Raw genomic sequence first — 288,358 nt, 5'->3', positions numbered from 1 at the left:
AGTACATTAGGAAAATATGAAGCTTGGGCTGGGACAGTTGACAGTGGAAAATTAACTAGGAATGTAGAGATGTGTTTGTATAGCTTTTTCTTAGCTCCAATATAGTTTCTGCTAATGAGAGTAGTATTTCCCCTTCTGATCCAGAAATGACATTTTCTGTATGCAGTTTTTCCTCTTGCTTTTAAGAGGGGGAAAGAAGAGATTTCAGGGTGTGTTTCTTGCACCTGCTGTCTTTCAAGAGCCTTTTGCTGAAATTAATATTGATGACAAAGAGGCATTTTTAGGGTGACCTACTTTCATATTTTCAATACAACACCAAAAGTGTGATCCAAGAAAGGAGAAGTTCTAAATAAGATTTTACTGAAACCAAAACCTTTTATTTGGTAAAACATTGTTAAAAGAATGAAAGGATAAATCACAGACTGGAGAAAATATTTGCAAAACACATTGTGATTCGCATTCAAAATGCACCCTTGAGTTCCCCATCAGCAAGAATATTCCAAGGTATTTGACAAGGTTCTACAGCAGAAAAACAAGACAAAATCAATACAAGATAGAAATAGGTAGATTAGATAGATAGATGATAGAGATTATATATCTATCTCTCTATTCATGTGTGGTGGAGGGAGAGAAAGTTATATGCCCCTTAACAATGGGGACATATTCTGTGAAACATATTGTTCATTTGTATGTGCATCACAGCATGTACCTCTGCAAACTTGAATGAATTGTTTTGGATCATCTCTTTGCCATGTCCTCCTGACATGATCAAGACTGTGATAAACACAAGATGTGTGAGCCTGTTGCTAGTACATTACATTATAGGCTGCTTTGCAGTAAACTTTTTTTTTTATAATAAATTAAGAATAAACTCTAAAATAATGATAAGTATAAGTTATGTCAGTAAAGACATAACTGAGTACCATAACACATATTAGCATTATGAAGTATTATGCACTACATATAATTGCATGTATATCATTTTATCTGATGGCAGCTCAATAGCATTCCCTCAACCATGAAGATGAGTGATTGTACTACAGTGCTCAGACAGCCAAGACCTCACTAGGACATAAAGATTTATTTTACTGTTTAAAGATTTATTTATTTATTTATAAATCCTTTTTGTAATTTTAAATTTTTATTTTTGATGATGTTGATCATGGTGGAAGGATCGAGGATCAGGAAAAAGTGGCTGTGATCATTGTTTTCAAATTTTCTGTTTCTTCTTCCTATATCTTGGGGACTATGGGAGACAAGGGGAGAAGCCAAACCCAACCTTCCAACCACTCTAGTACCTGGGGATGGGGAACAGGCACCAGATATAAACCCAGGATGGCCAATGTGGCACATGCTCTGAGGGTTCTGCCCAAGTGGTTTCGATAGTTCTGAAATGCTATTAATCTCACTGATCCAAGGATGAGGAATCCCTTCCAATGTCCTGTGGCTGACACAGATGTTTGCTATCATTGTTCAGCTGGGGTAGTTGTCCAGTTTGTTCTGTCCTCCTTCCTCTGCTATGGTACCAGATGTCTTCTGCAGGCCCCAATGGGCTGCCATATCCTCCATGTGCATCTGGGCCAGCTATCCATTGCTCCATCTTTTCCACTCCACAGTCAGACCACCAACCTTGAATGTGAGACCCTAGACCCCAACATGCTCTGAACTTGTGCTGTCCCTAGACCTCTGCAAGCCCACATATCAAATCCCCACTAGTATGCCACAGGGAGGACAGTGAGCTTCCCCCAGCACCACTGGTATCCCAGGCCACCGAAGCAAGGTCCTGCCCAAATTCCCACACCCAGGGCTCACTGATCCAGCACCCACTATGCGGGCAAGCTAAGGACCTATGCCAGGCAGCCCAGGCCCTACCACACCCCTTACTGCAGAGGCTGAAAGACCTGGCACCCACTGAATAGATGAACCCAAAGACCCAAGCCAGGTGACCCGTGCCCTGCCAGACCCCCTGACCTCAGAGCTCATGGACCTGGCACCTACTGTGCAGGTAGGGCCAAGACCCATAGGCAATTCAGGCTCTGTCAGACCCCCTACCTCCAGGAGCTTGTGGACCCAGCACCTACTACACCCAGATTGGCATGGCTCACCTCACCTTAGCATCCATCAGTGGGTGCTGCAGCCTGGCTCAGTCCAGGCTGCTCCTAGCTCCAGCTCCTGAAGGTGGGTGCTGCAGCCTAACTCAGCCTAACTATCTCCCAGACCTGGCACTAATGAGGACTTGTTAGTATTGCTGCTCAACCTGGCCTGTCTTGTACACCCCATCCTGCTTCTCAAATCTGCAGTGGATGTTATAAACTGACCCAGTCTGGCATGGTCCCAGACCTGATCCATATGAATTCCAGTGGGTATTGTAATCTGGCCTCGTCTGGGCTGCTCCCCGCATTGATTCTTGCCCACCCACAGGGACTGCATCCTGACAAGAGTTCAGTCATATGGATTTTTGAGGCCTTTTTTAATTATAAGAGATCACTGCTACATACACAGTTCACTAATGGCAGAAACGTCATTATTTCTCATATAATTTTTAAAAAGGTGTTTATTATGAGTTAGAAAACAAAATTATAAAGGTAAGAAGGCTCCATGATTTGATGTAATTTGGAGAACCAAAAGACCAAGAGTGTAGTTCTAGTCCAAACCCAAAGGTCTGAGGCAGGCCTGCTGGCCTAAGTCCCTAGCCCGTGTCTGAAGAGTGACGGAGTAGGAGCACCACTGTTTGGAGACAGAGAAACACAGATGTTCCAGCTCAGAAAGAATTTGTTCTCCAAAGGCCAATCAGATCAGCTGGTGGCCACCACATTGGTGAAGACTATCTTCCCTACTGAGTCTACCACTTCAGATGCTGATCTCTTTCGGACACATCCAGAAACAATATTTCATCAACTTTCTGCGCATTCCTCAGCCTGGTCAAGTTAATGCATAAAATGTAACATGACACCCAGTTAAAGCATGGGTAAAAGAATAAAAGAGAACAGCACATAACCCAAGATAAGATACAAGTGGGGAGAACAAGCTTACGAAGGATGCTCAGCATAATCAGAAGGTAATTCCTAATGAAGACAAAGACATAAACACAACTGCACACTTATTTGATTGACCAAAATTTACAAAACTGACAGCATCAGTTGCCAATGGCCCATAAACCAGAATGGCCACACTAGAAGGCTTTTAAGAGATCTCTTTACATAGTGAATATTCGGGTGCTGTGAAGCTCATTGATTACAATTCTTAGCATTTATCCACCTAAATTTGAAAACTTGTACCCACACAAAACTCTGAATCTGAATGTTTATGCCAGTCAGTTGTATTCTTAATCAAGCCCAAAGTGAAAGCCAGCAAGATATCTTTCAAAATATGAAAAAAATACAAACTGTGGTTTGCAATGAAATAGCATTTAGCAATAAAAGAACAAATAAGCTATTAAACCACAGAAAGAAATGAATGAAATTGAAAGTATATTTACTGGTGAAATGAACCATTATGAAAAAGGCTATGTGATAGAGGAAATGAAAGCAAAAGACAAATTTCAATTATATGGCATTCTAAAGAAAGCAGAATCACTCAAACAATAAAAAAGATCACTGGATATTAGGGGTTTAGAGTGAGCAGCTGGTAGGTAACATGCAGTTTTGTTATTGTTGACAGGCAGATGTCAAATGCCTACAACAGCCTGGAGTCAGCCAGGGCTAGCGCCTGGAGCTGGAAATTCAGTCCAGGTCTCATGTGGGTGGCAAGGACTCAAAAACCTGGGCCACCATTGATGCCTACCATGGTCTACTATAGCATGTAGCTGGAGTCAGGAATTGAACTTGGTCACTTGTATAGCGGAGTGTAATATGTCTTATTGCTAGCCTAAATACTCACTGCCCTGGAGACTTCAGGGCAATCAAACTGTTCGTATCACACTATAATGATGAATTAAACGTATTAGGCATTTGTCAAAACTCCTTGAAGTTTTTGCAAAGTACATGACTTAGGGGAATAACAAACAGCCAGTGACTCCGCTTCTGATCCAGTTACCGGTAAAGCATCCTGAGAGGCAGCACGTGATGATTCAAGTGCCAAGGTCCCTGCTATGCATATGGAAGACCCAAATGGAGTTTCAGGGTTCTGGCTTCTGCCTGGCCCAACCTAACATCAAAAGTGAACCAGCAAGATTTCTCTTTTTCTTTCATGCATGCATTCCCACTCTGTTCTACTTTACAACGAATAATAGTAAATAAGAGATAAAGATTTCTTAAAATGTCAAAAAGATACAACAGCCAACTAAAACAGTTCCCAGTGACCAAACTGAAACCCTTTGAACTGAAAAATAGGGTTGGACAATATTTAAAATAAGTATGCACGATCAATAATTTAGTGAATTATTAATTAATAACATAGGAAGATAATTTCCCATGCAGAAAAATTCTTAATGATTCGTTTAAGTACTCTCAAGTATGTCAAATGTAACCCATCGGTTACTGCAATGATTCCACTGAAGAGTTGAATCATATAACGGGGCTGGGGAAGGTTAACTTTATGGTATGGAAACGGGCAGTTACAATTAGTACTTTAGTCAGCTAATCAACATCAATACCAATAGTGAAAGTGTATGTAAAAGGCTCAAAATGTATATTGCATTAAGGACTTCTTCCAAGCCAACTGTGTCTTCAACAAAAAATGCTCTGCAGTCATTAGGTTTTGTGGGATTTGGGTTCACTTTCTCCCTTTGATCTTTTAAGGACACACATTGCCGATACACACAAATTATTAAGGAGGGTAGACTCTGCCCAGAATACATAATGTCTTCAGATTTCCTTGGCTTCCCAGACACATAGATGAGTGATCCCAACAGATGCTAACCCTTTGTGCCTACAAGTAGTACATGGTAGCATGAGTTCTGGTGGTGCCATCTCACCATTCCCACTCCCTAAATAGAATGAACCTACACCTCAGAACTGGAGACTGGGGAGGGCCTGAAATACCCTGCCTCCAAACACTCCAGCAAGACACCATCACCACCTTGACTGCCTCCAATATTTCAGAGGCAAAGAACCACTGCCCAATGTGCTTAGTCATTTTCAGTGTTGTAAACTGCAAAACATCTTTTTGTTTTTGGTTCTAAGACAATGTAAAACAAAATCTGAAATTGGACCCACCTAGAAAATTTTAAAATGCAGAAATAATCTCATGGTAGGACAGCAACTAAGAACTCCTACTTCTACCTAATCTTTTGCTCATGCTATAGCAATAATAAGTAGTTTAATGTTTATTGTTAAAGTCAGTTCTAGTCCTGGTAGCTCCACTTCCCATTCAACTCCCTGCTTATGGCCTTGGAAAGCAATTGAGGATGGCCCAAAGCCTTGGGACCCTTAACCTGTGTGGGAGACCTGGAGGAGATTCCTGGCTCCTGGCTTCGGATTCCTGGCTCCGCAGCAACGGCCATTGCAGTCACTTGGGGAATGAGTCATTGGATGGAAGATCTTCCTCTCTGTCTCTCCTCCTCTCTGTGTATCTGACTTTGCAATAAAAATAAATAAATTTTTAAAAAAATCATTGTGTTTTTAGGTACTACCAACCCTACTTTCAGTTAATTCTTACAAAAAAAAAAAAAAACCACAAAAATCTTTATAAACACAGATAATGAAACAGGATTGTGTAAGGTAAGAAATGCGTAGGAAGCCACGCTCCATGAGAAGTGCAGAGTTGGGACTCCAGTGTGGGTTTCTCTCATATAACAGACATGTGAAATCCAAGCCCGTCCTTTCCTCATCAGCTGGCCTATTCAGCCATCACTAGAAGGCATATTGGTAGGCCATCTCCTCACCATTGCACATGTTGCACTGATGGTAAAACAATAAAATCCATTCTAATACAGATTGGTCCTTGCCTTACTTCTCTGTGGGCACAGCACAGCCCCTCCTCTCACCCCAGTCCATGACTGGGCTATGAGACTCATTTTCATTCCTGAGATTTTCAAATGGATGTGGCCGAGGCTTGAGCAGGTATTCACTGGTCCAGAGCAATCTGCAGATTCCAAATTTAGCTGGACCTGGATGCTGAAGAGAAAGTAAGTGCAGGCTTAATGTGCACATGGCATTAAGGTGTCACCAAGTGCCTAATGAATCCCACGCCACCTTCCTTCCCTGCGACTCCCTTTGTTTCTAATACCCTCTGTGCTGCCCAGAGGGTCACTGATGGCAGCCTTCAGCAAATGCTGAATCTGCCAGTTGTACACCAGGCTCCTTGGTACATATACAGGAGAATTACACAGACACAAAGAAAAATTCTGGGCACGTCTTTACAGAAATGACTTTTCAAGCTTGAAAAGCAATTGCACAGCCTGCAGCCTGGATAAATGCATGAAGGTGCTTCCGCAAATAAGCTTTGGCCCTTTGGAAAACATAGACACATTGTAAATGTTGGCCTCAAATGGGTTTCTGTAGCAAGGCAACCACCATGAGTTACAGAGGAGATTATGCAATGGTGATGCCCTTAAGGATGAAGATCCTCTTTTACTCCCATTCAGTAAAGGATGCTTTCATCCAGTACCACTTCACTCACAGAAAAGCAAGGTCGTTTGCCATTTCTGGATCTTTTACAAGTACAAACAGGGGATCTCCAGAGTTGGTTTTTTATTATTATTTCTAAACAATGTTTTTAGATGTCAAGTGTTTGTATGGCTTAGGGAATCCCTAGAGTACTGTCTTCAGAATACGCCACTAGATTTGAGTGGGAAGGAAAGAAAGAGAAGACGGATTTGTCTAATTCTTCTGAAAGCCCTCTCGGCATTGTCATCCCTGTCAGTCTCAACTTCCTTTGGAAGGAAGGCTTCTCCTTTCCTTCTCAGTCTCTGCATGGAGCCATGAAGGCTAAACCAGACCTTCTCCAGAAGCCAGGAACAAAGCAACTGTACATGTGCACACGTACAAACATATGCACAGTCCCACACATACACACTCATGAACTCACAGGAGTACATGCACATATCCATAGGCATACATATGCCTCTCAGACAACACCAAACCCTTGTGCACAGACATCAAATGCACACGTACACAAGCATTCAAATGCATGCACCACACAAGTACACACACACACCTCCTTCACTGTGTTCCAGGTGGAGCAGAGCCTATATTATCGTCTGGGGTGGTTACATAGGAAGGTACCATGGTACATTTGTGATTCATGACCACCTCTCTGGGCCCTTCCCGGTGCACAGAGCTCAGTCTGGGACTGTAAGAACTTTGAGTTGGAGCCCCAGCTGTACCCAGAGCCCCAGGCTGCTAATTATGGACAGGTTTCCCTGCGACATAGAAATGGACATGGTAGATGACACTTGACATCTCAAAGAATTACAAAGTTGCTCTTTACTTTTCTGGAATTTGGGGCAAATTCTCTGTGTTGTGTTGAACTGCCCTGTTATGACTTCCTGAAGTACATGAGTTGTTTCTGCTGGCCATTGTGGTCCTTAGGTCTCTGAAATCCAGCTCCTTCCATTCTTGCAAAACCCAGAACTTGGCCCAAAACTCTGCTCCAAGAAGCAGTCCTGAAGAACATGTATGAACACCTGACAAAGTCATTACATCTGGGCCAAGATGAGTGGTGCTCGCTGAAGAGAGGCTGAGCTTAACTCTCAGGCATGGCTCCCTCCTCTTCTTGCCCTAACACTCTGTTCAATTCAGTACTGTGAAACCATGCACCTGCTGATGAGCTCACCCTGTCTGTGTCATGGATTGTGCGAATCGGGGAACCAGAGGTCTGCTCCTGTAAACATCCCATTGCAATATCCCAGATGTTGCAGATTTCTCTATGTTCTTGTTTTACTTCCTTCATTTCCCCTTAGTCTTATTTGCTTATCTCCTCTTCACTATTCTCTGGTAGTCTACACATGTAAAGGAAATGTTCCAATGTGAACTTCGGTTTCCAAAGGCTCTGGCATTTCGCTTCACTCTCCCCAGTCCTCCTCCCCCATGGATTTCCCCTATCTTTTTACAATAGTACAGTCCTCCAAAAACAGTCAGAAGTCTATTATTCCGCTGTGTGTGTATCCTGATATTGCAGGTATGGACAATAGCATAGTCCAGCATCCTATTTTCAAGACATTTTTAGCAGTTTTATTGGGATTCTACGTTTGGTTGGGAATCAGAGATGCATAGTGCATTGTATCTTCACATCTCGATGATAATTTTCTATACTATTCCTCTAGATGACTATATACACATGCATATTTACCTGTTGATCTTATGTTTTGTTTCAAGGCTGCCTTTTATCAGGAAGAAGATATATTTGTCTTTTGTGATTAACTTATTTCACTGAGCATAATGGTCTCCAGTTGGGAACATTTGGTTGCAAATGGTAGACTTTCGTTGTTTTTAATTGCTGAGTAGTATTCCATGGAGTACACGGACCACAATTTCTTTATCCCTTCCTCTTTTGACAGGCATCTGGATTGTTTCCATGTCTTTGCTATTGTAAGTTGTACTGCTGTAAATATAGGATTAGAGATCCCTTTCTCATATTCAGATTTCATTTCCTTTGGATATATTCCCAGAAGTTGGATAGTTGGATCATGCAACAGGTCAATTTTCAGTTATCTTAGCACTCTCCATACTGACTTCCATAGTGGTTGTACTGTGAACTTTGTATGAAGTCTTGGCATAAACCAGCTTGTTACAGTCAGGCAGTCATATCACACCAGCCTTCAGAGGTCTGTTCTTCTCACTTATCCTTACAACTCCTTACTCGACCTGATGAGAATACCTGATCTTCCTGTCTTCTCTTGTGGATGCTGTTGCCATGCAGGGTCTCATCTACCGTGGAAAAGAGCCGCAAGATTAAGACCAGAGTCCAGAAGTCTCTCCTAGTTTCCTCCCAGGGTAGGCAGAACTTTCCACAGTCAAACTTGATGCAGGACTTGCAAAAATTCTCACCCCAAACTACGATACAGTTTTACTTAACCTTGGAAAACTCATGTTTTGGAACTGAGTACAGGTCTAGTGAACAGACTCTACTACGTGTGAACCTGGGTCACTTAGTGTTTCTTTAGTTTCCTAATGGTTGTTTCTTCATGTTCTCCCTCCCTCCTTCCTCCTCACTGTGTGTTTAGAGGTGTAACTTGAATATGACACGGATGAGCTACTGTGCACTGAAGCATCATAACTCAAACTCCATGCAGCTGACAGAAAATGGGACTCTCTCCTGAGAGATTCAAGCAAATCTGTTCTAGTGGGTGCATGGAAAGTCCTAGAGCTTTGGGCTGGGTTATCGGAGCAGTGAAAAAAAATTAATTCCAGGGAAAAAATGCCAAATTGTAGTTTTTACACCTTGATAGAAGTAAAACATGCTAAAATTTTATTTAAATCATTATTAGTAAGGGAACCATCAAGATGTTACTATCAGTTACAACATAGGAGAATCCAAAAACTGTTGTGCACAGAGATTTAAAAAAATGTTGCAGGGATGTGCAGACGGAGCTGAGTTTTGGTGCAACCCACATTTTGCCTCACTGACAGCTGTCTATAACTTACTGAGTCAGGAGGGAGTTCCCTTAGAAACACAATTAGCTATTCTGGAAGGGTGAGCTAGAGACCAGACAGTTTTGCCAGAGTACATCAGGGTCAAGAGGTACCTCGTAGCAGCACTGGGGTCTGGCTCAGAACACTCAGGGTGCTGGGTCTACCTCTGCTTGTGGCTCGGACTGCACTGGGAATTGTACCTTAAAAAAATCTCAAGTGACTTGGAGGTGCATTAATCATAGGGGAGGAAACAGCATTCAATTTATTATGTTTTTCATAATCTCCCTTGCAACATGCTTGTCTCTGTCACCACATTCCCTTCCAAAGACCAGAAATGCAGTGCCCTGTGCAGTAGTGCAAGATGGGATGACAGAGGTACTATCCTGTTGCTTAAAATCAAATCTGTGCTAAGACACAACCACACTCGCCATTCCACCAGCAGACATGAATCTGCCAATTCCACTAATGCTGTTATCTTTGAAAATGAACATATCCCTGGCACCTGTGGCTTCAGCTGATAACGTGAGCAATGAAGATTTACAGGTGACATATGAGGAAGAGAAAATATGATTTTCCCTCAAACCTCACCAGTTTTCAGTTGGGACAGATTTCCGTAATGATATACAGATTAACAAGTAAAAACACAAACAATTTTATTAAAATGTGCAATGCCCATCACATGAGAGAAAAACCTCCTAGAAGATCTTTAACAAAGGATAATGAATCAGAGAAATGACAAGACAGAGGAAAGACAGTCTTAAGATTCACAGACAGGAAAACAGCAGAAAGGTAAATTTAGGGACAGAAAATATGTTCACAGATTTCAGCCCCTCTGAGCAGATAAGCCATCAGTAAAACGTGTATTTGTATTTCTTGTCGGCGGGCTGCAAAAGCTGGGAAGATAGCCAGAAAGATCATTGCTCTGTGTGAGTCTCTGTCTTGTTCTTAGAAAATATGGAGAAGGTGGAGTGTTCACATGAATGTGATTATCATTAACTCAGCTATCCTACCAAACTGAGGGAGAAATGTGTTTGCAGGTATGACCACATAAAACAATCTCAAAATGCCTAAGTAGTCACCATTAGGGCTTTTGTATTGTAAGAGTGATGGCACTGAGACATTGAGAATCCAAACACACAGCAATGTGAAAACACAGATTCTGTAGCACTAGAGCCATTGCACACATTTGGGGTTCTTAGATTGTGTTTTGTTGGGTGTGAAGGGTTCTCTAAATTGTGCCTGTGTCAGAGCAGAGCTGTAAGTAAGGGGTGGGCAGCAGGAGGGGCAGAGACCAACCTTTCATCCCACTCCTCAGAACACAGCCAACCTTGCAGTAGGGGCAGCACTTGTCTGATTGTGTACAAAAACCAACCCACTGAACAGCAGTGCATGTACAGAGAGCAGCCAGTTAGCAGTCTAGGCAGCAAGTGGCTACGACACCACCTGTCTTTCTGGGCATTTGATCCTCAAAGACCCAACAGCTCAAAGCGGCTTTGGGCTTTAGCTCTGTGCTTTTCAAAGCAAATGTTCTTCTCAAAAGTTTGTCTTCAATGACCTGTGGCTCAAATAATGTTGGGGGACAGAAGAATAGAAAGGTTGCCATGTAATCAAAAACCTGATTTAAACAAGCTAACACTCTCTTCTGAGCAGCCCCGGAGTGTTATTAGCACAAGTGTGTCACCTGTGCCTTCACAAAACCCACAGGTCTCTCAGGAGCTATGGGGCCTATGACAGAAAGCTCTATGCTAACCTCCACACCAGGCAGAGACAGGAAGAGGTGTCGTTTGGCCACTCTGTAAATTATGTCCAAGTGGTAGGAATTTATGACAATTGGGCCTGAAAACTAATCTTCATCCTACAGGAACTGAATAAACTAACCTAATACCTTATCCAAAAAATGAACAGAAAAGGCCTCTTTTTATCCTTAATTTATAATTTAGATTTATTTTTTAGAGAAATCACTTGCTTGTGTGATGTGAATCCATGTTCTACCTCCATAGTAGCTGAGTTTATTTCTCTCTCTCTCTTTTTTTTTTATTGAAAAGAGATGTAAAGAGAAGGAGGGATGGGGGGAGGGAGAGAGAGAGAGAGAGAGAGCCCCTCAATATCCAGAGCTGAGCTGGTCTGAAGCTGGGAGCCAGGAGCTTCTCGATCTCTCATGTTGGTGTAGGAGCCCAAAGACTTGCATCATTCTCTGCTGCTTTCCTGGGCCATAAACAGGGAATGGATTGGAAGTGGAACAGCCGGGACACAAATGATTATCCATATGGGATGCTGTCCCTCTAGGAGAAAGATTAGCCTGATATGTCACTGCTCCAGCCCTTATCATTCCAGTTTTTCTAAGTGCAAGATCAAGAATTCAAATGCGGGCCCAGCGGTGTGGCCTAGTGGCTAAAGTCCTCACCTTGCACGCGCCGGGATCCCATATGGGCGCCGGTTCTAATCATGGCAGCTCCACTTCCCATCCAGCTCCCTGCTTGTGGCCTGGGAAAGCAGTTGAGGACGGCCCAAAGCTTTGGGACACTGTACCCATGTGGGAGACCCGGAAGAGGTTCCTGGTTCCCGGCTTCGGATCAGCGCAGAACCGGCCGTTGCGGTCACTTGGGGAGTAAATCATCGGACAGAAGATCTTCCTCTCTGTCTCTCCTCCTCTATGTATATCTGACTTTGTAATAAAAATAAAAAATACATCTTTAAAAAAAAAGAATTCAAATGCACTTGCATAGCTCAAACAAAAGTCAGATCTCCTGTGTCCCTGAACTTTTGTTTGAGAATGACATTGATTCTAGGCATTCAGTCCATTATCACTCAAAATAAATGCTATCAGAAGAAAGCATCATGGGTCTTCAGCACATCCTTTTCCCTCCCCCACCCGAGAACATGTCCTGCTCTACTTGGGATCATGATATTGGCTCACCCTCCTGCACCGCACCTTGTGCTTTCTGGCTGCTTTCTGCTTGGCCTTTTGGAGGCTTCCAAATCCAATTGTCAAAATGTGTTCCCTGTGGCCAGTCCTCTCTTCCAATGGCAATAATTTTAGGATAAAGTCTCTCTTTTTCTACCTGTGAATTTGTTTCATTTGATAACACAATAGTTATCCATCACTAAGGCACCAAGTAAGTCCCTGGTGGACTGAGGCCAGGCTTCTACAACTTGGCTGAAGCCAGCCTTCATGTGGCCATCTCTGTGTTCACATGCTGTATGTGTCTGCTTGTGTGTGTGTGTGTGTGTGCATGACACTCAGCCTGTCCACACCATGGCTGCAGGCAGCTTCCATGTGGCCATCTCTTTCCTCACATGATACGTGTATATGTTTGCCATTCAGCCTCTTAGTTCCTTCAACCCAGATTCATTGTTTGTCTTGCTACAGCCACAAAGTCATCCCAGGCAGAAAGGTGAAATCACTGAGACCCAAATAATGGACCTGCTCCCAAATTTTGAGATGGACCTGCTCCAGATTGAAAAAAAAAAAAAGAACTAAGGGATCTAAGAAAGAGATGAAACCAGGCCACTGTGGCACCAGCCTAGTGGCACACAGGACTAACTTGCTGCTTGTGCTGCCAGCATCCTAGATCAGAGCGCCAGGTCCAGCCCTGTCTGCTCCACTTCTGACCCAGGTTCCTGCTAATGAACTGGAACAGAAGATAGTGCTTGGATTCTGCCTCCCATGTGGGAGATCCAGATGGGATTCTTGGCTCTTGGTTTCAGCTTGGCTCAGTCACCTGGGGTAGTGAGCTAGCAGATGGAAGATCTTTCTTTCTCCCTTCCTCTCTCCCTCTGTCTCCCTCTCTTTATCTCCTCCTCCCTGATTCTCTTTCTGTATCTAATTCTACAATTCAAACCCTGGATTAAATATATGTTAGAGGAGGTTTTGTATTTGTTTAAAGTCTTTGGGAAAATTCATTGTTAACATGAATTAATGGTAAGAATGATGAATCCCTCTCTAAAATTCGTATAGTAATCTCATTCCCATTGTGATGGTATTGACAGCTGGAGCCTATGGGGGAAGTAAATGAGTTGCAAAGACTCTTCCCTAGTGATCAGATTCTTTTTCTGAGTACAAGCTGGAGGGAACTAGTCTAGGCCTTCTGCTCTTCTATCCTCTGCTATGGAAGGGCACCACTGAGAGTACATTCACGGAGCAGGTGCTCCCCAGACAGAAGCCTAACACAAGGCTTTGATGTTGGATTCCCCAGCCTTCAGATCTATGAGAAACACATTCCCACACAGCATAAATGGGTAACACCATGATGCAAGGTGTTCTTCAGTATTTGAGGCCTAAACAGTTGCAGATTGAGTTGGCTAAAATACATTTGTAGGTCCCTAAAATCAGCACTGATGGCACTTCGATAGTCACTTGCACACATGCAGAAGTGACAAAGAGTTTGACGAGCCAAGTGTCTATCTTCTCCACTGAGGTACAACCAGACAAGTCTCCTCGCTTGGTAAACATGAGCCCCTTTCAGAGTGTGTTGGGGGGATGTTTTTTTTTTTTTTAATCTGTAGAGTCTTTCAATTCTTTTTCAGTTCAACATAAATGAGAAAGGAAAAAAATTATTTCTGACAACTTTGAAGAACAGAAATAGGAAAGTATAGTATATTCATATACATTCAGCATATACTGTACATATTGGCTACTACAATATAAAGCAATATTTTTTTAAGTGTAGTTCATATGATGGCACGGTTAACAGGCTCGCTGGCTTTCACCTGTGCAGTTGCTGGAGGGTGGAAAGCTGCTCCTTCACACGCCCAGAACCATATCAAGAGATCAGGCTGAACCTGAGACAGTGGCCGGATGAGTTGGGAGCGGGGAACACTAGCTTTGGAACCAGCCCGAGAAGTCCATCAGCAGCTTTTAGGGTTTTCCTGGTAGGCCCCCTTCTGGTGAGTACCTGGTGGCCCCCTCCCAGCACCAGTGGAGGGGATTAGGGCCCTGCTGACAGGCCCCTGCATCGCACAAACCCACCTGAGGGCTTTGGGGTCCAGAAACCAAGCTGCCACAGTCAGGGAAGCAAGGACAAGGCACATAGGGACCCTGCCAGCAACGTCAGGATGGCCATGCTGGGCACCCACTTCCTTCTGTGCAAATTCCAGATGAGAGACGAGAAGGGATGAGGGGCCTTTCGCTCTCCGTTCCCAGAAAGGAGAGTCGAGAGTCACAATGTGTCATGTCTCTCTTTTGTTTCTGAAAATGAGAAGGGATGAGCCAGATCCTCTCCCAGCCCCCAGCCAGCAGAGAAGACTGGTTTCTAACAGTGCAATCAAGATCACGACAAAAGCGGGACGAGTGCAGAGGCGCCGCTTCCGCCAGGGTGAGGGCACGGCCGGGCTGGCTGCTGGCATGGGGAGGAGTGCTCCACAACTACGATGCCTGAAGAAAACAATCTGAACAAAAGGTGCAAGTCACAACGCAGGCAGAACAGAATCTGCTTCAACATTTCTCTTAGAAATAAAAACTCCTTTTGTCTTTATTACTAATAATAACAATAATATCCACATTTATTTTTTAAAAATGCCTACGTAATCAAGAATTAAAATATAGGGGCTGAAAATGCACAGATTGGGAGCAGTTTAGGAGAGAAGCAGGACCCAAGACAACCTCCTATGTTTGCCTGTAACAGAGACCAGAAGGGGACGGCAAGTGTGTGTCTGTGTGTCTATGCACACGTACACACACAGAGAAAGCAATCCTCTTTGCAGCACACTATAAAAATGAGAATGCAAGGTGACACAGGGAGCACAGTACACCACATGAGGGTCTTCATCCGCACGCAGAACCAGGGCAGGAAAAGCAGCAGGCTTCCCAGGCCACAAGGGGAGGAAGCTGTGCTAGACACCGATGAGAGGCTCAAACTGAGCCATTCTGCCTGGAGAGCTTTTCTGTTGTGTTGTTGTTGTTGTTGTTGTTGTTGTCGTCTTTGGTTGGTTGGTTTGTTGGTTGGTTGGTTCTTCTTCTTGTTGTGTTTTCAATGTTGTGCTTTGTTAATGATTTTGCTGTTTAAAGAAGCCCCCAAGTGCCCCTTAGAGCTGCTCTTTGTTCCTAAGTGCAAGCCTGGGATGTGCCTCACATGATAAATAAGCTTTCTGATGGCATGAGTGACAGTGCTATTGGCCATGACTCCCATGTTAGTAAATCAAGCATGTAAATTAAGGTTTCTTTAAACAGGAACACCCATCAAACATTAATGAGTTGATGAAATGTTGTGACCAGACACTTGTAGGAACCTGACCCTGCCTTTCTCCTGGAAGCACTGGTTCACTATTTAATAAATCAATGTTCAAGATGACTTCATAAAAATTGCTATTGCCAAGAATAACAGGGATGCTGGTGTGCTGTGTGGTCTTTTTTGTTTTAAACTCAAACACCTCTGCTTTATAAATCCAAAGTTATTTCAACTTTGTTAATTGCCAATTATTTCACTAGCAACGCTTTTGTAATGAGAGGGAGGTTTTAGAAAGAGCTGGTTGAAATTTGGGAAGAGAGGAAAGGTATTTAGCTGCTAGACAATTGCCCAATCAAAAAGGAGTGGATAAAGAAACTGTAGCACATCTACTTTATGGAATACTACTATGCTATTAAGAAGAATGAAATTCTATCATTTGCAATCAAGTGGAGACCCAACTGAGACCATTATACTCAGTGAAATAGGTCAATCCAAAAAGGACAAATATCATGTATTCTCTCTAATACAAGGCAAACATAATGCAAAATGTAAGCACTTTCAATATTTTTTGCTACATCTCATGGGTTTTGATATCTTTGTTTTTATTTTCATTTTTCAAATATGTTTTTTATTAATTTCTTCAGTGACATATAGGTCATACAGTAGCATCATTTTCTTCAAGTTTTTTTTTTTAATTTTCTTTTTCATTTCTTTAGGGACAGTTGGCCATTCAGTAGCATGTTATTTAACTTCATGTTATTGCAAATTTTCTATTTTTCTTCCTGTTACTGATTTTTTTTCTATGGCTTTTAACTTAAGGGAATGTATAATAACTGTATAATAGAGACTATTATATCAAGGTGTTAAGACACAATGCAGTATGCAGATCTACTTCCAAATCAAAGATTGACTCCCAATGAAACTGTTAAATATATCTTGAGAATAGGATACTACAATGTCAGGATATAATTAAATAACAAAATGACGGACTTATGACTGTTTAGGAAGAACTATACTATTGTAATAATATAGAGAAAATCCGTGGTGGGGGAGCAGATTTGGGGAGGGGCAGTTCCAGAGCCTATGAAACTGTATCGTAAAATAATAAAATTAAATTTAAGCTAATAAATCATTTTTTAACGAGGGGAGGGGAATCCATGCGCAAAAGCTCTGTGGCTAAATTCTCACTTTGCATGTGCTGGGATTCCATCTGCTCCACTTTCTGGTCTGCTCCCTGCTTATGGCCTGGGAAAGCAGGAGAGTACTGCACAAATCCTTGGGTCCCTGCACCCACAGGAGAGGCTGAATGAGGTTCCTGGCTCCTGACTTCAGATCAGCTTAGCTCTAGCTGTTGTGGCCACTTGGGAAGTAAACCAGCAGCAGACAGAAGACCTTTCTTTCTCTATCTCCTTCTCTCTGTGTATCTGCCATTCCAATAAAAATAAATAAACCTTTAAAAATTGGGAAAGTGAGAAGAGGAGAAATGTGCAAACCAGCTTCAAATAATGTACTTATTTTGAAGTTTTGACATTTTATATGAGAAGGAAGAGCAGGTGAACCCAAGTGACAGAGGAGCAAAAAATCCCATGGATCAAACTGTCTTAGCATTCAGATCCAATATTCTTTTGTACTCCTAGTGTTTATTCTGAAGATGATGCGGTATGTTCATATAAACTAAGCTATTGTCAATAAATCAAAGTTAATAAAACTTGTCTTACCATCTGTTTCTCCAAAATGTTAGAATATCCGTAGAACCTAAATTAATTGTAAAAAAAAAAAAAATCAAAAAAAGTTAAAAAAAAAAAACCTCAGGTTCAGAGTATCAGTCACCTTGCACACCTGTATCCCCATGTGCTGGCTGAGATGCTCTGTCATCTTCTGACCTTACCTGGCAGAACCCTTGCCTATGCCTCCTGCCTGCCTGTCTTTTTACGTGTGTCAGCCTTTATCCTTTTCTCTCCCAAGAATCACAGTATCTCTCCCATAAAGCATAGTTCTGTTCTTGACAGCAGTGTCAGAATCAGCACTTCCACCCATTCCCACCCAACATACCTGCTGCTGACTACATCTTAGTCAAGCTAAGCTGCAAGACTCTTAAACATAGTGGAAGAGTTTGTTGCATGAAGCATCACGAAGAATTGCAACAATGGAATAACAGGGAAATGTTAGATCAAAATTCTATATAGAGTTAGCTCTCTTTGAGTCCAAACACATGGATTCAATCATCCATGAATCAGAAATACTTTCAGTTGCATCTGTACTGAACATGTATAGACTATTTTAGGGTATTATTCCCTACCAAAATGGTATAACAACTGTGTACACAGCATTACATTGTGTTTGTTGTTGCAAGTAATCTAGGGATGATTTAAAGTATACAGGAGGCTGTGCAAATACCCTGCCACTTTATAGAGACCCTGAAAGCATCCTTAGATGTTGTTGTCTCTAGGGAGGTCCTAGGACCAATCCCCCAAAATGCTTTCTATTAAACACCTTTGTAAAGTCTGATCCCACCCTCCACTGACAAATTGTGTCTATGCATGTCAACTCCACCTAGGATTTTGGAGCAGAAGACAGCATTTCTATCAGAATTTTTGATTATCTATGTTTTTGAATGATCCTGTTGTACTGAGCATTTTCGTCAAATGAGGAAAAAAAAACATTCGCCATTAAAGAACTTCATCTGTGCTCTTGCTTCTGAAAGGAAAACTCAATGATATTTAGTAGACTAGGGGGAGAAACAAGAGCTAAATATATTTACATTTGCCGAGATAGCCAAGGGAAAGATACTAACATTTATGGAATGCAATTAGAATCTGGAGTAGATACAAATCTTATTCACTCATTGCTCTGCTTTCAGTGTTTACACTACCGTCGAATTCAAGTGGGAACATTCACAGGAGAGGTTGATTTCCCAGATTACATCAACAGCAAGTTTACCCTTATAGATACTTGCAGATAATCTCCCATTAGTGGCGTATAGTCTTAGCTGAAAAGGAGAATCAGAAAGTGAAGTGCACACGTGATTTTCACTCAAGCTGACAAGTGGACTGGATAAATGCCTAGGAAGTGGTATGGGAATTTCAAGGCAAACACAAGTGTAAGCCAAATTTAAGATTCCGTGTTGAAATTACCTAGCTGTCGAACTTGGTAGCTAGCATTTTCTCACATCCAACTGCCAGCTGTCTGTCAGAAACCCTCTATTCTGGGATAAAAAGAGTTGGCATTGGGCCACAGGGCTGTTAATTTCTTGTGCTGTCCTGCAGCAACCTCAGACAGCTCTCAGTCCTTCCTATGCCTTTCCAAAGTGTTCTCAGATACTCATGTTAGACAATAAGAACCCAGAAGATGCAGACCTGAGATATCCACGTATAAAGTTGGATATTCATCCCCCTGAACTCAGAAGTTTGGTCCCCATCCTGCACTGATGGCACAAAGATGATGAAACCTAAGCAAATCATGCATTTAGAGGTGTGGTCTTTAGGAGGCACTTGGACTGGAGGATGTTGACATCTGAGGACCTCATGACTAAATCCAGAAACTTTGTAAGAGAGCACATTGACAAATAGATGTTTACCCTCCCTCTTTTGTACAGTATGACATCAGACGCTACCTAGGGACTCTGCCAGCAAAAGGTCATCACCAGATGAGGCCCTTAGCTCCTGCATCTCTGCAACAATGAGCTTAATAATATTCCTTTCTTTACATTACTCAGGTGTTTCATTATAGAAGGACATTACTACATTCCCCAAGGTGAATTTCCCGGACATGGGTGCCTCACAGTCCTGTTTTGCCCATAGTGCAGTGTGACTACTGAGCAAGGTTAGACTTGTTGTCTACCATGCTCTTCCTTTGAAGAGCTCCAGGTCAGGGTGATTGTTGAGCTTGAACTCAAAATCAGTGAAATGGCAATGCTCACCTTAGTGTTTCCATGTGAAGGAGATTTTCCCCAAATATTTCAAAGTACTTCATGAGCTATTTGTGACTTGGAAGGATTGGAAGAGCTGGTTATGGGCATAAAGGCAACTGAAGAAGTTGAAACAGTGGGCTCTAAACCACATTTGACTATGGATCCCTTTGCTCAAAAAAAAAAAAGCAAGAACATAGGCCCAACATATAAACCAAATGCACATTTTAGGTTGAAGAGAATGACAGACTGGATGCTCACTCGTCTGTCTCTTGTTCATCAGTTTTTGGCACAGAGTTCCTCCATTATATTATCACCTGGCTAGTAGGATGACCTTGGCCCTCATCAGTATCCCCACACTTGGCTCTTTGATCGTTATTGACCATTGGAAGTACGTGCATTTTAGAATTGGAGGAAATATTCAATTTCCCTTAGAGTTTAGAGCCTCATTCATGGAGGCAGATGAACTTTTAAAATGCAATAAGTAACTGAAACCCATAAACAATATATTTGTTACTATAGTACCTCAATCCTCACTTTTCACACCCAGAAATCCAGGCAATCCTTGGCGTTTACTTACCCCTGCCCAGCCAGTCCCTTCCATGCCCATCCACCTCTATCACCACACAGTCCACTATCGACCCTCACTTGCTCCTCCTTAGACTTCTGAGCATTCTACAGAGTTCCCATCACCCCTATTAGAAGAGGAAATTTCTTGAACCAATACATCATATAGAGTTCTTCTGACAAAACAAAACAGAACAAATCAGGCAGCTCCCAGAACAAGAGAAGTTTCTGAGAAATGACCATCAGCGTGATCAGATGATATTTATAGGAAAGCAGACATGTGATAACAAAAATAATTTAATTTGCTACACCTTAATTAATCTACCTGCCAATTAATTATGGCTTAATTAGTTAATTGACTACAGTCTCTCTTGGAAAAAAAGAGTTTAGTAGTTATAATAGAGCTACTGCGGTTTGGTGCCTAGCATCCATATCAATATCCTCCTACAATTTCAGCCCACTAATATCTGTTGAGATCTAGCTGTGTGCCGGTCATTCTTGTATACATCTGGGACTTATGAATAAAATAGCAGAAAGCTCCACCCTCAAGGCACTGGCACTCGAATGAAGCCAGTTTCCTGGTTATGTCTTCAGCCTTTCTTACCCCACACACTCACATACACTACCATGAGATGGGCCCCACCAAGGGAAAACCTAATATGGTCATCCAACACAGTAACTCTCTGACCCTAGTCAAATCCCTCTTGCAATACAGACTCAAATCTGAAGAATCGCATTCCCAGATTCAGCTTTTGGCACTTCCTGAACACTGCCAGAAGTTTCCCTGTTTCCACTTACTGCCATATGGAGACCCTCAAACCATTTTCTTCCCCTGACACATGCGAACTTTTTTCTCTGCTTATGCTACATACCCTGGGCAACCCAACCCTTTTCATACCTTCCCTGGACAGGTGAATTCCCCTGTACTATAGTCTGGATACATCTCCAAAATTAACATGTTGAAAACTTAATTCATACTACAGCATTTTGGGAGGTGTGCTAAGAAAAGTGCAGAATCCAGCCTCAAAAATGGATTAAGGCCATTATTAAAGTGTGTGGAAACTGGATTATTATTCCCCTACATGAGCATACAGCTAGCTATAACACCTGCTTCTCTTGGCAAAGCAAGGTACCATTTAGAAATCAAAAGTCAAATATGCCAGTGCCTCATTCTTAGACTTTACAGCCTTAAAAACTGAGAAAAAATAAACCTGAATTTTTTGTAAAGTTATCCAGTCTGTGAGATTCCATTATAGTAGGACAAAGCTGGTTTAGACACTCTCTTACACATCACATCCCTGGTAGTTCCAATGTAAAGGTGAGACTCCATCATCCTGCAGATGGGCTGGGAAAATAGCTCAAGGAGGAGAGCCAAGACTGAGCTTCCTGCTGGCAACCTGGCTCTGTGCTGGCCATCTGCACCCTGCCCAGGGAGCACAAGGCTGATGGCCACTGCAGCTTGCCCATTGCTGTTTGGCTATGAACTCTGGTATATGCAATCTCTTAATCTGATTCTTCTAAAAATTATTCAACATGTTTCTACTTAAAACAGAGTCTTCACTGTCTGAACAAAGAGATGTGACAGATGCATTAATCTTTCAACAATTCATCACAGTTATAATATACCAGTCTCACTGTGTATAAGCAGGCCTTTGAAACATAAACGGAAATGTCTATTATGAAAAAACTACAGATTTCACTTTTCTCACCAATATCAACTAATCTATTAATTTTATTTTTTCAATGAATCTTTTAAGTGAGTTCCATGAGGTGGGGTTGCTAGTTTTGCTCAGTACTGTGAACCTCTACCTGATTTCTAGCATGTAGTTGCATTGATATAATGACCAAATTCACTCACACATGAAATACTTGAAATGCTTATGTCTGACAACAATTCCTGATGTGGTGAGCAAAAATCACAGTTGTTTCATTATGGAATAGAAACCATCTGTTTTCGATGTCTTCATTTAGGTGCCATCCAAACAGTGTTTCAGTTCTCACTTAGGTAAATACAACAATGAGAAGGCAGAGTAGACACAGAGAGATGTTTGAGAGGCAGATATTGGATACCCCCAAGATCCAGACACTCCACCAGATACTGAAAATACTCATCAGTGATGGAACCATGAGCTTACTCTGTTCTAGATCAGTTCAAGTTTATGTACTTGACCACTTCAGCATCCTTCTTGCTATGCTAGTTAATGAAGTGACCTGGGGTCATACACCACTACCAGGATCGCAAAGAATGTTTTACTCCAGGATGATGTTTATATTAATTATCAAGTTGTGACAGATATCTCTAATGTTCAACAATATCAGGACTTCCTCTCTGTCAGACATGGGCCAGATTGTACTTCCTTCCCCTCTGTTAGGTAGAAATGGTCACATGATTTGCTTTGACAGATAAAGCATTGGCAGGAGTGATACGTATCAATTATGCCCAACGCATCAGCTGCGTCGTCCTCTACATCTTGACTGAGCAAGGCCTATACTTCAGATAATGGAAACACAATCTGTGTCTCTGAATCAGTCCAGAGAGGACAGAATCTTAAAGTATCACATGTACTCTGGGGGGAATAGGGGTAAGAAATGATTGGTCACATTGTTAAGCCACTTGTTTGAGATTGTTTGTTGTACCCTGGTATTTACTTCCAGTCTAGCAACTGATAAACCGGTAATGAAGCCTCCTATCCACTTAGGGTTACCTCATTCTTTTCCAGCTTCCCAATGTTACTTGTAGTCACATATAAGTACTCACTTGGACATAGTAGCAATCCCAATAGTAAATGCATTATTTTCATTCTTATTCCATGAATTTTAATTAAGAGAGTTAACTGGAGTGCTTGAGAAAGAGAACTAGGCTTCAAAATGATTTTGTCTACTTAAGTGGCATTAAGTAACAAAGGATAAAATAAACAATCAAGCTAATCACATGAATTCCACCTTATGATGACCTGGTACATTGGTATACCTAAAGCAATATGGCTATAATAATCACTAAAAGAGTTGATAAAAATATGACTGTTCAGAAAATATGAATTGAAGTTTCAGAAACTGGTATTGTGGTGTAGCAGATAAAACTACACCCTGTGATGCCAGCATCCCTTATGGGCACTGGTTTGTATTCCAGCTGCTCTATTTCTACCCCAACTTGCTAAAAATGGACTAGGAAAAAGCAGAGGAAGATAGCCCAAGTACTTCGATTCCCGCCACCCATGTTGGAGAGCCAGATGAAGCTCCTGGTTCCTGGCTTTGGCCTAATTCAGTCTTGCAATCTCCTAGGAAGTGAACCATTAGATGGAAGATCTCTCTCTCTTTCTCTCTCTCTCTCTCTCTCTCTGGCGTAATCCTGACTTTTAAATAAATAAATACATCTTTACAAATTCATTAATTTTGTAATTGCAAACATCACATAAAATAGTTCCAACACATATGCTCGGCTGAAGTATGGCTTTATAAGTTATTTATGCTAACAAAAATTGTGTATCTACATGGAATTGCTTTAAATTTTTTGAAATTATTTCTAGTGTGAAGGAACCAAGTCACAGGTGGGAATGGGAAAAGACCAACCTCTGTGGAAATCTGCTGCGTATGCCGATCTCTGTCAACATTTCACAAGTCTTCATTCCAGTCCTCCATGGATGAGTAGCTCCCACTGAAGTTCTGGCAATGCTGCCTTGGCGAAGTCCCCTTGAATGCTTGAAGACTCCTCACATTGTATGAGAAAATACTCTGACAATGTTCTTAATTTCCTTAACATCTCTAGACACGCCTTTAACTAAAATCACTTTCTAGTCAATTGGTTCTACTCTGGGGTTTACTTCTCCAGCTGTTGGTCTGATTTGTTTTCCTGATCATGGATTCTGCATTGCAGTGGATCATTTTTGCCCACTTTCAAATAGTTCAGAATGAGTTCTCCTATGCATTCATGACTATTCTTTCTCTACCCAGACCAAATGTGCCTTGTCCATGAGATTTCTGATCATTTACCTGGCCTCAGAAGCTAAAGATGTATTAAAGTTTTCAAAACCTTAGGGAAGACCAGACACATTTCAGTTGAGTCTCTGACGAGGACTTGGGCTATTGGCCTTGGCCTGTCTTTAGAGCCCCTCAGACCTTGCTGGTTCTTAACAGTCCTGAGAAAAATAAAGATCTGTCCCATCTGTAAGACAGCATCCTGTAGAATGGTGGCCTGAAGGAAACTGAAGAGGTGACAGGTAAACCTGCTCAGCCCGTGGCCCAGCTTGATAATATCGCCTCTGTCTTGTCAAAGTCAATGACTTCAGATAATCAAGGTTAATCCTTCACAGAAAGGGCATATGATGTTTCCCATAAATGGTAATAGGAAGTCCATGGAAGGGAGGGACCCTGGCTGCACAGCCCAGAAGGCGGTGAGACTCAGCCTGGGCAACGGAGACAGTTGCTTTGCCACCTGCTCCCCTCTGTCTGCAGGGGGAACACTACCATCTGTCTTTCAAAGAGTTTTCAGCTGCATTCCAGATGTTCCATGACACTCAGCAAGCTTTTGGGCTCAGTATCTTTTCCTCCTGTTTTAAAGCTGACCTGAACATCTGGCTCCCAATTCCCATGCCTGGGACACTAGACTACAAACTGCCCCTGTTTATAGTCTGTGTCACCTAGGTGTGGGGCTCTGTTCTTTTCTTTGAGTTGATTCTTTCTCTCTGTACCTCTCTCTTTCAGCTTTCGATTTCTCTCTCTCTCTCTCACATACACACACACAGCAAAAAAAAATCCTTTAGTACATATACCTACTTGGAAAGATGAAGCTCATCAGCAGTAGCATTCTATCTACAATCACACACTGGTCAGCTGGTCTAAATGTCATTTCAGCTCTTCTTCTCCAATCCCCTCCTACTATATCCCATTTCCAATCAACTGTAGAGCAATTAATTTTCCAACCCTCTCCCTCATCCTCCCCCTTGTTATTGACTATGCTTTTGCATTTAATCCATATTTCAAGTATAACCATGGATTTTCCAGAGCCTACCTACATACCTTTCCTACCCTGCCCTTCAAACAAGTAAATACATAGTGTTAAAAGGGACTGGTGTTTTCATCACACACTGTACATAGATGTAATCACACTCATTTGGACCAGTGGGATTGTCATGGCTTTGGGGAAAAGGTGGATGTTGTGTATTCTCCATCCAGTCGTTTTCTCTAGGAAGGCCATAATAATGTTTGGAAGCAACTAAGAATCATGTAAAATGTTCTATCTGGTAGTCTGGATGTGAGAGCTCTACTCCTATGCAGTCAATGGGTAAAGGACATTTACAGAACATTCCTTAGGACATGAACAATGCAAAAAACATCTGTCATGAATTTAATTAATTATCTCCAAGGGCAATGACATGATTTTTCTGCCAAATCTGGACAGTAAAACCCACTCTGCCATCAGGAAGCTCAAGAAGATGTGCAATTTTGGGTGGCACAAACGGAAATGCACTTCATGAAGCACGTGGCATTTACTTTGCTGCCAGTTGTTGGGATTTCTATTTGTGCCACAGGATGTAGTTCTCGGCTTGTTCCTCTTATGTAGCCTGGTCATCAGCCCCAAGTTGATGTGAGATTTAGCTGAGCAAATGTAACTATGGCTTCTATGGTTGAGTTGAGATGGGAGAAACTGTAGCTTAATTAAAGTCTTACCCTAGGTTGATGTTTAGAGCACACAGGAATCTCACTGAGTCTGCAGGAGCCTACATAACCATGAGAAGCCTGACTATGAGCCCGCGGGGAAGAGTGCATAAAATAAGAACAGGGGAGCCCGGCGCGGTGGCCTAGCTGCTATAGTACTCACCTTGAATGTGCCAGGATCCCATATGGATGCCACTTCTAATCCCAGCAGCTGCACTTCCCATCCAACTCCCACTATGTGGCCTGGGAAAGCAGTTGAGGATGACCCAAAGCCTTGGGACCCTGCACCCGCGTGGGAGACCTGGAGGAAATTCCTGGCTCTTGACTTTGGATCAGCACTGCACTGGCCATTGTGGTCACTTGGGGAGTGAGTCATTGGATGGAAGATCTTCCTTTCTGTCTCTCCTCCTCTCTGTATATCTGACTTTGTAATAAAAATAAAATAAATCTTTTAAAATAAGAACAGGGTAAATTTCTCCATCTTGTAATGTCTTCTCCTCTTTCTGTTTTTTTAATGTTTTATACTTTTCATCATAGAAGTCTTCCTTATATTGCATTAGATTCATTCCTATGTATTTAAGATTTCTCTCCACTATTTTAAAGGGGACTGCAATTAGAATTTCTTAGCCATAGATTTATTTGTATATCCAATTTCCTGGATTGGCAGGATCAGCATCATCAAAATGTCCACATTACCAAAAGTACTATGCAGATTCAACATGACCCCAATCAAAATCCCAGCAACATTCTTCTCAGAAATAGAAAAGAAGATACATAGATTCATCTGGAAACATAAGAGACCATGAACAGCCAAAGATATCCTAAAGAATAAAAATCAAGCTGGAAGAATTACAATCCAAGACGTCATGAGCAGTGGTCATCACAGCAGCCTGGTACTGTTACAGAAACAGAGAAAAAGATCAATGGAACAGAATAGAAATCCCAAAATGGATCCTGCACATGTACAGCCAACTAATCTTTGACAGTAATACTGAAAACAATCCAGGGAAAAATCCTGATCTCTTCAACAAACGTTGTTGGGACACTTGGGTAGCAGTCTGCCAAGCAAGACCCAAACCTGTCACCTTATACAAACATCAGCTCTAAATGGATTAAGGACCTAAATCTACACCCAGAAGCCATCAAACTATTAGAGGAAAACATAGAAAGCACATTCCAAGATATAAGAACGAGGAAAGACTTCTTGAAAAAGACACCAAAAGCACAGGTAGTCAAATGAACTACAAATGAACTACAACAAGTAAAAAGCTTCTGTACAGCAGAGGAAGCGATCAACAAAGTGGAGAAGCAACCCATGGAATGGAAGAAAATCTGCACAGTACACAACTGATAGGGGACTAATAACTAGGATTTACAAAGAGCTTCAGAAACCCACAGAGAGCAAAACAAACAACCCTGTGAAGAAATGGATAAGGAAATGAACAGACATTTTTCAAAAGAATAAATTCAAATGGCTAATAGACATATGAAAAGATGCTCAGGCTCCCTGGCTGTCAGGAAATACAAATGAAAACCACACTGAGATTCCACCTAACTCCAGTGAGGCTAGCCTACGTTCAGAACTCTATTAAGAACACCTGCAATTAAAAACAATGCAAGTCTACCATTTGCAACCAAATGCTCCAAACCTGAGACCATTATGCTCAGTGAAAGCAGTCAATCCCAAAAGGAGAAACGCCGTGCACTCTTCCTGATATAAGATAGCCTTCATGCAAATTACAAGATCAATAACCCTTTCAATAATGTTTTTGCTGCAACTCATGGGTTTTGATATTTTGTTTTTATTTTTATTTTTTAAAATAATGTTTCTCTTATTAAGTTCTTCACTGACTCATAGATCATACAATAGCATCGTTTTCTTCAAGAAGGTTTTTGTTTTCCTTTTAATTTCTTCATTAATACATTGGTAATTCACTAACATTTAACTTCATGGTGTTGTAATCTTTTAAAAACTTTATTGTTGTTGTTGATTTTGTTTTATGGCTTTTCATTTAAAAGAATGTTAATAACCTGCATTTTCTAACATATCAGTCACTCAGTGCCATGTCAATTAACCCCATAATGTTGCAAATAGTTGCTGATGTTATGTTATGGCTTTTATTTGGTCAGGATGATATTCTGCCAGCTCTGCCTTTAGACCAGAGATGGTCTCCCCAAACAACTGTTGAATTGATCTGGACAATAAGATGCTAGACTCTATGCATGGTATATGCTTGCAATGAAAGAAACAAGACTGGATTTGAACTGTAATACTGCAATAAAGTGGAGTAATCCACCATGGGAGGAGGGCATGGGGTTCGGGGAACCTCAGAGCCTATGAAGCGATGTCATAAAATGAGATGCAATAAAAAAAGAATGTGTAGTAACTGTGTAATAGAGACTATCATATCCAAATCTGAAGATACAATGCCATATGAATCTCTAAATCAAAATTAGACTTGTAATGAAACTGCCAGGTATATCTTGACAATAGGATGCTTGACTCTGCCATTGTCTGTACCCACAATGTCAGAATACACTTAAATAGCAGAATAATGGACTTAATGACTGCTTATGAAAGACTATACTATTATAAAAGTATGGGGGCAATCAGTTGGGGAGAGAAAATCTCGGGAGAGAGTAAGGGAATTCCTAGAGCCTATGGAATTGTATTATAAGATTAAAAATAAAATAGAAGAAGAAAAAAATAAGAACAGCAGAAGGTAATTTGAAAGACTTCATTGTAAGACACTGCTAGCTGTTTCAAGACGAAGGCAGGAGTCATGCAGGGTTAAACACGTGCTGATACACTGAACATGAGCTCAGATCCACTCAGAGCTGGAATCTGAGATGGAAGTACCCTGAGATGGGCTGTGCACAAGGCAGCCCCACCTTCCTTCAGCAACACCTCCCAGCAAGTCTAGCCCAGCAGCTGTTGACAGCCAGCCAGCAGCCAAGAATGGTTCCCACATTTTCAAATGATTGAAAAGTATCAAAAGAATAATATTTGGGGACACACCAAGCTTACATAAAATTAAAATTCCACCATCAAGTAGAGTTTTATAGGAACACACCCATGCCCTTTATCAGGCAAAAATCAAGATAGAGTAGGTTGGAAGTCAGGGGACTAAATATAGTGTATGCAAGCCACTATTAAAGCAGGTTGCTGAGCTGTATTGCTTGCATGTTGACCTCTGAACCAGAGTGCAGTTCTTTTACTTTGTCAACCATTAGTTACCTCCTACTTTCCCTGCATACCCAGAGGCAGAGACAATGCCCAATCCTTTGGGTTTCTTGTTAGACCTTAGTCCAGTTCCATTAAGGCAAAGGATGTAGCCATCATGCTTGCCATTTTAAATGTCAGGAGGGGCCTCAGAGCCCATTTTCAAGGCGGTTTGAACCTGACTCACAACCTAAATTACCCCGAGTCAATATAATTTCCGTTGTTCTTGATCAGGCTGATTTTATTCTCGGTCAGCATACTCATGAGTGCGAAGGGACATTTTAGCATGGCAGCAGCAAGTCCTATGCTCACAGGAGACACGTCACAGCCCAGAGATGACAATATTTACTATCTGCCCTTTGATAGAAAGTATGCTAGCCTCTGCCCTAAACAGCCTGCTGTCTTACTTCGTCTTTAACCAGTAAATTTCCCCAACTTGAAAGGAACAAGCTGCCTGCCAGCAACAATCTAAAAACTTCCCCATGTGCAGATCCAGGAGCCCTTGTGTGGACTCAGGCATGTTTACTTACTGCTTCATTCAGATGAGTGGGCACAAAAAGGAAGAGAAAGGCTGACACTAAACCGTAACTCTCACGCAACACGAGAAAATTCTGGCAGAGACGGAACACAGGCCCAGCAGGTGCAGAGTGGGCATGGGCCAGACAATGTTTCAGAAAGCCAGTGCTGAGGGACAGTCAGAGGGGCAGGAGGCAGACTGCAGAAATGAGGGGGCAATCAGGGAGCCCCGAGCCAGAGATGGCCAGAATGCACGGAATGAGTGGGTGGGGAAACATCATTTCCTCTGAACAGAAACTTCAGGCGAAGATTTCTGATGACTGTTCTTCCCTGTTGTTGGAACTGCTATTTTGCCTAATCCCAATCTTTCACAGCCATTTACACTTCACATTGTATTTTTCTTCACCTTTTCTCACTTTGAAGCTGTCTGCATGTTTGATTGGCTTTGAAAGGGCTATTTGAAAAGAATAGTCTGTCTTCCAATCCTAGAGAAAGAAAGTAAAGTAAAAGATAGTCACTTAAAATAGCACAAAGATTTTAAAGGAAAGGAAAATGAAATGCTTCAAAACCAATTTGCTCAAATGGAATTGCTTCTGCCCATTAGCTGCCTTCAGAGAGTGTTTTTTCTTTTTATAATCTTTCTAAATGTTGAAAGAAACCTCGTGTGTAAGTCATTGCTGCCATTTGAAAATGTCAGAGTGTCTCTCGTTTGCTCTCGTGAGCCCGGCAACCAGAAATACCACCCCACAGCACACCACACACAGACTCAACATTCAAACCACAGATACGCATGCCCCACACATACACAAGCCACACACACACAACACAAACCAACCATTCAGCACAATTACATAATACCTCAATGTACATATAAAACTACAAAACATGCATACATATACCATCTGCACACACACACACAATACACATATGTATGTAAAGCTGCACACACCATACCACAGCCTGTAACTACCTTTCAAGCCCTCACACCTACTCTTCATATCATGTAAGCACACTCACATTCCACATGCATGCAAAAAACACACCCACAGGACACAGCCTGCACATATACACTGTTTGGTGCCTGTAAAATGCAAATACTCCTGAAAGGATTTTCCCCTGTAAATGCAGAAAGAGCAACAATGACCCAAGGTGACATACAGAAGGATTTTCTAGGAATTAGGCTTTGAGCTTGTCATTAATGAGGGTGACAAAGAATGTGTCTAAATCCTCTTCTGAAGGCCCTGGCTTATTTTCTCACAGCTGTGGATTTTTTTTCTTGCGGGCCTTTGAAAAGGACATCAGCTGCAGAAGTGTCACAAAGAAAGGGATGATGACAGGCTTACAGCAGGTGACAGAGGGGCCAAGTGCACCTGTTAGATGCCCAAAGGTGATCAGAATCCCCAAAAGAGGGCTCTTTTGAACATTACCCTGTTTATCCTCCCTGGATTGCCCAACAGACTGACTCTGAGCTACAACAACATGAGCTACCAGTTCCGCTATTGCATTTCCCAAAAGTTGCCATTAGATTCCACATTACCATCCCACGAATCCCAGTTCAGTGCCTCTTCCAGCAAACCTGTGTGCCCTCCTCCATCACCAGCTTCTCCATGCCTGAGGCTGCCTCTGGCCAATGGGAGTCCCTCAATCATTTGCCCTCAGGCTCTAAGGGATCCCCGCCTTACCCTCACGTTCCAGGGAACGTAGGTCACACCTGCCTTGGCCTGGAAATGCTATGACCCTCCTGACATCTGACCAGGTACCAGGGCTCCAGCTGTGAATACAGGCTCAAGCAGGCAAAGTGGCTGTAGCATGTAGCCCTGAGACATGACAACACCTGCACCCAGAAGGCAAGTTTCCAACTTCAATTAATAAGTACAGTGCCACAAGCACTTCCAGGTGAGAGAGAGAGAGTTTCACAAATGACAAATTACTGTGCAGATGGACTCCACTTTCATACCTTTGCCCCTTTCTGGATGAGATTTTCCTCAAAAATACCCAGTATAATCTCCATTTGTCTGTTTTGTGTCTACTGCAGCAGCACATAAGTCCCACAAGGGCAGCATTTCATCTGTTTAGCATCAAATGGGTGCTTAATACATCTTTATTGAGGGAAAGGAAGAGGGCATTGCAATCAGAGAGAAATGCCTGACAAATCAGGGTTCTGGGGCGGCTGAGCTTCTCTGGGAAGCTCTGGGGTCACCTGAGCCACATTCTGGAGAACTCAGGAAACGTTAGTGTACAGAACAGACCAGCAGCACTCACCGCTGTGGACCTCTCCTGGGAGGCAGGCCACTGGCAGCATATTCAGGAAGGCTGCAGGGAAGATTTCTTGAAAATCTGTACACTAAAGCCCACCAAGAACCACTCTGATGTAATTACCCTTGGATATTACAAAGTCTGAATGGTTTATCCCAGGTGCATTTGTCATTCTGTTCTAAAGGTTCTGACTCAGCCCGTTGTGTGACATTAATTATTGTAATTATTATTGTTATTATTATTATTATTATTATTATGGTACAGTTCCATAGGCTCTGGAATTTCCCCACTTTCTCTCCCCAAACCCCCGGACCCCCACTACTGATTTCCCCTCTAGTGTTATGAACTGTCGTAAGTCCATCATTCCACTATTGAAGTATTTCCCAATATTGTAGACATGGACAATGTCAAAAAAAGTCCAGCATCCTCTGTCAGGATATATCCAACAGTTTTACCAGGACTCCATCTTTGGTCTGGATTCAGGGAGGCATACTGCACTACATCTCCACATCTGGACATGTTGGTCTCTGCTAATACTTCTATTATATATTGCCTTAAATACAGAGCCAGAAAAACAATGTCAACAACAGAGAGAAAAACAGAAAATTTGGCTCAACATGAAGCTAGACATGCTACAGAGTGACCAATGCATTGCTAAAGTGATAATAAAGGAAATCAAAAGCCTTCTTGTAGAAACAGATGCAATTACTTGAACCATGTGGTGCTGAAGAAATGACAAAAGAAACAAGAGCATCATTATCCGTGAGATGTAGCAAAAACAGTGTTGGGAGGGACTTTTACAACCTCAGGTGCTTACAAGCCATCAAAATGTCTCTTATGGATGATCAGTGAATGAATCACAAGGACTTATTGAAAAAGACACAAATAAATAGGAAGTACAAAAAAGTAAAATTCACAGCAAAAAATAATTGGATTTGAAACAAAAAAAAAAAATTGAAACAAGAAAGAGCCATTCCCTAGGAAGAGTTGCAAAACAACCCGTCAGTCATATTAACAATGAGCATCACAAGAGGACAACCACTTCAAATTAAAGATGAAAGAAATAGTTCCAACTTTTTGCTCTTTACATGGGCCATGGCACTGTTGTCATAGACAATAGTAGGGACTGAAAATTTTTTGTTGTTTAGGTGTATTTTTAAGTTTCAATGGGAGTCTACCTTCATTCCTTAGTAGAGCTGCATTCTGTTTACTTTCCTTGATCCCTGGAACTCCAGTCTCCACTATATCCTTTGTTTGTGGGGGTTACATGTATGTGTTTAGTCTCATTTGTTTTTCATTTTGTATTTTCAATGGAAATTATCTTATATTAGAGTGAACATATGATATCTGTCCTTTTGGGATTGGCTTATTTAACTTAGCATAATGGTCTCCAGTTGGGCCCATTTGGATGCAAATGATAGAATTTCATTCTTTTTAATAGTTCACTAATATTCTGTGGAGTAAATGTACCACAGTTTCTCTATCTAGTCCTCTTTCAATGGGTGTCTAGCTTGTTTCCATGTGTTTGCAATTGTTGATTGTGCTACAGTGAATACAGGGGTACAAGTTGCTTTCTCACGTTACAGATCCTTTGGATATATTTCCAGGAGTGGGTTTGCTGGATCATATGGCAGGTGATTTTTCAATCATTTGAGTATTCACCATACTGACTTCGATAGTGGCTGTGCCAGCCTGCAATCCTACCAGCAGTGGAGTAGGGTTCCTTTTTCCCCACAGCCTCAACAGCAAGTGTTGGTGGCCATTCTCGTTGGAGTTAAGCAGAACCTCAGTATTGTTTTTATTTGGATTTACCTTATTGCTAGGGAGCTTGAGCATTTCTTTAATTCATCTGTTAGCCATTTGAATTTGTTCCTTTGAAAGATGTCTGCTCATTTCCTTCTTTCATTTCTTGACTGATTTGTTTGTTTTATTGTTATGATTTTTCTGTACTTCATTGTATATTCTGGATATTAGCCCCCTGTCTGCTGTGGATTGTGCAAAGATTTTCTCCTTGTTCTCTTGGTTGGTTTTATACTGTGCTGGATTTTTCCTCTGCTATGCATGAGCTTCTTAGTTTGACATAGCCCCGTTTGTTTATTTTGGTCTTGACTGCCTTTGCTTTTGATGATTTTTCCTAGGAAGTCTTTACCTGCACTAATATCGAGTCGAGTATTTCCTACATTTTCTTCTAAAATGTTTGATGGTTTCTGGGTGTAGGTTTCGATCCTTTATCCATTTAGATTTGGACTTATGTATGGTGAAAGCTGAGGGTCTTGTTTCTTCTGCAATCTGCTGTCTAATTGTCCCAACAGCGTTTGTTGGAGAGACCTTCTTTCTTCCCTGGGTTGTTTTCTGTTATTTTGTCAAAGATTAGATGGCTGTACATGTGTGGGCTCCCTTGTGATGCTTCTATTCTGTTCCATTGTTCTTCCTCTCTGTTTCTGTACCAGCACCGTGCTGTTTTGATTACTAGCACCCTACAATATATCCTAAGATCTGAGATTGTGATCCCTCCAGCTCAGTTCTTATTCTTCATGATAGTTTTGGCTATTCATAGTCTATTGTTTTTCCAGAATAATTTTTGTATCATTTTTTCCCAGCTCTGTGAAGAAAGCCCTGGCTTTTCTCAGTTGGGAGCGTTTTAATTATTGATTCAATCTCTGCCTCAGTTATAGGTTTATTTAGATTTTCTGTTGCCTCATGACTTAGTTTTGGTAGATGGCATGAGTCCAGGATCTATCCATTTCTTGGAAGTCTTCTGAATGTTGATGTGTAGTTGCTTGTAACAATCTCTGAATATTCTCTGTATGACTGGGGTGTCTGCTGTTATGTCTGTCCCCTTTTGCATCCTTGATATTAATTCTTCTCTTCTCCCACTTTTTTGCCGGCCGGGCCAGTGAGGTGTCTATTCTGTTTATTTTCTCAAAGAACTAACTTCTTTATTAATTGATTGTGTGTATTGTTCTTTTAATATCTCTTTGGTTTATTTCTTCTCTTATTTTGATTATTTTTTTTCTGTTGTTCCTGGGATTGTTTTTGCTATTGTTTTTCTAGCTTCTTCATTTGTATACTTAGCTCATTTAACTGGGGTCTTTATTGTTTCCTAATGTAGGCACCAATTGCAATAAATGTATGTCTTAACACTGCCCTGGCAGTATCCCATGGGTTTTGATGTGTTGTGTTTGAGTTTTCATTGGTTTCAAAGACCTTTTTAAATTTCTTCTTTAATTTCTTCTCTAACCCATTGTTCATTCAGTAGCATGCTGTTCAACTTCCAAGAGTTTACAAATTTCCTGGGGTATTTTGATCTATTGATTTCTAGTTTTACTCTGTGGTGGTCTGAGAAGATGTATGATATGATTTCAATTTTTTTTTTAGGTTGGTGAGGCTTGTTTTGTGACCCATCATATTTTCAGTCCTGGAAAAGGTTCCATGTACAGCTGAAAAAAAATGTATATTCAGTGTCTGTGAGATGGAAAGTTCTGCATATATCTATTAAGTCCATTTGTTCTGTTGTCTGTGTAAGATCTGGGTAGCGCTGCCTCTAAAGATGGGTATTTCTCCATATGTTTCCACTTACGTAAAGACATGTGCCCATTGCAGAAATGAAATAACGTGTACATTCCAACTAAACAACTGACAGAGTACTAATATTTTCAAGTGCATTCTTTCATATTTTGTCTTGAAAATATTACATTATACCTTACTATCTCCAAAATTTTTTATTCACTAGGTTAAAAAGTATTTACCTTTCAATAGGCACTCAACATCTTAAGAGTTTCTTACAAGTCAATTGCATGCATGCTACGAGATTTTTGTGAGCTGTGTGTTATTTCCAGATTTTCCTTATTATCAAGATATGGTGATGAATGTCTTTCTATGGAGTTTCCTGGCTCTCTCTGATTGTTTCCTGGGAGACATTCTCAGAAGTGATTAGCTGGGTCAAAGGAAGTACACATTTCATGCCTTAATACATTCTGTCAAGTTGTCATCTGGCAAGCATGCAATTATTGGCCCTCGCAACAACAGATTGCACTTCTTCATCATCCACCAATTTCATAAAGCAATAAAAACAGCTCTTTGAGGCATATGGGGCAGCTAATATCACCATTATTTTTGAAAACAAGAAAAACCAGAGAGTTTGAGTCACCCCATTAATGCTGCATTCTCCTGGAGTCTGAACCCACCCAAGATTTGTTCTTTCTTACCCTGCCTTAAATGTGGGAACGTGTCATATTTTCTGGAAAAATGTATTCATTTTGCTTGAAAGTCAGAGTTAAGAGAGAGAGGGGAATTGGCATACACAAGGACTTCTTGGGTAAGATCTCCCAAAACACAGAAAGCAAAAGCAAATGGGACTACATCAAACTCCAAAACCTCTACAACAGATGCAATCGTAGCTAGGTGATGATGCACCCAACAGAATGGGAGAACTATTTGCAAGGTACCTATCTGACAAAGGACTAACATCCAAAATATAGCAGCCATTTAAAATGCTCAACAACGACAAGAATAGAACAAAACAACTAATCCAATTAAGAAATGGACAAAGGACCTGATTACAGGTTTGGATTACGTTAAGAGAAGCCCACCACTTCATTAAGAACTGAGACATCCATACATACACGACAAAAGTGCAGTGCAACCGGAAGCTAAAGGTGAGTTGGAAGAAAGCTGGCCTCCAAGTGTGGCAGAAACAGCTCAGTTTAGGGGAGCATCCTGTCTGTCCTCGTCCTTTCAGATCCAGCCTGGGCTTAGGCAGCAGGGGACAGACCCCAAAGCCAACCTCAAGGTAAACGTGGGAGGGACATTTCTTATCTCACCAAGGCATAAGGCTGGAAAGAAAAGATGAGTTCCCACAGGTAGATTCATAGCAGAAATCTTAGATTCAGATAACAGCCTTGTTACTTGATGAGTAACAGGAGGTGCCTCTCGCTTCGGGTTTTCATTTGTGGATTGATGGAAACAGCACCTATCAACCACACAGTTGTGTCTGGGAGATTCATAAAAAGAAAGATGCAGGTAGAGTGACAACAGCAGGAAAAACAAAGTATTGGTCAACTACCTTTTTTTATTACCCCACAATGGGAAGGACTGCAGTCACATCTCAGGCAGGCCTGAATGCAATGTTTCCAAGGGCAGACGTTTGGTTTTGGAGCAAAGCCACTGCCTGGGACACCTGCCTGGCATATTGGAGTGCCTGGGTTTGAGCTGCAGCACCACTGTTCATTTCAGCTTCCCGCTAAGCTATATCCTGGGGGACAGCAGGTGTTATCTTAGGTGATAGGGTTCCTATCACCCATGTGAAAGAGCCAAACTCAGTTCCAGCTCTTGACTTTGCTCTTGGGCTAGCTATACCCATTATGGGCTTTTGGGGGAGTGAACCAGTGGATGAAATATTTCTCTTTGTCTCTCCCTGTCTTTCAAATAAAAGTAAATAAGCAAATGAAGTTTTAAAAAATAAAATACAAGAAATGGTTCCAGAAATAGGAACCTACCACATAGAGAACCCCAAAAGTGGCTGCGGCAGCTGGAAATCTACTTTCTCTCCAGCCAGGTGGCCTCTCTGTTTCTTTCCCAGGACATGCCTGGGTACAGACAACCTCTGGTGGATCAAACAGCCACTGTTCCTGTGGGTGAAGGAAATGAGAACCCCCAGCTTTGGGAATCCCACAGTCATTTCTTTCCCAAGACTTACATGTCAGCCTCCCATGTGCACTTCCAAGGTCTGGCCTAACTGATAGGATATCTCACACATGCCTTTAAAGGGTCATGATGGACAGGGATGAACTAACTCTGACTGCTTGTCTTCATTGTCTGTGTTTTCCATGCCCAGCTCCCTGTGAGAAGCCCCAGTTTTACGCAGCCGCCTGAGAGGACAGACAGTGAAACCAGCAACAATGAAAGCTGCTTTCTGCTTCAATGCGCTGGCTTAGAAGAGCAGATACATGGACGAGCAGGTGGCCATTGCCTCCGCCTGCTCCCATAGCAACCCAGCCTGTGTGCAGTCTTTAGGGTTACCTCTGCTGCCCGCTTTTAAAGAGCTGGGAGATCTACCAGTATGCCTCAGCAAATCTGAAGAAGTAGGTAATGTTTTCCTCTCAGGCAGTGGTAGCTGCTCTGTGCGTACAGCCCACCCACAAGGCATGTCCCTGGCCTCCTGCTGAAGTTGCGAACTATCTATGATGATTTTCATGACCACTGTGTTGTAAATAAGCTTTTCTTCTTTGTTAAAGTATACATTTCTCTCCATTAAAGTTTTAAAAATAAATAAAACTGTGTCTGGTCTCAGTGCAAATTGTTGAAATTCATTCTCTCCCTGAAAATGTTTAATTTTAGTAGAAAACACAAATGGCTGTCTAGAAATTCAATCCAGGGATGTCAGCTTTGATAATTCATTCAGAATAATTTTCAACTTAAGCCCTGCAAGGGAGGCTGTTAGCTGAAAGAATTTTCCTTAATTACTTCAAACTCCCTTGAAAATCATTCTACCTATATGAATATCTTTATATTAAACACCCTCTATCTCAGTAAGAGAGTAAATGAACATCTAAGTAAATTGATACTCTCAATTGCACTTGAAAAAGACTTAACCTTTGAGTACCTCCTAGCAGACTGTTGGGGTCTTCAGGGGAATGAATAACAAAGTACAGATGTAGAAAATGTTAGAGCGTCGATTGGGACAGATGGAAAGTTCTGGAAATGGATGATGGTGAGGGTTGCACAACATCAGTATCATGAATGTACTCAAGGCCAAAACTGAAATTTATCCTTAAAAATGGTGAAGTTGGTAAGATCGATGTATATTTTACCACAATTAGGAAAAAAAGGAAAATGGTATTTCTTCTCAGAGTTTAACACACGGCAACTGAAAGCTTTTCATTTGCTTCTAAGTTTGGAAACCAAGATTTCTCAGTTGGCTGTAACTTGGCAGACAGTCTCCTGTCCCTAATTACTCTCACTTGGACCCGACGCCAGTTGTTGCTTTATCTATGTGTAAAATTTTCATTTGTGAAATACAAAACTTGAAAAGAACAGCCAAAACTCCCATCTTAGGGTGTTGCCGGCATGTGGCACCTCTCATGTTCAGCTTTTTCTCTCTAGTCAAGTGTAAATTACCTGTCATGTATTTCATAGTGAGCCACTGAGACCACAGGACAGGGCATATCAGAGCCAATATGGCCGGGTGTTCAAAGACCTGAGGCTCTACCATTGTCACTGCTCAAGAGTGTCCTACTCTCTGCCAGGGGGTTACATACACCTTCCAGGGAGGCAGGACACAGGTACAGAGAGTACAGGATCATCCCAGACAGCTCCACAGTGGTGCACACACAGGGACACCTGACATTGTGTCATGAGGTACACACTGCCCTGCCTGTCCTACTGCTTACTCAAACAGCCTGGGCAAGGACCTCAGAATTTCATCCAAGGTCCCTAAGTAATATAATATTAAAATCAGTCAGTTCCAGCGTCCTGCCATCTGCTTTTGATGAACTAGCAACCCTGGATCGCCAGAACAACACTAGAAGCCGGTTAATGGAAGTGGATGATCAGCCTGCTGCCAGGGAGAGGAGTGGGAGTGTGTTCATGTTCTTCTTTCTTCCTTCGGCCTGCTCATCCTGGATAAAAGATCATGTTTTTGAAGCCCTTCAGCCTTCTTAACTAGATGAAACATCGCTTCCTGTGTTTGCAAAGAACAGGGAACCCGTGTTCCCTGCTTGAGGTGTTTTGTCAACTTGTTCCTTAGAGAAGAGAGAAACTCAGGACCTAGCGGTAGCCTTGCAAGCACTGTAATTCCATATGCGTGCTGGTTCGTGTCTCAACTGATTCACCTCCCATCCAGCTCCCTGCCTTATGGCCTTAGAAAGCAGTATACGATGGTGCAAAGCCTGGGGATCCTGTACCCACATGGGAGATCTGGAGGAAGCTCCTGGCTCCTGGCTTCAGACAGGCGCCAGCCATTGCAGTCACTTGGGGAGTGAATTAATGAATGGAAGATCTTTCTCTTTGTCTCCCTTTCTCTCTGCAAATCTGACTTTCCAATAAAAATAAATACCCATGTGATCCTGTTTGTGGCCACACCATTGCTTGCACAGCCTTTATCTTACTCCCAGTTTGAGTAGTGCCAGGATTAGGAAGGTACCAGCTGTCCTAAATCACTGTGATGTGAGCAGTGCTGGTCTTGCCAAAACCTGCTGGCCATGAAGTCTGAAAGTCACCTAGACCTATTTTGGGTGGAACGCATAGGATGCCAAGTTGCTACTATTTTCCCTGTGAGACAAGTGCAATGTATTAAGCTGGAAGTGAGCTCTCTCCTGGCTTAGTGTTTATGCTGCTCGCTGTTGTTCCTTCAGTTCCACAGCCTTCTCCTCAATACAGAGCATGGCACCCGATATGGCACTAGTGGAGGTCTGAGCCTGCTGGCTCTTGGGCCTTGGAGCTACCTGGACCTATCTTTAGTGGAACCCAATGCATGCCAAGATGGCACTATTTCCCCTATGGGATCAGTGCAATTAGTCAAGCCAAAAATGAGCTCACTCCTGGCTTATTGCAGGCACAGCTCACTCTTGCTCCTCCCGTAACCCCCACAGCTTTTTCCTCAGTACACAAAATGGCACTTGATGTGGCATTGGTGGAATCTGACCCATGAAATTCACACTGTTCCTGTACCCACCTGCTTGGACTCTGCCACTCTGCTTCTGCCAGTGGGCGAATCAAGCAAATCAGCAGAATGGGCAGTTCTATGCCTGGGTTCATCTCCTGAGCTCCCAGTGAACTCCCTTCCTACTTGGCCACTGATCACAAACTGCTACTGGAGTGTCTAAATACTCGACTGTCTCCACTACTTCCCTCTGCCCATAGGTCTTCAGGTGTCCCTCTGCCATTGGCCTGTCTTCTCCTATTTCACAGGATCATGGCCTCTCTGTTTCACCCTGACTAATGATTCTCCATTTGTTTAAATGTGTCCTTACCCTATTCTGCCATCTTGTTTCTCTTCTTTCTTCCTTTCTCTCTGTCTCTCTCTCTGCCTTCCTTCCTCTGATCTTGCCTCCCTCCACCCTTTGCCTCCCAAATAAATAAATATTTTAAAATACGTAAGTAAATATTGAATGATTTAATTTTTTATCCCTGGAATGAATTCCACTTTTGGCATTCTCTTTGCTATTATTTTTTGAGTACTTTCATATTTAAATTCATACGGATTTAACTGTGTTATTTCTCTATGCCATCTTTATCTGACTTGGGTATTATGCTAATGCTAATCTTATAATATTGCTGGGAACTATTCCTTTTTTTCTGCTTTGTTGAAGAAACTGTATAGCAGGTGTCATTTAAATATGTGGCAGAATGTACCAGTGAAACCATTTGAGCCTAAAAATTTGTTTTTAATAGCCTAATAATTACACACTGTTTTTTTTAAATTTTGATAGTTTCTAATTTTCAAGAAATTTGTTTGCTTCCTCAATGTTGTAGAAATTATGAATGAAATTTGTCCATGGGATTCTATTTTTATCCTCTCAATAACTGCAGAGTCTGTACAACAGTAATATTTCTATTTCAATTTCAAAATATTTAAATATTTGATATTTGTGACTCATGTCATGTCTCTTTCTATGGTTAGTCAATTTTACTAGCAGCTCACTGCTTTTACTGATCCTCTTCAAAGATTAGTTTTTCATCTCTTTGATATCCTCTACTATGTTTCCATATTTAATTTCATTGACATTTGCTCTTATCATTATTATTTATTTTCTTTTGCTTGCTTTGAATTTACTTTGTTCTTTTTCCAGTTATTCAAGGTTGAAATTTAGATGACTAATTTAAGATCTTTTCTCCTTCTGATGCTAGTTATACCAACCTTTACCATGAACTCTGGAGTCATGTACTCTATTTTTTCTATGGTAAATAAAGTGACTAGGAAGACCCCAGCGTATCAATATTTGCAAATATCCATGAATATTTACTAAAAATAAATTCCTAGAATTAAATTGTTCGGAGATCATGTGTCAATGTTTTCAGAACTACAAATACAGGTTACAAAATATCAGAAGATCTTTACCATTTGTACACCTGTAAGCATTTTATTTCTGCACCTGTTGCTTGCATACATGGTAGCCATGAACAATCTAATTCTATCTAGTTGTGATCATCTAATGCTTTATGCTTCTTCTGGTATTCTTAAAATCTACGGAATCTTTTTTCATAAATATTAATTTTATTTATTTGAAAGGTAAAGTTGTGAGCAAACTCACACACACACACATTCATACTCTCACAGAGAGAGACAAAGAGAAAGCTCAATCAACTGGTTCATCCCCAAAATGGCTGTAATGGCCAGAACTGGTCAAGATTGAAGCCAGGAGCCTGGTGTTCCATCCAAGTCTTTCATATGGGTGGCCACTGCTTTCCCAGGTTTATTAGCAAGAAGCTGGATAGGAAGTGGAGCATTGGGATGCAGCATCATGGAACACAGCTTAACCTGTGGTAGCACAATGCCAGCTTTTGTTTTTATCTTTATTTTTTATTTTCTTTATTTGAGAAACCCAGTCTGTTTCACTGCCCAAGTGTCACAGGGTCCATGGCTAGGTCTGCCCAAAAAAGGGAACTGGATACTCAATCCAGCTCCCTGGAGTGAGTGGTAGAAACCTAACTGCTTGAACCAGCATGGACTTAGCAGGAAGATGGAAGCAGTATTCTGGGTTTAGTATCAAACTCAGACACTCCAGTATGGGACACGGTGTGTTAACTGTTAGACCTAATGCCCACAAATCCTAAATAATTTAAATAATCTTTAGGAAATTTCCAGCATCTTATAACTACTTTCCACCTCCCATCTCCATCACCTGTTAGTTCTACAACATAATGAATCCATTTTTACAGGGAAACTGCAAAAACAGGAAGTGATATTGAGACTTGATAAAGTGCAAATCAAAGCCATCGGGGATAAGGGACTCAGCTTCCACTCCCTTCATTCTAACAATACAAAGAGGCATTTTGAGCTGAATGTATATATGGGAGTGTCAAGTATAGTCATTCAGACACTCAGTATTACCCAGGAATACCTTGGAAAAAGCAATCTTCAAAATCAGTATATTCCTGCCTGAAGTTCTGTTTTAACAAAGTATTAGTAATATGCTTTTTTGTTTGAGACAAGTAGCTATGATTGATACTCCTGCAAATCCACAGTAGAGATTTGGTAGGGGTTTTTTTTTATTATTTTTTTAAATAAATTGTATTTTTAAATGATGATTACATGGTTGATCAGGATGGGAAGGGCAGAGGTTTAGGGAAAATTGAGTGAATTCATTTCTTCTTGTTGTTCCTGGGGGGAAGGGGAGAAACAAAGGCAGAAACCACTCACGACTTCCCACACGTCCCAACACCCAGGGATGAAGAACCGCCACCTCATGTCAACCCAGAGTCTCAATGTGTACATTTCCAAGGGTTCTTTCAATTTATTTATTTTTAAGTACAAGGTAGAGTCACAGAGCAAAGGAAAAATAGAGATAGGTTGTTCCTTCTGTTGGTTTATACCCCAAATGGCCTCAACAGCCAGAGCTGAGCCAATCTAAAACCAGAAGCCAGGAACTTCTTCCAGTTCTCCCACATGGGTGCAGGATCCTAAGAACTTAAGCCATGCTCTGCTGCTTTCCCAGGCCATAATCAGGGAGCTGAATTGAAAGTGGAGCAGCCAGACAGCGTTCATATGGGATGCCAGCACCAAAGAGCCTGATGCATCACTGTGCCAGCCCCACAGCAGAAATTTGAACTCAGAAATTCAGAGACTTGGATATAGAGACTAATTTAAATTCCAAGACCTGCATCTAGTTCCACAGCAACTATTAAACTAAGGAGTGCAGAGAAAGGGGGCCCTTCTAACAGCTACTCATAGAGTAACAGGCAAGGCAAACTTTTTACCAATGTCTGCCCATTGCCTGTTTGGCAACAGGCTAACCGTCAGCAGCACATGGCACCACTGCCAGAGAAAATGCAAATCACCTGGCACATGATCTTCCTCATCTACATTACCCTTACCTGGCCAGACCAAGATTTACATTACTCAACAAGAGAGGAAGAGAACAATAGCTCCCCCTCCATAAATATGCCATGGTCTCTGCACTCAAGGCTTTTTTTCTATGGTTTTGGGACCACAACGGATGATCAGTGTTTGTCTTCAGTGTAAAAGGTCAGCTTTCTACCTTATTCCATTAAATAGGGAGATCAGTTCCTAAAGGCAAGTTCGTGGAGCCTTCTAGTTAATCTCATTGCACAGGTTGCTAGCACTCTGCCATATGAAGCTTCCCTTGGTAAAACTGGCACCTTGAACTGTTTCTGAAAAAGGTCAATTAATAAACATTTTAGGTTTCATAGACCATATACTCTTTCAGCCACACAGCCTTCTTTTCTTTAAACAATTATTTTAAAATATCAAAACCAACCATATTTCGTGTCTAATGTATAAAACAAAATAGAAGGCAGCAGGCCAGATCAGGATTGCTATAGATGGTTGACTATCGTAATAGAACACGCAAAGGCGTGCAAGACTTGGGATAAAGAACATCTCTCTAATTCTCATAGTTACAGCTACACCAAAAGTGATGTATACTATTTCCATACATCTAAAAGGAAAAGAGATGGATCTCCATTACATGCAAGGAAGCCTAGACCCTCCACAGTAAAGAGGAACCTGAACTCAGGACCCTGCATGTGGCAGAAGCTATAGCATGAAGCATTGGCTTAGCAGTCTAAAAGCAGGCAGAAAACACATAGATGTTTTGTCAACTGGAGAGCTTTGGGTGCTAGCCACCGTGTGGCACTTCACCAGGGAATAAAAACAAGACACTCACAGTTGTGGTATGTTGGAAGGCTAGTTCCACCTAGAGGAATAGATAGGATTATTTGGCATGTGGCTGTGTCCCTGTGACATCTATCTGGTCAACAACTTCTGAAGAAAGAACTGGACCCAGACCAGAGAAGATTTTCAAGTGAAATGCTTCCGTGTAGAGCAAGAAACTCACTGGGGCAGTTTCCACGTTGACTGCAGTTCCACTAGTCAACAGCATCTGTCCCTCACACTAAAGCTGTTACAGGACTGTGACAATCCTAACTTAGGGGAAAAAATGTGACCTCAATCTTTTTCAAGCACCTTTGCCCAGCAGTGAGAAACAGCACAGCTCCAGAGACTGGTTACCTTCCCCATCAAAGCCAATTAATTGGCCAGAGGCCTTTGGGACGCTGTCATGAGATAAAGGGAAAAGAGGATCGTGAAAACACAGAGCCACATTTCTAAAGAGTAGACAGTTCAGTTCCTTAAATGGTCCCTAATTGCCTAGGTCCCCTAAGCTAATCACTGCTCAGCTCAATACATTAGAATACATCACCCATCTTCCCTTAAAATCCAGAAGAGCAGTGAAAATACATGAAATCACACCAGCTCAGGCTAACATTTTGAGCAGGAGATAAAGAATGCTATGAATGAATTCATACGCAGGTGTTGAGATAAGGATTGTGGTCCAGGCCAGCCAGCCAATAAGACCAGACTGGAGGATCCCGAAGGAGGAGCTCTGAAGAACTCCCTGAGGTTTAGTGAGGGAGCAGAACCCTCACATCAAGGAGGGATGATCTTCAGTGACTCAAAATCCTTGATGTAGTCATATCTGCAAAGTTCCTTTTACTGTATGAGTTAATATATTCTTAGGTCCCTGAGACTAGGGCATAAGTGTCTCTGGGAAAGAGGAAAGGCATGATCTGCCTATGCCAGCCTCACATCTGCTCCATGTTACAAAGGTTTGTGTCTGTGTTCGTGTAATATGCATCAGCTAGCTCCCAAAATCCTCTGTTTCACCTCATTATCAAAGTTTGCAATCTTACATAAACCTCAACAGTTAAAAGTACAAGATACTATCATTTAGATCAGGAATGGCTGCGGCTCTGAGTGTAATTCACCTGGAAGCACACTTCTCCATGTGTATCTAAGGAAACAAAGGATCTGCTCCCAAAATGTAACAGTCAAACAGGCTCAAGTGACAGGTCCACATAGTTCCAATCAAGCATCAAAAGACTCATTGGTCCCAAGCCAATTTGGAAGTCTGTAAAGACCAGCTCCATTAGGTTTCCATGCCTGAAAACAGTCCTTACTAACTTGAAGCTCTACCTTGTGAGAGACCCTGGTTCTTTCTTGAAACAGCGTTTGTTTAAGCCCAAACCATTTGGTCAGTGGGGTTCCTGCCAGTGGAATTCCAAGGGTCCCTCATCCTTCTCTCACTTGTACTTATTCCATCACTTTCTATCAAAGTTGGCACTTCTGCTGGCATAATATTCTCAAGAACCTCCTGGGTTATTTCCATAGGTCATGGCATGCTCGGCAGCAGCAGAGGCTGGACCCCAGCTGTTTCCTAGGTAAGCCCACCTCCTGCTCCCTTTTTTGAGGTGACTGGGAAGCAACTGTCTGGTTTGAAGACCTTGGTTTGATGCACCACATTCTTCATTCTTACACACCCTCCCTCTCTGTGCTCACTCTATAAGTCTGCTTTTCAAATAATAATGTTTGAAATGTTTTAAGAGTCTGGAGCAAGTTTTTTAAAGAGACATTTGGAATGTTTTAAGTTATGGATCAACTCTAAAATTCCCCAAGTTTCCTCAGGATTTTCCTTAATATTACTTAGCTGCCTTGTTTTTGGGTAAGTTGAAGTTTGAATTTCTAGTACTTTCACTGGAAGTCATCCTAAGTGGATTCACTTGCTAAGTAGAATGACATTTCCATTTCTTACAAATCCACCCCATATTATACAACTGTCATTATGATGGCAGTAAGAGAGCCTCAAACATCTTGCAAGTCTACATTGCACTTTCAACGGATTTCACATTTGGTTACAATATTATGTTAAAATTCAAAAAGCAATGATAGCTTTGCACACAGTGTCTTTAAAATAGCCTCATGAAACTCATATACTTTGTCATAAAATTTTAGTGGGTCTCTGAGTTTACAGTACCTATTAGTTCTTAGTGGTGAGAAAATTGCATGTGTAAAAATATTATTAAGCGAGAGCAGCTATTTTAGCTGTGATGCGCATATAACTTTCAAATTACAGGTCTCCTCCAGAGGAGGAAATGTTGCCAGTCTTATTTTGTGGCAGGTATAGATATTTCTCATATGTGGGATCTAGCCTCAGCTTGCATACAAAAGTAGAAAGATAACTCAAAGAAAATGGCTATATTGTGATGTTAATGCTAAACTATTTATAGATGAAAATGCTGCACTACATCTTTCCTTGCAGTGGTGAAGCATGAAGGAGTTGCATAAACATTGTGCCCCCATTCATCACTGTTGCACCTGCTCTATTGGAGACCCTTGGACTCTCCTTAAGCATCCTTAGCTGAATTGACCGAAACCAATTCTGGGGCACAGGACATTGTATGTATGGTACATGCCCTGTGCCCGTGGGAAAGGAGAATTACTCCCATTAAGAAGGCTGAATTTTGAGGACGTATTTAAATGCACTATCAATGGTAACAATATTTAACATACCAGGACCCCCAGTGTGGGTTCTCATTTTCACTCTTCTGCTTATTCATAAATTTTAAAAAATGTGGAATCCATTTCAGTACTGCCAATAGGTTTAATTAATTTCAGCTCAATTTTGAGGTAACAGCCCTGGATTATCAAATACACAAACTAAGTGTCCAGCAAGATTTTGATAGCTGCTCTTGAAGTATAGCAAGATGGGCATGCTACTGAAGAATATGTATGCTGACAAGAAAGTGTCTTGTTGGGTTTTTTTTGTTAAAGATTTATTTGTGTATTTTTTATCGCAAAGTCAGATTTACAGAGAGGAGGAGAGACAGTGAGAAAGATCTTCCGTCCGATGATTCACTCCCCAAGTGACCGCAACGGCCGATGCTATGCCGATCCGAAGCCAGGAGCCAGGAACTTCTTCCAGGTCTCCCACACGGGTGCAGAGTCCCAAGGCTTTGGGCTGTCCTCAAGTGCTTTCCCAGGCCACATAGAGGGAGCTGGATGGGAAGTGGAGCTGCTGGGACCCCGGTGCGTTCAAGGTGAGGACTTTAGCCGCTAGGCCACGCCACCGGGCCTGAAAGTGTCTTGTTTTAAATGCCAGTCACTTGTATGCCATAATTGCCTTCTATTTTTCAATGAAAGGGGTTCCTTCAAAACCTACATTGAAAATTATGAATTTAAAACTGCATTTGAGGACAACCAATTGCATTGTGCATAAAAATATGTAAAAAAAATGGACCAAAACAAGTACCCACCTTCTTTCCAAAAGAGGAGAGAATGGGGAAAAAGCACTGTATTGAGGTGTGGATGGTCTCATCGTCTTCAACATCTGCTGTGAGACAGTTACTGAGGGCATGGGACAAGTCAGGGAACCCCACTGGAAGAGTTTTCATATCTCTTAGATGGGGGCCCCCTGGAAGCAAACGGGGTGAAGGTTCCAGATGAGATTTCACAACTGAACAAAGGAAAGATGCTCAGATCTTCAGCAGCCCAGGGCACACAGAGGCTTGGAAGGATGCCTGTGGGGTTGCAGGTCAGCAGGCAAGTCTTCAGAGAGTGTGTCCTTTCTGCTCCCGGTCGTTAGGCTCGCCTGGTTCTCTCTGGCCATAATGGTTTCCAGTGGTTGTCCCCAAGAGCCATCTACAGAGCACACAACACATGGCTGTCCCACACCATGAAAATGAGCATTTCTCATCCTCAGATGCTTTAGTAAACTGAAAGTTCCTTCATGACTTTGGGACAGACTAACTCAACAAACAATGGGTCTGAGAAAACAGTTACTTAATATTTTGGTTTTACCCAATAGTAAGAATTCAATTTGATTATCATTTATGTTCCTAAAATTGGCTACACACAGCCTTTTTCATCAGATCATGACAGAAAATTGGGGCAAAGGATAATTACAACTATGTACCAAAAAGCAAAAATCAGGCAGAAAAAACATTGTTAGCAGCGAGAACCCTCATGACCCAGAATCCAATAGCACTCATTTGTGAAAGACCAATTGCTAGTACCTGCGTTCCTTTGAAAAGATCCAGTGTGGTTAAAACATCATCAATGTGTCTGAAAAAAAAAAATTAGCTCCTCTAGAATTTCAAAGGACAGGAAATACGGATATATTCAGAGGTTTGGAGTTATTTAAACAAAATTTGTCATATTTTCTTTTAGGTGAACTCTTTTTGCTTTGGCAATAAAAGACTTCATTATTCTTTGGAAACTGGCAATGAGTGCCCAGTGCATAACCCAAGCCCTGTACACCTGTCCTCCTCAAACCCAAGAGGCTTAGCAACAGCTCAACTGAGCCCTCCGGTTTGGGTTGTCATGGGGCCCGTCTACTACCAAGAATGCCCTTCCTGCAGCCGCCTGCCTCCTCTAGAAGCACTTATTTCCTCACCAGGCTGTTCACCATTTTGATCAGCTGGAGCACTCCACGTTTTCCTGGTGCAACTGGAATTATTAATTAAATGATAGAACAGATGCTAAATAAATAACTCCATATGCATATAAATAAATACAATAAATAAATAGTAGACCATTTGTGAGGGATGTATCTCTTAAAGAACGTGCAGGACTTCTCCTTCAAAGTCCTACAAATCTTTGCTCAGAGAAATCCCTGACAATCCAGCTGCAGACAGGAGTGGGCGTGTTCCTCCACGTGCTCTGCAGACCCAGGACAAGCCCAGGGAGAATCCCAGCAGGTGTTCTTTGTGGAAGTTAGAAAGAACTATCTAAAACATGTGACACTTAGAGAATGGTAAGGACAAGTAGTCAAGACCATCTTGAGAAGACACAAACTTGGAGGAACTGAACTTCTGCATATCTGAATTCATTATGAAATGACAGTGTTGAACAGGGAGTGTTAGTTTAACAGTAGCAGAAATAAAATTGAGAAAAAAATTAATGAAACGAGATAATCCAGAAAAAGATAGCTTTTTTTTCCCAATAAAAGCTTAATTGATTATCACTGCAAAACCAGTTATCTTAACAAGTACTCACACCACAAATTAAAAAAATCAATTCTCAGTGGATTGTAAAGCTAAACATAAAGGGTAAAATAAAAACATTTTTAAAGACACTACTGAAAATTACCATGTTTGTGAGACTAGGTAAATAATGCTTACTTACATAGAACAGGAAAATTAAGAGTTTGGTGAGAATCATAAATCAAGCTGCATTAAGATTAAGAATTTGTGTTATATTTAATTATTCCATTACAAGATAGAGTATACATCCAACACAGGACTAACTGCGATCCAGAGTACTGAAGGAACTTTAGCATCCTGGTAGAAAAAGACACACCTGATAGCAGAAGGTCCAAAATGCCTGAACACTGTACAAAACAAGATATACTCAACATCTTCAATCACCAGAAAGCACAAGTTAAACAACCACAGTGACAGCACCATGCCTTGAGTCTCATATTTGATAGACTCACAGTCCACATTGGAGCTCCTTGATTCTTACCTCTACTGGGACGCTTCGGTTATGGCTCAAGTGATTAAATTCCTCCACAGTCAATGGGAGAGACCTGGGTTGTCTTCCTTGCCTCAGCTTAGACCCTGGCCAAGCCTCAGCCGTTGAAAGCATTTGTAGAGTGAACTCATAAATGCGAGCTCTCTTTTTCCCTGTTTGTGTCTATGATTCACAACTAAATGAAAAATGACAAGAGCAGAGAAACTCAATGGGAGAGATACAACACACTCCCAAGAACGTGAGAGCATATAAAAACCAAATCCTATTGCAACTATGTACCTTTGAGGATCTGGAGCAAGTGGGATCCGGTAGCTGCCACCGAGAACACAAAGTATGTTGGAAAATTATCCACAAATTCACGCAGTCACATTCTAGAGCTGAGAAAATTTCCTCTGAGAAATATGTCAATCAGAAATACATATATATATGTACGCACACACAAAGTGATAGAAATGCATGCACAAGAATGCCCCAAACAGAATTGTGATTTTAGGAGTCTTTTCTATTTCTCACTTACAGATGAAACATAATAACTATTGACATATCTGGGACATATGGATATATTGATGATGATCAAATCAGGGTAATTAGTATACTCATCATCTTAAACATGTATCGTGTACTGGTAATGAGAACATTCAGTTTCCTGTCTTCTTGTACTTTTTAAATGTTGATAAAATCTAACAAAGTCAGCCTCACCAAAGTAGAGACAAACGTCGTGATTACCAGTGAAAGTGACAAGAAATTTGGAGATGTTGGTTAAGGGATATGAAGTTAGAGTTCCATATAAGAAATAAGTTCTGGCATGCTATGGCTTAGTAGGATGTCTAGGGTTAACAATAACATGCCGTATGTGGCAAACAATCCAAATACCCCCAACAGGCAAATGAATAAACTGGTGGAGTCAAACAACGGATACTGCACAAGCACAGAATGAGCAGATCTTGCTACATGCCAAAACTTCCCGTGCGTCATCACACAAATATGGTGCTGGATAAAATAAGACCAGCAGACACACAAAAGCCCCATGATATGGTTACAGTATATATCTGGCTACATGCTTGTTCTCTGTTGTGACTGAGCAATAAGAAAACAAAGAAAACAAGGCCTTCTTCCACTTTGCTATCACACAAACGTGTCCTGTGACAAACTTTCTACTCCCATCTTCTTCCCTAGAGAAAACATATGCCAACCCAGTTTGCTGGCCCAGACATGTTAGTCAGAGTAAAAGGTCAGGAAGGTAGCATTTTCTGAACTCTGGTACTGGTCTTGAGCTTGGATATGATGCACCTATGTCAAGCCAGATGTCAGCATTTCTGGACTCAAAGAGACAGAAAAAAATTCACAGCTCTCACCTGCCTTCCACCAGATTTGAGCCTCATGCACATGGCTTTCAGTACAGCAGACACGTGGAGTTCCCAGGCCACAACCCTGATCCCCACCTCTGGAATCAAAGGTCCAAAATGCCAGGATACCCTGGGACCACTTGTACAACTGGTCAGTTCGTCTCTCACAAAGCCACACCAGGCCATCTAGCAGGTGGTCACAATATCATTTCCTCCAACAAGAGAGCGAGGTGGTAGGTATGTGGTCTAATGCATCAATTTAATGAAGAAAAATACAGGCAGTGCCCAGTACATCCTGGACATTTTGGTGTGTGCTGATGCTACAGTTGAGTTCTACATGGCTCTTGCCTTCCAGGCCGACAACCAATAGAAAGGACATCTGAATATGTGTACTTTCCAATGATCATCACTATGACAGTTCATTTGAATTAGGCAGCAGATGAATTCAGAGTGCACTGAAGAAGCAGTGCACTCCCCCCTCTGAGTGTTCAGGGCAGAGGTTAAGATGTGATTTACTCAGCCAAGTGTTGCCCCCTGATCTCTGTCTCTAAGCAGCCTGTAGGAACTTCCATTATCATCTCACAGGTCTCCAGTCTCCTGCAATGGAGAATCCTCGCTGGCTAGTCAAGCTGAGAAATGACCAATTTGTGCAGACAGCCACTGAGCAGTCATTTCAGAGAGTTGTATCTGATGCTAGCCCAGGCAAATAAGATGGGGCGGGGGCATCCTCCAGTCCTACATGGATCACACAGGGAAGTATGCTTCTTTGCAGAATGGTCTTTACAAGAAACACAAAATACCAAGTGGAAGAGGCTTCTTAGCCATCACTGTTGCCAGCAGCACAGAACTCAGGCAAAAGGTACCAGCTCAGGAGAACGAACTGAATCAAGGTATTTGTATTTCAATGTGTCAGATGCATTGCTTTGTGTGCATATTGTTCATTATTATTACATGGTAAACATTAACCACGTAACACCAAACAACAACAGGAGCACCTGGATGAAGCTGCTTTTTCTACTGCCCTTTCCAAGCACGTAGCCGTGTCGACAATTGAAATATCCTCCTGTTGACACTTTCTTTTGCTGAAAGTGTGGATTTTAAGAAATGCACCCTGAAAGCTCACTTGGGCTGTTGAAATAAAACTCCTTTGTTCCTTTGTTGGAGACAGGTGCTGTGTTCTTTTCTCCATTAGACACTCAGTGTCCACCAGAAAAAAAGAGCATCTTGTTGGATCTGTGACAGGAGGACACATCCCTGCCTTGTGGCTGAGCTTGAGCTGGTGGAGGAGAGGTGAGAGCTAGACCTGGCCAAAGAGAAAGTGGAAAACGAACGAGTCAGACCTTTCCGGCTGCAGATTGCAAGTTAAACATCATTCGCAGCTGCTGAAAAGCTCAGTGCTGAGAAACTGTAAAGCAGCCACGAAACTACAAAGCAAAGAACATGCCTGGGGAAAGGTCAATTTTCAACCCTTTTATTCAATAGTCACACTAAACAAGACCCAGCCATGCACATGGCAAGAGAGCCAGGGCCAGATTGCTGGAGTTGGGGAGGAGTGTGGGGAGAAGAGGAGGTATCAGTCTTCCCTTCCAAGAGTCCCAACACGGCTGTGTCTGGAGAGAAGGAAGAGAGCATGGTGGCATGGCTGAGGCCTGTACTGAGATTCATATGCAAGGATTAGGCAGAACTGGGCCCCGTTACATGCAAAGGTTTGTGCACATTGCAAAAGGAGGATGGATGAGGCACCGGAAGATGGTGCTAAAGCAAACCAGGCAAGACACTTTGAATCTAACTGGCTTCTACTAATCTGGTTTTGTCATCTAAGATATTTGTTGCAGCTTCTAGATCTATGTATATGATAGCATCTGTGAGAATGCATTCATCCATATGCATGCCATTTTATGGTCGGCCCTTTGAGGAGTCAGTGAATTGATGGGCGCCCTACCTCATGTGGAATAACTGGGTGGAAGAAAACAGTAAAATGGGGAATATTTCATGAGAGCCCTTGAAGGGCAAAAACTGTTTCTTCTGCATGCAGCGTATAGGCAGTGCTATACTGGAAATTTAATTAGAAAGCTCGTTTTTCATTGACTCACACCATAAAATGCCACCAAGGCAGACAGCCTGAAAGAACCCACCAAATACCTGCAAGCCCTCTTTCTTCTGAATCACCCAACTCATCTCTCACCTGTGTGGGCTTGAGTGGGGGCAGCATCGTTATCAGAAGATTCTGTAGGGAAGCAGAATCCTGGGGCTACTGCCCAGCACACTTGTCTGCTGCTGACCAGCCTGCAAACATCAGGAGGGCACAGGTCCCAGTCTGCACGGGTGCCAGTCTAGCAAGGAGTACACTCACAATGGCTACAGAAAATAACAAGAGCAACAGGGAGGTTCTGTCCCATCCTGAAAAAGGGTAGGGGGACAGGCATGCTTCCAGTTGGCTCCAGGCTGTCCCGAAGGATGTCCACCAACTCCTCCAAAGGAATACACTTGTCAGTGGGCCTGGGGCCCTGCTGCTGCGCTGGCACCAGGACACAGTCTCTGAAATGCCTCTGCTCAGGGACTGCCCTTCCCTGAAGCTTTTCCTGAACAGCAGCAGCAAGGCATTCCGAACATCGAACATCTCCAATCACAGACTGTTTGTAGCTTAACTGCAGGCTCTAGAAACATGAATTTGCCAGTGGGTTGTGCAGCTACATGCCTGCTGCCTGGACGCTGGGAACACCTTCATCATAAAGCAAGTGAATTTCCATCAAAAACTTTATTTTTCAGACAAAGATGAAGTCCCAATAACACCTGGCAAGTGACAACAAATTACATGGGTCCTAGCAGGATAGGGAGGCTCACCTCCCTCACTTCAGGTTCTCCTCCCAAATGTCACAACACCTACCTGCCCCTTCTTGACACAGTAGTCCCACACTGAACACACTATAAGCTACCTGCCACATTGGATCTTTCCCCAGAAGTTGCCTTTAACAAACTTGTCCCTAACATGCTCTTCCACCCATGGAGGTTCTCACTGATTTTGTCTTACTGCAGGATCCATAAAGTGCGCGAGACTAAAGGGCAGCAAAGGCCAGTCCCCCTGTGGATGGCTGGTCATGTGGTAGCACGTGTGCTTTGTTTTATGATTCCAGAGAACTGAAGAAATGCGGGCACATAGCAGCAAAAAAATGAAAAGCAACTATTAGGGCTGGATGTATCAGTCCTCCTCCAGCCCTCTCCCTGGGCATCGCCAACTTTGCATTGGCTCTTTATGTTTTCCTCTTCAGATGCCAGTGAAGATTTAGATTTGTCTTCAACTACCCAATCACTATTTTGGGGAGAATCTTTCTGACTCTTGTTCTATTGCTACAGGATGTTCAGGCCCCTGGTATTTTTACACCATTGCAGCTGGCAAGGTCAAGCTCAGATTCTGCTCTCTGTTTTGTTGTTCACTCATGCTTGATGATTGATTAGCTCAGACCAAAACTGTTTCTCATGATCGGTTTGCTAAGATTGGAACTCTTCGTCTCCCTGAAGCTAACTAAGTGTTAAGATAGCTGAGACTCCTGGGTGGCAAAACAGCTCCCAGCTTTCACTCTGTACGTGGTCTCTCTCTCTCTCTCTTTCTCTCTCTCTCTCCCACCCACCCCCTACAAAAGTCCCAGGCAAAGTTACCTTCATGTGGCACTGATCTTTAGCTCTGGGGCACTTTACTGCTTCACCCATTCACCTGGTTTTCTCCCGGCTATCTAGATTTCCCTTTTGGTCTCAGTCCTACAAGATCATACTGCCTATGCCACATTGAACCTCTTTGCTGCAACAAGGATATGCCCACCATTTCCCTGACCCAGAGGCCCCACATCCCAAGTCCTCTGCTAGCTGGGCTTGTTCTTTCTCCAGAAAGGAATCTGTCTGGCTTGATTCCTTGCTTGAGCTTCTTGCTCCGCTGTTCCCTCCTGATCAATTTGTCTGAAATGGATGGCTGCGCTTCCCTTCCCAATCCTGGCATATTTATTAAACTTGCTGTCTCCTCCACTTTACCTGGACAGCTGGCACAAGGAGCAGATTCGGTAGGTATTTCCTACCTCCTACTTTCTACCACACTAACTGCTTCCTGCACAGCAGTGCAGGTGGGGTACCACCAGGATGAAAACAGGTGGCCCAATTTGTATCTATTTTTTTTACATTTGGACATTCTCTTTGGTCCATCCTCTGCTACTGTCCCAGTCTGTAAGCAGAGACCTGGATGTGAAGTTGAGCAGCAGGACACAAACCAGCATGTATATGTCCTTTTGGCACTTGAAGCGGGAAGGATTAGCTGATCTAACTGTTATACCTGGCTCCCCAAAAATTATTCTTCATAGAGAAGTTATATTATATTTTTATGATTTTGACCTTAATTTTATTGTTTTACTATATTGTAGATCTTTGTAGCCATATTGTAATACTATTTTGTCACAAGTTTTGAACATAATAAAACAGAATTCACTCATACACTAAAAAAAAAAAAAAGAAAGGAAAACAGGTGGCCAAGGATCCCTTCTTGGAAGTAATGACCAGGGGGAAGCCTTGACAACGTAAAACCCAACTCATGGGCTACAGAAAAAGCAGAAATCAGAAGCTTGTTGGAAAGTTCTGCTGATATTCTTTGTGCTGGCTACGTCTGCTCTGTAAAAATGTTGGGAGCTGCTGAACAGTGATGTCTGTAATAGGCAAAGGTTCCAAGATCCAGACAACAAGGCTGATGCTGAGGAACCACAGCATTAGGAAGACAAAAGCCACGTGATGAGTGAACCAGGTCTGGCACCTGTGAAAGGGAGCAGAGGACTGGGTTCTCATCCTGTGCAACATGAACTAGTTACATGTTTATGTAAGCTACCCACATACAAGTTAACAGAGGGCTTTCCCAAACTGTGAGGTTTTTGTCTGTTTACCTAAAATTGATTTTCTCCCATTTAAAATCAGAGATAAAACTCTGCTTATCTTAAATCTTACTTTGCATTTGTTTTTGATATTGTTGTTTTTAGCATTTTTGTTTTGATCACATGAATTCCTTCTCAACAGCAAATGACTACTTGAGTCTGGATAAACTGACATAGAATTATTTCTCCCTATTCTTTCCTCACTCAGTATAGCTGTGAATCCACAAAGTGACTTGAGATGATCAAAATAGAACAATGGGGGAGGGTAAACTGCTTTTGGACCCAAGACAAGGACATCCAAGTTGTGAGACATCCACGCCTACCTCCCAACAGCAGAAAGCAACTCAGGCTCTGTTCCCCGGCTCAGCCTAGCAAAGGAAGTCAGCCCAAGTGGACTCTGTTTCCTCAGGATGTACATGCATCCTGTCCACGACACCAGATGAGCATGGAAGAACCAGTCAAAAGCATTCTCTGTGAAGAGTAAGCACTCTCCTTCTTGACCATGCGTGAAAGTGCCCAGACACACAGTGAGGCCAAGATGCACCTGCAATAGGGATCCCGCCAGGTCTGGGAAATGCTCTCCACCCACTACCAGCAGGGAGAGCAGCTCAACGCAAGGGAGCAGGTCGCAGCACAGTTAGGCTTTGACAGGTCAGAGGTACTGCTTTCATTCTGCGTAAGACAGAACATTTGGATTTGAACAGAGGTAAACTAGAGGCAAGTCTAATGAGAGCATTTTTTTTCTTTGAGGGCTTCTGTTGTCTGATACAACAAAAGTCACAATAGCTTCAGAATGAGCCACACATTCCTGCTTCCTCCTTCTGTGCTGAAAAACGCAGTCCTGTCGGACCTCATTGGAGCATTGGTACGGCTTCTAAAACTGAACTTGATATGTCCAGGTTTGCGAATGTACTCTGCACCTAACAAAGTTTGCCTTACTTTTATTGTAACCTCAATTTTGATTCCTAGAATACAATTCTCATAAATAAGATTGGGTCCAGAGATGTGTAATGTGAGTGTGGAGTATGGATTAGACCTAGAGCAGAGAGGGGAGGACTTCCAGCCACTCAATGGTTGAATGTGGGTGAGCTTCCTCACAAGCTGGTATGGACAAAGATACTTCAAAAAGTTTGTGAAAAAAAAAACAGAATTAGGATACAAGTTTATTTTGATGCAGAAAATATGAAATACAAACATACGCCTCTCTGTGAGTTTTTTTTTTAAACATTCCTCCTAATTGCCCTAAAACACTTTCCGATGCCCCTAAATTTATCCTGGGCTATTATAAGGTATTAGTACATCCCAGACAGAGAAGGAGAAAGTCTACTTCAAGGCAAATTATCATGTCTATATAAAAAGTTACAGACTTGGACCACTCTATTTTAGGAGCAAGTGACTAGAATCAGGATATTCTGCCACAGAGAATAAAAGGGCTGAACGAGACAAAGTAGTGGATAGGTGCACTCAGCTGGAGCTGAGATGTAATGTGTTGGGCCGAGTACATGGAAGAGATGTTATTAGCAGGCACAGTTAGTTAGCACTTGGTACCTAAAGGGGCTAATGGCAAAAATAGAATATGAAATCGATTCCATTTCCCCTAACATTCTCTGCAAGAGTGGATACATCCTTCATCAAAGCACCAGCAAGTGTATTTTTTTGGAGACTTGCATTGGCATCCTTAGAAATCTTCCATCCTTAGAAATTCTGGAGACTGCCAATGACAGTGGGAGTACAATTACTCAGCCAAGTTATTTTTTCAGTGGCAATAATAGGGCCCCAAGATAATAAAGACCAAGGAAGTCATAGTCAGGGTGGTCAGTTACCATGGAAAACTTCAGAAATCTGTGCCAAAAAAGAAAATTCATCATTGAGTTCATAGTAAAGGGTTATACAGGCAACTTGACATCTACAGCTGGAAAGAATCTGCATCCGACGTGAAGTGGCTTAACTGGAGTTATCACAAGAGGGATTAAACACCTAAGCCACTTTCCAGGCCCAAGGAGGTTCTGAGCTTTGTTGGGTCTTGACTGAAAGAAGGTCAAGTGCCCCTGACAATAAAAACATTCCTGCAATACACAGCCATGAATGCATTGGTACGCCTCCCATCAACCTCTCCCAGAGGGACATAAAGTCATTCATTAGGCAACTTTGGCATCAGTTAAAAAAAAAAAAAAAAGATAGCCCAGGTGAACACTAGATGAAGGTTTTGAATAGTCCTTGATCCTCAGAGACTCAAAATGTCCCTTCCTCCATGAGACACAGCAGAGGCTTGTGGAGGTCAAATGAAGAGATATATTCTCACAGCTGGTCTGCTGGACAAGTAAACCCATCCTGTGCTTATTTCCCCTACTTCAAGATGAGTTCTGAGCTATCTAAAACTGCCCACTCCCTACCTTTGTTCCCTGGTAAGTCAGGAAGTTGTCCACTCTCAGCTCGATAGAACAACAGAAAAGATGCAATGTTCTGACAGGGGTTTCAGAGAGTAGTGCCAATCAATCATTCAACACTACCATGCAAAATGACAAACTGCTACACTTTATACTAATTATCAACAAAAGAGGAAACTACAATGTGTGGTGGTCCCTTTCTAATTTATTGGCAACATCTAGCACATTGGACCACTTGTCCTCGCCCATGACTAGGCAAGATCTGAAGAAATCCTGTTGAGCAAATGCTCCTGAGTAGAATCACATTCCTGGCTAAGCCTCCCAGGAGAGTCCAGCATAGCTGAAAGCATCTAGAGTGTGTGTGGCAGGCACAGACACTGCAGGGGGGGTGTTCTCTACTGAGAGAGAGAAGGAAGGAAAGAAGAAAGAGGAAGGAAGGAGGAAAGGAAGGAAGAAGAGAGAAGGAAAGGGAAAGGGAAGGGAGGGAGATCATGGCCCTGGGACAGAGGAAAGATCTGACTGGGAAACCCCTGGATTTATAAACCAAGATGTTGTCTTATCCACTGAGTTGTCACAGGCACACAGACATTCTGAAGTTGTTGCACCTGGGACACTGAGTCTGCACAGGTCGGGGAAGTACTCAGGTGCTCCCATGGCAGTTTTGCCACCTCTCAGTGGCACTAAAGGGCTGCATATCCACGGCAAAATTCCCTTTCAGCTACTGATTTGAGCTAATCTGCTTTCAGCCAGAGAAAGTCTGAGTCAAGGCCCCACTGAATGTTTGTGATCATTATTTTAGTGTAAAACCAGTGACCCTCACGGGATTATTTTCCTCAGCCACATTCAAGTGCTTGGGTGTAGGAGCAGAAAGGAGGATCAGTGCCAGTTTGTTGGTAGATGTGTGCATTTAGGAAAAGAAATAGAAAGCCAGGCTAAGGGGAAAAAATGACATGAGAGCTGGGGAAAGGAGAGGGACTCATGGATTTGAGCGGCCAGCTGGGAGAAATATTTTAGCTGACAGTTGAAGTAAATGACTGCGAGTGTTGGTAGTATCAGAAACATGGTTGGAATGAAGAACTGAAAGTGCAGTCATCGCGGATTCTGCTCAAGGTGTGCTACACAGAAGTAGAGGGAAAATGGAGAGACCAAATAAGTGCAAAGAACGATGAGGCTCAGGGCCAGCGGAATGCAAGGGGAGGGACATAAGGCAGAGGAAGAAATGAGTGAGAAGCTAACCAATTTCAAGGATGAGGCAAAAGGCCCAAGGACGCAGAAGAAGTTACAGTTTGGGTATTCTAGGGAGAAGATGTGGAAGGGAGACAAGATGGATGTGAACAGGAAGCAGCAGTTAAACATAAGGAAACTTCAATGTTACCTCCATGAACAGAGGACACACGCCTTGGAGTGAAAGGCTTTAGGGCAGGCGAGGTATAGATGGAGAAGAGATGGACTGGTTGGAATGCCCCTTTTCTGCACAGACAGAAGGCTCTTCCTAACCACAAGGTCAGGTGCACACAGGAATCCACAAATTACTGCCCAAGACGAGATTTAAACATGAAAACAGGATCACAGGTTGCATTTGCTGTCAATAAATTTAAATATGGCTTCTGAATCCAGAGGTCATAATTTCATAAAATCTCCAATTTTTTCTGAATTAGAAGCAGGACAACATTTACAAAAACCTATAGAGAGGGTATACCAGCACTGATGGTGCCAATGAGAGAGATGAGATGATAAAGATCTCCTACTTTCCAGTTCTTTGGACCCTAAGCATTTTAAGCTTCCTGATGTCAGATTCTTTGCACAATGATCAGTCTGATCTGAGTACCCAGCCATACTTTTCATCTCAAAATATGAACAAGTAGAAAATGGAAAACTCGAGCAGAAGTTCCTCCTACGGGGCACAACCTTGATGAGGCAGAGCACACAGGATGCTGGCTCAAGCACCAGGCTTCTTTTTGGACTTTGTTCTCGTTATCCTGACCTCACATGGGATGCTCACAAAAGAACTGTATTTAATAAACACTGATGGAACTTCCCGACTCCCCAAACAGAGACGTGCTGAATGGATTGGCCAAAGTTCTGTGTTATTGATGGAAATAGCATGCTTCAGTTCCTAAGTGGAAAATTATTACTATAGGCTGCTAAACACCAGTTAAAACATGCTGGTGATCTTCTACAAGCCAAATCTTTGCATTTCTAATTAATAACTTTGAAACTGCAGTGAAAAATATAAATGGGTAAAATGCAATTTTATGTAATGTAAACCACAGAAAGATTACAAAAGTAATAAATCCAAAATCTTTAGTCAAGGAACAGTTTATTTTTAATACACAAAATATTTCCTTACAAATGGCATACTGTCTCCTAGTAAGAGTGTATATTTGATTGGGGGGTGTGTTACAACTTGAATACTAATTATTTTAACAGAAAAGAGATCACATGAGGAATAATTAGATATGTGTTAGCCTCAGGAAAAAGGACAATTAAGGAGCACAAGCTATTTGGAATAGAATTGTGTTTTTTCTTACATAGTAAAGCAAGATGGGCTTTTGATCACATTTTCCTGTAAGGGACTCTTTGGAAAGTTATCTTTCATTTCCAAGGTTTTGTTTTTGGGAAGAAGTCTCTCCCACAGGAAGCCACGCTTTACCAGCATTCAACTGGATAAGCAGGAAGCCCAGGGTCTCCTCCAGGGTGTTCCCAATGTGCAAAGTCCCCATGATGAGCACCATTTTTTTCCTCCAAAGAGAGGTCTTGGGGAGGTCCGTTGACCAGTATTGGTGATGGATCAAGTTTCCCTTAGTCTTCAGATCAAGGCTCTCTATTAATTCCATCCCACCACAACATGAGCCACAAGGAGATAGCACATCCCAACGATGCAGGACACAACCATCATTGGGAAACCCAACCTGAAATGCAAAGACAAATGGGTTAGGGCCTCTGGCATTGGGGAATACCATGAGATACACATTTACTGTTATTATATCCCATTGTTGCAAATGAATATGACCTGAGGATCCTTGCACCTCCATACAAAGTTTATTACCTTTTGTGTCTAGAAATCAAAAAATACAGTTTAGCTCACATTGTATGGATGCATGTCTCACATTGTATGGATGCATAACCAACCATTATGTATAATTTTTTGAAGATCTGCTTCAACCTTTTTTTCACAGTTTTAATTAATAGGAGTCTCAATATGTTCATCTATTATGTCAGAGCATTTGAAACCCCTGGCTGTTCCCTCCTACTGTGTCATCCCCAGCTAGCCTTCTCAAGATTTCACAGAGATGTCATGTCATCAAGAGGTTTCTAAAGTTCCTCACCCTCAAAGTCTGGGGGAGCTTGAAAGCTAGGTTTGGAAAATGAGGCCATCTCTTGTCTAAGGAAGGGAAGAGGGAGAGTAGGGTTTTCTTCCATCTTTAGGGAGGCATGAGTTGTGTAGATATACACAAATACAGAAACAGCTGGGGGGAGGCAATTGGCATGGTGGTTAGAATGTCGTTTGGAATGCTCACATCCTGTATTACAGTATCTAGGTTCAAGTCCTACCTTGCAAATCTGGCTTCCTGCTACCGCATGCTCAGAGATAGCAGGCGATGGCTCAAGCAATTGGGAGTCTGCCACCCTGATGGGCAACCTAGATAGAGTTCTGTGCTCCTGGCTTAGGCCTGGCTCAGCTATTACTGGCATTTTAAGAATGAGCCAGTAGATAGAAGATCTTTCTCCATCTCTCTTTCTCTCTACTTTTCTCTCTCTCACTCTCTCTCTCTCTCTCTCTCTCTCTCTCTCTCTCTCTGACCCTCTTTCTCTCAACACAGTGTTTCCCAAGCAAACCTCTTGGAATGTCCAAGCCCAGAAGCAGCTTATGGATGCCACCGCTGTCTCAGGGATGACACCAATCCCAGGAAAGAGCATGTCCAGGTATTGATGTGAGCATTCAGATGCCATCTGAATCACTCCATCATGTCACCGACAAGAGCTGGACACTGGGAAGGCCTCCGCACACATGACTCCAACAACTGGACATACCACCTTCTGAGACTGACATGAGCATTTCTACTTTGCAAATAGGATTTGAAGAAGGAAGCATACTTGCCCAGATTTATTGACTAGTTTGCTGTGGTATAAAAATCCAAACCCCATCAGTCCAATGCTACACTGCTAAACTAGTAATTCTTATACACTTCTCCGTGGATGTGGGTATTGACACACTATCGATGTGGTGGGCAATTGATGCAGCAGTTAAGTCATTGCATCAGAGATGTGCATCTCAAATGACAGTGGCTGTTTCAAGTTCCAGCATGTCTGGAATTTGAAACCAGTTTCTTGCTAATTCATATTCTTAGAGTCAGAAAATGACAGTTGAAGTGTTTGGGTCCCTGACACCCATGCGAGAAACCCAGATTGAGCTCCTAGCTCCTGGCTTCAGTGTGGTCCAGGAGTGAATCGGTTATGTATTAGGGGCCATATAGACAGAGACACGCATGCTATGCATCATTTTCCTAACACAGCAAGCCAGATCATTTAATCCCCATTACACAAATTAGAAAACTGAAGCCAGAAGATGTTAAGACCTTTTACAAAGACCACAGCCTGCATGAGGTAGATGGTATATTTTTCTGGCTCCCAACAACATATGCAATCCCCCAATAGAATATCAGAATCATTGTTCAAGTCAGGCTAAGGCCAACACTGCCTTGGGTCCCCTCACTGAAGAGCCTCACTAGATGCAAACTCCAAGTTAGTGAGAGGGAAGAGAGACAGGAGAAGGGGAAGGAACATGCCTTCTCACTGGCAAAATATGAGCCTCATCCTGCCAACAGAAACATGATGAGAGCCATGACCAGGATACTTCAAATGGGTTTTTAAAAATTCATGCACAGCTTTTCATTTTGCAAATTTTTTTTCATTAAATTTTTGAAGTCCGCTCCTAGGTACAGATTTCAAAAATGTTTTGAGCCAAAATGAGCTCATCTTTATTTACAGTTTTCCATGACCATCTGAAATACACTAATATGTAATCCTAAATATTTTAGTACAATATTTTTAAAAATACAATCAGAAACAGGCAAAAGAAGTTTAATAATATATTTTAATGCAAAATACTCAACATTATATTTTCCACATTAAAAACATAAAATTTCAAGGGATTGTTTCATGTATTTTAAATACTAGGTCTTTTTAAGTCAGAGTGGTTTTCTATTTACAATGCACCTCGGTTGGAACTTGCCACATTTCAAGGCTCGGTAGCCATGGAGGGTGGCAGCCACCATATTGAGTGGCAGTGCAGCCCTGGGAGGGAACGCTTTGCAGCCACAGAAGCATTTGTAAAGGCAGGTTGGTGGCTGTGAGTTGTTGCATGGGGAGCTGGCCCTGGATGCTGCCTCAAGGTGGATGTCCCAGTTAACAAAGCATCTGAAGAGAACTTAACAGACCAGAGCAGGTAGCAGCAGTTCAGTGGACCTGATCCATGGACCTATGGCCTCCATGCAAAGGAGCTCAATGCAATGGCCTTCTTAGGTTGTGGCCATTGGGGGAGGGAGAAATCCTTAAATATTAGTCTGGATCAGGCCAAGAGATCACGTTGTTTATTGGGCTGTATGAGAGCAGCATCGCTGACAGTGCTGAGAACACCTGAGCCTTTCCAGAGTGAATTGGAGGCCAGCGGCATGCTCTTCCTGGTAGAACTTCAAAGGCTGGCTTGTGCCTCCTTGGGCCGAGTCCCTGCTGCTTTCTCCTCTGAGACAGCCCTAGCTTGATAGGCATTTCATTGCTTCCCTTAATTCCCAGCTGGGAACCAGCTCCAAGGAGATTTCCTCAAGGGGAGGAAGTAATGACTTCCTGGTTGCCACCAGCAGGACTCCAAATACCCAGGACACTGATGCTCCAAGTTCACCACAGATAGCTCCATTTCCCAGAAGATCAATTTGTCTTGCTCCCCAAGCCTCTCAGCCAAGCAACACCTTCACCAAAAGGCTTAGCAAAACGTGTTTGCTCAACACCCAGCATCACACTAGGCTGTGCTTTCCCTCCAGCGTTATTTTCAATCCATTTGGGCTCTAACACCGAGCTGTGATATAGAAGACAAAAACACCTGAATGTCAAGGCACAAGTCGAGATGCAAAATGTCAGATGGAAGCCCAGACAGACCCTGCATCACACGTATTTAGTTTTAAGTTAAAAATACGCCTGTACTGGCATGCAGTTCTGTAAGAAACCAAAGCTGGCAGATTTCTGGGAAGTGGGCTGCCCCAGCACCCTGCCTGGAGCATTTCCAACAGAGCTTGGCAAATGGAACACGGAGCTGGTTTTCAACAGGAAAGATTTGCTAATGAAGTCTCCTACTTGAGGTTTACACTGAAATCATTCTTCCTATTTATTTTTCCTTCCTCCCTCAAAGGCTTCAGTACACACCAAAACTACAGCTCTTAATCAAAAAGCCATTTCACTAATGCCTTTCTGTAAAGTTAACTTGCTTGTGTTTCTGAGGTTGCCACAGGTGCACACAGTTCACACAAATTCCTCTTCCTTCCCTTATTTTCATTCTCGGTACCTCCATTGCCCTACCCACACCCCTCTCCATCTCTACAACTTCTCTTGGGATCCTCTGGGCCTCCCAGTACAGGTAATACTCCCATGCTCAGTCCCCATAAGAAGGCTTCCTTGTGTATTTCCTGCTAACAGTTAGCTAGCCCCCTTCTAGAGGAAAGGCTAGCTAAGCTTCCTGCCTCTCTGGGAAGTCTAACCCCATCATTATGCAGCCCATAGCAAGAGGAAGGAGTGAGAGTGAGAATGAGGGGAGAGGAAGGGCTGAAAGAAACCTTAAAGAAGCCCACAGCGAACAAAAAGCAGATTTTTCTAAATTTTATTTTTATTGAGCAGTCAGATATACAGAGAGGAAGAGAGAGAGGAAGATCTTCCATCTGCTGCTTCACTCCCCAAGTTGTCACAAAGGCCAGAGCTGAGCAGATCTGAAGCTAGGAGTCTGGAGCTTCTTCATGTGGGTGCAGGGCTCCAAGACTTTGGGCCATCCTCAACTGCCTTTCCAGGCCACAGCAAGGAGCTGGTTGGGAAACAAGGCCTCCACAATTAGAACTGGCGCCCATATGATATCCTGATGCATGCAAGGAGAGAACTTTAGCCACTAAGATACTGTTCTGGGACCCAGAAGGCATATTTTAAACTGCCAAGTGGTATCTGGGATCCAGCAGGGAAGAAGACAGAGAAATGGTTACAGACACCAGGGCAGGGAACAATGCTTCCCTGTGAAGAGGCCACGCTTGGGAAGGGAAAGGCACACATGGATGAAATGCTGCCATTTGTTTTTTTTTCCTTCTATATACTTTGCAATCTATAGTGGTTTCTTCAATATGTATTCAATCTTTTTTTTTTATATTGCACATAACGCCAACATAAAAGAGGCTAACAAGTACAAATAATATAAAAGAAATACAGAATTAAAGCAAGGTAATTCAGTACTAGGAGTGAAATACTGTGCTTGCTTGGAGGGGTAGAATGGGACACGCAGAGGGGGAATCACAGGTGAGAGCTGCAATTTGCTATTGTGTTGTGCCTTGATATGTATTCAATCTTATGAAATGTCTCAGTCAAGTTAGACAGTGAAAGAGACAGAAACTAGGGGCATCCTCTCCCCTCATCCTTTGCTTTCTAAGAAAACGCCTTCCCCACGCCCCCACACACTTTTTGTGTCCTCTCAGCTCACTGCCTCTGCAAGAAACACACACCATCTGCTCTCCTGGGCAGCCCAGGGAAGACTTGGCATCCTGTATGGACACCCCACAACATTCTCTTCAACATCTCTTCTACAGTGTCCCAGCCCCTTCTTCCAGATTCCTTGCTTTGAAATTTGACTTTCCCTCTTCCAGTTTCTTGAAGAACCTTGCCTCTTTATCCAAGTTGAATAGTAGCAGCTTTGATCACCTCTGCGCGGCAAGCTCTGGGTCCTTACTTCCTTTCTTCCAAATATGAATCCTTTACTCTGTGTTTGTGTGTTGGAGTTGAACACAGAAATTCTGCATTGCATCTCCTGGGCTGACCTCTAACAACCATCTCTAGCAAGCACATTCTTCTCTCATATCTTTAATGTCTCACCTTTAACTGGCATCTTCTATGGATCTACACGCATTTACTGGTCTTCTTTTATCACAGAGATTGTCCTCTGTCTGCTTCAATCCCTCTTACATCACCTGTGCCTTCATCATATGCAGGAGTAGAATAACATGCTGATGACATGAAGAAAACTATCTGCTGGCCCCTGACTTCAAGAAGTCGACAGGGAAAAGGGCAGATATAAAAACAAATCTGGAGTCCACTGTTATAAGCACTTTATAGAAGCCTGTGCTAAACTTGGTTGTGTAGGGCAGCACCAGAAGCCAGCAGCTTTTCACTAAGGCAGTGCTCAACTGGTGGGCACACTGAGCTGAGCAGAGCCGAGGTGTGCAGGCAGCATGACTGAGCTGGCTGTTCCGCAGCATGTAGGAGTCTGACCGACAAAAACAGAGTACCTGGAAAGTCTCAAAGGAAATATTCATTTGGGCCACTCCTTTCATAAATAATGTTAATGATGCATTTTTCCAGAAACATCCATTTTTTAATTCTGAGGTGAACTGGCACATGGTAGGTAAGAGGCAGTTAGGGTCTCTGGTCCCTAGTGAAGCTACCTTTGTATGCACATATAATATCTATATCTGAAGTGAATGTGGAAGAATGTTTTAATTAAGTAAAATAATAATAAGGAAAATACTAAAAACATCAAAAACAAAAACCCTCCTTCTCCCCTCTGAAGTTAGATTACTCTGAGGACTAAGACCCCAGTCTCCATACCCTGCCCAAGCATTATCCCAAGGTGTTGGTCAACTCAGGCTGCAGGGACAAAGTACTGGGACCTGGGGCAAGAACCTTAGCCACGTTCACTCGCTGGGTCCTAAAGGCCAGAATCCTGGGACCAGGCAGTCAGCAGGGTGGTTTCTTCAAAGGCTTGCAGGCCATCACTGCCCTGGCATCACAGGGACTTCTCTGTGTGGGTCTCAGTCCCAGGCTGTGTCTTCACGTGTTCTCCCCTGCACATGTGTCTGTGGTCTAATCTCCTCTTCTTAAAAGGACACTCGGCAGTCTGGATGTGGGCCCACCCTCACCACCTGTTTTCACTCATTACTTCTTGAAGGGCCACATTTTGAACACTAGGGATTGTGTCTTCAACAACACATTTTGAGGGGAGCACAATCTAGTCCACAGAAATGTCCACCTTCACGGCCCGCATGTCCACCCTTCAACAGAGGCTCCTCCTGGTGACTTGGTGGGTACGACCCTCCCTCTAGCACTTAAATTGAACCTCCCCAGTCAGAATTTGCTGCTTAGCCTCAGCATGCTGTCAGTGATGAAATCCTAAAATCTCTGCTTTTATAAGTATTTCAGATCTTTTTCTGCTTTTAAATAGTCTTCCCAGGCTCTAAGTCAAGGGCCCACGGTGCTGCTCAGGTGGGAAGTCATGTTAACCTATGCAAGAGGGTGTTTTACATTGTTTCTCTCCTTCCTTTCTCCCCCTCCTACGTTGAACCTTCTGTATTCCTGCATCTCTCCCTCCTCCTGTCTCTTTCATAATGGCTGCTAAATCACAACACTAATGATTCCCCCCCTTATTAAATATCCTTCAGAGGTAATCTAGGCTCATTTAGGTAGATAGAGCCCCAGTACCCTCTGATTAGCCACCCCAGTGTTATCTCTCCCTCTGCCTTTACATAACCAAACACACATTTGCCCCTGGGGTTGTTCCCTTACCACAGGAGACTGGAAGCAGGTGCAAGCTGATAGCCTATTTCCTCCTCTGTGATACATGTATGTGGCTTCCACCAGGACCACTGGAAATTCTGCTTCCAGGATTCCCTGAATTCACCTCTGAGCGTGTCTGCTTAACCTGTCTCTGAGAGAGAGCTCTTTCCCCATCACCCTCTCCCTGACTACGGTCAGGATGTGCAGAGCACACATCCAGATCAAGACTACACTTGGCATTCACCTACTTCTAACAGAACAACTTAATGCCAGAAAACTCATAAGTATCCTCTCTGTTTAATCCATTAACACTCCCCATGCCTCAAAAGCCACTCTATTTCTCAAGGCAACATTGGAACAGCTCTCTGAAGAACTCTTTTACCAGGGTTCAAGCAGCAGCAGCAGGGGCAGACCCACATGTATGTGAAACAAGTTGGTTGGAGTGGGAATGGTTTAAAAAAAATGTAGAGAAAACAAAGGGACCCATCCCAAAGTGTAGAACATTTTCTCAGCCTAACTGGGAAATCAGCCTAAACTAGAAAGCAAGTGTGATACTAAAAGAGACATAAAGAATTTCATTAATTAGTTTGTAGAAAAGCAGGTTGTAGTGCCAAGGTCATGCAGAAGGCTAGGGAGCTAGACTCTGTGACCAGTCTCAGAAGCAGGCTAAAAGGCAGACAGCTCTCCCATCCCGAAAGGCCCGTGATAGAATTTGTTACCTGTCCTACAGAAGCCACAACCAAATGGGAGGAACAGAAGAGAAGAAGGTGTTATAAGCTCACCACATAAGAAATGTACTGCTTAAAGGATCTTCTACCAACTTTGCAACAGGTATGAAACTCCCAGCTCTCTTGCCTTCCATGGCTTTTTTTGCTTCAGACGATTATCCTCCCAGATGCTTTCCTGGGAACTTTCCCACTGCCCTTTTCAATAGAAGTCTTTTGCTAAAAAGGGTATTCACAGTTTGTTCATCTGCCACATGCTTGGTTGTGGATAGAACCAATCCCCAGATTCAAATCAGCTGTAACATCATCTGTGTGTTGGCCAGGAATCAAGCCTCTCTGCCAGCAGCTAACAGATGTGGCTAGGAGGAGGTGTTACTCAAAAGAGCATTCGTCCCCATTAGGCCAGCCTTCTGACGCTGCAGAGACAGCCTCTTTCCTGTCTCCCCTGAGTACCCAGCCTGTCTTCTATATGTCCTAGGGGTTCTTGCTTGGCATTGGTCTTGCTACTATGCACACAGTCACAGCACCTCTCTTCAGCACGGGGTCTCCGTCAGCTCAGGACTTAGAAAAACTCTGGAAAAAGCAAAGGCCCTACATATCATCCTTAAAATCTATGCATCAAACAACAAGAGCCATGGCCATAGCAGCTAAGGTTTACAGGAATTACTAAGGAGGAGGAGAGCAAGATGCCAAAGGGAGACTTCCCTGATTTCCTGTGTCAATATCTACGTTTTCCGACTTTATCAGCAATTTACAGTAGCATGCATTCATGCATTGCTTGTGAACTGGAAGAATGCAATTAAAATTAGTTACTTAAATCTACAAGGTAAAGGCAAGAGAAAAACAAAACAAATAACACCAGATGTTACAGTTTTGTCACCTATAATCTCATTATCCCAATACAAATGTAGTGTTTTGCCATATGCACATATTTTTTATTCATATGCATATTTGTACTTCAAGGAAATCACATACAGTACACAGTATCATTTCAATATCAGAAACTTGTCAGAAGTAGTCAAACTTCAAAACCTTACCCCAGTGCCCTAGAGAGCCTGTAAACCACACATTGACCCAGTAGCTCCGTTATTTTGTCTGGTGGCTCCAGGGACAGCACCGTGCTCATGGTAGATGCTGTATTTGCCTGTGGAGGGTCCACCCTCTGGGGAACCCCTGAAGCACCTTGTTCACTAAGGATTTGCTTTCAGGGAGCACAAGCTCTGCTCCAGCAGCACAGGGATAATGGCAGGGAATGTTGGTGGTGCTGCCCAGCCAGAGGATGCCACTGCTTCCTCTTCTGAATTTCCTCCAAAGGGAAGAGTGCTACCGTCCCAACTGGAAGACATGCCGCAATCCCTGCCATCCTCTCTCTGGGAAGATCTGGAATAATAAGGGCAGGGGAGCTTGCCCTAATAAGTCCACTGTGGATCATGATTTTAGGCACTCTACATTGCCTTTCTGTGTTGAATATTACAGTTCAGGGAGGAAACCGTAATACAAATAATCTGCATTCAGCTGATCCTATTTTTAAAATTCAGATTTGCTTTAAAAAAAAAACAAATATTCCACGACTCTAGTGACATTGTAGATATATAATTTTATGAGTTTAACCTAAGTGTTTGGCATGAAATATTTGCTGAATCCAAAATATGTCTACTGGGCTTTTAAAACTGCAAATGGATTTTCTATCCATTTTTATTGTGCTGCATTCAGTCATGTTCTTGTTAAAAGGTATAAATTTGTCTGGCCTCCAAAGTAACATATGTACACGAGGAGAATCTGACCGTTAAAAAAAGACGCGTGGAGACAGGGAGGGGGAGGCAGTAGTGAGTGGCCTGGGCGGATAAAGGATAAAGAGAAGTAAGAAGGGCAAGGAAAGGGAGAGGAGTTGAGGAAAAGACCTGTGAGGAGAGCCTTTGGTCATGGAAGGCCACTCAGTTTCCTAGGACACATTTGTTTCAGCAGCAAGAGACACTCTGCACAAAAGAAGGGCTCTTGCATATCTGTTTTTAGAACAATAATGATGGCTCATGTAAATTTTACCTAATACAACTTTCCTTCCCCAACCCCCTCTTCAAAAAAAAAAAAAAAAAAAGGAAAAAGTCATAGTATAGCAGAAGGAAAGAAAACCTGCTGGAGATCTCCCAGCGCTCATCAAGATGCCCTTCCCCACAGCAGCAAAGCAAACTACGGTAGGTTAGGAAGGTTCCCAGGAACACCTGCTCTGGCCTGCAAAGAACCAGCAACAGAACAAAGGAAAGGAGACCAAAGAGTCTCCACATTGTTAGGAAGTTACAAATTAGGCTCCATGCAGAAGAAAGGGGGAAATGATGGAATTTCACTTACATGTCATTATATGCAAAGAAGCATATATAAGAGATTCCATAGGCCTTTTCAATTTTTTTAAGATTTATTTATTTTTATTGGAAAATCAAATGTACAGAGAGGAGGACAGACAGAGAGAAAGATCTGCCATCTGCTGGTTCACTCTTCAACTGGCTGCAACAGCTCGAGCTAAGCAGATCCAAAGCCTGGAACCTGGAGCTTCTTCCAGGGCTCGCACATGGATGCAGGGTCCCAAGGCTTTGGGCCATGCTCAACTGTTGCTTTCCCAGGTCAGAAGCAGGAAACTGAATGGGAAGTGGAAGAGCTGGGATACAAACCAGTGCCAATATAGGATCCTGGCACATGCAAGGTAAGGACTTTAGCCACAGGACTACCAAGCTGGGTTGTGTTTTATTTAATTTTTACAACCAGATGTTGTTAGAAAACACTGTCCCTATTACAAAGCAGAAGACCAAGGCTCAAATAAATCATTTTGAAGAATTCAGATAGGTATTCAGCAGAACTACTAGGGAGTAAAGTTCCATGAGTTTTCATATTTTTGTGGTCAAATTGTCTGATCGGTTCCAATTCACCTAAATTTATTAAACTCTATTTTGCAATCTAGCCTGGAGAATGTTCTGAGTGAACTTGGGAAGAACACAGGTTCTATATGCGTCTGCCTGATCCATTTGGTCTTGTTCAAGTCTGCTCTTGCCTTGCTGATTTTCTGCTTGCACAGTCCATCCATCACTGAAAGTGGGATATTAAAATCACGTATGATTGCTTTCCAGGTCTCCCTTCGGTTCTCTTAATGCTTGTGTTAGACATTTATTTGTGTGTATTTATACTTTTAATTGTTACATCTTTCTGCTGGGTTGAATTTTGATCATTATATAATGGTCTTCCTTGTTCCTTGTGAAAATCTCTGACTACAAGTCTATTTGGTCTGAATGTTGCCACATTTATTTTCTTTCGATTATCATTTGGTTGGATTATCTTTGTCTATCCCTGTACTTTAGCCAATCCGTGTCCTTAAGTGTAAAATGGGTCATTTGTAGATAGCACCCAGTCACTTCATGTTTTTCATCTTGAAAATTAAATTCATTTACATTTGAAGTGTTTGCTGATAGATGTTTATTATTTTTCTCACTGTTTTCTGTTTTAGCTTATAGCTGTTTTCCTCCCTTCCTGTCTTCATTTGTTTCATTGTTAGTTCTCGTTTCTGTACTAATATGCTTTGAACACGTTGTGGAGATCTACAATACGTCATGCCTGCAATTAACAATACTGTGTTGCATACTTAAAAATCTATTAAGAGATATCAAGTATTTATACTGTATTAAACAAGTGTAATAAGTGGGAAAAAATGATGTGTTCATGTAGAATTAAACCAAGACCAAAAGAAATCCTCTTTATGAGACTTAAAAATGTATTAAAGAGAAGGAAACACAGGTCCTATTCTCTGGTTCAAACCCCAAATTCTTACAAGAGCCTGAGGCCAGAGCTGGGAACTGGGAACTCAATTCAGGACTGCCACAGAGGAGCAACAATACCGATTATTTGAACTATCACTTTCCTCCAGGAAGCTGGAGTCAAAAACAGGGCTGGGTATTGGATACAGGCATTCTCTTTGGTAAACTTCAAGGGTATGTTAACCCCCCAAGCTGAACCCTTGTCCCCTTAATGAGATTATTTACATGTGTCAGATCTTCATACACATCGAATTCTTTTAAGAGGAATGTCTTCCCCCAAATAACCTCCTCTCCCATCACATATATCCCCCTGGGAAACCCAAAAGTGACTTCTGTACTCTACAAACCTCTTTGCTAGGCCACCTCCTGTTCCTTGGTCTGGCCTGTCTTGGACAGGGGTCATACTCATATAGGTGCTGCTATTATTCCCCTCTATCCTAGCCACATTAAACCCCTCTGGGCATCTTCCTGTGAAGGAGGAGGGACTCCAGATTACAGCCAAAGTGTTCTCTTGTCCTTCAAGACAGTGCATGCTTTCTTGACTGCAATTACAAGATATTCACTGGAAATGCTAGAAACGCTGATTCCTTGCCTTAAAACCCAACGTGGGGTCATGTGGGTGTCTCCAAAGTGTCATTCAAATGAATCTCCAAGGTCTAATGAATTTAAGAAGTGCTGGCTAAACAGCAACACAGGTTACTCAGGTAATTAACTACTGGACTGCATCAGGTCTAATATTCCAATATGCCTGTGGATCTCCGCAGCTGAATATATTACTCGGCTTCTAAATCATGTTTGACCTGGAAGCACTCTTTCTTTCAAGCAATATTCTAGGGGAATATATTTTCTTTAAATAGTGAAAATAAAGTTGTAGAATGAAGGATTGGGAAAGTATCAAGAACCTTGAAAAAATAAGATTTTAAGCATAAGAAATGGAAGATGCCATGGTTCATTTTGGTGCCTCTCTACAAGGTGTAAGGGAAATAGTGCTTGACTCTGATCTTGTTCAGAATGATTCTGACATTACACAAAACACCATCTCTGTTTCAGTCTAAATAAAGCACCTCCTTTCATAAATCTCACCCAAGAAATTTCAGATCTGGGCTATCATTCTCACTTGATCCATGCTCCAATCTCAAATTGGACATTCCAGGATTAAAGAGTTCATTGCCTCAAAAGGCTTCCCATTGTAAAAATCTGACTGCTAATCCATATCCCTATATAGAATCAAAGATATCCATTGGACCCACAGATCCCATGTCCATTTCTTGCAGCAATTTGGAAATATCACATTTGTCATCAAGTGTTTGAAGGCAGCTGCAAACCTCCCACATATTGTCTTTTTCACGTCTAGGACCTGTAGTTCCTGTAACTCCTCCTCAAGGGAAAGGCTTTCCTATGTCTCAAACCAATTCCACTCCATGGAAAAAGGATAGGTTCTTAGCTTTCCTCTAACCTCACATATTGAGAACAAACTGCCAAACAGCAATAATAGAATATTCACTATGATTTAAACACTCAGAGATCGTAATACATTTTAATCACTACTTCACAGCTGGTTAATACGAACCTCCTGAGATTTCAGTAAATCCAACTGTGGCCTGCAAGTATTTTTCTGTAATGTATTTTATCATCTGGAGTATCTATTTAATCCTTTCATATATATCATACTCAAGAGTAAGATGTTTTTAAAAATGTTAAAATAATTTACAAACTAACTTAAAAATAATTAAAATTCTAGAAGTTTGAAATGAGAAAAAAAAAACTTGGAGGTAAGATTGCCTAAACCTTTACTGTATGTGTTAGTTATTTAAAACAGAGTTCTTAGAGTTCTTATGTTATTATGCTAGCTAATTCCCACAGCCTGGTTCTTTTACCATGAGCCAAAAACACCAGACACAATGAGGCACTTCCTGAAAACACCAGAAGCAAGGAGGCACTTTAGGAGGTTTATTCCAGCAGGGCAGGAATGGGATGGGGGGTTAGGGAGTTAGGTTGGGAAGAGCAGCCAGGACAAGGCAACATGGAGGCACCTCCAGCGGGGCAGGAAAGGGACTGAGGTGTTAGTAGGGCACGAGGGGAAGGCCAGTATAGGCACCTGGGAGTCGTTATGTTCAGGTGAACCCGCAAGGTGCAGAAGGGTGGGATTGGGAGGGATTGAAGAGCAGGCCCCAGGGGATTGGTGTCTGCAAATGAATGCCTGAGGATAATTGGTAAGTGGGCGGGATTGTGAAAGGAGCTGGCAGATGAGGGATGAGATTTTCTGGTGATGCCGGATTGTCTGATGAACAGGTGGACTGACATGAGCTGTGAGGAAGAGGAAATGGCACTGGGTCCAGGGTGGCAAGGTCTCATTCTCCATGACGACTTTCAAATCACTCCTTACAGTATGCACAAGAAATCTAAAGCCTGAATATGAATTGATTCCTTACAGTCATGTGTTTAGGCATCTTCTCATGTGCCATGCATTATCCTATGCGTTAGAGATGTCATATGTTACAGTAGAAAAATCACATAAAATTGTCTACTCTACTGGGACCTACCCTCTATTTTCTGATCATTGAAGCCAATTCATTTTGATGCCCTAATTCTCTATTCCTTCTTTCTTTATCATAATACTGACTGAAAATCACCTTTCTAAACATCTACAATCTGAAAAAGCCCCAAAACTTAACTTTAAAGTGATGACATGATGACAAGAGGAAAATTCATGAGAAGAGGTAGCAGTCAAAAAACAGGAACACTAAAATCACACACCTTCAGGCTATGTGTATAAGTTACATATGAAAGTAAGTGCATTCTGTGTTCATACTTGGGTTCTATTCCCAAGTGTCTCATTATGTATATGGAAATTCCCCAACAATAGACCCAGGTCTGAAACTGCTGGGAGAAGGACCACAAACCTGATATGCCCAGAACAATACTGAAAACCGCAATACAGTCAAAGGGAAGGAAATGAACAAAGCGTTCCATGGGTGAGTTGAGGCATGGACAGCCACAGTAGTGAGACACAGTTTTAGGTGTAGCGAAGGCACTAAAAGTCAATACAGGCAGGACTCAGGGACACAGAGCCTACCCAAAACAGAAACTTCATCCAAGTAAGAACACACCTGCCACATGCCCACGAGGTGAACAAGTGTGGGCAACAAACAACAAAATCCAAAATAACTTCAGGCAAAAAGATAAGGGCAAGGAGAGGTTTCACTGCCAAGCAATACAAAGAAAAGTCCTAAAAATGAGACATTGCTAAAAGCTCTCAGGCACGCAGCTCTCCTCCACTTGAAACACAAAGGAACACTAGAGCAATTTAAAGATTATAGGGCAAGGAAGGTAACCATAGCAACAACGAATCACAAACCAGTCAACTTCTCATTAGGCGGAGTCAAATCACACCTTTAAAGTCCTAACAGAAGGAAATGACTATATATTTGCTGGCATGCATCAGTATTTGCTTTAGTTTTTACTTCTTTTCTGCTAAGTTTCCACCTTCCCAACAGCAATTATAGTGCTCCAGAGCATAGGGGGTGAGTGCAGTTCTTGATAACATAACAGCAGAGAGGAGCTTCAAATACAAGGAATGGAAATGCTAATTAATTGGTCTGAATAGTATGTTGAGGAATAAATAAGTCCTATAAGTAAGCAGAGGACATGGAGAAACACTCTCAAAGGATGATGCAATCAATGAACCAGACTCAAGTGTGTTATATTTGTGCATGAAAGATAACAAAGAACAAAATGAAATGTTAGAAATAAAAATCATATTAATAAAGGCAAAAAAAAGCCTTTGACAGGGTTGCTGGGAGATGACCAATTTCAGAAAATAATTGGTGAACTTGAAAAATAAATGAAAATTACCTAAAGTAGAATCAAGGGAAAAAATGAGAACAAAAGAATAATTGCATGCAGCCACCAGTAATTGTGATATAACATCAAACCATGTATCATGTGTAAGCTTACAAATGGGGCGGGGGGAGCAAAACAGGCAGACAAAAGCAGTCCAGAGTCATCCAGGACGCATGAGTCCAAGTAACACAGTAAACACCAAGCAAAAATAAATCCCAGAACAAACAAATCAAGCCCAAGCCCAGGAGTGCCATTTTGACCTCCTGAAAAACAAATCCAGAAAATCTTACAAGAATCCAGGAGAAGTAACAGATTCCAAACAGAGAAACAATGCTAAGAACTGCAATAGACTTCTTGCTAGACAACTCAAGCTGGACGATGATAGGGTGACATCCTTCGAGTGCTACAAAGAAAAACATACAACCCAAACTCCATTCACACACAGTGAAAACCAACTTCTCAAAAAAAAAGGGGGGGCCAGCGTGATGGGTCAGTGCCTAAATCCTCACCTTGCATGTGCCAGGATCCTATGTGGATGTTGGTTCACGTCCTATCTGCTCCACTTTCCTTCCAGCTTCCTGCTTGTGGACTGGACAAAGCAGTAAAAATGGCCCAAAGCCTTGGAACCCAGCACCCACGTGGGAGACCTGGAAGAAGTTCCTGGCTCCTGGCTTCAAATCAGCTCAGTTCTGGTCATTGTGACCATTTAGTGGATGGAAGATTTTTCTCTCTGTCTGTACTTCTCTAGGCAAATCTGTCTTTTCAATTAAAAAATAAAGAAGGCACAGCAATTCCAAACTTAGGCATATATACAAGAGAACTAAAAGTGATAGCTACATTCATATATACACATGCTTATAGCAGCACTAACCATGATTAGCCAAAAAGTATAAACAATCCTAACATCCATTAAAGCATGAATAAATAAGCAAGGTTTAATGCCCTGGATCAATAACACACTGTCGTGTTATTCTAAAAGGAGAGAAGTGAGCAAGACAATGGACTAAGAAGCTCTAACCCCTGATTCTCCCATGGAAACACTAAATAAACAACCAGAAACTAAAATGGCTTTAGAGGAATTCTATAAATCAGTATATAGCTACAGCATGAAACCAACAGTCAAGAAAAGCGCATGTCCAAAGCGGTAGGAAATATTGGGATATTTTTACTCACATTTACCCCCACAACTTTCCTAGCATGATGTAGTTTGATTGTTTGGGTAAAGAAGCAGTCTGATCCCTTTTAAGAACCCATCACCACCACCAAATAAATAAATAGATATAAGAAAAAAAAACAGAAGGGACCAGCAGTTTTTGTAGCATTCTAATATTGCCAGGGGGACTGGGGTCTACAATTACATTGAAGTTCAGACAGCCAAAAATGATGAAGCTTGAATCTCAGGCAAGTAAAAGCCACAGAAATCAGTGGACCCAGCTCATGAAAGTCTGTTGAGAGAGGGGTTACTGGCCTGCAGCTGCCTAAGGCAAGAATTGGTACAGAAAAGTAATAGAACAGCTGAGGATCTGGGGGGTGAAAAATAAAAGCAGGGCTGAGACTCTGAAATAAATGGATACTTGAAAGCAGTCACATATAAGGGAGAATTAAAGAAGGCACATATGCAGAGCCAGAACAGGCCGGCTAGAGCTTCACCTTTATGCTGAACCCATTAAAAGGTCTTCCAATGCTAGGAGCCAATCAGCACAGGTTGGGAGACACAGCTGTTTTTTTAAATGTTCAGTTTTTAATACAGGATCACAAAGCATACAGAGAAACAAATCCCAGATAACTCCTCACACCCACGGCAAAATGATTTCTCCAACAACATTCCATGGGGGAAGAACAGTCTCTTAAACAAACGTTGAGTGAAAAAAACTGGATACATACAAGCAAAACAACAAAACTGTCCTCCTGTCTTACACCAAATAGACAAATTATTCAAACTGGATAGAAAATACAAACAAACAAACAACAACAACAACAAAACTAAAGCTAGAAAATTGGCAGAAGGGGCTTGGCACAGTATGGGTGCTGGTTCTAATCCCAGCCGCTACACTTCCCATCCAGCTCCCTGCTTGTGGCCTGAGAAAGCAGTCAAGGATGGCCCAAAGCTTTGGGACCCTGCACCCACTTGGGAGACCTGAAAGAAGCTCCTGGCTTCAAATCGGCTCAGCTCTGGCCGTCACGGCTGCCTGTGGAGTGAATTATCAGACAGAAGATTTACCAAAAAAAAAGAAAATTGGCAGGGAAAAAAAAGGGAAAAGTGACATAGTGTATTTATGATATCATATTTAGCAGTGATTTATTTAGAAATGACATAAAAAGTATAGGCAACAAAAGAAAAAATATACACAATTTTGAATTTCATCAGAAATAAAAACTGCTATACATCTAAAGAAGTGATCACCTCAGTCAAGCGCAAACCAAGGAAATGGAAGACAATATGTCAAAATTGTGTATCCGATATGGAACTAATTTAATAAATACTTACTATACATGCAATGAGGAATTAATTTAGCAAACACTGAAAACCCCAGCAACTAAACAGCAAAAGAACACATCACTTATTTTAAAATACAGGCAAATGACAAGAATAGACACTTCAAAAAAGATATATCACTAACCAATTAAGCACATCAAACGATACTCCAAATAACTAATCATTAAGAAAATGCAAATCAGCAAATCAAACACAGGGAGGCACCACTCCACACACATCAGACTGAGCGCCACAGAAACGGAAGAAAACAACATGCAACATAGATGATGTTGAGAAACTGGACTTCAAGGACTATGCAACATTGTGTAGTTATGAAAATGGGATAGCAGCTTTCCCGAACATAATAAACTGACTCTATGATCCATCAATTCATGTCTAAGTATATACTCAAGTGAAGTGAAGGCACAGATGAACTAATACTTGTACATCCATGTCCACAGCAATCACTAAAAAGCAGAAACTACCCAAGTATTTATTGATGGATGAATGGATAGATTATGGCATATGCATACAACTGAATATTGCTCTTTCATAAATAATGAGGCAATGATACATGCTGCAAAATGAATACAACATCAATACTTTGAGACATAATAATGGATGAAGCCAAATACCTGCATATACCAAAACCCTCAAAATACTCCTGAAAAAAATTAAAGGAAACACAAAATAGGAAAGATACCCTGTGTTTCTAGAGTAGAAAACTTGATAACCTTCTTTAAAATTTTGTATTAATACAAATGGAACAAGTTTTATTCATTCCATAGGTACAGTTCCAAGAAACTAATCCCAATTGCCATGTTCTCTTGCTCCCTACCAATTCCCTTCCTGTGATCCCTCTCTTCACAGAGTCACAATTAGTTTCCACTCTATACTCACAAGCTTAACCATAGCATTCAACAAATAAAAAGTAAGATCACAAGACCATATTTCCACTGGAGTATAAAGACAGGCTTAAAAATGACAATCATATCCCAAAGTGACCATTTCATTCCTACTCTTTGTGTGTGTGCTTGATATTTACTTCCACTTATCAGAGAAAATGTATGATATCTGTCTTTTCAAGACTGGTTTATTTTCCCTTGCATAATGGTTTCCAGTTCCATCCATATATGTCACATGTTACTGCCAGGACAAATTTGTTGCTGGTGGCCTGTCTATATTAAAGCTTTTTTATTTCAGTATCATGTCTTTCTCAACTGTGGAATTTCCATCTGACTTGCATTTCTATCAATACTGTCTGTTGTACCAGTTACTGTTTGAATATTTTATCTATCTAAATGTTTTGTATTAATTCTTTAAGCACATTAATATTACTAAGTTTATTTTGAAACTTTGGTGTTGTAAGTCTTACCTTGGGATTTCCTCAATTTCCATCATATACTAATGCTTTCCCACCTCTTTACATGCCTCATAGCTTTTTGTTGAAAACGATTTTGACAACAGATTCTAGAAATTCTAGAGCCTGACTATCCTCTATGTGGCTGCCATTGTTATTTTTCTTTGTTTAGTAACTTGCCTAAAATAACCCTATAAATTTTATCTTCCCCACTGTGTTTCAGCACTTAGCTCTCTTTTTCAGGGGTGGGGGAGAATTAAAAATATTATTTTGAAGTCCGACTTCCAAAGGGTCACTTACATAGAATCAATACAGCTTAGCAGCAAGACAACAATTAGTGCTAATGTATTATAGTGTACACCTGCCACTGTGTGCCACTGGGTATGTGTGTGAGTTGGAGATTGTATTTACTTTAGGCAGTTTACAAGATTACTCAGTCTTCCATTTGCTGCAGATACTCATGGGATTCCATGTCTGCTCATATCAAATACATATGCAGTCTGGTGCAAAGTACTCAATCTCTTATACCTTCAGAGACACACAGGAACTCATCAAAGCCTATCTGACAATCACATCCATTGAATCATTGTTCATCTGACCAGATTTGTTTTCACTGAATGTTTGTCAAAAGTATAAAAGCACCTTGATATGTAGGCTAGGAAAGCCACTGTGGAAGTCAGTATGGAGAGTGTTAAGACAACCCAAAAATTGATCTGTCATATGACCCAGATATTTCACTTTTGGGAATTTATCCAAAGGAAATGAAACCTGCAAATGATAAAGTGACCTAAACCCTGTATATACAGCAGCACAATTCACAATATGCCAGTCAAACAAATCATATGCCAGTCAAAAAAGGAACTGATAAAGAAATTGTGGTACCTTTACCTTATGAAATACTACTTGGCCATTAAAGAGAATGAAATTTTACTGCTTACAACAAAATGGTCCCAACCAGAGACCACTATGCTCAGTGAAATAAGCTAATCTCAAAAGGATAAACATCATATGTTCTCTCTAATATAAGGCAATCTTCATGCAAACTACAATATATATATATATACATATATATATACATATATTCTTAAAGCTGAACTGTGTAATGGAGGCTAGGATACTGAGAAGTGAATATACAGTGCAGCACGCATCTCTACTCTTGTATGAAGACTGGATCCCCAATTAAACTGTTAAATATATCTTGACACTAGGATGCTGGACTTTCTACCATTGTCTATTCATACAACGTCATGATTTACTTTAAATAGAAGAATGATGAGCTTGTGACTGTTGCTGAAAACTATACTATTGTAATAGCATAGCGAAAACGGTGAGGGGGAGGTTAAATGATGAGGATGGAAAGGGAAACTATCATGAAAAATAATATTTTTCTAAAAAGCAACTCAATGAAAAAAAAGTTCTTTTGACTACTGATGTTGTAAACATCAGATATTCACATTTAAATAAAAGGATTCTTTAAGCCTCACATCACATACAAAATTAATATCAAATATATTATGTACATAGAGGTAAAATATGAAATTTTTATAATAAAATCTAAGAAAAAATATTTGTGATCTTGTGCTATGCATAGACTTCTCAGACACAGTACTAAGAGCATGATTCATAAAGGAATACATTCATAAATCCAACTTCATTAGAACTGAAAACTTTTGTCTGAAAAAGATATACCAGCTCTAGAAAGATATACCAGTCTGATATACCAGCTCCAGAAAGTTGACGATCACAAACTATCTAGCTTCATGCTCTCATAGCATGCTAGGCAATTTGGAGGGTTGGGAGTAAAAACATAAATCCACACAAAACTAGGAAAACTGTGGAACATCTATATGATGGAATACTAAGAACCAATCCAAAGACACAAACTATTCACACACAAAAACATGCTTGGTTCTCAAAGAAGATTACACTAGGTGAAGACAGCTATATTCCATTTTTACAGGAAAAGACAAAAATAAAAGAATAAAACATGGAGGAGTTCTTTCCAGCATCTGAAAAGGGAGAGAAGGATTGGCATACCAGGGAAACTTGGGGTGATAGGAGGATTCTACGACTGTGTTGAAGTGGTGATTACACATTTGCACATATTTGCCAATATTCATTGAACTCTACATCGAAAAGGGTAGATGATGGCTACTGTGTAAAATTATACCTAAGAACCCTGGATTAAAAAAAAAATAGAGCCTGGCACAGTAGCCTAGTGGCTAAAGTCCTCTCTTTACATCTGCCAGGATACCATACGGGTAGATCCTGGCTGCTCCATTTTCCTTCCAGCTCCCTGCTTGTGGACTGGGAAAGCAGTTGAGAATGGCCCAAAACCTCAGGACCCGGCACCCTCTTGGGAGCCCCTGAAGAAACTCCTGGCTTCGAATCAACTTAGTGCTGGCTGTTGCAGCCACTTGAGGGGTGAACCCACGAATGGAAGACAATTCTCTCTCTCCTTCTCTCTGTAAAGCTAACTTTCCAGTAAAAGCAAATAAATCTTTGTAAACGTAAATAGTATCTGAGTCTCATAGCCCAACAAAACATGGCTTAGTCCCATTAACATGACAAAAGTTCACACTGAGGACTATCAGGGAAGCTGAAAGGGAGGAATGAGTGAAAATGATGGCTGATGTGGGTCTCCAACTTTTGTCCAGAAGTCCCAGCTGGGTCTTTGTCCCAGTGTTGCTGGCTTCCAACATGACTTACAGAACAAGAAGCCATCAGGGCATGCAGCCCTGCCAGTGCCTATAGCACAATGGTTCCCTGGTTGATAAAACCAGAAATCTCATTTTTACAATCACTGACAATGCCAATTTATCTTGTTTATCCAATCAGTTTTAAATGAAGCAGAACTGCCATGGAACTAATATAGAGTGACTAATGTAGCCACAAATCAACAGGGCTCTGTTTTTCAAAGACAGCATCTCACATTGCAGAATTGGCCTATAAATGTATCACACACGTAGTTCAGTTAAGTTTTGAAAATCTAAAACTAGTGGCAAATTAGCTACATGACATCTTACAAGTGTTTCGTTAGACTACTACTAAAATATGAAAATTATAATGTTATCTGCATTCTTTGGGGATATTTAAAATGTACATTGATAAAATAATGAGCTATCTTAAAAATAAATCATGTATCTTTCTCCATTTAAAAATTATTACAGATACATTTTAGCTATTTTCTGCAGTCAAGATGTTCAATACTTATTTTTAAAAATGAAGTGGTGATTGGGCCCGGCGGCGTGGCCTAGCGGCTAAAGTCCTCGCCTTGAAAGCCCCGGGATCCCATATGGGCGCCGGTTCTAATCCCGGCTGCTCCACTTCCCATCCAGCTCCCTGCTTGTGGCCTGGGAAAGCAGTCGAGGACGGCCCAATGCATTGGGACACTGCACCCGCGTGGGAGACCTGGAAGAGGTTCCAGGTTCCCGGCTTTGGATCAGCGCGCATCGGCCGAGGCGGCTCACTTGGGGAGTGAATCATCGGACGGAAGATCTTCCTCTCTGTCTCTCCTCTGTATATATCTGGCTGTAATAAAATGAATAAATCTTAAAAAAAAAAATGAAGTGGTGATTATTCAGATGGCTGCATTTACTGCTGAATTAACATTTGTGTGATTTTTTTCATTGTTGGAACCCATAGTTTAACTCTCCTGTATGCACAATCAGGATTTGAGAGCAAGAAGCCACATCAAGCTCCATGCCAGTCAGCCTTCCATCAGTCCCATGTACCTCTGCATTCATTCACTCACTCATTCCTTTATCTATTCCACTAGCTTTCATTGTTTAACTAAATGATTCTGTAGCTACTAGAAGGAAAACCTGGCTGGGCAGGTTGACAACGAGCATCAGGGTCCAGGGGGAGGGCGCATTTCTGGGATCAAAATGGGCCTGTCTGCCTCCACTGTGCAAGTGACCCTGCCCACTTTCCCATCTCAATTCTCAGTGTGCATATTCCAACAGATCTTCCTGAGCTGATGTTGGCCACAGCAGTCATGCCACAGCGTGTCTGACGGCCAACATGCATCCAGTCCAGCTGTACACTCTTCTGACTCCATGAAAGCAAAATCTCAGTTCTCTTCTGAACAGGCAGGCATTTCACTGAATGTTAGGATGCTAGACTCAAATCATGACTAAGAACAGAGATAAAAGGAACTGTAAGTTTCTGGACTGCTCTCCATGGTACAATACCTCTCCAGGGCCTGAGAGGGCAGACTGTGAAAATGCCATTCTCGCTGACCTGGAGGGAGTCTTGACCTTGATCGCTATGTTTTCTTATGTTGTGAGGACTCTAAAGGCTTCCACAGGCTACTGGACAGCTGTGCCTTTCCACAGGTACAGAGATGCGCTGGAACCCTCAGAGTGGATGAACCATGAGCACAAACTCCATTGGTCTAACACACTCCAGGAGTCCCTTTGTGTCCCCCCATGTAGGGTGAAGCTGTGGAATAAACTGAATACGGGGGGGGAGTGCCTTGGCAGGGATGCGTCATACCTGTGACACTGCGGTTGTGTGCTTTTTCTTCCTCCTGCTCTATCAGTACTCTTCTTAGACAGGGTTTTCCTAAGGGAGATGCCTTGAGGGCAGAATGAAACACACTGGCTCTTCCTCCACTTCTCCTTATTCTTCCTGTTGGATTTTGTCCAACTTATTTCTCCTTTACTTCTTAGGTTTTTGTCTCAATCAAATAAATGTCTTTTGTGACTACCTACTACACGTAAAGCATGTCCTTCGGAGTTTGTGTGGTCTACCCTGCATGACCAATATCTGGAGTGAATGAAAGGGCTATGTTTCCCCTGCAAGATTGTGCCTCTGAGATAAGTGAATTATGTAGACCATTCAATCAGGAAAAAAAGAAACAGAAAGTCATAGCTCAAGGTCCCAGAAATACGTATAATGCTGAATAGCACATTTCTGTCCCCTAAGTCCTTCCAAATACCAAGGGGTCCCAGCTGTAGGCAGCTACTTAGGTTGTCTTACAGCTGGGCAAGTGTTACACTGCTGGGAAAAAAACAGACACTAGCTGTCCGGCATTCTGGACCTGCTTTATGCCAGGTCTCTGTTAACTATATCAGTGTGGCATCATAGTTACTTATTCTTTAATGTTAAATCTGCAAGAGCTTGAATTTTGCATGAAAAGACTTACAAAAGAATCCAGATCTTTTGCTCTAAGGCAGGCTGCTCCCAGCAGCATGGTGTGCTACTGGTATGGCCAAAGGGTAGGGAGCAAGCAAGTGAGGGGCCCCATGTAGGAGTCCTAATGCAGGCAACTCTTGCGGTGTGCCACAGCACCAGGCCAGGGTCCTGAGGCCTGGTCCTGAGGGGCAGAGCAGAACCCCACTGATGGCTTTTGGTGTTGTCAAGAAACTCAGGCTTTCATGTTCAGTTGGTGTCAAAGATGATGGACTCGCCAGTCTCAGGGGCCAGAATCTGGGGAGAAGGGGGTGTTTTGGCACTGGAGTGCACAGTGTGTGTTGTGCTGTGTTATCTCCTGTGGCACTGGAGTACACATGTTCCACTGCCTCCTAGGCTGACCCCCGTCCAGGGGAGAGAACCATGCCCAAACGAAGGATAACCCTGCATCCTCTTGTGAACCATCTGTGGACTGTGGATGTTGCTTCAAAAGACAAAAATATCGGGGGGGGGGGGGTTGCTTCAGCCATAGCAAGACCACTGCACTTTAACACAGAATTTTGTTTTGCTACCTCTTTTCTTGATCCTCTCTGGAAATTTTTATTGGAGAAGGGGTGGAAAATCTCCACAGTGAGTTCCTCTAGTGTAATAGTAGTAGATACTCTTGTGGCACGTGAACCTAAGTCTAGAAGTGTGACTGTTGACTTGGAGAGAGGGGAGCAGCCTGTGTGGTGACTGACAGGGTCTGTTACCTCTACTCTGACACTAGTGTTTCACTGTAAGGGACAATAATAATCTTTGTGCTCAAGCTGGTTGGTTTCTCAATCTGCACAGACACAGTCTATGATATCCCAGTATTGGGAAACAAGAGTGCAATCATCTGTTTTTAGGTAGGGTTCTACCTAAAATTTGTTTTTTTTTTCACTTTTCAAAGCATGAACCAGATATAGTCACCAAGAGCTGAGAGAAGGGTGGTCTGTGGAAGCAGAGCTCTAGGCAGCATCTGAAGATCCAAGCATGCATGCTTTGCCATTGTTCTAAACATGGCTTCCAAACTCTCATTCTCACACAGCCACTCTGGATGGGACCATCTCCACCCACAACACTGCCTCTATGAGAGGAGGGATTATAAGGCCACATCCTACTTTTAAGATTTATAACTTAGCAGAATGTAAAGACGATGTTGACTTTGCCATGGTTCAATTGAGTGATTGCTTTTTGTTTGCTATGGTGCAAAAGCAACACAAACTCAGAAGAAAAGGCACTACAGACTTTGTAGTTTGATCTTTACTTGGCCAGTGATGTATAGTAAAACACATTCTTGCAATGCTGGGCAGTGGCAGTGACTGTAGCTCCCAGTAAATGCCTCAATCACAGGGTAATGAATTGTTAGCAGTGTGTTGTCCATAGGATGCCCATTACATTTTCTGTTGACAATATTTTAAGCTTATGATGGATTTACTGGAACATACCTCATTATAATTGAGAGCATCTGTGATTAAATCACTTGAGATTGCCTATTTAAGCAAAAAAGAAATGATTGAGAATTGTCTAAAGTGTATTCCTTTTTGTGCTTTGAGCACATAGAAGGGGCAATGAGTATGCCAGACCATCAACAGCTCCAACAAGATGACACATTTTGCTGATTCCACAATTTGGTTCCATAGGTTGAAGAACAGGCAACACAGAAAGTGAAACTTTTCAGGACACACCATCTATGCCAATTTACTTTTCACAAAGACATACACTTCCAAGACACCTCTGAAAGAAGGCATGATCATGGGAAAGGTTTGGATTTCAGGCAGAGAGAGCTATGAAGAATCCAGTTCTGCCTCTTGTTACTGAAGGGGCAATGATTAAGTGTCTACCCAGTGTTAGCACACATGCCTTCACCTGACAGTGGATCAACATGATACCAAGCAGACTTGCAGGAAACAGCAGATGATGTGCACTAAGTACAGCACCAGGTGGAATAGGCCTTCACTCAGGGGCAGGTTTCCCAAAGACTTGCACTAAGGTTAAATACAGACCCCCTACCAAAAGCATTATATTTCACCAGCCAGAGCATGTCCCTTCCCAACACACCTAAATGTTTCCTGCCCCATTTTGGAAGTAGCATTGTAAGTGGAAATTCTTCTGAAAATTTATATAGAAATTTCAACATGCAAAGGCGAGACTGGGCAGGTCTTCCTCCCATGCTCTGCTTTTCCTCGTCCAAAGTTTCCCTTCCTTTCTTCTTTCTGAACACATGTCCACACTTGACGGATTTGGTGCTCTACATGGAAGGCAAACAGGTAAATGATTTATCCGGATTTACTGGCACCAGGACACCAACACAGGGGAGCATGCAGGCACCGGGGGTATGGCAGTGGAGCAGAGGACTTCCAGTATCACCTCATTCATATGTCAGGATTCAAAAGTAAACATTTTGGTTTAGATTACTGAGTAGTAAGTTTAAGAAGTGATACCAAAGTCTTAAGATGGAAGAAATGGCTGGAGAAGAGAATGTGAAGGAAGTGATGGCCACGCTGCGCCCAGCAGTTTTCTCCCCTCAGGTCATTGTGGGCTGACATGCAGTTTGAGTATGTGAAATTTTCTCCCTGAAGTACTGCAGTAGACAGAATCTTATTTTAATGTACTGTTATACTATTCCTAGGCCCGTTCCTTACTTTTTAATTTTCTCTATGATAATAATGACATAAAATAACCCTCACACGGCAGTGAACCAGAGAAAAGTACTTCAGAAGATTAAATTGACTTCAGAGAAATGGGAATGCACTGTAAAATAATTGGTCTGCTCTCCTCCTCTCTCCTTACCAGAGGGTCAAAAATTTTCTCAAGTTACAGAAGACTTTCAGAACCTGGCTTTGTTGTTGTTGTTGTTGTTGTTTGGTTTTCTATGTGTGTGTGTTTAGGAAAAAAGTTGCATTGAAAGACAAAGCACATAAAAGATTCTTTGTTACACAAAAGGAGTTTAAGAGTTGGGAGGAAGATCCCAATATTCAAAATAAGATCTCTGATGGTTGTAATATTTTGCACCCTTCTTCAAAAATTCATAGGCTTTAAATCCACAAGAATAGTTAGGCCACTGAATACACAGTCCCAGAGTAGCTGTACAACAGCTTGATTAAGAAAGGCTACTGCTTTAAAGAATTCCATTTGGAATATGGTTTCCTTGAGAACAACCCAGATGGGATTTGCAATAGAGACCAGCTGCACACGTTGCTGGATCTGCATTACAATTGGATCTTAAGAAGACCAAACAGTGTTTTTCATTAAATGAGAGAGCTCTTAATAAGCAGCTTTAAAAAACATGATTATTTCCCACTCTTCCACTGAAGAGAAACTGCTTTCTTAATGGTTGTCAGGCACTCTACCGAAAAGAAGTCCAGTGCCAATGGCTTCTGCTTGTGAGAAAAGTTCCAGACTGGCCTCACTTTGGAGCAGGACTCAAGCGGACATCATTAATTTAATACATATTGAACACTAACTACATGCAAACACCGTTCCAGCCCTAAGCACAGAGTAGGTTCCAGGGGCCTGTCATCACAGTTGTAATGGAAAGTAATAAATAAATACAAACACTTGCAAGTACATTGTAGTAGTTCCCTCTTACGCTCGGCTTCATTTATAGAGAATTCAGTTATCCCCTGGTCAGCCACAAAACGGAAACATTATTTGTCATGCTTAAAAAAAATAAAAGTAAAATCAGAGCTATTCAATGACATGGCAATCCTACCATTAGGTATGTATTCAGAAGAATTTAAATCGGTCTACTAAAGAGACATCTGCAGTCCCATATTTATTGTAACACAATTCATAGCAGCCAATGATGCTGGCATGGAATTAGCAGATAAGCGCATAAAGAAATCTGTAGCATATGCATAAAATGGAATGATGTTAAGAAACAGGTTAAAGTCCAATCATTTGCAACAGCATGGACAAACCTAGGGCCTGGTATGCCAACTGAAAAAAACCAAGTGTAGAAAGGCAAGCATCCTACACTCTCACTTAGCTGTTGACTCAACAAAAACCAAACTCAGATGTTCAGAATTGAATAGTAGTTACCAAAGGATGGGTAAGGAAGAGGCCCCAACCACACATTAGTCTATGGACACAAAAGTAGCGATTAGATAGGAGGGACAAGTTCTAGTGTTCAATTGCACAGCAGGGTAACTACAGTTAACATGTTTAATATGGCGTATATTGAAAAATAGCTAGGAGAGGATGTTTAAGGTCTTCATCCAAAAGAAATGATAAATGTTTTAGGTGATAGGTATGCAAATTATTATTAGTTGATCTTTATACAATCTATATGAAATATCACATTGTACTCTGAAGATACACATAATTATCTGTCAATCAAAATAAATAACTTAAAATGCAAACATTGACAAGAATAGCAAATTGCATTCCTTTCATCTATGATAAGGTGTTCTGAAAAGTGAACTGAATTTTGCTCATTACTTATGAATTTTGACTTAAACTGCATTTAAACAATATTTATACACAAAGAAGCTTAATCATGTTTCAAGTATTATTTTCCTTATACTTAAAAGGGGAAAGTTGCCCAGTTTGAGTTTATGAAGTGGAAAGTCAGAATGGCCCAATTTAATGTAGTTGGAAATAGAATCATTTCTTACAAAAAGAAAGAAAGAAATTGCCCAAAGTGCCTTCCCATAGAATGTTCTTTTTTTATTTTCATTATTTACACTCCAGCTTTATTTCCTAAGGGGTTTTGATAAAAATAGACTGTAGCACCACAAAGTGCTTCAGAAACCATCTGGTTTCTCTTCTTATTATGAGCAAGTAAACTGAAGCCCAGAGAAGATGCCTGGGAAAGAGAAGAGGGAAGAAGCTGGAAATGGGGGTAGGGAACAGCCAGGCTACCCTCTTGTCTCCCTTAACCAAGAAGGACAACAAAACCATCCCATGCCCTTGGGACCACCAGTGTCATAGAGCTTAGCGCTGCGATCATCAGTGCTAGTGTAAGGCAATTTCCTCAAGAGAGGCACTCTTTCATTCATGCAGGCATGCGTCAGCTAATCCTCCTACACATTTACGCAGCACCTGAGGACAGAAAGTCTGCGCTAGGGCCTTTTCCCAGTGTGATCATGAAGCAGAACCTGGCTTACACTCTCGAAGGATACAGAGATGTTAAATGACAAAGTGCATAGTTAGTTATTAAATTGTATCTGTCATCCAGCATAGAGCCCTTGAAACACAGATGGACCAACACCCTGCGGAGACTTATCAGGAAGGAGAGGCCCAGCGTGGGGGTGACAAGTAAGTATGAAGTTATAGGTGAGTACTGAGTGCCCTGGAAGATGCCCTAAGTATCTTCTGCATGCAGGTAGAAATGGGAGCTCAGGAGACCCAGGCAGCGGAAACAGCAGGGGAAGAATCCAACAAGCATTTTGAGCAGCCAGATTGAAAGGTTCACAGAGGGAAGTGAGCTGTAGATCACACAGAATCAAGAAGATGGCAGAACTCTTTGCCTCTGCCCTGTCTAGCCGTCCCCACCTCCCAGGTTAGGTGACTGAGACTTGGTCCCATGGAATAACTGTCACTGACATTTTCTGACACAGTGACAAAAGGATGGTTGCAAAGAGAGTAACTTCAGGAGACGTCCAGTTTTGGCTGTTGTTGAGGGACCTTGGTCAGCTGTGTCCTGACGTTCACTGAGCTGACGGACACTGCCTATCCTGCCTTCTTCCTGGCCCTCCACTGGCAGGAGGACAGAGCTGAGAGCCAATGCCTTGTCTGCAGCATATGTTTTAAACAATGCTACACTTATAATGAAAGATGCTAGGATTCTTGCAATGGAAAAAAATAATGATTTTTATCATACTTTGTTTAAAATCTCCAGCATTTAAGGAGTTTGACAGCAGTGTGAAGGCTACATAATGAGTCAGAAGTATTTACAGTCCACAAGAGGTAAAATGAAGTTTTCCTACCCAAAAGCAGATAACACACTACAAGAAAAGTTTTCAGAGTTTAGAAAGAACTTAAGGGAATTTGATGGCCAATGTGAAGTGGTACTCTGGCCTCACCTCCTTGGGCTACATTCCAAGATACAAAAGGGCAGTAGAGTACTTCCCCTGGAGTTGGGGAGGTTTGAAAGATTGGGAGTGCATCAACACTTCAGTTCTTAGATGGGCATAGCCCCAACTCCTGTGTTTGGCATGGTTTCATCAGCCTGCACATTCACTTATTCTACATTGGACAGTCCCACCTGCTGGGAATTCATGCACATGGGTCCACACAAATGTCTCTGGAGAGAAGAGACTGACGGTGGGAGTGAAGGTATTTTCTGCAGAAGGCAGAAAAAGAAAAAAAAAGAAAAAAGAAAAAAAGAAACCCTCTTGTCCTGTTACACTGATAATGACCTCAGAGAGGACTTCCGTCACCTTATTAGCAGCCAGTAGATGGCAGTCCAGCAACCAGGTGAGACAGACGAGTAACCCCGGGCCTGGCTGCCCTTGTTAGTAGCTGGCTGTGCACTTGGCATCTTCACCCACACCTGGAATGCTGCAAACCAGACCTGGAAATCATCTTGGGCGCCTGCCCAAACCTCAGACCCACCCAGGCAAATCTCTTCAGCTCTGCTAAGAACCTTTGTTCCAGGCCATGCCCCATCTGTGCTTCTACATTCTGAGCCATCAGTGCTGTAGACAGAGACAGTGGAATCACCTCTGATGACCCTACAGTCACCAGCCACACATCTACACAGATGATGACAGATCTTACCCTACCCCACACAAACCCTTCGGATGCCTTCCAGTAAAACCAAAAAAAAAAAAAAAAAAAAACCCTCAAACTTCTGACTCAGTCTTTAACACTCAGGGCTGGACTTCCTCATCTGGGTTTCCTCCCACCAGTGTCACTCCCCTGGTGTGTCCTAAATGACCTTCCTTTCCTGAAACCAAAGAATATCTCAGAGAATGTCCTGTTCATTCCTCCAAAGAGGAATGCAAGCCCCTGGGATCCTCCCAGCAGGCACACCGTGGTCTTGGATGTGGCTTAGGCTCAAAATACAGATGAGTGTGTGCACACACACAGGCACATGCGAAGACATGGACAGACAGACATCAACAGTAGAGACGTGATGGGAAGGAAGCAGATTCAACAAGGGCTGCTCTCAGAAAGCTGTCAGTTCAGCCTCCTACAGGCACTGAGCCTTCCTCAGTTCAAGGAGAATCTTGATGTATGTGTTAATCCTCAGGTTATGTAACGAGATTAAAGAAACATTTGAACATCTTTGCTCTAGAGAGCCCTTCCAAAAGTGGGATGGCATGAATGATTTTCTTCCCTGAGTATTTTTTCTTTTTTATGAGAGAGAAGATTATTTTTAAAGTCCATTTTGGTCAGGAGAGGAAAAAAGGGCAAGCCATAAATCCACAGCTCTGCCGTCTATTTCAATATAAATCTTCAATCCATAAGTTGCTAGTGCCTCTTCAATCAAAAGGACATGTTAAGGCTCTGTCTGCCCAAATAAAGCGAGGTGCGGATTGGGGAGGGGAGGAGGGAGCTTCCCCTGGTGAAAGTATGCAACCAGAAAGCAAAGGAAATGGTCTGTCTTAACTCATCAGATAATTGCAGTTTGTTTTGCTCTGAAGACGGAGAAGCAGGCAACACAGCAAAGGGAAAGCACATCAAATGCCAACAGCACTTGGCTGCAGCAAACATTCCATTATCCACACTCCTTGTGTGAGGCATTCAGAGTTAGACTTCATTAACAGAGGAACAGATCCTAAAACAAGGGAGGGGCTGGGCCTCCCTGATGGAGGAAAATGGAAGAACTCACACTCCATCCCTGTGAATGGGCAAGGATGTGGATGTCAGGAGAAGCCCAAGGGTTTCAGCCGCAGAAGCAAAAACCCAGGGATGATGAACTGGTCACGGAGAAGCTACCACCTTCTCCTCTTTGGGCTAAACCCACCGAGCCAGGACACAGAGAAGAACGAGAAGCAGAGGGGAGTGAGAAACTGGGAGGCAGAGCTTACTTACTCATCAACAGAAACAGTTCAACGAGGAACTGTGTAAAAACAGAGTGGAGTTTCTTTTAGGAGCTGGAAGCCACCTGGCAGAAACTGGAAACGAAATATGGTAGAGGGAGGTTTGAAGAATGATCTGTACATTTCAGTACCACATGGACATGCTATGACTCAGAGGTTCCTAGTCGGAATATTTAGAAGCAACAAAAAAAGGCCAGAAGGGAAGCCTGGGCCTTAAAGGAAGGCGTACATTTGACACAACGGGCATCACAGACCACAGGTCTTAAAAATCAGCTCTAGGTGTCAAGAAGAAGACTGGCAGTAGAATTATTGAGAGATAAGAGTGCTCCAAACCCAGACTGGCTTGAGCAGTGAGTCTCCCACTCTTACCTTGCCTCATTCTGGATGTACTGGGACCACTGTGGGGTACATCATCATCGCCCTCCCCTTCACCTCAGAGTTCTCATCTCCCATAGCATAGGAGGAGAACCAGTCAGCACCCTCCATGCCCTTTTCTTGATCCAGGTTCACCCCATCCTTCTGGTAGCCCACTTTTGAAACTCTGGCCTTTCCACCATCTTTCCTGCCTCAGATGAACTTCCTCTTGCCCAAGTGCATCCCCTTAGTACCTGGATTTACTTCACTTTCTTGTGGCAAACTCAAATTGGAATAATGTTGAATCTTACCATATGAGGGATTTTATTTACTTTAGGATCAATGGATTTATTCTTCCCCCTCTCTTCTTTCAGAACCGATTTTTTAAAAATCATTCTAACTCAAAAGGTTATTAAACCCTGAAGCTTAAGAAATTCAGATGTATTGATTTCTTTTTTCAATTTATAAGTCAGTCAAGTAAAGAAAATGACTTAGTGTTCTTTCAGAGTGACATAAGTACTATAATAACAGTTTATCTTTCTTTCTGTAGGAGAATGCAATGATCATGACTGGGATTGGTCACATATGGGTCACTTGAAGAGTAAGGTCATGGGTATCCACCCACCTTACTTGTCATCATGACCAAGTCACCATCATGAACCTCATAGTCCTCGCTTACAACAGAGGATAAAACTAGACAATGAACACTTACATCACCAAGTAATGCAAAAGGAAGGAGCACCAGATGCTACAACCAGTTCTTCAGGCAAGAGGCCTTAGTAAACAGAAGCCCTCCCCTGAACGTATCTCATGGCCACAGAACTTAATGGTGATTAAATAGCCCCAGAATCACCTCATTTTTATTTGAAATTGCTTTTTGAAGATGACCTCAAAGTTGGATCCAGGCACTCGATAAGCCATTTCATAAATAATTTTCATGAAAAGATCTTTATTAATTAATGATACAATGCTAATAAACTTGAAGGCACAATTGTAAGATAAACGTTGGAGTGGAGAACCACCATCAATCAGATGACTTCTGCTCTGACAGTTTTCATTCATCAAAATCTACCAGGACCTTCTGCCCAAATACTTAAAAATGTTAACAACAACGGAAGACAATACATCTAGACTTTCAGGATTCAATTATGAATTTGCCACTGGTTTCCAAAAACAAAGATGTTTGGGAGAAAAAAATGTCCTTTTGTTGAAACGCTAGAAGAGGATTCCAGCTTTATTTAAATCTACTATAAATGTGGGGAATATGTATCTCTTCCCACTGGAATCATGCTCTACGTCACCAAGAATATAATAAAATGGGGACCTTTCTTCTGGAGAGATGTTCATGATGGGGCTTATTGTCAGGCAGAGGAATAATTTCTAGAACATTCACTTTTTAAAAAAAAAAAAAGGTTAATTAAGGACTGGCATCATGGTGTGGTAAGCTAAGCCTCTGTCGATGGCACCAGCATTCCATATGGGCACCGGTTCATGTTCTGGCTGCTCCATTTCCAGTCCAGCTCCCTACTTATAGCCTGGGAAAGTGGCAGAGGATGGCTCAAATCCTTGGACCTCTGTAGCCACATGGAAAACCCAAAGGAGGCTCCTGGTTCAGCTCCAGCTGAAACAACCATTTAGGGAGTGAACCAGCAAATGGAAAAGTGCTCTCTCTCTTTACTGTAACTCTGCTTTTTAAGTAAAAAATAAAATAAATCTGTTTAAACAACATTAATTAAGGGCAATTACATGATATACTACATTCCAAAATACTGAATTCCATTTTGTTTCATAAGTCTGCCATTTAATTTAGTTAATATTCATTTTGAATTCAAAAGACAAATCATTTATCTTTCTTTTGTTCCCAATAATATGGAATTCTCAAAAAAGAAAAATATTCTGTCTTCTTTTGATTAAAAAAAGAAACCTTTGATGTGTATACTGTCTCCATGTGTATCATCACATTAGACAAAATCGATGCTTTCTACTCAATTTGAACTCTGGCTAGTGAACTAGAAACGAAACACTTGAACATACAGCTTTGCCAAGGCCCTTGGTAGGACCTGCTTTCAGGACACTCAACCAAGCCTGTCCCCAGCAACAACATGGACTGGACTGCCTTTCTCCATCACAAACAAACATGTTTTCCCCAATACAGTGTCTCTGCTTGTGGCTCAAAACCCTGTCCTGGCCTCCCCACCCAGGAGAACTGTGTAAGACCACAAAGCTCAAGACAGATCACTACCACAAACATGACCATGTTTCTGGACAGGTGAGCAAAGAGAAAGGGGCTAGTGTGCCAGGGCTTTGGGACTGGCATCTCTAGAGGTGGGGGGCAAGGCTCAGCTCTCCCCATGTCAGGATAACAAAAGGATCCCCTCTTAGTGAAAATGGCCTCCAGTTCCTCCGAGGCTCAGTTGACCCACTCTCGCCCCTCCATTACCACATCCCTGTCCTTTCCCCAATAGGAAAACACAGTCTAGAAGAGTGGCTTGGTTAGGATTGAGTGACTTGGAAAAGGAAGAAAATATGCTTAATCTTTTAGGTTCTAATAAACTTTTATCTTAAAAAGGAGTGTGGGGAGGATACAAAAACCATGAGACATGAAAGGTCATTAAATCTCACTAAACCGGTCTACTTCATCTCCATTCAACGCTTTTCAGCCAGGACATGGCTATCACATCACCACATTTATAATTACAGTGGTGCCCACTGGGACATTAAAATTCTAGAAAAAAAGAAAGAGACTTCTCTCACATATGAGCAGTTGCATACACAAAAGATTGAAAATCGTACGTTTAATACATCTTTACAAAGCACTGATCAAAGATTATAAAGGAACATCTTTAAATCTACAGCTACAACATACTGCAGCTTCTAAAATCTATAGAGAAAAGATAACAAAGGAAGAAAATAGCATTTTTAAATTAAAAAAGAACAAAGAACATAGGGGAGATTTTAAGAGATAACAACAGGGCATTAAATGAGCAAGAAAAATAATGAGTAGAACAGCGACCATAAAGACATAAAAATATGGCGACACATAAGTGGTAATTAGGATATATTTAAGAGATAAAATGATGCCTATTGTCAGAAGATGGGTGAAGCTGACATAGACCACCTGACATCTTTGCAATACACATCACCAAAATAGTCTTCAATCATCCATTGGATATTCACGGAAAGGCTGAGGCAAGTGCTAACAATAGTTCAATACTAGATAAGTGCTAACAATGGTTCAATACTAGATAAGTGCTAACAATGGTTCAATTTGTCTTTGAGATCATTCCATCTTTATCTTAAGTATAGGCAGGTTCATATAAAATAAAAATATAAATTTGCCCACCTGGGAAAGAGAAAATGATGTGATCATACGAAGGAGCACTCTTGGCTCAGTGAAATCACAAGGGAGAGAGGGGGAGAGTGAATAACAATTACCAATCCAAGGATGTAACATTAGATAATAAAATATTTAAGGAAATGATTTTAATTTCATAGATATGGAGAAATTTCCAATTTTCTCAGGTGCCTCTGTCTAAAATTCCCTATGATGACCACCTGAGAGCATCAAAATGAACTCCATGGAGAAGCAACTTTTCTCCCTACAAAGGCTCACCTGTCTGCTCATACACAGCCAAGTCTAGCCAAGTATAGCATTTTTACTCTCATCTATTAACTTGAAACACATGCTCACCTGTCTACAGTTTTCATTTTTTTTTTTTTTGCATTTACTTTATTTGAACCAACCCAAACCCTGGAGCCAGGAACTTCATCCATGTCTCCTTGAGGGTTACAGGGGCCCAAATACATGGAGCTATCTTCTATCACTTTCCTAAGTACTTTCCCCAACAGGCAAGCACAGCCTAGAAGAAAACAGTGGGAGTGGAGCTGGATCAGAAGTGGAGCAGGCAGGACTCAAACCAGCACTTTAACATGTGATCCTGTATTTTTAACCTTTACTGTATATAATGGTCTGTCTTCCTGCACAGAACTGAAGTCTCATGAATGCAGTAACTATATGGCCATGTGTTTCCTTACAACTGTTCAGTGGTAGACCACACGTATGATAGCAGCCTCAAGATTATTTTGGAGCCTACTGACATCACAGAGGTCCTAATGTCACAGTGCAATGCTTTATGCCCATGTTTGGGTGATGCTAGTATAAGCAAACCCACTGTGTTGTACTCATCTAAAATCATGGCACACACATTATCCTTGATGATGACAATCAATGACAGCATCACTGGTGTATTTATTATGCTACACTATGATTATCTAAGTGTCCCCCTTTCTTAGGAAAAACTAAATAAACAAACTTGCTCTGTAAAACAGAGCCAGGTTCTGTAAGCAACAGTTTCGCACGTCTCATGAACACTACGTTTCTCAGCTGCACCAAAAGGCCGTGTGGCGAGATTAACCTTCACCTTCTAGGACAGAGAAAGTTCAGTCAGTGGCTCTCACATAATGACGAACGTTTTAGGACTCTCCCTGTTCTTAAGTGCCACAGGATTATACAAACGTTTCAGATATTTATAAATAGAGCAATATACTTTAAAAACTTCATTAAGAATATTATGATAAAAATGTTGCACCAGAAAAAAACAGTTTTAAAGTTGTACTGGCTCATGTCTCTGCTGCTCCACTTCCCATCCAGCTCCCTGCTTAAAGAAAGCAGTGGAGGATGACAAAACCTTCAGACCCTGTACCTATGTGGGAGACCCAGCAGAAGCTCGTGGCTTCAGTTTGGCTCATCTCCAGCCATTGCATCCATTTAGGGAGTGAACCAGTAGATGGAAGATCTTTTTTTCTATTTCTCCTTCTCTTTGTAAATCTGCCTTTCCAATAAAAATCAACAAATCTTTTTAAAAATATGCATACTCTGGGAGAATTGTGTTAGCTAGATAGGCACCCGCATCCCTCACAGGTGACTTTCACTAAAACAGAGAGCAAGAAAGAGATAGATTTCTTTAATTCTATTTTTTCCATAAAGTTTTGAAGTCCCCACATGTACATAAATGTTTCCTGTGCAGATATAAATCATATCTCAATTCTGATCATTTTTAACAATCTAACTTCTAATAAATGATACACCAAGAATGTGATTTGGAAACCACATTTCTAAGCCCTGAAGAAATGTTTAATTTAGTTAGAAAGACTGAAAATATCAATTCAATTTAGCACTTACTGCAAAAGCAACTTCTACATTAAACATTGTCAGGTACTACATTTTTTTTTTTGAAAATATTGCTCTATCCTCGGAAAGTTTCCAATCAAATAGGAAAATGAAAATACATAAACGCAAAATATGATAACATTACAAATGAGTTGTCATTCTAAAGCATAAACTCTGAAGAATCTTAGGATCTCTCAACATAGAAGCAACACAGTGGATGATTGAACATGAAATACCTACATTAGTGCCTTAAGAAGGTAAGTCAGGAGCCAACACAGTGGTGTAGCAAGCTAATCCTCTACCTGCAATGCTGGCATTCTATAGGGGTGCCAGTTTGAGATCTGTGTCCCAGCTGTCTCACTTCCAGTTCATCTCCTTGTTTATGGCTGGGAAAACACCAGCAATATGGGGAGTGGACCAGTAGCTGAAAGACCTCTCTCTAATTTTGACTTTCAAGTAAAATAAATAAATCTTTAAAAAAAAAAGGATAAAGCATATGAAACCGGACAAAGCCAAAGATAAAAGGCACCAGGGATCATATTGATTTTCAACAATACAATATGGCTAAGATTATTTCTCCAACAGAACTGCCCAACCCGGTTGACAAGCTGTTCATTCATTAAATGGGTCAAAGTGGTAGAAATAGAAATAGAAGGAAAGCAATAGGATGAGCAGTATTTCAGGGTTAGAATATAGAAAATACAGGCACACAGAGAAGTGAAATAGATAAATAAGAGAATATAGGAGTCATAAACAAGTAAATGTATGATGAATGGAGAGGGCTAGATCTATCATTGTTAGAGAGGAGGATTGCAGATAAGCAAGGAATGCATTCTAGAGTTATCCATAAATAATGAAAAAAACAGTTGAAGATATTTTTGTGAATTCATGTTAAGTTTAATAAAAAAGACATAAGGTTGCACTAGAAATATTCATGAGACCATGCAAGCATGCAGGTTTATTATATAACCATGTATTTCTACACTCAACCAGTCAGAAACGATCCAGAATCAACTGCATCCCAGTAACAATGGGCACACACAGACACCAGGTCTCTGTCTAAAGTACCATTTTCCAAAGGACACCAGGGGTCCTTGGAAAAATGAATCTAGGACGGGGGCAGGAAATACACAAGATGAGCATGGAGCACAGTGCAAATCCTGAGAACAAAGCCAGTGTTCAGAGAAACAGAAAAGTAATATTAGGGTTATGTCAATGGAACATAGGAGTCACAGAAAAGAACCGCCAGTAACCAAAGTCAGAACAGCTTGAGTAAAGAACCCATACTGAATTAATTCATAATGTATATCCAAGAATCCATACTGACGTAAATAAAAGACTAAATAAGTAAATGTAATAGACAAATTTATGCAGAATTTCAAATACAGTCCATAGGAGCTCCAACCTTATGAGTATTTTTCCTATAGGGACTTCCAGAGAGTTCTGCGTAGAAAATCCTCTTGCAGTAGAGAGACCTAAAAAGTACTATTTCAGCTGAGTGATCAAGTTAATATCAATAGTGATGATTCATGATGATAGAACTTATTTTTTCTATTTTAGATGCTGGACTGCTGCCTTTACTCTCTCCTGTGCTCGAGGTCACATTCCCTTTCTTTAATTTTCCACAGTATTGTATTTGACAGAAAGACTACATAGAAAATAAAAATTTCCTTACAAGTTACTGTGGCTGTGCTCAGTACCTTCCCGACCAAGTTAAAGACTATTCTCAAGGCATCCTTAAAAAGTGGTCCTCTAGCTTGTTTCCACCCACCACTGATCTGGACATGTCAGCTTGCTCCTTCACCAGGGGACACAGTCTAGCTTGTCTTTTTCTATCTGGAGTTTTGGCAGAGAGGACTCTTGCTATAGTGTGAAGAAAACAATACTCCAATGCTGAGGTCTCTCCCTCTACCCCAAGCCCACAAACCCCAGTCCAGTTGTAAGAAGAATGTCAGACTAATCCCAATGGAGTGACACTCAACAAAATACCTGGTCAATATATTTCAAAATAACAGGATCATCAAGGACAAGAACTGGCTGAGACAGTCCACTGCACAGAAGAGGGCACCTACGTACTGGTTTACTCCTCGGATGCCCACAATGGCTGTCCTGGGCCAAGCCAAAATCAGGAGGCAAGAACTCTACCCGGGGCTCCTCTGTGCATCGCTGGGACCCAGCTGTTTGAACCACTGCCATTGCCTCCGAGGTCCACATTAGTAGGACGTTGGAGTCAGGAGCCAGAGGCAGGAATTGAACTCAACTATCCCAACATGGGACAGAGTTAAGTGTCTTAATAGCTAGGTCAAATATTTGATCCTCTTTTTTATTCTCTTAATGGTATCTTTTTATGGCCAAAAGGTCTTTGATCTAGTCTGATTTATCTTCTTTGGCTTTTTTTTTTATAATTAGTACTTTATGCCTGAGTTCTATTTATTGAATTTTGTACTACTCAAGTTCCATAGTATCATCTTGTAGCTTTTTCTCCTATAAGACTGACACTTTACCACATTTGGAATGTTAATTCATAAAAAAGTGATGTTATGTGTGGTATGAAGTAACAGTCAATTTTTCGTATACCCAGGATATTTCAAGATGTTCACTGAAAAATAAAATGTTTATTTTAGTGGAACTTCTTTTTTTTTGTTTTTCTGCATTTCCCCAACCTTTTGTAACTATGACTTTCAAAATAAATACATTTTAAAAATTAGATTGTCAAAGATTCAGTTTTTTAGTTGACAGTGTTAGCCTTAAAAATGGGGACAGTACAGTATCAAAAATCCAGTCAACTCTTTGAAGCCAGTTAACTGCTTCCTGACCTCAAATCATTCATACTTCAAATATTTAGCATAAACGTATTAGCCTGAATAATCAAGACAGTTATTCTTTGCCTTCTTTGCACTTATCTGTACCACATAACATCAGTAAAAAAAACACCAATGTGGGTCTGGGCATCCCAGCCCAGTTGGGTAAGCTGCTGCTTATGACATCCCATATTGGAGCACCACGAGTCTTGGATGCCCTGTTTCAATCCAGCTTCCCGCTAAGACAGTCATGGAGAGAATCGATGGCAGCCCAGGAATTGGGTTCCAGTCACTCATGTGGAGACCCAGAAGGAGCTCTCAGCTCCTGGCTTTAGCCTCACCCAGATTTGGCTGTTGTAGGCATTTGGAGAGTAAACCAACAGATGCAAATCCTCCCTCCTTCTTTCTCTCTCCCTCATATATGCACTCACCCTTAATCCCACAGATGTTCTCATTCATGTTCTGCCTATTTGCAATAGCCAAAATGTAGAAGCAGCCCAACTGTTAACCCTTCTTCAAAAAGAAGGAAAGTTTGATGCAAACTACAACATGGATGTAACTTGAGGATGTGATGGTAAGTGGAATAAGTAAGTCCAATAGAGGACAAATATTGTATGATCCCACTCATATGAGATACCTACAACACTTAAGTTTAAAGAGACAGAAGACAAATGGTGGTTTCAAGGAGTTGAGTGAGCAGGAATTTGGAGCATTAGTGTTTATTAGATAATGTGAGGTTACAGAGCTATGGAGAAGGATGATGATTACGGTGGTACAGCACTGCGAGTGAAAATGTCACTGAACTGTAAAATATTTAAAATGCTCTTTTATATATTAGTGATGTTGCACAACACTTCGAATGTACTTAGTGGCAGTGACTCTGAACTCTAAAGTTATTGAAATTATAAATGCTATATTATATATCTATCACAATAGAAAGCAAAAGCAATATATTGGGAAGCAATCTGAAAATATTGCAATATAAATATTCAAGACTCAAGTTCTATCAAATGAAGGCCACCCCCAGATTGTCAAACAGCAGCATTGCACTAGCAGCAATGGCCCTACAGCAGGTCTGTCTGAGGACACCATCTCAGAGCTGTTGTATTGGCTCATCTGCATGTTGCTCACGCACATAAAAAGCTTCACAGTTTGTCCAAAGCTGCTTCCTAGAGTCAGGTATACACTTAAGGTCTGTAAACAGGTGGTGGTCACTAACTCTCAGTAGGAGAGCTATCAACACATATTTGAGTTGGATCTGCATCATCAGTGCAGCTGCATATCCTTTCAGTCAGTCAAGAGTGACGGAGGCACAAAAGTCTCCATCCATGAAGATAATGTCTTTTCTCTGCACTCATGAGTGTCCCCATTGAGAATCAATTAGGAATTTAACAGTTTTAATTAAATTCTGATCTGTGACTTGAATAATCAGCAATCATTACATTATCATTACATGACAAAATCATTACACTGGAAAAAATTAAAAACCAACTCCAGATCATTCTCCTAATTGAGAAGTGATTGTGTGGTGACGTTGTTCAAGGATGGCTGCCCTCCTCCACCCTGTGACTAGTCCCAAGGAGAGCAGCCTCCTGCAGCACAAGGCATGCAGGCCGGTCCCTCCTGCAGACCTGACTCAGCCCAGTGGTCTCTGAGTTGGGGAGCCCTTCCATCGTGAAGGGCTCTCTACAAACAAGATGAGAGATTTCAATTTCATGCAGGGTGGAGCAGCAGCAAACACAGGACCAGCTTGCTAGGAAAGAATCTGTGCTCTCTTCAAAGCTCAGGAACAGTGATGAAAGTGGATTACCAAGGGTAGCAGTGCGCAGCAAGGGTGCTAGGCACACAGACATCTTGAGTGCATGGGAGCTTGAGCTGTCCCATGGGAGCTTAAGGCAATGGATGGAGCAGGAATGGATAGGCTGCAGGCTGCTCTGTCCACACTGGGAGCAGAGACTGGAGAGCCTGAGGGAGTTTTCAGGAGGTGGGTAGCAAACTAGGTGTTTCAGGGAGATGCCTTGGCCTCAAGGTGGGCCATGTCCGAGCTAGTCTTCATTTCTCATGGTGTTCTTAACCCCAACCCTGAGTATCAAAACTTTCTGGAATATGTCCTGTTCTAGTAAGGATCTCCCTTAGCCTGGTATCAGTCAATTTCGTCACTCTGGTGTCTGGAAGGCTGCCAGCTGTACTGGAGCAAATAATGAAAACTTACTTCTACTTGAGTTTCCACATTGCACTAACTGAATTTGTACAACATATTCACCTTCCATTTTATACCATATTCAGGGAAACAAATGATTTTCAGCTTCTCAGACTTTAGCTAGGAGGACGACAGAGGAAGTAAGGCCAGAATATGCAAATCCACTACATCTACAAATGCCAGCATCTGCAGCTTCTCTGAATAGGCCCGAAAAAACTTAATGTCCACCAAACAGTGGCAAAGGATTATCTGCTCTTTACACAAAACTGGTTTTAGGAGACAGCTGACACTGTCCCCCAAAGAACATAATCCTGTTAAGGAAAGTGCATGATGAATCAGGCAGTTTTCTGAGCATTCTATCCTAATTGAAGGAGTTCTTGCATGCCATGCTTATAGCAGCATGATGATCACAGTTGATTTTAGCCTTATTTTACCAGTGAGGAGCCAAAGCACAGAAAGGTGAAGGAGCCTCTCGCACCCTCACCCAACACACACACACACACACACACACGCACACACACACATGCACACATACACACACATCAAGTAAACAATAAGATCAGAGGTCAAGGATCACAGGCAGGACCTCAGCCATGGCACTATGATGACCCCTTATATCAGCCTAAACAAGAAAGTATAGGAGTCCCATAGTCCATGGATGCAGCTGCCATAGGCTGGAACCCAGGCACGAAAAGGAACCGCCACACCCTCTCCTCTCACTCCTCTCTGCACAACTGATTCCCACCTTCACAGCTTGCCTCCTCAGTGCCAGAAGCCGAAAGGCTCAACTCCATATTCCCAGGAAAAGAACTTTGGTTCCCACCAGTCCTCTCAAGCCAGAGGATACTACTTTAGAGTAGCAGTAGTCTGGACAGTTCCCAGCCGCAAGGCCAGCAGGCCAGCAAGCTGCTTTAGAAAGCCCATGTAGCACAGTGTTTGCGGGAAGACTCCCCAGGCACAATGGTATATTTAACATTTTGAGGTGTTTTGCACCAAGAGAATGCTGAGCCTTGCTAATAGACCATTTCCCAACTGTAATTGAAGACAGAAAGAACTCATTTTGAGAGTCTTCTGTTAACACGGGCTTCCCGGTCCTACATGTGTCCTGGATTCAGGGCCACATCTCCTGCACAGAAGTGCCCACTGTGTGTGGATTAGCAATCTGTACAGAGTCCAATTCAGTGCAACTTGAAGTGCCCTCATGACAAACACCCACTTCAGAGTGAGCACCCACAACGATTTTATCAGCACATTAAACTCAGTGTCATTATGCATTGATTTTAAACCTGCATCAAGACAGTAAGCCCAGAACACTTGACAATTATACAAACCAATACACTAAAACTAGCAAGTCATGCAGGGAGTACAGTATACAACAGAAGCTGAAGAGTCAGGAATTGGTAAATTAACACCTGATTTAAATTTTTAAACATACATGTTAAATGGCAAGAAGCCTTAAAGCTAATTCTCAGTGGTTATTATTAAGTTGAGTTTTGGAAGAAAAGCCCTGGTTCTTTTTGAGTTTGATGTAGTAAAAGCAAATTCAGCGTGATACTACCTTCCACAGAATGTTGACAGAGTTGGAGAGTGCAATTAACAGCAAACCCAGCGTGCAAAATTTGTACTTTGAGTACTTTATTCTTTGTAATTCTCTTGACTCATTAAGAAGAAAAAAACACATTTAGTTGAGAAAAATGCAAAAGAAACCATTAAGACACCATGTATTTAATCAGAATGTCCAACTTCAAGGGCAACAGAAACAAAACTATCTTAATTCTAAAGAGGAAGTATATTTCACATTTAGTGTTTCCACTCATAAAATATTAAAAGCATGTAAGAGCAGAATACAGAGATACCTGAAATAAGTATAATCATTTTGTGATCTTTTTAATTCACAGGAAAGTAAATCATCCACAGAATATGAATTCTAATTTCTTAAAATTACCATCCATTCATATTTCTGCTTACTACAAAATGAGATTGCTATGGCTTGGATGTAGTTTATTCCATGGATTTGAGGTTGATCCTAAGTGTGATCATGTAGGATGGTATATTAACAGACCTAGACTAGTGGGAGAGTATTGCAAGAGCTGCCTTCAGAAGAAATTACTGCAGTTCTTCTGGGGACCCAGCAAATTCTCACCAGAAGAGCAAGACCAACTCCTATCCAGTTTCTCCTGGGATTCATGTTTCACTTTGTGATCTCTCTTTCCCACATGCATCCCCGCCTTGACGCCATTGTTCATGTGATACATCCAATGTGAGCGGAGTTAAAGCCCATATCATGAGATTTGGACTTTCACTCTGAAAAATTATGAGGGGGAAAAAAAAGCTTTTCTTTATAAGGCACCCAATTCAGGTATCTTGTTGTAACAGAAAACAGATCAATACACAATTTTCCCATAATCCTAGTATATTTAGAACTTAGGATAACTTAAAATAAGGTAATTGGATAACATTATCTGTAGCACAAGGTATTGCTTTAATAATAAACCTTAAAACTAAGGCCATAAGTAAATTTTACTGGACTTGTCTTGTGACTTAAACATGAATTTTTTTATGCATTTCATGTTACTCTTCTAAGTAGTGGAATAGAAAATGACCCTCAACATAGGTAAATGAGGTGAACTCACATGAATTCCAACTTTGGATTGGCATTAAGGCAGTTCTGTCCTTATTTCCCACCTGGTTCCATGTCCCATTCTCATTTCATTCCCAACCATTCTCCCTCAACCCAGCACTGAAGTTGGTTCTCTTTTGAAGAATACAATCTGTCTGTTAGAAATTTAAAGAATTAACATTTCCAGAGATACTTACACTCTCCAAAGGACACGCATACTAGAGAGAGTGAGTACTTGGCAGTGACGCTTGCAGCTGCAGTTAAGCCAGAGGTTCCATTGGATGGCAGGTTCTACTACATAGGCCTGCTCATAGTCAGACTTGTAATCAGGCCCTTCTAATCCAGGCTGCCCTAAGATCAAGGATACCATGCCCCTTGCATTTCCCATTTTTGCTTGAAACTTCACAGAGCATATTGAGAAGATGTAAAGGGAGAAAAGCAGTGTCTTCTGAAAACATCTTGAAGAGCTGTGAAGTGTAGCTAAAAACTCATATAGCCTATATAAGCATAAGTGGGTAAATATCACAATGCATTCAAGTTGAATGTAACCTCAAAAAAATCATGCTTTGGGAAGATATCTACCAGCTATAATTATGAAAATGAAGCAATGAGTCATCATGAGAGAACTCCTATTCCAGGTCCAGGAAGATGATTGTTTACAGCAAGCTAACAGGAGGTGACAGAGGTTGGTAGCACCAAGGAGGTTTGTCTTAGGCCTCACGCCTTGGGAAGAAGACCTGTATTTCTGGCATTGAAAAAGAGCAAGAAAGAAATGAGGGTGGTGGGGTAGGTGAGAGGTGGGTGTTGCAACCATCCTTGAGTGCTAGGAGAACAAGCAAGAAAGCAATGCAGAGAAGGGCCAACCTGAATGATGAGCACTGCTCTAAACAGAAGACATCCTGATGATACAGCTGCTATTGGAACACACAGTTGGGAGCATCCCAAGGAGAACAGCAGCTCACGCACAGAAAAGACAGCCACCGGAAATCAGATGCAAACAAGCAGCCCCCATTGATTTGTAAGTTTAGGACAAGTAAAATGTAACTGAAGCAAAAACTATGTAAAATGTAGGTAGGTATGTAGGTAGATAGAGAGAGATAGATAAAAATAGCAATTGATGGAGTCAAATAGTGATAAACAAAGATAGATAGATAGATAGATAGATAGATAGATAGATAGGACAATAGCCAGATAAAAATAGTAACACAAACATACATACAAATGGGGCCAGTATTGTGGTGCATCAGGTCAAGCGGTATCCCACAATAGCATGCTGATTCAAGTCCTGGCTACTCTGCTTCCAATCCTGTTACCTGATCATGTGCTTGGGACAGCAGTGAGAAAATGGCCCACCTACTTAAGTCCTTGCCACCCAGATGGGAGACAAACAAGGAGTTTCTGGATCCTGGCTTTTGCTTCGCCTTGGCTCAGATCTTGCTACTGTAGCCATTCGGGCAGTGATTCAGCATATAGAACACTCTATCTCCCCCTCTGTCATACTTCAAATAAATAAATAAATCATAATTAAAAGCTAGAGATAAATAAAAGATGATATTAGTAATTCAAGAAAACAGTACACACTTACAGACCTGATGGAAGTCACGTCATGTCTCAATCAGAATTTGGAGACCTCCTTGCAGCTGAAGAGAAGCCCATGACCCAGGCATTGCCTACTAAAATAACTACCTTCCCAGGACTTTGAGCCCTAGATGCACAGGCTGGGCAACGGACACTTCATTCAAGTTGAGGCTTACCCTTCCAAACAGCAGCAACAAGGGACTTCAGGTGATGCAGGAGACTTGAGCTGTGGCTCTAGTCATCTTCGCTCTACCCCTGCACCCATATGCTCAGCATCCCCTACTGGAATCAGTGATTTATTCTCAATGGGAGCACCTCCCATTAGCATCCCCGACCTATACCTTGTAGGCACTAAAGCACTGGTTATCACATCACTTCACTTTCCACTGGGGCTGGTGTTGCCTATAGTTCCTGGAGCAAGTAGATTATACAATCTTAGTTAGATGAATTCAGTTGTAGCTACTCTCCTTACTGAAAAGAAAAAAGAAAGCTGATAATCAGAGAGACTACCACACAGTGTCTGAGCCAGAAAATGTATTTTTGTTTCATAAGCTGAAAACCCAAAGCTCTCACAAAACCAAAGCAAGTAAGGATCCCAGCCAGGATTTAATCCCCAAACAACCTGAGCATTATGACCAACATTTAATCCTCAGAAAACTTGAGCAGCATGCCCCTAGAAGATTTCCGGATTAAAGATACAGAGCAGGAAGTGGAAGGAACCTGAATTCTTCTATAAGACATAGATATAACAGAAGGAGATGAACAAATCTGGTAAATATGCAGGAATCAAGTTTTTGTGGATGAAGCAGTGAACAAGGGCACACACAGTCCCAGTGGCTAGACTTTGCCTTCTCAGAACAGAGCACAACATGTGACAATCTTTCTGAATGTTAGGAGAAATGACCACCACTCTGAGGAAGTTAAGCTTATCTATTTGCTAACTGGCCTAAAAATCCTTTACCACTGAATGGGTAGCAGAAAAACAGAATTTTTTAAAAAGTCATATGAGATTCAATTGCACAATGGCTTGCACATACGCTTGAAAACTTAAGTGAAAAAAAAAAAAAACACTTTACAAAGTTGACCAAAGAAGAAACAGAAAGTCCAGTGAAACTAACTTCAAAAGCATTTATAGCAGGAAGAAACTACAAATAAAATACTGTTCCCCCCAAAATAACAGTATCAGCTCCCAATTCTTTCATAGGGAAAATTCTACCACTTCTTTGAAAAACAAGTTAGTCCAGTGCAATCCAAATGATACCAGAGAATCATGAAAGACAGGAGACTTAATTTTATAAAGTATATCATCATGAGTTAGATTGGCAAGTTTTAACTTTATGGTGGTGGTGTGATTGAGATATGTATTCAGTGGAAAGCTTACTTTAACTTTATTGTCTTCTTACAGTAGTGACACAAAGTAGGATCTTCTGTTGTGATTCTGGGCAGCAGCTACAGCTCCCAGAGAACAACCAATGTTCTACAGGTTGCTAAGCAAGGAGGTTTGGTAGATGAGATGCATTCACTGCACTGCTGACTTATACTATTTTTTATTTACCGTGGGTCTACTAGAATATGACTGCACATTATGTCAAGAAGCATCTGGGAAAAAATACTTTTTTTGTCTCCATGATGAAAGAAAGTCTGCTTACTATATGATGCCCAGATGGCAGTTGATTCAATGGAGAGGATTTTTCCCAGAACAAAGCTATATTTCTGTAGTTCCCTGGGAATCTAGGGAGCAAAGATACCAAAATAGTAGTGGCTGAGATCCCAATTACTGGAGAGTAGGTAAGGCTTCCCCCAGTGACCTCTCAAACCTCCTGTATATGCTGCAGACAATTGCTTTGGCTCTTCCCTTCTCTTGGGAGATCTTCTTGTTTTGCATGCTGGGCGTGTTGCCATGGTGACTGACCTTGGTGACAAGCAGTGAAGACTCAGAGGGCCAATCTCGGCCTGGTGCTCCAGACAAAAATTAGTACTTGTCCCAACTCAGATCAGCCAGCACCCTTCCAGAGAAGGCCTGACCCAGTTCACTTCTGGAGCCATAGGCAACCTTCCTCACTGTGTGATGGAAGTCTCACCCTACACCAGAAAAAGAAGGGAGAGGAAGCAAGGCCTGGCTGGACATTGTTCATCTAGGGAGGACAAATCTTCTGGCCCATTCCCCCCTTTTGCCAAAGCTAATTAGAGTTTGCCACCCAGAATCCAGAGTCCTGACTAACGGAGTGCCCTATTCTTTCTCTCTTTCTTCCCACAACACTCAAGGTTGATCTGACATGCCCACTCGAAGGCATTCTCAAACATGTCTTTGTGCCCTGGACACTTTCAGTTTTCCTCTCCAACAGACTCCTCTGAGTTACATACTTCCATGCTCAACTGCTGATCTGATATCTGCCATTTTGTCTCACCAAGACTGGCATCTAACAGATTTTCCTCTTTCACACTATTTCTGCACCTAGATTTGGCTTCAGTTTCTTTATTTCCAAGTTATTAACAGGCACTGTTGACTCAACTGCCAAAACATATCTCTTCTGCTCACTTTTCCTAACAGCCATACAAACACCTTGCCCTAAGCCTCCACCTCTAACCTCCTTATGCCACCCCTTATTCTTCCAATTTGCTCACTTCGCTGCAATGAAAAGGGGAAAAAAGTGTGTTTTAAAGAAATCACAACACACTGCAAGGGAAGGGTGAAACTGACCATCTCTCCCTGCAGCCCCACCTGAACTGCAGCCCATTCTATACCAACCTTACAACCTCCTCCTTTCTATACAGTGAGAAATCACAGCCATCATAGCTTTGCCACTTAGAACATCCAAAAATAACCAACATGGCTGCTGCTTGCAGCCCCTCATTAACTTTCTGCTCATTATGACGTTTTTATAATAAAATTTCCATGGTTTGACACACCAACCCCATCATGCACCTGACACTGATACTTCAACTTTTTTACAAGAAAAATGATCAAATGGGTTATATTCAATCGTTCCCTTCCCAACACCTGCCTCTGTTGACCATATATTAAAGCCTGCCTCCCAATAGAAAGAGGTGGCCCCAAACCTTGCTTAAGTTCTCTTTTGAGTAGGTGGACACTTCTTCACAAGTTTTTGCATTCTCTTTGTGTGCAAATAAATCTTTTTTTAAGCACCTTTGCCTATGTTTCTCACTTGAATTCTTGCTTGTGTTGGAGACAAGAGTTGGACCCACCTATCCTAAGACACCATCATGCCTGGAGTAAAATCTAGCCTGTTTCCACTGAGACTTAGAGACTGGGAAAACAGCGTTTCTAACACCTTTCAGAACTCATTTCCTCAGGAAAAACAAAATATATATATATATATATATACATACTCCTTAGGGTGTACCTCCTCAAGACAATTTCTTATTTATAAACTTTAATGCCTTAGCATAGAACTGTACCTTTTGTTCATGTTGAGAAAAGTTCATGCGTTTTACTTTTGCATTTGATGAGTCCAGAAGTTCAACAGAAAAATGTCTGACTGGTGGTGATTTCACATGTTGACCAAATGAATGAACACAGATAAGCACACATTTTTATATAATGAGTATTTACCAAATATGTAAATATGGCCTGGGTAAATATCTGATAATTATCTCATTGCCCATAAATATACTGCTTTACAATGAATGTTAATCAATGGCAATAAAATTGCGTATAAACTTGTTAAAAATTTTTATTGCTTTTTAAAAATAACACATGGTGAAAAAGTCAGGCACTTTCCTTTATTCCAAAAATTTCATCAATAAATGTATTATCATGAAAGAATACTTTCAGAGCTAAATGAATTTCTTCTACCCATACCAGTAATTGAACTGAACTCAGTTGTTCATATTTTTATAAAGTGAATAAACATTCACTTTGTCTACAGAGATTGTTTTTATAAAATGATTAAAGGTGCCTTAGGACTGACTTGGCCCCTAATTCACCTTATTTCACTTCACCAGAGCTTGGCTTTTTAATAATTTTATCTCATTAAGCCTTTTTATGTCATTTTGAATTCTTATAATTAACTCATTTTTCCTGGGTACTCTAATGCTTGGAATTAAGCATTTTTGTCACTCAATTAAGAATATCTGAAAAACAAGTTGAATAAAGATAACAATTTAGCCATCAAGTGATCCCACTGGGCTTTTTTCCAGTTGTAGGAAATTTGATTAATGTAAAGCATGAGGAAATTGCCCATGAGACAAGGCTGTTATCATGTTAGAATTTAATATTATTTTTACCATGAACACTACAGTAAATGGCTTCTTCAGCAAATTTCATGCTTCCTTCAATGGACAATCTCTACACAAATTATAATGTCACCCGTGAACACTCAGGTAGCCCGTCAACAAACACAGCAGTCACATTAAATGCCCTTTTCCCAATGGCCTCAGAGTAAGAATACTACTTGATCTTTGCTGCTTATTACTGACATGAAGCTACTTGGAGTTTCCTGAGTAAAATGGAAAAGAGGAGTCATGTTCTAATGAGGGAGCTCTTGGGAACCCCCAGTAAGCTTTAGGACAAGAGCCAACTGACAGAGTTGGAACTAGCTATCCTATCACCACCCTGGAGAAAACTGTCAATGATGAATGAACAATAACTTAATCAAGTGTGCATAGATAATGAGTCCTCCATGAAATCCCCTAAGTGCTGGGACTCTGAGAGCTACAGGTTGATAAATACATTTACCCAGCAGGAGAGGAGTGTACCCCAAATCCAAAGGGACAGAAGCTCCCCCACTTAGGATCCTTCCACACTTTGTCCTGTGTTCATCCTGCTCTTTCTCCTAATTTTTATCCCTAACATAGCCTGTGGCGTGAAATAGGAAAGGCCTATAAACTGGTATTCTGAGTGATATAAGATGTTCTCCCCTTTCTCACCAATTATTTCACATATGAGAGAGGTTGGGGGAACCCTGCCTTTGTAGTCGACATGGACAGAAGTACAGATGGGTGATGGATGTTTACTCTCAAATCGAAATACAGCCATGTTTTCAAAAAAAAAAATACAGAACAAAATCAATGAATGGTTACTAACAGCTTATATGCACCACATCCTGGGGCATCTTCCAACTGAGTATGCAAGGCTCTCAAACTGCCAAGAACTGCTTTGGGACCAGCACTGTGGCTCAACAAGCTAATCCTCCACCTGTAAGTGCCAGCAACACATATGGGGGCCAGTTTGTATCCTGGTTCCTCCACTTCAATCCAGCTCCCTGCTTGTGGCCTGGGAAAGCACTGGAGGATGGCCAAGTCCTGGGGATCCAATACCCAAATGGGAGACCCAGAAGAAGCTCATGGTTCCTGGATTCAGATTGGCTCAGCTCTGGCCATGACATCCATTTTGGGCGTGAACCAGTGTAATCACTGTCTCTCCTTTTCTCTGTAAACCTCCCTTTCAAAATAAAGTAAATAAATCTTCAAAAAGAAACAAAGAAAAAGAAAAGATTTCCTTAGCCTGCAATGTTCTAACAATTCAAGTTGCTTTTCCATGAAGTATAATCATTCTCAGGCCCACAAATCATAACCACTCAATGTGCCCAAGTAGCTTCATCCCACACTGAGAATACATTTCCCACCTCAGTGCAAACCAACAGGTAATTTCCTCGTGTTTATAGCAGGGCATGGGACTTCAACTACTCCTGCAGAAAGGATCTATCTGTCTCCTGAGAAACATAAGGCCTAACTTTGTTCCAAGGAGATACAGGAAACTTTTTCCTTCTTTTTTTTTAAGCTAACTTAATGCATGAATGAAATTTACATTCAAAAAATAATGATCTCATGTCTGTAATTTAACACTCACGAGGAAAGAAAGTATTTGACTCTGGTTCAGTGAGTTTATAGCTTTGTGATCAATACAGAGATTAACCTTTAAAAAACATTCAGCATTACATTAGCATCTGCTTTGACCTTTGAGAAAATACAAATGTCTAGCTTGATGTCCCTGAAGAGAACAATAGAAGGCGGGATTTATAAATCTACCAAGAGTTTCAATCAGATTCAGTGTTACATAGTTAATGGTGACCATTCTTTTTTGTCACACTAAACAGAGCCAGGACTTTTTCAAATTTTGCTTCTAGGAGAGTATTTTCTTAATGGCTTATTCTCTGGATATATTTTTGCTCTATCGTGTAATTTAGCAACTTGTTAATGGTTTTAAAGCCTCAAAAATTGTTATTTTCAATAATTCCCAAAAGGAAACAAAACAAGGTAACAACATTTTATAGAAGCTAAATTCCAGGAAGAAAATTTAACATTTAAAGAGATAGTAAAAATCTACTTTTATCAGTTGATGAAATAGCTTTAATTGACTTATGTATGCTATTTAAGCATGACTGAAATTATTCCCTGTGGAGGGTGGTCCTGGAGACTGTATGTCTGCCTGGAAATGGAATCCAGCATTAAGACAACTCCAATCAAGAATCATAAAATGGAATGATATCGCCTACATGGACCAAAAATATCAGGAAACAAACTAACAAAATCCATTGCAGAAGCTATGATCAACTGCACTGAACAAAGAGGATGAGCTAGAAGTAGGAATGCTGAAAGCGACCCCTTCAACAGCAGCCCAGTCCACAAAGTACATGGATGATATCTTTATTTACCAGGATCAGGCTCTGCTAAAAATTAAACAGAGCATGAAAATTTAAATGCTGACACTGAAAACATAAAGCCAAATGTGAATTAGAAAAAAATAGAAGTACCAGATAGCTCTCTATATTGAATTGCATATCCTCCATCAGCATGAGGGTACATGAATTTTTTTTAAAAAAAGACTTAAATGCTAAGATCAGAAATAGACAGTAATGTAAAGAAATGGAATAAGCCAAAGGGAAAAATGTATAATAAATAAAATTAAACTATAGATGCTTTACAAAGAATAGAATTAAGTGAAATGCAGTAAGATACATTAAAGGCATAAAATAATAAAAAGAAAGGAACAGCAAAACAAAATAAGAAGTCAAAAATACCAAACATTTCTAGAAACAAAGATCAGATTATTAAACATGTTCAAAATATAGAACCATGTGAAATATAATAAAGCACTTAAAAATAAGAAGATAAATATAACATAAATATAAGTAGTAAATATAAGATAAATATAAGTAGTTAATAACTCATATATAGCCAGAGCAGTAGTGTGTTAGGTTAAGCTTCTGCCTGCCATGCCAGTGTCCCATATGGGTGATTGTTTGAGTCCCAGCTGCTCCACATCCAATCCATCTCCCTGCCAGTGTGCCTGGGAACTCAATGGAAGATGGCCCAGGTTTGGATCTCTGCATCCAAGTGATAAACCCAGAAAAAGCTCAGGCTTCTGACTTTGGACCAGAACAGTGGCTATTCTCTCCTTGGAAATCTGCCTTTCTAATAAAAATATAAACCTTTTTATTTTTAAACAAGAAAATGCAGCATACATACGCACTATGAAATACTTACTACTCAAGCCATAAAAATGAATGAAACCCCATCTTTTGCGACAAAATGGTCTCAACTGGAAACCATTAAGCTTAGATAAATATTTTCCCTAAAATGACAAATATCGTGTTTTCTCTGATATATGTTAATATAGTTAGTATAAAATACAAAAAAACGCTTAGGAATAAAGCATTTTGTGACACATTTGTTATTTTTAGCAGACATTGGTACTACTGTGGAGCTGGGGTCTTCCTACTTTTTACTCCTTGAATGTTAGTGCTAATGGTAAAATAAACTAGTGATTACAGAGCAGACTAAAATTCTGTATTTGCAAAAAATAATGAAGGGAAGGGAAAGAAAGACAGGGTTTGGAGGAGTGAGCAGAGGAGAGAGGGTGTACCGATGAAGTAAATAAAATCTGTTCTCTTTATATTAATAAAAATAAATTTAATAACAAACCCACAAGACCCAAAACAAAACTCCCCATGAAACAAGAAAACACAACAGATATGTAAATCTGAAATCCTAAAGACTGCAAGAAGGTGTTAAAAAGAAGGCATTAAAAGAACCCATGGGATACCTGGGCTATATTAATAAAATGATTGTATTTCAGGGATACATTTTTAAATTCCCCATGAAAAATCACCCAATAATTTAGGGAAAGAGTTAAATTACCACCAGATGTTCCAAAAACTACTACAACTTGGCCAATGATAAAGTGGTATTTTTATGAAATTCAAAGCTAGTGTGCTTCAACCAAGGGTTTATGAGCTATGAAGCAAAGCTTTCTGTCAATGATATGGCTATAGAAGCACATCCCTGAGTCTGCAAAGCCTCAATAAATACTGGAACTAAGGGGTTGTTCTTGAGCTTTACTTTTAGGTTAATTCGCCCTTCAAAAGAATAGGGCCACATCAGCAAAAGTAGCAACAGTCAGAGAACTTAACAGAAGTCTCACAAGTGCTGAACGATGGTGGAAAAACAATGTATTATTTTTAAAAAGTATTTCTTCTTATTGGAAAGGTTTACAGAAAGAGGAGAGACAGAGCAATAGCTTTCATCCACTAGTTCACTCCCCAAATGGCTGCAATGGCTGGAGCTGAGACAATCCAAAGACAGCAAGCAGAGATTCTTTCAGGTCAACCATGCAGGTGCAGGATTCTAGGGCTTTAGGACATCCTCCACTGCTTTCCCAGGCCACAAGTAGGTTTCTGGATCAGAAGTAGAACAGCCGAGACACAAGCCAGCACCCATATGCAATGTCAGCACTTGAAGGTGGAAGGTTAACTAGTTGAGCAATCATACCAGCCCCATTGTATAAATGTGTTATATTTTAATCTGAAATAATTCAATTAACAAGTGGGTAAGGAAGGAAGGGAAAAGTACAATAAATATCAATGTTTACAAACAGAATCTTCAGAAGTTTCATGGAAATACATACTATGGAAAAACAGCAAGGATTTCAAAATTTTTGACACCAAAATAAATTTCAGTTGCATCAGTACTCTCATACAGGTGATAGACAGAGGTCATCTTGAGATCTAAACTATATAGCAAAGATTAAAAAGAAAAAATGGGGGCCCAAAGATGAGTTAAAACACTTTATATGCAACCTAGCACGTCACATGGGTGCTGGTTCAGGTTTCAGCTCCCTGCCAACAGCCTGGAAAAAGCAGCAAGGGGTGGACCAAAGGCTTGGATCTCTGTAAAAATGAGAGAAATCTAGGTGATACTCCTGGTTCCCAGTTTAGGATTGGCCCAGACCTGGCTGTTGTGGACACTGGAGGAATGAAAGTCCTTTCTGTAACTCTACATTTCAAAACAAAGAAATAATAAAAGGACATGAAAGGACTCTTTAACCTAGAGATTGAAAAGAAAATTATTAAACACTGAACTCTTGAACAAAAGGCAAAAATAATCTTGAAAACATAAAAGTTCAAGATAATGGTAATTAAAACACTACATATCAAACTCCATGAATTACATCTGAATCTATGAGCAAAGAGAATATTAAATCCTTAAACATCTGTGAAAAATAAAATGAGCACATAGATAAAAATTCATAGAATTTTGTAATTCACAAAAAAATGAGAGCAGTAACAATAATACAAAACATTAGGAAGGAAACAATAAGCATAAAGCACAAGCATAACTTAATTAAACCTACTAAAATTGGAAAACTAAGAGTAATAAATAAATTAAAATTTTATTTTTGGAAATACAAAATTCCAATTAAATTTCAAACTGATAAACCAAAACCAAATTCACACATAAGAAATGACCAGGTTGAAACTACTGTAGATAAAATTTAATAATGATAACACACTTCCTAACATTTGTGGACCTCAACACTTACAATTTTATCTGAGTAATTTGAAATTCTTAGTCCACATTTTGTAATATTTTCTGATCAAATTTTAAATCAGTAAGCAGTGTTTTTACTACTTCTGTAATATTCAAGATAGTGTGATCCTGAGGAGGTAAAGCAATTTAAACCAATAACAATTATAAATAAATCAGAATACACCCAAAGCAACATAAAACAATAGACCAAAACACAGAAGCCAGAAATAGATCCAAAAACATATTCAGGTATGATGCAACAGAGGAAGCACTGCCTCCCCACTAAATGGTGCTGGAGGAATCTGAAATCTGAACTTCATATCATATGCAAAAATTAAGTCTAATGGAATATGAACTTAAACAGAAAACACAGAATAAAAAAAAAAAAAAAACACTTAGAGAAAGATAGGAGAAGACCCAGCATAATGGCTCAATTAGCTAATCTTCACCTTGCATGTGCTGGAATCCCATATGTGCCAGGCTCCCTTGCCTAACTCTGAGATCAACCAGTGCCACAAAATGGCCCAAAAGATTTTCACACTTTCTGGAAGTAGAGAAGCCAAAGTGTCACATTCTTGGCCAAACAGAAGCAAATTGAATGACAGCCCCCCATGCTCTAAAAACATTAGGACTTCAGCCCAAAGGTGGAAGTACTGGTTTTCTGGCCTTAAGTCTTTGTGTCCTAATGCTGCCCCAGCTAGAACTCTCAACTCTGAACTCCATTCTTGGCTGTGTGCTGGGTCTGGGGCCTCCTGCTACAAAGTGAAGACAAAAAGATCGCAGTGAGCATGGGCCATCCTGCTCAGGCCACCGTCACATTTGCTGTAATAAATGCTGTTTTCAATTAGAGAATACTGTTCTCAATCCCTTTCATTCTCAGCAGAGAGAGCAGAAAGCAGTTGGTCTAAAATGAAGTTTGAAGTCTTTTCCCTGACAGCAAGGTCAGCAGTATTCCCAGCATCCCGTGGGGAGAGGCAACATTCATTGTCCTCTGTCACTTCACTCACTAGCTCAGTGTGTCTCCTTCCCAGATCCAAATCACTTAGGAATGTCATTCAATTTAATGTGTCAGCAACACTGTCAAGCACTACTAGTTTCCTAGGAACTATACAAGTGACAAATACAGTGACTCTACCAAAATCTACATATTATCTAATATGTAGAAACCACTTTCTGTGGTTGAAATGTGCCCTGAAATTTCATCTGTGGGAAACTTAACCTACAATCCAAATGTTAATGGTTTGAAAGATGATTGTGGTCTTTAGGGCTCTGCTCTTACAAATGAGTAAGTCATTTGTGGGTTAACACTCTATCAAGACAGTGGCTTTGTTTTAAAGTAAGCTTTCTCTGATATCATGCTATCTCACCATGTGTTGTTCCCCATTGTCTAAGATGCAGCAAAAGACCCTAACCCAATGCTGAACAGATGCCATCCCCACACTACTGAACTTCCCAGGTCCCATCATGGTAAGCCAAATGAAGGCTATTGTTAACAAATTACCCAGTCTCAACCGTTTTACTATAGCAACTTGCAACAAACTAAGATGCTATTCTTGGGCCTCACCCAAGACTAAGGGCCAACCAGGGTTCTCTCCAAGGCCAGTCCCAAACAAGAATCTCATTGTAGAGCAAAAAAGACCTGAGTAAAGGATTACCATCCCCATAAGCTTTAGCTTCTTCTGACAATCATCTAAAGCCGAAGTTAGAATCTTTGCCTGAGGCTGGTTCTGAGAACCAAGGCCGTACATACACTCGGTTGTAAGTTGATGAACTTACAGAAAAATTTTGCTCAACGTCAAATAAATGCAGTTCATTTCAATCATCTTTTTCAGGGGTCTACCCATTTACATGCTACCTATTCACCTGCTCACAATGTGCAATTATGTCACATAAACACAGGCATGCAGGCAATCAGAACCCCAGAGAGACCACAGCTCCCTAGGAACACATTCTCCCACACCCCAAACCCACTCCCACCTGGGCCTCAGGTCTGTGCCATCCTCCTGAGAGGTGACACACATGGGACATCTTTCAAGTTACTCTCAGTATGGCCATCCTATCTCAGGCTGCAGCTTCCCTGTATCCTTGCAGGTAGGGCTTTCCTGCCATGCAACCCAGTAGGGTGATGTCAGACTCTCTTTAGGCATCATCTTTAAGGACAATCAAGGCACAAGGCCACACTGGAATTTTCAAGAAGGCAGCAGTGAGAACTATCAGTCAAGCTCACCACTAGTTCCTGATTCCTTCATTCATCCTGAATCATCCAGATTGCCTGAATCAGACTCTGTGAAGAACTTCTACCTAGTTAGAGATCATCATCATGCTTGTTCCCCAGCTAACTGCATCCATACCAAATTATGCCTAATTGCTAAAAACAAAGATGCGTATCTTCATGTTGAACAGCATGCACTAATGTGGGGGTGTTTTTTTTTAATTAAGTAATCTTAGAACTTACATATCTACATAGAAATTTAAAATGAGCTTTAAAAGTACCTGAAAAATTCCATGAAAGAGAATCCATATCCATGCTGTTCTGCTATCCCTGCGCAAACAACATTTGCTGAAGCTCCAATCAGTGTCCCATTACCTGAAATCACAATTTAAGAAGCAGAATAAAGCCCTAGTTTATTCTAATAGTAGTTTCTATTCTACCTTGTATTGTAATATATAAATCATCTCACAGGCGTTGAACTGATGACTTCATAGGCATTACCACAGTGACTGCTTTGCAAATATCAGGTCACACACACACACACACACACACACACACTAGCAATCAGAACTTGAACTCCACTGTTTGTGAATACTGGATTAATCTACAGACATGTCTATGGATAGACAAGGGAAATGCTAAGGAGAATAAGCAAGTCATTGTTGGAACAGGTGATAGATATCTTTCAATGGAAAATGAAAAACAGAAAGAAAGCAGATCATATATGAATGAACCTAAGGCAGTCTTTGTGGTCCAGGTGAAGGTTAAGGTTGAAGTAAGCTAATCAGAACATTATATGTGACCCAAAAGAAAGAGAGAGAGAGAGAGAGAGGGAGAGAGAGAAAGAGAGTGAGAGAATTTGCTCGATCATTGAGCTGCTTCTTTCCCTCTGGACCACAGAGGTCAGTGACCTGTGATTAGTGCATGATGCAACATTCATTTAGCTCAGTTTCTGACATCTGTCCATAAACCATCGAGGAAGAAACTCTCTTTTCCTTCCACAGATTGGTGATTTTGAAGACAAAACTCTGGAGCACCTATAATAGGCAGAAGACCACTTTTATGGAACCAGACAACACAAACTCAAGCAGGCGGCAGAGCAGCATTTCCATGAAGAATGAAGGATGTGGAAGGGCTGGGTAGCATATTGCAGGATCAGGACTGAAAAGTGGCAAGTGTTGAACTTGAGCCAGGAGTTCTGACTCTGGAATAAACCACGACAGTGCCAACCTACGCAGCCTCCTCTCAGCACCATACCTCAGATATGTCCATTCCATCACCATACTTTCCGGCCTGCTCCTGTCCTGGGCCAGGAGAACTTTTAAATGAGACTGCATACCCATGCCAAGTATACTCCCGATGGATCACCTCCCATGGTTTGACAAGTGTCTTCCTACAGAGAAGCCAGTGTTCTCCAAGAGCACTGCCCAGCCTCATTCGCAGTCACAGGGTTTCATAAGGAGAGCTCTGCTTTTGCACTAGACGGAACTCAACATATGACCCAAATTCACAGGCAGCAGCATGTATGAACTCTAAAAGTAAAAGGCAACACTTATTTTTCTTATTGGAAAAAAATACTCCTTTTCCAGTCACAATGATGATGTTTCAGGCAAGCACTGCCTGGATGAGAAATATGGCACCATGCCTCTAGTGGGTGTGAATTCCTGATCTGCAATGAAGCACACGAAATCCTGTCTTTTGTAACAAAATAGGTGCAACACGAAACTATTATGCCTAGTCTCAAAAGACAAATATAACATGTTTCCTGTGATAAGTGGTAGCTAATAGAACACACACATACACACACAGGTGTAGGGATGAAATGATCACTTTGGGAAAGGATTGTCATTTTTAGTCCATGTTTATACTGCAATGAATATGGGATCTTGTGACCTCTGTATTTGCTAAATAGTATGATTAGTGGCAAATTAAGCCTGTAAATATACAGTAGATTAAAATCATAGCTGTGTAAATACTGTTACAGAGAGGGAGGGGTACAGTATTGAGTCGGGGAAAGGAAGTGAAGGAAGTGACACTGCCTTCTTGGCACTGTACCTATGCCATGCATACAATCTGTTCTCTTTATATTAATAAGAATAAACTGAAAATTAAAAGGAAAAAGAAGTAAAAAGTCAGAAAACACAGGTGTTCTCCTTTGCTTTTTTGGGGTTGCCAAGATGAATCGTCTCTAATGGGCATTTTGTTCCTCAGTACATCTGCATTCAGGACAAAAAATGGGAAAGTTTTCAACAATCTAAGGGTGGTGTGGCAGCTGAGTATTCTGGCTGCAGGACACTTCAGGACAGGGTGAGTGAAAGAGGGGAAACTGAGGAACCCAGTGGCTCTGATCTCTCCTCGGAGAGATAGATATGGCAAGGAGATGAACAAGAGACAGGTGGGCTTCTATCATGTAGGCAATCACCCAGACTTCCCACATGTGACTCCACACTATATCTTTTGAATGTAATGTAGATGACATTTTAGGGACTGTTATCCCCCAAAAGTCCTCCACCATATGCTCTTTCTAACCTGACCTCCCTCTGCCTCCTCCATTATGCTTTTGCATGCAGTCATTTGGCCTCCTGAAGTCTTCCTAACCTGAGAGGCAGAAAGTTATCTTACAGAGTCTCATGGAGCCCTGCTTCTTTTAAGGATGCATGCAGTTACATGTAACAGAAAGCCTAAGTTCCATTTAAAGAAACAGGGAGATGAACCACTCTCATGAAAAAAGAAGTATGGAGGTCAAGGGCTAGCAAGGCTCTTAATGATATTCATGATGTCAGAAGCAGGTTTCCATAGCTTCACGGCCAAATCTAAGGCAGGAAGACAGGAAGGAGAACCAGCACCAATAGATTCTTTTTAATCAGAAGGTAAAAGTTAAGTCAAAAGACTCACAGAGTTCCTTCATGTTTTATTGGTCAACAAGATGAGACAAGAAAAAGCAGGTTGGCCACCAAAGTGAGCACAGCAGAGGGAAACAATAGAGAAGAGAGTGGAGAAAGTGCTGGTCATTCCCAACCCCAATCCTAACCCTGCATACACGTGTTGGAAACAGAGGACTTCATGCAGCAGAGAAATGCTAAATTTGGGTTCAGAAACCATCTGTGGGAGTGAAATCTTCTAAGCTTTGCACTTTGAGAAAATAATTTCTGTTCTATTTATTAAGATATTTGGCATAGTAAAGAAAGGAAATCAGATGGTATCAGGATTGGAAGAGATTTCCTCCTGTGTAGCAAGCAGTCAGCAGAGCAGCAAGTCTGCATGGCTCCATGGTGCCATCTGGACCAGTTACCTCTCTCTGCATCTTCTGCCACCCAGAAACCCATGCGAAACTGTCCCCACACTCAAGAGAGAAGCAACTCAGGGAATCTCTGTCACCTGACAATATGCAAAGGAAGGAGCAGGACAACATTCTCTCCTGAGATTTATTCTCAGAATCAGGGAACTTGAAGACTAACCCCTCACTTCTCCCAGAAATCACCCCTCAAGCCTTCACTCCTAATGGATTTGGCCTGTCCAGCTCTGTGTCAATCACTGACTATGAGCATGAATTCATATGCTTGTCCCTAAATTCCAAAACTGCATTGAGTACACCTGGCCTGGTAAACATCCTATCTTAGCAACAGAGTACACTTTGGAATGCAGGGGTTTACCCCATAATCTTGAGACTAACAGGAAGCTACAACTGCAACCACCAGCCAGAATCAGGAGAGGTTATGCCACATAGTCCTCACCCAGGAAAAGGCCAACTTTCAAACTCTGAGGTCCTTCTAATGAATGTCACTCTCAGACACTGTAAAGTCAAAACATACAAAGTCAAACAAACCTAAGTTTGGGGACCATCTCTAATGTAATACAGTGTAAAGCCTCAGGATGTAAACTTGCCTCTGTCTCTGTTCTCGAAGAAACTCAGGCTAAGGTAGATTTTTCTTAAGACTCATTTGAATTATTCTGACAAAAAGAACAACCAACGTGTATTGGTGTTAGACCAGTGCCTTTTTTTGTTTGTTTCAAACCATCCAGGGACTCCCCCTCAACAATTTGTATACCAAATGCCTTTTCTAAAACTGAATGAAAACAACTACTTAATATCTTCTTCAAAATATCAGACAGTAGAGGGCTTAGGAGTTACTGCTTCATGGCTATAGTTCAGTTGGGGATGGAGAGTCCTGGAGATGGATAGTGGCAATGACTGCGTAACACTGTGAAAGCCACCAAGTCCACTGAGCTACTGGATGTTGTATCTGTAGTTCACCTCAATGCAAGGTAGGAGTGCCTGATGGAGTCTTTATAGAGTTAACACTGGAATTAACATGAGTATCTGCATTGCAGGAACAAGAGCCTCGCCATCACTAGAACAACTGAGTACCAAGGGCCCACTACTTAAAACCTAATTTATTCACTACATCTACATTCCAACTTTCAGAAATGGCTCAGCCAGTAAGTAACTAACCCTATTACAGGCTATTAGCCCATAAATAGTCCATGTCAATGTCTCCTCTTAAGAAATTCCAAAACTTAACCCATTTTCTTTGGAGGAATCAGAATTAACACAGGTGTCTTTTATCCTCTGAGATCCTACTCAAATTTTTTGCCTTTTTTGAGGAATTTTTCTATGGATTTTTTCCTTCCAGTCTCTTTTGGTATTCCCTGGGCAGTGAAGATGTGCCTCTTTGTATTGTAACCTCAGTTTGGGTGACTGTCTTCATACCTATACAGCAAGGACAATGAGACTGCAACAGGTATTCATTAAGTTTGAATGAACAAAGTCTCACGTAGGGGCTTCATGTCAAATGTAGCTATGAATGGAATGACTGCTTTTGCTGGGGAGCTGGTTGTTTGGATAGAAGCCATCTTCACATTTCAACCACTTGATAAGAAACTGAAGCTTCTGACACTGAATCAGATAAATTAGCTATCTCCATAAATTATAGAAAGTTCATTGAGTGACATTAATCCTCCTTCACAAAAAAAGAAACTAACCAGAAGGCTATTGATTTTACAGTCAGAGATCAATCAAACGGGAAAGCAAGCTGGATTATCTAAGCATGCTGGGCTTTAAGGATAAAAGCCTCAAATGTACTAGTGTGCTTCTGCCAGATCCTTCACAATCCTCCCGTATTCCCAGAGGTGATAAGGCTCCCTAGAGGTAAAAAGAACTCTATTTCTGATCCCTCCAGGACAACCACATCCAAAGCCCTTGTGTTTGGACATCAGAGTTCAGTCTCACTTTTTAACATCTCTAAAATGCTATTTCCCCATAAAATAAAACCTCTAACATTTATTCCTATGAGAAGGGATATCTCTGGAACTATGCCCACTAAAGCTAAAGGTACATTTCATCAGTACTCCTTCTAGTTTGCTTTAGATTTGGTACACACTAACTGTTGTTTCCAGCTCAGTATCAGTGTCCATACACACTGGCTTGCTCCAGTCAGCTCTCCCTCACCTCCCAGGCAGGCACCAAGGGCCAGGGCATACATGAGCGGTGGCGTAGGCAAGCTGACTTCAGGATCTTGGCTTAGACTCAGAAGCACGGGAATCTGCAAAGGAAAAGGGCATTGATATGACATCTAATAGGAGCTCAGGCTGTGACCAACTCACAAAATACAAAGCACATTTGCAGAAGACAAACTGTTAGAGGGACAGGACACATGGAAGAAAATCAAAGCAAACTATTTAATCTACAATTAAAAACCTGCATTTGAATCCATATATATGAGTTTTATTCCAGCCACATGACCAATCACTCCTCCTTATCCACAACTGTTCAGTTGCTGCTATAGTCCTAAATGGAGTAATTCACACAGTGGCTAACCAAGTGCCCAGGAATATGACAATTCAACCAGCATCTATGAAATCTTCCAAGTCCTGCACTAATTCTATGCATGAAACATCTTATTTCACCTTCAAGCATTCCTCTGTATTGTGTGATATTCTTTCAATAGATGATGAAGTGAAACATAGTGAGGCAAAATAACATCAACCTTGCATGTAATGCCAAGAACACAAACATAGTTCTGCGATTCCAAACCACACATTGGTAAGAGCTTGTCCTAAGCTGTTTCTCACTACTGTTCTTGGCCAGTCACTGGAACCTGCTAACATTCATTCATAGAACAAGAGGATTCCAATTCTACAGTTAGTATAATTCTTTCATCAGTTGTGCCAGCAAGTTTCTGACACAAATTTCATATCATTGAGCTTCAAAAAGCACACACTGACTGTAAGAAATTTGTGCTTAAAAAGCATGAATCCATACCATAGGCATTTGGGCTAGGGGTTAAGATGCTATTTGGAATCCCTGCATCCCCTACCAGAGTCCCTAGTTCAAGTCCTGGCTGTGCTCTCAACTCTGTCTTTCTGCCAACACATGCCCTGGGAGGCAGTATGTCATGGCTCAAGTAACTGGGTCCCTGCCATCCACATAGGAAATCTGAATTAATTCCCAGGCTTCCATTTTCAGCACACACAAGTCCCCAGGCCTTTGCAGGAATTTGGGGTGTAAACCAGTAGATGTAAATGTTTGTTCATTCTCTCTCAAACTCATGTTTCCTCTATTACTCCAGCCCTCTCTCCCTCTCAAGTAAATACATACAAATATATACAATTTTTAGGAAGAACCCCTGCAACATTTTTAACAGCATGCCTGTTAGTGATTCATGTTGCTAATGAAGAACAGGGGGGGAAATGGTAGCCATTGAATCTGCTCCAAGTTTTGAAAAATGTGGTCACTCTCAGATGCCACAGGGCAGCCCCTAAGAAAAGTTAAGGAGATGCTCCTGGACCTCCAGCCCTAGGAAAATAACATTGTGTCAGTATCTCAACAAGAGAAGGAAAGGGGGGACTCCAGAAGTAAATCACCTGGGAAAAAAATACACAAAAATCTCAGCATACAAGGATTCATAGATACACAGAGATGTGTAATATAATTTAAGGTAGACAATTTGGGGTAAGAAAAATCACCCTCAACCAGATGTTACATCACCCGAAATCATGAAACGGTTCTTTGTCATATATTTAAGAAGGCTGAATCACTCCACAACTCTATCCTGGCAATGGGATTTCATATACATGGAAACAACAAATAGAAATGACAACAAATAGTACATGTGGATCCTTCTCCGCACTCCAGGTTCTGGGTTGAGCCAGGAGCTTCATTTGAGCGATGGGAAGTATGTGGACCTCACAGAAGCATCCTGTGCTTGCACATGTACACCGGGAGGTTCAGTGAGGAGAGAAGTGACAGAAGTGCAAATCCAAGAGAAGATGAATGCACACGAGGTCCCAGAGGAAGGACATCTGCAGCAGGTCCTCTAAGCACCAGCAGAACCCAGAATCACAGGCTGCCATCAACCGCCAGCATGCATCTTCCTGCCACACCCATTCACCATTTCTATGTCTGGTTCTCAAGAACCGCCATTTAGGATCTGAGAAGAAATTCAGGGTTTGCTGTACCACGAGCAGCGTTTTTGGAAAGCTCACTTTTTCACTCTCAGTATTACTCAGTAGTTACTGAGTTAGCGTATTGGGAAAATTCTACCTGGCAGAGGTTGCTCTGAAGCAGTCCCCACAGCATGATTCAATCTCAGCTTTTGTTGGTTCATACTCAACTCAGTCGTTGTAAAAGAGGCAACTTCAAATTTGATGCACTGGTTCTTTGGAGGAGCAAACAAAGTGCAAACTTTCACAATGCCCAACCATGCATGAGTAGAACAGCACACCGAAATCTCTGAATACAAGGCCAGCCTCCATCTTACAGCTGAATGTAAACCAGGCATCATGACCATACTCAGAAAACGAAGCATAGACCCTCATCAAGAAGCACAGAAGAGGGTGCCTTTAAACCTAGCAATGTTAAAAATCCAGCAAGTTCTCCTGTGCTGAGAGCACATCAAACACTACAATGAGAGAAAACCTACTCCATATTCCAGACCACGTATTTGTAAGTTCCAGAATATGGTACAGGTTGATAGCTACCAAAAGCATATTAACACTCAACGTATTAACAGACACAGTGTTGGGAATCTGTGATAATGACAATATAAAAGGGGCAAGACTAATGTTATTCTTACTGAAACTCAATAGGTATATCATACTAAGTTGCTGTTAACTTGAAATGTTACATTTTTTTTCTTCATTGTAGTTTATTTAAAAAGTGAGGAAATCTGAGGCACAATCAGGGAGGGGTGGGCGAAGGCAACCGATGTTTCTCCTTTCCATTTTATGTCAGTGGAAAGAGAGAGTGCCCTCCACTGCCTGGCTTCCTATGAGCCTAGAAAGGGAAGTGTTCCATGATACCACCCCCATGTCCCTGGTGATGGGGAGCACATCCTGGGAAAGGTGTCATTTAATTGACAGTATGACACAGGACAGGGGGACGGATGGCCATGGTGGTGGTTGCTTATGAAGGTTCCCACTTGACCGTTTCTATGTTGTCCCAAATGGGAAGCAATATCATAAACCTCAAAAACGTGCTGAAGATGTGTCTTCCGCTTGGAGAACCAGCTGAGTGAGCCCTGAGCTAGTCATTCCAACCAGGTCAACCCCTGAACTAGTCACTCCAACCATGCCATAAAAAAACCTACAAAAAAAATTAAATATGACTTTCTCATACAGTTTAATGTGATAGGCAAAACTTACCACTCTAATGTAAAATATTGTTATGATATATTTACTTTTTTAGAAATTGTTATTTATCTTTATGTTAAACTAGAGCCAGATCAAGAGATCATCCATCCACTGGCTCACTCCCCAAATACACAAATCAACTGGGTCTGATCTCAATTATACCTGTGAGAGGGGACAAGATTGGAAAAGAAAAAAAAAACTAAGGACATAAAATGGATGAAACATGAGGCATTCTTGCTTAGAGGTCAAACAGAGATAATGATGAGTATCTGAGAAGGCACCTAAAGGAACCTGATGAAATCATGTACGTGAATTAACCATTCTTTGAATTCAACATCCATGACAGCAATGATTACATTAAAACCTGAAAAAATTCTTCTTCAGCTAATAAGGTTGAAAAGGTCAGTTTTAAATGAAGATTGTCAGGGAATTCTCAGCTCTGCCCAATGTATGCTGAGTTTCTAAGACAGCTGCTACAACAATGTAGCAGAGACCTGGGAGTTTCCAAGAAGCATGTGTAGGCTGAGGTTCTCACACCTGCAACTCACCATTGTAGCAGTGAATGGGATATTGTCAATCAAGGATGATGCCAAGGCTGAGACCCATATAATCAGGATGATGGCAGCTGCTAGGCGCTGATCCTCTGGGACCATCTGGAAGGAGCAGATAGCAGCACTGTGCATCAAGGCTGGTAAATCACAGGTACTTAGGTCTAATCTTAAGACATTTGAGACTCACAAGGGATCAAAGGGATGCTGAGAAAGTCCTTCTTACAACAAGGCAGGGACAGGTGTGCAAACCAAGGCAACACCTACACAGGAGCCTAGGCTAGGTTACTATGAGTAACTAAGGGGGACAGTTTCCAGCCATGCTTCGGCCACTTCACCTGGTAGGGAGGGAAGAAGAGTAACTCATTCCTCATCCATGTCTGGTGGCTATGCATGCTGGTCTCACCATCACTGCTGACCTAGTGGAGCCTGGAGTTGGGAAATTTGCTTACTAATCTTCATGTTGACTGTGATCCCTCTTACACAAGTTTTGCCTAAAGGCTAAAAACAAAGTAGCAAGCATCTGTAATTACATATTCTCTGGGAAAACAAATTCCTTCATCTTCAGGCTGCCCAGGATAAGATAAGGTCCCCGCTGTGCTTTTTCTACATGATTAATGTGACCTATTCTTTCCAGAGTCTTTGGGGGGGGGGGGCCAGATTCTATTACAGAATTTAGTGTACCTTTATTAGCAAAGCAGTCTGTTCACCGACATATTCTATTAAATGGAGATGGGCCAGCGCCTAGAAGAAAGGGTGAGAATCAGCTGAAAACTGAGAATATATGCAAAGTTTATTTTTAAAATCATGTCTTTAAAATGGAAAGAATTGACATAAGGTAAGCTCAACTTTCATTTCCTGTAAAAGATCTGACTCAAATAGGTGATCTATATATAACTTGCTATCACATATACACAATGAAGCTTCATGAAGAAAAAAGTACAATAGTGCAGGGAAGAATTTCTCATTGACTTGTCTTAAAGTCCATATTAAATTTAAATTCAAATGGAAAGAAATCTCTTTATTTCAATATCTATGCATAAGAGTTGTTCAATTGCATATAATGAAATGCCACTTCCTATAGAAGATCTTTCAAGTAAATTTCATTTCCAATTGCTTTGTAAAAGTTAAATCTCAGAGTCTTAATAAAACAAAAAGATAATGCCTGGTTTTTATAACCTTCAAAAAAAGGAAAGAAAGGTCTGTTTAACTAGCATATCACTATTTTCATAACAGTAGACAGATACAGAAAGTTATATTCAAGAAAACGTAAAAAAAAAAAAGAAAAGAAAAATTTAAAAACCAGAATGTGGACATCAGGAGCCACCATATTTAGATTATCTCCTTGGTCCCAACACAGGAAGGGGTTCAGAGGCCCGTGAGGCTCTGGAAAGGAACCTTGCATAGGAACAACTCAGGCTCATAAGAGCATGCCCATTGCATTGGCATTTGATCTTACAGAACACCTACAATGAAAGCAACAATGTGGCCACAACTAAATATGAGTGTATTTTTGTTGTTTGTGTTTTTTGTTTTTATTTTAGACCTAAAATTTTACCCTTCATTTACTTTTTTATTAAAGGGCTAATATGTGTGACAGTTTTATGTAAATCTTTTTTTTTTCTTTTTATTGATTACATTGCATTATGTGGCACAGATTTATAGGCACTGGGATTCTCCCCACCCCTCCCCAAACCCTCTCCCCATGGTGGACTCCTCCACCTTGTTGCATTACCACAGTTCAAATTCAGTTGAGATTCTTTCAATGCAAGCATTTACCAAGCATAAAGCCCAGCATCTTATTGTCCAGATAAGTTCAACGGTTTCTTGGGGAGACCATCTCTGGTCTCAAGGTAGAGGTGGCAGAATATCATCCCAATCAATTAAAAGCCCCGATATAACATCGGTAACAATTTATAACATTATGGAATTAATTGACATGGTATTGAGTAACCAATATGTTAAAAAAAAAAAAAAAAAGAAAAAGAACGCAAGTTCTGAATCACATCCTGTGACTTCTTCATTAACATTTCAAGTATTAGTTTATATACAACCCGGTGCTATACATCTTAAAATGGCTATAGATTACTATTCAGCTGTCTCGTGTCTATTTTAATTTTAGTATTTAGCAGTTTATAGCGTTGAAGCATGATTTTGCTGAACCTGGCTATTTTTCGGGTAGTCTAACTCTATAACTCTAACAAGACATATGTCAACAGTTTAGGCGAACAGTTTTAGGAGGGATGTGCAGAGAAATCTTCAATACCTTAGTGAGGAGTAACTAATCTTTGTGTCCCACCCAGTGAGGTATAAGTGCATCCACGCTGACTGTTTCCTGTCTGATTCTAAGCTTTCCTTGTTGTTCTCTATCTATTCTAGATTGTTTGTTCGTTTGTTTGTTTTGAGGGGTTTCTGGAGCGATCCTGATGGTCATTGCAAGATAGGGTGGGGACCTAAAGTCGGAACCAGGCAAGGACCAGAGAAAGCTCCCCTCCCTAGTCCCGAAGGAAGTATACTGTTCTTCTGTTTCTGCAGACTGCTCAGGGCTCCTGGTTGTCATTTCGATGACCTTGGATCCTGCAAGGCAGGATTTGGACTTCTTCTATCCCATGTGGTAGATACAGATGGGGGTGGGTGACCTCAGAGTTCTCGGCCTCCGAAGGCACTCCATTTCCCCGTGGTCTCCTTGGCAGTTGGGATGTAATCCTTGGTGATTGTGCTGATAGTCCTTGGTGAGGATCTGGGAGTCTTCAGGGTTGGGATAAAAGCCTCCTCCTGTTCATCTGCTCCACTCTGGGGTTCCCCCACCCCGCTCCATGCGTATGACCTCCTATTAAGAAGTCGTCAGGATCGCTCCTGATTCCCCCCATATGCCTTTGTAGTTTTACTATTGTCTAATGCTGATTCGAGTCTGTTGTCTATGAGTTACCAGTTATGATCCTGATAGGTTATACTTCACGTCTTCCTCACACATTCTAGGGTGATGGAAGATTTCTCTGCTTTTAAAACTAATCAAAAATAAGGCAATGGCCACAGTTGAGTCAATCTAAAGCCAGGAGCCAGGAGCTTCCTCCAGGTCTCCCAGATGGGTGCAGAGTCCCAAAACCTTGGACCATCCTCAACTGCTTTCCCAGGCCACAAGCAGGAAATTGGAAAGGAAGTGGAGCAGCCAGGACACAAGTCGACACCCTTATGAGATCTTGGTACATGCAAGGCAAGGATTTAGCCACTAGGCTATTGCACTGTACCCACAAATTCAATTTCTTCACTTGAAGAAATCTATTCAGATTTTCAATTGCAACTGGAGTCAACTTTTTGCAAGCTATATATCTCAAAAAAAATTCTTTTTCATATAGTTGTTGAACTTGCTTGTATAAATTTATTACTAGCATTCCTTTCGTCTTTTAGGGTCTACAGGCTCTATATTGATAGCTCCTGTTTGCTGGATGATGTTGACATATATTCTCTCTCTTCTTTTTAAGAATCAGAATTTTAGCCTTTTGCAAATTACCTTTTGCATATTTTTGCTGGTTCTGTTCATAATTACTAATGTTTTCTTTGTACTTACCTTCACTTTGTCCCCTTTCCCACTATGGATCATTAAAGAAAACATTAGACATTTGATTTTAGATATTATTAAAGTATGTCATGTGACTTTTTCTGACTATAGTTTTACCTGCATTCAAAAATATTTTCATAAATATTCAAAATATTTTCTTACTTCCCTAAGACTTGGTCTTTGACTCACGAGTTCATGACAAACTTGTTGTATTTCCAGATGCTGCTGCCATCCCAGCTTGATGATTGCTATTGATTTTTAATTCAAAATGGTGATAGTTAACGATGTATATGATATGAACCTCAGTGAATTTATAATGTGCAGGAGGGAATTAATTTCTCAGATGTTTACAGTGGTATGTAAGTGTCAATGAAATGAAAGAGGTAGGTAATATTATTCATATACTCTATGGCTTTCCTGGTTTATTTGTATGTGTGTAATACTAATTTCTGATCTCCTATGGCTATAGAATGGTATATTTTGCTTTAATCAACTGAGTGAACTGCATCTTGAGCATTTATAAGCACATCTGTAGTTGTTGTCTTCATAACAAACTGTCTTTAAATGCACCACATTTATCTTTAAGTCTGTTTTGTGCTACTTTCGACTTTTATATTAATTCCTTACATTCTACTTTTTTTCCTTTCACTTATTTTCAACCTGTCTGTTCTTCTGTTAACATTAAGTCTCATCTACCACTTATTTTCTGTAAGAGCAAATGTAAAATGATGTCTCTTCCAGACTAGAATATATTAAAGCCTAACCTCTTAATGGCTTTCTCAATGTTTTCCTTCTGTGGTTAATAGAATTATTGACATATTGTATTCAACTTGATACATTTATTAGTCTGTTTCTTTCTATCTTTGATCCTTTCTGTGCCCATTTTCCTACTTTCCTTTGGATTATTTCAATATCTTATTTCTAGGTTGACTTTTTGTTTGTTTATTACTTTATTTTAATAGTTACTCACAGATTGCAACATATATACCTAACTTTTTTTAGTTTATAATGTTTATTTTTTAATTTATTCATTAATTACATTGTATTATGTGACACAGTTTCATAGGTACTATACTTAACTACTTAAAATTAGATTTTAACAAATTAAATACACAAGGTTTGAAATTACGTAAGTCCCTTTATCTCTTCCATTTCCATTTACATTGTAGCTGTAATAGATATATATTGTATATATATACATTGTACTACACTATATATATAGTAGCTCTAATATATATATATAATATATGCACACACACACATATTACATCTATATACATGGAAGTTCGAGCAAAACTAAGTCATAAGTTACACTGTCAGAAGTTTTATTCCTTTTAAAGAATTTAAGAGGCAAACGCCTTTATATATGCCACTGAACATTTCTGCTAGTGTTCCTTGATTTGTAAAGAACCAATTTCCCTTCATCCTGAAGAAATCCCATTGACATTTCTGTAGAACAAGCCTACTGGAAATTAATTCTGGCAATTTCCTTCATCTGAGAATTTATTTTTTTGCCTTCATTCCTGAAAGATCATTTTTCTGTATGTAAAATTATGGCTTGAAAGGGGTCGTTTTTTTCCTCCCTATTGCAGTGCTTAAAGATACTGTTCTTCCATCTACTGGCCTTCACACTCTAATGAGAATCACTCAAACCATGGGCCCCACGAATGTTATGTGTCAATCTTCTCTTTATGCTTCAAGATTTTTTTCTCACCTTTGGTTTTCCATACCATGAGCATATTTCTAGGCATATTTTTCTTTTACCCTGTGCATTCATTACCTTTCATGAAGCTTGAATGTATGTCTTTTGAAAGACAGGGAGTTCTTTACTGATAACTCATCAAATAATTCTTTTTAATCTTTCGCCTCTCTCTAAAATTTAAATTTTTTCAAGTACCCCACAACTTACTGAGATCAGATAATGTAAAGAAAATTATTCTCTCTAAGTTTTTAGATCATTTATATTGCTCTATTTTCAGTTCACTAGGTCTTTCCGCTGTCAAACATTCTTTCAATGAAACTACCAAACAAATATTTGTATTTCACTGTAGTATTTTTTAATCCTAACATTTACATTTCTGTATACCGGTGTGTATATACACATATATACATATACATTCATATGTATTGGTCTCCTGCAAATTCCCATCTGTTCATTCAATTTTTGTATATTTTTTCTTTTTCAAATACTTACGAAAGCTACCTTAATTTCTCTGATCATTTCAACATCTAGATTTTCACAGTTTTGATCCCTTTGGCTATCATTTCCCCTTATGAACTGAGTGTATTTTCTGTATTCTTTGTATACCAAAACTTTTTGCACTTTCTCCTGGATATTATCAGTGCTATAAAACATAGCATTAGATTCCTTAGATACGGGATTCTCTAAATTTTTTTGTTTGTTTAGAATCTTATTAGTTCCAAATCACAACTTCTGTTTTATTTTCTCAGAAAAGATGGTCAAAATCAAATCATCTTTGAAAATCTGAGTTTCAGCCTGTCCAGGACACATGTAGTACAGTGATCACACATAGTCCTGTATAGACGATTCAAATTCAACTGAGTTTAAACCTTGGCATCTTGGTCTATGCCTGTCTAGTAACATTTGATCCAGGAATTAGAGACCTTTATGCTTGGTTCTAATCTCAGTTTGCTCCATTGTCCTTCTCTAGGATGCTTATACAGTCTTTCCCACACACACTGTTTAGAAATTGGACTGAGACTTGTATAAATTCATGCACAAAGTTGGGGAAGCTTTTTGACTCTTTTGGGATTCCCCCACCACACTCTCTGGTCCATAGACACTACATTTGCTAGTTCATCTGAACAACAACAACAACAATAAAATGGCTCTTTCTGGAATGCACTACAGTTTCAGCTTCAGAATGATCTGTCTTTCCCAAACTCATGTCGGATGGTAGTCCCATTTTGGGTAGTAAGAAGGAATTGGAACCTAATGGACTCATAAGAAGAGAAATGGAATGCAGAGGTCACACTCAGGAACACTCCTTATCTCTCACCATGTGATATCTGGCTCTAACCTGGAACTCTTCGAGCAAGAAGCCCATTCCCACACATGGCCCCTGGAGCCAAAATAAACCCAACATAGAGCAACATAGAGCAAACTAATACAAAGTGCTGCCATCTGTGTCACTATACCTCGACATTATCAAAAGTACCTTGACCCTGGGGAAAAGCCTGAGAAGAAAAAACAGGAAATCATCCCCTAACAGAGTTATTTCCCCAAGTTTGAACTCCCTTCCATAATCCACCTGCTTTTATTTTCAGATATAGTAAGTAGTTTATTTTTCTATTTTATTCCAGAGCCAGCAGAGAGGAGACGAGTTTAGCAGGATGAGAAAGCAATAATCTTTCTTTTAAAGATTTCTTTCATTATTTTTTATTGGAAAGTCAGATATACAGATGGGAGGAGAGACAGAGAGGAAGATCTTCTGTCCCTTGACTCACTCCCCAAGTGACCGCAACAGCTGGAGCTGAGCCAATCTGAAGCCAGGAGCCTGGAGCCTCTTCCAAGTCTCCTACATGGGTGCAGAGTCTCAAGGCTTTGGGCCTTCCTCAAATGCTTTCCCAGACCACGAGGAGAGAGCTGGATGGGAAACAGGGCTGTCAGGATTAGAACTGGCACCCTTATGGGATCCTGGCACATGTGAGGCAAGGACTTTAGCCACTAGGCTACCAGGCCAGACCCAATCTTTTTTTATTATGAAACTGAGTTAAATTACCTAGTTAAATGGAGACCTACTCATAGATAAATATACAGATGGGTATATGCTCCCACAGATAAAAATATTTATTTTAATAGCATTATTGTAATGTATAATGGACAATAATTTGTTAAAAGGAAGTGAAATTAGGATAAAAAGCTAGTGAGTGATGGGAGAACTGCTAACAACGTGCTGAGGAGGGCCTCCTTGCAGACGCATTATTTGATCATGCACTTGGAAGGGTATAACAGTTGCCAGCATGATTGGGACAGGTGGCTAACTTAAATGCTTGCTCACACAGCAAAGAAGAAGTCACTGTGGCTAGAGTCCTGTGAGCAAGGATACAAGTATAGTGGGAATTAATAAGAGGTATAATTTATATGTGGTTTATTCTGTACAACTCATGATTTCAGTGTGGTATTGTTGGAGTGACAGAACCTTTAAGAAATGCATTTAATGGAAGGTAGTTAAGTCACCAGGGGAGCTACCCTCAGAAGAAAATAATATTCATCTCATAGAGTGAGTTCTCTCAAGAAAATATTATTATAAAAAGCCTAGGGAGGATGTTGTGGCATAGTACATACAGACACAACCTACAGTGTTAGCGTCTCATATCAGTGCCAGTTGAAGTACTGGTGGCTCTACTTCTGATCTAGCTCCACAGTAAAGTGTCTGGGAAAAGCAACAGAAGATGGCCCAAGTGCTCAGGCACCTGGACCTACATGGGACACTGGAAAGAATCTTCTGGCTCCTACCTTCAGTCTGGCCCAGCCCTGGGTGCTTGTGGCTGTTTGGGGAGTGAACCAGAGGAGAGAACACCTCTCTCTGTCTCTCCCCTCTTTTTAATGCTGCCTTCCAAATAAAGAAAACAAATCTCTTTTTTAAAAAAAGCAATACTGAGCCCCCCAGTCTTTGGTTCCCTGTATCACCACGTGATCTCTCCCCATGCCATCCATTCCCATCATGATGCCATCTGCCATGATGTGACACAGCCAGAGACCCATAAGAGCCAGCACCATGTTGTTCAGATTCTCAGCCTCCAAACTCTGAACTAAATAAATTTCTTCTTTATGTTTCCCAGCTTCAGGTATTGTGTTTCAACAATGGAAAACGGACTAATGTTCAGTGAGCAAGCAGCAGCTGCAACCAGGTCACTCGTGGCATTATAAGTCAAGGTTTAAAGCTCTGGATTTTATTCCAAGCGCAATAAGGGCAACATGCCACTGTCCAAAGCACTGAAAGCTATTGTTCTGTCAAAGGTACGAACATTGAATGACATTTGCAGAAGTACAAAAGATTACCTGCTGTTCAAAAATCTCCAAAGAGATACAAGTGGCACTTAAGAGCTAACTTTTGACGATCACAGAGAAGCAACGGAGTCCCATTTAAGGACCTCAAAACCAGAAGCTGGCTGGATAATAAATAAATCTGTGTAATCTCTAACAGGATCCTAGACAGCTGACAACAAGCGTTTTATTCTTAGGGGTTCTATATTAAGCTCTAATATACATGGCAAGCAGTGTAGCAGCTCAACAAGCTAATTCTCTACCTGCAAACACTGGCATTCCATAGGGGTGCTGGTTCATGACCCCTCTGCTCCACTTCTGTTGTAGCTCTCTGCTTATGACCTGAGAAAGAAGCAGAGGTGACCCACGTCCTTGGGAAACCGTACCCACTTGGACAACCTGGAGGAAACTCTTGGTTCCTAGCTTCTGATCAGCTCACTTCTGGCCACTGCAGCCATTTGGGAAGTAATCCAATGTATAGAAGATCCTTCTGTTTGTCCTTCTCTCTGTAAATCTGCCTTTCTACAATTTGATCGGGACACACTGTAAGTATACATTGAATATTGTCCTTTGGATCATAAATATATATAATTATTGTTACTAAAATTTTTTCACATGCACTCAGTAATATAATACAGATTACACAGAAAAGAATCAGTGAATTTAAGAACAAATGTATAGAACTTCCCCAATTTAAGCAGCAGGAAAAGTTGATTTTTTTAAGTGAAAATACCTATGAAACAATTAAGAAAAAAGAAAGATCTAACATTCATATGGTTGTGATCCTGGAAACATAAGAGCTTTAAAGTAGGATTGAGTAAATACTCTTAAGAATAAAGACTACAATTTTCCCAAATTTGAACGAAGAAACCTAGAGATTGAAGAAATTGAGCAAACCCCGGGAACATTATAATAAGATAAACCCAAAGAAAGCAACACCAGGTCACATTATAAACTTCTAAAACAAGACCAAAAGAATCTTGAAAGCAGGTGGAAAGCACTACGTATAACCTACAGGAGAACATAAATTCAAATGATAACATATTTCTTATCTAAAATCTTAAGGAACAAGAGGAAATAACACTTTTCCAACCTGAAAGTAAAGAACTGTCAGCCATGCATTCTAAATCCAATGCAACTCTCCTTCGGAAATGAAAAGGGAATAAAGACCCTCAGATACAGGAAAACTAAAAGAAGAGGTTATTAAGCCAACATACTCCTAAAGTCCAGCTATCAAAAACTCTTCAAACAAAGGAAATGATAATGAACTCTATAGCTTCAAGCAGGAAAAAAATACGAAGGGCAGAAATATGTGCAGCTACAGGAAGCGTCCTTTCTCCATGTGATTTATGATCTTATTTGATAGTGGAAACAAAAAAAATTACAATAGCATTCAATACTCAAGATAAAGTAAAAGAAACTTTAACAGAACTGAGATTTCCACACCTCAACTAAACTTGCATATTGAAGGGGGGTGGTCATGTAGCCTAATGGTTAACATGCTGCTTGGGACGCCCATGTCCCATATCAGAGAGCCTAGGTTCAAGTCCCAGCGGGTGCCACTTCAAATCTGCAGAAGACCCAGATTAAGTTCCTGGGTCCCAATTTTGGTCTTGCCCAATTTTTTTTATTTTGTAGATGTTTGGAGAATGAATCAACATACAGGAGCTGATCCATGTGTGCTCTCTCTCTCGTTCTCACTCTCTCCTCTCTCTTCCCCATCTTTCAAATGAATAGCATAATTAAATGTAAACTTTAAACAAATTAAATATTGACATTATAGAACTGTAAGTAACCAAAAACTATACCAAAGCAACAATAAAAAAGTACTCCAGAACAGACTTTGTATTACAAGTTAAGAAGCTACAGGGATGTATTTGAGTGTCTGGAATCAAATCCTGGCCATATTACTTCCTATGAAGATTCCTACTAATGCACTTTGAAAGCAACAGATGCTTCAAGTACTTTAAATTTTTTAAGATATATTTATTTTTATTGGAAAGCAGACATATAGAGAAGAAGAAAGATACAAAGGAAGATCCTCCATCAGCTGATTCATTCCCCAAGTGGCTGCAACAGTCAGACCCAAGCCAATCTGAAGCCAGGAGCCTGAAGCTTCCTCCAGATCTCCCATGTGGGTGCAGAGTCCCACAGCTTTGGGCCATCCTCAACTGCCTTCCCAGGCTACAAGCAGGGAGCTAGATGGGAAGCAAGGATGCTGGGATTAGAACTGAAACCCATATGGGATCCCAGTACTTGCAAAGTGAGGACTTTAGCCACTAGACTACTGCGCTGGGCCCAGAGGACTCAAATATTTTAATCCATTTCCACCATCTAAAATAATAATAAAAATAAAATAAATGGATAAATCTTTTTTTAGAAGTCTCTCAATCCAAATGACAAGGTCAATTGTGTCAGCCAATGGAAATTGGAAAGGATTCCTCATCCATAGATCAGCTAGTTCCATGTGGAACTATTGCATCCACCTGGGCAGAACCTTCAGAACATGCACCATTGTGACCCTGGGTTGATACTGAGTGGCCCTTCCCCATCCCCGGGTACTGTGATGGTTGGGAGGCTGGATATGGCCTATCCTCCTATCTTCCCACAAATGGGAAAAAAGAAATAGAAAGTTTGGAAAGGATAATCACACCCACTTCTCCCTAACCCTATGTCCTTCCCACCCTGAATGACTACGTAAGCATTATCTAAAATAATAATAACAAATAAAATAAATGGATAGATCTTTTTTAAAAAGTCTCTCAGTCCTAATGACTAAACATTCTACTGAACATTTTAACAATCGGCTATTTCTATATAACCTTCCCCAGAAAATAATTCATTTTAACAATTCATTTTAACAAACCAAGATCAGACAAAGTTAATATAAAGAGATAAAACTATAGATCAACATGTTTCACAAATTCAGAAACAAATGCCCAAACAAAACATCCGATAAATAATCCAGTACTCCATCACTATACATTCCCTTAAATGAGAAGCCATAAAATAAGGTCAACAACCAGTATGAATTAGAACAGCCACAACAACAGCAAAATTACAGCACCATGAAAAAACACACCACTGAGTAACCTACACATGGGTCACAGAAAGAAAACACAAAAATCTCTTGGGTAAAATGATGCCACTGTATAATCCATGAGCCAGCGATGAGTTTGACAAGAGAAAAGGAAGTATTTGGAGTAAATGAAACTGAAATTAAAAACATCAAACACATGGCATCAGCCAACAAAAAAAAAAAAAACAGTATGGGATGGGTTATTGAAGTTACACTTTGCATGACAGTTTCCTTATATTAGAGAGAACATATGGTATTTGTGCTTTTGTGACTGATTTCTTTCACTGAGCATAATGGTCTCTAGCTGGGACCATCTAGTTGCAAATAGTATAATTTTATTCTGCTTAATAGCTAAGTAATATTCCATCAAGTAGATGTACCACAGATTCTTTAACCACTCTTCTTTGGAAGCATATCTGGATTGTTTCCATGTCTTTCTATTGTAAATTGTGCTGATGCAAATATAGGATTACAGATCCCCTTCTCATATGCAGCTTTAATTTCTTTTGGGTATATTCCTATAAATGGGATAGCTGGGTCATATGGCAGATTTATTTGCAATTCTACCATATCCAGATGTGGGGATGCAATGCAATATGCATCCCTGCTTCCAAATCAAAGATGAACTCCTAACGCAACTGTTGGAAATGTGTAGACAATGGGATGCTGGACTGTCTGACATTGTCTGCACCAGCAATGTCAGGGCACACTTAAATAACTGATGGAATTATGACTCTTTATGAAGGACTATACTATTGTAGCAACATGGGGAAAATCTGCTGGGGGTGGGAGTTTGGAGAGGAATCCTAGTCTATATGAAATTGTACCACAAAATTTAAAAATTCAAAATAAAAATTTAACAAAACAAAAAAAAAGAAAATTAATCCGTGCATGTGTGAAAGGAATTATTAACTATGCCAAGTGGGATTTATTTCAGATGTGCAAGTTTGAAAATCAATCCATGTAGTCTAACATATCAATAGGCTAAAGGGAAAATTCCATCATTTTCCTCTGAAACTTCTAGAAGTAACATACCCCTGCAAACAATTTGAGTTTAGGCTTCTGATGTTCATGTGCTTATGAAGTAAAAAGAAAAATACAAAGGGCAGGAAAACTTGTACCTACAGTAAACTTCCTTTTTCCGTACCATTTATAATCATATTTGATAGCATAAAACAAAAAAATATATCGCTGAATACTCAAGATAAAGAACTTCAACAGAACTGAGACTTCCACACTTAAACTTGTTAATAAACTCTGATAAATTGCATATTGATGGGGTGGGTAGGCAGCCTATAAAGCTTGGAGCAGAGCGGCTCTGGATTGTTTTACACTTGGATTGTTTTAACTCATTACATTTGTGGGATTTTTGTGCAGTAATAGAAAACTAATGCAGGGTAACAAAACAGGACTTCTTCAGTGATGTGATTAAACTATGGATGTTGAGATGGGAAAACTTTCCTGTCCAATAGAGATGAGCTCAATTGGACAAGGACTCTTCTTTTAAATGTTCCCGTTATGCTCAGTGAAGTAAGCCCATCCCAAAAGGACAAACATCATATATTCTCTTTCACATAAGGCAGCCTCCATGCAAAATATAAGTACATAGGTAGACAGGTATATGCACATATTCTCATGGAGTAACTGTATAATGGAGACTAGCTGGAAGTGAAGATATGTTGAATATGCATCTCTACTCCCACATGAAAGGCCTGCCAATCAAACTCTTACAATAGAATACTAGACTAGCTACCACTGTCTACACCTACTCGGCCATGATACACTAAATAGCAGAATGCTGGACTTGTGACTGTTGCTAAAGGGCTATACTATTGTAATTCTATAGGGGGAAACAGAGGGAGGAGAAAGGTGGAGGGGTGGAGGCAGCAATCCCTGTGTCCATGGAATTGTATCAGGAAAAAATAATTTTTAAAAATGTTTCTCTTATTCGTTTAAAAGACAGAGAGACAGAACTCCCTTATCTGCTGATTCATTCTCCAAAAACCTACAACAGCTAGGGTTTGGCCAGCCTGAAACCTGGAGCAAGAATTTAATCCAGGTCTCCCATGCAGGTGACAGAATCCAAATACCTGAGCTGCTGTCAGCTCACCTACTGACTCCAAAAATGCGCATTTTGGTTTAAATCTGAAACTGGGAATGGATCTGGGACTCAAGCCCAAACTCTCCAGTATAGGAGCATATGGGGGCAGAGTGGGGATCTTAACTGGAATACCCAACACCTGCCTCTAATCACAGGATTAGGATAAAAATCCATGCATTTTCCTTTTCTTCCTGCAAAGCTTCAACCAGCCTTATCATTCACTGACTTATTAAATTCCTTTTCCAAGCCTTGGTTCTCTATCCAGTTCCTTTAACAAGCAATTCACCTCACAATAAAGAAGGACATCACACCAGCAACTACTAGTCTTTTTTTTTTAAAGATTTATTTATTTTATTGCAAAGTCAGATATACAGAGAGGAGGAGAGACAGAGAGGAAGATCTTCTGTCCGATGTTTCACTCCCCAAGTGAGCCGCAATGGCCGATGCGCGCCAATCCAAAGCCGGGAACCTGGAACCTCCTCTGGGTCTCCCACATGGGTGCAGGGTCCCAAATCCTTGGGCCGTCCTCGTCTGCTTTCCCAGGCCACAAGCAGGGAGCTGGATGGGAAGTGGAGCTGCTGGGATTAGAACCGGCGCCCATATGGGCTCCTGGGGCGTTCAAGGCAAGGACTTTAGCCGCTAGGCCACGCCGCTGGGCCCATACCAAACGCTCTGTTACACAGAAGACGTTGACTTGACAACAACAGGTCCCTACTAAAGGCTCAGTTGCCCTATCTGCTGCAAAACAAAACTCCACGAAAGTGTAAGTTTATCCTACAGTCAGAAATAACATGCCACAAACAAATGATTCGTTGGAGCAAAACTCACTGGAAAGAACGGATATGAGAATGGTAGACAGAAGTGGTTGACTTACAATTACACTCAAATAACCCACTTGAGAGTTTGTGTTCCCCATTTCTGAAATCTTGATCTCAATGGATTCAGAGATTCCAAGATCCAAGGAAAGTAACTTACATTACAGTGAAGGTTGAAAGCAACCTTTGTCCATTTGGCATCCCTCATACATTGTAGTCTTCAAGCAAATAAGGGGTATCCCTCTACTGATAATTGATCTCAATTACCAGAGGGTACTTTGTGGCTGCTTCCTCATGTGGGAAAGAACTTCCCAGAAGTTGGAGCTTTCACATGTGTACCTTCCTGTATTCCAATAATTCTTGTTTATAAACACTTTGGCATACCACCAAGGACTGAGGTACAATGAATATAAAGTTTTGGGTTATATTCCAACAGTAAATAACAGCCAAGTAGCTGAAATGGTAGCAAAAGAAGGGGAGCATGATGTTAGTGAAGGAAGTTGATTGCTAGTTCCAGCTAGATTCTCAGGCAGGCTTTAGATCCCTCTACCTAAATCTAAACTCAAGTTGGAGGAAACAGTACCTTTTCCTGATTTCCCAAGGGGTTGGATTTAATCGTAGGCTACACAGTTAGCTGTAGAAACTGCAACTGTGTTAGCTCTGTTTCGCAGTACTATATTGTTTTAACTCACACATACCACATACAACTGCCTAATTTATTCTCTATTTTATGCAGAGAACAGAGGTACCATGATTTGAATGAGTCCTTCGAAAGTTTGTGTTGAATCCTCAAATTCAGCCATTAATGAACAGGCCTTTCTGAGATATTTCAGATGAGATGATGTCATAATGATGGGGCTCCCAGGATGGGTTTCATAAGAAGAGGATCAGAGACCTGTGCTCGCAGGATAGCTCTGTCTTGCCATGTGACGTTCTCTGCCATGTGACAATGCAGCCAGAAGCCCCTTGCCAGATGCCCGCTCCATGCTCTTGGAAATCTAAGCCTTCATATTTATGGGCTAAGAAACTTCTCTGTATAGTGCCCTGTCTGGTGCTTTCTGTTATAACAACAGAAAAAGACCAAAATCATTAGAGCAAGTAAGATAGCTCAAGTGTGGACCGAATCACTGTTAATTCGAGATCACACAGTAGCACATGGTATATTGTGTTACTTAACGTAGGGACAAGTGATTTTCTCCTGGACAAAGGATAAAGTAAAACCTAGCCAGTGCAAGTGCAAATGGAGAACTCTTTGGAGACTTGCCAGAGCTTCTCCTCAGTACCATGTACCAGGTTTTCCCTACAGTCTAGTTAGTCCTGCTCCCCAGCCTTCTCCTTCTGCTCTGCTCCTAGCAGTTGTGCTTCCTGATTTAGGCCAACTAAGCTCTACTGTATTCTGAAATTCAGGTGATTTTGGCTAATAAGAGACACTGACACAATGGGATAGGTGGGAGTACCACAGCTATAGAACAACTCACATAGCACAAATTTCAGGAACTCTTCCCCTTGGGCAACCAAGCCAAAGAGTAACATTTCACCAAATTTGCTTTTTCACCCCAGACAGCAGAAAGAGGTAGCTTTACTCAACCTGAAAACCTAGAGGGAGCCAGTCTTGACTTCAGCTAAGACAACTGAGACTGTACAAACATTTTATTGTTAACTTATCCCAATTCTAATGTATGCCATAACAGGTGACATATGTTGGGCCACATTTCTAAACCATGCCTGTATGAGCTTGTGCCCAACTGTACACATGAAGACAAGTATTTCTACTCCTGTACAGTCATTCCCTCAAAGGTAGAAGATGCTCATTTCCTTTTGTGTGGGGAATTTTGCTTTGGAAATTATTCCTTGTGTTCACCTTAGAGGTCGCAAATTAATTACTTTGCCTGACAATTAAATTTTAGTGGAGGTTCAAATTTCTATAAAAGCAATCTGTGTGACAAACAACCTGTGTCCGGTGAGTCCTTCCCAGGAAGCCCCTTGGTTATCAGGACATTATCCTCACATATAACCCAGGGTTATGAGGCCCACATCAGAGCTGCAGCTCCAACCCACCATCTCACTCTTTCAAGATGCTATGGCTCCTGGTCATTGGACTCCGGAGAATTCATCAAGCCCTTTCTTACCTCAAATTCAGACCACTGAGCACATAACATCTTTCTCACTGAGATCCTATCCAGTAAATAAGGACAAAAACAGTGACCCAGTGCTCAAAGAAGTATTTTACAGCTGTTCAAGTGGGAATAGAAAACAAGTGTCAACATAAGAGGAGAAATTACTATGCCACATCCACTAAACATAATAGTTAAAAAGTTAAAAAGTTTTAACTATAAAATCATGTGCATACTATATATACTCCAATTTTGTTTTAAAGGTGAACACACATTCACAAAATTAAAGGCTTTGTACCAACATATTGGTATGCCTAATGAGATTGATGTGTGCATTTTTATTTTTTTGCTTTTTGCTTATCTCAAATCCCCAGTTTTAACATTTTTGAGTCATATTCTTTAAGATAAAATTTTGAAGTTTAACATTTTCCTTAAACTCCCAAATCTTTTAAATACTAAAGGAAAGACTTTTAAACCAAATTTGCTGGTGTTTGCCTAGGAGACAAGGCGCTGGCTAAGGCACTTCTTGGACAGAACAAAACACAGCAGGGAGACAAAGTAACCAAAGAGGTTTTTTGTCATTTAGCTGTAATTTTAAAATGCCACAGTGTGTTCATCTGAAAGCAATGTTTGTTCAACTGCATATAAATAGATGACACACAAAAAAACTGAAGTGAAAGTGTGGATATCCGAAAGAATCATGCAAAAACCTCAGCAGGCTTCAAAAATGCATTTTTCATTTTTCCATCATTACAATGGCAATAATCTTAAAATGGTTCACTGTCCATGTAAGATTAGACTCTTTAAGTTTCTGTCAACAAGTCTAATAGAAAACTATAGTTGCACTTAATTCTCTTCGTAAATCTGCATTTGAGGATACACCAAAAAAAAAGTCATTAGTAGAGGAAATAAGCCAACGTACATCTAAGTCATTAAATGTCAAGAAACCTGCCATTTATCTGATGGAGAGTCCCTTAACTAAGTAAGTTTGCAGGATTTCAATTTTCTAAGATAAGATCCTCTCATGGATTCGCCAGAATTCTGATACTATCTTTTGGGTCTGGGGCAAATGATAAAACCTTCTACAGGGAATAAGAAGCTAAGCAGAAAAAATGTCTGGCTGCACTCAATGCTGTAAAGAAATCCTGATGCCTCAGGACTCATCTTATAAGAGGGACTCAATGCCAGGGTTTGACAGAAGAGGATCTGTGGAAAACAGGAGAGTAGCAGGATGAGTCAGATGTTCTCAGACCAACAGCATCATTGCAACTACCAGATGAGAAAACATGGCAGTAAGCCATGAATCCCTGTCACAGGGGCTGAGGCCTCCGGAGTGGGGCTGATGTGGATCATGACCAATAGCGCCATGCTTGATCAACAGCCCCTGAAGAGATGGTGTTCTGGGACCATTCTGAGCAGTCAGAGGTGAGTCTTTGAAGCACATCAGGACAAAGCTCTGTAATCTCTGAAGGTCCCACCTAGCTAGGACATCATGGGCAGGGGAACAAGGGGCTTTCGTCTCTCCATGGGGGCTGGTTGGTCTAGTACTGTGTCCTTTGTCTGGTGCTATCTCGAGCAGGGTCTTAGGGAAGCTGCTCCACTCATCTGACCCTGGAGTTTTATTCCTAAAAGAAATCCTTCTATTAAATAACCTCCAATATTTCCTCTGTTGGAATTCTACAGCCATGTGAGACCAGGCAGGGTCCCCGCTGTGCAGGCTGCAGAACTAAGCAGGGACAGCATGAGGAACCCCACTGAGTTCTTCCAGGCACATAATATCAGCAAAATTCAAAGCCATGAAAGAAAAACTGTTTTTTTTTTTTTACCATTTCTTTTAACAAAAAGGACTTCTGAGAAAAATTAAAATACATGAAATGCTTTCTTTTTATGATACTGAAATGATTTCATAACTTTAGGAACATTAATATGTATCAATGATTTGATTTACTCAACAAATTACCATGTTTGGAACATTGTATTTTAATGGAACTGAACTTATTCCAATCATAATATCAATTGACTAATTAAACTTATTTTGACTGCTTTTTTCCCATAATGAAGTATATTTGGGATGATGAATTTTAGGAAACCTCATTCTTAGCTAGTTTCAGTTGATTTAAAAACCAATCAGAGAGAAGTCAGTGAGCAGAAGACATCATCAAATTCATGAGAAAGCTTGCACAGCCCAGGGAGTTCCTGAGCACACCTGCTGTTCATTCTAGCACCAGGGCTGTCTCCTGGCAGTTACATGACATCTGAGAGATGATATCTCGTACCAATAACAGCCCCTTGAAGTATGGCGAGTTACACAGAGGAACGATGAGTTTGGTGATTCAGGAAAGACTCATGAAAGGATGGTAAGTGTGTCCCATCCATGGGAAGAGCCAGTGTTCTGTGGGCGAAGCCTCACCGAGGCAGTGCAGTGTAACAGGACCCCTGGGTGGGCACCAAGGAGCAAAGTTATAATGTTGCTAGGTTTAATGCTTTCCAACAAGTCAAGCTGACACATGGATATGATTTTCCAAAAGAATTTAGAATTCTCCCTTTGGTAGTCAACCATCATCACTCATTGTAAGCTCTGCATCTGTGGCCACCTTCTCTCTCTGCAATGAGATAATGCATACCAGGCTGACTGCCTCCATGTGGATGAAGTGGCAGCAACCTGGGGTGGCTGTGACACCCAAAGAGGATTTACCTATGAGACACTAAATCTGGGGCTGGGAATAGTCTGTTTGCAAACACAGCTAAAAAGGAGTCCAGGATTTGGGATAGGCAGTGTTGCAGTTCAAAGTGCTGATAATCACTTTCGAACTCTTGACCCAGTTATACCTGGACATAACATTTGCCCATTAGAATCCCAAGAGTTTCTTCCACTTAGCTTCAATTAGTTACACTCCATATCTGAGATGCTCCCTAGTTCTTGGAGTCACTGCAAATGCTTTTCTAGAATGATTTAATTTGTATAACTGTTTCTGAGGATATTATCAGTACTTTCAACAACCTTCCTAATTTATCTTGGTATCCCTTGTCTGTGTTTCTTTTTGAAGGCAGCAGAAGCTATAGCTGTGGCCATTTCCAAGCACATACAGCTTGTTCTTCTTCTTCTGAATATAGCAAACATTACAATCTGAATGAGGATCTATGTCCAAAGATGGCATAACCCATCTTGACACCACCCCTAGTGCCCAACAACCTGAATGCACTCAGCCAGCACAGGTAAGATGGCTGCCATGAATCCTAGAAGGTCCTTGGTGTGAGAGACAGTCATATCAACCAACAGGTTGTCATCCATCTGCTTGTGCCTGGAAGTCCTTGCCTGGAAGGAATATACAAAGGGATTGGGTGACCACTCCCATGCAGGGTCTATGCAAGGCCTGCTTATCTTTCCTGCTTTGTGCTGAGTAAAACTTTAGCACTAGTGCATGCATCCACACATTTACACTTACTGGGATGGCCTGCAGAATTGAAAACATTTACTCAGACCTTGAACCCTTTTGCAAGTACTGAGGAGGTACCCCAGCAGTGTGTATGTTGTATAAAGGACCCCTCAGTGGTTTCCTTGTGAAATATTTATTTACTTGAAATGCTGAGCACAGTAACTGAGAGAGAGAGAGAGAGAGATAGAGAGAGAGAGAGAGAGAGAGAGAGAGAGCCTTCCATTTGTTACTTCACTTCACTTCCTAAATGACCATGGTCAGGGCTAGGCTAGGCTTGGCCAAGAGAAACAAAAGGTTGAAACTCCCTCAGGTCTCCCACATGAGTGCCTGAATTCACTTGGTTCAACTGCTGCTTTTCCAGGTGCATCCACAAGGAGCTGAATCAGAAGTGGAACAACCGGGACTTGAACTGGCACTCTTACTACCAGCAATGGCATAATGCAATACCAAGACACAGGACCCCTCCATGCTTTCTTAACAAATAAGAAGTATGAGAAAAGGATTCTCCATGCCCTTCAGAGACAACCAGAGAAAGCCCTAGAATATCACCAGTGCTCCCTCCACATCCCTCTCTTTGCTCGGTTGCTATAAACATGAAGAGGCTTGAAGCAGGGCTGTTCTTGGAGTAAGTTTCCCTCTTTCTGCTGCCAGTATTGATAATCTCCAAGGCTGGCACAGGGAACCAAAGTGTGGCATATGCTTTAAAATCCCAGGCAGGAGACCAAGGTGCCTTTGTGGTACCAGGACATCCTTCCACTCCTGGTGCCATCTGCCACTCCTTCAGTAAAAGACCCCAGGATTCAGGGATTTGCTCTGTGCAAATATCCTTATGCTCATATCCTGGTCCTAAAAGAGCTTGCCTCAGAAAGTTTTGAGTGGGAGATGGAAATTAAAAGATTGTTGTAATTTTCAATCCTTACCTATTCCTTAAGAGGCACCTTCTACTACAGAAAAGAAAGCCAGTAAAGAATCCAGGGCTCTCTCTGAACACTTGGTGGTGCTATCCTGTCCCCTCTTCCTGCAGCCACAGCCAGTGGAGTGTGTGCACACAGAAAAGGAGAGCCACCTTTAGCCCCACTGCCGCAGTTCAGAGGTGCTGAAATTTCAATTCCTAACGTTAGCGATCTGGAATAAGGTATTTGCATTTATATCCTTCTGGCCAAAAATTTCATAATCAAGAATGAAACTTAATATTTCTTGAGTATTTCTCACAGAGAAGAATGTGTATTCCCATTCTAGCAGATTTGGGGATGAATATTTCATGCAACAATTCTTGCAACCCAAGTCTTTTTCCTAGTAGAATAACCTGTAACAGAAAATCTTCAAAATGCAAGAAATTGGTCTCAACCTTGCAGAAGGAAATATTTAAAACAAGCAATGCATGCTTCTGGCTATTTGGCAAGAAAACATTAACTTTAACATGATGCATTCAGGTAAGTTTACACTCTCATCTTTCCCTTTCTTCAACTTCACTGTGAATCCAAATTATGGTTCAGGTTCTGATTTCCCTTTGACCCTGAGCTTTTCTGGAAACAGCATCCTGATGCAACACCACCAAGTGAAACTGGCTCTTGGAAGACTGCAAAGCTGTGACCCAGAGAGTAAGCAAAAGGCAGAGCCAAGATGAGCGCCAACACATGAAGTACTGAGCACAGCACCTAGCTAATTTTATTTCACATCTTCTATGCCAATGGCGCATCTCACCCACCCTTGGAAATAATCCAGAGCATCCCAGGGAAGGACAAAACCAGGGACTCTCCTTTGAGCCCCTATCATATCGTTTTTCACCCTCTTCTCACCTGTTCTTACCTGCTGGGGCAGGATTCTTAAATGTCTGTGAACCTAACTTGTAACCACAATACATTGTTTGCTGACTGACTTAAAATAGTTTCCTTTCATGTTTTAGGGAAAAAAATTTATTTAAAAGATAAAGGGGAAAAGAGTATATGTGAGAGATTTTTCATTTATTGGTTAGTTCTCCCAAATGGCCACAATAGTCAGAGCTGAGCAAGGCCAAGCCAGGAGCTTCATCTGGTTCTTCCACAAAGAAAAGTTTGACTACTGCACAAATGTGCCTGGAAGTGTACCTGCTTCACTGTACCCATGATTCTGTGCTATCCACAGCCTGAAAGACTCCAACCCCTCCACTTCCCCTATTAAGTAAGAAGTGAGGTCCAGGGACTACAGGTTTAGTTGAGGTTGACGCTGTACAGACTGGAGGAGAAACACGAACCAGTTATGTAAGAATGGCTAGCTGTCACATGAATACGAGTAGTGCGGAACAAAATAACAGGGTTCAAGGCATCTTAAAAGAACTCATAATAGCACTTTGCTTTTTAAAATTTGGATCAGTGGTCAGAGTATCTTACCTGGCAAACTGTCCCTTCAAGTCGAGGTCCCATCACGTGAGAGCTATCGCCCTCTAACCATTGTCCTGGGGAAGACAAGCATCTAAACTTCCTTTCTCAATGCTACACTTTGCAGATTCAGGTGTCCTCAACTCCCCACACTAAATTACTCACACTGAAGAATCATTGAACCTCCTAGAAAACTCCAATAATAGGTTTAACATGTGGAACAACATTTTAGAGGCCAAAGACTCAAGTCAAACTATGGGGAAGGGGAGTAAGACAAAGAAGAGGCATTCTGTCCACTCTACCCAGAAGCGCTTCCTGTTGGCTTCAGCATCAAAAGTATCTCAGTTGAAACCTAAACCCACATCTATTTCACAATTTTCACAACCATTAGAGAGCAGAAATCTTCTTGGACTGGTTTTGTTCACATTAACTTCAGGCATAAATGAAAACCCTATTTGTTTTTTCTAGGAACAAACTCTATTATGTCATTAGAGTTTCCAGAAATCTTCCAAAAATCAATAACTAAGAATTATAAAATAATACTCTGGCTTATTAAGATGACTATATTAATACTCCATGTACCTGCACTATTGGGTACCAGGCCTAAAGGAAGCACCCAAATTGTGCCACATTAGGATCATATGCAGAAACTGCCCAGTTGTTATCACTAGTATTCTGCCGTAGAACAATGAATGTAATAAGAAGAAATTGAGACATAATAGCCTTTCTCAGTATCAATCAATATGTCCAGGTTGGCTCCAAGAATTGCCTAGATTAGCACAAATCCAAGATAAAGCATTAGGAGGCAATTAGAGAAAGTGAAACTAGCTATAAAGAAATACACAGGAAAAATTAAAGGAGTCACAAGTCCAAAATTATCCACAAATAAATTACATATCCAAGAAGATACATTTTATATAGCTCTTCTCAGTGAACTATTATTATACTCACACCTACAATTACATGAGAAGGTACTAGACCTTAGGGAGTGAGAAAATGAAAACATGATGCCCACAAAACCCATGAGAGGAGGATAAGGTGATAAGATTATCATTGCAGCCTCAAAGAGAAAATATGACAGGAAAGTGAACAGCAGGAAGTTTCCCAGCTGATACCTATCAACGCTCACACACAGGGAGAAAAATGTTAGAGATATCTTGGCATTTGTGAAGCCCAGCTTAACAAGCCCAGATTTAACAACTACGTAAATTGGCTTGTCTGTGCTATGGACCAATTCTTCATACAGCGTGAGATGAAAATACTTTTAAATATCCCTCAAAGAAAACTCAGCTGCCAAGTAACTTATACTGCTTTGAAATTATGACTAACTGTGGAAATCACCAATCATTAGCCTCAGAAGGAAAAACAAAAGAAAAAATAAAAAGGAAAGTAAAAGCCTTGAATTTCCACAAGAACTCTGGAGACCCACTCCCCGGCAAAACAAAAATAACTGGTAAAACACTATTTTTAAAAATATGAAAAGTCTCGTGAAATTGTCCTAAGGGTATAGAGCAAATAAAGTGACATTTATTTAACAAAATGAAACCCTGTTAAGAATGGTGAAAAATGATGAACGTGTCCCCAGCATTACAACTCATGACATCTTTCCTGACCACAAGCTCAGCATGATGGGGACTGCTTGAGTGTTTCCAAAAGGACAGGGCTTCCCCTTCCACAGCTCCCAGGCACAGACATACAGGCTGCCAGCGTCTGCTACATCTCTAGCTCCATGTTGCAGCGCCTGGTTCCAGGATAGTCTAGCCCCCAACACAGAAGGCTCTCTTTCTCCACCCAGCTGCCTTTCACAGGATGAAGGTTCAGCCTGGGGTGAATCAGACCAAGAATGTTCACGCCATGACTGCTCTGACCCTTGTAGATCGGAGACTTCATGCCAAGAGAGGCCAGGCAAGAAGACTAAGACCACAGCCCCACACACAGTACATCGCTCCTAACACAGAGGTGTCACGCTCAGCAGCAGGTCACTGTGTCCCCACAGCTACTCTAGAGCACTGATTCAAAGATTTTTGCAAAGGGGAAAAGCATTCTCTGTTTCCTGTCTTAGCCAAAATACAAAGTCTTAATAATGAGAAAGTAACCAACTTAACTAAGAAATTGACCAAAGATCTTAACATTTCACCAGATACCTAGATAATAAATATAGATGTGAAAAGACGCTCCAGGTCAGGTGTCATCAGAGAAATGCAAATTAGAGCCACAATGAGGCATTACTGCACTCCTACTAGAATGGGCAAAATCCATAACACTAACTACAAGGATGTAGAGCAGCAAGAATTCTTAATCACAGCTAGCGGGAATACAAAATAATACAGCCACTGTGGGAGGGAGCTTGGTGGCTCCCTACAAAACTAAACATACCCTTTACCATATGATCCATCAATCACACTCTTTCATATTTACCCAAAGGATCTGAAACCTTCTGTCCACACAAAAAAGTTGCACATGGATGTTTATAACAGCTTTATTTATAACTGTCAAAACTTGGAAACAATCAAATGCCCTTTGATGGGTGTATGAATAAATAAACTGTGGACTTCACAGACAATGGAATGTTATGAAATGTTAAAAAGATATAAGTTGTAACACCATGAAAAAAACAAACAGGAAACTGAAATGCAGATTGCCAAGTGGAAGAAGCCGATCTGAGAAGTGTGCATGCTGTGGAATACTAAAGATATGAAATTCTGAAATCCTAGACTGGAAAACAAGTTTCAACAAAATTGAAGGGACTGAAATCATGCAAAACATGTCATATGACAACTAAATTAAATTTTAAAATCAAAACCAGAAAGAAATATGGGCAATCCCTTAGTTGGAACTTTTAAAAAAATATGTTTCAATAGTATGTAAGTCAAAGAAATTTCATATAAAATTAGAAAATATATAAAAAAGAAAAGGAAAGATTTATTAACAATCAGTGCTGTGCTGGGATTATTTAGGGGAGCAAAGAAATCATCAAGGAATTATTATTTTTAAAACTGGCTAGTTCATGTCATTTTTCTCTGAACTCCAAACTTGGAGAAAATTCTATTTTTTAGTAAACAATATCAGGATAAGTTTACAAACCACAAAGGTGATTCAAGGGGATAACAGCAACCAAATAAAATGAACAATTGATCACATGTAATTAATTAGCTGAGATAAAAATGGGTTGACTTAAAAATACATTGATTACGAGCTCCACCATTTGTCTCTAAGCATGTAGGAAGCCTCACAGACTCACCACATACAACACAAAATACAAACATCAGGAAAAAAAATCATACTGAGAGAGGTCTAAAGTCTTACCTCCATCAGAACAAAGAGTGATGCAAAGAACAGAAGTGTTGCCCATTCCACTCTGTGTAGAATTATCTCAAAATCATGGATATCAGCTAAAATTAACAACCAGAGGGCACCCAGAATAGCAATCCATCCTGGAAAATAAGTAGTTAACACTTAAATATAGTTTGAATGATTGCCTTTTTCCTTTATGTGCGTTAATTGATACAGTGAAAAGCGCATATGCCTAAAATTGACAATTCCCATTTTGAAGTATATACACACACTCATGAAACCAACACTGTCCTCAGTCGTGAACATTTCCATCACCCCATGTCCATGTCCTTGTATCCTGTTCTAGCTCCCTCAGTCACTCTTTCTACACTCTCCATGAGCTATTTATCTCTTGCCTTTCACTGTGAATAATCATATTTTCTATAAATAATACAGTATGTTTTTCCTTACTCCTCTTCAATAGACAGATCATTCAAGCAAAATCAATATTAAGCATAATTATCTTAAGATTCCTTAATGTTCATGTGTGGACCAATAGCTCTTATTTCCCTTGCTTGGTGCTATACCACTGTATGAATATGCCAAGATGCACACATCATTCACCTGCTGATTGACATTTGGACTTCTCTAAAGTTTGGTTATTACATATGAATATGTTATGTCACATACAATTTTGGTGAGTACGTGTAATCTCAGTTCCTTTGAGAAAATTCTTAGGAATGGGGTTGTTGGTTGGTTCACAGGATAGATTAATATAAAATATTAAATAGGATGCTTGATAAACTGCAAAACTTGTCTCCAAAATGACTACGGCATCATAAAAATCCTATCTTCAGTGTGTGATAACTCTAATTCCCCCACATCTCCACCATGACATGGTCAGCCTTTCTGATTTTAGGTGTATCAATGGGCATTAAAAGTAGTTTCTTTAGGATTTCAAAGTGCACTTCCCGAATGACTTATGGTATTGAAAGTCATTTCATGTATACATTTATCCTCTAGACATCTTGTTTCTGTAAGGGGTTTTTGTTGTTAAAATACTCTGCCCCATTTTTTCATTAGGTACAGCAAATGAAATTCAAAAAGGAAAATAACAAAGATTAGAGCAGTAATCAATGAATTGGAAAATGGAAAGCCTAGAAAAGCAATTATACCAAAGCCTAATTCTTTGAGAATATTAATAAGATATATGTTTAGCCAATCTAAGTTGAACAAAAAAGCGAGAAGATGAAATTGCCAGTATCAAGATTTGCAATAGTAATGACTTTTTATGCAGATTAAAAAGCATACTAGTTTTCCACTATGTCCAAAAGGTGATCACAAACAGAGTTGACTTAAAATAACAGCTGTTTATTAACTCACAGTTTTCAGAAAGAGAGTGTGCTCATAGCAGGACTCCTGATTAGAAGCTCATAAGGCAAATGCCAAGGAACTGACCGAGCTCCTGTCCTTTCTGGAGGCTCTGGCAGAGAGTATCTGCTCTCTTGCCCATTCCAGTGTCTGACAGAGGTCAGTTCTCAGCTGTTAGACTGGAGTTTCCATCTCTTTCCTCTCTATCACTCAAGAGGTGCTCTTGGCTTCTAGAAGCCACCCACATCCTATACCTCATGATCACTTCTTCCATCTTTAAAGCAGGCAATGGGAATGGGAGTCCCTCTCACACTTCAAATTTCTACTGCCTCTCTGTCATTGCCAAGACACTATTCTGTCTTCCAGATCTATCTTTAAGGGCTCATTTTGTTACATTTAACCTAACTACATAATCCAAGAAAATCTCCCTTGCCAATATTCATAAAACTTAATTTTACAATGCAAGATCACTTTATTATGCAACACAACAAGCACAGGCATTGTCACCAGAAATCAGAATGTAATATCGTTTGGAGTTAGGTGAAGGGACTGTACCTTCATTAAGTTTTCTTTAATTTTTCTCAGTAATGCTGTGTAGAAATCACAGAAAGATTTTGTGTGGAATTTCCAAAATAGGAAAGGACAAAACAACAGCAGAGGGGTACCTGGAGACTGACAGACACAGGAAAGCAGTGGACACAACGGTGTGGTTTTGCAGTAACTGATATTCCAGCAACATTCACCTAACAGCAATCTGAACTCCACCAGCAGCCGGAACTCCACCAGCAACCAGGTGGGAAGGGACTTTCACTGGGAGCTTCAAAGGTAAGACCGGAGAACTGTCCATCCGGCTGGTCAATTTGATTTGACCAGGAGCAGAGACAGAGCAGCAAATCCCAGATGGACAGTGAGAGAACAGGGTGGATTTCACATGCCAGTTAGCCCCCTAGAGCTGAATTGGACGCCATTTTGCATAAGGAGGCAAAGGCAAGGGAAAGGACCAAGCATACGCAAAGAGCTGGGAGTGAACTCATTTCTGACTCAGTGAACTCCATCAACGTGGCACTCTACAGGTTCCACCCAAGACAGGTCTGGGTAGCCCTAAGACCTGATGGCCAATAGGTCAAGAACTCTAGCAGTGGTACATCAGGCGCCATTTGGTACACTGTGGCAAACACTTTAGGACTTCAGGGGACAACAGAGAACTGCGCATGTGCTGAGCTCGCAAGAACTCACTGGCGTCAGTGGATTGCACTGGTCCCACAGGAAAATAATACCAACTGTGGCATCGTACAGGTCAAAATAGGTCCGTGGGGCACCCAGACCTAACATCCAACAGGTTCCAACAAGATCAGTGCCAACAACAACCTAACTATATAGGACACCTGGTGTCTCTCTAATCCTGGGACCAGCTCCAACCGGAAGTGGGAGAAAGGTTGCAGAGACCTCAGTGCAGCCTCAGCACGGTATCACAAGAGGAGGAGAGTGGTGAGCCAGGAGCTGGGGCTGTGGAGACCACAGTGGAAATCTAACATAAAAACCCAGACCTGGAAATCGCTGGAGGTTGTGGCACAAGTGGCCACAAGCAAAGAGTTGTGTACTAACTGCAATAAGTAAAATCACATTGTAGACCTGTGGGTGACACAGTTTAGAAACCTGCCTCAAGAAGCAGACTCTGCTAAGAAAAAGTACAATGACCAAGAGCAAAAGAAGAGACAAAAGCACAATGAATAGTACTGAAAACTCCCCTGCAAAGGAGCAAAACCCTATGCCAATCTCAGAGTTAACTGAGGAAGACACCGAGAAAATGTGGCACACAGAATTCATAAAACTCATTTTAAAGCTTCTGATCAACAATGAGAAGCACATACAAGAGTTCAAAGAACTTAAGAAAGCAATAAAGCAAATCAAGGCTGATATATCAGAAATTAAGTACACAGTAGACAAATTAAAAATACAATGGAGAGTCTCCAAAGTAGAATGAAGCAAGCAGAACAAAGAATCCCAGAATTGGAAGATATTTGCTGCTATTAGGGGGAAGACAACAAAAACCTGGAAGCAGAGCTGGATCAGTCCAAAAAAAGTATTCAAGAATTGAAAGACACTATTAAGAGACCAAATATAAGAGTTATGGGAGTCCCAGAAGGTACAGAAAGAGAAGCTGAGTTGGCAAATGTATTTAATGAAATAATAAAGGAAAAATTCCCTAATCTAGAGAAAGAATTGGGAAACAAGATCCAGGAGGGGCACAGAACTCCCAACAGGCTTGATCAAAAGCAATCTTCACCAAGACACATGATCATCAAGCTCTCTTCAATTGAACATAAGGAAAGATCTTTAAATGTGCACATGAAAAAAACCAACAGACATATAAAGGAGTGCCAATTAAAGTCACAGGAGACCTCTCTAGGAAACTCGACAGGCAAGAAGAGAATGGAGTGACATACTCCAGATTCTAAAAGAAAAAACTTGTCGGCCTAGGATAACATATCCAGCATAGCTTTCTTTTATCTTTGAAAATGAAATAAAATTCTTCCACAGTCCAAAAAAGTTACAAGAATTTGCCTCTTCCAAACCTGCCCTACAAATGATACTTCAAGATGTTCTCTTGACAGACAAGAGGAATAGCACCCAACAAAACCAAAGGCAAATGGGAAGAACAGTCCAGTAAAATGACAACAGAAGACTAAACCAATAAACAACCCATTCCTAAAATGACAGGACCAAAGTACCACCCATACATATTCAACTCTGAATGTAAATGGCTTAAGCTCAATCAAACATCATAGATTAGTAGACTGGATTTAAAAACAAACCCCATCTATTTATCGTCTAGAAGAGACACACTTCACCAACAAAAATCAGCAAAAACTGTATCGCCTGGGTTTTGTTGTTTTCTGTTAGTTTCATCTCTTCAAAGCACTTTCTTCTGGTTAAATCATTAATGACTCGTAGATCATACAGTAGCATCATTTTCTTCAAGAAGGTTCTTGATTTTTGTTTCTTCAGCTACACGTTAGTCATTTTGTAGGATGTTATTTAACTTCATGGTGTTGTTAATTTCTTTTTTCTCCCTGATGTTGATTTTATTGTGTGCCTTTTCATTTAAGGGGATGTATAGTAGCTGTGTAATGGAGACTGTCATATCTAGTAACATGTTATCTAACTTCATGGCATTGTAAATTTCTATTTTTCTTTTTATTGTTGATTTTGTATTGTGACTTTTCATTCAAGGGGATGTACAGTAGCTGTGAAATGGAGACTAACATATCCAGATGTGAGGATACGATGTAGTATGCATTTTTGCTTCCAGACAAAGATGGACTTACAATGAAACTGTTCACTATATCTTGACAATAGGATGCTGAACTGTCTGCCAATGTCCATGCCCGCAATGATGGACATATGACTGTGTATGAAGTACTGTATGTTAGTAATGATATAGAGGAACTATATAATTGGGGCTGGGATAAGGGAAATGCCAGGAGCCTATGGAATTGTATCATAAAATGATAATAATAATAATAAAATGTTAAAAAAAAAAAGATTTTGTGTGGAATATAACAACCTAATTCTTGGAATGCAAAGGATCTAGAATACCAAATGCAATCTTGGAAAGAAAAATAAAACAGAAAAATACACAATACCATACTTTAAGAAATATTTATTATAAAGCTGCACGAATCAAAACAGTGTGGTACTTCATTAAGATCATGAAACTTGTTGAAGGAGAACAAATACCTCCACACATTCTTGATTAAAAGGTGTCAGCAAAGGTTCAAAGACCAGTTTTGTGAATAAAGAGCAGCCTTTTATATAAATGGTGCTGGTACAACAGGACACTCATATATATATATATATATATATATATATATATATATATATATATATGAGAATTTTTCTTTGATCTGTTCTTAAGCCACTTACAAAAGTCAGCACAAATGGACTATTGCCTAAAACGAAAACTCACAGCTAAATTTCTAGAATAAAACATAAGGGAAAAAAATCTCTGACTTGGGTATAGGAAAATTTTCTTAGACACAGCCATAAAAGCATTATCCACAAAAGGGAAAACTGATACTAACTGGACTTTATAAAGAGTATTGATTCTTGTTTCTAAAAGGCCCTTTGACTACAAGTTTAATTTCTAGTACTTTTCGTGCCAAAAAAAAAACTAACAAAATGGAAAATGTACTATAATAAAAGTTATCTGCTCCTTCTTTCTCCTCCCACTCAAAATAGTGTTTTTACATTGTCTAGACCCTTTTTCTTGTGTTGATGTGAGATGACACAAGATCTATGTGATGAAGAGAAGGGAAGGGAAGGATGTAGGTTTCGACTGTTAGGGTCACTTGAACATGAGCACTGTGATAGTGACTCAGCACTCTTGACACATAAGGCAACCCCTTTCTGACTGAAGAATGGGAAGCCTATGCAGCGTAACGGACATGAGGGAACAGGATGGCACAAGGCTCTATCATTCTACTTGGAATGTCACAGACGTTAAAACATTCTTAATGGTTTTTTGAGTTTTTTTCATTGACATTTTTACACCATAATTGACAGTAAGTGATTGAAAGCAGAAAACAGAACCAAGGATAAAAACTGACTATGGTATGTGGTTCAGTATTATCTGCAATTTAAGGCATCCGCTGTGGGTCTTATGATATGTCACTATGGATAAGGGAAGACTACTGTAATATAAGGAATATAGAATAGGGCCCAGCATGGTAGCCTAGTGGCTAAAGTCCTTGCCTTGCACACACTGGGATCCCATATGGGTGCTGGCCTCTATCCCGGCTGCTCCACTTCCCTTCCAGCTCCCTGCCTATGGCTTGGGAAAGCAGTCAAGGACAGCCCAATGCCTTGGCACCCTGCACCCGCATGGAAGACCTGAAAGAGGCTCCTGGTTCCTGACTTCAGATTGACAGAGCTCCAGTCGTTGTGGCCACTTAGGGAGTGAACCCACAGATGGAAGACCTTTCTGTCTCTCCTTCTCTCTGTAAAATCTGACCTTCCAATAAAAAAATTAATCTTAAAAAAAAAGAAGTACAGAATGAATGTGGATGGGGATATGTAGTAATTGGAGCTCTCCTACATTGCTGATGGGAATGCAAAATCATACTACTGTAAAAAAAAAATGGTTTGCAATTCCTCAAAAAACTAGACCTTATTACTCTATTGACCCACCAAGGTCTCACAGAGCAACATGTATATCACTGTTTACAGCAACATTATTTGCGACAACCAACCAGTGTGAACAACCCATGTGTCCACCAAAAAGTGAACTGGTAAGCAAAACACAGATATCTAGATAAATTCAGATTAGAGATTATCTGGGCCCAGGAAGGGTGCCAGGAATGGCTATCAAGTTTCTGTTCAAGGTGATGAAAAGCTTTAGTGACAGGTAGTGGTGAAGGTTATACAACATCGTGAATATAATTAAACTCACTCACTTGTGCCCTCAAAAATGGTTAAAATGGCAATTTACATTATATATATCACAAAACATCAATAAGTCATACCTGGAAAGTATGTTGTCACATAGCATAAAGCCTAGCCAGTGTGGGAAGAAAGATGCTGGTGTTCATTTTTTGGACAGATGGGGTAAAGTCACTATGTTTTTCTAAGCAAAGGAACTAGAGTGGCCTGGGTTTCCCATGCATGTGGGCTCCGCCGGAGCTGATTTTGTTACTTCTCTTTAGAGGCCCCAAAACACCTGCCACAGTACAGGAGACAGTCGCTTGCTTGCTTGACCCATCACATCCATTAAGCTGATTCCTTGACTGCACCCTTAAATATAAATCATCTTGCTTCTATTTTCTCTAATTCTTGCTAAGAAAAAAAACTGCACCAAATACACCGGTCCTGGGTATTACTTTTCTACAGTCATAAGTGGCATCCCATTGTTTGCTGTATGGGAAATAAGACCATCTCTCTGAGAGTCAGTAAAAACACAAGTTATTTTCATGATCCTCACAGAAATTTCAGTCATGACCAGAAACTGGAAATTCCCAAAGGTTTTTTTTATGGTTCTATTTTCTCTCATTTCTGGAGACCTGATTTTTCATGCAGCTGAAACTGCTGTCACAGCAGTCATCAATTCAACTTCAATACAGGTTCTGTATTCACTGGGAGTTGGTCTTGTCAGAAAAATCACCTGCAATAACCTGCAACTGAATGAAGATTCTCCATGTTTCTGAAAAAGTGCACTTTTTCCCTCAATTTTAATTACATTGCCTACAGAGTCGGCAGCACTAATCACACTGCTGGTGCTGTAGGCAGCACTAATCACACTGCTGGTGCTCAAGCATATCTGTGTGGCAATAGCTGGTCCCTTCAAGTTGCACCTGTTAGTATGCTGCCCTCCAGGGCACCATCAGCAAAGCTCCATTCTGCTCTTGCTCAGGGCCAGCTCCTCAACGACAGTGATATAGGATGCAGTCGTGGATTCTTTTATAGTGTGCCAAAAGGAACAGACCACTGATGGGAACATCACAATTCCCAGCTTCCCATTCTATTACAAAGTATAACAATGTGCTATTGAGACTCTCCTAGAATTTAAACTTTGGTTAAGATGGATAAGGCTCAAAAGTGTCAGTTACCTGAGCTGTCTTTATCCTGTGGTGCTTCTATCAAACCCCCCACCTTGAATGGATATTAATCTTGCACCAAGAGCTTTGCCATTCCATAAAGCAGAACCAGTGATAAGTGGATCTCCAGCATCCAAGCAGAATAACGAGCTCAACAGGTCCTGTCTCCCCTCATTGTTCTAGCATTACACAACACACTTCAGATGAATGTAGGTCAAGAACTTCCATCATTCACTGAGCAGCCTCCATCGCGCAGGAACTCATCAGCCACCTATCTGCCACTCAGCCATTGAGGAAACTGAGGTTCCCAAAAATGTATAGTTTTCGTCCGACTGTAGGGATAACTTGGAACAAAACTGGGTTCAATCCCTTGTTAGAAGAGTTTCTGTCCATACCACCCTATGGATTCCACACATGTGCTCAGTCTTTACGTGGCGTGCTTTGAGCTGCTTCTGAAATACATCTGCTTTATGAACAAAGTCTCTCCCAGACGAGGTTTGGGGAGAAATATTCTGAAAACGATCACCAAATGAAAGGCTTCTACCTTCGATCTTGCAACCTTCTCTAAGCACACCCAGCACATGCTTCCTTGCTCTGGACATTTTACAACCATCTTTGACCAAAACTGTCCTGGTGAATCCACTACCTATACTTAAAGGGAACTAACTGACCTATCTGTCTTGGGCCATATGGGATACTTCTCCAGAGAATACTTCAACATTTTTCTTTTCCAATTTAGCCTTCAAACCAGGAAAACTTACAGATGAGCTATACAGACCAGAAATCAGGATACAGTGAGATACCTCCTGAATATTGACCATCAACTGTCTATGATAGCCCAAATGAGGCTTGTGTTAAATAGTCAAAGACTTTCAGCTACATAATTACACTGTTGTATCTTCCTTGACTACTTCTAGATCCCTCACTAGAGTTGTCATTTGCTCAGCCATTAAGCCTTCTCCAGTGCATGAGCTCAGTGTCCCCTCCTGGGGAATTCCCAGACCACAGCTGAGTGGGAATGCTACAGAGAGCTTCAGACGAGGTGTCTCGGGTCAGAATGAGCAGTTACCATGGAGTTAAGTCCTGTGATTGAATTACGCATAGGGCAATCGTAACAGGACCCACAGGAGGGACCATCTATGTAATCTATAATCTTATAAAGTAATCTATGTAATCTGATAATCTATGTAATCACCTGTGGAATTATTACATATAACACACATTCTTTCATGAGCAAATAATATTCTGTCTAGTTGTTCTTTAATGTCCATTAAAAGCAAGACTGTTGTTCATCACGTTTGTGCTTTCCTGGGCTGCCAAGAATCAGCCTGAACTGTTCATTCACATCACAATCAACCACGCACCAGAGCATTTGTCTATTACCTGATTCAATCCTCACAGCAGCCTATGGGCAGCACTGGAGCAAAGAATGGGTGCAAAACTGGAGTAGGATCAAACAAGATCAACCTCCAAATCTGTCTTCTCCCTAACTAGATCGAGGAAGACAACTGGAAATCATTCAAAATGCCAGTTGTGGCTGCTACATCAAACTAAAAAGAAGCCAATAGTTTCCGCTCAGCTTGTCCCACAAAGAGGGGCTACCGAGACCATGGTGGAAATCTAACATAAGATCCCACATGATCTCCAGTCATGCTTAGGAAAGGCCACACAGCATCAAGTCAGTAGCTTAAAACAAATGAAGTTGGGAAGAATAAAGCTGATTAAAATGTAAGTGATTCTAAGCATTTTGCTTCAAATAGTTTTCCATCAATATTGAGATCCACCACAAATAGCAGGTAGACAGGACTCTGCTGAGCAACAGCTCCTAATTTTCTATCATCTCCACCCATTCTTGGTCCAAGAGGCTGACTTGTGCAGCCCACACAAAAATATGTCCTTCATGACAAAACATGGTTTGATCAAACTACATAGAAAGATTCCGATTTTGTAGAAGATGTCACTGAATCTTGAAGAAAAGAGGTCAATAAATCCTGAGAACCATATGGCAAGGTAATGGAGAGTAAGAGGGTACACACCTGCCTACAAATCTATGCCACTTAAGTTTTCATGAGGAGTGGAGATGGAAGCCAAATAGTGCTTTTATCTCAAAGCACAGTGCTTCTGCATGGAAATAGCAGGGTCTAGATTTAAGGCTCATTTCTTGCTAGACCAGGTGAGTGGGCCCTAGCTTCTCTTCAGTAAAAGTAGAAAATAATTTTTCCTCTATAGCCAATCTATTCTATCTCCAGTGACTCTAACTATGATGAAAAAGGATAAACATAAAATCAGATTAAGAAGTGAACAAGTAATTCCAGTACATGTATTGAACAAAAGATGAAAATGCTCAGAATGCATACAACTTGAGTTTTTTGGAGAGGGTGACATTTAGACATTTAATCCTCAGTGCAGTGTTTATGGTCTTCTGTTGGTGGGGAAGGTGGTGGTGGTAATGATGGTGTTGGTGGTGGTGGTGGTGTGTGTGTGTGTGCATATGTGTTTTGATCCAGTAGGCTCTAATCTCTGGGCTCCTGGCTTCGGATCAGCACAGCTCCAGCTGCTGTGGTCACTTGGGGAGTAAATCAATCAGACAGAAGATCTTCTTCTCTGTCTCTCCTCCTCTCTTTATATCTGACTTTCCAATAAAAATAAAATAAATCTTTAAAAAATATTTTTAAGGACTATGTTAAATGTCACATCTGGTTACATAATACCCACTGTTAAATAAAACCTTGTATTATATAATACCACTTAAAGTTTTATAATACTACATGTGTAACATGGTATGTAAGAATAATTTCATGTCTGGCACAAACATGTTGTGATATGATGCCTTATATCACATGTTACATGATATACATCATATGGCATGATGCCCTATTATGTGACATGATGTGTAAGTATTCTATGGTACCTCCTTGTGTTATATGACATCATGTTTATACAACATCATATCGTATTAGCACACATTGCATTGTGTCACATAATGCACAGTATAATATGACATCACCCTGTGTCATAGGGCATCATGTCTGTGCCATACATGATGCATGTTTGGTGATATAGCATCACCTTACAATATATGACATCACTTTGTAGGAAGCTCAGTTTACACAGCAGAACAGATTCAAAACAGAGTTTTACCAAAGAAAAATGATCACATTTTCTCCTGACTGAAGCCCTGAAAAGAGCTTGCATCTTGTTATTATCAGAATTATTGTAACTCTAAGGGACCTGTATTCCATTAAAATATATGCTGATCAAATGTTTTCTACTCAGCCTAATCAGAGATGAAAATATGCAAATGTGTGGATTAGATACTCCAGAATCTCCAAATAAAATCCTAGGTACAGAAACTCTAACTAAAAACAGACCAAGATTTATACGCAGAAAAGAATGAATCGTAGAGTCAACAGCCACACACAAACAGACAAGGCAGCTTTGTCAAAAGCAAGATTTCCCAGGCTGAAATGCAACTTCACAGTAATCGAGATTTAAGCCCGTGTAAAGACTGACATTGAGTTTTAATTTTAATGATAATTTTATCATTCTTTATGCAAGGATTAGATGCTAGCAAAATTGTTTGTAAGCTCTCATATATTTTTACTTTTCAAAATGACCATTACGTTCATTTTAAGTAGAACTTCAAATAATATTAAAAGCAAAATCTGTGAAATCCAAAAACTCTTCTAATGGGACACTTGTTCCCATAAAACATTCCTTATATTGTATTTGTTTAATGGCCACTGTTAATCTTTTGCTGATTAATGGCTTGTAAGATTAAAATGATATTTTCACTTGAGTATAATTCCCCTGCAACAATGTGTAGATATAATCCATGAAGAGCCTGGGAAATAACAGCCAAATGCTTCAGTATTTTTCACCACCTCACTGAGACTCCACGTGGATCAGCTCCCAGGTACCACTAAAGACACCTGTCAGCTCAGCATCAAGCCTAGGTCACCTGGCAAACTGGATTTGAGATTATTTAGAGAAATTAACTTTGAGAGACTGTGAATGTGTGATATAAAGGTGAATACCTAGTCAAAAGCAGGTATATCATGTGCTGTATGTGAGAATCCAGAAATACGGGTTTCTTATCTAAGACAATGGAAACTGACTCCTGTTGATTCCCAGCAGTGTCTGGGAACCTGAGGGACAAAGACATTATGTGAATAGCTGAGGCTGGCTGCGATACCCATCTGTTTTACAAGATTCACAGGTTTTCCTTCCTATATTAGTTATGCTCTTTGAAGGCCACCATACATCAAAGTTAATAAAAGAAAATAGGTTATTTTATAGACCTTAGCAAAGTTCACTTTTGGATGAAAATTTGAGGTAAAGAAAAGACCTGATACCCGCTCAAATTTATATCTCTTATGAGCCTGTACTTTGATGAAAGAGGGACTTCGGAAGGGATTTCTCGTTTTCTTGTTTTGTCTTAAATAACGACACCAATGAAAGTAAGAAATGTCTACAGAAAGTGGAGTGTTCCAGGGCAAGTGTATTAATAAAGCTCAGTGTGAAGGGAAGCCGCGGGCTCAAGTGTCCAACTCTAACACAAGACTGGACAGAGCGAAGCGATCTTAGAGCCACAGAGGGGTGAGAAGGAGAGAAGAGGACCCACAAGACGGTGGGAGAATGGGTTTGCTGCCTTGACAGGAGCAGCTGCCCATTCCAGTAAGGAGGGACTGTCTGCACACAGGTCTCCGAACTCTCTCGCTCTTTCACAATCTCTGGATTAGTATTCCCCTTGGGGATGACTGTGGGGAAGGCAGGCCTAGCTTTGTCAACGAACCTCCCTGTCTCTGTTTGGGAACCCTTTAAAGACCTAGTTAGCAAGTGCAGTAGAGATGACAGTACCTGTTCTGAGTTGGCAGACAGTGAGTCTCTCTCTCTCTCTCCTCTCTCTCTCTTTCTCTCCTCTCTCATCAAAAAGAAGTAAGCACAGAAGGGCTTCTGCCCACAATCCACCTCTGCCCTCACCAGCCTCCGTGCCTCACTGCTGCTTCCCATAGGGACTGGGTGAGCATCTGCTTCGATGTCTTCCCCCCTCAGCCTATGATATCAACTGCAAGCTCTAACAATGAAACCTAACCAAAAAATTAGACTCACCTAGATCAAGATGAACACCAGGGACAAATGAATTGAGGAAGAATGTGAAGATAACAAATCCCAGCACTGTCAGGCATTTGATGAGCAGAATCTGGTCTGATATCCTGTGCTGTGAGAGAGAAAAACACATCTCATTTACTCATGCAGCCTTTGATTCCTGCATTGTGTCCACAGTCCTACGTGACTTGAATTGTTACAAGCTTCTCCTTAGGATGAAAGAAAGAAGATCTTGAACTTGAAATAAAATAACAAGGTAATGTGGTAGAAAGAAAATTGTACAGAGTCGGGATCACTGCATTCAAAATTGCTATGAAAAGCAAACACAATAGACATAAAACACAATAGTTCTTTTATACAACATCAGATTTCCAATATAACACAGGGAGTGTTAAGCTGTTCCAGCCCTTTCCCAGTGTCTGGTGGGAAGGTGACAAATCACCTCCAGCGATCTGATCATTCAAGACACAGCACTTCCACAGGTGTCTATGTGGTCACAGCCTTTTCATTCAACTTTCCTGTTAAGCAAAGCCCATGGTGAAGAAGTACATATGTTCTTGCAATAGCAGGACCCCTGCTAATGCCCCTGGGAGGCATCAGATAATGGCCCAAGTACCTGGGCGCCAACCATCCATGTGTGAACCCTGAATGGAGGAACTGGTTCCTGCTTCGACCTGCTCCAGGCCCAGGTGTTGCAGGCATTGAAGGAGTGAACCATCACATGGAGCAGTGCTCCCTGAATCTCCCCTGCACCTTCTCTCGCTCTCTCTCTCTGTCTCTTTCTCTCTCTTTCATTTACCCACTTCGTGTGTGTGTGTGTGCGCGCGCACCTATCACTCTGCTTTTCAAATAAATAAGCTAATCTTTAAAAATAACTTACTCTGTCTCAAAACTCAGAGTGCAGTGGCAGGACACCACACAGCCTCTGTCTCTGCCAGTCCAGGTCACAGTTCACAAGCCTCAGTTGTCTCTCCTGGACACAAGAACTAGGAGGCCTGCATTCCAGGGTTAGGCAGGGCTAGTGAGTCTCAAATCCCCTGGGTGGGTGGGCTCCAGATGTGTCTCCAGAACACACTTTTGGGGCATCTTAAAGAGCATAAAAGTGTTACTGTCTCAATTTTCTGACAAAATAAACCTATTATATCATAGTTTCCCCCTTAATTCATAGAAACAGATTTTGTGTTGCCTACTGTTAGAGTAATAAAAACAGAAATGGCTTCCAGTATTAATTTAGAGTGAGATAATAAAAAAGAATCCAGGGGCTGGCACCTTGGCAAATCAGGCTAATCCCCCACCTGCAGCACCAGGATCTCATATGGGTGCTGGCTGGGGTCCCAGTTGTTCCACTTCCTTTTTTTATCTTTTATTTATTTATTTATTTAGTTAGTTAGTTAGTTAGTTATTATCATTTTATGATACAATTCCATAGGCTCCTGGCATTTCCCTTATCCCAGCCCCAATTCCCTCCCACCCACCTAGTTCCTCTATATCATTACTAAAGTGTAGTTCTTCATATGCAGTCATATGTCCATCATTGTGGGCATGGACAATGGCAGACAGTCCAGCATCCTATTGTTAAGATATAGTGAACAGTTTCATTGGGAGTCCATCTTTGTCTGGAAGTAGAGATGCATACTGCATTGTATCCTCATATCTGGATATGATAGTCTCCATTTCACAGCTACTGTACATCCCCTTAAATGAAAAGTCACAATACAAAATCAACAATAAAAAGAAAAATAGAAATTTACAATGCCATGAAGTTAAATAACATGTTACTAGATATGACAGTCTCCATCACACAGCTACTATACATCCCCTTAAATGAAAAGGCACACAATAAAATCAACAACTGGAAGAAAAAAGAAATAAACAACACCATGAAGTTAAATAACATGCTACTGAATGACTAATGTGTCGCTGACAAAATGAAAAAGAAAACCAAGAACCTTCTTGAAGAAAAGGATGCTACTGTATGATCCATGAGTCATTGAATAATTTGATCAGAAGAAAGCATTTTCAAGAGATGAAACTAACCAAAACAAAAACATCAAAATCCATGAGATACAGTTTCTGCTGATTCTTGTTGATGAAATGTGTCTCTTCTAGACAACAAATAGATGGGTTTTGTTTCTTAATCCAGTCTACTCATCTATGACATTTGATTGAGCTTAAGCCATTTACATTCAGGGATAACATGTATGGGTGGTATGGCTTGAGAGCAGTAGAGGAGGCCTCAATATCTTTGGCCCCTGCACCCACTTGGGAACCTTGAAGCTCCATGCTCTTGGTTTTGAACTAGTCCAGCTCCAGGCACTGTAGACACTTGGAAGTGAACCAGCAGATGGAATATCCCTCTCTCTGTGTCTCTCCTTCTCTCTCTGTAACTCTCCATCTCAAATAAAAATAAATAAATAAATACTTCTAAAAAAGAAAAGGAATCCATTGCTCTCTAGTCAAGAGATAAATCCCAGAGACTAAAAACCATGTTACCTTTTTTTGCAGCTCCTGGATATTGGTCTCCCAATTTTTGTCTTCCTGTGAGATTTGCCTAAAAAAGAAGAGAACAGACTCATTATTTTCCCAGTCATATTGGGCAGTGAACTGACAGGGCAGCAGTCAACAACATTCTGAGGCTGGCACAGACAGACACATGTGCAGACACAGGACACAGATGCAGACAGACAAGGACCACAACTGGCAACAGAAGGCAACCAGAGTTTGCTTTATTAATTAGAAAATAAGTTCATGCATTACTTGCAAAGAAAAATTGTACATAAAGTGATGCAAATGCTGAAATGAGTATGTATTTGCGTCTGTAGCATGAATGATTCTTGTAGTCCAATTGCCTGAATTAAGGAATACCTAAAACCTAGACTTCTTGTGGTACACATATTAGGGTGCTTCCAGTGAAATAGCACTTGGGTCTAAGTGAGTCCAGAGCGGAAGATGTGTCCTCAGTACAGCTGGCTACCATTTAGCTGGTTGGGACTGGAAGGGACAAAATAAGGAAGGGATGAATACGGGCATCTCTGAACATGGCATGCACATGCCTATCCTGTCCTCGAACACTGGAACTCGAGGCTCTCTGGCTCCTGGACTCCAGGACTAACAACAGAAGTCTCTGGGCTTGCCAGGCCAGTGGCCTCACAATGAGAATTGCACTTCAGCTTCTTGACAGAGACTCAGCCAGACTACCAGCATCCTAAGGTCTCCAACACTCAGGTAGCCCAGACCCACGTGAGCCCAATTATCCTATTACATGATTTCTTCTCTATCTGTATGTACACTTGCACACACATGGAGGCTTTAAAAGTTATTAAAATTAATAGCATGTTCCCCAAAACATTGTGAAGACCCTGTGAGTGTGAGTGTGCATGTCCCCTGATGCTTCTCTCAGAACCCTGACCAGCAAGCATGGCCACTGTGGGCACAGGAAACATCATGAAACACATTTCATTCACATGCCAAAAGGAAAACAAGAGGAGTGACTGCATGCCACCTGTATCTTCTTCTATATACCTCTTATTTTCTGAAGTTCTTGTTTCCAAAATGAGAACCTTGCACCTTGACAACTAACTGAAGGAAAGCATGGGAACAGGAAGGCCTTTTTCCTTCATGGTAATTTGTGTCCATCCAGGGTCAGGTTTCAAGAAGTTTTGTATCTGTCACAGAACATTCATCCCTGTCCCAGTATCCTCCCCTACACGCCCTTCCCAGCATCTCCAATTTGCCCTTCCTATACATCTTTCTAACTTAACCAACCTTTTTGGCTCATTTTCTCCCATGCCAGTTAGGGAAAAGCAGCTGCCTAAGAGGAAATGTCATTTTTGTAACTCATCACAAGATTAAAAGCAGTCTGACCACGTAGGCAGTGGGCTCTATGAGGACCCATTTGAATGATTCTAAAGAAGGCTGTTACAAGGAAGCTAAAAGCAAGACTTGCTGAACTAGGACTCCCCTCAGATGCCCCTCACTCCCATCTGCTGCCCAGTGAATGTGTGGCCTCTATGTGTCTGTTGCCAGCCCAGAATCTGATGATGGTTAATTTCCAAGCCCATGTGTTTCTTCACAATTGTGAGTCTGAGATCACCCCAAGCAAAGACCAATTATTTCTGCATCTTCAGTGGATGAAAACCATCTCTCTTACTATGTACGCCTGTCTTAAAAGTTGGTCAGGTATAGGTGTATCAAACACTCATTTCAGACCGCCTGGGTGAGATACCCAATTCCAACTCCTGACTCCAGCAGCACATAATGGTTTGAATAAGTGGGTTCCTGATACCTTCATGAGAATCTTGCATTGAAGTTTTCACTCCTGACTTTGGCCCAGACCAGACCTGGTCATTGTATGTTTTCCAGGAAAGAGATGGGATCTTGCTATCTCTCTAGTCCTTTATATCTCATTCTCTCTAATAAAAAAAATCAAAACAATAAAGTTGGATACCAGGGTCCCCTTTAGCCTTTGGATACAAGTCCTGCTTGTCCAGCCTCCCTGCGTAGAGGTGGGTGCGGGGCTGAGGATGCAGCTGATGCTGCAGAGACGACATTTCACCCTGCATCTCTGGGTCTCTGCATCACATGCTTCTCCAGGGGCTGACCTGTGACCTTCTCCAACACTCAGAGACCAGACCGGAAGGCAGCAGTGCAGTGTGAGCCCTCACGTGTGTGCTGCCTTCAGTGACCAGCCTCATGTGAGACCATTCTCAAGTTCACTCCCCAGGATCCATGGATCCTTTGGCCTAAAGGAGTTCTCATCTCCACTCAGCTCCCAAGCCCCACCTATCTCATTTGTAGCAATGCAGTAACATCCTTTGGAGCCAATGAGTTTCTTCTTTCATGTCACAGCTACCAGATTGCTGACAGATTGGAACTCAGCACCTCGCAGTAATGAGGGGGGAAAAAACTCACCAAACTTGTGGTTACCTTTTAAGTCTCAGCTGTGACTAAAAATGAATACCAGGAAATGAATTGAGAAGGGTTTAAGTATTCCTTGAGAAGCCTAAAAATTAACTCTAAGGAGAATATTTTTGCCAGATGTGTAACATCAACTGCTTTTGATTTAAAATGTGGGAAGCAGAGCCAGCTCAACAGGCTGGGTGGTGCCAGCATCCTCCAGGTGGTGCCAGCATCCCCTATGGGCATTGCTTCATGTTCCACCTGCTCCACTTCTGATCCAACATCCTGCTTATGGCACAGGAAAGCAACATATGATGGCCCAACTCCTTGGGACCCTGCACCGACATGGGAAAAAAAGTTTCTGTTCCCAGCTTTGGAACAGCTCAGTTCTGCTGTTGTGGCAATTTGGGAAGTGAACCAGCAGATGGAAGCACCTGTCTATCTCTCCTTCTCACTGCAAACATGCCTTTAAAATAAAATAAATAAGTCTTTTGAACTAAAATAAAACATAAAAATAAAATATGGAAAGCTCAGTGGTATGAGTTCAGTCCTCAGCCTGACTTACCACGCCATCTAACCCTGGGAAAGTTGCTCAAACTTTGAGTCTGTTCTTATGTTCAAAACTATATTAATATCATCATATACTATACATAGCTAAGTGAGTGTTAACTAAAAGACTGCACTACGAGAGAATTATCTCATTATGTGACAGCTAAAAACTATTCCATAGTACTCAGCTAGTATCACCATTTTACAATGCTATGAAATGCTCTCAAAGAACCCTTCTTGTAGCTCATTTCATTAGTGTGCTATATTACATCCAGACATTATTAATATGTTAATGGAATAGGATGCTCATGCCATCCTACCATTAAACACAACCACTAATGACAAGAATCACAGCTGTAAATGTGATTCCAGCAGTATCCCACTCAGTACCTGTTGAAGGTGTGCAGCCTTCGTGCCAGCAGGTGCTCCAGTGCCAGCACCTTTCCCATCAGCAGACCACGCACAGCTGTCTCCTCCCGGCTGGCTGGGCTGATGCGCTGTGCAGTCAGGCGCCAGACGTGAATTTCGTGCTTCAGTTCTACCGGGACAGGAAGGAAAGGCTGGGATTTCTCAGTAACACTCACTCAGTACACACACTGACAAAAGGCAGGTGGCTCAAGGTCAACACAAAGCAGTGATTTCTGAACCTTTGAATGATTGTAATGGAACCGTGTAACAAAGCAGGCATAAGAGTCACCACAGAAGTGAAGTCATACAACTTCAAGCCTAGGGTAAAGAACAAATTCCATTCTTGAAAAAGATACATCATTAAAACTAGCCCCAGATAACCTTGTCCCCTTCCCATAAGAAGTAACACAGATCCTGATTTCAGTCCAAATCTAGGCCTCATCCAATCATTGAGTGAGGTCTGGTGAAAACAGAAAATGCAAGTGTAACTCTCAGGGGATGATGCCCAGCAGGTGGGAGAAGCCCTTCCGGCCGACAAGGCACAGGTATAAGGCATGGGTCAGAGAAGAGGAGAATGGCAAGTGAGACTCTGACATTAATCGAAGAAGCTGAAGTTTCACCCACCACTGAATTTAGACATCTTCCAATGTAGAGGAGTAGAGAGAAATTGTCAATGCACTGCTTCTTAAGACAAAAAATGTTTCATGAATGCTTACATTTAACTTCTGTTTAACCATCAAAAACACTACATAATGCTTATGCATTGCTCATCCAAATATAATAAAGCATGATATTTCCACAGACCCGCTCATACACAATGCCTTATGCTGCGTATTGCAAGAATTAAAGGTGGAATTAAAAGATCAAAGCTTTTCAATCAAGGTTTAAGGCATCTGGAAATTAGCTCAGGATAGAAATAAGGCAATAATACAAAGACCTGTGAGGTGACAAGAACCTTATGGTTCAAACAAGGAAACTAAAATACCACATTTTAATCCCACTCTACTCAATATATCCTTTGCTGATCATCTGTTAAGCGGCAAGTGTACTGTAACACAGAGAACACAATGATGACCTGGGCAAAGGTATTCAGACTGCAAACAAAGCCCATCAAGACTCAGAACAGAGAATTAACTTAAATATAGGAACACTAAAACAAATGGTTAGCACAAAGTTTTCTCCAAAGCTTCCGCTTTACAAACAGCTTCCTAACAAAACAAATACTAGTGCAATTCAAAAGCCCCTTCAGAGAAATAGAGCAATAAGATCACTTCTAAAAGTCTCACACACATCATTAAACCGTCTACAAGCTCATGCTAATGTAAATAGAGATGGAAGGGGGAAAAAGAGGCGGAAGGAGAAAAGGAAGAGGAGGAAGAAAAAGAGGGAAAAGGAGCAAAGGAGAGAGAAGGAAAAGAGGGAGAAAGGAAAGGAGGGGAGGAGGGTGGAGTGGAAGGCAAATGAGAATAATCGCCAGTGAGCAAGACAACAGACAAGCCCTCTGAACGGTTTCTGTCAAGAGAGAAAAGGGGGGCCCAGCGGCGTGGCCTAGCAGCTAAAGTCCTCGCCTTGAACACCCCGGGATCCCATATGGGCACCGGTTCTAATCCCGGCAGCTCCACTTCCCATCCAGCTCCCTGCTTGTGGCCTGGGAAAGCAGTTGAGGACGGCCCAATGCATTGGGACACTGCACCCGCGTGTGAGACCCAGAAGAGGTTCCAGGTTCCCGGCTTCGGATTGGCACGCATCGGTCCGTTGCGGCTCACTTGGGGAGTGAATCATCGGACGGAAGATCTTCCTCTCTGTCTCTCCTCCTCTCTGTATATCTGGCTGTAATAAAATGAATAAATCTTTAAAAAGAGAGAGAGAGAGAGAGAAAAGGGAGACAGGATGGTGAAACAACCTCCGTGTAAGTTCATGTACAACCAGCGTTTCATCCAATTCTCTCAACTTCAAAAAAATGTCATTATCTTTCACCTAGACCCAGACCAAGTTTCCTACTCCTGGCTTTGGCAGGGTCTAGTCCTGGTTGATATGACCACTTGTCTCTCTCTCTCTCTCTTCCTCCCTCACTCCCTCCTTTCATCTCCCCCTCTCCGTGAAATAAATATAATAAATAAAAATGTTTTTTTAAAAACCCTTTTTGCAAAATATCCAGGGCAGTCAGGTTACCCACATACCCTGTTACAGTACTTGGTTTTAGTACCCATCCTTGGCTCCAGACTAGGTTCCTGTCAATGCAGACCCTTGAAGGCAAAAGTGAGGTCCTTGTCACCCACACAGGAGACATATATTGAGTTCCCAGTTCCTGGCATTTTGGAAGTGGACTAGTGGAAAGAAGTTCATTCTCTCTCCCCTCTCTCTCTATTCCCCTCCCACCCTCCTTCTGAAATAGGTCTGTTTGTGAAGTAGAAGGAAATTTCCACCCATGTAAGTCAAATGCTAAGAGCTACTCTCTGAAGCAATCGACCAGACTAGGCATCAGTGAGTCTGCCCTTCTAGGTTCCTGGGTTGCTTCCTGATGATGTGCCCTTGACAGAGGTGGCCTCATCCCCTTTCAGGACCACTCAGAGTTTTCCAGAACTGGCCATTGGGAAGTGAACCAGCTACTGAAAGATTCTCTCTCTCTCTCTCTCTCTCTCTCTCTCTCTCTCTCTCTTCTCTCTCTTCTCTCTGTCTCCCTTCTCTCTCTCATCTTTCTCTCTCTTTTTCTTTCATTGTAACTCTACCTTTCAAATAAATAAAATAAATCTTTAAAGAAACTAAATCGATAGGTTAAAGAATGAGTCTCCAGCAAACCAGAGAAAAGATTTAAGGATACACATAAATAAACATAAATCATGGCAGTAGGGGCCGTAAGAGCAGCAGAGGGCACTGTTATTATTCTTGCCTTGTTCCCTTGTTCCTGTCCAAGGTCATAAGCTTTGTACAAGCCGTCTTGCTTGCCAATTCTGATTGCTCTTTAGTAGCCTTTTACTAGAGTTTTGTCCTACCAATCTACGCCCTGTTTAATCATACAACACTGCTTCTTCTATTCATCTATATATATATCACCTTTGTAGATAATGACAAAGAAAGAGAATCTTCCTTCACATATCCAGTGGGCAACACAGAGCCTGTACAATAAAGCTAAATCTTTTTAGGCAAGACTCAATATCCTTACATGACCAGAATCATTGTGAGTTCTGATCCTGTCACTTACGTTTCAACTCTGCCACATCGGCCCACAAACCAGGAGATATCATCAGATGTCTCATAGTGCATCCCTCCATTAGCTGTTATCCTGAAGTTTCTCAATTCACTTCCTAAAGATTACTTGATGTGGTTCCATATGTGTTTCAACCACACAAAAACAGAACCAAGTGTGATGTGCTTACTTAGGAGGTAACGGCTGCTAGGGAAGCCCTACTTGGTGCTTGTCTCTTACTACAATCCACATTCTAGGTCTCATTGAGGAGGGAATGGTTGTTTTTCAAATAACCTACTGTGGGGGGAATCAAAATAGCGGAATAGGGTAAGGACACGTTTAAACGGATGGAAAAACATTTAATCAGGATGAAGCAGAAGGACACATTCCAGGAAATAGGAAAGGACAAAACAACAGCAGAGGGGTACCTGGAGACTGACAGACACAGGAAAGCAGTGGACACAATGGTGTGGTTTTGCAGTGACTGATACTCCAGCAGCATTCACCTAACAGCAATCTGAACTCCACCAGCAGCCGGAACTCCACCAGCAACCAGGTGGGAAGGGACTTTCACTGGGAGCTTCAAAGGTAAGACCGGAGAACTGTCCATCCGGCTGGTCAATTTGATTTGACCAGGAGCAGAGACAGAGCAGCAAATCCCAGATGGACAGTGAGAGAACAGGGTGGATTTCACATGCCAGTTAACCCCCTAGAGCTGAACTGGACGCCATTTTGCATAAGGAGGCAAAGGCAAGGGAAAGGACCAAGCATACGCAAAGAGCTGGGAGTGAACTCATTTCTGACTCAGTGAACTCCATCAACGTGGCACTCTACAGGTTCCACCCAAGACAGGTCTGGGTAGCCCTAAGACCTGATGGCCAATAGGTCAAGAACTCTAGCAGTGGTACATCAGGCGCCATTTGGTACACTGTGGCAAACACTTTAGGACTGCAGGGGACAACAGTGAACTGCGCATGTGCTGAGCTCGCAAGAACTCGCTGGTGTCAGTGGATTGCACTGGTCCCACAGGAAAATAATACCAACTGTGGCATCGTACAGGTCAAAATAGGTCCGTGGGGCACCCAGACCTAACATCCAACAGGTTCCATTAAGATCACTGCCACCAGCAACCTAACTATAAAGGACACGTGGTGTCTCTCTAATCCTGGGACCAGCTCCAACCAAAAGTGGGAGAAAGGTTGCAGAGACCTCGGTGCAGCCTCAGCACGGTATCACAGGAGGGGGAATGTGGTGAGCCAGGAGCTAGGGCTGTGGAGACCACGGTGGAAATTTAACATAGGAACCCAGACCTGGAAATCGCTGGAGGTTGTGGCACAAGTGGCCACAAGCAAAGAGTTGTGTACCAACCACAATAAGTAAAATCTCACTGTAGACCTGTGGGTGACACAGTTTAGAAACCTGCCTCAAGAAGAAGACTCTGCTAACAAAAAGTACAATGACCAAGAGCAAAAGAAGAGACAAAAGCACAATGAATATTACTGAAAACTCCCCTGCAAAGGAGCAAAACCTTATGCCAATCTCAGAGTTAACTGAGCAAGACATCGAGAAAATGGGGCATACAGAATTCATAAAACTCATTTTAAAGCTTCTGATCAACAATGAGAAGCACATACAAGAGTTCAAAGAACTTAAGGAAGCAATAAAGCAAATCAAGGCTGATATATCAGAAATTAAGAACACATTAGAGCAAATTTAAAGTACAGTGGAGAGTCTCCAAAGTAGAATGAAGCAAGCAGAAGAGAGAATCTCAGAATTGGAAGATATTTCCTGTCATCAGGGGGAAGCTGGAAGCAGAGCTGGATCAGTCCAAAAAAAGTATTCAAGAATTGAAAGACACTATTAAGAGGCTAAATATAAGAGTTATGGGAGTCCCAGAAGGTGCAGAAAGAGAAGCTGAGTTGGCAAATGTATTTAATGAAATAATAAAGGAAAAATTCCCTAATCTAGAGAAAGAATTGGGAAACAAGATCCAGGAGGGGCATAGAACTCCCAACAGGCTTGATTAAAAGCAATCTTCACCAAGACACATGATCATCAAGCTCTCTTCAATTGAACATAAGGAAAGATCTTTAAATGTGCACATAAAAAAAACCAACTGACATATAAAAGAATGCCAATTAAACTCACAGGAGATCTCTCACAGGAAACTCTACAGGCAAGAAGAGAATGGAGTGACATATTCCAGATTCTAAAAGAAAAAAATTGTCAGCCTAGGATAACATATCCAGCATAGCTTTCTTTTATCTTTGAAAATGAAATAAAATTCTTCCACAGTCAAGAAAAGTTACAAGAATTTGCCTCTTCCAAACCTGCCCTACAAATGATACTTCAAGATGTTCTCTTGACAGACAAGAGGAATAGCACCCAACAAAACCAAAGGCAAATGGGAAGAACAGTCCAGTAAAATGACAACAGAAGACTAAACCAATGAACAACCCATTCCTAAAATGACAAGACCAAAGTACCACCCATACATATTCAACTCTGAATGTAAAAGGCTTAAGTTCAATCAAACATCATAGATTAGTAGACTGGATTAAAAAAACAAAACCCATCTATTTATCGTCTAGAAGAGACACACTTCACCAACAAAAATCAGCAAAAACTGTATCGCCTGGGTTTTGTTGTTCTCTGTTCGTTTCATCTCTTCAAAGCACTTTCTTCTGATTAAATCATTAATGACTCGTAGATCATACAGTTGCATCCTTTTCTTCAAGAAGGTTCTTGATTTTCGTTTCTTCAGCTACATGTTAGTCATTTTGTAGGATGTTATTTAACTTCATGGTGTTGTTAATTTCTTTTTTCTCCCTGATGTTGATTTTATTGTGTGCCTTTTCAATTAAGGGGATGTATAGTAGCTGTGTAATGGAGACTGTCATATCTAGTAACATGTCATTTAACTTCATAGCATTGTAAATTTCTATTTTTCTTCCTGTTGTTGATTTTGTATTGTGACTTTTCATTCAAGGGGATGTGCAATAGCTGTGAAATAGAGACTAACATACAGATGTGAGGATACAATGTGGTATGCATCTCTACTTCCAGACAAAGATGGACTTACAATGAAACTGTTCACTATATCTTGACAATAGGATGCTGAACTCTCTGTCATTGTCCATGCCCGCAATGATGGACATATGACTGTGTATGAAGTACTGTATGTTAGTAATGATATAGAGGAACTAGGTGGGGGGGGGAGGGAAGGAATTGGGGAGGGGATAAGGGAAATGCCAGGAGCCTATAGAACTGTATCATAAAATGATAATAATAATAATAATAAAATGTAAAAATACAAATAACCTATTGTTTGTGACATATTCTAGTAGATATTTTTATTAGCAAAACATCTAAATTTTTAATTGTCAAAAATGCAAAGCAGTATGATGGTTCTAAGCCCTCTGCTTGCCGGCTGGTGACTCACCTTTGTGTTAATGATCAACACAGCCTTATAACTGCACAGATCATGCCTCCAAATCGGTCATTCAAGCTGATATAAAACTAGAGCACTGCAGTCTACATTTTAGATATTCTGTTTGTACACAAGTGGTTTCAGGAAGTCATGACATGTGAGATCTGCATGGTAGCCATCATGTTACATGTGATAGAAAAATAAAGAGGCACAGTTCATCAAAGCATACTGTGTACTCCAAGGTGACAGATGTGGACAATCTGCCTCAGATCTCGAGCAAGGAGCATCACAATGGGGGATCCTTCGATGTTGTACATTCAATAATGCCTCCTGCCCACTAGTAAGAAAAGTAAAATAGAGTACTGAAGTCTGAGGCTGGATGAGGAGGGGTGTATACTCACCAACAATCTCACTAGGCTCCTTGTTATAAAGCTTTCTGTTCCAGTAGAGGAGTCTGAGGAGTGGGAATGAGACCAGGAGGATGAGGCAAATCCCAACGAACATGTGTGCAGTGAATACCGCAAAATCCAGGCCCTACAGAGAGCAAAGGGGAAATGGAATCAGACAGGCCTTTCTCTGCACAGGTTCAGGCAGCTTCCCATGTCAAGAAACAGAGAGTGATGATATAAGAAGGAAAGGGGCACATTAGGGTCTTTCAGGACCTTATGTCTAGGGTCCTGGAGCCCAGTACAAGGCTCAAGAAAGAACATGTGTTCTTCACTGTGAGTTTGAAAATGATGAATTTTTTTTGTTTTTCATGCAAAGAAGCCAATTTTTACATGAAAGACAAGCAATCTTAAAACAGACAAAAATCAAGTTACCACTTCTAATTCCAATCTTGGTTGGCCTGATCACCTGGACTAATGCAATTATTCTCTATTTGGATGAAAAAAGCGAAGAGACAAAACATGAAATCATGAGGCAGTATTTCTCCCTCTGAAAGATAAATTCTTTTTTTCTCAATCTTTTAGGCTTTTCTAGTGATTCAAAATTTCTTTGCCCAGCTAGAGCATAGACACCAACTCCCCAGAGAACCTAGTAGCCAGCAGAGCAGACACAAGTGTCCCAGGTAGGGGAGCCTCTCTTTGGCCCACATGGTTTTTCTGACTTCTGTGTGACTACATACCATGATGAGGCCAAGGAATGCATGAAGCTATCCATTTGATGCAAGTTCAAGATCTTTTCTGTAGGTCCCTGGACCATTTGTGGCACCAATGAGAGTCAGAAGCACACTGACAAGGCACACCATGGGAGGCTCCAGTGTGGGAAACGTGCCCGGTAATGGGGTGGCGAGGCCATGTAAGTCACAGGAAATACATCTCTGCCTTGGGGCTCAACAGCAGATCTTATGGGATATTAGTGAAGACCCCAATACCATACCCAAGAAAGGATTCAGGGAAACAACCCTACGAAGGTCAGGGTTGGAAAGAGTGATATGACTCATGTTCACTAATTGCTGTTTATTAAAATAATTCTAGGAAAAATCTGGCACCAAAAACAGTGCCACAGATATAACACAACCAGAATAGATTATCCAAAAAAAATCTCAAAGTTAAACCTTACCAAACTACGAAATTTTGAAATTCTTAATCCTTTGCAACTATCTGCTTACCCAAAGGCTGCCCTTGAAAACAGCTTTACAAGTAACAGTGGAACTTTATGAACTCATTTAAATTTGGCAGAGAAACCTACAGACAATTGAGACTCATGGAATGCTTTGAATGCTGTGTAAAATCCTCATTTGGGATGAAGTATGTGAAACAACCAAGAAGGGACCACCATAATCAAAGTAGGACATCCATAGCTTAGGAAGCTACAAACATTTATGGCATATGTGACTGAGAAAGTCCAGGCCCACCAATACTGTTTTTCTAAGATTTTGTATTCTCAGGCTTACTCTGAAAAGTCAAAATACCGCACTGAGTTTCAAGGGAGTTATTCAAGCAAAAACAATTTTTTAAATACTTCTAAGTGAAAAATCAAAGAAATACTTACCAAATGCTTAACCAGATTAATACAATGTTTTATTAAAATATGCATGTCGTAATTCAAAAAAAGAATCCCAGGAAGGAGAGGACCCTAGTATAGCAGGAGTGCATATGATGACCAGACTTGTAGGAATGGATGTGAGTCATACTAAAGAGCTGGTCACTCAAGCATATGGTGGAAGATTCCAGGACAGATGGGTTGGAGGAAGCTGTAGAACATTTGTACTCCATTAGAATGAGTTCCAGCAGAGTAACTCTGAGATTAAAACATCGAAGGTTCCAGAACACTGAGACCACAGATATTGAAAACATGGGGGCAGTGGGTGCGGGACAGAAGATTCACAAAGGAGATCAGATGTTGTCGGAGAAGCAGAGCAGGAACCAGCAAAATATCACCATCAGTGTCATCACTTGGAGAGAACAACATGGCGGCAGGGGAGTAGCCAAAGAAACTTCTAGTATATGCAGCACACAACATGGTGGGAAAGCCAGGAGGAAAGTTCAAGCGCACATAATTCCAAGAGCAAGAGGGTAAACGTATGACGAATATGCCAGCATGCACAGCATACAGGCATATGGTAGAGTTGTCAAAAGAGACTTTTCAAGTGGTGTTGAAAACCAAGTTGTCTGGCTTTCACTGGCACTGATGAGTGTCCCTATCAGGGTCATAAAGCAGTAAATGTGACCATCCAAGGAGGACTACCTTGTTGTCGGCCTATTGAAACATGAAGGGATGGCAGACTGTAGCACACAGGATTCCACCATACTACAGATGCATGCTATCCCAGGTGAGGGAAGAGCAGCTGTCCACATGGTCTTCTCCACTAACCTAGTTAGTGCTGGACATTTCAAAACAAAGAGCCATCACAAGAGACCTTGGAGAAATGAGCATGGCAGGGATAATGGACCATGGAAAGAACATTCTTCACAACTTCCTCTCTTCCCTACCCTAATTCTCAGACAATGTGATTTCAGATGCGAATTCTTGACTGTTGGAAAGCTAGTGCTTATGCATTATTCTTCTGAATTACTCTGAAGTATTGATTTTCTTTATGAATATTTTTAATTAATTTCGAATCTCAATTTTATTTCATAAATGGTTTTCTTCCCACTTGAATTCCTTGGTGAACAGCCAAATAAGGCAATGGAAATATGACCATCATTATTGGTGAGGTTTTCCTAAATTCTCCTCAAGACATTGTCCTTGGGACTATGAATTCCCTTCTGTATGTAGCCAGAGTTCTCTTATCTCTGAACTGTTGTAAAAATGAATCTTCACCAAAGCAAGAACAACTCCAATATCTCCGGGGATACCCAGAGAATGTTCTTTGCCACAAAACTGAGCAATGAAGTTGGGTTATGCCTCAGTAGGAACAGTGTACTACTGGTCAGTGTTCTGAACATGTCTTCAAAATCTCATCTGTGTGTTCAAGCATCAGATTTTAAACCTCTTGAATATTGGGATTCTTTCAGTGTGTCAGCCTGTCACAGAGGAAGATGGAATTGTTATAACAGCCTCTTCTTCAGCTTTCTCCATGGTACTGACATTGCCTGTTTGAGACTATATTCCACCATTTAATTCAGAGCATTTAGATCTGGAGTTATAAGGGAAACTTTAAATTGGGCAAAGTTAATGCATTTTCTATCCGAAAACAACACCACTCCTAGACTTGGACAGTAATAATATTGTAATGCCCAGTAGGGGCAGTTTGATTGCTCCATCACTCATTAACACATTGGCATAAGAAGCAGAGGAAAAAAAGAGAAAAATAAAAGAAACCAAAGCCAATCTCTGAAACTAGGGTAAGTTTAAAAACTTTTGAGTAAAATTAAGATCACTTAAGAAAATGTAAGAAGCCACATTTTCATTCAGACTATTTCCATACCTCTTTTACTGTAAATTATGTTTTCTAAGCTTTAGGTTTTAAATTTTTCCTATGATTCAGTTTGGGTTAAACTTCAGAGAGAGTTGCTGGTGTTTAAAAGTTAATTTTGCCTGAGAATCAATATCCATTTGTCTCAGGACCATTTATAAAACATTATCCTTTTTTCCCACAGAAATGGTTTGCCATCTTTGTCAAAAATCAGTTTTTCATGTATGGGGCGGGGGACAGATCTATCTCTGGGATCTCTACTTCGTTAAATTTGTCTGTTTATCTCCTTTTTGCCAATACCACACTCTCTTGGTTATGGTGACTTTATAACAAATTGTATTCAGGCTTCCTCCTATGTGTCCATTCCAGACACTTTGATTTTCTTTTTATATGTTAGACATATATTACAAATTTATTTTTATTGTATTATAGTCTATTATTAATAACATTTATTATAAAGGCGACAAGTTTCATGAATTTCATATATGCAATTCTAAAAGCATTCAAACTTCCCTCATTCCCTCTCTCCACTTGCCCACCTCTTACTTTTCTTTTGACTTTTAAAATAACATGTTTGAGTTGACTATAATCATAAGCTTGTTCTCACTTTGGCAGCACATATACTAAAATTGGAATGATACAGAGAAGATTAGCATGGCCCCTGTGCAAGGATAACATGCAAATAATCACAAGCTTAGCACTTTACTAAATAAAGAATTCAACAAGTAGTAAGTAGGAAAAAAACACTGTTTCTTAAGAGTATAAAGTAGGCCTTTAAACAACAATGAAATTTCAAAATGTCAATCTTACACATTTTCACACTCTATATATTAGTTACCACAAATCAGTGGAAACATTTGATATTTGTCTTTTTGAGACTGGCTTGTTTCTCTTAGCATAATGTTCCCTAATTGTATCCGTTTTGCACAAAAGACAGGATGCCATCCTTGTAAGGCTGACAAGTATTCTATAATGCATATATGTCACAATATATTTATCTAATCATTTGTTAATGGAAATCAACTGATTCCATATTTCAGCTTTTGTGAGTTGATCTGCTACAAACATGAGAGTACAGATAACTCTCCTATGCTAATTTCATCTCTTTTGGATACATTCTCAGGAATGGAATGACTGGGTCATATGATAGATTTATTTTTAGATCCCTCAGGAATGTCCACATTGTCTTCCATAACGGATGTACCAGTTTACACTGGCATCAACAATGGGTTAGGGTATCTTTTTCCCAACATCCTCAGTAACATTTTCCCATTGATTCATTTCATTATGCTTTATTTTGGGTCTATGTTTTCAAGTTCACTGATCTTTTCTACTCCAATATCTGCTTAATCCCAATCAGTACATTTATTCCTCTGCAGATATTATAGTTCTCGGCTCTAGACATTTGATTTGGACTCTCTATCTTTAATTTATTTGATGTACATAATAGAATTGTAGTAACAATTTTTATGCCCTTACTGCTAATTCTAACGGCTTTATTCCAGGATATTTCAAGTGACTTATTCTCTTTGTCATTGATCATATTATCTGGCCCCTTAACACAACAAACAATCTTTTATTAGATAGCAGACATTGAGAACTTCATCCTATGTGTTGGATATTTTTATCCTTATAAATATTCTTGAGTTTTATCATAGAATACAGCTAACATTATTTTTATACTCGTCCTTCTTCTGGATATTAATTTTTAATATGCGTTAGATGAAAACAGATCCACTGTTCTGTCAAGAGTTAGCAACTCGCACTGCTGAAACAAGGCTCCTCTGCGTGCTCTGAGCACCCTACTCAATGTCTCACGGATTAAGAGGTTTCAGTCTGTGTGGAAGGAATAGACATCATTGCTGCACTGTGCGTATCAAGAACTCTTCTCTCCAGCTTTCTTGGTTGTTCTTGCTTGCCATTTGGATCCTTTCTTCATTTGCATGTACTTACATAAACACTGGGGATTAGAAGGGGACTCTGAAGTTCTGAGGTGCTTTTCTTGAATAGCTTTCTCTGGTGTCCCGTCTTGCAAAGTGCAGCTATCCTGGCCTATCGTGACTCTCAGTTCCACCTTCTCAGCCCAGTGAGCTCACTGGGTTCCACCTAGGGCCTCTCTTTCTGTACTGCATCTTGATAACTCTTAAGTCAATGAGCCAGAGCAATCACAGATGCTCCAAGTGAAGGAATCATGGTTGGTTTCTGTTTTATTTTTTGTTTACTGTCTAGTGTCTCTATTAGAGTTGTCTCATGTATTTTATCTGGTTTAGGTTGTCTGTTTTGGTTGCACAAGACAAGACAATAAAGCCATCTTGGCCAGAAGCAAATCATTTCCATGACTTGATCTGTATCTACATATGAATATTCTAGAAGCTTATCTGCACCAGAACATTCACACTATCTATCTCTGGGTGGTGGGATTGTGACACTTCTATTTTACATGTGTGTGCATGTGAGCATGTTCCTTCTATTTCTATAACAAGTGTATTGTGGTGTAATAAAAATCACAAGTATTTTTCTAAAACTGGTTCTACTCTAGGTATAGCAGGTTCATTCTGGGTGACAAATGACCTTAGAATAGATCACAAAGTTTTTTACCTTGTGATATGCTCCAGGGTGACAAAATAATGGTTCACTTAGCAATGGGGGTTAGTTCAAAATCAAGCTTCCTAGGGTGACAGGGAGTGTAGTTTCATGAAAGCATTTATGTTATACACAGAATCCTAAAACATGGTGGGCTCAGAGTGTAGCCACTGACACCTTATAATATGAAGTAACAAAGGTTTAAAGGTCTATAATGAAAGATGGAGAATGAACTTCACTGGTACATATACACAGAAATATATCATTCACCACTCTTGAACCATTCTTCTACTATTGGCAAGGGAAACAGGGAAAACAAGGGAAACAGAGAAAATTCGGTCCAGAAATTGAAAAATTAAAATTAATGATATAGTTCTTATCTTAAACTCTTAAGACATAATATCATTTATATTCTCTAATACAATGTCTTTATTTTAGTTAAAATAGGTTATAAATTAATATCTGTAAGGGTTTTCAAAGATTTCTAAAGATCTTGATTACCAACTCTTACAAAACCAAATTTGAAGTTCTTCATCAGTAAACTCATCTATCACAGTGGAGAAAGGAGTCTATTTCTCCCATGACAAGACACCATTTTATTTCTAACATTGATTAGAAGAAAACTCAGCTTCCATTAATATAACATACTACAAATGAATAACCAAATCATTTCTTTTAAATATTCATCAGAACAAAAATGAACTCCATTCAGACCTGTTAGCTCCGTAATAGAACACTCATCTAATATCCTTCTCTCTTTTTTTAAGGGTTCATATATTTAAAAGACAGAGTTACAGAGAGAAGAGAGAGAAATGGCAGGGGTGAGATGCAAAGAGAGAGATCATCCTTCTGCTAGATCACTGCCCAAGTGCCTGCAACATCTCATGCTGACCTGAGTGAAAGCCAGGAGCTTCTTCCAGGTCTTCCATGTAGCTACAGAGTCCAAGCCCGTGAGCCATCTTACACTGCTTTCCCCAGGCACAGCAGCACAGTGCTGGATCGGAAGTGGATTAGCCAGGACATGAACTACTGCCCATGCGAGATGCTGGCTTTGCAGGCAATGGCTTAACATAGTAACACAGTAGCATTACACTACAATACCACTCCCCTAATATCCTTCTGTTGAGATGACTTAACAGCACCTTCTATGAACAGCTGATCAACAGAATCTGGATTTCCACTAACACAAATGAAAGACTCATTCTTCCATGCTTGAAGAGTGCTGAGGGAGCAGGTTGAGAATGCTAAGCGGAGCTCTGCATTTACTGGCAGTAACATTACTCATTAGTACATACCATCTTCCTCAGCTCCTGGTTGGAAACTATAATGACGTTGGGTGGGTCCCCGATAGCAGTGGCAGCTCCTCCAATGTTTGTGAAGATCACTTCCGCAATTAGCACTTGTCTTGGATCAAGGTTGAGTACCTCACATAATCTGCCACAAACAGAGCAAAATGAATGTAGTATGACCTTTAACATCATGAAAGGCCCAAATGAATCCTAAAGGCTTTCAAAGCACTTACACAGGAGATACACATGTACACACACACACACACCTGTAGAAGAACAATGCTAGTGGCATGAACACTTTCAAGCTGTACCAACTCTGAGAATCACATTTCTTCTGAAAGGAAACCCAAAACCCTCTGAACAATCGGTGTCATAATGTACTCCTCCCCAAACCATTCAGGTCAAGAAGGAGCAACATCTCCTTGTGCAGATCCCCTGGCACAGCAAGCAGGTGCTAACCACCAGATGTCTTCTAGTTGACAGGAGAGGGGCAGTGCAGAGAACACCAGGGCACACCCAAGACTGCTCACATCAACACATGTACAAACTCCTGAGCCGACCCAGGTACATGATCATTGAGAAGAACAAGAACCTGACAGACTGGGGCAGAGGTTCTTCTCTGTGCGCCCCCCCTCCCGCCACAATGTTTGGTAAGTCTTGCAATGGTAACAGTGCCACACAGGCACACAAAACCTATGCTGTCTGGATTGGAATGAAGTGCACTGTTCAACAGTAAAGAGTAAGGCACAGTCGCTGCCTTATTGCCTTTTCCAGGATGTGAGAACAGAGCCAGTTCATGCAACCAGAACACACAGCTGCCCTGAAACCAGCTCTAAGACCCACAGGAGATGTGCTCTGCCAACCTTATAGTCACAGGAGTGAAGAGGAGCATCGTGGTGACATTGTCTAAGAAGGCAGAAAGGATGGCAGCAATGAGGCACAGCATGATGATCATGGTCCACACTCTTCCTCGGGACAGGCGGTAGGCCTGGGACACACACACACACGAAGGAACAAGGCAGAATCAGCAGGTTCATAGTGACTAAGGAACAGAGATCCAAAGCAACTTTGCATGGGGGGTCAAAAGCAACACCAGCAAAATCCTATCTATGTCTGCTGAGACAGTGCTGGTCTTACTAAGCACCACAGTCGCAATGCATTCTAACTCCATTTGGGCCTGCACTGTCTCCTCTCTGATTCTTCGCAATGCTTCTTGGCAGCGATTGTGTCACCAAGTGATGAGCCCCAATCCCAACAATGCCATCTAGTATTTCATTTAGACTGTGTCAGTTGGAATCCATGCGGCCCTAATGGCTGCTTACCTTTTGGAGACCTACGTGTTGGGAGAAACAATCTACCTGGAATGTGCACTTTAGTGATCAACAGAAATCACATCTAATTCCAAGTTTGCAAAGGACTTTGTTAGGTAAAATTATTTTAATTAAATTTAACTAAATTTTGGTTTTAAAAAAGTATCAAGAATAGAATTAGTCTTGGGCCAAATTCTGGAGGCAGAAACTTGTTCATGTACTTCCTGAAGCATCCAGGAAAAAAATGCAAATTAAACAACAATGAGCTACAAGCTCACATTTGTTAAAGTGACACTTTTCAAAACATGAAAGATGGGCCCATCACAATACCCTAGTGGCTAAATCTTCTCCTTGCAACCACCAGGATCCCATATGGGCTCCAGTTCTGATCCTGGCTGCTCCACTTCCATCCAGCTCCCTGCTTGTGGCCTGGAATAGCAGTTGAGGACGGCCCAAAGCTTTGAGACCCTGCACCTGACCAGGAGACCTGGAAGAAGCTCAGGCTCCTGGCTTTAGATTGGCTCAGATCTGGCTGTTGAGGCCACTTGGGGAGTGAGCTAGTGGACAGATGATCTCTCTCTGTATCTCCTCTGTAAATCTGCCTTCCCAATAAAAATAAAAAAATCTTAAAAAAGAAAAAGAAAATGAGAGGTAACAAGTATCGGCACCAGACAGAGCACTCTTGGTAAGAACGCAAGTTGGTATCAACATATGGAAAACAATATAGCACTTCCTTTTTAAAAAAACTAAAAATAGAACTACTATATAAATCAGCAATCCCACATCTCAGTATATAGCCAAAGGAAATTAAATTAACATAACAAACTAGGGAAAAATTCATATTCGCAGGTTCATTGCAGCAGTATTCACAATAGTTGAGACATGCAGTCAGCCTTAGTATCCATCAGTAAGTGCACTGAGAAAAGGTAGCATACCTGCATGATGGAATACTACTTGGCTCTAAAACAGTGGGAAATTCCTTCGTCTGCAACATGATACATGAAGCTGGAGGACATCATGTTAAGTGAAATAAGCCAAGCACAGAAAAGCATATGTTGCATGTTCTCATTTACTTGCAGGAGTTTAAGAAGTTAATCTCATGGGATTAGAGTGTAGCAGCAGCCACCAGGCACCAGCAGGGTAAGGAGGGAGTCGATGAGATATTAGTCAAAGGGTGTTAAGTTTCAGATGCAAGACTAGGTTTAAAAAGTTTGGGGAAATGCGTATTATGAAAAACCTATGTGTGGATTTCAAAAATGTTAACAATAAAATAAGCTTATCTTTTAATTTCATGTTCTACATAATTTTGAAGACATTTTTTATAGATTTCATATGGTTCATTATATATTTCAAAATCACTAAAAGTACATTCCAAATGCCTCACCATAAAAATGAGAGGCAAAAAAGTGAGGCAAATAAATCATGCATTTGTAAGTTAGCTTGATTAGTCGTACTATATTATATGCACATGAGGATGCTTCTAAAAGCTCATGGAAAATCTGGCTTATCATTTAATTCAATCTTTGAAGCCCCTTTAAGTGTCTGTCTGTTCATATTTATATGCACATTTATATGTCTATATATAAACATTTTAAGTCTCAAAGCATTTGTAAAATAAGCATGTTTTTCTGACATAAAAATATGTGTATATCCAATATTTAGAAAGTAATCATTAAAATTCTTTCACCAAAAGGCAAAATCATCAGAAGCTAATGCCTTGAAATATTTACATACACTAATATGCAAAATAATTTTTTATGTGTAGCTCTCACTAGCCAATTTAAATAATATTACACAAATATTCAATCTGACTACTCTTTTCCTAATATCTTTTTTCATTTATTTATGGGGGAGCAGAAAGTATTGCTCAGAATTTACAATTTAGCACAGCAACTATACTGGCATGGCAGACACAATTCTTAAAAGCAAGATTTTAACCTTAAAGACATTTCTCTAAATAGCTTAATTCACTACATTTATAATGTCAGAACAGCAAATACAGCAATTAATTAGTACATAACAATTAAATACAATTTCATACTTACCTTTACAGCACAATAATCAAAAAATCCAGTCTCTGAAAATATGGCTACTAGGATCATCTATGGAGAGAAGGGAAAAAAAGACCAGGACCATTTTATAGCAGAGACCAAATTGAAACAACACAGGGGGATCAGTCACAAACTTGAGCCTACCTTCCAAAAGCTCCTCACTGTCTTGCTGAAAAACCACCATTGCTTAGTGTAAACCACTTACTAATTCCCTGAGTGGAGGTTCCTACTAATGGTTTTACACTTCGAATTTTGTCCAGAAATGTGTCCTCAAGATCCATTCTCATCAAATCTAATCCTCACACCAAGCACCAGGAATTATTACTCTCTCTGTTTATTGATCAGGAAAGATAGGATTAGAGAGATGAAGCAGCTTGCTCCCAGTCACAGTTAGAAGCCGGACGGGAAATGGGCTAGCACGAGGCCTTCTGCACGGAGCTTCACAGCACCATCTAAATGTTCTAAGAGTTGAAAACTGGGTTAAATCTTATTGTGAAACAAAGATTAGTCACTCCTCAGCATGGTGTTGAGGATTTTCCTGCACCACCCCCCCAAAAAATGTTCTGCACCTTAATTGTCAACAAATGTCTTGTTAGAGTTACAAGCCAGTCTAGATTATCCTAAAATCTGCCAAGATCAGCAAAATTATACTTCAACGCAACAAATGGCTAAATACTAAAATGAAATAGACACGAGACAGCTGAATGGTACCTTATAGCCATTTTAAGGTATATAGCAGCCAGTCCTGTATATAAACTAAAATTGAAATGTCAATGAGCTAATCATAGGTTGTGGTTAAGAACTTGCTTTTTTTTTTTTTAACATATTGGTTACTCAAAACCATGTCAATTCCATAATGTTGCAAATTGCTGTTGATGTTATATTGGGACTCTTAATTGACTGGGATGATATTCTACCAGCTCTAACTTTGGACCAGAAATGGTCTCCCCAAGAAACTGTTCAACCCATCTGGACAATAAGTAGCTGGACTCTATGTTTGGTATATGTTTGCAAGGAAAGAATCTTGATTGAATTTGAACTGTAATACTGCATCAAGGTGGAAGAATCCACCAGGGGGGAAGGGCGTGGGGAGGGGTGGGGGGATTCCCAGAGCCTATGAAACTGTCACATAATGCAAAATAATTAATAAAAAAATCTTATTGTGAAAATAAACTGTCTTGTTATGAGTTGGTGAACATATGAAAATAAGAATAATTCTGTGAAAGAATCTCTGGGTTCCCTCTGAACACAGAAGACCCACATACTCACTTGTGTTTCTTTTTACTATTGACAATGAGTTGGTGAAAACAACCACAGGAGATGCTAATAAAAATTAATGTATTATTTATTCTGAATTTAATCAACCAGGCATTTCAGCTAGCATGATTTTCCTGAAAGGTTCTCTTTTCATCTCCTAAAATCACAGCTGCCATATGCTAAACTTGGAATGACAAAACACAGGTTCAAATCCTGCTGTTGCCACTTAGAAAGCGCTCATCCCTAAGCAATAATAATAATAATAATTAACCCTTCTTAACTTTCCTCATCTTATCTCTGAATGTTCTGTACCTTGTAAAGTTGTTATGAAAATTCACCAAAATTCTATAAATCAAAGTAATTGGTAAATAGGAAACCTGTTATTATCTTTCCAATAAACTATATAAAACTTCCTGAATTTAAGATTTGATTCAGTACAAATATCTTCCTTGTCTGGAGTAACCGCCAGTGATCATCCTGACCAAAAAAAGCCACTGTGGTACTACGTGCAGAATAGGGTACTACATACACACACACACACACACACACACACACACACACACACACACTAGTGGAAGGTTCATAAGAGTAAAAACAAGTGGAGATGCGAGTGGAGACCTCCATGATCTTCCATTGTCATTGAGGGCCATTTCACACATTTGCCGACAGAATGCCCTAAGAAAGCCTGGGATTCAGGAACTCAGGGAACAGGGTAACAGAACCCATGGATGACTGACTGCTAAGAAGTAGGCAGGAAAGGCAGGGACTTGGTTACAAAGGCTTTCTTTGCACTGTTGAAATTCCAGAATCTTACAAACCACACATTCTTACTAAAACCGACATCAAGTAAGGAAAAAACACAGTGTTCATGGGCTGAATTGAGACCCACATTCCTAATCCCCAAGTCTCCAGAATGTGACTATACAGTTCTTTTCAGATACATAATTAGGAGACAAGCCTTTTTGGGAGGTAATTACATTAAAATGAAGTTCTACATTTGCTCTCTTTATCCCCAAAACACCTAACACCGGTGTCTTTTTAAGAAGAGATTAGGGCTCCAACCCAGATAGTGGGAAGATCACTTGAAGACACAGGGTGAAGACACTATCTATACAGCCATGAGAAAGGCCTCAGGGAACACCAAGCCTGTTCCCACCTGGACTTTGAACTTGAAGCCTCCAGAAGTGTAAGATCACTTCTCACAGCTTAATCCACACAGACCAAGGTGCCTGCTACAGCAGCCTGACCAAGCTAATACAACATGGATTTAATTTTATTTCTTATACATACTTATAAACATGATTCCCTTCCTCCATCCAGATGCTCAAAGCCCATATGTTTTTCTGGACACAACACAGATCACTTCCTCTGTTAATCCTGGGGTCAGGGCATTGGCTGACTCCACATATGCCACCCACCCACAAATGATACAGGATGATCTTGTGTCACATTAAAAACTACAGCAGCAGGAGGAAATGCTGACAAAGGAAAGTCATGATATCTATAATGACCTGACTATATAGTGTGGTGTTTTCCAACCCAGAAAGAACGGGACCTGCTTGACCAATTTTGAGGTTTATTCGAGAAGGCATGAGCTACTCCCACTGCTGTCCAGGCTCTTACCAAATTACATTTCTTCCCATTAAGTTGGCTTATGACTCCTAAACCAACTCATTTGCACATTCAAATTTTCTTTCCAATAACTTAACTTGCTGACATGCCTCACAACACACAGCACAGTGACCACTTCATATAATGATAAATTAACAAACACCTGAACTACTACTCAAAGATTATTGCATCCTTTATGCATATAAAGGTACTTTTCCAATCACTAAAACTCATAATGGCTCATTTATTTGGAACATTCCATTTTTTATTTTAATAGAAGTAGCAAAAAATAATACACAGCTTTTCCAAGTGGCAATATTATTTCATGGCCACATCTTAGAATGAAATTCTTCCTCCAAATAAACAGTGCTCCAATCATTCTATTCCTCCTCAAGAGGAATTAGGTAGAATTGTGCTGACACTTTCCAATCAAGCCCTAATTGTCAGAATCTTTTATGTAATGGATGGTTATCAGGAACAGTAGCAAATGAGAAGAACCATGTTAATGTGGGCTCAACACCACAGCCCACTGGGAGGAATGTAATTACCATGCCAAACAGCAGGGCCAGGGTCTCAAAATCAATCCACTCCACCACCTGGGTCAGGCTTGGTCTCTGTAATCAAAGCACAAATTTGCCAATTAATCCTGTGCATCACCCTCATGGGGATAAGCTCTAAAAATATGATGTCCTTTGCAAACCCATTCATTCATTGGATTCACTGGGAACATAACCATTCACTTGTCTTTGGAATTGAACCATATCAATGCTGGAAAACACTCATGACCCAAGATATATGTTATGTCAAATCTATGTATGTAGTAAAAAAAAAAAAATCAATTCTTTCCCTTGGTAACTCCAGGTAGAATTGTAGCATGAATTACAAGATTGGCCCTTAAGCTTACCATCTTAATGGACACCACATATGTCTTCCATGGTATGGCCATAAGGCCAGATGACAACTTGGATAACCACCTCTCCTAATCTCCATATGCCCACTCACCCTATCCCTTGGGAAACAAGAATAAGGAGCAGAGTGTTGAGTGATGGCATAGTCACAGTGTAGCATTTAGGACAGGGCAGCAAGGGGGATGATCTGTGGGTTTTCTGCAGCAGGTGCCCTACTATGTTATTTATACACACTACTATTGCAGCATTCCTTGATCATTAATAAAACAGTGGTTTTATATGTAAGCATTAGGGTTCTGGAGCACTTTACCTTCAGGGTTAGCATTTGTTTATTCCAACTTTAGTCAAGAAAATGTTCAAGCTACTGCTACTTGAAGCCTGGACCTACATTCAAAGTGTAAATTCAAAAGTAATAACTAATTCAACTTCCACCACATAATTTTTTTTAATTTGCTCTTTTTCTTTGGTTGAATGGCTTCAAGTTTAAATGTTCAGAACAGCCATTGAATTCCAGAGACTTGTTTTTAAATTCCATGCAGTGGGCTGCCAACCTTGGGTGTGCTTAGTTTGATTCCAACACTGCCCAACAAACAACTCTGGACCTTTATCTGCAGTGGACACCAAGCTTTTCTTGCTTCCCTACATTTATCCCCTATATTTCTGCCAAATGGGTCACTTCCAGACTCTAATACTGCTTTATCCTTCCACATTTACATCTCCAGTGGCCTCAAACCTAGTCTTCCACTTCCCTGCTCTAGTTAGGCTAGTTTCTTCTGTATCCCAAAAGCTGACAATACCATATCTAGTTCTCATGCCAGAAAGTTACACAGCTTTGAGTAAATGAGTAGGCATAATGAGCCTTTCAGCCAAAATAGGGAAAAGCAGTACTAAGATGTATGTGTGAGAATGATAGAAATCAAACACAAATCATTCATAAACACCTTTAGGTCACACCTTTACCAAGGTTCTTTTGTAAAATCGCCCAAGTCACCTATGACTTAATAAAAAAATTTCACCTAAAACCTAGAATGTCCTTAAACATGACATTCTGGTAAGAGTAAATTAATACTTCTCAATGTTTCAACTTACATCACCAATCACAGCCAGCGCTGCCAATGCTGCAAGGGAACCCAACATGGCTGCCAAAGTTCGGTGAACAATCTGGAAGGGAACATAGAAATTATTGGATTCCAGTGAAACAGGAATTTAACACAAAGAAATCTTGTACTGGAGCCAATGTTGTGGCACTAAAAATTAAGCTCTGTCTGCTATGCCATCCATATGTGCACCAGTTTAAGTCCCAGTAATTCCACCTCTGATCCAGCTCCCCGCTAACGCGCCGGGGAAAACAGCAAAAGATGGTCCAAGACTTGGGATTCTGCTACTCACATTGCAGACCCATATAGAGTTCCAGGCTCCTCGCTGTGATCTAGCAAAGCCCTGGTCATTGTGGACACTTGAGGAATGAACCAACAGATGGATAACATCTGTGTGTGTGTGTGTGTGTGTGTGTGTGTGTGTGTGTGTATAACTCTGCCTTTCAAATAAATAAATAATTTTTTTTTTAAAAAAAGTCTTCTGTTGGGCCCAGCGGCGTGGCCTAGCGGCTAAAGTCCTCGCCTTGAATGCCCCGGGATCCCATATGAGCACCGGTTCTCATCCCGGCAGCTCCACTTCCCATCCAGCTCCCTGCTTGTGGCCTGGGAAAGCAGTTGAGGATGGCCCAATGCATTGGGACACTGCACCCGCGTGGGAGACCCGGAAGAGGTTCCAGGTTCCCGGCTTTGGATCAGCGCGCATCGGCCGAGGCGGCTCACTTGGGGAGTGAATCATCGGATGGAAGATCTTCCTCTCTGTCTCTCCTCCTCTCTGTATATCTGGCTGTAATAAAAAAAAAATGAATAAATCTTAAAAAAAAAAAAAAGTCTGCTGTTGACATGACTATCAGTCTGTGTCTGTCATTGTATGATCCATCCAACTGCCAAGCATGTCACAAGTCTTAATGTTCCAGGGTCTGAAAATCCCACAAACTACCACAACCAACAATAACAGGCCTTCCAAGGAAAGCTATTTTTATTTTTGAACAATTATATATCTCTGACAAACCAGCAGAAGAATAAAAACCATGTTCTACAAGCAATCCTGCAGTAAACTGTCATTAATTATTTACCATATATACTCCCTAGGCGACTGGACTATTAGTTTAACATTGTAAATCAATTCTTCCCAATTAGACACTGTTATTAAACCAAAGGTATGCATGCAAACACTTCATCTGATTGAGACTTCAGTATTATCAGTGAATCATGAAAACATCTTTTCTATTTAATCATAGTTTAAATGAGTGGAATTTCTAAGACAAAAGATGAAGAAAGCCAAAGACATGGGGTAATTAGAGACCTTATACATTGCTAGGGGGACAGTAAAATAGTGTAGCCAGTATAAGAAGCAGTTTGGAACTTTCTTTAAGATAAGACATAAATTTATAATATGACCCATAAGTTCTTCTAGCAATGTAGCCAACAAAAGTGAAAACATAGCATGAATATTCATACAAGCATTATTCTAAATATGTCAAACTGGAAACATTCCAAATGTCTGGTCATGGTGAATAAACAGCTAAATATAAGGTATGCTACACAATGTGACATGCAAACAAGAAACATCTGTGCTCAATAAGAGAGCTCAGGCAAAAACAACTGTAAATTGCATTGTCCTTGTTGTATGAACTCTGCAGAAAAGGTGAATCAAGGGAAACACAAAAATCAGGATCATCAAAGGCTTAGAATGGCAACGAAAACTAAGAATAGGGCCTCGGACATGTATGGAGTAAACTGAATGTTCTCAAAATGAACTGGGGTAATGGCTGCAAAATTTAAACTCAATAGAACTTATTTAATTGCATACTTTCAAAGAAATTATGGTATGTGATTTATACTTTAATAAGTCTATTAAAACATACAAAAAGAACATCATGAGACTGAGCAGAAAATTAAAGACTAGCCCATATTGTTCCTTTGGTAAAGCCATTAAGTGGTTTTCATTCAGTTTATGCCTTCCCCCAGAACCTGACTCTCTAGACTAGTAATTACTTGAAACTTAACCTTAGACTAAAATCATTTCAATTTATCATTTTTACTACTGGATTCAAAGTTAGTTTTTAGATAATTTTATAACCATTTTTACATTAAATACTTTAGAGTTGATGCATTTTCTTCAAATAGAGATGTCTAAACTCCAATAAATTACTATCAAATTTTAATCATTCCTTCCATGTGTGTTCTGGTTTTCAGTTTGACACACCTCAACACTTCCTGATTTGAGGTTTTAAGTATGCCCAGAAGGTAAATAGAACAATAATTTGCTCCCGACTTTACAACTTTGGCAAACTATGCTGGGATTATGCCATAGACTACACTGGGAGTCAAAGTCAGATTTTCTCTCACAATATCTAGCATTCCAAGGCACCTCACCCAAGCCACATGGCTCCCTTCTCCAAAACACCACATAGTTCAAACTCTAGTCCTGCCACATCTCAAACCTGCCTCATTCAGGAAGTTATAGCTGTTAGCACTATTTTCCTGGACTACACGGGCAACTTCTCCAGCTTTAATGAACACCTCAACACAACCCACCACTCTAGCTCATAGGAACATGATAATTTTGCAAAGGTTACAAGCTGGCAACCCAATCTGTAGTAGCCTCTAACTCCAATAAATGATCTAGATTGCTTCCCTGCCATGAGCTTTTGGGGTGCAGGTGGAACCACACACCTGCCATAGACCTAAGCCCCATTGTGAGGACCCTGACCATCACCAGCAAGATTCACATGCCTGCCCTGCTAGAACCAAAAGGTACTCCTATTGCCATTCCAAACAATGGAACAAGCTGTGGAGGAGACTTCTGCAATGCCCAAGTGGAAATGTCAAGTCAAATGGCCTATCAAGTCAACAATGAAAGACACATCTTCAGGAAAAAGCATCCAGTATATGAAAGCCACCCTTTTAAAAGGTTCAAATAGACTGATCTCTTTGATACAAACATAAACATAGCAATAAAGCAGTATGAAAAACAAGGGCAATAAGCTCCAAAATAAATCTACCAACATTTTAGATCAGATTCTACAGAATGGGTAATGCTGACATGTTGGATAGAGAATTCAAAGGAATGAGTAGAAGGACGCTCAAAGAGACCCAAGAGAATACATATATATAATTTAACAGGAGACAATACATGATATGAATGAGAAGCAGCAGAGCAGCAGAGATCTTTAAAAGAATCAAGCATAAATAGCAGAAACGAAGAACTCAGTAAAAGAAGGGGGCGGGGAGGAAAGAGAAGGGAAGGAAGAGGAAGGGGAAAAGGAAAAGGAAGGGAAGAGAGAAGAAAAAAGGAAACTACAAACCAAGCACCCTGATGAACATAGACAGAAAAATTCCAACAAACTGAACAACGTGATCAACCAAAATTATTCCCAAGGATAAAAAAATAGTTCAATATTCTAAAATCATTGAATGTTATTCATCACATCAACAGAATGAACAAAAATCAAATCATTTTCTGAGGCCTTTCACACCTTTAATTAAATTATTCCAAGATATTTTTGTTGGTGGTGTGAAGAAGATTGTTTGTAATTGCTTTCCCGGTGAGCTCATTATTGATATGTAAAAATGAAACTGATTTTCATGTGTTGGTTTTGTACCATGTACTTTATTTGACTTCACTTATCAAATCTAATAGTGTCCTGACGGAGACAGATGATCATATCAACAGAGGCAAAAAAATTTTTTAATAAAATTCAGCATCATCTCATGACGTCTAAAAAGTAAAAGATAATCTGAGTGAGATTGATATCTTTAAATTTAATTATTATTTGTAATTTTTGTCTATATTTTGATGATCAGAATTTTTTTCTGATTTCTGGTGGTTGAATTCTTTACCTAATGGAGCATTAAGCCTGTGTTTATGAAGTGAACAGAAAATCTGCCATTGTGAAAAAAATTTTTAATAAATAAGGGGCCTGGCACAATAGCCTAGTGGCTAAATCCTTGCCTTGCATGCTCCAGGACCCCATATGGGCGCTGGTTCATGTCCCAGCTGCTCCACCTCCCATCTTGCTCCTTGCTTGTGGCCTGGGATAGCAGTAGAGGATGGTCCAAAGCCTTGGGACCCTGCACCTGCATGGGAGACCTGGAAGAAGCTCCTGGCTTCTGGCTTTGGATCGGTTCAACTCCAGACGTTTTGGCCACTTACAGAGTGAACCAGCAGACAAAGGATCTTTCTCTCTGTTTCTGCTTCTCCCTGCAAATCTTCCTTTCCAATTAAAAATAAATCCTCAAAAAATAAGAAATCAGGAAGGAGAAGGAGAGTGGGGAACACAGGCAGGAGGAAGGGGGAGGTGGGAAGTATCACTATGCTCCTAAGTATTTGTAAACTACATGAAATTTGTTCACCTGATATAAATAAGTTAAATTATAAAAAGTCTTAAAGAAATTAAGTATATAAGGAACAATCCTCAATTTTTTTAAATGCAATATATTAAAAACCCCACAGTCAAGATTGTACAGAATAGAAAAAAATGTGAAGACATTTCTTCTGAGATCTGAAACTGGTTCTTACTCAACAGAGCAATAGAAGTTTCAGCCAGAGTAATTAAGCAAGGGAAGAAATAAAAAGCCATACCAAAAGTAAGGGAAAACATAGGATTAGTCCTGTTCACAGGTGACATGCAGAAAAATAAAGGCTCCACAAAAACACTATTAGATTTTATAACTGAAGTCAGATGAAGTTACATGGTACAAATAAATATCTATTTATTTATTGCAAAAATCTATTGTATTTTTACACATTAATACTGTGCTCATTGGAAAGGAAATTGCAAGTAGTCCTCTTCATAATAGCAACACAACAACAGCAAAAATAATATTGGACTAATTTAATCAAAGATGCGAAAGGCCTCAGAAAGGCCTCCCATACTCATGTATTGAAAGAATTAATACTAAAAGATCCATACCATCCAAACAGATTGACAGATTCAACACAATCCCCATCACGGACCAGAGGGGAAAAAAATCCTAAAAATCATATAGAGGTACAAAATCCCCTGAAAGCCAAAGCAATCTTCATCCAAAGGAACAATGCCGGAGGAATCATAATACCATATTTCAAGATATACAACAGAGCTATTGTAACCAAAACATCCCAGTACTGGCATGAAAACAGACACAGATAAAACAGAACAGACTCCAGAAATGAATCCATACACCTATAGCCATTTGATCTTTGCAAATATACCAAACACAAGTACCAAAAAAAAGAACACTCTCCTCAAAAACAGCATTGGGGATACTGAATATTCCTATGCAGTAACCTGATATTTGACCCACCTCCACCTCTCACTCTATACAACAATTGACTCAAAATGAACCAAAGCTAGAAAGTCTGAAACTACAGAACTACTAGCATAAAAACAACCACACCATGTGTAACCACTACATTGAATTCCCACCCTTTGTCTATTTTTTAAAAGCATTTCATACGGCTCTCTTGCAACTGGTCAAAGAAGTTCTGAAAGCATCCAACACTAAAATCAGTAAAACCTCAAGAAATATACCAAAGCACTGCTGTATATAAGTTTGTGAACTTTGAGCATACACACAATCTGCTCACAAGTTTCAAATCATTTGAGAAAGTTTTTTCCACATTGCCATTATGTCCTATGTTTCTCTATTGTGCATGGTATAGTATAGAAACCTATTAATCTCAAAATACACATTAAAATGTCATTTTCCTCAACAGTGCTCATGGAAGTTATTTTCCTGTGGTGCAATACCTTTTTCATTTATCTTTACAAATAATACAGGCAACTTTGTTTCAAAATTCTAAAAAGCCATGCTGGGAAATACAGGTTCCAGCAAATCTGAATGTCATAGTACCAATCATAGACCCTCTATTGACATAACTAATTGCTTGTATTGATGTACTATAAAGCAGATTTCAAGCATGATGCAAATTTTCACATTAATTGCAATACCCATGATCTAGCCAAGATTTAAAGGCTAGATTTAAACAGCTATTCTGTTACATAAATAAATGCTACATATTTGTTGTTGTGACAGAGTAGTCTTGCATTAGTGCAACAAAGAAGAAAAAAGAGAGGAAGAAAGGGGAACAAGAGGAACAGAGAGAGAGAGAGAGAGAGAGAGAGAGAGAGAGAGAGGGAGAGAGAGGGAGAGAACATTCTCAAAGCCCCCAGGTGTTCTACTTTCCTGAAGACCCATTCTTGGAACCCCAGTTCAAGTCAGTTTTCTCTCTGGCTTCTGCCTCACCCCATCCTCTGACTAGAGTGGTCACTGGGTACACAGCCCCTGCCATGACCGCATCACTGCCATGACCTCATCACTGCCATGACCTCTGACCCTACAACTTTACCAAGCCTGGATGAGGCTGAAGTAAACATTAGCTGTTGCTATGTTAGATCTTCTACCTTTTGGGGATGGATAGAATGTTATATGTATTCCAAAGATCCTGGAGTTCCTCTACTGTTGATGATTTTAGCCTAATGCAAGAGCTCTCTCTCCTAGCTTAGCAGTCCCCTGGGAGATGATTGATCAAACGTCCACAAACATGCATCTTTGTCCTCAGTAGGCTTCCTTGCTATCTCTCCTAGAACTATTTATACTGTGGGGTTTCCAAAATTCAAAGTGTTCCATGAGATCCCTTTTCAAGATTCCTCATAGATGAGTAGATTAAGGAACAATCACCAGCAGATAAACTGCTTCAGCTCAGAGCAGCGGTGCCCTCCAGGTTATGGTGCAGGGCATGGATGGGGAGCAACATTCAGCACAGTGATGCCCTGAGGTTGCAAGCAGCCCTGACATATGACTTCTATAGAAGAACCTTCTTGTTTTTCTGCCTCACCAGCCTGTGTGAGAACTTCGCAAACACAGGCCCTACCACAAGCTCCTAGCCACACATTGAGGTCAGAGAACCAAGAAGCTGGACTCACCCATGGTTTTTCATGTCCCATAAGCACAATAAAAATGATTTTAAGCCAGTGAGAGGTACAGGTGGGATCCTGGGGTCTCTAATATAAACAAACACAGACACTAATCTATAGGTACAGGGCTGAGGCAGGAAAAAAAGCCTTGAGATACGGTAACAGTTTCAGGGTTGAGCAGAGCTGACAACGTTGATAGAAGAGGCAAGAAAGAAATGGCAATAAGGCTTACATATCACACACACACACACACACACACACACACACACACACGCTCACAAGCTTTCAGAGTGTCACCTGTGATTTCAAGGGTAACGGGAAGTGAATCTAACGACCTTGAGTCTTTGGAACCTTCTCCGCATCCACATTATCATCACTATTTATGAACTCAAAGACTTCAAATCTTAACATGGCCCTCTTCGTGCACCAGTTTCTTCTTTTTTTAAGATATATTTATTTTTCTTGGAAAGCCAGATATACAGAGAGGAGGAGAGACAGAGAGAAAGATCTTCCATCCACTGATTCACTCTCCAGATGGCCACAACATCCAGAGCTGAGCCAATCCAAAGCCAGAAACCAAGAGCTTCTTCCGGGTCTTTCACGTGCATGCAGGGTCCCAAGGCTTTGAGTCATCCTCAACTACTTTCCCAGGCCACAAGTAGGGAGCTAGATGGGAAGTGGGGCCACCAGGATTGGAACTGGTGCCCATATGGGATCCTGACACGTGCAAGGAGATGACTTTAGCCAACATGCAGTGCATGCAAGGCAAGGCTTAGCTGCTAGACTACCGGGCCAGGCACATGCACTAGTTTCTTTTACTCCTCTAGCCATCCCTCAACCCAACTCTTATTTGGTATGGCTTCAAACAACAAGACAGCCCAGCTCACTGTTTAATGATGTCAGCCAATGGACATTGGAAGGGATCCCTCATCCATAAATTGCATAGATTGACGACATTTCAAAACTATCTCATCCACCTGGGCAGAACCTTTAGAACACGCACCATTGTGACCCTGGGTTGATACCGGGTGGCCTTTCCCCATCCTCGGGTGCTCCGATGGTAGAGAGGCTGGGTATGGCCTATCGCTTTATCTCTCCCCTCCCTGAAGAAATGAGAAGAAGAAATAGAAAGCTTAGAAAACTATGATCACACCCACTTTTCCATAACCCTAGATCCTTCCCACCCTGATAGATTATGTAAAACTTCATCTAAAATAAAATTTAAAAATAAAGAAAAAAACAAACAAAAAAAAGAAAAACCTGGAAATGTTGGATTGCTAACTCATCAGAAGAAACCACAAAAAGTACAGCCCAGTGTTCAGAAAGTATCGGTCCCCTACTGATTGCCTCAGTTGCAAAAATGTTCTTGAAACTCAGTGTATTTTTCTAATTAGCAAATTTTAATTTTAATTGCTAATTTAATTTTAATTGCTAATTCTAGTTAGCAATTTTTCTAATTGCACCGTTTAATTCACCAGCTTTCTGAAATTCTGAAGAAAACTTTTTCAGAGAAGAAAAGTAAAGTTTTCTCTAGAACAAAATAATAGGAAAAAAGAAAGTTTGTCAAATTCTGCAGGAAGCAGTATGTCCTATGTATTAGCAGTAAGAAAAGCAGACAGAACAAAGGAAGCAAGTTAGGGAAACAGAGACACTGGCCAGAGTTGCAATTTAAATTCCAGCCTTGCAGAATATAATAACTAAAAGCAGGAAAGCCTAAATTGGAGGTTTGTACCAAAAAATAGAACTGTGGTAAGTAAATTGCATTCTGAAATATAGCATCTTCTCCTACTGCAAATGTTTCCCATTTCTGTAAATTATAGTGGAGACTTGCTGGAAGACTAAAGGTGTTCTCATTCATCTCTTGTAAATTTAATTTCACAGTTAATTTTTAAACCAAACACTACATGAGTTTCTAAATTAAATATGAAAGAACCCAGAGCAATGAAACATAATCTTACACAAAGGCTGCATCATTTTTCTCCAATTAGATAAAGTGGGCAAAGGGAAAGAAAAATCCTTTTGAGTTCCCTGAAGAAAAAAGCTCATGGTGGCAATACTTCACAAGCCATAATTCCAGGGCTTGGATGAAGGAAGAATGAGGAAAAGTATTATCTCCTTTATGCTATGAAATAGTTTTCATTATGACTATGTCAGAACTGTTGTAATATGAATTCGTACAGCATTAGCGCATAGCAGCCTCAGCTGCGATAACGAAATTCTTAGAATGCTACCTTGGGAAATCTCCCAAAACCCCGTTAGAGATACAAAGTGCAAGAGCTGGGAGAACTGCTTCAACTTTGTACATTGGGACTTTCAATAAGAACTACATTACAAGGGACTTTCAATAAGAATTACATTATAAGACTAGAAATACAACCCCAGATTCTTAACAACAAAAATAAAAACCTGGGATTCTCTGCAGGACGTGAAGTATAAATGACTCTAGGAATTTCCTGAAGTGTGAACAACATACATACGCGAGTCAGAGCACCCCTCAGCTAAACAGGAGAGCAGGCTTGGAGAAAGGAACCACAGGATAAGGCAAGACCAACTACGCATGCAGGAAACAGCTAGCCACAGAATATTTGAAGGGTGTGTGTTCAAGCCTATAGGCCACTAAACTGCACACCACTGCATGAAGTGGAGCACAGATGGACTATCAGAGCCTTAACGTATCTGTCTGTAAAATCTAGATACCTGGGACAATTTCCTTGTCCTCACCCAAGGAAAATTCTATCTGTAGTGTAGCTTTACCTCCATTTCTACAGTGCTCAGAGCTGATGGCTGCATTCAATATCAACGCCTGGGCTACTAAAAAATTAACAGACTTTAGGAATTAGATAGTAAATTTTTGGACCATAAATAAATCATATTATAACTCAATAACCGAAAAATTAAAAAGCTTCTAAAAACTGGATATTAAATAAAACATTTATAAATCAATGTGGTAATGAGGAAATCTTAAGGTTAATAAAAATACAGGGAGAATAAGTGAAACTGAAAATACTACAGATCAAAAGATGTAAGGTGCACCAAAGGCAAGCTGACAGAGAAAATTAGAGTAACAAATATCCACTTCAGATAAAAAGACAGGAGTTAGTATAGTATTATTATAAAATAGATCAATGAAATCCACCCTAGCAAGTAGCTAGGAGACAAGGCTCAAATAAAAGCACATCAATTGACACACACATGACATTGCCAAAGAGGACAATAGGAAAAGAAATAAACTTCTTCAAACTCACAAGCACCATCTACAAAAACCTATAGCGAATATCGTAACTTATGGTGGAAGACAGAATGGTTTTCTTTAAAGATTGGAAATAAGGCAAAGATATCCACTCTCACCACTAGCATTCTGGCCACTGAAATAAAGCAGGAAAAAGAAATAAATAAAAGCATGTATGTGTAAAGAAAGAACTAGAACAGCCTTAGATAAAACTATATGATTTTCTACATAGAAACTCTCAAGTATTCCATTTTTACAAAACTCCAAGAACTTACAAATCTAGCAAGGTAACAGAATATAAGACTGACATAGAAACTGTCTTTTTATATATAACAAAAAGTCAAAGTAAACCCCAATGCTATGTACTACTGATCCAAAGAAAACAAAAATGGATGTAAATATAACAAAAGAGCTACAGGAACAATACAATGAAATTATCAAGCAAATCAAACAAGATTCTAAGATGGCTGCGTAGTGAAAATATATGTTGATTTAGATCACCACATCTGAAAAACTAGAGGATCTAGGCTCCTGGGAGATAGTTGGAGAAAAGTTTGCAGTGAAAATCTACTTTAAGAAGAGACTCTACAGACATCAAGCAACAGACAAGCAACAGCTCACAGGATCAATGTCTCCAGCAGTCATCAGCCCCCACAGCTGTCAGCTGGCACGGATTCCATTTCCCAGAACAGGGTGGGAGAATTTGGAAGAAGACTTACCTCCACTGCTGGTTTTGTCTGAGGAATATACTCTTGGTCCCCACTGACTTTGATTCCAGGCAAATGAGTTTGTGGGGGAACAGAGTGTCCAATCAACTCTGTGAACAGAAAAATCACTGCTTCCTCCCTTCACCAGGGTGCCCAGTGAGCATAGTAGAAAGAGTCATCTCCATAGCATAAAGCGAGTGGAGGCTGTAGTGGCCTGTGTCACCCTGGTGGGTTTTGTCAGTGGCAGAAATCCACAATTCCCAACGACTTTGAGTCTTCTTGGAAGAGCTGGTGGAGGGCACTCCTCTGGGTAAACAGGGAGCACATTGTCTTCCTCCCCTCTAGCACAGACGCCCAACTCGGGGATGGGGCTGCTCTCTCTTTAGACAGGGAGGCTCGCAGGGCAGTGTAGAGACCCTGCAGTCTGGAATGGTGAGAACCCTCGGGCTGTGTTATAAGCTGAGGGGATCCCATGATCACACTGCAGAGTATGTAAGTTTCTTTGTGTAGTTTATGCACCTGAGTGGAGGATACAGGCACAGGGAGGGTCACTCTTGCTCAGAGAAAGGTGGAGGTAGTGACCACATCAACCATGGAGATTATCCCTCTCCCATACTGTCTACAGGGGAGGCCAACCTCACATATTTCAGGTGTTACACACACTGACCACAGCTCCCTGGTCTGCCCAGCACACAAACCTGCGGTCATCCTCTAAAGGAGCAGGTATCCCATCCCACTCTGTCTAGAGGCACATTTCCAAGATCAAAGATATCAGAGGTAATATCAATAAATGCTTCTCCAGATGCATAAAAATCAAAATACAACAAATATGAACAAGAAAGACAATACGACTCCCCTAAAGGAATACAACCATACTTCAATATTAGACTGCAAAGAAAAGTCTGTTGATGAAACCCCTGAAAAGGAATTCAAAAGATTGGTTGTAAGAGTATTCAAAAGCACAGAGAAGCAATTGCATAACTACAAAAAATCTATGAATAATAATGGATGAGAAATTCTGTCAGGAAGTAGAAATAGTAAAGGTTAAATTATTATAATATTAGAAATTAAGCAGCACTCAATATTTCAAATAAAAATACAGTGTGACACCTTAACAACAGACTTAGTGAAAGCAAAGAAAGATTATCTGAGCTGCATCACAAAGACAAAGTTAGAACATAGTGCCAATACCCTCTTTCACTACAAAACCCTACAGGCCTTAAGCCTATGATATTTCTGACCTGTTAAGAAAGGGCCTTCTACGCCTTGCTAACTCTCCCTACAACACTCCTACCACAGCTGTAAAAAAGCCTAATGGAACTTACAGACTAGTTCAGATTCTTCAGATTATTAATTCAACTGTTATTCCCTTACATCCTGTTGTCCCCAACTCGTATAAGGTCATACTGACCACTCCAATGGCTGCTAAAGTTGAAGGCTTGCCATATTGGATTCATACTTCCCATTTAAAACTTTTTACCCCACCTCCAGATACATCCACTAATCTCTCTGCTATCATGAACCATTAGATAAGAAAAAGGAACCAAAGGAATACAAATTGGAAAAGACAAAGTCAAATTATCCTTCTTTGTGAATGACATGATCCTCACCCCAGTTAGAATGGCTATCATCCAATAATTTTTAAAAAGTCCATAAATGTCACCCGGCGGCTTGGCCTAGCGGCTAAAGTCCTCGCCTTGAAAGCCCCTGGATCCCATATGGGCGCCGGTTCTAATCCCGGCAGCTCCACTTCCCATCCAGCTCCCTGCTTGTGGCCTGGGAAAGCAGTTGAGGACGGCCCAATGCATTGGGACCCTGCACCCCGCCCCCGTGGGAGATCCGGAAGAGGTTCCAGGTTCCTGGCTTCGGATCGGCGCAGCACAGGCCGTGGCGGCTCACTTGGGGAGTGAATCATCAGACAGAAGATCTTCCCCTCTGTCTCTCCTCCTCTGTGTATATCTGGCTGTAATAAAATGAATAAATCCTTAAAAAAAAAAGTCCATTAATGTCGATGAGGACGCGTGCAACAAGGTGCACTAATCCACTACTGGAGGCAAAGTAAACTGATACTGCCATAGGAAAGACACTGTGACAATTTCTCAGCCACGAAAACAGATCCCACTCCTGATGAGGAAATCAGCCCCCCTTTTTGTAACTGCAGCTCAATTCACAATAGTTAAGATGTGAAATCAACCAAGATATCCACCACTTAGAGACTGAATAAAGAAAATTAGATATGTACAAATTTCATATACAAATATATGTGCATACAACTTATGATTTTATTGTTGCTTTCAGTCGCTATTTATACTATTATGGAGCCATGGTCTTATACTTTCTATTTGTTGAATATCATAGTAGTGGTGCATTAAATCTGTAATTATTGGAGTGGTCTGAAATTATTAAATTCTGCAAAAATTAAAGAAAAAAAGAAAGATGAAAGGAGGGGAACTGAGGAAGTGAAAAGGGGGGGAATATGAATGGTTATTAGAATTGTAACTGTAATATATGAAGTTTTTATAGTAATAAAATTTTTTAAATCATGACTAAAATAAATAAAGAGACAAACCATTTTCTTGGTCTGGAAAATAATTCTAAGTGTATACAAATAGATCAAAGAATATCAAAACAATTTTGGAAAAATTAAATATGAGGCATTAAGCTTCCCAGTGTCCTGAATTACAATATGCCTGCAGTGATCAAGAACGAGCAGTCTTGGTAGCGGGCTAGTCATACATTCAATGAAACAGAAGAGAACCACAATACATCCCACAAATATGCTCAATCTTTAAACAAAGGAAATAAAGCAATTCAGTGGCAGGGGGTAGCCTTTTCAATAACTGATGCTGGAGTAATTTCACACCCACAAGTTTAAAAATGAACCTCCATCTAAATCTCACACACATATAAAAAGCAACTCAAATTGAACCCGAACATCAATGTAAGAAGAAAAAACACTAAATTTGGGGATGGGGTAAGGAACTCTTTAAAGTTTAGACCTAAGCGATCAGTTCTTAAACCTGACATAAAACACCAGCTATAAAAGGAAAAACTTATAAACTTAACTGAAAGAAAATACTTGCAAACCACATATAAAACAGACTTTATATCTAGAATACATACAGAGCACTCAAAAAATCTACAACACAGAATCCAGTAATCCACTAGAAATAAGCAAACATCAAGTGTAGACATCTCATTGATGGCACAATAATAAACATTTATTTAAAATATGCCAAACATTATCATCATTAGGGAAATATAAATTGACATCACAACAGGAATATACTACACACCCATGAATGTCTAAATATCTATCATAGAGAGTTCCATATGGATGTGACAGTTACAACAGAAGGGCCATGGGTGACTAATGTAGAACAGAGAGCAGTTTAGGAAAATCTGATGAAGGATTTATAAGAAGTGGATGAGCTGCCTAAGAAAGGAGCTCTGGAAGTTCTCTGACCGTCACTTTTCACACAGCAAGTGGTGCCCCAAAAGACTTCATGTTGGTCAAAACCAACCCTGGTATCTACAACACAACCTTGTTTGTGTGACTGATTTTGCTTTATTGTGCAATTTTGTGTTTTGTTTCTGAAAGTATAGAAGCTATGTTGAACTGCCCTCTTTACAGGACTTTTAGAATTCGTGATGTATGTTGGAAACGAGAAACAGATTTTTTTTCTGAATGGCTATTAATTATGGTCACTAATTGATGAAAGACTAATAAGTCTATGTAAAGTATATGATTTTCAAAGGTTGTTAATAATGCAAATGAAGTAAACAAGTCCTAGAGAAATGGAAATTTGTCAAAACTAAATAAATACATTTATGGAAAAATGTTCAACATCACCAGTTATCAGGGAAATACAAATCAAAACCTAAGTGTGCTACCTCATCCCATTTAGAATGGCTATTATCAAAAAAGTAAAAAGAAACAAATGTTGGGAAGAGTATAATGAAAAGAGAATTCATGCACACTGTTGGGAGGAATGCAGCTTACCCCAGCTATTACAGTAAACAGTGTGAACTTTTCTCAGGAAAGAAAATAACTAAAAATACATCTACCATTGGACCCAGCCATTCCACTTCTAGATTTACACCCAAAGAAAATGAAGTCAGATTATCAAGGACACACCTGCACTTGACATGTTTAATGCTGTACTCTGCACAACAGTCAGAACAAGGAATCAACAGAAGTATCGATCAGTCGCAAATGAATGAGTAGAGACAATGTGGCATATATTCACAATGAGTTATTGTTCAACCATTAAAAAGTTAAATTCTATCACTTGAAGTCAAATGGGTATGACTGGAGAACATCATACTAAGTCAACAATGAATAAGCAACTACTTCTTATCCTCACTCATCTGTGGAAGCTACAAGGATTTACCTGAAAGAACAAACAGGAATTACTGGTGGCCAACAAGGATACGGGGGGCAGAAATAGAGGGAGGTTGAAATAATGGTTTCCAAATTAACTTAAAAAAATAATTGAAATCCATCACACAAGAAATTGTCAGAGTTTGGGCCCGGTGCAATGGCTTAGCGGCTAAATCCTTGCCTTGCACGTTCCAAGATGCCAGATGTGTTCATGTCCCAGCTGCCCCATTTCCCTTCCAGCTCCCTGCTTGTGGCCTGGGAAAGCAGTCGGGGATGGCCCAAAGCCTTGGGACCCTGCACCTGTGTGGGAGACCTGGAAGAAGATCCTTGCTCCTGGCTTCAGACTGGCTCAGCTTCAGCCACTGTGACTACTTGGGGCATGAACCAATAGATGGAAGATCTTTCTCTATCTCTCCTTCTCTGTAAATCTGTCTTTCCAATAAAAATAAATATTTTTTTTAAAAAATTAGAAATTGCCAAAGTTGGTAGAAATGTTTGTTATGAAAACCTACAGGTAGATTTCCAAAGTTTTTTGCACCAAAATAAACTTACCATTTAATTCCATTTTTCCGCAAACTTTCTGAAGTGTGCACTTAGAGTAAGATAGCATGGATAAGCTCTGGTATTCTGTAACATGGTAGTTAACCATAGCTCACAACAATACCTTTTATTCATTTTACAAAAAAACTAAAGAGAGTTTAAAAGTCACCAAAATAAAGAAATAATAATAGATAAATTCAATTACTCTAACATGATCATTAAACATGTATAATATATGAATTATCTCACTGTATGTCACAAATATATGCAATCTTCTGTATGAATAAAAATATTTTAATTGATACAGCACCATGTTTTTAATGAATAAATATATAATTGATTAAAATAGACTGCATTAGTGAGGGAATCTCAACTGAGCTTGAACTGTGGTTATGTAACAAGGTGGAGTAACCCAACATGGGGGGAGGGTGTGGGGAGGGGTGGGGGTATCCCATTACCTATTAAACTGTGTCACATAATACAATGTAATTAAATAAAAATAAATAAATAAATAAATTTTAAAAAATAGACTGCATTAAATCCATAATTTCAAAATGATACTTGGGGGAAAAAAGAGAACAAAACTAAATAAACTAAGTAGATACCACTGGAGGTTGCTAAAGCAACGATTGCCAACTATAAAATTGATCATTAAAGAAAAATGACTGATTTTGTGTCTGGCATGAATTGTTTCACATTAACAAAATTAGATGAGAAGAAGTTCTTCAACACAGAATGACTCATTTACAAACACAGATGGAATGACACAAAGTCCACTATAAATGCTAATGAAACAAGGAATCGAAGAATAGTCCCTGATGGCTACCAAAACCACTAACAGAGAGGTGACAGGGAGTCACAAGCAAGCAGGCAGTCACTACCTCAACTCACTGAGCATCTCCTGAAACCCTGCGGGTGGATGTGACATTCACCTACACATCTGGGATGTGTGTGAGCCCGAAAACCAAACCTGGAGGGGATAAGGTGATAAATTAATACCGTGAGGACCCCCTCAGCCCAACCTAGGCTGCATGATATCCATTCCACAGAGCAGAAGAGCTTTCAACAAGCTGATGGTGCAGGAAAGAAGTAATCTTGTCTGAGACTGCCATCCTTGGCAGGGTCTGCCCCAGGACTGGCCCTCGGTTGACTTCTGAGTACTTACCTTTTAGAATGTTCCAGAATGTGACAACTTAGAAGGTTGCTTTTTGGCACTGAGCCAGTGCACTCTGCTGTACTAGCATGCCTAAACAGTAAAATGTAATTTATGGAAAATATTGACTTTCCTTCTGAGAGACTGGGACTCCGTGGATGCCTTTCTGACAAGCCCCAACCAATCTTTGCATCTCAAGCAGGAATGCCTGAGAGGAAACCCCGCACAGATCTCGCCCCCTGTGCTGCTGCAAACAGGGAGGGATGTCCTGTGCGAGCCTCCTGATGAGGGAGACCTTTCAGAAGCCTGCTCCTGGAACCCTGCAGGCTCAACTCCACAGCCCCAGTGCACAGCCCAGCGGGCAGCTGCCTGTGGGCCGGTGTTCTCGTGGTGAATCGCAGAGAATGTGGGCAGTCATGGAAGCCCCCCAAACAGTGAGACTGTTGATTGCAAAGGAAATTAGATCGTGGATATAGAGAATAAATTTGTTCTAGAACAAAAGAGATATAGCAATATAACAACCAAGGCTTGGAGTGATCCCAATTAGACCACTGGCTCCCTGATTTAATGGAAACCACCTTTCTCAGCAAGTGGACTTGACCACCACAGCCCAAGTCAGGGAATTTTCCCGGCCATTCCTTCTACCACAGTATTTCTTACGCCTCAGCTCCACCTCTCAAAGACATACTTCTTCAGGGTCATACCATCTACTAACCTCACACCCTCCAACGACTGAGCCCACATTCCCAACAACATGCAGCCCTAAAGTTCAGTCTCAGTGTTAAGTCAACAGTGGTTCTGCCTGGCACAGGGAGTAACTGTACTTTGCTCCACGCTGTGAAGAAGATATATTCATACTTAAAGTTTGCCATCAACTTAACAGGTATCCTTGGAAATGCCCTTAAGCCAGCTGGTAAACGCGACAGTCAGTGCTTTCCCACAGGGAATCCCTGAGGGATTCTGCTTCCCGTTCACCCCCGAAAGCAGGAAGGGGCTAGATGAACAGGCCCATCACACAGAAGAAGACCTAGAGTCTCAAGGAGTTCAAAATTTGTCTCCTCATGACCACTCCCTACAGGTCACACTTGGGGGTGAGCATAACATGACACAGAGAGCCAGGCACATTCCACTTTTTCAGGGTCTTTGTTTGCTGGTCTGCCCACAACTCATCACTGTATATGCCAATGACCAAGATTCGGTAAACATTCCCGTGCACTTCCGTTGGCAACCTACAATGAGGGGCCGGCTAACTTTTAGAAATTACATTATTCTCATTTAAATAAGTGGTGGACTGGGCCCATCCAGAGCATCTAACAAGTTAAAATACTACTGCAGGTACAATGGCATCAAGCACGGAAGTTACCTCAAATATAATCAGCCCATAGACGCCTGCAAGGATGGCAGCAGCGACAGTCACTTGTGCTTCAATGCTTGCACGGAGGTACTGATGTGCCAGCAGAAGAGGAACCACCTGTGTCTGCTGCAGGGCAGCCCGAATGCTGATGGAAACAGTCTCCCTGCAGAATGAGGCAAAGACCTTACAGCTGGCAAAGGAAACAAGCTTGGGTTGACAATTAGTGGTATTCGCCATGTCCTTTCTAGCACAAGTCATCCATGGCCATAACCAGAGCCCATGTGGATCCATGATTCAACCCAATTCCTGATGTCACAGACAAAACACACAATTAGACACAAGACACAGCCTCTTTGTGTCCAAGCCTGGCCCTTGAACGTGCCATTCCAGTCATTAACAAGAACAGTGGTAGCACATCTGAGTTTAGCCCTTAATCTCCTAGCTTCCTCATCACCTACATACCAGATTACTTTATCTGCAATGCCAACTATTTAAATTTCATTCCCTGATATTGGAGAAAAGCATCACAGGCAAGGAGCCTGAAAATCATTAAGAGTTTGAGGCATGCTGAAACAGATGCACTTTTTTGAAAGGTCAATTGGTAACTGTAAAAGTTACTGTTGTGTGTGGAGGAGTGACCATTCCTCACCCCTACCACGCACACACAGAGTGACTTCCACTCAACCCAATGGTACTGGCATTTTTACAGGAGACTGAGTCAAAGTCCCATCCATGTGAAGGATTAGAGGAGATAATCACTTATAAGTTAATGACAGAGGCCTCAGAAGAAACCAACACTGCCGATGCCTTCTTGGGCTCCCAGCTTTTCAAATTGTGACAAAATGCATGCCTGACATTCAAGCCACCCTGTATAAGGGCCTCTGTTATGATAGTGGACTAACACAGTACCCATGGGAACCGACTGAATATGAAATGTTGTTGCTGTTTTACAAAGAGAGAGAGGAGGACCGGTGTTGTGATGCAGTTAAGCAACTACCTGTGATATTGGCATCTCATATGGGTGCCAGTTCACATTTCCACTGCTACAATCTTGATCCAACTCCCTGCTTGTGTACTTGGGAAAGTATCTCTTTCTATCTCCAGCTCTCCCTCTCTCTGTAACTCAACCTTTCAAATAAGCAATTCTTTTAAAAGTATAGAAAGAGAACAGGAATCCTAAACTTTCTTACACTTCTCTATTGTTTCATATGGCATCATGGTATTAAGAAAATCAGAATATCAACTAAAATATATCAATGGCTTCAAGCTGGATCTTAAAACCAACCCTGCTCAGCCTTGGCACATATGGCTGTGATGCCCTGCCAGAGTCTTTGAGTTAACTGACAACACAGCATGTGTGCTGTGACCAAGCCACAAAACCAACCTGGGGCTATTTGTGACAGACTTGGAATCCTATAAATCAAGTTTTCAGGTGATTGCAACTTTTGGAGATGTTGAAAGTATCTCACAAATTTGCTGTTAATCATATATTAATCATACTGTTAATCATATGTTCACAGTATTTGGAAGTAAAACCTTTGGGTGGCACTTAGAATTAAATGGAGCCATAAGGGCCCAACTGAGGCCCATGTTGGCATTAGAGGCTTTGTGGGAAGAGAAGGGAAACCCAACCTAGTAAGTTTGCTCTCTTTCACCACACAATGCCCTCTGCCATACTATGACATCAGCAAGATGGGCTTCACTAGATGCCAAACAGACGCCATCATCATGCGCTAGGATGGCTCAACCTCCAGAACAGTATCCAAAACAAGCCCCAATTCTTTATAAATCACTCAGACTTGGGTATTGTGTTACAGAAACATAAAGCATAGCAGAACAGTGAGTTCTATCCAGCAAATTCATCCCAGACCAAATTCAACTAAGAACCTACCTGCTCAAAATCTCAAAGGTCCTGCTCACCGTGGAGTGTTCGCTTCCTGAATTTAAAAATATCGTCCAGTTGTGAATTATCTGCAAAAGTTAGAGCTTAATGTCATGGTCAGGCTTTTCACGTGAAATGTCATCTGAGATCCAGTGGCACTCAGTTTTGCCATTTGGTATAAGATAAAATGACAAAGAGATGAACAGTGATACTTTTTTGTGGGTTCCCACACCTCTAAGATTGGGAGCTGATACAGGTTGTGTGGAACTGGAAATTTCCACAAAGCTTTGTTTTGGTGGGCAAAGTAATAGAAAAATATGAATACAGAATTGGGGTACACAGTCGTGAAAACAAAAAAATAAATACAGTTGCCTCTCAGAATCTACTAAGACTGATTCCAGACACCCCACAGGAAGATATCAAAATTTAAAGACACTCAAGTTCCTTATACTGATATAAAATAGTATAGTGTGGAATGGCCTTTAGCCTAGTGGTTAAATTGCCTGCAGCCCACATTAGAGTACCTGGGTTCAGTTCCTAGCTTCAGCTGATGATTCTAGCTTCCTGCTAACACAGACCCTCGGGCGCAGTGGTAATAACTCAGGTAACTGGGTTCCTGTCATTCACGTGGAAAACCTGGATTGTGATCCTGGCTCAGGACTCTGGCGTTAGCCCATGCCCAGCTTCTGCAGGGATTTAACAAGTGAGCTAGTTCATTCTTTTTCTCTCTCCTAAATATAAAAAATAATGTTTAGGGCCCAGGGGCGTGGCCTAGCGGCTAAAGTCCTCGCCTTGAACGCCCCGGGATCCCATATGGGCGCCGGTTCTCATCCCGGCAGCTCCACTTCCCATCCAGCTCCCTGCTTGTGGCCTGGGAAAGCAGTTGAGGACGGCCCAATGCATTGGGACCCTGCACCCGCGTGGGAGACCCGGAAGAGGTTCCAGGTTCCCGGCTTCGGATCGGCACAGCACCGGCCCGTTGCGGCTCACTTGGGGAGTGAATCATCGGACGGAAGATCTTCCTCTCTCTCTCTCCTCCTCTGTGTATATCTGGCTGTAATAAAATGAATAAATCTTTAAAAAAAAAAAAATAATGTTTAACTGGTATAGTATTTGCAGACAGCCTACATATATACCTACCCATATATTTTTAATTATTTATAGATTAAATGCAAATGCTATATAAAGTTATACCACATTGTTTATGGAATCATAAGCAAAAATGCCTATCTATATGCATTAAAGATGCCATTGTTTCTAACATTTTCTGTGTAGCTGATTGAATTTGTGAATGCAAAACCCATGGATATCGAAGTCTTGTGAACTTAGAACAACCTTTTGAGCCCACTAAGGCAACTTTCAAGAAATACTTCTATAGAGTAGCCTCCTACTTGCAACCTGGGGGCAGCAAACCCACTCCCAAAAAACTCTCCACAACCTGTGTCTCAGAAGCTTCTGCAAGGGAGAGCCCCCAAGATGAGGCCTCCTTTTCCCCACGTGGTCTTGTCCCCAAGCCGGGGTAATGGAGAATTACCAAGTGTGTGTGACTCGAGAGCACAGAGCAGGAGTGGGAGAGGGGACTTGCGCAGAGGGCAAGTTTGGCAAACAGGGAAGAACCTTTCAGTAACAGAGTACAAGTCTTGTCCACAAATCACAAAGGCAATTGGAAATAAGGACTCTGAAATTGGCTAAAGCAGATGAGTGCATGCATGAGAGAACAACTCTCTTAAAATGCTTCATTGTTTAGATAAAGAGTCCATTCAAAAAATCATTTGGTAAAGTCTCTTGTGTTCTTTGTTTCTGGAGATGAATTTGTACGTGGGCACTTTAGGTGAGTCAACATGTTATAAAGGGTCTTCCCATGAGAACAGGGAAACTCAATCTAACTCTTTGATTTTGAGTTATAAATATGCATGTGCTGAAAAGGCAACTAGACATGAAGAATTAGCTCTCTACTGTTCTACAGCATAATAAGGTGACTACAATCAACTATTTGGTGTATTTCAAAATAACTAGAAAAATCAAAAGGTTCTCAACATAGAGTAATGATGAATGTTAAGCAAAATGAAAATGCTAACCATCTTAATTTGATGATTATATGTGTCTAATTATATTGTACCAAATCTGGAGCACTATTGTGTATCAATTTAAAATGTCTTTAATTATAAAAATAAAAGTCTGGGTAAGTTCCCTCTTTCCTTCACACAGGACTCACAGACACAAGGTAGATGGAAGCATGCCCTCCTTGTTGATTGTCAGCTTGACAGTGGGCTGCGCACATCACATATGGACACCAGGCTTACAGCCTATGACTGTGCCAGAGCAACCAGTTTAGAACACTGATGCTAAACAGGTCACTGTCAAGGAAACTGCACCCTTCTTTCATAATTAGACTTTTGCTCTGTGAATCATTCTCTGCATAACAGGAAAAGGAGAGAAATGTGGTGATTCATCAGATGCTCCATTTCAGATGACATAGCCAGGCGTACAAGCAGGGTTTTCATCTACAGGTTATTGCTGGAAAAAATGAACTAGACATATGACTTCCATGCAGAAGTCACCATGATAACCTCAGAGAGTCACCATGGCCATAACTCAGGGGGACGGTCAGGCTGAAAGGAGAAGGGCCATGCCTTTCTGTGGAGAGTCCAGGCTGTCACAGCAGTCACCGCTGCCGGCCTTCCTTGCAGTGTGCAGGCTGCCCTCACAGGATGTAAACTGAAGGACTTGGCTCTCAAAGATGACACTAAGCACAAGCCTGCTGACACAGATGTAGAAACTTGGGGATTCTGGGCACAGTCTTAAATAGTGTTCAAAAACCAAGGGAACTATGGTGTTGATGTGTCTTCTATTCCATGAGGAAGGCCCAGATTTTTTTCTTTTTAAAATTATTTATTTTGAAAGAACTACACAGAAGCAGGATGAGATAGAGACAGACAGAGAGACTTCATTCCCGAGATGGCTCTAGGCCAAGCAGAAGCCAGCAGCTTCATCTGGGTCTCCCACATGGGTACCAGGAGCCCAGACACTTGGGCCTTCTTCCACTGCTTCTCCCAAGACACCAGCATGGAGCTGGATCACAGGTGGAGCAGCCAGGACAAGTACTTTCATCCAAAGGGGATGCCAGCATTGTATACAGTGGTTTTACTAATATACCACAATGTCAGTTTTAAGACCCAGATTTAATTGTGCCTTATCAGCAACAAACTAATTTCAAATACATAAAGCTTCCCTCAATGGCCCAGCAAAATGGGTTTGAATAAAGAACTTACAAGCCCGATTCAACTGAAATGTCAAGAGTTTTATAAATGACTTAGAGAAAGGGGAATTAGAAAATTTCAAAGGCGAGGCAAAAGATAAGCGTCAGTGGATTTACTAATAATGGTGTCACTGCCTGATAGCTCCACATCAAATCCATTCAAGAGGAAACTCCATTTAGAATAAGATGAAATGAAATTTTACCATTCCTTTCAAACAACTTATAAACGTAACCTGCTGTGGCCGCCGCCGTCTGGAGCTCAGAGAATCCGCCTGGGTCACCTCCACCACAACATGCTCTTCTCGTCCTGGACGACTTGGCCCACCAGCTGTCAGGGACCCCGCCAGGTCCACCTGAAGTAGCGAGGAATCAAGACGGCTGCTGAGATTCACAGCTAAGAGTGAGTCAAGGTCAACCACAAAGAACAGAATCAATACTCCCCCACGCCTACCAGACAGCACATAAAGCAAAGCATATTTGGGGGTCTATTCCAGATTACTTCTTTTCTCTTCAGCCTCTGCTACACATGTAGTTGGTTTTGTATTATTTGATCCCATTCAGGATCCTGTAGTTGAAGGTCCAGCTGGTGTCTTCCCAGCCCCATTAGCATCTCTGATCCCATTTCTTGCAACCATCATAACATTCCTAACCAATTGCCCGAATCCAGGATGAGCAGTAGGCAGGATGCTTGCATGAATGAACTGATGAACTAATCTATATCCATACACAAATCCTAAGCTGTTGATCTTTGTTTAAAAGGTGAAAAATCCCCAAAATAATTGAAAACATGAGCTCCAAAGTTGGCAAAGTCAGTGACATCCATTGTGGTGAATGGGTAGAAATTCCTTCAGGTATGTGAAAAGCTCCTGACCAGGAAAGACGTACCATGAAAAGAGGTTACTCCCCCTACACAATGTCTTCCCATGGTACTTACACCCCCAAGGCAGCCCCTGCTCCTTAACTCCTTCGTCCCCACATACACAGGTTGTACAAATGCAGGATATGTGCTAGGTCTTGCTCTCTGTTTTACATGACTCTTAGGGTCTCTGACCTCTGCTAACATGTCCTTGGTATGACAAATGTCTAGCAGTGACATCAGTCCTACACGGGTGGCCTATCCACTCATTTTGTTCCAGAAAAATGTAATAGGCGGGAAAAATAAACATCACAATTGCTCATGCTCTATAGCAGGTCTTAGAGTCTATTAGAAGCAGCTCACGGGGTTTAGGATGATTATATAACCAATTCCTTTATCCTTCCTCAAATCCCTAAAAGAAGCAGATGGTTTATGGAGCCAACTTAGGAAGGAGGCAGCATCTCAGCATTGCTAGTGTTCCTATAGGATTTGCATTGTATGCTGTGGAAGGGTCAAACAGTGACAAATTCCTTTCATTGCTTTGTTCGTCTCACAAAAATGTACAAGAGCATTCTAGTACAGTGTGTTATCAGCCCTATTGACCACTTAAAAACCCAGAATTGGCAGCCTTCTCCAGAATTCAGGTGATTAGACCCATACTGTGTGATACTCAGGGTCCAAACAACAACTGGACAATGGAAGCCACACATACCACAAGATGTACTAAGAAAAGGGCCAAAGAGACACCTGTGGATATTTCTGTCCTAGTCTTTCCCCAACAGCGATTCAAGAGAAACGTGCTAAAAGATTGAACTTCAAAGACCTTACGGTCACTAAGGAGATGGAGCATCGCCACCTAGAGGCTACTATTAGAAGAGCAGTGAGCTTCTTCCTCTGGCATACAAGGGCTTCCAAAGCATATACTGTACAACCAGAGTGAAATATTTAGAACAAGGCCTTTGTCCTCAGAGGGAGAGACAACCAGGTAACAAAACCCCCAAGGACCGAATATTCAAATGCAGTGCACAAAAAAACCCAAGGGACATACGCCTGTACACACATCCACTCTTGCTTTCTTCTCATCCTTCCAGATACTAAATTGCTGCTGATGGTTCAAAGCATGCCCTGATGTTCTAGCACCAGAGTGACTTCCAGGTCCCAGTAAATAGGAGTTAGAGGGGGTCCCACCCTCTCTGCCATCCTTGATGCTTTCTGGCTACACTGGACTGTTGCTGATTTCCTGGGTCCTTTCAATGCCTGTCTCTGGAATGGCAGTGTTGTCTCAAATGCCTTTCCCCATGTCTGGAGACCCTACATTCCTTCTCGCGCCATCTCACTCACAGTACCATATTCCCAAGTTTCTCCCTGTTGCCTGCATGTCTGATCAAGCCGACCCTACTGCTCCCTCCCGTGTTCTGGTGAGGGTTGTGCACACCCTGACACAGTGTTTACCCACGTCATGCTGCACTTTGCTTTAGATTTTCCTCCTCCATTGGTCTAGCTCCTCAGAGAAAAGAACTACATCTTACAATTTACTACTTTTCCCCCACAGTGGATGTCCCAAATCAATGTCTGTTAGCCAGTACATATTTGTTATGACCGCTGTTAAAGCGAGCCAGAGTGCTGGCCAGACAAGCGTACAGGAGAGTAGAAAGAAAACTACTTTCCACTCCTTGTCACAGAACCAGTCTTTCTTCCCCTCCCATTAGCCAAATCTGACCCACTGTTGGAGACTTAATTCTACACCTCTTCCATGAATCTTCCTTCCACCCTGAGTTCCTGGTGCATCGCACCTTGGCCATCCTGTTTGATCACTTCGCCTGCTCTGATACTGCTGTCCCAGCCAGGAAGTCACCCAGCAGGCCCCTCGTGTAGAGAAGAGAAAGATGTGTGAGTGGAATAGAGAACAGCAGAGCGTGCCGCTGCCAGGAACAGAACAAGCCAGAGAACCTGCAGGGCACTTCTATTAACATCCAACGCTTATCCTTCAGAAACGCCAAAGACTGGACTTGCTTCACACCTACAAGTACGTCCCTCCTTGGCAAAACCTCAGATCCCTTAGAGACCTTTTCTGGACTACACGTTGATCTTGGCTTCATTCTTGACCTTCTTGAAATTTCATCAACAAATCCACTGATTCCTGATACTCATTCAAGTTCCATTTTGTGTGTGAATCTGACTGAACTACAGGAAGCCCAGATATCTGGTGAAACATTATTTCTAGGTATGCCTATGAAGGCGTCTCCAGGACAGATTAGCATCTGGGTTAGCACACTGAATATGGAAAGTCTTCCTTCCCCAGTGCAGGTGACCATTCTCCTTCCTGTTCCAGGTACAAATAGAATAACAGGAAGAATAAAGAATTTTCACTAGCATATGTTTCTCTTTCTCTCTCTCTCTCTCTCTCTCTCTCTCTCTCTCTCTCTCTCTCTCTCTCTCTCTCTCCCCCCTGACTACCGGTCTCCTGACCTAGACATTTCTAGTTCTCAGGACTTCAAATTCGTATCAAAATCTATACTACTGACTCTGATACTTAAATCGACTGCTGATTTCTGCATCTCCACAATCATGTAAACCAATACCTTACAATAAATTTCTTTCTACATGTGGGGATACTTCAAAAAGTTCATGGAGGGGCTGGACCATGGCTCAACAGGCTAATTCTCCAACTTCAAGCACCAGCATCCCATATGGGTGCCAGTTCGTGTCCTGGATGCTCAACTTTCAATCCAGCTCCTTACTTATGGCCTGGGAAAACAGTGAGGATGGCTTAAGTCCTTGGGACCCTGTGCCCATGTAAAAGTGCCAGAAGAAGCTCCTGTCTCCTGGCTTCAAATTGCCTCAGCAACCGGCCACTGCAGCCATTTACAGAGTGAATCAATGGATGGAGGATCTTTCTCTGTCTCTCCACCCTTATAAATCTGTCTTGCAAATAAAAATAAACAAATCTTTTTTAAAAAAAGTTCATGGAACACAGGAATAAAAAGGCAATCATAGCTACTGTAGGATACAACACATTTCTGGAATATTCTAAGAGACTTTGGTATGACTGGAGGGGAATGAGGAAAAAGAGAAGCCTACTACTACTGATGAGATCCAAAGCATGCTATCCCAAAATATGACACCTTGCCTAATGAATATTTTAATCTAAGGAATGGTAGACACAGGAAGGACAATGACCCTCCCTCATTCCCCTGAAGTTTTCATAAGATCTTCATGAGAGCAAAGCAATTCTATACCTGGAAAAAGGGTGCATTGATAGCTGTGCAGACAAAGGGCATTGTGTGTAGTCCAGGACCCTGCCTCAATCCTTTTGTATTATCACTTGGCTTTATGACCCCACTCTTCCATCAACCCTGGTAAGAAACACTCAGGTTTAATTTTTCCCTTAGGTCTTCACTTCCTTATAAAGTCTCCTGAGTCAGCCAAACCTTACACTAAATAAATTGTTGTTTTTTCTTTTACTAATATGTCTTCTGTTAGTCTACTTTTACAGGGCTCCAGCTAGATAACCCAGGCAGGCAGGAGGAAAGACTGTTTCCCTCCCCTACACAGACCATAGTGTTTCCTTGATATTTTCTGGTAGCCCAGGTTGCCATATTAGCTTTGATGAGAAATCAGTCACAATGGAAGGGAATGGAAAGGGGAACAGGAAGAGGAGGGAAAGGAAGGGCCCAGGAGAGAATGGAAAAGGCAGATGTGGAGGAGAGGAGAGGAGGAATGGAGGGAAGGAGAATGAAGGTGGGGAAAGAGCAAGAAAGGGTGAGCCCATAAGGGTGAGCTGGCCTCTGTTCATTTGCCTAATGAATTGGGAGCCTTTGACAGCTGCCCCACCACCACCACCAGACAAAAACTCAGGAACAAAGAACTTCAGGTACCTGCAATTACAGACTTCTAAAATTAACCCCACAATTAAGGAGCTAGCACAGCACAACTGTTCCAAGGAGACACAGACTTTCACAAGGCAAAGGAAGCTCCATTGTTACCCAGCTGGGGTGGTGCTGTTTGCAAAAGCATTGCCTGTCTCAACAGTCATCACCAGTGGCCATTGAGCAGACACCATGCAGGGGTCCAGTCATTGGTCAAGTAGGTCCAGCACAGGGATCTTTGTTCAGATGATGCCCTGCAGACTGGCTGGCCTTTCACAGCCAGCCCTGGATCTGCCTCTGCTTAGGTCTACAGTCAAGGACTGTTTCTGACAATCAGTTTCAAAGACCAGATCCACCTCTCCCTGCAGCACTTTGCATCTGGGAGCATCCAGAAAAGTCTCCCACACTGGTTCCCACCCACTCCCTAAGCAGGCCCAAGGCTGGTAGCTTTCACAAACCTCCATAGCAGGTTCTTAGCCCAGGACCTTGGGTAATCTATGAGGACACTGGGCATCCTTCTGAGGGTCATGTGGGAAATTAGAATCAGTACACAGTTGCACAGCCTCCCCGCCTTTGTGCCTCTTCCCATCTCTCCTTCCAAACACACAGGCATTCAGGGAGCTGGTCACCCTGACTGCCAAAAAAAGTGAGGTCTGCCCATTGACTGCTGGGACATAGTCAGGCCATTTGCTCCTGGGCTGGGCCTACAACACTCAGTGTGCTTGGGAAGGAACTTTGTCAAATGCTGCAGACTAAAAGTGATCCAGCAAGGTTGATGGTGGGATGTGTGGAGGATTTCTATAAGCTTCCAGGTGTTCCTATGTTACCAGACCATGCTTCCCTGTGATTCCTTCTAACAGTCAAGATTGTGAGTGTTGCTGTTGCCCCAGGCTGCTCCACTCAGAGCTCTAAATATGTCCAGTCATCAGCTTCCTCCATCCCCTCCACAACTCAGCCAGGTCTCATTGAAAACAGTTTCAGAAAAGGACCTAACCTCTCCCCTCAGATTCTCAGGCTGGACTTAGCAACAGGTTATAACCACCTGCAGGAAAATCAGCCAAAGGCAGGTCAGTATTCATGTCCTGGTTCCATGAGGAAGCCAATGCTTGGAGAAAACTTCAGAGTGAGAATGGGGAAAAAGAAGAGAACAAGGTTTAATTTTCCTAACCTGTAGAGAAGATACAGTGGCAGAGTCACAGCTGAGAGAGACCACATCCATTCAAACAAAAGAGCTGTGCAGCTCTCTCACAGTGAGATAGCTCTTCAACCCTGAGTAACTGAAACTACAAAAAATTAAAACCATGGATAGTATAGGACTAGTGTAAACAGATCATATCAGGATTCCCTCCCCATCACCCTTCACCTTCCCAAGATCTGCCCCATTTGCCTTTTCCAGAACACAGATCAGAGCTAGGAACTCTGGGGGACCCAGGCCCCTGGGTATACATTTGAACCTACATGTGCATTCTCAGAATGGCTCCAGACCTCCAGTCTCAGCCAGCATAGACAGACACCTGGGAAGGCATCCCTTTACCAGAAAAGGCTGGACAAGAATAAAGAAATCAACATCTCACTCTTTATAACAAAAAGAAGTGGCAGGGGAAAATAATGAGATCAAGAGTGACACAAATGACCACATGAAGAAATAGGGTCTGGTTCTGCCCCTCTGCTTCTACAGAAGCAAGAAAGATTAAATCAAGAAGTCTTGAAACTACCCAAAGTCAATGAGAGGCAGAATGAGAAGCCATTGAAAGTCACGGTTGTAGAAGGGAGGGTTCACATCCTAGGAGCTCTTCCTCCTGGACATTTGGGGAGGCAGCTGCAGTCATTGATACACTTTATAGACACCCACCTCCTCCAACATCTCTAAAAAGAAAAAAAAAAAAACTTTCACTTGCCTGAGAAGCACAGTAGATTAAGTAGCCTGAAGGTACAGTGGAAATCCTGCAACTGAGGTGAAGCAAGAGGAAAAAAAGTAGTTCTACCCCAGTGTGAGGGGTTAGAACAGAGCAAAGCCTAGCAGAAAGCTGGCAGGAGGCCCAGCCATTCCAAGTATCTGGTGTACCAGAGGTTACCATGGAAACCACAAGCTTCAAGACAGCCAGGTTCAAACAAGATTTACATAAACCCCCAACTAATGTCTGCAGAAATTAAGGTATGCTCATGTATTAGCTTAAAAACCACTGACCTCAATATCTTCTATGCTATACAGTTTGTGATTTGAATAAAAAATCAAGGCAAGAGAAACAAAACGAAGACAGAAAGCAATCATCAGCAGGAGAAAAACAATGACTATGAGGCAGACAACAGAAATCACCCAAGACAAATTCAAAATGACAGTGGTGGGGAGAAAGACACTCTGGAGTATGGCGTATCCTAACTAGGATGGGCAACTCTGCATGCTACCTTCCGTGGCGTCTGATTACCAACCACCCAACTGCACTATCTCCCCAGAACTCCCCTCTCCTTCTGTTTCATTGCCCTGCATCTACTCAAACATGCAGGAGACACACAATATGTACAACAGGAATGGCCTATGCTTCATCCTTCGACTAAGTTGTAATACTTCTTGACTGTCTCTTTGCCTTGCAAATCTGGACCAGGAGCGACGGACCATCTCCATCTGTATTTTGGATACAGTAGCTTTCCAGTGGTGACACAGCCAACAACTGCCAGAACTTCCCTTGATCTGGATATAGGCTGAATAAAACCTGCAACAATCAGAAACATTTAATGATATACTAGCAATATGAAAGCAACGGGACTTAAATAATTTTGATTACAGTTAAAAATAAAGCTGTGATGTACGATTTATTTACCCCAAATTCCCCAGCTTACTCTGAATAGCTTTTATTAAATATTCCGATGCTACATTTAGCTACAACCCTTCTTGGTTATTGATATATATGAATTTTAAAGATTAAATACTTGAAGTTACATTATCAAAGGTACATTAATGTAATTTTCCATGTTGAAGAGTAGAAGAAAACAACCTCAATGATGGTTGTAGCATCTGTTTGCAAAATTTGCAAAGAACTTTATATACCATTAGAAAGTCAATTCGGTTGAGAGAAAAAGACACAACAGTCACACAAAACCCTGTACAGATACACATGTGTACAGCCCCATTCCCTTCTGCAGCCTTCCACCTTCAAACACCCTGAGCATCTTCCAAGAAAGGTCAGAGCCTCAAGTGAAAAGGCTCAAACACATCTCCACTTAGATTCTCATGTTATCCAGCCCAATGTACCAAGGGGGCTGTGCCCACCCAGGGAAGTCCACAAGACTTTCACTGACTTAGAAGTAGGACCGGGGACAACCCTAGTACTCACAGAGCACAATACCACAAAGACAAACAGGCCTGTGATTTTCAGCCACTTCATGCAGCACCTGCAAGAGAAAAGGCAGTCCCTAAGTGGTACAGGGCAGTGGTCCTGTTTGCACATGCCTAGTCTTGACAATTTTATAAAGCCTTGAGTAAGCTACACCTAGAAGCATGTGTTTAAAATTCTGTCCATAACTTGCTATGAAGGGGGACACTGCTTGCTAATAAAACTACTGCTTTATCTAAAGGAACTTGTGGACTTATAGCAGTAAACAAAGTTAGTCCTGATGCTATACATGCATTTTTGCAGGAAAGCCAATGTTCAACATTTGGGGCTCTTCACAGGCCCTTGAAAGTGCTCTAGATTCCTTGAAACAAGTAAATTGAATGCCTTTTCTCTGCTTTCCAAATACATACTCATTTTTCCCATAAGTTTTCTAGAAGGTAGGAATATTGACAACATCAAATAATAAATAAATTATCTAAAAAAGAAACTTCAATATTATGATTAGCTGTACCAGCACTTGGTCTTTTAAGAATTCCATGGGAAATAGCTCAAACACTGAGTCCCCACTGATGACTTCTGAAGTCACCCATGGCCCCCAAAACCTGTTTGAACCTGGCCCTGGCCTGCCTGCTGGAGTCTCTTCCATCACTCCCGCCTCTCTGACTCTCAGACTACCTATGGGGCCTTAGACTCACTGCAGCCCTTCCATTACACCCATCTCCTCTCTCTCAGAAGCCAGAGTCCACTGAGCTCAGGCCCATGGGACAGCAGGCTGCTCTGAGAAGCAAGGCACTGGGAGGAGAGCAGTTCCTCTGTCCCCCTGGTCTATGGGATATACTGATGCATTTGTAGACTGATACAAGAAGGTCTATGCTGGGACATGTTAAATTCTGTTCAACACTGTTAATAGAACTTAGTTAAGTTCTATCCATCTCCAAAAACCTTTTTTTTCCTGTTCCTTTTTCAAACAGTAAAGTCTTGTTTGCAATCCTCTAGATTTAATGAATTTGATGAATAATCATTTCATGCTTCCAAATTATGATTCAACAGCACCTACTTAAATAAGAATCAAAATGACATTTCTTTTTAAAGCATGAAGCATTAATTGAGCTGTTCCAAATACAGATTTCTTTCTATATAACTGCCCTACACAGCAGAAATGACAATCCAAATTAAACTATTTCTTACTAGCTCCTTCACTGACCACGCATAGTGTTTTCTAACTACGAAGAGTGGTGCCAGAGTCCTACAGTTCAGTGCATGGTCAAGATAGACATTTCATGAATCACAGAAAGCACATCACTAGGTGTACAGTTTCCAATGTGCTTGGTTCCATTTTCCCATGTTGCAAGATAACCGGTGACATGCATCCTCTGAGACTGTTAACCACCCAACAGAGAAAGATATGAACAGAGTCAGAATCAATCATCTCGATGACCCATGGGACCAGATTCCCACTTAGATATGTTCATATAATTATGTTCAGTTTCATCCGCCCAATATTTACTGCAACTGTGAGAAGGACAGAGACCAGTCAGACGGTGGGAAGAGGCATCCTCCATGGTCAAGCAGCTGAGGGAGAAACCAGGGCCAAAATGCTGTCCCTTGGCTTAGCTCAAACACTGTGTGACCATGGGCAAAATCTTCACCCCTCTCTAAATCCCAGGGTTGTTGGGAGAGGTGATACTTGGCAGAGCTTTGAAAGTCTCTGAGCACAGATAGGTGTATCTGGTCTACCTTCCACATCTCTGTAGATCACACTGTCCCTCTAACAATGACACTAATACCTGGTAGGTACCTGGTGCTTTTTCACCTATTTTTGGGCTTTTACACATATCATGTTAGTCTAAACCTGTGGAAGGCCATGGAGCAGGGAGGCATCAGGCAACTGGAGACAGGCACATATTCAGGCCTGGCCTTACCAGAGGCCCTCTATTACTCCAGGAAAGATCCAGAATGGAGTCCCATTCTGTCCTCTCTCCAGAGCTTTGTCCTCTCCTTGGAGACACTGCTATCAGTTGCTCCAAAAGAACCATTCCTCTAAATAAATGTGTGAATGAAAGAGTGCTCAAGACCACTCACAAATCAGCAAAGGATCCTGGGTCCCTACACGTAGGTGCACCCTCCATTTTCTGCTAATACAAACATGCCCTTGGTCTCATGCATGGTCAACCTTAAACTCCAGGCTTCCATGCACAAGAAAGGAAGGCATCCCTCGGGTTTTGCCATGCACTAAATTGAACCCTTCCTTAATATCTACAAAGATAATATCAAATTCTAAAATGCCACGGAGATTCCTGAAGTAGTATGACTCTGAAAACCTAATGACCACGAAGATCCCAACCACACACTCAGAAAAATGAGGGCAGGTATGGGTAATTTAGCTGTAGGATTCAGCTTCCTCACAGTCTTATAGACTCCATACCAATTTGTAGAACTACTGGAAAAGTCTTCCAAGCCTTGGGAAAAGGTAGATAACCTTGAAAGAAATGTGCAAGCCTCATGTGAACAACCTTCACCTCAGCTTCTCTCTGTCAGTTTAAGCACTGGTGGGACCCATCCCAGGATGAGTGGCACTGCTGGCGCTAGCATGCCTGGTCCTCCTACCTGAGCCTTGAGATGTGGGATCTCAATGGAGCATTATCTAGAAGCTCCTCCTTCTCTGAGGATGCAGATGTAGACAGCCCCACCACCTCTCTGCCCAGCAGGTATCGACGGTCCCACTCGACCGAGCTGTTTTCCCAGGATTCGGCAGTGGTGATGAACTCTGGGTGATAAAGCGGCGTGCACAGTGACCTGGAAAGCAAAAACTTTGAACTTTTTTTTTCCTGAAGCAACTTCCCCAAAACAACACTTGTCCATGGTGACAAGTGAGATCTCATGGAGTTAGCACAGTCTTTAAAAGGACCTCAGTGTAATACTCTCTCACACTGGTGGCGATGGAGCTGAGAACTAAGAACTCTCCAAAGACTGCTCACGTTTTCAAAGTTCACTGTGAGAAACATCAGTATTTTCCGAGATTTGGACTATCTGAAGAAGCTGTTTCAGGCTCACTCAAGATCCTCACTCATCATGGTACTTGCTTTCTCCTTAAACATGCTAGCGCTGTCAGGACCCGTAGCTGTGATGCTGGGCCTAAAGCAGAGTGAGTGGTGTAAGGTTTTCCTTAGGTGCATACATATCTTTCTGTAATGGAACTCAAGGAAGTTTTTCTGACTTTCTCACACAACATTCAGGGGAACACAAAGCAGGAATGGAGAACATCTGTGCCTCAAAAATAGGTCCCAAGTTAAGAACAACAAATCAGTGAATCAAAATTTCATCAGAATTACATCTAGACATTTTTCTATCTATTTTTTGATCCCCTGAGCTTCATAGCAATCTCTTCAGGAGAGAGGCACTTGACTCTATAAAGATGGTACCAAAGCTAGAATGTTTACGTTTTGCATGAGACACTCATGGAATCATAATATGGGCACTAATAATAGCTGTGATCTAGTGGTATTATTCATAAGAAATAAGTGTTGCCTCTTGAACCACCTAACCCAACATATCATGAGTCTTTTGAAGATATGTCACTACTTCAGAATGGCTCACAACATGCAAAAATTATAATCTACTCAGAAGGAGAAGCCCAGAGTCACAAATTGGGTTTCTAATGAATTTCAAGTTCTAAACTGTCTCAGACCTTAACAATTAACCAAGTAATTCAATGGAAAGCATTAAGGAGATAGATGTGCTAAGAGTTTGTTTTCAGTTACCCACTAGGAGATACTGCAAAAATCCAGTTTCTCACATACAAAAGTTGTAAGCAGTGGGTTCTCAGAAATGCTTCAGAGAACACCCATCACCTATCCAGTCACTGAACTTGCAGTGTACAGGAGCCAGGAGGTACTGAGAGGGTAGCCTGGACTTCAGGAAGCTTGTTTGCAGAAACTAACAAAAGTGAGGCTGGGGCCTGGCAACGTTGCCTAGCGGCTAAAGTCCTCGCCTTGAATGCCCCGGGATCCCATATGGACACCGGTTCTAACCCCGGCAGCTCCACTTCCCATCCAGCTCCCTGCTTGTGGCCTGGGAATGCAGGAGAGGACGGCCCAAAGCTTTGGGACCCTGCACCCTTGTGGGAGACCCGGAAGAGGTTCCTGGTTCCCGGCTTCGGATCGGCGCAGCACCGGCCGTTGCGGCTCACTTGGGGAGTGAATCACTGGACGGAAGATCTTCCTCTCTGTCTCTCCTCCTCTCTGTATATCCGGCTTTCCAATAATAATAAATAAATCTTTAAAAAAAAAGTGAGGCTGAAAGTCTGAGCCAAAGGCTTAATTCCAGAAGGAGTGTCTGCAAATCAACCTCAAGATTCACCTTGCTCAGGCAATTCCAGAATCACAACGATTTTTCCACAAAAAAAAAAATATATATTTTCACCCTTACAGGAAATAGAATTATCTCATAAATCATACATACAAAGTTTCTCAACTTGGTCAGCACTGGCATTGATGCTGGATAATGCTTTAGCATGGAGACTGTCCTGTACTGTTCAGAATGCACAGCAGCATCACCACCCTCTGCTTTTTGATGACAATAACACCCTTCCCAGTCTAACTACAAAAGTCTCCAAACATTCGTCACCTCTAGATGAGACAGCCCATTCTGGGAGACATCTGACAGAGCTATGTGCACATATGTGTGTACAAGTATGCTATGTGATCAATGCAGGATTCCACTCAAGGCCACGTGGAAGTTCAAAAGCTACACAATATAACCATAAGAATCATGAATCATCTACTACCATGAATCATCAATGATTTGGCAGAAATCAATAAGTCAGAATAAAATGTATATCTCGGGAAGTGATTCTATAGCATAAATGCCAACAGAAATGCTCAAACATGTCTTAATTTTGCAAGAAGAGGAAAAGTCTCACCCTTTCTCTGGTGAGGAATTCCTCAGCAACGGAGTGTTTTCTGTAGAACAATGGTCTTTTGATCTGGCGCTGAAGAGCTGGGGCATGGGAGTATGAGACCTGAAAAAAAAAAATGAGTCACCAATCCAAAAGTAATATGTCCCAGTGATGGAGAGCTAGATAGAAGAAGGTGCCCCAGCAAATCCAGCAACATGTTTCATGTGCATTTTGTAAAGAGCTGGCGTTTGATGTGAAATACCAAAATTAGTTCTGCTCCCAGGTTGAACCAAAGTGAAATTCAACCAGCGTGAAAACACCATGCAGAATCTCACGTAGGAGACCAACAGGACCCATATTTTAAGACTCACTGTAGTAACGAAAGTAGATTCCAGCCACCTTAACTATCCCAGAGCTTCCCACCGAAGAAGTTCTCAGAGTCTCATGGTGACTTTCATAAGGAGACTATGAAACGTTTGTTAAGAAACAGAATTCAGGATAAGTTGATTTTGATGCAAAAACTTTGAAACCCATGCATAGTGTTTTCATACTACACATTTCACCTTAATTGTTTTTGAAAACCCTTCATATCACCCCAATCAGGAGCTTTCAAGAAGGAAATACTTGCACAGACACACAAAGGCCACCACCATATATTTATGACCACCCTCATTAAAGTATATACACTGTTGAAAAACAGTTTTTCAAGAGAAATTACAAATCGCAGAAGGAGAAACAATTTTCATTGCTACTTACTGGAAATAGATCATTTTATTTGCTGGGATATACCAAAGCCCAGGTCACATTGAAACGTTTCATATGTCAATGTAGATTAGAAAAACATAACAAAGAAGAAAGTTTATGGGAAAACACTTCTGCTTACTTTCCCTATGTCATGCAAGCATTCATTGGTAACATCAACTTACTATCGACTGTGGCCTCTGGAGGAGTGAGACTAGGGTCTCATCTCCTCTAACTGCTACATGATTCAAGAAAATCAGAAGAGGTGTTTGGGACCAGTAGTGGTCTCCTGGATGCCTTCTCTAGGCAGCTCTATGTCAGTCTCTACAGAGAACACAGATGAACAAGGGCTCTGTTACTGGGGGCTTGAACAGGTAGGAGGGCACAACGTGGTGAGTAAGGAGCAGAGATGCAGAGTGGACACCTTGACTTGAATAGATGAAGGAGGTTGGGAAGACGAATTGTGACTGGGGGTGGGGGCTTAATAATGAGTATGCTGTTAGCTGCTCAAACTGGCCTAAGTAATTGAATATTTTGTTCTTCATTCTCCTATTGTAAATCCAGAACAATATCTGGTACATTTGATAAAGGTCTCAATGAGTAAACAAATATCCAGGCATTCTCTGCTGCTCCTTGGGGGAAGTTCATAGTGTAGTATTACCACTCTGAGCCTCAGTTTTCTAAGCTAAATAATATAGATTAAAAGAAAGTCATATTGGCTAAATACTAAAATGAAATAGACACGAGACAGCTGAATGGTACCTTATAGCCATTTTAAGGTATATAGCAGCTGGTCCTGTATACAAACTAAAATTGAAATGTCAATGAGCAAATCATAGGTTATGGTTAAGAACTTGTTTTTTGTTTTTTTTTAACATATTGGTTACTCAAAACCATGTCAATTCCATAATGTTACAAATTGCTGTTAATGTTATATTGGGACTCTTAATTGACTGGGATGATATTCTACCAGCTCTAACTTTGGACCAGAAATGGTCTCCCCAAGAAACTGTTCAACCCATCTGGACAATAAATAGCTGGACTCTATGTTTGGTATATGTTTGCAAGGAAAGAATCTTGATTGAATTTGAACTGTAATACTGCACCAAGGTGGAGGAATCCACCATGGGGGAGGGGCGTGGGGAGGGGTGGGGGGATTCCCAGAGCCTATGAAACTGTCACATAATGCATTATAATTAATTTAAAAAAGTAAAAAAAAAAAAAAGAAAGTCATATTCCATGAAAAGAAAGGGAAACAAAGAAATGACATCTCAGTTTCATCATATTAAATAAGTAGATTTTGGTAGAAAACATGGAGCCTGAATATTGACTCAATTATTTTCATCAGACTGTGTGCTTTTTATGAGTGGGTCCCTGTTGCTTTTGCCTTGTGTTATTTGGTACCATACATGACACTCAGTTCAATGTAGGGATCTGGATGGGAAGTGGGGCTGCTGGGATTAGAACCAGCACCCAAATGGGATCCCGGCACGTGAAAGTTGAGGACTTTAGCTGCTAGGCCACCACTCCGGCCCTCAATGTAGGTTCTTAAGAAATACTTAATGAACAGCTTACACCCTAGCATTCATGACTTGTTTGCATCTCACTGTCTCTTTGATTCAACAGTTTATAAATTATTATAATGTTCTACAAGAATCACCATGGATCCTTTGAATAATGAATCATGCTCAGGGGAGAAAAGGCACTTGGGCAATGGATGTCAGAACAGCTCCTGGAGGCATCACAGCACCCACGGCAGAGTGTTCATATTTTACCACTAAGGAGCAAAATCAGACACTGGTAGAAACCTACTCCATCTCCTCTGCAGTCACCACATCTGGCTGATTTCATTATTCTTCAACATTTCACAGTTGTGCTTCGTGAACATAACGTGCTTTATAATTGTAGCTAGCCATGTAGGAACTGGTTCCTAAGTTTTTTACATAGCTATATTTATAAAGAGCTAAAAGTAAGATAAGCTTCCAAGGGAAAGTTCCCAAAGAAAGTTAAGACCATTCCAAATTTCAAGTTAACTTGATACCCTCCAGATAATGTTTTTCCAATGATCCAAATCCATTCTTCTCTGCAAAGGGGCAAATGGCAGGGAGGGACTCTTTGGACCTTACTACTTGGCAGGAGCCCCAACCTGTGTCCAGAAGAAAACAAAAATCACATCTAGAGAAGCTTCAAGATTGCCTGAAAAACATATATGGCAGGGCCTAGAAATGAAGATGTCAATCCTAGGCCTGAGAGCCTTGCTCTTTCCTAACTTCCCTAACTTCATTAAGGTAGAAGATATTGATAAGATTCACATTATTTCTGGCCTTTTCTCTTCTGAGAAAAGAAATCCCAATGTCAGGTCACTTGAGGGTTAACATATTTCAGCAGTATCTCATACCCTCCATGTCTCAAAAAACATGGAATATGCAGTTGGTAAATTCATATGTACCTCTACGTTTACAAGCTGGAAATACTTATTATAGGTAACTTGGAAATTACAGACAAGGACAGCAAATGAAGCAACTGTGTATAATTCAACGATTCAGATATACAAGGCTAACATTGAGAGAAATCCCTTTCAATCTTTGGACAGATATATGGACACATAATTGCTTTACCTTTAACTTATCAACTCAGCCACTGTGTTAGCTTTCCACGAGCTGTTAAATATTCTTCTACAACATAATTCTAATGTTTTCTATCTTACGTCGTAACATGAATCATCACATTAATATTCATCATCAATCCATTGATGGAAATTTTTAGGATTTCTTGTTTTACCAGCAAGCACTGAAGAGAGTGTAGGTAGACAAGCCTTTGAACCTTGAATGTTTTCTAGTATAGAGTCCTAGCAGTGGAGTCACTGATCCAACCTAGGAATCTTCTTTCTGGAAAAGCGCCCAGCTCCATAATTGTGCCTTTCAATTAGTTACCAGTGAGAACAAATCTCTGCCCTCATCAGACCTGGGTTTCAGCCATATTTTGGGTCCCCCAGTAGTAGGTTTTAAGAAGTCAAAATAGAAAGGCCTGATTCAGGCCCACCACTGTCAAGAAAAAAATCCACTGCCTTGATTATGAGCAGGGCCAGTTTATGCCAGACTGTCACAAGTTTGTTGCTCACAACTCTGTAGCTCATGTCCCTATTCGCCTCAATGACTTCTTCATCTCCAGACCTGTTAGTTCATTCTAGATCCAAACACCTGACATCTATGTGATGCTTGTGCCCTATTAGTAAGAAAAAGCATTAGTGTTGAGAACTTCAAGTACTTAATGCATTAAACCTTCCACAGGATTTAAAGGTTTAACGTTTAGAAGATGAACAAGAATTAGCACAATGGACAGTCTATTGAGTGGCATCAGCATGGTAAAGAAGTTTGCTCGCAATCTTTCTCAACCCCAGCCTCAACTGAGATCAGTTCTGCTTAGAAGAGGAATTGCAGGGCTAGTATCAAGCAGTATAAAGTGCTACCACAACCTTAACTTGTAGTGATCAAGGGCCCCAGGCCAATTCTTCCCATCAGGAAGTGATGCATCTGAGGCAAGGGATGGTGCCAGGCAGGGCATGCTCTATGCTGGATCTCTGCATGCAGCAGCGGTCACACTTGGTGGAGGCAAGCCAGCATGGCCTACCTCTCTCCCACAGACCCTTCTGCCACAAACACAGGGACTCTCGCTTGCAGCCTGTTCTCATACTTGTTAAATTGACCCAGACAACATTTCTAGAGTGAAAAGGTAAACTAGCAACCTCCGTAAAACTAGGTTTGCTCCCAAGTGACCAATAGAATACAAACTCATACAGAGAGCAGACCTGGAAAATAAACTCAGTGTTGATCCAGTGTGACAGAGTTACATAATGGAGAGGCTGAGAGAGAGAGCTTCCATCTGTTGATCCACTCCCCACATGGCTGCAATGGCGAGAGCTGCGCCAGGCCCAAGCCAGGAACCAGGAGCTTCATCTGGATCTCCCACTTGGGTACAGGGGTCCAAGAACATGGACCAATTTCTGTTGCTTTTCCAGGCCATAAACAGGGAGCTTAATTGAAAGTGGAACAGCCAAGTTTGAACTGCCACCCATATGAAATGTTGCTGTCACGGGTGGTAGCTTTACTCACTATGCTACAATGCCAGCCCTCTACATGCTGCTTATAGGAGATTCATTTAAATACACAAATAGAGTCCAGCACGGTAGCCTAGTGGCTAATGTCCTAGCTTTGCATGCACAAGAATTCCATATGGGCACTAGTTGATATCCCAGTTGTTCCACATCCCATCCAGCTCCCTGACTGTGGCTGAGAGGGCAGTCGAGGATGCCCCAAAGCCTTGGGACTCTGTACCAATGTGACACATCCAGAAAAAGCTCCTGGCTCCTGGCTTTGGATCAGCTCACCTCTGGCCGTTGCGGCCACTTGGGGAATGAAACAATGGACAGAAGATCCTCCTCTCTGTCTCTCCTTCTCTCTGTATATCTGACTTTCCAACAAAAATAAAATAAATCTTAAAAAAAAAAAAACACTGAAAAAATATAAAGTATCTTTCCCCCAAACACAACAGGAATGAGCCAGATATCAGTAGCAGAAAGAAAACTAAAAAATTCATCAAAATGTAAGAACTTTTAAAGATTTATTTATTTTATCTGCAAGAGAGGGAAAAACACAGAGCAGAGAGAGAGAGAGATCTTCCATCTGCTGGCCGACTTCCCAAACTGCTACAACAGCCAGGGCTGAGCCAGTCTGAAAGCAGTAGCCAAGAAGTTTCTTCAGGTCTCCCACATGGGTGCAGGGGCCCAAGGCCTTGGGCCATCCTCTAGTACTTTCTCAGGCCATCAGCAGGGAGTGGACTGGAACTGAATCAGCTTGGACATGAATCAGCACCTATAAGGGATGCTAGTACCACAGGATACTTAGCCTGCTAAGCCACTGCACCAGTCCCAAAACATGAACATTCTAAAAAACATAGTCTCTACAAGCGAATGGAAGAGAAAGTTTAGAAATGCTTGCTCTAGAATGACCTCTATCCCCTCAAAATTCATGTCCTTAAGTTCTAACTCCTAGTCCTGAAAATGTTAAATGGATTTGGAAATGGGTATTAAAGATATGAGTAAAGTAAAATGAGAGTATTAGGGTAGGAAATTTGGCAAAGTTCCATAAAAGGTGTCCATGCAAAGAGATGAAAAGTGAAGAGGCAGCCGAAGGGAGTGATGTGCCAGCCAAGAAGAGAGGACTCCGAGGAGATCAACCCCAGCACCACCTGAACCCAGGACAATGAGGGAAGAAGTTCTATTGTTTAAATCACCCAGCACGGTGTTTTGCGACAGTAGCCCTAGAAAACCAACACCTCCAGACAAAAAGGAAATAAAACATCAAGACTCACTGAATTCAGCGAAAGCAGTCCTAAAAGGGAAATTTATAGCTGCAAACACTGACCTTAACACTGAAGGTTTCGGGGCCAGTGCTAGGTTAGAACATCACATGCAGCGCTGGCATCCCATGTGGGCATGCATTCAAGTCCCAGCTGCTCCACTTCTGATACAGTTCCATGCTAACACTCACAAGACGACAGTGGAGGATATAGCCCAAACACTAGGCCTGAAAGAAGTTCCTGGTTCCTGTCTTCGGCCTGGCCCAGCCCTTGCTGCTAGAGCCACCTGGGGAGTGAATCAGAAGATGCAATATGTGTGTCTGTGTGTGTGTGTGTGTGTGTGTTCCTCCCCCCTATAACTCTGCCTTTCAAATAAATTATAAATCTTTAAAAAAAATAAAAAAGATTGAGGCTGTCATAGTGGTGTAACAGACTAATAATCCACCTATAGTGCCAGCATTCCATATGGACACCAATTTGAGTCCTGGCTGCTTCACCTCTCATCTGACTCCCTGTATACAACCTGGGAAAGCAGTAGAATGTCCCAGGCCACAATCAGGGAGTTGGATGGGAATTAGACATGAACTATTATCCATATGGGATCTTGGCATGTACAAGGCGAGGATTTAGCCACTGACCCATCACACTGGGCCCCCAAATTAGAACTTTTTTAAAATGTCTAGAGACTGTTGAAAAAGTTTCCCCAGAAGATTTACAAGGATAACTACACAAGAATTATTAAAGGTAAATGGATATCATTAATTTGTGAAAAGAATAACCATAGACCCCAAAACTGAGGAAGGACTTTTTGGAGAAATATTTATATGAGCAATTTTAGGGTTTACTTGACTATCAGAACATCAAGTATACTTAAGCATTAATTAAACAGCTCTTTCCCCTAAGGAAAATAGTGTAAGTAGCTGATGACTTAGTGGTGATTCAGTAGTGAAGGGTAAAGATAGGTTTGGGCAGTAGGGTATTAACTGAGCCCAGTGGGACACCAGCAGTAGACACATCAGCAATGAAGCCAAACATGTATGGTTGTGCTTGGCCAGTTTGCTGCAGGAGGTGCCAGTAGCACAACAAATGTCAAAAGTTGACAGTAAGAAACACGGGTGACTATTTTTCCCAGGGCTTACACACAGGTAGTAAAATGGAACAGTTAGTTCTCAGGTTTCTGGAATCTTTTAGACATAAAAGGTGCAACCCTTCCTTTTAAGAATGAATGGAAAAAAGCAAGAATGACTTGGGTTGGGAGAATCACTGCTGTGTAATAAGCAAGCTTTCAAATTTCAACCCAATGAGCAATGCACCAAGTTGTTGTTTTTTTTAAGATTTATTTATTTTTATTACAAAGTCAGATATACAGAGAGGAGGAGAGACAGAGAGAAGATCTTCCGTCCAATGATTCACTCCCCAAGTGACCGTAACGGCTGGCGCTGTGCCGATCCAAAGCTGGGAACCAGGAACCTCTTCCAGTCTCCCACAAGGGTGCAGGGTCCCAAAACACTGGGCCGTCCTCGACTGCTTTCCCAGGCCACAAGCAGGGAGCTGGATGGAAAGTGGAGCTGCCGGGACTAGAACTGGCGCCCATATGGGATCCCGGCGTGTTCAAGGCGAAGACTTTAGCTGCTAGGCTATGCTGCCGGGCCCAACACCAAGTTGTTTTTAATCAGAGAAAAACCTTAAGGAAGAAATCAGACCTCCATTCACTCCAGTTAGCTGTAAAGTCCAGAAAATTCATTCTTAACATTGAATGTGCTTGTGACTAGGCTGGTTATTGAAGGGATAAGTCACTTTTATTACACATACACACACACAAAGGTTGTAATACTCCCCAACCAAACTCAAGGGTCTATGTTTCAAAAGAACAACATAAAACTGTATAAGCTAATGAAAGGTGTGTAGACTTTGGATAAAAAACGGTTTCCTTTCCTTCTGGCCTTGAAATCAGAGACACAAATGAATGCTGGCATCCAAAAGCTGGGGAGACAGCACTGTCCATGAGATACACTTGGAGTAAAAATGCCTCACGATGCTACTGTATCAAACCTAACATGGTTACAGTTTGAAGGAGCACATAGCTCTGTAAATGACCACTTTACAACCTTCATTAATATTTTTCCCACTGCACAAGGGATCTTCCATAAGTTCATGGAAAATCTTTATTGTGGAAAAAAAGCTATGCACAGATTTCAAAATTCCTGCACCAAGGTAAATGTGCCTTTCAACTCCATTTTCCCTATGTATGAATGTGTGTGTATGTATACTACTTGCTCCTCAGTGTTAATCACATAGAAGAAAGGGGAGAAAAGGAAGTGTAGTTTCAAAAGAAAAGTATTCTAACCAATCAGTAACCTAAAACATTCCAAGGCATTCTGTGGAAGAGAATGAGAGATGACAATACATTCGTGTGGATAGTGATAAACTTATTCTCTGTCTCCTGCTCCCAAGTGCACTGTGACAGCGACACTCTTAGCTCTCTCTACTGAGCCTGATTTTAGAAAACATGAGCCTATCTGGAGAGAGAAGATTGCTGGTGACTAGGCTGATGATGACCTGACCACACCTGGACTGCTTTCCTCTCACAGAGAACGAGGGACAGCACTGAATTTACCTACAGATGACAATTCTCCCTTCTACATGCTGCCCACACTGAATCAGCCAAGAGTTTAAAAGCTTTTCTGTCTACTTCTTCTATTAACAAAAGTCAGTATTAAAATCTCCAGCTGTAATTTCTTATGTCCTATTAATTTTGCTTTGTGAAGGTTGAAGCTCCATTAACCATTAAGAATTTCCTACTTTTGATAACTTACCCATTTATCATTATGAAATGCCCTTCTTTATCTTTGGGAATATCCTTTGCTCAATTCAACTTTTCCCAACACCAACAGAACTTCATTTTTCCTTGTGTCAGTTTAGCATTATATATCTGTCTTTTATTTTTATATTTTTAAAAATATTTCACTCAGGGGCCCAGCACAGTAACCTAGTGGCTAAAGTCCTCGCCTTGCATGCACTAGGATTCCATATGGGCAGTGGTTCATATCCTGGCTGTCCCACTTCCCTTCCAGCTTCCTGCTTGTGGCCTGACAGGGCAGTAGAGAATGGCCCAAAGTCTTTGGACCCTGCACTGCATGGGAGATCCGGAAGTAGCTCCTGGCTCCTGGCTTTGGATAGGCTCAGCTCTTGCCTTTGTGACCACTTAAGTAGTGAACCAGCAGATGGAAAATCCTTCCCTAAGCTGAACCAAAGCCAGGATCCAGGAGCTTCATTCAGGTCACCCACATGAGTGCAGGATCCCAAGGACTCGGGCTATCCTTCACTGCTTTCCCAGCATGTGTGAAGGGAACTGAATTGAAAAAGCAGCATCCAGGACTCAAACTGATGGCATATAGGATGCTGGTTGGGAGGCTAGCTCAGGGTGAACTGAGAATCCAGGAGGATTCCTACTTTCACCATTGATATTCAGTACAGTTCTGGAAGTTGTAGCCAGAGTCATCAGGCAAAAAAGAGAAAGCAAAGAGATACAAATGGAAAAGGAAGCGATAAAATTATCATTGCTTGCAGATGATCTAATCCTACATATAGAAGAACCAAAAGATCCCACAAAGAAAGGAGGCATGATGGCTCAATAGCTAGTGCTCCATCTCCAAGCACAAGCATCCTGTATGGAGTCTGGTTCGTGTCCCTGCTACTCCATTTCTGATCCACATGGGAGATCCTGAAGAAGCTCCTGGCTCTTGGCTTTGGATCGGCTCAATTTAGACCATTTCAGTCATTTGGGGAGTGAATCAGTGGATGGAATATCTTTCTCTCTGTCTCTCTGTAAATCTGATTTTATGAAAAAAATATATAATTTTTTAAAAGATCCTACAAAGACATTATTTGAATTAATGAACTTACAGAGTTGAAAAGTTTTAAGATAAAAAATCAACACACAAAAATCAAGAACCTTTGTGTACACAAATAATGTCATGGTTGAGAAAAAAATATAAGATCAATGTAATTCAAGTCCAGCTACAGCACAGCATCGCAGGAGGTGGAGCACAGTAAACCAGGAGCTGGGGCTGTAGAGGTAATGGTGATGATCTAACACAAGAGCCCAGACCTGAAACTTACTGCAGGGAGTGGCACAAGTGACTGCAAAGAACCAATACCAACTGCAATAAGTAAAATCGAACCGTAGACGTGGGGGTGACACAGCTTAGAAACCTGCCCTAAGGAGAACAATTTGCTGACCAGAAGAACAACGACCAGCAGCAAGAGACAGATACAACGAATAGCCCTGAAGGCTCCGCTGCCAACCTCAGAGATAACTGAGAAAATCATTGAGAAAATAGGGGATACAGAATTCAGAAAACTTGTTATTAAGCTTGTTATCAACAATGAGAAGAACATACAGGAGTTCAAGGAATTTAAGGAGCATGTCACACAGGAAATAGCAACACTGAAACAAAATCAAGACGAATTATTGGAAATGAAGGACGCAATACAGCAAATTAAAACTTCACTGGAAGTCTCAATAACAGAACAAAGAAGGCAGAAGAAAGAATCTCAGAATTTGAAGATAACTCTTGTCACCACGGGGAAACAGTCAAAAGTTGGAGGGAGAGCTAGGTCAAACTAAAAAAAAAAGTATTCAAGAATTAAGAGACCTATTAAAAGGCCAAATACAAGAGTTACGGGAGTTACGGAAAGTGCAGAAACAGAAGCTGGGTTTAAAAATGTATTCAATGAAATAATAAAGGAAAACTTACTTAATCTGGAGAAAGAATTGGAAAACAACATCCAAGAGGGGCACAAAACTCCCAACAGCGATGACCAAAAGCAATCACCTCAACACATATTAATCAAGCTCTCTTCAATCAAACATAAGGGAAAGATCCTTAAATGTGCACGTGAAAAAAATCAATTGACATATAAAGGATACCAGTTAAATTCACATGAGACCTCTCACAGGAAACACTATAGACCAGAACAGAATGGAGTGACACATTCCAGATTCTAAAAGCAAAAACTTGTCGGCCCAGGATAATATATCCAGCAAAGCTTGCTTTTGTCTTTGAAAAGGAATTAAAATTCTTCCACACTAAAGAAAAGTTTAAAAAAATGCCTCTTCCGGGCCCGGCGGCGTGGCCTAGCGGCTAAAGTCCTCGCCTTGAAAGCCCCGGGATCCCATATGGACGCCAGTTCTAATCCCGGCAGCTCCACTTCCCATCCAGCTCCCTGCTTGTGGCCTGGGAAAGCAGGAGAGGACGGCCCAAAGCTTTGTGACCCTGTACCCACGTGGGAGACCTGGAAGAGGTTCCTGGTCCCGGCATCGGTTTGGCGCGTACCGGCCCGTTGCAGCTCACTTGGGGAGTGAAACATCGGATGGAAGATCTTCCTCTCTGTCTCTCCTCCTCTCTGTATATCCGGCTTTTCAGTAATAATAAAATCTTTAAAAAAAAAAATGCCTCTTCCAAACCTGCCCTACAAAAGATACCCAAAGATGTTCTCTTGACAAAGAAGAGGAATAGCAGCCACCAAAACCAAAGACAAATGCGAAGAACATCCCACTAAAATAATAGAAGACTAAAGCAAATAACAACCCATTGCTAAAATGACAGGACCAAATTATCACCTATCTGTATTAACTGAATGTTAATGGATTAAACTCATCAATCAAACATTGTAGATTTAAAAAAAACAAAATCCATCTATTTGTGCATACAGGAGACATATCTCACCAACAAAAATCAGCAGAAACTATATCTCTTGGGTTCTGATTTTTTTATTTTAGTTTCATCTCTTCAAAACACTTTATTATTAAATTCTTCACTGACTCAGATCATACAGTAACATCGTTTTATTCAAGAAGGTTCTTGATTTTCTTTTTCATTTCTTCAGCAACACATTATTCATTCAGCAGCATGTTATTTAACTTCATGGTATTTTAATTTCTTCTTTTCTTCCTGTTGTTGATTTTGTTTTGTGGATGTACAGTAACTGTGCAATAGAGATTATCATAACCAGTAGCATGTTATTTAACTTCATGGTGTTGTAAATTTCTATTTTTCTTCTGTTGTTGATTTTGTATTGTGTCTTTCCATTTAAGGGGATGTATAGTAACTGTGTAATGGAGACTGTCATATCCAGATGTGAGGATACAATGCAGCATGCATCTCTACTTCCAAATCAAAGATGGACTCCAATGAAACTGTTAAATAGATCTTGACAATAGGATGCTGGACTCTGCCATTGTCCATGGTGGAAATAATGGATATATGACTGTTTATAGTAATAATATAGGGAAACTCAGTGGAAGGGGAGAGGTATTCGGGAGAGGGAAAGGGAAATTCCAGAGCCTATGGAACTATATCATAAAATGATAATAAAACTTAAAAGTAATTACAATCAACTATTCTTTTTTTAAAGATTTTATTTATTTTTATTGGAAAGGTGGATATACAGAGAGGAGAGACAGAGAGGAAGATCTTTCGTCCGATGGTTCACTCCCCAAGCAGCCGCAATGGCTGGAGCTGAGCCAATCCGAAACTAGGAGCCTCCTCCTGGTCTCCCACTCGTGTACAGGGTCCCAAAAGTCTTGAGCCGTCCTCAACTGCATTCCCAGGTCACAAGCAGGGAGCTGGATGGGAGGCAGGGCCGCCGGAATTAGAACCAGTGCCCTTATGGGATCCCGGTGCGTTCAAGGCGAGGACCTTAACCGCTATGCTATTGTGCCGGGCCCACAATCAACTATTCTTGACCAAGAAAATAAAAGTCAATCCCTGGAGAAAGCACAGTCTTCAACAGTGTTGCAAAAATTGGATCTCCAAAACCAACTCACAATGAGTCAGGGATCTAAATCTAAGGCCTGGAACCATTGAATACTAGAGGAAAACACAGGGGGAACTCTGTATGACATCAGCTCCACACAGGCAAGCAATAATTCAGCTTAAAATCCAGACATTTGCCTTATCTAAACTGTTTTCCAACACTTGATAAAGAAGTGTCCACGTGCATGCTACTTTTACCTCCAGTGATGGGACTGTGATCCAGGACCTTTCTGGAGGAAATCCAAGTCTGGCAGGAGCCTCCAAAAGAGACTAGAAGCTGGGCCTCTTGGGCTTAGACCCCATCTCAGTTGTCTCTGGGGAGGCTGGATTGGGATCCTGTCATGAACCAGATCTCACAGATGCCCCCATGTGATCCTACCACAGCCCTGGGAATGCAAACACCCCACTGTGCAGACAGATCAGAAAGATCAGGCAGGCGGATGCTGTGATAGGAAAGCCATGGCTGGGTAACTGGCCCTCGAATCCTGGCCCTGCCTCACTGAGCTGGAAAGCATTCTCTGATCTGATCCCAGGCTAGCCAGTGCTCAAGAGCCAGGACCTTCCAGGCCACGTTTCCTCAAAGCAAGTTCCCTGCTCAGCTGGCTCTGTTTCATTCTCCCTGTCTTTTCAGTAAACTTTCCCTTTGAGCTCAAGAGCCCAAGATTCCAACAGGCTTGTAAAATCTCAAATGGCAGAGATACTGTGAATTCTACACCAGATGGACCCAATTAACTCCCCAACTAACGTGACTGGGAAATGAAACAGCTCATTAGAAACATGTACACTACCAACTCTCACAGCTGCGTTCTAATTACAGTACAGTCACAGATAAAAAGTCGCCAGGCCCTGTTGAGGGGCCATCCACAATCCTTCCAACGCCAGAATCAAGCAGCGATCAACCTCCGTGTAACTGTGGGTCCGGTGGGCCCAGGGTTAATCAGCCAAATGCAGATCCAGAGTAAAAAACAGAAACTAGCAAGAGTTGATTGGGAATTGTGCAATTCAATACATAAACCTCCAAAATAACCTCACCCCATGATACACCCTTTAAACTGAACAGATGCAAAGTAAAGACCACTGTGATATTACTGTGTTCATTTAACGCACAGTGTCATATTTCTAGACTGTTCACAGTTGTCTAATATCCCATATTTTTTAAAACTTCCAGGCATATGCAAAATTGCAATCTGAGAAATGTTGAACTTCCAAGTCCTTATTTCATAAAACCACTTTGTATTATCATTCCTACATGAGCATTAACCCTAGCACTGCTCCAGAATGGAGAAAAGGATATGTGGATAAGCTGGCCCATTCCCTTTACCAGCCCCAACAAGAACTGTGATCACCAAGTGAACTTTCAAGAGGCACAGACAGAGGGCAGCAGTGAGTCACCAGAGTCCCTAGAGAAGGAATTGGAGCTGGGTTTGCAAGACAGGGTAGAATTTTAACATGTAGATAGGAATGAGAATATTAAATGGTACTTCTTAAAAATGAAACCCAAAGGTAATTTTCATGTAGCTTAAATCTGCTCGTGTGTGGAAGTCTGTAATACCAGGGCTGTTGGTGTGAGAGGCTGGTCATCACCGCTGCTTATTCTGAACCTTTTAAGATTTTTTTTTTTTTTTTTTGGAAGGCAGAGTTACAGAGAGAGAGAGAGAGAGAGAGATCTTCCATTTGCTGGTTCACTCCGCAAGTGCCTGCAATGGCTGGAACTGGACCAGTCTGAAGCCAGGATCCAGCAGCTTTCTCCAGAGCTCTTATATGGATACAGGACTTGGTCTGTCCTCTACTGCTTTCCAAGACACCTAAGCAGACAAGCATCTGGGACGTGAACCAGCACTGATATAGGATGTGGCATTGCAAGTGGATGCTTAACCTACTATGCCATGGTACTAGCTGCTCTTTCACATTTGTTTAACATCTTTTATTTTCATCTGAAAGGCAGAGACAGAATTAGACATCTACTTCTTGCAGTCTTGCCTTCTTAGGCAACAGTTGGCACCATTCCTTTGCACACGTGTGGGCTGTCTGCCTTACGGGAGTATCACAAGGGTGAACCCCATGGGGCTGGGAGGTTAGAAATAGCAAGGAGATCCATCTGGGATCTCAGCCTGACCAGAAGATGGAGGTCTTCCTACGTGCAGAGAGATGACACACCTCTTCCCATCCAAGGTGCTGGGAATGATGCCTTTGAGGTATTCATACATCCAAGCTTCTCTCACGATACTGCCACTGTGATCAAGAGACAGCTATGTGACTGCGCATGTCTGCTCTGGGCAGGACTGCCACAGCGCCTCCCTCCAAGTTCCCCAACTGAGCCTGAGCTCTTGCTGCTTAGGACTCTTGGGTCAACACATGCTGCCCCCGGCCCATGAGGTCCTCCCTGAGAAAAGCCCCCACCTCAGCGATCACCTCTGGACAAGCTTACACTCATAGCTCTTGCAACTAACTTAACCTGTTATGAGCAGTATAAATATCAAGAGGTTTGGGAACTGTTGTTTCATCCTCATTAAAATACAGTGCGATGGCTCAACTGGTTAATCCTCCAACTCTAAGCCCCAGCATCCCAAATGGATGCTGGTTCACGTCCCGGCTGCTCTCCTTCCCATCCAGCTCCCTGCTTGTGACCTGAGAAAGCAGAGGGGGATGGCTCAAGTACTTGGGACCCTACCCTACATATATGTGGGAGATTCAGAAGAAGCTCATGGCTTTCGATTGGCTCAGCTCTGACCCTTGTGGCCATTTAGGAAGTGAAATAGCAGATGGAAGAGCCTTTTCTTTCCATCTCTCTTTCTCTCTGTAAATCTGCCTTTGCCATAAAAATAAATGTATATTTTTAAAAATGAAAAATGAAGCAACTGAGGGTGATTGAAATCCCGGACCATTATGGGAGCTGGATCACCAGGCACTGGTTCTGCTTTGAGCTGTTGCCTGGGACCAACACCCAGCTCTGTCTCCTGATCCCAGGGAGGCAGCAGCTCATGGTTCCTGCTTCTGGATCCAGCTTTGCCTCAGCTGTTGGAGGCAACTGGGGAGTCAGCCAATGGATGTGAGTTCGTTTACTGTGTCTTGTTGCCTCACAAATACATAAAAAAATTAATTGGTTAATTAACTTAAAAACCTATCAACTGGTTGTTTAAAAGAATATGTACTCAATGGTTGTCAAACATCACAATTGTGCTATGGAATACTAGAATTTCTTCCTTGCAGCCAGTGGAGTAGCACAGTGGGGTTAAGCCATTGACTATATAGTTCTGGCATCCAATATGGGCACTGGTTTGAGTCGTAGCTGTTCTGCTTCTGAGTCCGTTCCCTAATAATATGCTTGGGAAAACAGTGGAAGAAAACAGCTGAAGTACTTGGGTCACAGTATCCATGTGCGAGACCAGAAAGAAGCTCCTGATTCCTGGCTTCAACATGGCCCACCCTGGCTCTCACAGCCATTTAGGGAGTGACACCATGGCTGGAAGATCTCTTGCTCTCTCTGCCTCTCCTTCTCTGTAACACAGCCTTTTCAAAAATAAATCTTTTAAAACTTTTTCCTCCCATCCAACTGTGCCCAAGTGCCTGTTACTATCTTCCTTTCACTCACTCCCCCCCTCACCACCTCCCCCTCAACCTCTAATAATTCTCCTCCCTACATATTCCCATTATTTTCAATGCACAAGAACACCTGATAACCTGTAGAAACTAGATTCCAGCACTCACAGAAACTGTCTCATGAAAAGCAATGATTCTGTTTCATGAAATTGCAAGCCACTGCCTTTGGACATGGCCATGACCCCCAACAGAATGATTCCTGCCTGTGAAGCCTGCACCACGAGGAGTTCCCTACTCCGGTCAGGACAAGCTGTGCCTCCTGAGATGTCCTGGAGACCAGGGAACCCTGCACCTTTTCCTCTGCACTTCGCTCTCAGAAGAATTGCAATGGATGAGCTCCTGCATTCAGAGAACCTGCTTCCTGCCAGGAAATGGCCCTAACAGAATGTTCTCAGAAATGCTCATAAGCCACTCTGGTGTTCAAATGTTTATCAAGCAACCACTCCATCAGAGCAGTGCAGGGGCAAGTAAAAATTAGGCAACCTCCCCTCTCTGATGCTGCACAAAGGGGCAGGGAGAGCTCTGCTTGACAGCTGCTCTCCCCTGACAGGCACATGGCATACTTGAAGATAACACAGTTTAGACGCTGACACGATCGCCCTTCCTCAAAATGTCCAAGAACCTGCACTTGTTTTTTTGAGCCCTCTGTATGGATACAGAGGGATGAGAGGTGAGGACTGAACTGCAGGGAGCCATTAAGGGGTAGGTCCAGGACTCCAGCAGCAAGAAAATGAGATGATCCATTGTGAGAACAGGAAGGCAGCTGTGTGAAGGGTAGGGACAGCTCCAGCAGCATTTCCTATAGGCAGGGGACCCAGCAAGACCTTGCAGTGAAACCTCCCCTGAACTCAGAGTACAAATATGTTCATAGGGATATGTTCATAGGGATATGTTCATAGGTTGATGCCAGTACCAAAAAGAGATGTACCCAATGTATGACAGCTCAAATGTATATAACACCCCCACCAGCAAAACAACTTTGCAAATTTGTGATGGTGGGAAAGTATACCCATGCAACAGATCTGTTTTCCACTTTCAGCAAAGTATTCTATAAGTGACATGAGATATTCCAAAATCTATTATACGACATGGCTTGTTGGATAATTTTGACCAACTACAAACTGACATATGTATTGTGAGGATGTTTGAGGTAGACTAAGCTAACCTATGATGGTTTGCATGTTGGGTGTAATGAATACATTTTCAGCTTATAATGGGTCTATCAAGATGTAACCCTCTGTAATGGCTTGACTCTTTAAAATAACAGTAAAAGTAGATGTGAAATAGCTGCTACTTACACTGTCTTAATTTGATTCAAGGAGTCTCACAAACACTTGGAGGGGAACGAATCTAAGTGCAAACCCCTTCACGAAGCCAAAGAGCTATAACCTGTAACTTCACACAGGTCAACAGTGAGTAACGGTCAGAGATACAGAGTCCAGCACGTCCAAAGTTTGTAAATACTTGGAACTTAAGCAACATGCTACTGAATGACCAATGGGTCATTGAAGAAACTATAAAGGAAATCGAGAACTCTCATGAAATAAATGAAAATATAACATATCAAAAAGCCATGGGATAAACAAAAGACAATATTAAGATGGAAGTTTGTAGCATTAAGTGGTTACATTAAAAAGAAAAATAAAGTGTGTCTCAACTAAAAGGTCTAATGATACATTCCAAAGATCTAGAAAAACAAACCAAACACAAAGTCAGCAGGGGGCAAGAAATAATAAGGATTCACACAGGAAATAAATGACCTGTAACAAACAAAACACACAAAGGATCAACAAGCACAAAAACTGGTTAGAAGAAAATAAGCAAAATAGAAAAACCTTCAACCAGACTAGCAGAGAAAGCTTAAATAAATAAAATTAGATACGAAAAAGAAGGAGTTGTGAACAGCACTACAGAAATAATACACGCTGGGCCCGGCAGCGTGGCCTAGCAGCTAAAGTCCTCGCCTTGAATGCCCCGGGATCCCATATGGGCGCCGGTTCTAATCCCGGCAGCTCCACTTCCCATCCAGCTCCCTGCTTGTGGCCTGGGAAAGCAGTCGAGGACGGCCCAATGCATTGGGACACTGCACCCGCGTGGGAGACCCGGAAGAGGTTCCAGGTTCCCAGCTTCGGATCCGCGCGCACCAGCCCATTGCGGCTCACTTGGGGAGTGAAACATCGGACAGAAGATCTTCCTCTCTGTCTCTCCTCCTCTCTGTATATCTGGCTGTAATAAAATGAATAAATCTTTAAAAAAAAAAAGAAAGAATACACGCAGATAAGAAAATTATGAAAACGTATGTGTTAAACTGGAAAAGCTCAAACAAGTAGATAAACTCTTCAATACGCATATTACCGAGATTAAATCAATACACAGATGATCTAAGCAGACCCAGAATAAGCAGTGGGTTTGAAACAGTGATCAAAAGTTTTCCACTGAGGAAAAGTCCAGATCTGATAGCTTAACCACTGAATCCTACAAAACATTTGAAGAAGAATGCTAATATTTTTCAGATTTTTCAAAAATATTGAATAGGATGGAACTCTGCTAAACTCTTTCTAGTAGGCCAGCACCACCTTAACACCAAAATCAAACAAACTAAAAGAAAACTACAGATCCTATATTCTTCATGCGTGCAGATGCAAAGATTCTCAAGAAAATAATAGCAAGCCAAATCAAAAACCATATAAAAAAGGTTATAAATCATATCAAGTGGAATTTACTCCAGAATACAGTGGTAGTTCAACATTTGCAAACCATTTAAACTGGTTGAGCGAAAAAAGACTAACACCAAGGGCACAGCATGGTAGCCTAGCAGCCAAAGTCCTTGTCTTGCACACATTGGGATCCCATAAGGGTGCCGGTTCTAATCCTGGTGGCCCTGTTTCCCTTCCAGCTCCCTGCTTGTGGTCCGGGAAGGCAGTCGAGGATGGCCCAAAGCCTTGGGACCCTGCAGCAGCGTGGGAGACCTGGAAAAGGCTCCAGACTCCTGACTTCGGATCGACTCAGAAACAACCATTGTGATCACTTGGGGAATTAATCAATGGATGGAAGACCTTCCTCTCTGTCTCTCCTCCTCTCTGTATATATGACTTTCCAATAAAAATAAAATAATCTTTAAAAAAAAGACTGAATACAAAAAAAGACAAATACTACTTGTTCTTCTGTATATGCAGAAGGTAAAATCTTAAAAAGAAAAATCAAAACACAGAGAAAATTGCTTTTGCTTATCAGTACTGCTGTAAATATAGTTTCATCAATCTTTGATTTATACCTTTGTCAAAATAATGATTAAGAATGTGATATCACGATGGTTTTAGTGATCTGTAGTTTCTTCAAAATTTACTACACATGGGTGAAACAATCACCTTTCCATCTGATTTTTGTTATTTTCAGCCCTTGTTTATATTCCCACTAATCTAGGGACCTTTGTTTTCTACTTCTTAAACATTTAATTTGGCAGAGCATTAAGTGTTTGACTACAATGTGAATTAAAAAGAGTATATTTCAGAAGTAAAACAAAGAATATCATCACCATGTTCTTAGAATTGTATCTGTGTGTGGTTGTAGCACCCAAACAGTACATGTGATAATCAGGGGGAGGAGGCAAAGCTGACAGGGCAATGTGGGCTCCCCTGCTGGACAACTACTTCCATTGGAAAGCTTGAGTCAGGATGGGGGCAGATCAGAATAGGCAGGGCTACAACACCTGTAGGCCTCATGTGGGCTAGATAAGGGAAGGGCCACGGTGGGCTGACTGTTCCGACTGGTGCAAGCAAAAACTAGAGCGGGTGAGGGTTGGTTGGGCTAGCCGCAGTACTAGCTGGCAGAGGCTGGCACTTGGAGCTAATTCTGTCAAGTCAAATGCCAGAACTACCTGGAGAGTGCATAATCTGGGAGTGAGTGTGGCCTAGAAGGGAAATAGTGGGCACCTCCTTCGGGGCTACCACTCTCACTGGACAGCACGAACACCAGGACAGGGGTAGGGGTGGCTGGACAGAAGGGCACCTGTGAGTAGGTGTGTGGGCTGGATAGTAGGTTGGTTGGGTTGAGCTGGGCTTCAATGCCCATCAATACGTGCGAGAGCTAAACAGGATGTGGGACAGACTTGACAAGCCTACAGTGTGTACTGGCAAGCATGGGAACCAGGGTAGGGGGCAGAACTGGTGGGGGTTATGGGGAGTCGCCCCAACCAGGCTGCAGTTCCAACCAGTTTGCGTGAAGACTGAGTATGAAGTGGGCAGGATCGAACTGGACTACAACACCTGTTGGTTCACGAGGAAGACAGGGCTGGAAACAGAACGAACCCAGCAATTGTAATGACTAGCATGAGCATAAGCTGATTGGTGTGACGGACGGTGTCGGACTCTGTACTAGCAAACTCACGCAAGAATCAGGCCTGGAATCAACTCAGATGAAGTTTCTTTGGAGATCCCGCCAACTGAACTGCTGATCTTAGAACCCCAACCATGAAGAGACTGTCAGCCAGTGGATTCTGAATAGGGTTCATTGCGATTGGAACTGAGAGATTAGCAGCAATCCAGAACTAATGAACTATCAAAACTGTATGAGCAGGACCCTCAGAGCGCGCCTCCCGTTGGGGATCTGGGATGGGTGGGAGGTTGGGTGGGGCTTTTCCCTTTGTTTTTTTCCCTGACCCCAGATACAGGGTAAAATGATATTGATGTGGAAACAATGGTATTACCCACTTTCACCCTGTAGCCCTTGACACTTTGTTCCTAATCAACTAAGTAAGATTATTAAACAATAAATTAAAAAAAAAGAATTGTATCTGTGAACTACATTGAATTTGTTAAAAAATAAAATAACTAAACACAAATAAAAATCAGTATACATCTTAAGTCAGATTAACAGAATGAGGAACAAAAACACATAATCATCTCAGCAGATGAAGAGAAATCACGGGGCTGGTGTGTCGGCTCCACGGTATAATCCTCCACCTCCAAGTGCCAGCATCCCATATGGGAGCCGATTCACGTCCCAGCTCCTCCACTTCCCATCCAGCTCCCTGCTTGTGGCCTGGGAAAGCAGTAGAAGAAGGCTCAAATCCTTGGGACCCTGCACTCACTTGGGAGACCCAGGAGAAACTTCTGGTTCTGGCTTCAGATCAGCTCACCTCCGGCCATTGTGGCCATTTATGGAGTGAACCAAGATCTTTCTCTGCCTGCCCTTCTCCCTGTATATCTGACTGTTAAATGAAAATACATAAATCTTCAAAAAAAAGATTCATGACAAAATATATTCCATAAATTGGGTATAAAATGAACATATCTCATTCTAAATACTATTTATACAAAGCAGCAGCCAATTTCAATGAATGAAAAAATTCTTTCAGAATTTTTCAAATCTGGAAAAAGACAGGATGACCACTTCCATCAATCTTATTAAATATAGTACTAGAATAAACAAAATAGTCAAACCTGGACCTGGCACAGTGGTCCAGTGGCCAAATCCTTGCCGTGCACACACCAGGATCCCATACCGGCACCACATCATGTCCCAGCTGCTCCATTTCCTACTCAGCTCCCTGCTTCTGACCTGGAAAGCAGTGTAAGAAGGCTGACAACTGTGGAACCCTGTACCCACATGAGACACCTAGAAGAAATTGCTTCAGATCAGCTCATCTCGGGTCATTGAGGCCATTTGGGAAGGGAACTAGCAGATGGAAGATCTTTCTGTGCTGTCTTTCCTTCTCTCTTTAAATCTTCCTTTCCAACAAAAAAAAATCAATATTTAAAAAAAATAACATGCAGGAGACATCACAACACCCAACTTCCAAGTATACTGCAAAGCAATAGTAATTAAAACAGAATAGTACCTGCCAAAATATTGACACATAGATCAAAAGAACAGAATACAAGACCCAGAAATTAATCTATATACATATATCCAACTAGTATGATGAAATTGCCCAGCCCATAAGCTGGAGAATAAATAATCTCTTCAATTTATGGTACTGACAAAACTAGATGTAACATCTAGAAGAATGAAATTAGTTCCATACCTCTCACTAGACACAAAAATCTCAAGATGGATCCAAGACCTAAATTTGAAACCTCAGACTCTGAAATTACTGCAAAAAAAAAAATGTAGGGGAAGACACTGATGTAGAAGATTACAGCTTGGAGAAAACCCCCAGAGCACAAACAACAAAAGCAAAAGTTGATATATGGGGCTCTATCAAACTTGGAATCTTCTGTACAGCAGAGGAAACAAATAATGGAATGAAGAGATATCCAACAGGATTGTTAAAGCTACCTGAAAAGGGACCTCAACAGACACTCTCAAAAGTATAAATATAAATGCCCAACAAACATATAAAAGTTCTCAATGCCACTAGCCATCAGGGAAATGTAAATCACATCCATGAGTAGCCTGACCCGGACTCCTGTCAGAGTCTATTACCCAAAAGGCAGAAAACAATACATGCTGGCAAGGATGTGGGGAAAGAACTCTTACACACAGTTTGGACTGTAAGTTAGTGCAGCCACTGTGGGGAAACAGCATGAAGATTTCTGTTAAAAATAAAAATTTACTTTCTACATGATCCATCAATGCCACTGTTGAAGTACATATCCAAAAAACATGAACACTTTATAGCTGCTTGTACCACCATGTTTATAGCAGCACTGTGCATAATAACCAAGATTATCAAACATGGTGTCCATCCTCAATGAATGCATAAAGAGTGTATATCACATGAATATTATTCAATTATAGAAAAGAATGAAATTCTACCATGTGCATCAGATTGAATACAACTGGAGCATGTCATGTTGAGCAGAAGACGTCACACACAGAAAGACAAATACCCATGTTCTCCCTTACATGTGAGAACTAAAACATCAGAAAACAAAGAACCTGAGTCAGTACTGTTGCAAACATAGTTTTGTCAAACTTTGTTTTATTACTTTATCAAATCCATGCTTTATATGTGTATATATATATGTATACACATACTTATGTGTGTATTTATATATGTGTATATATATACACATATACATATATATGCCATATATTACTATGGTTTAAGATCTACAATTATTTTTAGAATTTATTGTTCTTTGAGAGCCCTTACCATTGTTCCCACTGAAATATGGGCCTTTTACATTTTTCTTGTTATTTATTTAGTGGAGCACTAAGCCTTTGACTATATTCTAAATTATAAATATGTTATCCTGAGCTGGCACAATGGCTCGCGGGATCTGACACAGGCACCAGTTCATGTCCCAGCTGCTCCACTTCCCATCCAGCTCCCTACTTACAGTCTGGGAAAGCAACAGAAGATGGGACCCTGAACTTACAAGGGAGACCTAGAAGAAGCTCCTAGTTCCTGGCTTCGGATCTGCTCAACCCAGGCAGTCACAGTCATTTGGGGAAAGAACCAGCAGATAGAAGACCTTTTTCTTTGTTTCTCCTTCTCTCTATAAATCTGTCTTTTCAATAAAAATGAGTAATTTAAATACATGTAATCCCAAAAGCAAGGAAGGAAGGGAGGGGGGAAGAAGTGAGCTATCTTAGAATTATGTATTTCTAGAACTGTATCTACCAGGTATGTGGTATCTTTGTATTAACATCAAATTAACATGAAAGTCAGTGAAAATTGTGTTTCAGTAATCACCATACATTTGTTATGACCCTGAGAGCCTAATATAGTAATAAATTCCTCAGGAAAACAAAGAGTGAAGGCTTGTGCTAATGACAGCCTCTGTGGGACGCAGCAGAGCAGGATGTCCGTACATCACTGGGGATGTGTCCTCAGAAGGCACCTCTCGTGACAGGGCTGGTTGTTGAAACTGAGCTCAGCCTGATTCCTCTGCTTCCTGCCTCACTCTGGGGAAGATCCTCTGCACCTGCTCCACCATTGGCAGCCTCCACCAGATGCCAGACATCCTGAAAACCATGCACCAAGCAAGGAGTCTCAAGAAGAGAACAGGGAATCATTTCTCTGATATTGCTACCAAAGACACGGAGCCTTATTCCAACCAGGACGACACCTCAGGTCAACTCAGACTGAGGACCTGCTGTAAAATACCTGGGCTCTACTCACCAAAGAACTCAAGATCCTCAAACCCTACCTGAAAATAGAAAAATCAGCCATGACTTGTATGTTCTAAGCCAACCTCCAGCTTCCTGTATCCTGCCAGGGATAGAGAAGCACGTCCATCTAGTATCTCTAAATTATTACCTTGATGTACTTTTCCTTCAAATAAAAGAGGAAGTGACAACTGTGGAAATTCTCCCCTCCACAGAAGCAATGAAAACACTGACGACAACAGTCCAAATCAGTATTTTCAGAGCTTCTGGAATCAGTCACAACCTACAACAATCCAAGGGGTAGTTGTTATTCAAGAGAAAGACACTTTACAGCACTCTGTGTCCACATCCCTTCGCCTAGGCCTGAGGCAGGCTTGAAAACCAACAGCCCTGGGATGATGCCTCCCAGTCAGCAGAGGGAGAAACAGAGGGGTGGGTGGGGCTCTTCCAAATCTCCACTGCCTGAAGTTATCAATGCTTGAGCTGTCTGTACCCTAGAACACCCCACTGACCATAGATGTCTACTCTCAATTGACTCACGGCTCCTGCAACAAATACCTCTTCCCTGGTGGCATGTCTCACTCCTGGCAGTCACTGTTTCATATCAGATTGTGGAGTCAGCAGCATCGCCTGGCAATAACAAAGGAACCAAAATAATTAAGAAATGGTAAGGTTAGAAATGACATGTGCATCAGCACCTCGGAAAAGCTCTACCGTGTTCCTAGGAATCTAAAATATTCCAACAATGCATGTGCCCAGGAGGAACCTGTGAGGTTCCTGAGGCTCTCATTTCTGGCTGGCCCAAAGTCTCCTCACAAGCCAGAGACAGAGAATAAGGCAAAAGGCATGGCTCCATGCCCAAGCCCCTCCTCCTGGACATGTGTGCTTAGCCCTGCCCCTAACCCTGCCTGCCCAGCAAAAGTAAAGGGACTTATTGGCTCCAGCCATTTAACACTTCTTTCCAGGCCCTAAGCCAACTGAACAGAGAATTCAAACGAATAACTAGATGAAGCGAAGACTATAGACTTTGGGGCCTGGCATGGTAGCCTAGCAGCTAAAGTCCTCGCCTTGCATGCACCAGATCCCACATGGGTGCCATTTATAATCTTGGTGGCCCCACTTCCCATCCAGCTCCCTACTTGTGTCCTGGTAAGGCAGTCGAGGACTACCCAAAGCCTTGGGACCCTGCACCCATGTGGGAGACCCAGAAGAGGTTCTGGGCTCCTGGCTTCAGATTGGTGCAGCTCTGACTGTGGCTGTCACTTGGGGAGTGAATCATCGGACAGATCTTCCTCTCTATCTCTCCTCCTCTCGTATATCTGATTTTTCAATGAAAATAAAATAAATCTTTTTTAAAAATCCTTTTTTAAAAAAAGGAATATAGACTTTGATGAGTCTCCTGAACTGATTGTGTGAACAAACAAAAGCAACAACTATATCAAAACTCTGGAAAGAAGGAGGACTCCCATTCCATGTTTTATCATCTTGCATAGCCTGTTTTGACAAATACATAGGAGACATGAAAAGGCGTGTACAGTTCACACACAGGAAAAAATGGTAAACAGAATTATCTCTGAGGAAGGCCAGCCATTAGGCTTCCTTCCTCCATTCCTTTGAATGAGCTACTTTAGATATATTTGAAGAATAAACGGAAAACAGACTAAAGAATTAAATGGAAATTTGATGTCTCACCAAACAGAAAACAGGAAGTACCTTCAAGTAATTCTAGAGTCGCAAAGCATAATACGTGAAATGAAAAATGTACTACAGAAGCTCAATAGGAGAATGTCAAAAGAAAATCTGAATCAAGAATTCCACAGCTAGCAAAAAGATACTTCAGGAAAAAAATATGGCAGCTAGGAAGCCTTCAAGTTCTAATTCCCTAAAGAAGCACCAGGATCTGTGGTAACTACAACACACAGTCCAAAAAATGTAATCTGTATGAGCAAGATTGCCATTTTGAGATGTGGTTCTTGTTCACAGCCTTGGTCTACACTCTGGAGGAACTGTGGGGCGTTTTCTGCTTACTTGTGTTTAATTCTTTACCTAACGGAGTGTTAGGTCTGTGATTGTGATGTGAACTGCAAGTATGCCATTGCAAAAACTTAAAAAATATACAATAAGGAAAGAGGAGGGTGGGAAATACGGACAGGAGGGAGGGTGGGGTTGGGGAGGGTGGGGTTGAAGTATCATTAGGCCCCTAAACCTGTGTTGTGAAATGCTTGAAATTTGTTCACTTTATACAAATAAAATAATTTAAAACATAAGAAAAGCCGAACAGTAACAGGTGTCTTAACCAAATAGAAAGCAGTTCTGGAAAACAATAAAAGGTTTACAGCAGTTAAACGTCCTGAGATGAAAGGAAAAATAAGCGCCACGGTAGGAAAGTTTGGGGATCTTCTCCTTGGCCTCACCTGCCCGGTTCCCGAGAGAAGAGACCAACCGATCTTTAGTAGGTGTCTTACCAGTTCCCACGTCTCTACCTCCACCCACAAGGGGCAAAGTCGACCTGACTTTGCAATGGTTCTGTATGTGTGCCCTGACTTGCCTAGGGAAATCATTAAAGCACTGATACTTGGTAAGAGGTGTTCATCTCTCTTTCCCAGCCCTTGGAATGAAGTCATAAAACGGCAGGTCGTAAAGGCTGGAAGACGCATCGCAATCCCACAAACCAAGAAGCAAGAGATGACAGGTGGAGACACACAGTAGACCATTTGGAGCTTTCAGAGTCTTTGGGAAAGTACGGCATTCCAAATCAGCTAAATATACGCGGTATTTAAATGGCGCATACAAGCTGAGGAAAGACACCTGCTCAAGAAGTCCTAAGACTCCCCCGGCTGACCGCAGACTCCAGGGGGAAACGTATGCAGCTGGCGACGGAGCACCCACACAGAGCCAATCCTGCAACGCTGGGGCAAGCAGAGGCTCCTTTTTGCTCCTTGTGTTTAGGTATTTGTCGTTTCACTTCCCATCGATCAAGCACTCTATCCACACTTCAGCTGAACATCAGTTATGGCAGGGAACAGCAGTCATCACACACAGGAAACAGTCTTCCCTAACGTAATTTGGAAACATCAGTGCAACCGTCTGTCTCTCTTTTTCAAGATTCAAACTGCTTTATTTGAAACCAGAGTTACATAGAGAGGGAAACGGAGAAGCGCACACAGGAAGGTGGGTATCCTCCATCCACTGGTTCACCCCTCACCGTGTCTCCACGACCAGGGCTTCACCAGGCCAAAGCCAGGAGCTTTACCCAAGTCTCCCACATGGGTGGTCGGGACACAAGCGCTGCGGCCAGCTTCCGCTGCGTTGCCAGGCCACTATCAGGGAGCTGGGTCACAACTGAGCAGCCAGGACAAGAGCAAGCGCCCCTATGGGATGTGAGGATCACAGGTGAAACTTGTACCTATTACGCCGCAGCACCAGTCAGGCTTCAACAATGATTAAACAACAACAATTTTAAATAAATAAGATAAAACTCTGAGGAAAGGAGAGAATCTGATTTCCAAAGTTATCAAATTATAAGAGTCAAATGCTACATTTTCAACAATAACAACAAAAAAGCCTACGAAAGAACAGAAAAGTATAACCCCTTCAGACATTCAACGAAACAAAATTATCAGGTATGTCCAGACATGAATCCCAAAGACATAAAAATAACTTTCTTAAATAGGTACAGAAATTTAGGGAAAAAACCATGGACAAAGAACAAGGAAGATGGCTTATAAACAAAACAAAAAATTCAGGCAGTGTAATTTATGGAAAGGAAGAAAAACTTACAGAAGTGAAAGGTAGCATAACAAATAAAACAACGGTATGAGTGAAAAGCACAATTCATGTGATTTCAATTTAAACTATGAGCCCATATGCCCCCTGTTGCCTGCTGCACGTTAGATGAAGCTAGCGTTACATTTCCTATCGACGCACCTTACACTTCAGGCTAGCTAACAGGCCCGTAGCTTGAGTTCTATTTAATGCCATACAAGCACTGTGTTAGTTTATCTGACTTTTTCTCACCTTTCATGAACACTACAGTTTCTAGCTGAAGAAGAAACCAAATGCCAATGTAATTATGTAGACTGCCCATGTTATCCACTTTTGCAAAATCTATAGTTAATCTAGATAATAGTGTAACAGGGTTCATCTTTAGGCTTTCTTATCTAAGCACATTCTTCTATCTCCACAAGCATCCAGCACTTCTTTTAAATTTTCATCAGTTTTATACTTTAAGTGTCATGCCTTCAGTAGGAATTCCTCCATGTATTTTTATCATGGATGAGGTACATTTTAAATTAATATTTTCTAGTTGCTTATTGCTAGTAAATACTGTTACTTTACCGTGTCATTTTCAGTAGCTTTACAGTATGTAGAATATTTTACAGTCCAGTTACAAATGATTGTATTGCCACTGACTTAGTTCTAACCTCTACAATAAAGTGTCGTAGGTGGACTATAACAATGTCATTTCTTTCTCGCAGTCCTGGGAGCCAAAAGTACAACATCAAGCTTCCAGCACAGGTGAATTCTGGTGAGTTCTGAATTGCAAACAGCTGATTCCTCATTCAGTCCTCTCTAGGCAGAAAGAGAAGGGAGCTGCCAGGGACTCCTTGTAAGGGTGTTTATCTCACTACAAGGGTTCCACTTTCCTGACCTGATTACCCTCCAGAGGCCCTATGCCCTAACACCATCACATTAGGACTTCAACATACGAACTTCACAGACACATGAGCATGCAGTGTGAAACAGCCCCCACTTTAACATCTGACTGTTTGGGATATGATAGCAACAAAAAATAGCAACCTACTTCATCTCTCATTTTCCTAAAATCAGATATCATTCTCCCGTATGTGTGGCTTGTCTTTTTTAAGTACACAATTCAATATCTCATGGTCTGTTCACAAAATTTCGCTATCGTCACCATCGTTAAAAACATTGTAATGAGCTCCAAAAGTAACATCCAGCCCACCAGAGGTCACTTCCTCACCCCTCCCTTCTTTAGCCCTAGTAATCACTAACCCACTCTGTCTCTGTGGGTTCGCCCACTGCTTGGGTCTCAGTGTTCGTGTCCCTATTCCCTTCATGTTTTTACCCCCTTCACTCCCTTATGTTTAAATCCTAATTCAAGATTATGGTGAGCAAAGCGGGGCTCGGAGAGCTTATTAGGTCCTGACATATCAGTGCCCTTACCAATGTTTTGGTCATCAAATGGATTTGAGATACTATCCAGTGTGCTCTCATTACAACTTGAAGAACTCCCTGTAGCACTTTTTGTAGGAAAGATCTAATGGTAATAAACTCCCTCTGCTTTTTTGAGAGTTTCTTAATATCCACCTCATTTGTTGAAAGACATTTTTGTTGGAGACAGTGTTTTTCTTTCAATATTATATCTGTGTCATCTCATTGCCTTCAGGCCTGCTTGATTTCTGATGTGAAATTAGCTACACTCTAACCAAGGATCTCCTGTATGTGACAAAGCACTTTTGTGCTGTGTTCAGAATTCTCTTTGCCATTGGCTTTGGACAGTTTTTAAACGAATCTGTGTGTGTGAATTCTCTGAGGTAACCTTGTGGGGAGTTCATTGAGCTGCTTGGACTTGTAGACACGTGTCTGTCATAAAAATCAGGAAGTTTTCCGCAATGATTTCTGTATCTGCCCTATCGTTTTTTCTCTCTCTCTTTCCTGCCTAATGCTTCCACACTGTGTATACTGTTCTGTTTGATGGTCTTCCTCAGGTCCCTTAGGCTCTACTTACTTTCATTCTTTCTTTGGTCTTTTTGTTGATTCATACAACTCTTTCTGAGTCACAGAAATGATTGTCTAGAAAATATTTTAAAATCTACAAACTGTTACTAGAATTAATAAGCCTGGCAAGCTTATAGGAAACAACTTCAACGTCCAAACATCAAGTTTCTTTTAAATATTAACAAAATGTAAACAGGCATTTTAAAACACCAAATAGCACCAAAAAACAAACTAGTCAGTGCTAACCATAATGAAAAATGTCAGCATTTATACCCTGAAAACTACAAAATATCACCTAAATTAAGGAAGACCTAAATATATGGGAATATGTCATGTTTCTGTAGCAGAATATGCAATATTATCAAGGTTACAATTTTCCCTAAACTTATCTTATATGTTCAATTCAGTCACCATGAAACTCTCTGCAAGAATTTTATGGAAATTGACTAACTGATGGTAGACTTCAAATATAAATGCAAATGGCATAGAATAGACAGATAGTTTTGAGAAACAACCAAGTTGGAGATTGATACTATTTTATTTCAAGAACTTTCAGTAAACCTACAATAAATGAAAGCACATTATCAGTGACAAATTAACCCACTAAGCAATGGGACAAAGCAAAGAATTCAGAAACTCACGGATGCATTACATTATTTTTTTAAAACAGTATAGAGGCAATTCGGTGGATAAAATAAAAGGTTTTTTTTTAAAAAATAAATGATGCTACAGCCATTGCATAGCCATAAAGCAGAAACTAAATATTCCAGCCTATGCAAAACTCAGGGCATCATATGACTAAAAATAAAGCCTGGAACAATAAAACTTCTTTAAAAAGAAAAAACCTTTGTAATCCGATACAACACTGAAAAGTATAAACCATAAAAGAAAAGAAAAAGATTCTATACATCAAAATGAAAAATTTCTGCTCTTCCAAAGATGCAAAGACAAGCCACAGTCATCAAAAGATAGCTGAGGAACATGCATTTATGGAAGACTTATACTAGGAATATATAATGAACCAGAAACTAACTAAGAGAAAAACCATAAAAGTTTACCCCACAGATATGTAATACTGTCTGGGACACCTCAACACATGTATTAGACTGACTAAAGCTGAAAGCAAACTGCGCATGACCCAGAGGGCTGGAACACGCAGACAGTGCCGGCAGAATGGAAAAAGGTAGAGCTCTGAGAAACAGTCTGACCATTTCTCATACAGTTAAAAATGTCCCATTACCTGAGATAAATTTAAATTTCTATTCACACAAAAGCAAAAGCCAATATGCAAATAGATATAGTGGCTTTATTCATAATAACCAGAACTTGAAAATATCCTTCAAAATCATATTGTATACAACTCCATGCTTCAAGTAAAAAGAACACACAACTTGAATGGATCCTAAACCATGATGCTAACTGCAGCCAACTCAACAGTTCCACCGATGTGACATACTCAAAAAGGCAAGAATAAAGGAACAGAATATAGCTCAGTGGCTGCCAGGACAAGGGAATGGCAGAGGCCTAAGGAATTGTGAAGGCTCATTTAAAAAAAAAGTTTTGTATCTTGATTGTACTGATTATTGAATGATTTTAGACATTTTTCAAAACTGATAGATTTACACACCCTTTTTGTTGAAAAATTCCTCAATTATAAATATATTAAAGCAACAGCTTTCAGCAATATTCAACATAATGAATTGTTTACATTACTACATAAAAGCACCACAAAATAAAACATAATCACAATGCAGCAACACATCACCTATTGTAATAACAAAATATAGAAACTAATTCATAACAGATGTAAGAGCTGTCTTACAGTATTTTTTTCTTAATCACCTTTAATATATTCCTCAAATGCGTTTTCCTATCCAACCCACCATCAAGCATGTGATTGCTAAATGTAAAACAGAAAGGTAATTAGCTAATTCGGAAATGGAAAATTTTAAAGTCAATTAATTTCCAATTTGAGGAAACAGAAAATAAATTACATTTTCCACTGATGAGAAATAAATCTTTTTTACCTACTGATCCCCCCAAAAAAACAAAATAAAGTTTATCAGCCTGTCACCCACATGGATTTTACCATGTCTATTAATTCTTGTATGGTGTTTTAAGATAAGGAGGTGACATTAATTCAAACTTTTCTGAGATTTCAGATCTAAATCATGCTGCATTTAAATAAGGAATAGGAATAAGAGAGTGAGAACAAGGAAAGAGGAAGACTGTGAGATTTAACAAAAGATCTTCAAGGGTCTATGCAATAGCCCAGTGGCTAAATCCTCACCTGGCACATGCTGGGATCCCCTATTCCCGCGGTTCGTGTCCTGGCTGCTCCACTTCCAATCTAAGTCACTGTTTGTGGCCTGGAACTACAGTAGAGGACGGCCGAAAGCCTTGGGACCCCACACCCACATGGGAGACCTGCAAGAAGCTCCTGGCTCGGATGGACTGCAATACTCATTGGTTCCGGTGGAGGTCGGGGCTGAGAATAGAACCAACCCAGCGTTTGCAACCATCAGCTGATCGGGGTGATGGACTGTGGTGGGCACTGTGCTTGCTAGTACATATAAGAACCTGGTCTGGGAACACCTCAAAGTTTCTTTGGGGATCCCCTCAATGAAAATGGAGGAATCAGAATATTAACCAAGAAAAGATGGAAGATGGAGTAGATCAATCAACCACCTAAGCTATATGTTGGCAGTGAAATACTGGACAAGGAGAGACTCTATGGTGGACTATGTCAATCAGTGGACTCTGCACCAGCCTCATCGTACCTGGATTGTTGCTGATGGTATGTTGGAGTATCAGGATGATACTCTGCTGGCTCTGCCTTCAGACCAGAGAGGGTCTCCCTAAGAAGCCGTTGAACTTGACTGGGCAATGGGATGCTGGACTCTGTGTTTGGTATATGCTTGCAATGAGGGAATCCCAACTGAACTTGAACTGTGGTTATGCAACAAGGTGGAGGAATCCACCATGGGGGGAGGGTTTGGGGAGGGGTGGGGAGAATCCCAGTACCTATGAAACTGTGTCACGTAATACAATGTAATTAATGAATAAATTTTAAAAATAAATTTAAAAAAAGAAGCTCCTGGCTCCTGGATTCAGATTGACTCAGCTCTGGCTGTTGCGGCCACTTGAAGAGTGAACCAGCAGATGGAAGATGTTTCTCTCTGTTTCTCCTCTCTGTAAATCTGCGTTTCCAATAAAAGTAAATAAAGTTTGTAAAAACATATATCTTCAACTGAGTAACTGAGAGAGAATAAAGTTGCATTCTAAGAGTGCTGGAATCTGAGAATTCCAAGACCAAGGCACTGGCTGTCTGGGAAGGGCTTCTCACTTTGTCTCCACATGGCAGAAGGTGCAGGCACACTGTCTTTGTACGGTGGATGGCCAATGGGCAAAAAGAAGCCCAGTCAGCTCCTACCATCTTTTTTAAATAACATGATTAATGCCAATCATGAAGCTCCATCCTCGTGATTCATTCACTTGCATTATATCTCATTGGAATTTAAATTCCAAAACACATTTTGGGAGGGACAAAATCACCCCAACTCTAGCACCTTATTTCCAATTTTTTGAAATATACACTCAGAAGTGAAACTGCAGAATCTAAGCGCACAGAGATCCTCCCCTCATGCCCAGTTTTACAATTTCTGCTATAGCCCAGAAAAACCAAATAGAATATTCCAGAAATAAATCATTCAGGAGTTTTCACTAATTTTACCATAACTCTCCTATTGTTAGTTACTGTTGTTCATCACCTCTTCTGTCTATAAATTAAAGCTTATCATGGGGATGTATGTATGTACAGGAACAACACAGTGTACTATCTGCAATTTCAGGCATCCACTAAGATGATTATGTTAACTATTTTTTTATTTGAAAGGCAATTACAGATAGAGAGACAGAGATCGCCCACCCACTCCCTAAACGGCCAGGCTAAATCCAGGAGCCACAAAGCTGATTCAGGCTTCCGCATGGGGACCAGCAGTAGCAGTAGTTCAGCCAGTCTCTGCTTTCCTAGGTGCGTCAGCAGGCAGCGGGACAGAAAATGGAACCAACTGGCACTGCTACATGGGGTACTGACATGGCAGGGGGTGCTTGACCCACTGTGCCACAACTCTGCCCTTATTTTCAACCTTCTGAGGAACCAGTATACTGTTTCACATGGTGGCTGTGCCCTCTTACATTCCCAATAAAAATCACTGCACATAGGTGAGCGCTCCCCTGGACTCTGCACAACACTGGTTACATTTTGTCCCATGATGATGACCCTCCGAACAGGTGCTATACTCCAAGTGACTTTTTTAGAGCAAATAATTTTCTCCAAAACATCCATTATTGACCTGAAACTCAAATTTACTTCAGACGAGATCGGGCACATTCAGGTGGTATGGCCATAGACTCAAATTTACTTCAGATGAGATCGGGCGCATTCGGGTGGTATGGCCATAGACTCAAATTTACTTCAGATGAGATCGGGCGCATTCGGGTGGTATGGCCATAGACTCAAATTTACTTCACTGTCTTACATTCTGCCTGATGATTCTAATATAGTATCAATGACAGTCTGACCCAGGGGTCTGCTAATGGGATGCTAGAGAAATGAGTGCCCTGCAATTCCTTTCTTGGCAACCCCGCTGGACTGGCTGGGGAAGGATAACAGGAGCAATCAGAGAGGTCCCTCTAGCAGCCAGCAGTCATCCCACTCTTCCCAGGCATGCAGAGGCCAGCAAGGACAGGTGGCCACCCAGCCCGCTATCCATATGGTGGGTACTGAGATTCGTGAAGGAGCTCCAGGGTCCTGATGCCACCCTGGCCTCTGGAGAGGGAGCAGTGGATGGAATGATGGAAGATCCTTCTCTCTCTCTCTCTCTCTCTCTCTCTCTCATTTCTTCCCTCTTCCTTTCTGCCAATCCCCTCTTTTTCAGATAAATAAAATTTAAAATAAACATAATTTTGGAAAGATCATGCGAAAGTAGAACAAAAGCATATAAGTTTTAAAAAAAAACCTATAGACTTCATAAACAAATTTCAAATGCATCTTAAGCAAAAGGAACAGTTATCAAGCAACATCTCAGCATGAAGGAAGTCTGGGCACATGCGTAGTGCTTCCCCCTGGTGGATGACAGAGGAATAGCAGCAGGGGAAAGACCTTGGCCACAGTGGCTCCATTCTGCGTTTTTCGCTCTTTAGGTTTTGGGGTTTGATTTGGCTTCTTTCTCTTTTTAAGGCACACAGTTATTACTGCATGGATTAAGATTTTGATGTTCTGGGCAGAAATTATTCTCTGGAGATACGGCAGTCCTCAGATCTGCAAAGTAAGCAGCAAGCCCCAACACAGACATAGACCCTCAGAGGAAGCTTTCGTCATTAAAAGGACATGTGTGTGGAACTGCAAATGATGAATTTGTTCTTTTGTTATTACATCAGCAGATATTTAAAAGTTAAAAATATTTTGCATGGAATTAGATTTTTTGGCTTGAAAAGCAATATCCACCTACTTGCCTTATTTATAGAAATAAAGTATATTCTAGAATATACATACTATCCAAGATCATACAATACTTTGAATATCTTAAATAATATATTTAATGCTAAGCCTTATGTCACAAAATCTCTTTTCTACTTTATATTATATCTTCTGGAGCTAAATTGAACATATTTCTGCCATATCATTCTTTCAAAACAGACCAAAAAAGTGATCAAATGTTAGAAAGATTTTTAGCAACATTTCTGGAAATGTTTCACACCAAAAGTAAAAAGTGTTTCACAGAAACTCAGCATCTGTGACTTCCACATGCGCAACATAAAACTAAACTCACCTCTCCTCCAAGAGGAATGAGCCAAAACTCTGGTGGGTAGGAGTCTGGCAGTTCTCAGCAGCCCACCCGGGGTGGGGGCTGCAAGGGTCCGGTCCGCTGACTCCCTGTGGGGGTCTGTGGCTGCTGGAGGTGAGTCCCGCTGGCCCCAGCCCTCTGGGGCCAGCATAAGCTGAAGCAGACTTCTGATGCAGCTCCACCTCCAGCATGCTGGGAGCCAGCCTGCCATCCTTGTTCTCTAAATGCATATCCTGTCACCAATCTTCTCTCTAGAGGAAACCAGAAAGAAAATGCCATTGACAAAAAGCAAACTTAGAGCATTCAGAGAGAGCTTGACAAACCTCTTCTCTTTATAAAATACTTAGTCTCGGACATTTGATTATAGTAAAATCAAACAGACTCATAGGGGCGGTGCCACCTCACTGGCAGGGCCCTGTCCTGATCCCACATTAACCAACTCTCCATGTTCTCATTCCCCTCTTCCCTGGCTGAGATACTGTGGTCCAGGAACACCTTGACACATTCTGCCATACTCACCCGATCGGTGAGTCTTCTGTTGCTTTATAGCTGCCTGACAAATCACATGTGTACAGTCTCAGGGTCCGGGGCAGGCTCGGCCAGGTCATCTCAAGGTGTTGTGGAACTGGGAGCTCATCTGGAGACTCCACCAGGGGAGGATCAGTTTCTAAGACTCCTCAGTGTTGGCTGAGCTCACTTCCTGGTGGCCATTGGCCTTAGACCTGGCTATCAGCAAGGGGCCACCCTCACCTCTCAGAGGTCACCTTCAGCTCCAACAAGCTTCCTGGACTTCCTTGCCCTGTGGGCTTTCCCAACAAGGACAATTCCTGCCCCAGGGCCCTCACAAGTCAACATAGTCTTCACCTGCAACATGACCCAGAAAGTGAAATCTATCACTTTTGCCACATACTATTGGCTGATTGTCATTTGAGATTCCTGCTCAAATTCAGTGGGATGGATCACACAAAGAAGTAGGAAACTACAGGCTCCCCTGACGTCTGTCTACCACCACTGACCAAGTCTCAAGCCTGCTTTCCCACTCAGCCAGCCCCCAAGCAGCTGAACATGTCCACAGGAAGTCCTATGTTGTGCATATAGGAGCACTTGACCCCTGTGTACACCCCAGAAGGCTCAGCTTACCCCGGTGCCCCTCCAACTTTCTCCTCCTCCAACACCCATTCACTCTTCCTGCCTTTGGTCTCAGCTGCTGACTTTGCATCTTCAACCTCTCATTGAATCAGCTGAGGTTGAAGAAGAACACAGAAACTACATTGAGTGCTTCTCTCCAGGAAGCGGCTACGCGGAAATGGAGGTGCTGAGATACCAAGACAAGCCAGAGATCAGCAGCAGAAGGAAACCTCCACCACCAGAGAAGGCGAGTAAGGAAACCAGAAAAGGGGCAAGATGTGTCCCGCAGGTGGAATGAAGAGAAGAGGCTTCCGCCACCGCCCACCTCACCGGTCGCTCCCTGCTCCCATCTCCCAGCAGAATCTCGGCCTGTTGGCTGAACTGAGCGAGGCGCCAGTGACCTGGGAGTCTGGACCAGGCTCAGACACAGGAGCAGAGGAGGGCTAGAGTGACAAACCCAAGGACTGCCTGCTGAGAAAACCCCAGGCGGCGTAAATAACCTACCAGCATCTCGGGCCACACCTGCCTGCAGCACTGGCGGCCACACCTGCTCAGACTGCGTTATAGCAATTCTCCTCCCTCCTGGATCGCTCAAGCCTCTATGCAAACATGCTCCCACATTTGCCAACACTGAAAACACATCCCAGCCCTTGTGCTGCCTGAAAGACAAGATCTGCTTCTTCTTGCAAGGAATAACTAAAAGCCCGACATTTCATGTAAAGCAACCATAAGATGCTGAAAGAGGGCGAGAAAGCCAACTGTTGAGTATCCAAAAAACAACAGCAGCAACATCCCTGTGCTTTCCTTTTGCCTTCAGAAGCCAGCAACCAGACACTGCAGACTCACACCCACCTAGGCGGCGAAGGTTGGGTGGGCATGCTCTAAAGGCTGTAACGAGGTGTGGCCCCAGCTCTCCCAGTCTCCACTAGGGTGGCATCAGAGAAGGGAGCCCTAGACTCCCACCTCTTTCCTGTGTACCCACCGTGTGTCAGTAGAGGCATGGGAAGTCAGCACTCCATGCTCACCCTGCAGAGAAAGGGACCCTCCCCTGTCCCTTGTCATGAGGTGTTATCAGAGAAAGCCAAGCGGAATGTCAGGGCCACAGGCCTGCTCAATGATAATGAATTCTGACACTGGAGTCCTAGTGAGGAAGAGTAATGAGGTACCCAAACCCATGGCAGCCAGGATGACGTCACTGGAGCCTGGTAGGGACCTAGAAGTCCCACATCTAACCACCAGGAACAAGGAGCCTTCTCAGATATCAACTAAAGCCAAGTACAGGATCTGGGACTTCCAACCCTACCCATCAACAGTGAGGCAGGGTTAGGCCCTGCTACTGAAGTAGTATCCAAGGAAACCAGGTAAGCAAAAGGATTAGGCAGGAATTTGAATCTCATAACATCAGAGCAAAAACAGGCAATGAGGAAATCTCAAAGGAAATCAAAATTGCATTGAAAGAAAATGAAAATACAACACAACAAAATTTGTAGAACAATAGTAAGTAGTTACGAGGGGGAAAATTATAACACTAAATGCTCATATTGGAAAAGAGGAAAAGTCTCAAATCAATAATGTAAGCACTAATCTCAAGAATTTACACAAACAAGAGTAAAATAAGAAGCAAAAGTAATAAAATAACAGACACAAGAGCAAAAATGAATGAAATAGAGAAATCACAGAACAACTAAGTTTTTGAAAGCATCAATAAAATTGACAGGCCTCCAGTAACACTAGTAAAGAGAAGCAAAGATAATATAATTTATGAATATCAGAAATGATGCAAAGGATATCATTACAGACCGTGAAGACATCAAAAGAATAACAGTGATATATTACAACCTAAGACACATAAGTTTGACAGTGAAGGTGAAAAGGACCAACTCCAGGGTGGGTGCCTTGGCACAGCCTATTAAACCTCCACCTAGAGCACCAGCATCCCAGAAGTTCTGCAGATAGAAGCACCATAAGGGTGCTGGTTCAAGTCCTGGCTGCTCTACTTCTAATCCAGTTTCCTACTAATAGCCTGGGAAAGCAGCAAGTAATGACCCATGTGCTTGGGTCCTTGCATCCATGTGGGAGACCGGGAAGAAGCTCCTGCCTCCTGGTTTTGAATCAGCCTAGCTCCAGCCATTGTGGTCATTTGAGGAGTGAACCAGCATGTGCGAGATGTCTGTTTCTCCTATTCTCTCTATTTTAACTCTCTGCCTTTCAAAAATAAATCTTTTTTAAAAACAACAAAAAAAATATGTATTCCTTAAAAAACATAAATTAGTACAACTCACCCAGTATGAAATGAATAGCCCTGTAACTATTAAGTACATTGAATTCATTTTTTAAAAAGAAATAGCCAGGGCCCAGCAGAGTAGCCTAGTGGCTAAAGTCCTCACCTTGAACGCACCGGGATCCCATATGGGCGCCGGTTCTGATTCCGGCAGCTCCACTTCCCATCCAGCTCCCTGCTTGTGGCCTGGGAAAGCAGTCGAGGATGGCCCAAGGCTTTGGGACCCTACACCCGTGTGGGAGACCCAGAAGAGGTTCCTGGTTCCCTGCTTCGGATCGGCACGGCACCAGCCGTTGCGGCTCACTTGGGGAGTGAATCATCGGACGGAAGATCTTCCTCTCTGTCTCTCCTCTCTGTATATCTGGCTTTGTAATAAAAATAAACAAATAAATCTTAAAAAAAAAAAAAAAGAAAGAGCCAGTCCCAGATTGCTTCACTAGAGAATTCTACCAAACATTTAAATAAGACATGCTAAGCCGGTCACACTCAGCCTTATGCTGACTGACTCAATTTGTATCCGAAATCTTTAGCACAATCTAGTCTATAGGGACAGGGTAGAGTAGCTGCTGGCTAGAGCCAGGGAAGACTCAGCCAGGGAAGAAAATGCGGAATGAGTGCTAGCAGGAGATGGAAGATTCCTTGAGTTGACGCAAATTTTTGACACAGCTTGAGTTGTGATGATTTTACAACTCAAACACTACACCAAACCCCCTGAAATGTGCATTTTAAAGGGACAAATTTTGAGAATCACTAATTATATCTCAATAAAGCTGCTAAAAGCATCAGTGTGATGTATAACCAGCAGGATAAACAGGACAAATCACAGTCACACAATTCAAGCAGAAAAAAAAATGGACAAAATTCAACAATCATGCACAATTCTTTTTAAAAACTCTAAGAAAAATGAAATACAACAAAATTTCTTCGACCTAATAAAGAACATCTACAAAAACCCTGCAACTGAGACCATAGGTAATGGTGAGAAATTTGAAGACTTCCTGTCAAATCAGGCACAAGGCAAGGTTGTCCTCTTCTCACGCCTCCTATTCAAGGCACTGCAACAAATTCTAGTTACTGCAATAGGGCAATAAGAGGAACTAAAGGCATATAGATCAGACAGGAAAAATTAAGCTATTCCAATTTGCAGATTATCTACTATATCATGGAATGCAAATACTTATAAACATTTAGAATTACATATTTCTATATACTAGCAACGAACATGTTAACATAAAAATTGAAAATATGGGACCAGCACTGTGGCACAGTAAACTAAGCTTCTACCTACATCGCTGGAATTCCATGTGAGTGCCAGTCCAAGTCCCGTTGGTTCCACTTCCAATCCAGCTCCCTGCTTCTACCCTGAGAAATCAGCAGAAAATAGCTCAGGTTCTTGGCTCCTGCAACCATGCAAGAGCCCCAAATGAGGCCCTAGTTTCAGATCACCTCAGATCTAGCCATTGTGGCCATTTGGGGAGTGAACCAGTAGATGAAAGATACATATCCATATCCCTTTCAAATAAAAATGAATACATCTTTTTTAAATTGAAAATACAATCTAGCTTACACTTGCCCAAAAGCAATTAAATATTTCAATGAGCATCTAATAAGACATGTTGATGAAACACGTACTGAAAACCACACAACACTGATGGAAGTCATCCAAGAACATCGAATAAATGGGGTGAAGCATCACATTCATGGATTGGGATAGTCAGAAAAGATATAAAGTTATATGGTATCTCAAAAAAAAAAATCAGTAGATAAAGAGGATCAGGTCTTCCCAACTTGAACTATAGACACAATGCAGCTGCCACTAGTATTGCAGTAAAAGCTTTATAGATACAAACAAGGCTATTCTAAATTTTATAAAGAAAAGTAAAAGCTCTAAAATAAACAAAATAATTTGAAAAAAAAAAAAAAGAATGATAGTAAGATGGGATAAACCAGTCTATCCAATGGCAAGACTTAACTGACGGCAGTGGACAAGTCTCACCGCCTGGAGAGTGGCCACAAACCAAGAGAATCCCAACTTGAGGGAGAATTAGTATTGGGTGTGTTGGTCAGGTGAGAAACACTAAGAAAGTGAAACCAAAATGTATGAAGACAGAACAAATGCGTCATTCATAGACCCAGAATGGTTCAGGGCACCAACAGGAGACTAACACAAAGCACTAAAGCATCAGGGAACTCAACCAATGAGTAGGAAGAAGCAGCAGAAGGAAGAGAAAGGACCTGAAGGACTGTGCTTTCACTAAGTTCTTTAAACGGAGGCTGTATTTTCAGAAACAGGAAGGATAAATGTAACAGAATAGAAACCCCAGGAGTGAGCCCACACATATACAGTTAACTAATCTCCAACAAGAGAATTTAAAAACCCAGGGGAAAAGTCTGATCTCTTCATGCTCTTGGAGCTTACAAAGTAAAAAACAAGACCCCCGCCTGTCACCTTATACAAAAGCCTTCTCTGAATGGATTAAGGACCTAAATCTGCAACCAGAAACCTTCAGACTATTAGAGGAAAACACAGGAGGCTCTCTGCAAGACATAGGCATTTGTAGACTTCTTTGAAAAGTCACCAAGAGCACAGACACTCAAAACCAAAATAAACAAATGAAACTATATCAAACTCAAAAGATTTTGTATATCTAAGGAAACAATCAACAAAACCAAGAAGCAACCAATAGAATGGGAGAAAATCTTTGCACACTACACAACAGAGTGAACTAACATCTAAGGTTTTCAAAGAGCTTCAGAAATTCAACAACAGCAAAACAAACAACCCTGTGAAGAAATGGGTGAAGAAAATGAACAGGCATTTTTCAAAAGAACAAATTCAAATGGCTAATAGACGGATGAGAAAATGCTCAGGCTCCCTAGCTATTAGGAAAATACAAACGAAAATCACATTGAGGTTCTACCTAACTCCAGAGAGATAGGGCTACATTTGAAAATACAGTATCAACATCTGTTGGTGTAGATGTGGGGGAAAAGGTATCCTACTCCACTGCTGCAGGGAATGTAAGCTAGTGTAACCACTACGGAAGTCAGTATTGGAGAATGCTCAGAGAATTGAAAATTGATCTACCATAGGACTCAGTTATCCCACGCCTGGAAATATATCCAAGTGAAATGAAACCTGCATAGCAGCACAATCTACTAAAGTGAAGACATGGAAATAACTAAAATGCTTGTAGAAATAAGAATGGATAAAGAAACTGTGGTATATCAACTCTGTGAAACACTACTCAGCCATTAAAAAGAATGAAATCATACCATTTGTAACAAAATGGTCCCAACTAGAGTTCATTATGCTCAAATGTATCATATGTTCTCTCTGACTTAAGGCAACCTTCATTCAAAGGACAAAGCAAATAGAAATATAAGTAAACATGTGTATAATATATTCTCACACATGAACTGCATAATGGAGACCAGCATTCCAGGAAATGAAGATAACAATGCAGTATGCATCTCTAATCCTGAATAAAAGGAGAACTCCCAATGAAACTATCAAATATACCTTGACCATACGATACTAGATTTTCTACCCTTGCCTACACCTACAAGGCCGTAACACACTTACATAGCAGAATGTTAGACTTGTGACTGTTCCCGCAGGACAATACTAATATGGGGGCGAGGAGCAGGGAAACTGGAGGGAGAAAGACGGGGCAGAGGGGAAAATCCCTGTATCTACAAAAAAACTTCATGGGTTAAAAAAAAAAACAGGAGAAAGAATTCAGGACCCAGGCTTTTAAAGAGTCTTAAACGTATACATTCAAAGCACAATCCATAGACAATGTATAAACTGTATTTCTTCAAACTTTGAAATTCTTGCTTTGTGAAAGACACTGTTGAGAAGACGAAAAGACAATTTAGTTTGGGAGACAAGGTTTTCTAAGCACATATCTATCGGGGGCGGGGGGAATCCAAACTATGAAAACTCTCAAACGTGAACAGTAGGATAGTGAGAGGGAGAACAACAGCGAGGGAGGGAAGAAAGGAGAGGAAAAGGGACAGGGAGAGAGAGAAGCCATCACAAAATGAGCAAAGATGAAAAGAGGTACTTCATTGAAGAGGATATACAGATAGCAAATAAGCACTGTGAAGATGTTCAACAGCATGAGCCACTAGGGCAGTGCAATGAGGAGTCCCTGGGCACTTACTACGATGACTGACTCACAGCAGCTCCACGTGGGTGAGGAAGCAGAGAGCCTGCGTGAGCCACACACTGCAGGTGGGAATGTAGCATGCTGCGATGGCTGACTCCCAGCAGTGAGTGAGGAAGCAGGGAGCCCACGCTGCGGGTGCGGATGTAACATGCAACAGTCACTCTGGAAAACAGCTGAACAGTTTCTTACAAACTGAAATTGCAACTACCACACCACCCAAGAGTTGCACTCTTGGATATGAATGAAATGTCTCATTCACACAAAAATATGTACTTGCCTGTTCATAGCCTCTCCATCCAAGACTGAGAAGCACCGAGCGATTTGCCAGTGGGGAGGGGGTAAAAGTGTAGTACACTCATATCAGGGGAGAATCAGCAATAAACGGAACGACTGTTAACGTGCACAGCTGGGGTGAATCTAGAGTGGAAAACAAAAACTAAACCCAAAGGGCCATGCATTATCTGACTTCCTGTGCACAGCGTTCATGAAAGGACAAATGATAGAAACAGAATAGGATAGTGGATGTCTGGAGTGGCAGAAAGCTACAAAAGGGTGCGTGAGGAAGCCAGTGGTGCTGGAACTACTCTGTAGCCTGACTGTATCAGGGTCTACATTTTTACTGTGACACGGTACTAAACGTCTGCAAAATCTTACATTTAAAGAACCTGGACACAGGGATACTATGCCCTCCAATTGCATGTGACTCTGCAGTTACCTCAAAACTTGGCCACCAGACACCGCCCACTCTCTCTCCTCTCCTTCATAGCACAACTTCTCAAAACTGCTGTATTTTTTTCCCTCCATTTTTTTCTTGAGCTCACTTCAGTCAAATATTTGCTGCCACTCCTTGATGGCTCACCATCCATCAGAGTCACCATCAAGCTCTGTCCTGTCCCCCACAGCCCCTCAGAGCCCATGCCATGGCTCCCAGGCACCCCTCCAGGATTCACTCCACTTGCAGCTCCTTACCCAGCCAGGCTCCCTGAATAAACAATTCTCCCAGCGAGACCAGGAAGGCGCCTCTGATCAGAACACCTTTTGGAGTTCTGCTGTTCTACTGCATGGACAGAGCAAAAAGCTTCCGACCTCCTGCAGCCCCAGCATCTTTGCTCCCCCTTTTCCCACCTTCATCCCAAGCCTTTCCTCCCAAGGGGATCCCACTTAGCTTGGAGTTTTAATGTCTCTGGAGACATCTGTCTCCCTGCCTACCCTGCCCCGAGCTCAGTCTCCTGCATGCCTGGCCTCACCTGCTCTCCCTCAGCATCGCCCACACCTGTACTCCACCTTGTTCTGCTTCCTGGTGCCTTCCTGGAGACACCAAGAGCTCTACCCACTTAGAAATCCCTCTCTTCTCATCCATTCTCACTCACCTCCTTCCAGCTCTCCTTCAATCTTCTCTTTGCACCTGAAAATTCCTTTGCAGTAATTGGAATGACCTAGTCCCACGGTCCTTCCTCTGAGGAGACTCCAATACCCCAGCCATGGCTCCTCTTCTTGATGTACCCAGAAACCCCAGCTCAAGTCCTCTGTTGGGAGAAATTCTAGGGGGAATTCACCCACCACACCAGGACATGGCTCTGCTTCTCTGAGACCCACCGTTTCAACCTGGCTTTGCTCTACTGAGCTCCACGAGCCTGGACTGCTGAAGGTGATCTGGGCTACACACTGCAGACTCCACAGAGAAGGAGCCAGCCCTGCACACGAGGCCGGGCCTATCGGAGGCTGAGCTCAGCCTGCAGCACACACGTGCAGTCAGCAACAGAAAGGCCCAGGAGCAGGATGCAGCAACCTCCACACCACTCTTCACTCCTCCACCCACGGTACCCAGGTCCCTCCTTCTGGGCAAGACTCACAGAAAATGGTCAAGTTTGCCAAGTTTAGAAAAAATCAATAGGTGGCTGTGGCTTTTTACAAAAAGCAATAGATGCTCAGACCCAGTGAGATCTCCCCTTCCCATGAAATGCAAAATCACCCAACCTGGCTGCTACTCATCCTTGTTCTAGTTCTGCTTTCTTAACCACCAGTTTTACATCAGTGCTCCAACTTCCTCTGGGCCCTGGGCTGCTCCTGTGGCTTCCTCCAACATCATCACTTCTCCCAACACTGTAACCCACTGCCATCACCTGGGCTGCTCCAGGCCACCTGTCCTCCAGCACTGACGCTCCTTCCACAGACACATCCAGGGTGCGGTGGACAGGCTTGTGGGGAGGACAGCCTGGGAGCAAGGGTAGCCAGAGGCCACAGCACAGAGGGCATGGCTCTGATACTGCCTCTGCTGGGGAGCAGACAGGCTTTGATTGGGTCCTTTTCCCATTTGGCCCTGCACCAGGGTGGCTACTCTGGCCCAAAGGAGAAACAATCAGCTGTGGAAAGGGAGGGTCCATGAGGGTTGGGCTACCAGGTGGGTAACCCAACCACTCCAAGACCTCCCCAGCTCACATCTTTTCTAGGGCTTTGGTGCTCCAGCGATTCCTGATGGTTCCAATACATGCATACAGATTTGGCTACAGTTTACTGAATACAGTGGGGTTTATCGGCATCAGTGGAACAGAAGCCAGGGCTGGTAAAGACCCAGGGTAGCATGAGGAAGCAGAGGCAGGAAGGCCCGTGACGGGTTCTGACAGACTATTTGCCGTGTCCCCATCCAGCAAGGGCTCACTAGAATCATCTTCCCCCTCGGTGCCCTAACATCTGCTATGGTGTCCTACCACCCTGGGCATTTGGTGCCATCAGTCAGGAGATGGAAGGTTCACGTGTCTGCTTTACAGTAGCAACAGCATACATCACGTGGCAACAGTTTCTTCCTACACCTTACGAACACTTTTCTTCACATTCTTTAGTCACTGGACACAAAAGGTATTTTAAAAAAAATCATGGTTGTTGGAAATCCTTCTGTAGTCTTTCCCTGTTGTGGACAAACGTCTAAAATCCTGAGAAAATACTCTAGGATGGAATGGTCCTCTCCGCAGACAGCGCTGTTCAGCCTCGCATCTCCTCATCTGCCTCCAGCGGGGCGTGGCTGTCTCCAGACAATGGACAGTGACTGGGGGTGTGGCCTTATAGACGAGGTGTGGCTTGCCCAGAGGGGCGTGACTGTCTCCGAAGGCAAGTGGTGCGGGCAGTCCAGGCTGTGTCGGCTTTTGAAGCGCTGTCTCTGGTTCAGTAACCCCAGAGCAGGGAATGGCGAAGTCCTGCATCGGAGAAGGGCGAAGGAGGTCAGCCTCCGCTTCAGCCTGCCCCTAGCAGGGATTACTGTGTCCCGCCTGGGACAACCCCGCGAGCTGCGCACTCTGCGCCTCCGACTCTGGACACAGGCCATAGATCTGCCCACTTAGTTCTCCAGATGGGCTTTGTAACGTGTGAACCTGGTTAAAAACTTCTAGGTCATCCAACCACACAGGGTAGGGCTTTTAATCCTCTCTTTGCTCTTTTTCTGAAGCATACATCTCCTTGGCACTCAGAGGGAGAGTGTCCGGCCCGAAGCCAAGAGCCCCTCCTTGCATCTGTGGGACACAGGGCAGGGGCTTAGCTTGGGAAATGCCCCCGGGGGACCTCCAGGAGCAGCCATAGCCCCAGCGCAGGCACAGCGCCCAGGATGGAGGCAGTCACGGTGCGCACCAAGGCACAGCCAGGAGTGCAGCCCGCCCAGCAGCACCCACTCCGCAGCCCTGGCGGCTAAACCGCGCCTCTCCGCCCAGCCACTGCCAGGAGCTCCCAAGCGCAGGACTGGTCTCTCCTGCCCGAGTTTTGGGCCATTTGGCTCGTTGCCTGGGCATTTGACTTTCCTTCGCTCATCCTATAGTTCATCCTGAGAACTTGCAGCTAAATTCTTCTCCTGGTTGCCCCGTGGCACGCGCCTCCGCCCTGCGGTTCCTCTGTAGTGAATGATCAGGCTGAGACCACGGGTCCTGAGAGCTGCGGGTCCTGAGAGCTGGCTCACGCTCACCTCTTGGGCACGCCTCCCCCACCACCACCGCCAGCACTTCTAAGGAACTGCTGGCTGCCCAGCAAGTACCCAGCGCATGCGGGCCAAGCCAGCTGAAGAGGGCAGGTGGCAGGTGAGGGGCACCCCGCAGGTACTGGGAAAGGCCTTTGTGACCCTTGCTGGGCAGGACAATTGGCAACAATGATAAGGCCCTAAATGTGAACTCAGGCAGACCTAGCACACTGGCAGGCATAACTAGCCACCAGCCTCTGGAGGGAGCAAGGGAGACTGGATGTGTGGCATCTCCTATCTCCAATACACAGGGCAATACACAGGGCAGGGTCCCCTGCTTCGGCTGCTACTCCACCTCCAGCTCCAGGTTCTCATGCACCGTTCCCACTCTTCCTCTCCGTGGCAAGCCCCTTCCTCTCTTGACAGAGAACGTTCCTTCTCTTTCCTCTCCAAAGAGGACACCTCCTCACCTGGGTTCAAGAAGCCTCTTGTCTCCCTGGACTCAGAATGTGCTCAAACTCTGCCCCACACCCCCTCCCCCGGCCACACTCACACACAGAAGCCTTAAACCCTTCCCCTACGTCCATGGGATCCTGCCATGCATCCACCAAGCGCTTATCATTGCTAGCTCGGCACGCCCCCCACTCCATGACTCACCCCCACCATGCAGATCACCTGGCCAGGTAGCCACTCCTGACACATGTCCTCCAGCTTCAACCCTCCCCCTGTCACATGGCCACACAGCATGGAAACGGAGACCCAGGGAACCAGTGTCGTCACACGTTACAACGTCCACCACTTGACATGTCCACAACCCGTATTAAAGTGCCGGTTCCAATCACTTCTCAGCCTTTTGGCTAAGATCAAGTGTAAAGTGCCAGTTCCAGTCCTGGCTACCCTGCTTGCAACCCAGCATGTGAGAAAGCAGCTGAAGGCAGCTCCATGCTTGGGACCCTGCAATCAGTGTGGGAAACCAGGCTGCAGGTCCTGGCTCTTGACTTCAGCGTAGCCTAAGCTAGGCTATGCAGACCTTCGGGAGTGAACCAGCAGATGGAGGGTGTTTTTCCCTGCCCCCCCCAGTTGTTCTGCCTTTGAAATAAATAAATCTTTAAAAATAAAAACATAGGAAGAAAAAGAAATGGAGAACCAGTGGTCTCCAGGGACAACCAGCCTTCTTCTCCCACAGCTCCCAATGCTGAGTTAACTCTGTCAGGGCCGTGGCCTTTTCCAAAACAGGGATAGCCCTGGACTTCGCTCTCATCCATGATAAAGCTTTTGGAACTTCTGCTCATAATCACCCCCCCACACACATACACACAATTCATACCTGATGGGAACACCTGCATTCAAGTGTTGAAAAACTAGATGTGTAATGACAGGCAGTTTCAGCTCCGTCCTTCACAGCCCACCCAGAGCTCTCACTGACACACTAGCTCCTCTGCGAGCAATAAAGTCACCGCTGCCTTCAAGCCCCCCAGGTTTCGCTGCCCCAACAAGCCCTGCCCCAGGCCCTGGACAGCACACGCCACATCTGATCTGGACAGCTCAGCGAGTGTCATTCCCCCAGCTGGCTTAGGCAGACAGCCACTAGCAGACTCCTGCGTTCTGTCCCCCAAAATCACTCACCCTAGACCTACGTGTTGTGGAACTGTCACCCCAGTCTAGGTCAGTGTTACCCCAAAGGGCACTGCATGCTCCATCCAGGCACCTGGGGAGCTTTGCAAGCAAGAAGATACCCTCTTGTGGGTAGGAGCACCAAGCACTTGTCCTGGACCCCTTGCGGTGGTCTGGCTCTGGAAATGTATGCAGAATGGCCACAGGTGTAGCCCTGCCCTGGGAAAGAGCTGGCTGCATGAAAGCCCGTTTGTTTCTCTGTGTGTGCCCAGAGTGAAGGAAGCGGCTTTGAGGGATTTAATGTTTTCACTCCAGTGCCTCCGGGACGCCTGACTGCCACGTTCAGGCAGCCCCCGAGTTTCAGCAGTTAGAGTTGGATGTTTACTGTCTGAACATCTCCACGTTCCCCTTCTCAAGACCCCAGGCAGCGCCCTAGGGGGTGCGCTGTGCCGCTACTCAGTCTCCCAGGGTTTGCACAGTTTCCCCTGTAGGCGCTTGCTTGGCTGCTTGGCTTCACACAGCAGCAACTGGACACAGGCTTCTTCAAAGCCTTGCCAGCTCCCCCGGAGCCCCCGGAGAAGGCAAGCTCATTACCTCCTCCTTCCCGACGAGCAGCGCAATTTCGTTTTACCTGAAGACTTGAAGTTTCAGGTCCCAACCGACGTCTCTGCAGGCTGAACGGAGCACAAGCCCAAGGGGCAGGACCCTTGGAGGGACGCGCAGCCCTGAGGGGCGGGACCGGCTGCCGCCGCTCCTCCGCCCACCTGCCCAGCCACGCCCACAGATGTCCCCTCTAGGAGCGGGAGGAGTAGGACGGGGGGCCGGGGCTTGCCCACCCCGAGGCCGGCAGGCAAACCGTGGGTATGTGGGAAAGGCTCACCACAGAAAACCGGCTCTGGCACAAGTCCAGAGCGCCTGAGCGCTTCCCAGTCTGCTTGCTCCTACTGGGCGCCACGTCCAGGCTCCCCTATATCAAAGGCAGTGGCGGCCAAGAACTTCAACAGGATTTTCCTTCGGAACAGAAACTGAGGCCATGTAAGCTGAGTGAATATTCTGCTCTCCGAGTTAGCAGTTCTCCGCTAGTGTGGATAAACTTGACCAGAGGTCTTTAATCTACTTTTTCCCCCTTTCTCCTAGGGCCGTACTCAAAGCCATTCTCTCTCATACAGCACACACAGGCACACAAGCTCATGCATGCACGCACACACACACACTGCTCACCATCAGCTACACACATGGAGAAACACAAACACACAGAAGCACACACACATCACAAGCTGCCACCACACAGAAAGATGCAGTTTCCACACCAACCACACACACACACAGCACCCATAAGCAGGAACCACATACAACAATAGGTACGCACTACCCACAAATACATGCAGAAGTAGAAACAAGCGCACACAGACACAGCAACTACCCCAGACACAATAATGGCCCGGGCACCGCAAAGGGATCGCAGGCAGTACATGCTCTCAGCTCCACCTACAGTGTAACAGCAGAACCCAAATCAGCCTCCTTTGCCTGGATGCCTCCATGAACTCCCGGGGAAGAGGGGCTGACTGCCACCACGTACCTGGAAGGCCCTGACCTTGTAGAGCAAAGCGTGTAATACCCAGATTGGCCAGGGTCTGCCCAGCAACTAGGCACCAGCAGCACTATGGGCATAGTGACACCACAGTGCCCAGCCTTGAGTCCAGCCACAGGAGGACCAAGCCCTATGAGATGCAGTGTTGCATTTGCAGTCTTTCGGTCTCCACTGGGCTGCCACACGTGTTAGGTGTGCACAGAGCTCACGAGCTCATACAGTGATCCCATTCCTGTGGGACAAGAGGGCTACAGGGAGACCACTGAAGCACCAGAGATGTCAGCTCATCCTCACTCATCCTTGAGCCTGGGCATCCTCCTCCAGCACCTCAGGAGACTGCTACAGGGCTGACAGTGGCAAGAGGGGCCACGGAGCACAGACATGGAAACCTCCTGAGCAGAGGGCGAGTCCTGGATGCCAGGCACCAGAGGAGAGCTTGATGTGATGCGCAGCTGGAACTGTCCAACTATGGGCTGTGACGACTGGGGGGCAAACTCAGCCAAGCATGCTCTCTGTACAGCTGCTAAATGTTAGGCCCTGCGTGGTCTTCATTACAGACGAAACCCCACTTATCTGCCAAGGACACACTCAAAGAAGCAGATCAGTGTATCCCCAAAGAGTAGCAACCTTGAAGAGGCTGCTGTGGAGTGGGAAAGTCTCTGAGACAAGGTTCCTGGACTATACTTGCGCTGTCTCTTAGTTACCACCAATCAGTTCCCTTGGTGGTTGATGCCGAGCCCACAAGAGGCATCCCTCACAGGCGATGAGCACGAGCCATCAGAATCCTCCACTCACAAGTGATTGGCATCAAGCCTGAAAGGATGTGGTTTCTCCTGAGCCAGGCGGGAAATTTGGATCCAAAACGAGGGATGACCATAAACTTTTCCCTTTCTTGGAAGGCTTGGGGGAACTTTTTGAGGGCAATTTCCAAATAAAGCCTCGCGACAGCTTACCAGCAAACAGTACTATCGCTGGAATCAGACCCAAAGGCCAGCTGCGGCTGTTTGGAAGCATAGGGTATGGGAATGCAGAAACCCTGGCATAGCTACAATAGATCTCTCTGCTTGTATTATCTAAGTGGGATTTTGTAGAAATGTATGTGCATAGTGTGTGTGTGTGTGTAGGTGACCCACAGAGGGTGCCCCTGGCCTTTCATCTTCAAGACAAATGGGACCCACAATAGGAAGGATTCCAGAAGGGTGGAGGGTTGGGCAGGCCTCCACAGGGGACCAGAGAAGAGCTCTATCTCTCCCACGGCAACCAGGGAGAGAAATGTGATGCCCAGCCCAGCTCTCCAGCCCCCACTTGGTGGGGAAACTTGCCTGCAACATCCCTTTAAAAATCCCTCCGCCAGGCATCCCCATGCCCACACACTCTGCCTGCTTTGGCTGCAGAGCCCACACATCAGACTCACTTTTGCCCGTAGGTGGCTCAGCTCTGCCCAGCCTTACATTGACCCTACAAGATAAGGAAAAAGAAGGCTACTGGGTACTGGGCTGTGGACTTCTGGACTCAGGTTAAAGAGTTAGCTGAGTTTTCCTGAGAAAAAGGAAAAAAAATCCACTGCATTTTACATGGTTTACTTATTCCATAGCTGTACAACAGGGTATCCTGAGTTTAGTGGTCAGACTGGCAAACATTTGAGCATTCTCCTGGATCCTGTAGGTGTGGGATTCGGAAAGGGTCATGGTCCATAAGAGCTGGGCCAGTACAGAGGCCAGAAGAGACTTTCAGGCTAGTGGAAGCTTCTTGCATGATTGTGTAACAGTGGATTCCTAGTTATACATTTGTCTGAATGCACAGATAGAGCAATAGCAGGAGGGAAGCTTCATGGAGTTTTGAACACTGGGTGATGGTGACTTATCCGTATGGATTCATCAGTGTAGTTGAGCAGGGCTGTGTGCAGTGAGCAAGGTGTGCCCCCAGGAGGGTAGGGAGGGATAGAAATGTGGGAAATCTCTGTGCCTACTGATCAATTCTGTTGCAAACCTCAAAGTACTCTCATTAATAATACCTTCTTCTTGTTGTTAATGAGCATGAGGAAAACCTAGAATATTTCATGTGGGTAGAAGGGAAGGAAGAGTATAGGAGAGATGGGAGACTCTCCAGCGAAGGCACTATCCACACCCTCCTAGGACCTGCGCAAGGACCAGGGGGTGCAGAGCTGAAGGCTCCATAGCAGAGGAGGTAGGCTGGGTATGAGGGGGCCCAGGGTGGGAAGGAGTAAGGGGTCCCCAGAGCCGGTGGTCTCTCAGAGGAGCTGCATGTGGGAACTTCTCACAGAGATTAAAGTGATTGCTCTCGGCTAAGCAACCACGGGCTAAGCAACCACGGGCTCTTCCCTTGTCTCCCCACAAAGTATCGGGAAATTCTCCAGGATCTCCAGCCGTAGCACACACAGGGACAAGGCGGGAGCTGGCACTAGATGATGCCAGAGGCTGGGGACAAGTGCAATGATGGGAAGGCAGGGCCCTGGTGGTGCTTTTTTTTCCCTCCCACACTGGATGTAAAAATGTTGGGCTCTGTGTGTGTGTGTGTGTGTGTGTGTGTATTTCTAGTTTCAAGCCCAGGAAAGAGGAAGCAGTCTCTGGGGAGACTGAAGGCTTAGCCATCACCTCTCCCAGTCTTCCTCTGTTGGGGAAAGCCACAGGGAGAAATGCCTGGGCCCCTGGGAAACTGGCTGCCAGACAAGAGGGAATCCTTCTCCTTGTCAAAAGGTTGGCTTAGCATTTCAGATATACTTGGGAACCCACATCCCCGTAGCTGAGAGGCAAAGTAGAAAGGAGCCCTGGGCCCTGGAATTAGTTCTCAACTCCTGTCTTCAACCTGGATCAGCCATGAACCAGATGGGCTGCAAGTGGGCCTGGCCCATTGGGCCACCGTGCCATACTCTGGCAGTGACCCAGTGCCCACACCTCCTGTGATCCACACCTCACAGATCCACAGGCTGTGAGGCCCTTCGTGGCTCCTCTCAAGGCTCAGCATCCTCCAGTTGCCCTGTGCACGTGCCCCAGCTCCGTGTACCCTGTGGTACCCCTTCACCCCCACTGAGGAAGGGGTCCCCAGGGCTTGCCTCCTGAGCAAGAAGGGGCGACCCTGAACATCTCATACTTCTAGAACCCACGTGTCAGCCACAGGCTGACCAGGGTGTCACTGCTCAGGGTGCCAGGGAGCTCTTTCCATCCACACAAACAGTGCCGGCGTGAGAAGAAGGGACAGGGACACTGGCGCGCACAGCCAGCTGGGCCACAGCAGCACCACATGGCGGAACTTTCCCAGCGACGCCAAGTGCCCGTGGCCACAGTGAGCAACCGGCCACAGCCAGTGCAGAAGGCCTTGGGTCACCTGGTTCTGCATTATGGCGTGTGGCACCCACCGCAGAGCCCAGCCATTCTCGGCCCGCTCAGCGAAGGGCCAGAGCTGAGACCCCGGCCCGGGTAGCAGGCAGCCTGGGCCAGGGCCGCGCAGCAGGCCGGGGAAGCGCATGGAGGTGACCGCCCCCAGGCCGCTGGAGCTCCGGCCCCGCCGCGCCCACTCGCCCCAGGCCTGTCACAACACCAGGGGCCACGGCGCAGCCCGGAAGGCCGCCTGGCACGCCCGGACTCCCGTTCTCCTCAGAGCCGGCCGTGCCACCTGACAAGGCGTCTTGTGAAGGAGCCGCCCGGTTATTAAGGAGGCTTAGGGTAACGCCCAGACTTGCACTTCCCCAGCGGGACTGCAAGGGTCACAAGACTCCAGGCCCAGGCCGCAGGGCAGATTCAAACCCGGAGGAATCTCACACTCACGTGTTCCCGGGCCGCTCCACTGGGTTAATCTGAGGCGCAGCCGGTTGTTGGAGGCGGCGGTGCGCGAGGTGTGGTGTACCAGGTGG

The 288,358-nt window shown here is 41.8% G+C and overlaps 1 protein-coding gene and 1 non-coding gene across 2 annotated transcripts; one reads left to right on the top strand and one right to left on the bottom strand.

Moving 5' to 3' along the window:
* Positions 1-61,331: 61,331 nt before the first annotated feature.
* OCA2 (OCA2 melanosomal transmembrane protein) lies at positions 61,332-283,631 on the bottom strand. Its single transcript, XM_004597604.2, has 24 exons — positions 283,528-283,631; positions 269,747-270,012; positions 233,617-233,715; positions 231,303-231,491; positions 228,696-228,753; positions 228,002-228,074; positions 220,872-221,032; positions 217,389-217,468; positions 215,507-215,660; positions 197,221-197,292; positions 195,772-195,837; positions 192,350-192,406; positions 189,858-189,982; positions 189,001-189,139; positions 181,662-181,794; positions 174,626-174,773; positions 171,281-171,338; positions 168,791-168,899; positions 155,748-155,875; positions 130,653-130,712; positions 129,969-130,073; positions 126,239-126,332; positions 121,071-121,164; positions 61,332-61,845 (listed from the first exon to the last, which is right to left on the bottom strand). Exons 2-24 carry the CDS (start codon positions 269,989-269,991, stop codon positions 61,761-61,763), a joined length of 2,532 nt encoding a protein of 843 aa, XP_004597661.2. The 5' UTR covers positions 269,992-270,012; positions 283,528-283,631; the 3' UTR covers positions 61,332-61,760.
* Positions 185,722-185,829, top strand: LOC118759287 (U6 spliceosomal RNA). The gene has a single exon (XR_004996091.2). It is a non-coding gene; the product is annotated as a U6 spliceosomal RNA (small nuclear RNA).
* Positions 283,632-288,358: the final 4,727 nt, after the last annotated feature.

Source organism: Ochotona princeps, chromosome 6 (assembly GCF_030435755.1).
Source record: "Ochotona princeps isolate mOchPri1 chromosome 6, mOchPri1.hap1, whole genome shotgun sequence".
In the NCBI taxonomy this organism is placed as follows: domain Eukaryota; kingdom Metazoa; phylum Chordata; class Mammalia; order Lagomorpha; family Ochotonidae; genus Ochotona; species Ochotona princeps.
The sequence above is the reverse complement of the archived record's forward strand: the minus strand, read 5'-3'. Positions and strand labels throughout refer to the sequence as shown.

Coding starts and splice junctions, on each gene's coding strand:
- OCA2 (XM_004597604.2), bottom strand. CDS start 269,991: ATGCATTTAGAGAACAAGGATGGCAGGCTGGCTCCCAGCATGCTGGAG. Junction 189,983..192,349: donor TTGATTATTGTGCTGTAAAG/GTAAGTATGAAA, acceptor TGTGTGTCCCAG/GCCTACCGCCTGTCCCGAGG. Junction 121,165..126,238: donor CCTTGGTGCCTGCCTGGGAG/GTGAGGGAGAGC, acceptor TTGTGATTTCAG/GTAATGGGACACTGATTGGA.